The sequence below is a fragment of the Cryptomeria japonica genome, chromosome 2, assembly GCF_030272615.1.
Source record: "Cryptomeria japonica chromosome 2, Sugi_1.0, whole genome shotgun sequence".
In the NCBI taxonomy this organism is placed as follows: domain Eukaryota; kingdom Viridiplantae; phylum Streptophyta; class Pinopsida; order Cupressales; family Cupressaceae; genus Cryptomeria; species Cryptomeria japonica.
This window is the reverse complement of record NC_081406.1, coordinates 369,314,660-369,603,017: the sequence shown is the minus strand read 5'-3', so window position 1 is coordinate 369,603,017 and position 288,358 is coordinate 369,314,660. Positions and strand designations below refer to the sequence as shown.

The window sequence follows — 288,358 nt, the reverse complement described above, 5'->3', positions numbered from 1 at the left end:
TAGAACAGATTGAAAAGAATAATACTTGGACATTAGTTCCCCGGTCTAAAGACAAAAATGTAATTGGAACTAAATGGGTATTTAGAAATAAACTTAATGAGGATGGTGAAGTAATCATAAACAAAGAAAGATTAGTTTGTAAAGGTTATTGTCAGAAAGAAGGAAATGATTATAATGAAACCTTTACACCGGTAGTCAGAATTGAAGCAGTAAGACTATTTCTTGCATTTACAACTCACAAGAACTATAAAGTTAATCAGATGGATGTAAATTGTGCATTTTTTAATGGAGATCTTGAAGAAGAAGTTTACATTGAACAGCCTGATGGATTTTCATTAGCAGATGTTAAGGATATGGTTTGTAGGTTAAGGAAAGCTTTATATGGATTGAAGCAAGCTCCCAGAGCTTGGTATGCTAGACTGGATAAATATCTTCTAAAGCTTGGATACACAAAAGGTAATGCTGACAGTAATTTGTATTACAAAATCACCAATGATGACATTTTGGTTATTGAAGTATTTGTGGATGATATCATTTTTGGAGGTGAAGAAGAGCTATGCAAAGACTTTGCTAACAAGATGCAAGAAGAATTTGAAATGTCTATGATTGGAGAGATAAAAAAAATCTAGGTTTGCAGATTTCTCAAACAGATAAAGGTATATTCATATGTCAAACAAAATACTTGAAGGAACTTTTGAAGAAATTTGGTATGAAAGACTCCAAACCGGTAAGCACTCCTATGACTACAACTGATAAATTAACATTAAAGGATGATTCAGCTTCTATAAATCTGATAAATTACAAATCTATGATTGGAGGATTATTGTATTTGACACAAACCAGACCTGATATAATGAATGCAGTGTGTATTGTATCAAGATTTCAAAGAAATCCTAAAGAAAATCATGAAAGTGCAGTAAAAAGGATTTTCCGGTACCTACAAGGCACAACAAATCTTGGTTTATGGTACCTAAGAATGACAATTTTGAGTTATGTGCATATATAGATGCTAATTGGACAGGAGATGTGGATGACAGAAAGAGTAACATTGGCGGTTCATTCTTTCTTGGCAGAAGATTAATTTCATAGATCAACAAGAAGCAAACTTGTACATCAATATCTACAGCAGAAGCAAAATATGTTGCAGCAGCAACTAATTGCACTCAGGTATTATGGATCAAGAAAATGTTGAAGGATATCAAGGTAAAATGCAAAGAACCGATAATTATTTAGTGTGATAATTCAATAGCAATAGATATATCAAAGAATCCAGTATTTCACTCTAAAACAAAGCATGTTTCTATTAAGTACAATTTTCTGAAAGAGAATGTTGAAGCAAATGAAGTGAGATTGGTTTATGTGAATACTAAAGAGAAAATTGTAGATATCTTTACAAAGCCTTTGCCTAAGGAAACATTTGAATATCTCAGAGAGAAGCTTGGGGTAATTTCCCCACCGACAGAGACTTGAATGATGAAGATTGGCATCAAACCGGCAGGGACTAACAGAAAAATCTTTTTCTGGCTTTGATGAAGGAGAGCTACTTCTCAGGGGGAGTAGTTAGTTGTATGTTATATTCTGATTTTGATTCTTGACTACTTTGGCATTTGATGTCAAAGGGGGAGAGATGTCTATGGAAAAACATTGTACTTTGAAGATTGGGGAGAGATGTATTTTGGTTTTGGTTTATGTTTTTGGTACAAAACTTTGTATTGATCTATTTTGGGAGATTGTTGGTTTTTGGCATTCGGTTTTTGGCACTTAGATGTTTTTCCATCTAGTGTTGCCATCAATGCCAAAGGGGGAGATTGTTGGTATTATGGATGACTTCATCATGTGTTGCATTGATTTTGTCATTGATGTCAACACTTATCTTTCTGGAGGTCTACATTGTTGATTTGACACTCTGGTTATATTGGTTTGTTGTTGAATCGACACATTGTGGTCCCGGTATGGATATTGGCTTATGCACAGTCACCGGTATATGCTTCACCGACAGGATATATGGTTCACGGATAGTTGATGATGACTTGTTATCATCTGGAGATCATTTATATCGAAGACATGGATTGGATGTTTGGATTTGGTGTTTTTCTTATTGGTCTCATTAGGTTCACATATTTGCCTTTACCAACAGATAGGTCTAGGTTATGGATCGATACAAGATATCATGTTCCAGATCAGCACGACACGTTTTGGAAATGGTTTATTGATTGGATAATGTGTAAATGAATTGAGCCAACATATTGTATTGCATCAAGACTAATTTTGTAATTGTAATATCTTTAGTGAGCTGACCTAATGATAAGGTCTTAGGGTTCTATATAAATAATTGTAAGATCTTATTGGAAGTTAATAATGAATGAGTTTGTGTGAATACTAAAGATCATTGTGAAGAGCAGATCCTTGCGCGAATCACATAGATATTATCTGAAGGTTGAAGGAAAGGTTATGAAGGTGTTTGGCACTCATGGTCAGAGCTTAAACCGGTACAGAATCCAGCATTGCAGATGCTATAATGAAGTAGTAGATTGTTTATTGGATTTAACCATCCAATTGTAGTCAGTGTGACTCCTATTTTGTGATTGAGTAGTGATCTCTAGGCGGTTGGCCTTTCTGCATGTGCGAACCCCATTATTGTATTCACTTACTATCTACAGTAGTATCATCTGATTGTGGGTATGGTTTCCCACCGTGTTTTTTCCCCTTATAGGGTTTCCACGTCAAAATCTCTGCATCATGTGTTGTGGATGTTGTTTTGCTTTATGTTTCATGCATTAAGTTATACTGATACTGCTATAACTGTTAATCTGTTTTATCGGTACTAAGTTTTAAGTTGGATTAATTAGTTTTGGGTTGTAATTTATTGACAACTGATTCACCCCCCTCCCCCTCTCAGTTGTCCTTCCTATTCCTAATAGATTTTATAGATTTTGGAGGATGAGAATGGATGGTTGAGATTCATTCTAGAAGAGAATTGATCAATGACTGAGATTGCTTGAGACAAAACTCATTGAGAGTTTAACTCATTTGATTGATGAGTCAACTGGATTGATTGATCAGTAAACTGATTAGATTGATCAGTGAACTGCAATGATTGATTTGTTTATTGAATTGATTGATCTATTCCAAAAAAATGATTGAGAGTTGAAAAAGGTGATTGATGAGTTTACTGAGTTAACTGGGAAGTTAAATGATTTGATTACTCAGTTGACTAAATTGATTGCTCAGTCAGACTGAAAGTTAGTGGGAGTTAGATTTTCAACATTTGTTGTAGGATTTTGACATGAAATTGCATTTGATTTGCATTTTATTTGAATTTGTATTTTCAAAAAGTGAAATGCACATGTAATTAATTGAAATTTGATGAAATTGGAATTTGGTGAAATTCGAAATTGAAATTTGGATTATAAGAATGAACTAGTTAATTAAATAATTTAAAGAAATTATTTAATAATTTGAAATTGATTTTTTTTAATAATAAAGATTATTTAATTTAAGTATTAAATCGCAATTAATTAAATAATAAATATCTAATTTATTGTATTGAAAGGGTTAAATGATTAATTGATTAAGGCGATAGAAATAGAATAATTAGTAATGTTGAGGTGCAATGATTAAATTAATTTGGAAGAATTTAATCAGTTTAATTAGATAATTAAAGAATTATTTAGTTAATGGGACGAATAATTATTGCAGATTAATGAGACAGTTTACTGAGTTAACTGGGAAGTTAAATGATTTGATTACTCAGTTGACTAAATTGATTGCTCAGTCAGACTGAAAGTTAGTGGGAGTTAGATTTTCAACATTTGTTGTAGGATTTTGACATGAAATTGCATTTGATTTGCATTTTATTTGAATTTGTATTTTCAAAAAGTGAAATGCACATGTAATTAATTGAAATTTGATGAAATTGGAATTTGGTGAAATTCGAAATTGAAATTTGGATTATAAGAATGAACTAGTTAATTAAATAATTTAAAGAAATTATTTAATAATTTGAAATTGATTTTTTTTAATAATAAAGATTATTTAATTTAAGTATTAAATCGCAATTAATTAAATAATAAATATCTAATTTATTGTATTGAAAGGGTTAAATGATTAATTGATTAAGGCGATAGAAATAGAATAATTAGTAATGTTGAGGTGCAATGATTAAATTAATTTGGAAGAATTTAATCAGTTTAATTAGATAATTAAAGAATTATTTAGTTAATGGGACGAATAATTATTGCAGATTAATGAGACAGTTTACTGAGTTAACTAGGAAGTTAAATGATTTGATTACTCAGTTGACTAAATTGATTGCTCAGTCAGACTGAAAGTTAGTGGGAGTTAGATTTTCAACATTTGTTGTAGGATTTTGACATGAAATTGCATTTGATTTGCATTTTATTTGAATTTGTATTTTCAAAAAGTGAAATGCACATGTAATTAATTGAAATTTGATGAAATTGGAATTTGGTGAAATTCGAAATTGAAATTTGGATTATAAGAATGAACTAGTTAATTAAATAATTTAAAGAAATTATTTAATAATTTGAAATTGATTTTTTTTAATAATAAAGATTATTTAATTTAAGTATTAAATTGCAATTAATTAAATAATAAATATCTAATTTATTGTATTGAAAGGGTTAAATGATTAATTGATTAAGGCGATAGAAATAGAATAATTAGTAATGTTGAGGTGCAATGATTAAATTAATTTGGAAGAATTTAATCAGTTTAATTAGATAATTAAAGAATTATTTAGTTAATGGGACGAATAATTATTGCAGATTAATGAGACAGTTTTAGGTGTCTATAGTTTGGACAATTATTTAAACTTGTTTTGGCTTATTCTTTCTACTATTTTTTTGTGGTTTTTATGGAAAGAAAGAAACAAAGATTGGTTTTAGGACAAGAGGAGGGAGCTTACTAAGTCTTCTAGAAGACTCATTTTTCATGATATTTCTATGCAGGTGACCACAACTTTGGAGATTTCTAAGGATATATTTCACTTGTTGTTGGACATTGTCTCTAGTGAAGATTGATAGATCTAAGGTTAGTTATGCTAGACACTGGCCCTATTCAAAGTAGAATAATGAGAATTTTATAAGGAATTATTTTTCCTTTGAAGAGAGATATAACAAAAAATACTCTCATGAAACACTGGAGAAAGTTTAGACTTCAAGATGATTAGGACTTGCATTAAGATGACATTGCAATTGAAGTAGTATGATCAAATGATAATATCTTGAAGATTAAACCACCCATAGGGTGAAATAAATTTGATATCTATAGTGAAATCTTCAACTTTTGAAACACTTGTCTCTACATGGATGCTACTATAGGATAATATCTATTGCCTTTTTTGTATTATCTTTTGGCTATTGTTTTGTGACCTTATCATATTTTGATTTTCTCTATATACTTTGTGCTTGATGGCCTTAAGAGGCATTTTTATTATACTTCGATAATTATACAATGGAGGATCATGAACATTAAAGCTGCATCTATTATATGGAAGGGTTGTAAAAATAATGCTTTGTGTTTATGCAACTCTCCCACTCATTTCTTCTTTGATTTTTTAATTCAAAAGTGGGGATTTGGGGTGGTAGCTCTATTGAGGTCAAGGGTCAATTCCCCTTCTTAGAGTAAAATAAGAAAATCATTTAACTTATTAATTATTAATTAATTAGGTTCCCTTTTACTTTATCATACTTAAAGCAAAATCCAAGCATGTGATTTTTTTGTCTCATAACATAGGATGAAGACACATTTCATAGTTTAATTTAATCCTTACTTGGGGATGTATTGTATATTTTAATCATTTGGATACTTTTTAAAAACAATTCAGTTTTGAAAGTTACGCAACAAAACAATTATTTTTTATTTGTTTGTGATAGGTGTTTTGATCGTAGATGATTTTTGGGAGTTGTGGGACTCAACAATCAACTCCAACATGGTATCAAACTATTAGGTTTGTGACTTTCGATCCTTTTTAAATTAGGATATTCAACCCTTGAAAAAAATTCAATGCATCCTAGAGAAAAATAGACCTTGTCATAAGGTCTGAAACATCCACAAACCTTGAGATCAGCCATCAAATTGTCAAAATTTTAGCACAAAAATTTTTTTGGTGTAATTTTTGAGGTGTGAATTTTTTTGTAGAGATGTATGAAATCCATACATGCATATAAATTTGTATAGATTGTATATTGATGTACCTTCCATGTTATGCCTATGTAGGTATTTGGTCATAGTACACATTTTTTTTTTGTTGGTGAAAACAAATTGTGATTTTTTGTAAAAACAATGATGAGTATTAATCTTTTTATTTGTTGTACTATTTTTTATGATTTTCTCTGTTAATGTTAGTGCACAATGTGAAACCACTCATTGTTGCCACCAAACAACTGTATGTCATTTATAAAACACCTTTGATAAGTGAACAACAATATTTAAACAGTTTTACAATATTCTCCATGATTTTCAATCACATTTGGATGTTTCTTGATGTCCTTTAGTAGTTTTAGAATAAAAAAAGAATATTTTTTATTTAAGGAGTATTTTGGTGGTTGAATAATATTCCAATAGTTGACATCACAATAACATTATTAGTACCCTGTCCTAGCCCCAAATCCTACTTTTTCCCTAAAGGAGCCTTTTTTTTTACATAACTTGGGCATACAATGTCGAAAATTGGTAAAGAGAATATTATCAAAAAGTTGGTTTTGAGCGCATTCCATTTGTGTAGGTCTTTTTATAAAATTTTGTTGGTATATTTAATCACTAGTCAAAGTCAAATATTTATTTTTGGTATTTGAGTATGTAACTTTTCATATTTATCTCTAATTTTCATGATTCTTGTGATGTTAAAAAGGTATTTTAAAGCTCTTTATAACTAACCATTAAAAAAATTCAAAATCCACCCCTAGTATTTGTTATTCAATTTATTTTTATTTCACACTTTAAATAATTACTTGGACATTTTTGTACCTAATTTTTTTTTTTTGCATGAGATAACTTCATAAGCCCATCTATATACATTCAGGTAATTGGTCTTTGATTTTATTATTTAAGGAGGTATCATGGGTTTTTTATTCATCCTTCTATGGTAATCTTGGAGAAGGCATACTGACTCATATTAGGTGGTTGAATAATTTGCCCTATCTTTGTGGACTTATGAATGAACCAAACACAGTAGGGAGTAGAGTAATATGGAGCAATATCATTGATCATGTTGTAAAATTGATTTCTTATAGTGTTGATCCTAACACTGTGTGTTGTATCAAACATTGATTATCCCCATACTTTCGACCATACTTTGTGAGATATATGGAAAGCCTCATAACACTTCATTCCCATATGATTATGTTAAAAATTATCTCATTCACGTTGATTATGTAGATAACACACCATTGGAGTAGAATTTTTAGAGGATCTTGAGTATATCGTAAGTCTTGCATTTTTTTGATGGTACAGATAATTGTTTCCTTTATCCCACTCTTATCGAGATCATATCTTCATCTTTTGTTGTTCCTTATGAGATTAATATTGAGCTATATACATAGCCCCTATTGATTCAACACAATAGGGCATTCTGTTGGTATTTTGGTAATGTTTAAGTTGTGATTGTCATTGATGGACACACACTTATTGTATGTATAAGTTATTCTCCACCGGTAATATGTGTTGTGTTGTTCACACCGATATTATATGCCATTGTATGTTTAGTCTTTGTTTGTAGAAGACTATCGATGTTTTGCAAAAGAAGCTTACAGGTCGTAGCGATGTGAAGACCTCGAAGCGGTATGAAGACCTCAAGCAGAACAAGGACCCCTAGTGGCAGTTAATCTTTTTGATCGAAATATTATGTTCCAGTCTTCCAATCTTTATTCATTAACCGGTAATCGGTATACTGTGTTAAACCGGTATAATTGTAAAGTGTAACGAGTTATCATCCACCAACATTTTAGCGGTGTTTCTGTGTCGTGTTATCAAATATGTCTAGATGCACTGTACCTAGGAAATTGTAGTCTAATCTTATTGGACCGACATGAAATCAGATTCCTATATGAGGACATCATGTCTAGGGTTTTGAAGTAGTTGATATGTGCGAGTATTGTAGAGCAGATTAGGTCTATGCAAAATAGGTATCTCACTATAGAGATTGTGAGTGCAAAGGATAGAAGACTGAAGTAATGTTGCAATGCATTAACAGAGAACTGTCAAGGATCTAATCAAGCATTATGTGCTACATTCTAGATCATTCACTTGTTGATTACTAATCTCTTAGACAAGTTTAAAACCCTTAACCAAGTAGGCCCATCCAAGCCTATTGTAAATCCTCTAACAAGGTGGTTCACAGTTGTGGATCTGAAATCCTTTAACAGGGTAGTCTTTAACATGACTTATCTCCTAACAGAGATCTGGATTCCTAACACGATCTATTCTGGTGAAGAACGTTGTAAGGCCTTAACCGGTCTGGTTACTATTCTGCAGATAGTTGACTTGTGAGTTTTACTCACCGTGGTTTTTCCCATTTGGGTTTCCACGTCAAAATATCTTGTGTTATGGTGATTGTGCTTTTGTGTGTGAATGCTCTATTTTCTATTTGGCTTTTTTATGTTTTAACTAGTTTGTTGTTTAAACTACTACATCGGTTTGCTGGAAAATTGTTTAAGAGTTTGGTTAAGTTTTTAGGCATACTAATTCACCCCCCCCCCCCCTCTTAGTATTCATCAATTGGTATCAAAGCCAACTTTTCTATAAGTCTAACCACTTGGAAGGAGATATGGGAGAATACAGCATGAGGGAACTCACTCACCGTCTGACTGAGTCTGAGAGAGCTTATGATGAACTCAAGATCAAGTATAAAGCCTCTTTAGCCAAGAGAAGAGAACTTGCTAAGCAACTGATGGAATTTACTGAAAACAACTCTTCTAATGAAGCAGACATGGAGGCCCTAGTCAGAGTAGTGGAGAAACTAAATGAATCCAAAACTAACCTAAGGAGGGAGTTGGAAGGACTAACTATCAGGATGAGTCAGGAGCTAGAAAACAAAAGAAAAGCTGAAGATTTAGTGAAGGACAAGGAGCATGAGATCTCTAAGTTGAAACAAGAGATTGGTACCATCACCGCTCATCTATAAGAGGGTAATGAAGAGAACGAAGAAATACAAGAAGACCTCAATGCTGCTATCTCCCAAAATGAAACCTTGATGAAAACCAATGATGCTCTTTCCAAGGAGCTTGTTGAGTCAAAGGAGATACTTGCAAAGTTCAACCAGAGTGTTGCTAAATTGGAACAAAAGTTGGAATCAGTGAAGCCATCAAAGGATACCACCGGACTTGGTTTCTCTACATATGAGGAAGGTGAAACCTCTGGAGCCAAGAGTAATCCACCAAAAGAGCAACTGGTACCTAAGAACAACAACAAGAGCAAAGGTAAGCCAAAGTTTAAACATGTATGCTTCAACTGTCATAAGGAAGGACATACTGCCAATGTATGTAGGAGAAAGGCTTACAATAATTTTCCATACATACAAAACAATGTAGCTAGAACTGGTAGATTTAATGGTCACTGTTATGCATGCAACAAGTTTGGGCATAGATCTTTTGAGTGCGGGCCGGTTATGAACAACTCTAGAAGTTATGCACCAATATCTAAAGGAGTTTTCCTGGAACCTCCTATGAACTGAAACCTAAACTAGTATAGAACCTATGACCACTGGTCAAATGGTTATGGAGCAGAAAATAGTTGGAGAGCAACATGTTTGATCTGTCATGGTAGCGGTCACACTGTTGCAACATGTAGAAGGAAGAATGGAAATGTGAACACCGGACCATGGAGAACACCTGGTATGGTATGCTATCATTGCAACAAACTGGGACGCACTGCCAGAGCATGCAGACTGAGAAAGAATCCATCAGGAGACATACCGGTCGACCCAAAAGGGAAGATCGATGTTGAAACCGTTCAGCCGGATATAGATAAAACTTGGAAAAATAAATCTGAAGAGAAGCCACGAGATGTACCAGTTTCTGCACCCAGTGTGGAGACCCCTGAACCGGAAAATTGAGCTTCGAAAAGCTTAGGGGGGACATATCAGTAACAATGTTTCGAACCCCCGGAGTATATCGGTAAAGTGCCTTTATCGATATTGCTTACCTGTCGACTGACAGAAGAAATGAAGTGGTAAAAGGAAAAGTTAGGGTTTGTACCCTAACGGTGATGAATTTATTATGCTAGGTAGGAGCATATTTAAAAGTCACTTTCGTCATCATTTTTACTTACCTATTTTCAAAGAAAAATTTTTCTAGCTTGAGCAGAGCAACAAGAGTGATTCATCTTGCATTCCAAAGAATTCAAGAAGATATCTTGCACAAGATTTTGCAGCCATTCAAAGTGGAGGTCAGAGTGGTAAAACAAGCTTTTGGAGAAGTGTATTGCGTTCGACATCGACGAACCCTAGTTCAGAATAAAAAGGTATTTTTCATCGAATCATTCTCATCATTTGGAATCATCTAGATTTGGCTTCTACATCTAAAATCCCTTCTAGTTCTACCGACCCCGAGGAATCATCTGAGTTTCTTAGGAAGAAGGTGAAATATAATGCCCTATCTCAAATTCCTGTCAGAGTCATTGTCGAAGGGGATGTTTTAGGATATATTGATTGCAAAATGGAAGACCTAGGGTCTATAGTGATTCACTCCTAGTTGATTATGTTCTATGGAGATGATAAGATGATTAAACTTAAGTACATCGTAATCGAGAAGAAGAAATTTCACAATGCAGTATATTTTCTCGAGGAATTTACAGAAGAACACATTAGGATTATTCTAAGTAGGGTTCATGGTGACAAGATGTACCTTGAGCGAACCCATGATATTACACTGGAGGTAATTCATGTCATTACCAGTTTCTGCAATGTTGGGGAAGTCTCATTCTTCGTAAGATCACCAAAACCAAAGTGGCAGAGCTCACCGGTTCTATGAGCGACTAGCGAGCAATGACTGTAAACACCATAAAAGATGACTTGGTGAAATATGTGTGCATGGTAATCGGGTATAGAGTATTCTATGCTAGCAGAATGAATTATGTTCCTACAGCTGCAGTGCATGCTTCTTATAGGATGATCAAGGAGAATGCAGAATATGACTTATGTACCTGCATGAAAAAACAACTCATGGAGAACCTGAAGTCCATCAAAAGGACAAAACACTGAGGTTTAAGTTCGATCAACTGCTTGGCGGTTTGTTTTTCTATTTTCAAGGATATTTTCTAGGAGTTGGTGATGTTCAATGGTAGAGTGACCTACCGATTTCCAGACAAATAAAGGAGACTCTGCAAGTAGTGGGATTTGTGTATCCGGAGACTTTGAACAGGTATTTTGATGAGTTTAGACTAAAGATGAACCAAAGAATGAGAGTATCAGGTGATCTGGTTAAAAAATATGAAGATGATATGTTTCACAATCAAAATAGATCATTGCATAATGCAAGCGGTTGAGCCCAGAGAAGATGAAGTTGAGCCTATGGGCTATGAAGTGGTAAATGATATACTCACAGGGTATGCCTCTACCCTACTTGCTTCACCACTGGATCCAAAGAAGAAGAGAACCAATACTTACTCCGAGAGGATCAAATCTATTGAAGTACTAAAGCAGAAAAAGAGGAAAGCAGTGTCATCGGCATCAACACCGGTTACATCTGCTTCCAGTCCTAAAGTGACCAAGAGGTCACCAGCCAAAAAGAAACCGAAGGCTATTCTGCCAAAGGTATTCGAAAGGAAGAGAAAAACCAGGAATAACTCACCAGATTCAGAAGACATTGAACCAGAGGTAGAAATGAAGAAGACAAGGCAATCAAGAAAGAAGACGAAGTCAATTGGTAATGTACCAACAACCTCTGTACCAGTAAATATAAATGTTGCTTCTTACCAGCCTATGACACATTTTCAAAGAATTATGAAGAATGTTAAAAGGAAAGTACTTGACAATCTAAAAGATTATTTTGATGATCTTAGCGATAGTGAAAAGGAAGAAGTAGAGCTAGAGGTCATTAAATATTTGTGTGATAATGATCGGTCTCCGATTGACATTAAATTTGTTGTTCCTAATTCTTTATATAATTATTTAGATAATAAATGGTGCATTGTCATTGAAAAGGAGCAAGAAATTAGGAAAGAAAATTTTGCCCAATATTTTCCTAATGCCTCTAATTCAAAATTGTTTGAGATTCTTAATCAGTACAAAGGCATCTTTTTCATGCGAAAAAGAAGACTTTAGCTACTCGGAGGCAAAACCTCTGAAGTGGAAAAAGACACCCATGTGCAAGTTAAAGAAGTTGTCAAAATGCAGAAAGTATCTGAAGTTAATCGACAGGCTGAGCAAGAGCCTGACCTATCCACAACCATACCGGATGAAATCTTTGACAGTCTGGGTGAAAGAATAGCTGAACAAAATGACCCCATTGATGTTGATGCGCTAGATGTTGAGGACACCACTCTAGAGAAGGAGAAAGTTGAAGAGGAGAGAGTGGAGAAAGAAAAAGATGAGAAAGTTGCAAAAGAGAAACTAGAAAAAGAAAAAGCAGAGAAAGAGAAACTGGTAAAAGAGAAAGCGGAGAAAGAAAAACAAGAGAAAGAGAAAGTGGAGAAAGCGAGACAAGAGAAAGAGAGAGAAGAGAAGGAAGATGAGAAGGAGAAGGAAGATGAGAAGAAGAAGGAAGAAGAGAAGAAGAAGGAAGAAGAGAGGAAGAAGGAAGAAGAGAAGAAGAAGGAAGAAGAGAAGAAGAAGGAAAAAGAGAAGAAGACGGAAGAAGAGCGGAAGAAAGAAGAAGAGAGTGGAAGAGGAGAAAGAGAAAGCCACCAAGGTAGCCCAAGAAAAAGAAGAAGAGGAGAAGAAAAGACAAGAGGAGATCAAGGAAAAGGAAGGAGGACAGACTCCTAAGGCAACCAAAGATCAAGCTAAGCAGGTTGATCCCACCTATCACACCGATTTGACTCTTGCTTGTCTTACTCAATCGGTTGATGAAAGTGAGCTACTGAAGAGCATTCAACTAGCTTGGGTTAGATTGGAAGAACTGAGGAAAAAGAAAGAACAAGATGTCATTCAATAAGAACAAGATGTCATTCAATATGTTGTTGACACTCTTTCCAATCTAATCCCTGGTACTAACCTCCCCAGTACTTATTCCTTGATGGCCAAGTTAAAACTTCTTTGCACAGTAGTAGATGATCAAGTGCAATCTTTAGAAGATGTTGCCCAGGTTTTTGCAAAGAAGAAGCATGAAAAAGCTCTAAAAGTTTCATTAGGAAAGCAAATGGATGTAGACAGAGCAAAACTAATTAAGCAGAAGGCTGATATAATTTTAGCTATGGGTGAAGGTAACCTACTCTTGAGCAAAATCTGCCAACCTCACCTATTTTGTGATGATGCTCTGAAAAAGAAAATTCAACTCCAATCGGAGTTGAAGAAGTATATCGGCAACTTCAAATTGCCATATGATTCGTTCACAGTGTATGGACAAATTGTTCACACTCACCAGCATCAGATTGCAAAGATTGAATTAGAGATTTGCAAGCGGACTCAAGATCTGCAGGAGCTCCAGTTACTTCTATTACCAAAATTGCAGGTTCTTCAGAAGTGCTTCCTGAACTTGGAGGCTATTATTGTAACATAGGAGATGAGCACTATCGATGCAATGGAAGAATTATCCTTCTAGATGAAGACCAAGAGTGAAATTGCTGCCTCACTTCTTGATTCATGGTCTTCAGACATGAAGAATTTTCTGAAAAACTTTAAATCTCTTTTTGAGAAGTTTTACTCTTTATTGTCATGAACATATACTCTGGTCTTATGTTATGCAATATAACTTTGGTAAATTTCGGTGAAAAAGGGAGTGTTTGCATTACTTTGTCATTGTTGGCAAAGGGGGAGTAGTATTGAAAATTTCATGCACATACTTGTAATTTTTGCAAAGGGAACAATGTATATGCTTAGGGGGAGTAATTTTGATTATGGCATCTGTTTTTGTTTTGTAAGCACTTAGATGTCAAAATTTTCCTAAGTGTTTCCATCAATGTCAAAGGGGGACATTGTTGGTATTTTGATAATGTTTAAGTTGTGATTGTCATTGATGGACACACACTTATTGTATGTATAAGTTATTCTCCATCGGTAATATGTATTGTGTTGTTCACACCGGTATTATATGCCATTGTATGTTTAGTCTTTGTTTGTAGAAGACTATCAGTGTTTTGTAGAAGAAGCTTACCGGTAGTAGCAGTGTGAAGACCTCAAAGCGGTATGAAGACCTCAAGCAGAATGAGGACCCCTAGCGGCAGTTAATCTTTTTGATCGGAACATTATGTTCCAGTAATCCAATTTTTATTCATTAACCGATAATCGGTATACTGTGTTAAACCGGTATAATTGTAAAGTGTGATGAGTTATCATCCACCGACATTTTAGCGGTGTTTTTGTGTCATGTTATCAAATATGTCTAGATGCACTGTACCTAGGAAACTGTAGTCTAATCTTATTAGACCGACATGAAATCATATTCCTATATGAGGACATCATGTCTAGGGTTTTGAAGTAGTTGATATGTGCGAGTATTGTAGATCGGATTAGGTCTATGTGAAATAGGTATCTCACTACAAAGATTGTGAGTGCAAAGGATAGAAAACTGAAGTAATGTTGCAATGCATTAACAGAGAACTGTCAAGGATCTAATTAAGCATTATGTGCTACTTTCTAGATCATTCACTTGTTGATTACTAATCTCTTCGACAAGTCTGAAACCCTTAACCGGGTAGGCCCAACCAAGCCTATTGTAAATCCTCTAATAAGGTGGTTCACAGTTGTGGATCTGAAATCCTTTAACAAGGTAGTCTTTAAAAGGACTTATCTCCTAATAGAGATGTGGATTTCTAACAGGATTTGTTTTTATGGTGAAGAACATTGTAAGGCCTTAACCGGCCTGGTTACTATTCTGCAGATAGTTGACTTGTGAGTTTTACTCACCGTGGTTTTTCCCATTTGGGTTTCCATGTCAAAATATCTTGTGTTATGGTGATTGTGTTTTTGTGGGTGAATGCTCTACTTGCTATTTGGCTTGTTTATGTTTTAACTAGTTTGTTGTTTAAGCTACACTGGTCTACTGAAAAATTGTTTAAGAGTTTGGTTAAGTTTTTAGGCATACTAATTCACCCCCCCCCCCTAGTATTCATCGCATTCGTCCTCTTCCAAACACATCTACTTGTGATTCATATCTATAAAACATATTATCCTTATTTGTGGAGTCTAACATTGCATATAAATGACGGATTCATTTGATTAAATTCGTCTCCTCTTACATTACAACCCATCATCATTATCTTTGGAGCTTGTTCTACATTAATCATCATAGAGTTAAATTAGATTGGCATTGCTTGATTCTATCATGTGGATATTTGAGCAATTTTTAGAGACACATTTATATTTGAATTCCCTATTCATCTATCTTATGTGAATGTCTTCTCCAATCACTAGTGGATCTATTTCTTCCAAGGGTAGAAATGTTATATGTATGAAATGGATCATGTTATGCCTCTAGGATTTTATCATTGCACATGAGCTACTTCTTTATGGGAGGATTCATATTCTCATCATCTCAAGATCTTATTGGAGGGACATTTATTGTACTTATGTGACAAAAATACTTCAAGGGCCATACCAAGTCCTTTCTTCTTTCACTAGTATGTATTTATTTCATTCTCTTTTGGAAAGGAGTTTTTTGCCATGTGGTTTTCTCCATTTCTCTAATTATGAAAGATTCATTTGTTTGTACATGGGTGCCTCATTGGGCCTTGTAGCCAGGACCCATCCATGTGTTGGTCGTCATATTTTTAGTTTCTCTTTAAGTTTCACTCAAGGGTGTGTTAAAGTAAAAGAGAAAAAATATCCATTTAATTGATTAATTAGGTCCCCTTTTTTAATCTATCATACTTAAGGTAAACTTAGGCACGTGCTTTGTTTGTCTCATAACATAGGATAAGGACATACAACATGATCTAATTAATCCAATTTAAACCTTACCCAGGATTTCATCTAGGGTTACTTTTTCCTTTTTCCTTTTCCAACGATTCATTATTATTATATGATGTAATCATTTAGATGCTTTTTTGGATCGATACAATTCTCAAGGTTGCATAACAAATCAATATTTTCTTTGTTTGTTATGTGTGTTTTGGTTGGTTGTAATTTTTGGGAGTTGTGTGGTTCAATAATCAACTCCAACACCCCTCATAGGATCATAGGGAAACACATTTTACTTCTTAAGTGGCCTTCACATTCTTCATTTCTGAGTAATTTTTAAAGTAAATTGACATGTCTAGGCTGCCCTAAAAATGCATCGATTTTTTAATGTTTTTATGTCATTTTCCACTCATCCTTGGTTATTTATTTAAATAAAATTCAAACTTGTTTCTTATCTACCAATCAACTCATAACATGCGGTGTTGATACATAAGTAATTTTGCATTTTTGAGATGTATGTGCACCAATACTCATAATAGTTTGTTAACAAAAAATCTACCATAAACTCTAATCATGCATTTGTATGATTTAAACCAATATACACTAGAATTAAACATCTAGGTAATGCTAATAATCATGCAAGATTTCTTCCTAATGTACTAGTCCTAACTCAACTCATCAAGCTATAAAGTCTTTAATGCCTTCCCCCATCAATGATGCAAAAATGACAAGCCAAACTAAGGTTGATTATAAAATATATTTAATAGTCATGAAATTAGATTCAATATAATTTGTGTATCAATTCAAGGGCATAAACTTATGAAATTCATAATAGTTATACATGTAAGTGTTGTAGATAGTGATGTGAGTTTAAATAGCATTTGACTATTCTTAAAATTAAAGTAAAATCATTCTTTTGAAACTATTGTAAGAATTGCAAATACTTCTACAAAGACTACAAAAAATATTGTTTAGATTGTTTTTAAGACCTATAAATTGATCACAATAATGTAAATAACCACACAAACCATACAAAAGTGATCAATAATGTAATTATAATAAAATAAATATTTGTAAATTTGTTATATTTCTTCAACAACTCAAAAAAAAAGTAAAATAATTCAATAATGAAATACTTAGTTGATCCTACAATAGACAAACAATTAACAAGAAGTGTTCTATTTAAATCATAATTAACATGAATATATTTTTTATGGATTATGAAATAAAAAAGAAGTACACATGAAATAAAAATAAAAATATCATCTATGTTTCTTCAAAATGGGCCCATCTTTTAAGTCCATGTAGTGGTTGTAAAGCTTCTGAATACTCCTTAGATCATGAACTACGTATATTATAACTTATTTAAGAAAATATATTGCATGCTCATCCACTTGTTATTACATTGCCTTTTTATGTTGTGGTTTATACAATTTTTATAACGCCTAACTTATAGTAAATAAATAAAAAATTATAAAGATTTTTTTGGTTTGCAATCTATTAACTCAAAATAGAGAGCTTGTTTGACTTGCAACCTACAAACAAATTGACTAACAATAAATGGGTTTGTCTAGCCTACAACCAAATTATCTTTATAATACAATATTGATATATGAATTGGTTACAAAAAAATAAATTATTATTTTTAAAAAGCTCTTATCAAATAACTATTTATCAAAATTAATAATTTAAAAATCATTAAATATTATCAATACTACACTCCAAGTAGTTATAAGAAGTCTTTTGTCTCTAATTTCTTTACTCCAAGTAGTTATAGGAAGTCTTTTGTCTCTAATTTCTTTAATGTGTTGTAGGATCTGTTTTCTCAACATAATAGCAAAATTTGCTCTAATATATACAAACTAATAATTATTTTTCTTATTTTATATCTAAATTAAATTAAATATAATTTATTATTATTTAGTTATATATAATGAAAATATTATAAAGATCATGATATACTACCCATTACTATCTATGATACTACCAAAGCTTCTCTTATTGTTGGTAGATATGCTACTTTTTTAGAGGTGGTACTAGCTTTGTTGTTGGGTAAATTGATGGTGGGTCTCAATCTATAGCTCAAAATGTAAAAAAACTCAACAACTAAACTATTGGAGTTGTAGACACTAAAAATTGTCCTAAGTCTTTGACGACACTTTTCACTAACCTTTTTTGTCTAAACTGATTAAATAATTTTAATTATTTAATTAGTGTTAATATTCTTCTTAATTATTTAATTATTGTTCTTCTCAACCATTAATTAGATAATCTTTATTATTTAATTAATGTTCATCATTGTCTCTTTCTAATCAATTAATCTTGATCTTAATCGACTAATCCTAACTTTTCCTTTTTGATTAAATAATCCATTTAATTATTTAATCCCTTTATTCTAAACTAATTATTCTTCTATGATTAATAATTATTTTAATTGTTTAATCCCCTTCTCCAAATTATTCAAATTAAATAAATTTTTAATTTATTTAATTACCATGTGTGGGTGAAATACATAAATTTTATTTATTTATTTATGACCCCACTTTGCTCTTCCACTTTCTAATTTTTATTTCCACTTTCTAATTTTTATCTCCATATTTATCTTTTCAACCTGCCAATTTAGAAAAATATGAGGATAATCAATTTATTTATTTATTAAATCCCCATATTATCTTCCTCGATTTGATTCTAGATTTCTTTCCATATTTCTTCCACTTTTTTTGTCTCCTAAAGGAAACTTTGTTATGTGTTTGATCGTAGCCATTGATTCTTTTTGTCTCCAGATTAATCTCGTATGCTGATTCAAAATCCTCTTTTCTATAAATTGAGCTCTCATTGCTCATTTTCAACAACCACATTTCGAGTATCCTTGTGCTATCATTTTTACTTTTGCTATCATCTTGCTTGCAATCACAGTTGCTTTGTAGGTGAGATCCACGTGCAACAATTTGAAGGAGAAAGAAGATCAATGGAGGAGCAATGAAGGAGATATTTGCATTGTTGGTTTGCATTTTATTTTGATATTTCGTCTTCATTCATTTATTGAATGTATTAGGACTCATTTTCATAACTTATTGGTTTTTGTGGTTAGCTGACTCATATGTTATGGATCTTATGTCTGATTTCCTACATCACATTTTTTGGTGAACCCAACGAAAACATGCAAAAGCTAATAGTTCTATGAATCTATTTGCATGCAGGTTTTATGTCTAATCCATTGTTGCATGTAGGTTTTTTGAACTAATTTGTTGTTGCATGTAGGTTTTTGGTGCTAATATGTTGTTGCATGTAGGTTTTTGGAGCTAATTTGTTGTTGCATACAGGTTTTATGTGTTGATCTATTGTTGCATGCAGGTTTTTTGAACTAATTTGTTGTTGCATGCAGGTTTTTTGAGATGATCTATTATTGCATGTGGGTTTTATGGAGTGTAAACAATGATTCATGCAAGATTTCTTAACATGCAATGAACAATAATTTTTCACATAGTTTAATTAGAGGGTTTGAATGAACAACAATTTTTCGCATAGCCTAATTAGGAGGTTTTAATGAACAACAATTTTTCACATAGCCTAATTAGGAGGTTTTAATGAACAACAATTCTTCATACAGTTTAATTAGGAGGTTTGAATGAATCCTACAACTCTCACATAGTCTTAAATAGGATTTCGATCAAAGAACAACAAATTTCACATTTCATGCATGCAAAGGGTTTTAAATGAACAAAAAATTGCATTTAATCATGGTTTAAATTGATCAAATCCTTTTCAAATTAAGGTGGAATTAACCTCATCTAGTCTTAACTAGGATGCAAATGGATCAATGAACTCATATCATGCAAATTTTGAAGCAAGACTGTTTGCCTTAGTGTAGAGCACATTTTGATTTCTAAAGGTTAAAGAACCAATGTTTGTCATGTCTTCTTTTATTTTGATTCTGTGCTTTTACCTTTAGAGGGTTTGCCTCCCGATCTGCCTGGTACTTCACACAGGCGTTGGTGAGAGGGAACGACCCAAGTGGTAATGGGCGAAGGCCAAGCTCTTTCAAACCACTATAAATAAATGTTTGTGATGAAAGTTGCAAGCGATGAGTGTTGATGTGTCATACCGACGTAAGTCCCCCTTAGTGTCCATGCGACACATAAAAAGTTGTAGAGCGTAACCTCTACAGGCTGGGAGGCCTCCTTAATAGAGAAAAATGTTGCATGTATGGCCACCCGAATGGATGCCTTGACTAAAAACTCTTTGTTTTAGAAGTCAAAAACCTTCTAGTTGTTGGTACAATAGGTCAGACCTCTGATGACGTCTCACGTCCTTACGGTTCTTAGTAGAGATACAAATTTCACCATGGAGAGTTTTCATGGGGACTGATGCTTGGCTGCCCCAGAGAAGAGTGTCGTGGAGTGGAGCCAGTGGGGTCGAGCATCTAAGTATCCGCTTTGAGCAAGCATAGCTGGGGAAACCCAAGTGAGATCCAACAGTTATTATCCTTGTTAGCCTTAGGATTCATTGTTGAAGGTGCATGATTGTCTTGTGTCAAGGTCCAACAAACATTTTGTCTTCCATACTTGTTAAAAGTTGAATAAAAAACAATTCTCACAAGTGGTCATAAACAACCTTAGTTTTTCAAAGTTAAAACAAAGAGTTCACATTGTGTTCAAGTATTCATCCAACAATTGAACATGGCTTGTCAAAACATTGGATATCCTTGTTTCAACATTTATGTCACTTAGGGTTAGCCTTTGCATAGTCCAACCTTAGGTCTTAGGACCCATAGACATTGCCTTTCATTTTAGCATCCTCATTTTGTACTTAGGTTTAAAATCATTTCCCTAAGTCTTCATTGCATTGTCATACCAAAGCTAGGTCTTGGCTTAGGTTGCATCTTGCATTATCATTGTCATCCCAAAATTAGGTCTTCACTTAAGTCATATTAGTTACATCTCATAAATCATTGCCTTCTATATGTCCTTGTTGCATTAGGTTATATCATTGCATAGTCCAAACCATAGGTTTTGTCTTAGGTTGACATTGTCATACATTTGCATTTATTATCCCTAAGTTCACATCTGTAGGTCATATCATATCATAACATCATAATCAACTTTGGCCAAAATCATAACACAAGGTTGCATTTACATCCTTAGGTCATATCACCCTTTGGCCATTTCATATCATGAGGTCATCTTTATGCCATATCTTGGGTTCATTCCCTAAGTCTAGGTCATTTTCATTGTCCTTGTGCATAATAGTCTCAAAATTAGGGTTGTCAAACTTCAAAAAAATCAAAACTTAAGATCAAACCCTAAGTCATTGTTAAGGAGTCTTGACCTTGTTTGATAGTTTGTCCTCTTATCAACATCATTTTGTCAAACCTAGCTTAGTATCCAAGCATATAGGTGAGACGTTGTCAATTTGTCCTACTATCATTTAGTCCTTTTGTCCTTTGTCCCCTTAAGTTCTTGAATTGATTTCAGCTTCCTAAGGGTCACGTATTTAGGTTTTCATTCCAAAAGTTTGTCCAAACCTAAAAAAACAACAAAAAAACATAGGTTTCACTTTTTCCCTAGGTTGCATTATCATTTGCATTCCCTAATATTGCACTTAGTCGCATTTGTCATTTCATTAGTTGCATATCATTGTCATTCAAAATTTTAAAAATCCCCCCAAAATTGCATAGTGACATGTTTGTTGAAATGAGGTCCCAAGTCCCTTATGAAGCCATGTCGTCACAATTGAACAATCGATCACGTCAATCCAATTTCTTCATGTCTCAAAACTTAAATCAAATATTTTAGAAGGAAACAAGTATCCAAATACGAAAAGTGGAGGAGAAAATAGCTCGAGAAAAAGAGATCTTGGAACAAAAAGTGAAAAACAATGAAAAGATTAGATCCCAAATGTTCAAAACATTTTGAAAATTTCAAGGTACAAATCCAAACTTTGAGCCAATTGTTGTAAAAGCTCTTATCGACCAATCATAAATACCATCACTAATCTCTCAAATAGAGATGATGAAATAATTTCAAGCAACAAAAACAAATTTCAATCAAGCCCCAAATCAAACTTTGTTCAATCAAATTTCGAATCAACAACATATCCAACAACAACAACCAATGGTTCAACATATCCCACAATAACAACCAATAGTTCAACATTTCCAATCAACACAACCAATAGTCCAACGTGCCCAACCAATATAACCGATCATGCAATTTCAACAATATTCTCAACCAATCACACAATGTCAACAATTGGTCCAACCAACTGTCAAGTATCAACAACAAACTCAGTATCAACAAATACAACCAAAAGTTCAAGAAAAAAAGTTGCAACACACATCAAGCCAAATTTCAAACATGTCAGGACAATTTGACCAACACTCAATCCAAAATCAAAATATAACAGCAAATCAAAACCAAATCCCTTCCAAACAAATTCATAATAAAAACCCAACCATGTCAAAATCTCGCAAGGATTCAAATGCATCTCCAAAGAAAAAAGGCTCTATTACAAAGCTCTTAAAGAGAGTCCTAAGTGATTTTTCTGAGAAAGATCAAAACATATGCTCATGTCTAGCAATGGATCACCATCCCCTCGTAAACAAATTGACTTTCTAGTGGCTTCTATTCCTATGCCTTTTGAAGCTTCGCAAGAACCTCCCATATCATCTCCTAAAGCTTGACAAAAACAATTTCCACCGTTGCCTCCAAATGATGCATCAAATAATGCATCCTCCCAAGGGTTATCTGCATAGAAATACATGCTAATCTATGTCTTTATACAAATCCCTTGTACTATTTGAAAATGCAAGATTTAATGCCACCAGATGCTTCTCTTTTAGAGAGTCCCATTCAAAGTCCATCTCCCTCATGTCAAAGCATTGATCCCTTTCTAAAATCCCCCATGCATATCCAAAGTCCAACCCCATGTCAAGAGGATAATTTGAGCACAAAGAAATGTGTCTTAAAATAGATCAAGATCAAGATCCATAAACCTTATCATCCCATCCAATTGTTGACCAGGATCCCATCTTCCCAGACACTTATAATGATCCCCCTATCCCTATCGAAGAACATGACACCTTTTCAAAGCCCGTTGACATTCCACTGCTTAAGAAAGATCAAGTTATCCCTTTCGTCATTCCTAATGATCCCATTGAAAGTCAAGAGCATAGTACCTTTAAAGAGGAATCTAATGATCTTCCTCCTTGTCAAGATCAAAGTATCGTTTCAGCTTCATGTCCACCACAAGAAGCTATTATCCCTTTAGATCCTTCACAAGATTCCTTTGTTCCTCCATCTCCATGTCCTAATCCTCCATATACGCTCCAAGATCTCATTTCCTTTGATGACCCCATTATTCCACCAATTCCATCTCATGAAGAGCCTGTCATTGATCCTAATCCCCCTCACAATTCTAACATGTTAGTGCAAGATGTTGATGAATCCCTTACATGTACAATGGGTTCCTCCACTTTTGGTCTAGTCTGCCCTACTTCATGATCCCATCATTCCTATCATATCATATCCACCTCATAATGGACTCACGTCTTTGTCCCAAAGCAAAGAGTATCCTATGGGTCAAAATATTTATAAAGGCAAAGGGGTAGACCTTCACGAGAAAGAACCCCTCCATGTCAAAGGAAATCTTAATGGTCATGGCTTTAGTGGCATTCCTCAAGACGCTGGTATGCCTACCAGACCTAAATCCACTCATACGTTTAGCTCTTCATCACTTCCATCCATTTTAGGTCCTTGTGTCCCTTATGCAAGATCAACAAAGGCACACATCCTTGAGCACCTTCCATCCATCCAATGGACCTTCATATCATTCTTGTCCATGTATACATTACTTTCCCCCTCAAAGCAATTTGGATACCAAGCATAAAATTCATAAGTCCAACAATCCACATGCATTCAAGGATCAACATGTCCAATCTAATAGACATGTCAAAATGAAGCAAAATATGATCCAAAAAGAAGAAGAAATATCCAAAAGGCCATAAAGGCTAATTTCTCATAAAGTAAAGTCCAAAGTTATATGGGTTCCTAAATCCCTTGTGCAAGCAATGTGTTCCAAGGAACCACAAAAGGATGAAAAATAAAAAAACAATGTGGATTCCCAAGTGGCTCCTTGAAGCACAACAGTCTAAAGAAGTATCAAAATTGGCATCCAAAATTGCTATTCCTCCATCCAAACCTTCCAAATCTATTCCTCTATCAATTCCATCCATTTTGGGTCCTTATGTCTCAAAATCCATGACCTTTCCTCCATCAAAATCTCAAAATTTGAGATCCACTTTCCCTCCATCAGTTCATCACCCCTCAAAGTGTGTGCCAATGTTGATCTTGCCAACATTTTCATCCATTCAAGAACAATTATTTCAATACCCTATCCATTATCCAATGCATATTTTCCATCCTTCTATCACTTTAATCCAATCTTTTGCATAAATCCTTGCCTTAGTCCCATGTCATTATCCTACAAATGTCTTTGACAATAATTTTAATAGTCATGGTCCAATTTTACAAGGATATTACTAAAAAAAAGGATGATTGAGTCTTTCCATCCCCTATCATGTGTCTATTTTTTGATAAAAGTCAAATAAGGGAAAAAACAAAAAGTAAAGAAGAAAAAAAAGGTAATGAAAAATAATTCGTCATCTAGTAAAAACTTGGAAAACTGGCGCCTTGGGCAAGTACCATGATGAAAACCTGGCAAACATGTGTCATACGTAATCCATGAACTTCTTGCATATCATAATTGGGGGTAGGTTTTATTTATGCTATCATATCCTATTGCCCTTCATTATCCTATCATATCTTATTACCTTTCATTATTCTATCATACCCTCCATTATCCTATCATACCTCTGTCATACGCTCCATTATCCTATCATCCCTCATATCCATATTCCCTTTTCTACCTTTGATCTCAACAAGGCTAAGGATCTTCATGAATGTCATGCATCTTGTTCGTAGCTTTTAGTCTATCATAGCTTATGGTCTTTATCCATTAGCTTATTACAACCTTTCATCTGCATTCCTTGGCTTATTGCAACCTTCTACCACTATCCCTTGGCTTATTACAACCTTTTGTCCACATTCCTTGGCTTATTGCAACCTTTTGTCACTATCCCTTAGCTCATCACAACCTTCAGTCCATATTCCCTATCCATTTTTTCTCTTGCTTATCCTATCCATATCCTATCACTGCCCATACACTCTTTTTCATCCCTTGATCTTGATTTGACATAAGGACGTAAAATGAAAAAAGTGGTTTCAAAAACCTCTTGACATGTCCCTCATGCCATGCAATTGCTTTACATTATCATATACAGTCCCTTAGCCCATCGTGTGATAGCTCTTAGACATTGCATTTGCTTTGTCTTCATAATAAATGGCCTCTATCGTCCCTCTATCCACCAACATTTTAGCAAGCTTATTTATCCATTTGTCATATATCCTTTCCTTGCTAGACACTGGAGGCAAAATTATAAAATCCCTAAAAATTAAATAAAGTCCTGAAAAAACAACTTAAAAAAAAATGTGCTTTAAAAATCACTAAAAATTAAAAAATGTCCTGAAAAAATCACTAAAATCCAATAAAGTCCTGAAAAAAATCCTAAAAATCGAAAACTGTCCTGAAATAATTAAAAAACATACGAAAAATATTTTTAAATAATCAAAAAACATGTGTAAAATGTCCTGAAAAAAGGACAAAAAACTCAAAAAGTTTAAAAATCAGAAACCATAAAAAATCCAAAAACAATCATTTCATTCCATCAATAAATTGTCCCTTTTGTACATAGACATACATTTGAGTGGATGACAAACAAAAAAAACAATAAACATTGTGCTTAACAAATCACGCATTAACAAATGAACTATTCAACCAACCAAGCATTCAAACTGATCCAGTTGTCGTATCAACCAACATCAACATTATCGATCCTTTTGTCAACATTATCATGGGTCTTATGTAGGGTGTGGTATACTTGAAACCAAACCGTGTCCTATGTTAGACGAGCTACTGCATTCCCTAAAACTAGATAGCATGATCGTCCTTTCAATATAACATTATCACCTTTTGGCAATGAAGATCAAGATGGTTGTTTCACTTGTTTGAATTTGTGAATCTTATTTTTCATTGATTTATCTTTGATCATGTTCCTATGCTACTCGATGATGTCACTGAGTGATCTAGAGTGGCTGGGATGGCTCATGGTCTTTCTTATTTTTCATTTTTTGTATGTGGAGTGTTTCATAACATTCTGGGGCAAACACACATAATGTCTTAGGATGGTTGAACCATTCCTTGTCTGCCACATGTCTGTTTTATGCAAAGGGATTGCATTATCACCCTAGCCTTCATTGCCATGGTGCGCACATCCATTTTTCCATGTCAAATAAAGGTTCTCACCTACTATTTGCATTTGTGGAAGCAAGATTTCATCACACTAATCATTTCTCACTTGCATTTCTTACAGCTAACATTTCTTATATCCCATCGATCCTTCTATCTATTCATCAAATCAATCATTATCATGCTATCTATTGGATCTAATCAATCGAGAATTTCTTCAGTTAACATTCTTCACTGCTTACTAACATTTTTCTCTTTTCCCATTTTTCTCTTTCATCTAACATTCTTCTCTTCTTTGGAGAGATCGTTCATTTCTTTCATACATAAACAATCTCTTGAGGGGGCATCCTACCTGCATCCTATCGCCTACTGGGGCATGTTTTCTCAAAATTTTCTTTGAAACAACGCTCAAAATCGTATTGTCTCAAATATGGACAAAATATAGACACTGAAAAATTGTCCTAAGTCTTCGACGACACTTTTCACTAACCTTTTTTGTCTAAACTGATTAAATAATTTTAATTATTTAATTAGTGCTAATATTCTTCTTCTAGTTTCCTATAATTAAATAATTTTTAATTATTTAATTATTGTTCTTCTCAACCATTAATTAAATAATCTTCATTATTTAATTGATGTTCATCATTGTCTCTTTCTAATCAATTAATCTTGATCTTAATCAGCTAATCCTAACTATTCCTCTTTGATTGAATAATTTATTTAATTATTTAATCCCTTTATTCTAAACTAATTATTCTTCCATGATTAAATAATTATTTTAATTGTTTAATCCCCTTCTCCAAATTATTCAAATTAATTTTTATTTTTTTTAAATTTATTACCATGTGTGGGTGAAATACATAAATTTTATTTATTTATTTATGACCCCACTTTGCTCTTCCACTTTCTAATTTGTATTTCCACTTTGCTACTTTGCTTTCTAATTGTTATCTTCGTATTTATCTTTTCAACCTACCAATTTGGAAAAATATGAGGATAATCCATTTATTTATTTATTAAATCCCCATATCATCTTCCTCGATTTGATTCTAGATTTCTTTCCAGATTTCTTCCACTTTTTCTTTGTCTCCTAATGGAAACTCTACTATGTGTTTGATCATAGTTGTTGATTCTTTTTATCTCCAGATTAATCTCGTTCGTTGATTCAAAATCCTCTTTTCTATAAATTGAGCTCTCATTTCTCATTTTCAACAACCACATTTTGAGTATCCTTGTGCTGTCATTTTTACTTTTGCTATCATCTTGCTTGCAATCACACTTGCTTTGTAGGTGAGATCCACATGCAACAATTCGAAGGAGAAAGAAGAACAATGGAGGAGCAATGAAGGAGATACTTGCATTATTTATTTTTTTTGGGGGGGGGGGGGTCGGTAATTTTTGAGGTTTTATTGATAAAAAAGGAAATAGGGTTTACATTACATATACTTGGGTTGTTCATCTTCCAAAAAGGCCCATAACGTCAAATACAAACTACTGCTATTTGAATTTTTACAAAATTGCTTCGACAAACTTCATGTAGCAGACATTCTACATACTACTAACCCCTTCAAGGGGATATGACATAATCGACAAACACTATCCCCACTATTTTTAGCAGAATAAAAAGCATTCACTACCAAAATGGTTTTCAATGGGATTTACAAAAAATAACCCGAAAAGGACCAGATATTACTTCTAAGACCACCCAGATTCAACACTGCTGCTTTCTTAAGATTGGGTGTTTACTATTCACATTCGATCAACCAAAATTAGGACACCAGACTACATCAATGGATACGTCCCCCCTGACCCGGTCAATATCTAATGTTGCGCCTCCTCCCAGGAAAGGTAGTCGGAACCCAAGGCCTTCGACTCCCACCAATCACTTGATAATCCCTTATTGTCGCCTTTAAAGAGTTTCATTATGCATGAATGTGTTTCAAATAGAGTCGTCGATTGACCATATTTGGCCAATGCACAAAAGGAACAAAACCCAGCTCCTCCACCGCTTTCTGGCTTTCAAAACACTCTCCATAATCAAACCCATATCCCAGATAAGCCCATTCCAGGGTAGAATCAATACCAACTATCAAATCCTGCTCAAAAAGGGAATTCATAACCCAACGAATTTCACCTTCATCATTTCCTAACTCAAGACCCCACACCATGATCATCGCTGCAATATCTACATTCACTTTCCACTGATGGGTTGCATGCTGAAAGAAATAACCAAGGGTCTTATGCACTGCATTCACCACGACATCAGATGGGCATTTCAGGAGAAACTTGAGCTTGCGATTTTCCACCGGCCCATAGAGAGACTTCTGTTGTTTTCGTGTTTTGAAAGTGAATGTGCCCTCCATCTTTCAAAATCAACCTGCACCTGCACATAAACACAAAAACAAAACAAAAAGGACTTTGTTGAATGTCTACCATCTTAGCTTCTTTAAAAATAAGACCAACTCGTGTGAACGGTCGCTCACACAAAAACCCGGAGCACCAGGTTATAAATGCGCTTTTCTTGAGCTATCAAATCACCTCCTTCATGCAAATTGTAATTAATCTCGTTGATGTTACTTGAATCTTCGAAGGCCTATGTCATCGTCTTACTTCATCGCTGCCTTAACATCATTAAAGGCAACTATCCACACTTCACCCGCATTTACAAAGAATAATGCCCATTTTGACAAATTGCCTGCCACTTGATTTCCCACTCTTCTGAAATGAGTGGTTTTAAAATCTTCGAATCCATTCACTTCATCATTTAAATTATTTAGCCTTTTCCACTAAATGTTACCTTTGACACACCTTGTCCTACGCACCACCTTCCCTCATGATGAGAATTTAACCTCTTGGGTTATAGACCTGTATATTAGGTCATCATTATTTATCATGTTTCATCTAATGATAACTCACCATCAAAATCTTCAAATCTTATTTCTTCCACTTGATTAAAAGACAATGCCCACTTAGATAATTTATCAACCACCTTATTACCCTCCCTCCTAACATGACTGACCACAACATCTTCGAATGAATTCAATTCCTCTAATATTAAGGATAAGTAGTTCTGCAAATGCCAAGCCTTAATTTCTCCATTTTTGATAGCTTGGATTATGATCAACGAATCACCCTCCAAATGTAATTTTCTAACTCCATGGCTCCGAGCACATCGGATTGCAAGCAAAGCTGCAAACGCTTCTGCTTCATTATTAGTCCCCTTCCTAATTTGTTGAGCCCCTAACTTCACCATGTCGCCATAGTGGTCTGTTAGCACCACACCCACACTAGACAACCCCATACTGTATTGAGCAGCTCTGTAAAAATTTGCTTTGATCCATCCCTTTTAAGGTGGAGACCACTCTATGTATGGGTCCACCTTATTCTTTTGATTTTTATTATTCCAAGCCCCATGTCTTATTTTGATATTTGGCCATAGTTTTTGAATCCTCTTATTCTCAAGAGTGTATGGGACATTCATGGATTCCATTTGGGATGTTGCTGCCCCTAAAGCCTCTTCGATTGCCTGATTTATTATACTCACAATCCTTCTCTCATCTTCTTTCTTATCTTGAAAAATCCTCCGATTTCTTTCCTTTCAAATTTCCCATATCACTAGGGATGGGTTAATGTTCCATATGCTTGAAAGAGTAGACCTCCTATTTTGTCTTGGCCAACTTTCAAAAACTTCTATAAGGGATTGTTGTAAAGGGCCATGCCAATTTAACATTCCCTTTACACTTAACCAACAGCTCTGTGCTACTTTACATTGCAATAGAAGATGACCAAGATGTTCTTCTACTTCCCCACACATTACACACTTTGTGGGCCCTACAAATCCAAATTGTTTCCTTCTTTCACCAGTAAGGATCCTCCCTTTAATAGCCAACCGTGCAAAAGCTCCTGCTTTGGGGAGGCAATATTTTTGCCAGAGAAAATCATATATTCTTGTGTGGTCCTCCACCTTTCCTTCCAAGATCTGATAACCTAATTTTACTAAGTATTTACCATCCTTGGATCCACACCAAACCACTCTGTCCTTCTCCTTCATGACAAAAATTTGTCTCTGATCTAAGATATGTTTTAATAGACTTTGTTGTGCCTCTCTAAGACCCGTGACCGACAAGTCTTTCCAAATCCATTCCTCCCCCGTAGCACCATATTTGACCTCCATATAATCTCTGACCCAGTCACCCCAAATTATGCATAACTATACCTTTACATCTGAGAGGTTAGCCATATCTTTTATTGTAGGATAGGCATCCCAAAACTTAGCTAGTCTTCCATTCCCTATATGCCATGTTAGATGATATGTTAAGACTTTTATACAACTCACTATGAAATTCCATATTGCAGATCCTTTTGGCGGATTTATGATCATGAAGATTCTGTGGTCTTCCATAGAGTCCAAATATTTAGCCCTCATAACTTTAACCCATAGTTGGTTCGAATTAGCAAAAATGCTCCAAGTTAGTTTTTCTCTGAGAGCTTCATTCATAATTTTCCAGTTCCTAAGGCCTGCACCCCCATTCACCTTCGACCTACAAACTTTCTCCCAAGCCAATAACGGGATTTTATCCCGCTCATTTGCTTCATTCCAGAAAAATTTCCTCATTTTCTGTTTGATCACATTTATGATTTTACTAGGAATCTTGAGACACATATAGAAAAAAATGGGATCGCTGAGACAACCGTTCTAAGCATTAATATTCTACCCACCAAGGTCAAACATTTACTCTTCCACCCTTCTAGTCTGTTGAAACAACTCTCCACTAGATTTTTTCATAGGGCTGATTTATTTGCTCCTCTAAAGAGAGGGATGCCTAGAAACTTGCTTGGTAGTTTTCTCGGTTTCATGCCAAGTATTCTATTAATCTCCCTTTATATGGAGGGTTCTGTATTGAAAAAGAAGATCTATGATTTGGTCCAATTCACTCTTTGTCCTGACACATGCACATACTTATCAATGATCCATTTTATAATTCTAGACTCCCTTGCAGATGCCTCTCCAACCAGGAATGTGTCATTTGCAAATTGAAGATGAGATATTGGTTCCACCCCTTCTGCAATCTTCACTCCCTTCCATCGGCCTTCCCTACATTCTTTGGAGATCAATCTCCCCAATACCTCTGCCATAATTATGAATAAAAAAGGGATAAAGGATCCCCCTATTGTATCCCTTTGTTAGAGGGGAAGAAACCTTGTGGGCTCCCATTTATGAGAACATTAAAATGTGGGGAACTGATGCAACTATCCAAAGTGGATCAAAGCCAAAATTAGCTAAGACTTTAAAAGGAATTCCCTATTAACTTCATCATAAGCTTTTTTGACGTCCACTTTAATCATCATTTTTTCCCTTTTTGGAAGCGGGATTGAGTGAATTGCCTCATGTGCTAGGATGATTCCTTCATAAATGGATCTTCCAGGTGCAAACCCACTATGTTCTGGTGAAAGAACCTCCTCCAGGACCCGTTTCAGTCTATTTTCTATCACCTTTGAGATCACTTTATAGATTGTATTACAAAGGGATATAGGCCTTAGATCATTAAAAGTAGAGATATTCTCCTTCTTTAGGATTAGGGCTATAAATGTATTATTAAAATCCCTAAGGACAAATCTACCCCTTCTTGATTCCTCCTCTACTTCCAAAATATCCCTATCCAAAATATCCCAGAATGTTTGAAAGAATAGTGCATGAAAGCCATCCGGTCCTGGAGCTTTATCAAAGCCCATTCCAAAAACCGCATGCTCTCACTTCCTCCAAAGATACTGAACTCATTAATATTCTGTTGTGCTCTTGCTTCACACATACAGGGATAATATCCATAATATTTTGTACATCATTATCTATTATCTCTTCTCCATTAAAAGACCTAGAAAATAACTAATGGCCTCTCCTTGTTAATAGCTTCCTGATCTGTTAACAGTTCACCCTCCATATTCTTGATTGAGAAGATCTTATTCTGCGTTCTCCTCACCTTTACTGATGTGTGAAATTTTATTGTGTTTTTTTCGCCTTCCTTCAGCCAAGTTTCTCGTGATTTTTGTCTCCAAAAAGATTCCTCTCTTGCTAAAATTTTAGAATACGCCTTATTAAGATCCTTCTCTTTATTAAAAGCTTCTTCATCCATGCCTTGTAGAGTGACTTGTTCATGGAGTTGTTTTAGCTCTTCTTCTAACTTCAATTTTTCATTAAAAATGTTCTTAAAGACCTCTCTATTCCATTTTTTCAATTGTTCTTTAACAAATTAAAGTTTTTTAAAGAAAGTGAAAGCTTTATTACCTGTCTTTTCTAGAATATGCTTCCACCACACCTCCATCCGAGATTTGAGATTATTGTCCATAAGCCACATTGCTTCAAATTTGAAAGGACATCTATCGGGAGCTTTCTCATCTTGTATTCGTAGACATATGGGGTAATGATTAGACCCCATGAAAGGGAGAATTTCTACGATGCATGTCCAAATACTTGTCAACCAATCACCAACTATGAAGAGCCTATCCAGTATTTTAGGTATGTTTAAAAATCCGCTTCTTCTATTAGTCCATGTGTACTCACCAATTTTGAAGGGAATCTCAATTAAACCAACATCTGTAATAAAAGAATTGAAGTCTCTGTTACTCTATCTATTCCATCCTACTCCCCCCATTTTATCAGAAGGTCTAACTAAAGCATTGAAGTCACCACTAATTATAAAAGGATTTTCATTGTCCTAGTTAAGACACTCAGATAGATCAGTCCATAGTTGTCTTTTTAAAATAGTGTTGTTTGGACCATAAACATTGATCATGTAAACATGCATATGCAATTGCTTTGAATATACTCTCACCCATTGCTACCATTTTCCTTGTCTCATGATTGTAACATCCACCAATGAGTCATTCCACATAATAGCTAAACCACTCGAAGCTCCCTGAGCTTCCACCAAACTACATTTCCACTTTTTGAACCTTTTGTGAAATGTTTCAAAATCCTCTACCTTAACTTTGGTTTCCTACAAACACACTAGGTCCCGTCTGAACTGATCAAGGCATCTCTTGATCATTCGAATCTTCTCAAGGGCATTGCAACCCTTGACATTCCATGATAGGGTCCTCATTGCCTCCGGGAAGAGACAACGTCCCTTCCCGATCTTAGTTTGAGTTTACTCTGGCCAACAACACTTCAGTTTAACTCTATTGGATTTAGGCCCTCTTTTCTTTTTTTTCCCAACTTTCACTTTGGCGTTTTGAGCTGATGTCATTTCTAGTGACCTCTTTTCATGTTCCCCTCCATGAGAAAGAAGACCTAGTTCATCCTTCCCTTCTGGAGCATCAAAAAAATCTCCCTCCGAGTCTGAAGAAATTAGGTTCCCTCCACTATCTTTGACTCCTTCAAGAGAGTTCTCTAGATTCCTTATCGGGGAGATTTGGATGTCTTTGAACACTATCTCTTCTAGGTCTGGATCATTCTGTATAGCTTGAATCACTTCCCAGCTATCTTGAATTTGTAACAGGAGTTGATCTTGTCTTATAAACCCCCTATCCATAAATTATGCTAAGTCTCTGGGACTATTGTCTCCTCATCATTTTTGAAGTTGTCATGTACCTCATTCGATTCATAGTCGTCGACAGGTTTTAGTTGATCAACCTCCAAGTTGTTCCCCTCCTTCTGGTTTTTAACCAATTCACTCTTTCCCTCTTCAACTACCCAAGGGATCTCATCTATAATCCTTTCCCAACTCTGCCTTGGAAACTCATTGTTTTGATGGTTATTATCCCAATTCAACATCTCTACTCTGCACCCATCTGCAAATGCCTCTGATTCCATCCCAGAGGGCTCAAAATCAAATATTTCATCAATTATCCCTTTCATCATACCAAACTTTGAGACTATATCGTTCTCTAGTGTGCATCCCCATTTGTGGTTATGAAGCACCTCCCAATCCAAAGCTTCCCATTGATGTTCCCACCTGTTAGATTCTGACATTCTTATGATCTCCTCTGCCAAAAATATCCTGTGCTTTGAGCTTCCCTTTATCCCCTTTCTTGTAGTCCCCCTTTGGGTGGGCAAATGATTTGCAATCTGGACATGACTCCATCTTTTCCTCTAAAACCACTGTTTGTTTCCAGATACCCGACCTCGATTTGATTTCTAATGTGTCCGGTAGATTATGGATCAGATTCCATTCTATGCAAATACTTGAAAGCATGTTGTAATTCGACGAATCAATGGATACTTCTGCTTTCCCAAACTCCCCTAGGATTTCACCTATTCTCCTTAGGGTTTCTATAACCTTATATTGTTGGGGCAATCCCGGTAATTTTAGCCATATTGGAACTGTACTGAGATTCTCTTCCTTCGAGTTAAAATTTGGTTTCCATTTGATAATATTAAATCCTTTCCCATCAATGAAGAAAGGATCATTTTCCAATATCCAATTTATGTCCTGGGTAGAAGGGCATATAACTAGAAAGAAACCATTTTCTATTGTTTTGAGTTCCACCCCCTCTCCCCAGATCGAACAACACCATGCTCAGATCTTCGAGAAAGTCGACCATGTTCCCCCCCATTTCAAAATAAAAGCATGCTCATTAAGTAATCTTATGCTTTCACTCCATTCCTCATTGGAAATTTCAAGGTTCAATACTCTACTGTAGACTAAGTTTGGGCTTACCTCTAGGACTCTTGCAGCTTCCGTCGAGGGTTTTGGTCTCTATAATTTATCCTACACTGTTTTAAAATCAATTTGTTGTTTTTTATTTAAAATTGTGTAGCCATCAAATCTCATCTTTCTCCAATCCCTGAACTTATTTGTGTTTGCACCATCTGCGGATCTTCTTTGTTTAGGGTTCTCCAGACCCTTCCATGGCCATGTCTACCTTTTGTATCTTGGTCGATCATTCCTTTGATTCCCCTGGTTCCAGTTTCTATTTAGAGGCCATTTTAAATTCAAACCTCCTATGTAGTGCAACCCTTCATGTCTTCCGAAACCCTGCCAGTCGCTCCTATTCGCCATGACGGTGTATTATTAATTTTTTCTTTTTTCTTTTTAGATCTTTGATCAAATTCATCTGAGATATCTGCATTGTTGGTTTGCATTTTATTTTGATATTTCGTCTTCATTCCTTTGTTGAATGTGTTTATGATGAAAATGGATAACAATAATAACGATATTGAAAGGCTAAATGAATTCAACCACAAAACCCTAACCTAACAACAACAAAGATCCACCATAACATATGAAGATTACCGAAGACAATGTAAATCAAATGAAATCACAAAGATTATACCATCACATGTCCAATAGGGTTTGGATCTCCATTCTTCCTATCTCCATTGATCTTGCTTGATATATTTGCTCTTAGATTTTATGTGCACAAGAGCTCAACAAAGAACGGAATGTGGTTGCAAGTAGGATCGCCTATGTTCAAAAGTGTAGTGTAGTCAAGTAGTCAACAAGGGGGTTGAATGCATAGTGAGTTAGCATGATTGATTAGGGTTGATAATGAAGGAAGCATCTCCTTATATAGAAGACACTATATGAAATGGAGGGATAAGATTGAGAGGTGTAAAAGGAGGTCGGCTATGATTAGAGGGTAGGTAAAAGAAATAATAAAATAATGAAAGGGGTAGGTAGTGTATGAATTAAGAGATGAATGACATGTGTCATGGATAGAAAAGGCTAATGAATTAATTAAATAAATAAAGATTTATTTAATTAATAGAAGAAGTGGGATAATTAAATAAATGGGATAATTAAATAAATAAGATATTTATTTAATTTAGGAAAAAGGATAATTTAAATAAATAAATGTATTTATTTAAATGAGAAATAAGGCTAGAAGAGGATAAATGAATTAATTAAATAAATAAAGATTTATTTAATTAATAGAAGAATTAGGCTAAAGTAATTAAATAAATAAAATATTTATTTAATTAGACATGACAATTTTAGGTGTTTACATTTTGCCCCTCTTTGAGACAATGCGGCTTGTCGCGTTGTTTCAAAGAAGATAAGATGAACTGATACAAAGTTGCCCCAAGATGGGAATGATATGCCCCCTCGAGAGATTGGATGAAAAATGTTTGAAAAGATTGCAGACAATCTCTCGATAAGAAAGAAAGGCTAGAATGGACTGACCAGATAGGATAGAGTGACAGAGTCACAGGATAATGAAGACTAACTTGGGAAACGAGGGCTAGGGTAGTCTATAAGATAGACCACGAGGGAAATACATCCTCATTGTCATCTACACCTCCAAGAGATTAGAGTGCAGAGAGAGAAAAGAGCAGCAACAATCAGCAGCGATGGCTTTGGTTCACAGATTCGACCACGTTCGCCAATTCCAGAGGCCAACAGAGGCAGGAGAGCCAGTAAGTACCACAAAACCTCCTTGTACTTTGATACATTTATTGTTGTCATTAATGCATGCTAGGTAGTGTAATAAATGTGCATTTATGTCAGGAAAGCGCGTTTGTGTCCAAAAATGTGAATTTGTGTCTTCTAGGTCAAATCGGCAGTTCTGTGATGAACATACGCTGTCGATTGGATAAGCTGCTGAGAGGATACACTCAAGCAGGTCCTCTAGGGAAGACTGGGATAACAAATAGGGCTAGGATTGACAATTCTGTGATAGAACATACATTGCCAATTGGGAAACTTCTCAAGAGGATTCACTCAAGCAGAGGCCCTAGGATAGGATAGATCAAGGCACTTTGTGATGAACATTGAGTACCAAGATATAGTACTTTGTGATGAACAGGGAGTACTAAAATATGAGCAGCACTTTGTGATGAACAGTGAGTGCAAATGTGAGCAACACTTTGTGATGAATAGGGAGTGTCAAACACGTAGTACTTTGTGATGAACAGGGAGTACCACTAGGATAGAAGCAACACTTTGTGATGAACAGTGAGTGTCACTAGGACTGAGATGATTGATTTGTGTGACTGCAGGAGTATTTGCCTATGCTGGAGTCATGGGAGAGATTCCCATCAACTCAGAGGTTGCGACCAGAGCTGACATTTGAGGACCGAGCTGCTATTGAGGCTATGGGATTGAGACATATTCTGTATGTGCCTGAGTTTCGAGCGAACATGGGATTGCTGACTACACTGGCGGAGAGGTGGCACTCTGAGACTTGCACTTTTCATTTGCCAATGGGGGAGATGATAGTCACCCTGGAGGATGTATACAGGATTCTGTGGATACCGATCGATGGGGAGCTGATTCCGTACAATCGAGACGGAGACAGGGATGCCCTTAGATGAGTGTTCTAGGATTCGGGACTAGAGATGAGGGTGGGACATGTGGCATGGGATACCATGACATGGACAGGATTAGCACTACCAATAGTGTTGGCAGGAGTGATCAGTGGGTTCCTTTGTCCGGATAGGGCAACACGAGGGGTGGCTGCAGAGGACACAAGGGCCTGGAGAGATGATCTTGGGGCGGGTCCTTCTAGGGCTCAGACTCCGTCGAGGCCAGTCGACTCTGAGGGAGGGAATTCATCATAGCCGTAGAGGGCTCCCTATGTATCAGTATTGTACCATTTTTGTATGATGATGTAGACACCTACTGGTGATTGTAGCCATATGATTTTGACATCATTGTATCATGACACTTTATATATATATGAGCTGATTCATCTTTGCGGCAGCTATATGCATGTGTACCTATGTGACGAGATGTTCTTATGTGATGCTTATGATATGGATGCAAATATGTATATGATGCAATGCAATATATTTTTTTTTGTTCTTTTATGTTTTATATGTGTATGCATGATGCAAATGTGAATGTATGTAATGCAGATGAATATGATAATGCAAATGTAAATTGTGCTAACAGGTGTTGTGTGCAGGATGTGATGCAGTTGTGATATCTATATGTATGTATGAAATGCTTATATGTGGTAATGCAGGTGCAACTACATGAAATGCAAATGTTTTTGGTGTGTCATTATACTCAATCATGTGATAGCAGGCTACGCAGACTCGAGAAGGACAATGGAAGTCAATCAAGAAAGGGGGATGAAAGATAGAAGATATGAAAGTGAAAGAACTTCTTGTGCGTTATCATCATTGAGCTTTATTATGGCAAGTAGGTTATGACAATCGAGGCATATGTTCGACCCAGAAAGTCATTGTACCTGTTTGCATGGAGATAAGACAGTCACAAACAAGGAATGCCCCAGTTCACACTAGACTCACAGTGTCCTCATATCCTTGGACAAGTCATAGCATTACTAAGAGACAATCCACAGACAACAAAGAAAAAAATAGGTGATGATACCCCATCCTCGCCTTTCTAGTCAAAGACATCCTGGAGATAGAATCTCTAGTCAAAGACATCCTGGAAAAGCTAAAAGACATGTCACCAAAAGATAAAATCAAAACAAAACCAAGACTTGACACCAACATCCACTGTAGTCCTCAAGTTTAGTGTCTCTTGTCACTTGTATAAGTCTTATTTGATTGTGGTCACAATGTTTACTTTCACAAAAAGGATAGATAGCACGGAACCATATGTTGTATGAGTCTGTTGAAAGATTTGATTTTGTTGAAGCCCATTGTTGCTGCTGTCTCATCTGAAATTGATTGAATCCATGAAACTGATACTTTATTGCAAAGAAGATGGAACTTTATTGCGGACCGGTGATTCAGATGCTGCCTTATTGCGAATTGGGTGCGGATAGACTAAAGAAAATTGGAAGAAACTGTACTCCTTGAAACATGTGATGCTCTCAGTTCCACACCCATCACTAGACGTAGGATTTGCCTTAGCCACAGATAGGATCTGAATTATTATGGATGGAAAGGGAGGTGAAAAGGGAAGTTTATTATGAATGGCTAACCAATCTTGGGTAGATCAATAACAAGCCATGATGGGAATGGGTAAGTTTATTATGAATGAATTGGTCGTGAGTGTGTGCAAAGTGAAATGATGAAAGTGAATCCTGAAGGAGGGAGGAGCAATGTCTCTACACATGGCGCTGGTGACCTAGTTTTCACCATGGTACTTGCCCAGGGCGCCACCGAAGTGGTTTTCACCGTTGGACGAAATTATTTCTCTTTACTTTTTTTGATTTTTCAATGTTTTTTGTGTCACAAGTCACCTGTTTGTCAGGTTTTCACCAAGTAACAATTTTTTTTTGTTTTATAATTTATTTTTTTGTATTTTTGAATTTTTTGATTTTTTTTTTTTGTATTTTTTGAATTAGGATACTCTGAAGAGCTATGTGTAGAACCTGCGAAGGTGCATGTTGTTGATAGGATCCTCCAAAGGTTCACCTTCTGTAGTTGAGAGCTGATATGCCCCAGATCCATATGCTGTTGTAATGATGTAAGGACCAAGCCAATTTGGTTCGAATTTGCCCTTCTTCTCTATGTCTTGCTGATTTTTGGGATTTTCTTTGAGAACTAAGTCCCCTACTTCAAATGTGCGAGGCTTGACTTTGTGATTGTAGTTGCATTGTTCCTTGACTGAATGATGTATAGCTCGAGTGATTGTCTTCCTTGATGAAGGAACTGAGATAGAATTACTAGTGTGTGGACTACCTAGGCCCATATGCGTGTCACCTAAAGAAGTTTGGGCATCATTGATAGCAAAGTCCTTTGAGGAAGCTCCATTAAAGGTCCATGATGTATCACTAGAAGGGAAAGGATGTGTGGAACAAGTGGATGAGTTATGAAGGCTTGTGGTTACGAAAAGAAGTGAAAGTATCATGATATGATGGAGACTTAGGATCAACAAGTATGCTTTTTGACTTGAAATTTTAGAACTTTTGCCCCCAGTTATTTTGATATTAGGGGAGATCATCTCTTGTTCCTTTTCTTTCATAGGATTTTTATCCTTGACTTTGATTTTTGCAGATTCCAATAGATTTTAATTTTGATTTGGACTAAAGCACTTTTCTTTATTTTTGACTTTAAAATTTTTCTTTTCAAAGCTTGATTCTTGATCCCCAATGACTAAGGGCTTTTGTGATTCTTGTTGATCCAAGTTTGGGAGAGGAATGGAAATGGAATGAGTGGATGATATGGTAAAGCTATGTGAGTTCTCAAGAGGGCTAGTGATACGCTCAATAGATTCTTCGTTGGAACCACTCTTAGGACTATTGATATCAAGAGTTGCTTGCACCACTAGAGGAGATTTGCATTCAGACTTAGTAGCCACAACACTAGGTGGTTCACACCCAATTCCTTGATATTGCAAATTATTTGTAGGTTGTTCTTGTTGACTGGATACCTTAGGATATAGTGGGAGTTGATCAACATGAAAGATATACTCACCACATCCCATGTCTTTAAACTTGAACTTTTCTTTGATCTCTACTTGTTTTGATGTAAAAGCTTTCAAGGATTTTGGATCCACATATGTTGATGAAGGAATAGCTTCTCGATTGATTGGGATTGTTATTTCTGACCAAGGTTGCAGATTGTTGCAATATATGAATGGATTTGGATCCGCTTTGACGATCACTTCGACTCCATTGTGTGGAAACTTGATACATTGATGATATGTAGATGGTACTGCGCTCATCTCATGAATCCAAGGACATCCTAGCAATATGTTGTATGTGAGATCTAGGTCTAGGACTTGACAAACCACATCCTTTGTAACTGGCCCAACTCTAAGAGGTAAGGTGACTGTACCCTTGGATGAACGCTCTTCATCATCATATGCTTTGATAGTAATTTTGTTTGTAGAATTCACAGCTTTGTCGGAATATCCCAATTGTTTAATAGTGTTCAATGTACAAATGTTTAGACCTGCTCCTCCATCTATCAGGACTCGTTTGATTCTATGTTTATGTATGAAGGCTTCAATGTGTAATGGTGCATTATGTGGCTGACTTACGGAGGCGTCATCGACTTCTGTAAATGTAAGGGAGTGTGGAATGGAAAGGTATCCCACCATGGCTTGAAACTGGTCCACGTTCAGATCAGTAGGAACAACAGTTTCTCTCAAGATTTTGTCAAGAATGGCTTTATGTGCGGGGGATATGCGTAAGAGCTCAAGGATTGAAATGAGCGCGGGTGTCTTCCCTAACTGTTTTACAAGGTCATACTCAGGTTTGGTTGATGAGGAAGCAATGTTTTTGGCTGGAGCACCTTGCAAAGTGAATTTACCTCGATGGGTTGTAACATGAAATTCAGAGGTAGGCTCAGAAGAATATCCAATTCCTTTTAGGACAATCTTGGGTCTTTGGGTAGAATTCTCAGGGTTTTTGTCCTTGATGATAATGGTAGAGACGTAATTGTCCATCGAGATGTGATTGATAGTTGAATCATAGTTATAAGATGCTCTGGTATAGTTGGTTTGGTCATCTGTGGCTTTGGCTTTTCCCTTGTCATGCTTTGGGAATGGTTCCTTAAACATCTCATGTTCTTGATTGGATGAGTGCCCTTCAATCTCAATGTCACCCCTATCAATGAGATCTTGTATGATGTTCGTCAGTCGATGGCAATTTCCTGTCTTATGACCCTTGCTCTTATGAAATTCACAATATTCATCATCATTCCACCAATTTGGTTTAACCTTTGGTTCATATGGAGGAAAATCTAGAATAGTGACTACCTTGTTTGCCACTAGCTTTTTGAAAACTGACTCAAGTGGTTCTCCCAATGGGGTGTACTTCCTTCGTGATCTGGAAGTTGTTTGAGTATTCACTTGATTGTTTGTAGAACTTGATCCCGAAAAGATGAATTTGGGTCGCACTGTGTTGGCATCAACAACACCATCATTGACTGTGTTCTTATTTTTATTCCAAAATCTTGGCTTGTCTTTTCCTTTAAAGTCATCTTTGTTTTCCTTGAATATCTTAATAACTCCTTGTTCAATTAGGACCTTCTCTGTTGCTAAGCCTTTTTCAATGATGTCCTTGAAGGTGGACAAACAAGCTTTCCTTAGATCATAGTCAATGTCTTTGTTAACATTCTGGGTGAACATTTCTACCATTTGTTTTTGTGGAATTTCACAAGAGCATCTGCTAGCTAGATTCCTCCATCTTTGTAAAAATGATGAAAAAGACTCTCCATCTTTTTGCTTGGTGTTGCACAAAGTAGTGACTGATATGTCTGTCTCTATGTTGTAGGGGAAAAGTTGGATAAATGCCTCTGCTAAGTCACCCCATGACTTAATACCAGGTGGGAGTTGGGAGAACCATTCCATAGCTTGATCACCTTGGCTTTGTGGGAATAATCTCATCAAATATGTCTCTTCTGTTGCTACCTCAATGCAAGCTGTGAAAAACTGTCTTATGTGTGCCTTAGGATCTCCTTTTCCTCTATACTTATCAAACTTAGCATCACAAAGTGTGTAGGAAATGGAGGCATTGGATTGCTCTTGTCAAATGGATAAGGACATATGTCTCTCATTGTGTATGTTGGCTTCGGTGTATTTATGTCCTCCATTTTCTTTTGTAAGTCCCTGATTTGTTGCTCCAAATTGTTCTTAGGTGGAGATCGACTTCTTGGACCATACCCCATGCGTGAGGCACCAATTGGAGGAGGAGCATGTTGCATATATGGATGATATTGATCATACACATGTTCATATGGAGGAGGTCTATAGTGATGCTGCGTATATGGACCACTCGGTATAGATTCATGTTGAGGAATGAAATATCTATTTTGTCCATGTATACCATACTCTATAGGCATGTCATGTTCTAATGTGTTGCCCCCAAATTTGACACGGGGTTTCCTTGTGTCCAAATTTTGAGCATGCCTTTGAATATCCAATTGCTTTGGTGGTTGATCCTTAGCATTGGTATGTGATTGAGCATATCTTTCTGCATAAGACTTCCATAATGGTCTACGAAGGTGAGTATCATATGCTTGACCATGTGTATGTGGGACCTCTGGGTTTTCAAACAAAGATGATGGTGATTCAGGCACCATATGTGGTCCTCTATTGCCTCCACTATTAGGCCTCCTTTGATCCATGTTGGAGTGAGGTTGTTGCAAAGGTCAATTTTCCATTATTTGAGACATGTCAAAATCATGGGGTATCTTGGCTCCACTTTGTGCCATCATTTGTAAGAAGTATTGTCTATCCCTCCTCATTATTTCCTCAACCAATCGATTGAAACGAGGATCCATAATGGATTCTTCCACATCTGCTGAATGTACTAAAAAGTTGTCCATATCATCATTGTGTGTATCATTGTTGTTTGTAGTGTCCATGTTCTCAACATTTGGAATGTTTCTATAGGCATCCATGTCAGGTAATGTAGTATGATCAGAATTGAAAAAGATATCATTGTCATACTCATAAGAACTCATGTTTGTGGACTCTTGAGCATCTTTAGTTTCTCTCCTAGATTTTTGAAGACGGGTTTCAACCATGAACTAGGTATTGACCGAGATGTGTGAGACTAGATGAAAATGGAAAAAATATGGAAGACCAAGAGTTGGATGGAATGTAAATGAATCTAAGGTGTACTTGCAATGTCCAAAGTGTAAGACCAAGTATGTATGTAGTAGAGTAGGTGTGACTTCCAAAGAGAGGATAGTTTCTCTTGATGAGGTAAGTTGACCTTGACTCTTAAGTAAGACCAAATGAGACCCAAAGGTGATAGACCTTGATGAGAGACCACTTAGCAAAATGTTGTTGTATGTAGTGTGTTGACAAAGTATGATGAGGACAAGCAAGTGACCTTTTGACTCAAGTTTAGACAAATGTAAATTGAATGCAAGATGTAAAGCAATGATGGACTTTGTGAGACCCAAAGACAAGTTGAATGCTAGATGAAAACCTGGAGAAACAACCTAGGAAGCTCAAGAATTTTGAAACTGATTGCTCTTGTTTGCTGGACTGTTAAATTTTTCCAATTTGTGAAGTTGTTGGTTGTGACCAAATCTGAATGTTTGATTGTTTTTCGTGACAAGAGGACACAATGTTGATGAGGACTCAATGTTTGCAAGTGTTCATACTCAAAATGACTCAAGAAAAGTGTGTTGTTTGATGTAAAAATGTTTTGCATACACTTGAAGACACAAAAGACACAATGTTTTGTTGTTTGGTCTTGAATGTTTTGAATGTTTAAAATAAGTCAAGCACAATTCTTATGGCTAGCCAAGACAATAGTTGTTGATCCCACATGAGGTTTTACCCCCGAGGCTACGCTATTCAAAGTGGATACTTAGATGCTTGACCTCACTGGCTCCACCCTCGGCACTCACTTCTCGAGTCAGCCAAGTATCAGTCCCCACAAAAACTCCCCGTGGCGAACTTTGTATCTCTACTAAGAACCGTATGTGTGTGGGCCACTACCAGAGGTCCGACCTCCTGCCCCAACAACTAGAATGATTTGGGCTTCTAAAACAAAAAGGTGCTAGTAAGGGCATCTGCTCGTGTGGCCATACATGCGGTACTTTTAGCTCTGTAAATACAGAAGGCTCCCAGCCGGTAGGGGTTACGCCCTACAACTGATCAAATAAATTTGATCAAACGGGTTTATGGGGAGACATAGTGTCGGTATGAACTAATCAGCACACGTTATTCATAGTTTTCACCATGAATACGGTTATTTATAGTGGTTTGGAAGAAGATGGCTTTTCTTTTGCTACCACTTGGGTCATTCTCTTCTCACTAGTAGTCCTAATGACCACATGGGAAGACAGACCCTCTAAAGATTAAACAAAAAGAGTCTATTGCTCAAGACACAAAAGACAATGATTCAATTTTAGTGCACCAATTGAAGTGTTTGCTAGTCTATGAAAACAAGGCACACAATAAAAATCCAAAAACCCTTGCCAAGGACCTGCAACAAAGATTTATTAGTAGTTTGGATTGTTTCAAATGATCACCCCTTCCTACAAGCACACAAGTTAGGTAAATTTTAGATCCAAAAGACTTTGTGAAATAGGGGCCTTCAACAATGCGTTTTGTTGACCAATTCAAAGATCTGATTCATCATAAAAAAGACCACCTGTAAAATTTCAAGAGATTTCCAGAAATGTAAGAAAATCCAAAAAATTTGCTAATTTGCTCCAAAAATTAAATTTTTATGAAAAAATCATAAAAAATTCATATAAAATGCAAAATCGATCCAAAAAATCTGAAATTTTTACTAGAGAGTCCTGATGGTCTTCCAAACTTGCATAAAAAAATTTCTACAACAAATTCAAGCAGTTTGTGAGATATGAGTAAAATAATGCAAAACCCTAATTTTCAAAGATCTAATTTTTGAGGAATGATTTTGCATCAAATTTAAAATCACAAAGAATAGATCTTGTGTATAATTCTAAGAGATTTCCAAAAATGTAAGAAAATCAAAAAAATTCGCTAATTTGCTCTCAAAATTAATTTTATTCATAGAAAATGAAAATGTGCTCCAAAAATTCTGAATTTTGTATTGACAGATCCTGATACTTTCTTCAACTTGCAAAAAAAGTTTGGTGCAAAATTTCCTAGCCGTTTGTGAGATATGATCAAATCTCTCCAAGATCTTGATTTTGTGTCCAAAACCCTAGCTGCACAAGGTTATTCTCCAAATTGTTTTACAAAACAACAATATAGGGTTAGAAAAATATGCAAAAACTACAGATCTAACAAAAATCCATGTCCCACAGGGCGTGCCAAAATGTTTATGGTGAAAATGGATAACAATAATAACGATATTGAAAGACTAAATGAATTCAACCACAAAACCCTAGCCTAACAACAACAAAGATCCACCATAACATATGAAGATTACCTAAGACAATGCAAATCAAATGAAATCACAAAGATTATACCATCACATGTCCAATAGGGTTTGGATCTCCATTCTTCCTATCTCCGTTGATCTTGCTTGATATATTTGCTCTTAGATTTTATGTGCACAAGAGCTCAACAAAGAACGGAATGTGGTTGCAAGTAGGATCGCCTATGTTCAAAAGTGTAGTGTAGTCAAGTAGTCAACGGGGGGGTTGAATGCATAGTGAGTTAGCATGATTGATTAGGGTTGATAACGAAGGAAGCATCTCCTTATATAGAAGACACTATATGAAATGGAGGGATAAGATTGAGAGATGTAAAAGGAGGTCGGCTATGATTAGAGGGTAGGTAAAAGAAATAATAAAATAATGAAAGGGGTAGGTAGTGTATGAATTAAGAGATGAATGACATGTGTCATGGATAGAAAAGGCTAATGAATTAATTAAATAAATAAAGATTTATTTAATTAATAGAAGAAGTGGGATATTTAAATAAATAAGATATTTATTTAATTTAGGAAAAAGGATAATTTAAATAAATAAATGTATTTATTTAAATGAGAAATAAGGCTAGAAGAGGATAAATAAATAAATTAAACAAATAAAGATTTATTTAATTAATAGAAGAATTAGGCTAAAGTAATTAAATAAATAAAATATTTATTTAATTAGACATGACAATTTTAGGTGTCTACAGAATGTATTAGGACTTATTTTCTTAACTTGTTGGTTTTTGTGGTTAGCTGACTCATATGTTACGAATCTTATGTCTAATTTTCTACATAACAAGAGTATTTACTCCAATGCAAGTAACATAAATAGAAAATTCACATTCACAATAAGAGAAAATATTTCATTAGCTCCTCGATTCATGTATTTGAGATTAATAACTATGTGCAAGAGCTCTCCTTACATAGGCAAGATTGAAGATATATGAGAGCACAAGATAATAATGTGTGGCTTGATGAGATGCAGGGGTAGGTAGGGCGTAGGTACTATCCAATTATCCAACATAAATATAAATAAATGCAACCTAGGAAATAATGATACCTAAATTAGTTTAATCATGAATAAATATTAATTTACTCCAACACCCCCCCCCTTAAGTGCAACTTTAGGGAGAATATTATTATGTAATATACAAGATAGGTCCTAGAAACTAGGCCATGTACAATGTGAGAAATCATTCACAAAGCGTAGAAAAGGAGAAAACCACATGGAACTAAAGTCCTATCCAAATAAGATAAAATAAACGCGATGCATGGATGAAGGACTCAATCACACCCCCCAAGGAATACATACATCATGCATATACAATTGGATATTTCCACATAGGAAGGAAATAAGGAGACTACATAGCCCCCCTATAATGAATAATGTCCTACAAATATGGTGAGTTCTCAAAGACAAAACATGGTCCAACTCTTACAGACAACATTTCTTCCCCTAGGAAGAAGATAAACCAAGTACAAATGCAAGAATGCTTCTCATTCTGGATAGGAATTAGGAAGTGGAATCAAAATGTTGTATGATGATGTCTCTTAAATCTTCTCATTTACCGGTAATACCTAGGAAGATGATGGCACAAAGCAATCAGGTATACGCCCAATCATAAGAGAAGGTGAAAATCAAGGAACTAATGAAAATTGATTTTGAACAAGCTCCAAAGATAAATAAGATGTGACAATAGATGCATCACAACTACCACTGGTTAGGAGAGATAAACCCTCAAATGTGTCTCCCAAATTTGAAAGTGAGACTCCACAAACAATGAATCAATGTTAGACACATAAGAATCCCAATTAGGAAGGCAATGATAATCTTGTCGATTAGAAATGATGTAAGTCTCTAGTGAAGGCATATCAAATATCTTTGATGAATTAGGAACCTCTGAAGCATCTGCAACCTCATATGAAGTTTGAAAAACCTCCAAAGGATCACAAACATGTGGATTATCTTCATTGAAGAATGAAGATGCACATTAGAATCAAAAAGAGGATCATCAGGAATGCCATAGTATCATAATCATCGTATAAGTCTCGAAGGTGATTCCATAGAGCACAAGGAATCTCAAAGTGAATAAGTGACTCCAAAATGTCATAATCTACATGATAAAAAACAACTCTAAAGACTTTAGCCTTATAGCCTTTCGAAATACTATTCTCCTATACATGTCAAGAATAGGAACAACATCATACAAATATGAAAATAAGTGAAGCTCACTTATATGAGTGATGAAAAAATCACTCAATTTCCTATAGTTACCCCTCTCCAAAGAGAAACCTATTTTCGATTATGAAAAATTATTCAAGTACACAAAGATAGTGGCATTACAAAATATACCTCTAAAAGGGATAAAACCTGATTTTGCTGGAAAAAAATCGGGCCCTTTAAGGGCGATATGAGTGATGAGTTGGTAGGTACATGTGCCAACAACCAAGCCACGAGCACACTAAAGTCACCAATCATGATACATACAAGGCACTGATTCAACACAACGATGAGTCACCACACTATATGGTCATCAAATAGCCATGAGTTCCCAAGTGTGTTCAAAGAGAGGGCACTATTTATATGAGCCTAAACTCACACCATAAAGTGTATTTAAAGGGGGCTTTTAAAGCTAGAAAACTCCACAACTAGGCAAAAGTGGGACTAAAGTCCCTGATGACATATGCACATAGAACCTGCAATTAGGTGCACACACCAATAAAACTCTAATAGTGATTAAATTTTGCAAAGACTATATAGTCTGCTTCATCAATCAAAAGATTTGGCCAATTGAAAACTTTAGCCATAACAACTTGATTTTATCATTACACACAAATGGAAATACCAAACTGCCTTTAGGAATATGGATGAGATCAATAAAAGAAATCATTGCACCAAATCAATAAGCAACCTGATCTCAAAAATTGATAGGTGCAAGGCAAAACCAATCCAAAGCAACCAGAGATATATGCCATTGGTCAAATAAAATATATCTAAAAAAATGACACACATGATCCACCAAATTGGAGAGTGTACTACCTAATGAGATGAAGTTTGTGCTTGAAGCAAGTGCACCAATATGAAAAAACTACTGCAATAATCGCCTTAGGTGAAATATGAGCTCGACTAGCCAAATAGGCCAATCAAGACCTATGCTGATAATGCAAACACAAATCACCAATATATAATGTGCCTTATAGATCAAATGTGAAGACTATAATATAATCAAATGGCAAAAAATCACACACTGAATACAACCCTCCACAAATCGTGGGATAAACCCTACACAATGATCAAATAAAATATTTTACAAAAAATTAATAATATAACATTATATCAAATATTTGATCCTTTATATAATATGCTACCCATGCAATAGATGTTGTTTTGGACTTGGAATTGGATATGAATTCAATCTCAATGATCTAGTGAATTTGCTGGTGCTTTATTTGCTTAGCCAATTGATAGTAATGCTATTGTGACATAAAAATAAAATAAAAAGGTGATCATTATAGTATAATATAGGATACATGGGACACAACTATCCCTCATCACACATTGCAAGTCGTTTTATTTGACATTTTATAAATTTTGTTAAATTTGATAAAAGTGTTTCACATAAATCATTTTTTGTAGGCAATGATGGGAAGCAAGATAATCAACTATTTTCTAAATCCCCTATAAATGGTATGTTTATATATCTCTTAATTCACACTATTTTTTAATTCAATATTTTATAATGCTACACTAAAATTTCACCATTGAATTTTTTTCAAGTTCCCAGTGGGATGACAAAGACAAAGACAAATAGACTGAAGGCCTTACTTATCACCAAATTTTAGAAAATGAAATTTTGTTATCCATTACAACATGCCTATTTCAAGGGGGCAAATATGTAAGTACCTCTAGAAACACATAGGTCATGAACACCTTTATAATTCTTTATGGCATAAAAACCGATATTCAACCTCGATACTTTAGACAATCATATCAATTAAATCTCTAAATCCTTTATCACCATATTTTCTAGTACATTTTAGCATCTTTGTGTCTTACACATTTTTTTAGATTCATTTTCATTGCATCACCTTGAAATGGACTCACAAAACCACCATATAATTGTGAAACTACTATGGCAATTTCATGACCTTTATGATGATTTCATTGTTGTTGTGACCTTAAGTAAATTGGAAAAAGTTATTCTTTGTAGTATGGGTTCAACTTTGGATCTTCATCTATTTGGTGGAATAAAATGGTGCAATATCAAGGTCCGCCTCTTGTTGTTACCTTTCTTGGACAAGTTTTCTATTTATTCAATGTCAAAGCGACTCAACAATTTGAGGATTTATGAGATTTTAATTCCCCAAACTGAACTAATTGGTAAGATCTTAAGAATATTATTGGTCTAAGCAACAAATATAAAGGGTTCATTATTTTTATTAAGTCACAGGTTCTTATAGACTTGGTTATGAAGTTATGTATATCCTTACATTGTATTCCCTTCATGGATTGGTGGCGACCGTCCAAATACTACTCCACTTGCTTTCCTCTAAAAAAAGTTTACTTGAATTTGCCACTGTCCTTGCCCTTAAATCTTAGATTGAATCTAAAATGGAATTGCAGGATTCAAGAAAAGATTTGGAAAAAATTGAGTGCTCAAGTTTGATGATCTAAAATTGAAGCTAATGTGCATATTTTAGCTTGGAAAATCTTACATTTCAAACTGCTTGTTGGTAGTAGGTTGAGATGCATGATGGTTCAACAAGTTAATGCCTGTTTTGTCAACACGTTGAAAGTTTGAAATACATCTTTCGAGACTATTTATGGACAAAAATTAAATGGAAAACTATTTTTACTTATCTTCCTACTATTTTTGATCATGTTCTATTTTGGAAAGAAGCCATTTTTAGCTTGGGTCTTTAGAATAATTTTGTTGCAAACTCTGTGAATCAACCTATTTTGTTTAATATATGGAAAAGTAGATGCATGATTGTTTTTTCAAATCGTAATGCTCATTAGGAAGTAGCAATGTTAAAATTTTACTCTAACATCATTTTTCAAACTATTTCTCTATGTAAGGAGTTTCGAAAAGAACATGAAAATCAATAATCACTTGAACAAGATCAAATGGCAAATTTTCAGCTACATAAAGAAAATGTTATGTATTCAGCTTATAATAAAATTTCAAATTTGATTCCATTTTTTTTTTTTTTAAAAATTGGTCCAATCTCTTTACCATGTTTGGCTGGATTGTTATATATATATATTTGATTATTCTCTTGACATTATGTGTAATAATTATTTTGTTTTGATTTAATGTATAAAATAAAAATAAAAATAAAAACAATGTGCTTAGAAGATAATTTATTTTACTAAACGTACATCTCTAAATTACTGGCATCACTGACACCAATACGTAGCGTATGGGACGAAGAGCAGCCGGGAAAAAGAGCGAATGCAAAATGAATTTACGATAAGCTCTAATCGACATTATTTTGATGTCTAGTCAGATTTACTACGTGGCCCAATGTCGTCCAAAAGAGGGCAAGTGGTCTGGCTCCTGGTTTGTTTATTATAAAGCACAAGTAAAATAAAACCTGTAAATGTCCGCTATGGAGAAATTTAAACAAAGCGTTTCGTTGGGGTCATCGATGACATAACAAAACTTTTTCTTCATTCTTCTTCTTTATATTGAGAGAGGAGGCCACATGTAAGTTGGCGAAGGAGGAGGGATGGGTATTGTGAGTACAGTGGTGGGGTTCTTCGGATTTGGAGTGGGTGTCTCGATTGGTGTAGTGTTCGGTTACTTCCTGTTCATCTATTTTCAGGACAACGATGTCAAGGTGACTGCTTGCTTTGGTTCGATCTATTCAATTTCATGCCTTTCATTGCCTTTTCTTCGATCTATCGACTTTCATGTTTTCTCATAGTTTTTTCAACCCTAAATTTGCAAGCACATCGCTGGTAGAGCACAAAAGGGGCACACTTAAAATTAGGAATCCCCACTGTGGGTTTTCTACCAATCTCTTACTGCTTCATAATTGGCATCGAATAAGCCTCGCTTGAGGCGAAAAAGGGAGACATTTCTCATATTGCTAAATTATTTAATTTTACTAAAATAGCATTTCTGACTGTCTATATGGTGATTCTTCAGGCTGTGGTAACCTATTTTAAATGCTTACCGGAACTTAAGTATAGTGATCCGTGAGTTTGAATTGGTCTATAATGTGTCTGCATCAATGCAAGATTAGAAACCCACAGACGAGCTATATCGTTCTATCCGTTTGGTCTATCTGACAGCCTCCCCCTATTAATCCTTAATGAATATAGATATTATTCCCTCATTCAAATATCGATAGCTTACTAGTATTCGGACAACGATGAACTGGACTGTAATACTTATGCTTTAGGTGGATATGGTAATTATTATCGTTGTTATGGAATGTTGCACTTAACATCATAAGCTATAGAAGCTTCATATGATAACTACGGTGAAGCCTTTTTTAAGGGTACATTTGGATAATGCATAAAGCAGTTTTTCTTCTTTTCATAAGATAGTTGGAGATAGCTCTCTTTTATAAATGGACTAGTAATAGAACTGTGGCTATTTCACGTCGAAGAATTTCTATCTGGGCTATCTGTTTGGTATTAACAATTCTTGAAAGTCAATCCATAACAAGTTAAGAAATGCCTTTCCAGTTACGAAAATTTAGAATCAACACAAGAATTAATACAAGCTACCAGTTTCTTACCTAAATTTTTCGCTATATTCCGGTAAAAGATTGAAGTTTCTTTGTGTTTTTTGAATTTTATTTTCAAATGACCAGCGATTTTCAAGACATTGCAAAGGAGGGGCTCTTGCCAGCCTTGGAATTTCTGTTTACAATTGCTAGAATCTTTTCCGTCAGTGTTTCTCGATTCAGTTGCATTTCTGATTAATCTGTGGCTGTTCCAGCCCCATTGCATTAAAATTAATGTTTTCTGCTGGTGAAAGTCTTGCTGCAACTTTTACTTTAGCATGGATAACAATATCAAGTATGCAAAGTGTTAGAATTCGCATGTTACTATCAATGTTGTTGAATTTCTGAATGGGATATCCTATTGAAGATCATATTGGTCACGGAGCAGGTTGTTCCATTGGGTTTGAAAGAATTACCAAAGATTCCTTGAGCTCTGTTCAACATGACAAGTTTTGTTGATCAAGAAGAAAAATGTTATGGTGGGCGTGCGTCCATAGGAAGTTTACCCATTTTAAAATATGCCATTGCAATAGGATGAAAGTCAACCACGGTTCCCTTTCACATTCCTTTTCTATTCTAAAGTTATATTTTTCTTATTTTTTGATTTCCTAATTTCTTAATGTGAGAGTGTCTAGAAGAGATGCATTCCTCACCTACATTAATTAATGTCTTCTAGAGTCCAAAACTAACTCTAGCTCCACTTTGGATCGTATATCCAGCACAGACCTCTATTATCCAAGATTTTAAATTCTCATTTTTCTCACACTCCAAGTGGATACTTGAATTTCATGAATTTGACTTTGTCTAATGGTTCAGTGAAGATGGTCACAATTTGTTTTTTTGTAGGCTGATAATTGGGATCAGTACCTTATTTTTTTTGTCAACATTCTAACATAGTGATATTTAATAGCCATGTATTTTGTCTTTGCATGGAAATTTGGGTTCTTTGCTTTCTTTATTGCACTCTAATTATCAATATGCAATGTCACCTTCAAATGAAAATCACATCTCAGCTGATGATGAAATTGCTTGTTGCTTCTTCCAACAACCTACATGCCATTTTCTCTTTTGATTACCCTACGAAAATGCACTTGATGCTTTGCATCCAATGTTTTTCTATGTTCATCTAGCATAAAGATCATGACAAGTTGAACTAAATTGTTTGAAATAATTTATCTTTGGTTTTTATCTATGCTACAATTTAAAAATTGTCTTCCTTTCAACTAACAAAGTGGGAGATATGTTTCTTACATAGTCAAGTGTATCCATTGCTTTAGCCCAAATCCTTGTGTGTATCTTCTATTGTCTTTGTTACAAGTGCGGTTGCCGTTGCATCAAAAGATCGACCTGTTAATGCTCGATACAACCACTAGACTTATTGAATCCACAAGAGGTAGTTAAGCCATGTCACAAACCCGAGCACTGCGCTGCACGCTGCACAACACAAGGAGACCAAGGGCACACACCTTGCAACAATCCCCCCCCCCCCCCCCACTAGCGCAAGCAAGGGGTTTGAACTTGTGATCAAGCTCTGATACCACTTGTTATAAGTGTGGTTGCCATTGCACCAAAAGATCGACCTGTTAATGCCCGATACAACCATTAGACTTATAGAATCCATAGGAGGCGGTTAAGCCATGTTACAAACCTGAGCGCTGCGCTGCACAACACAAGGAGACCAAGGGCGCACACCTTGCAACAAACAATTTTTAACCATATTATCTTGATCTTTCACTTAATGCAAATGCAGAAAAGTAAAGTACAGAAACACAAAGCAAAGATCAACACCACCATAACACCAAAAGTTTTACGTGGAAACCCGGTTAAGGGAAAAACCACGGTAGGATTCAAACCCACAATATTAATATGCTCTGTTAGAAGTATAAAAATATTATGTAAGGGGAATGCACATGCATTTAGGCACACTGCCTAGAGCTCACTGCTCAATTGTAAGTAAGGGCTACAATCCCGGAAGGCTCACTGCCATACAAAATGATTACGTAAGATACAAGAAGGTTTGAACTATTGAATAGCATCAACAAATGCCTGAGTATAGTTCCGATTAATCACAAAACACATAATCTTACTCAACTCTACAACACTGCTTTGTTTTGATATTCTGCATCATACCGAAGCACAAATCTTCACCTTGCGCACAATTGATCATACACACATCGCACATAACCATTGATATAAAAAATGATCAAATCAATCGGTCTTATATATCCGCAACACCAATTTAGGTCTCCATCATGTCGGCTTCAAGAACACGGCACAAAAGATGAAATGTGTACACAAGTCGGCTCAAACGGATCCAAAACAATCATGCGGACCAAAACGAATTGTCCACACGCTTCCCATATGTCGGCTCAACATCCTCGAACACGTAAACAACTGCCAAAATCGATCCGCAAGATTCGCACAAAGAATCTCCACACGTTACTGGCAATGAACACTGTTTCTCGGAAATTGTCTACTGGATCTTCCAATTTTCCCAATACTCAACACTGAAGTCCATAAACTTGGAATAGGGCTATTTGCACAGGAAGATTTGCATCCCATTTGTTTCATTGGTCTTGGGAAAACCTTTACTGTGGAAACCCCAAAAACAACAATATTCTTGGATTATGGGGGAATCTTTTGAGAAGGTGGATTCCTTTTGGGGTGCTGCTAGCTACTTGCTACTACTCTTACTACCACTACTTTAAATATAGAGAAAACCAAACTATTTATATAGCATTTTTCATTTCCTATTGTTGAAAAAGGTTAGGATAGGATTTAATGGAATAAAGTAAAATGAAGGTGGTGCAAAAATATGTTCAACTGTTCTTCCTTTCAATGTTTAAGCTTCCATCCACATTCAAGAGTTAAGTGTGACCAAAGTTGGTACACCCTATTTTCATAGTATAACTAACAAGTATAAACACATACCATCAAACAAAATTGCCAAAATCAAGAGCATGTATTTATATGAACTAGTTAAAGTTTTTTGAATTACTTGCATTGGGGACCATGAAGCAAGCACATAACACACAAATGCTTAAAGTCCAAAGACTCTCTCCAAGATGAAGTGTTGGGAAACAAAATATGGTGACAATTTTACTACACAACGAGGCACAAGTATTTACAAAAGATTAAATCCCATATATATAAAAGGTGAACTTTGAGACATGCCACCTATGAAAGAAGCATAATGTCAATGAAAGAGGAGAATTTGCTGAATGATTAGCTATAGGCACCGGATGAACAATTGCGATGAGACATGGAAGTCATTAAAGATACCTCAACTTCAAATGAGTATTGTTTTTTTAAAACCCATGTAATGTCCCCATTTTTGGTCACTTCAGTATAGTAGTTAGCTCTAACTTTCTCGTTGTCTGTCAACCTTGCCAAAGGGGATGTTAGATGTTGGTGATGAGCTTAGATGGTGTAGAGGACTCTTATTCCACTTTCCGAAGTGAATTCTGACATCTAGCGTGTTCTCCAAGATTTTTGGAGAGAGCCTCTAGTTATAGTCACCCGATTGGCCTTGATTTTCATGATTCATCATCGGTATCAGTCAAATTTTGATTTCGACACTTTCTGATAGTTTTTGCAACTTGGATGTAATATTGAGCCGTTAATTTAATTATTTACTAAGGTTGCTTATTTTTATTAAAATAATTAAAAAATCACCTCATTTTAATAGCTCATTGGAATGAGGATAAAAAGTTTTAAATGTTGGACTCTTGACAAAGTGATTAAAGTGCCAAGAATATTTAAAAAATGAAATAAATCACTTTTGAAGATGTAAGGCTTTTTTAAATCATAAAGTGATTTTACATTGTGTTGTTCATAAAGTACCTGGAAAGATTAAAAGTAGGTTTGGAGAGCTCATTTGGCATTATGTAGATTGATTACATTTCCTTTTGTGAAACCCTTGTGGTTTGGGAGTTGAACTTAGTTCATCTTAGCCTTCTTGAAGACGGAAACCCTTAGAGAAGATTAGCCATGGTGGTCAAAGATCCTCCTTGGTTAATGAGGTGTAATTCATTCAGAATCACGAATTGTGCGGAAAGGAAATTGTAGGTCCAGTTGAAGGTTGAATCGTGAAGTCTTGCAAGCAAGACGATTCGTTTGAGTTTTGTGTTTGAGGTGATTGCTCATTTTGGGTTGCTTGTTAATTTTGGATTAATGGATACATCTTGGATAATATATTTCTTATTTGGATGGGCGAGGTAGTTTAAGGATTCATTGGGCACTTTAGTTCATCTTTTCAAGTTGTCAGCTCTTCAGTAGATAGGTGCTGAATGTTGAATGGAATTAAGGCGTTGGGTACTCATCTCTTTGTTAGGCATGTGATTAGTCCCTTGCATGTAGGGAACATTGGCATTATTGGAAAAGCGATTGTGAGACTTAACAGTCCTTGGTTAGGCATGAACATGCCTAACAAAGGATAAATAGACATGATAAGTATAAATGGATTCCTTTCTGAAGGCTATTAAGGCTATTCTCAAATTATCTTTTGGCTTATATAAAGATTAAAACATGAATCTTTATATAGTTTCATAACTTTATTGTAGCTTCCAACAATCAACGAATAGCACATTAACATCTCTTGTGGAAGTGTGTGTCGTCCATTAATATTTGGTGGCTATCTATTGGAAGACCATTTTTATGACACACTTCCACAAGAGATGAACATCTGAGCATTACCATAATATTAATGAACATTATCCTCTAACATGTAGTGTACAATAGATACTCTTCCGGTAATTGTATATTGAAATTTTTAAGTCGCAAAAATCAGGATTTTATGATAAATCCCGAGTCAATTGAACTTACCAGTCTGGATTCTTCATATGTGGTAACTAATTCAAATCTCAGGAAATATGTGAGGAAATTTTGGTTTCAGATTAAAACATGAATCTTTATATAGTTTCATAACTTTATTGTAGCTTCCAACAATCAACGATAGTGAAAGATCTTGAAAGTGTGTCATTAACATCAGCATGTTTTATTGTAGCATCAGCATGTTTTATTGTAGCATTAACATCTCTTGTGGAAGTGTGTCGTCCATTAATATTTGGTGACTATCTATTGGAAGACCATTAATATTTTTGTGACTATGAGTTTTTGGTCCATTAATATTTGGTGACTATCTAAAATTCAAGTGGGGTGATTTAAATTAGAAAAGATTAGCCATGGTGGTCAAAGATCCTCCTTGGTTAATGAGGTGTAATTCATTCAGAATCACGGATTGTGCGGAAAGGAAATTGTAGGTCCAGTTGAAGGTTGAATCGTGAAGTCTTGCAAGCAAGACGATTCGTTTGAGTTTTGTGTTTGAGGTGATTGCTCATTTTGGGTTGCTTGTTAATTTTGGATTAATGGATACATCTTGAATAATATATTTCTTATTTGGATGGGCGAGGTAGTTTAAGGATTCATTGGGCACTTTAATTCATCTTTTCAAGTTGTCAGCTCTTCAGTAGATAGGTGCTGAATGTTGAATGGAATTAAGGCGTTGGGTATTCATCTCTTTGTTAGGCATGTGATTAGTCCCTTGCAAGTAGGGAACATTGGCATTATTGGAAAAGCGATTGTGAGACTTAACAGTCCTTGGTTAGGCATGAACATCTGAGCAGTGCGTAAAAGTATTGGGCAGTGTTAAAACTTTTTGCTGGTTGGCACAGGGATTGGGATTGATATATGGGCATGGATACTCATCTGGGCATGGTGTGAGCCCTTAAGGCTAGTGTAATATTCCATATTGGCTGAGTGAAGACATTAAGTTTGGTGGTGATTATAAAATATCCAGTTTGGTGTGAAGTATTCCTCTGTTTGCTGGGCATTAACATCTCTTGTGGAAGTGTGTGTTGTCCATTAATATTTGGTGACTATATATTGGCAACCTGCATGGATCTATTTTCCATTGCCGAATATAAATGGCAGGCGATATCAAAAATGTATGGCATGGGTTTGTAGTTTGCTAGTGCATAGTTGAATGGCATTATAACCTGTTTGGTGAGTCCAAATGCTATTAACAGCTGGTTGTGGTTTTAGTGGAGCCATGGAAATTAACAATAAGGCGTTTACCGGTTTACCTCAATATTATTGGTGCATTTACTTGTTGGGCATTTAGAGTTGGGTTTGTGCTAATCCTCTCACTAAATCAGTGGCACGTAGGGTCATTTATACGCGCTGCAGCAGCTGGAAATTTGCTAGGATTGGTGTATAGTTTTCACGGAGACTGGTATATATATTATGCCAAATTGATGGGCTTTGAACAGAAAATGGTGTTGGGAGGTTCAATGCTGCTTCCATAATAGTGTGAGTACAATGGATAATGATGAGTTTAGCCTGCTGGACAAAAGGGAGTCATCTTGGTGTAGAAAACAATTACAGACCTGTTCCCGAGCGTTGGGTATCAAGTTTCGAGAACACAATAAATTGCTGGAGCTGAATATACAGTGCTGTCATACATGAGTTTGGCTCTTGGAAAGGTCAGAATTGTGTTGTTTCTGTCCTTGTACTCTGCTGTAGTTTACAGCAGTTTGTTGTACTTTCATTTGCTATAAATCAATTTTTTGAATTGAAAATATTGTATCCAATTTTATTGTTATGAATGCCATCAATTTGTGAACTTGTATGAAACTATTATAAGATTGAAGCCATAAATCTGAACACCAAACTAAACCCTTACATATACATGCAAACTCCTTGACAAATTGGATGCATAGTTGGGAAAAATTCAGTACAGGATTTTACAGCCCACTGAAGATATTGCTAACCATAAGTCTTGTGCTTGTGAGATTTGGAGAAGGGAAATTGTTGGATGAGTAGGTGAAATTCATTTGGTTTCAATTATTGCTGTCATTAGGTTAATACTCCATTGATGCATGTGATTTGGGTGAAAAATAGGTGGTTGACATTTGTAGTTGAAAAGCATGAGAGGTACAAATGAGTGGGCAGTCGTTGAAGGCTCATGAGTGGCATGTAGGCTTAAGCAAGTGGGAGGAGCATACCAAGAGATTTTGCTCAATCTTTTTTGCTCCTAAAGATGCCACACTTTTGAAAGGGTTTGCTAGTTGTGGGGCTGCACACTTTTGCATCCAATTAATAAGAATCGTGTTGGCATTGTAGGATTAGGAGGATTGATGATCAATGAACTTTCTATTTGATAAGGGCCTTGGGTGCCATTGAAATTCTTGCTTTATTAACAAGGAATATTCTTCTTTGCAATGAACTTGCTTGAAGGTGTAATAGGTATGTCATGACCCCTTTGTAACGTCCCCACTTTGAAATATAATTTAATAATAAATGATAATAATGAAATTAAATTAAAATACAAAAAAAAAAAGAAAAAAAAAGAATATAATTTAAATATAATTAAGATTTGATTAAAGTTAATGAATGATCAAAAGGAATAAAATGATAAGTTGTGACTCCCCCAAATATGAGGTATAAAAGGGAGGAGAGAACTCATTTGAAGAGGAGAATTTGGGAAAATGAGAATTGCAGATTTGATTTAAATAAGAAGTGCAGATCTGATTGTGGAAGGTTGTGACCCTTTCAAAAGGCAGAAAGAATGAAGAGTTGCACTCTTTCAAAGGGTGCTAATGGTGAAAGGGTGTGTCTCTTGCCAAAGGACATACATGATGAAGAGGTGTGACCTCTCCCTCCATTGAGAGATATAAAGGGAAGGAATCAAAAGCATCTAGTGACATCAACATGGATCAGATCAGATCAGATCAGAACTGTTATTAAGTTACAGGCAGTAACATCCTCGTTCTTGGTGGTATGCATGGGGATGTGTTTAATAAGTATGCTTAATATATGAAGCCCAATAATGTTCTTATGCAGAATTAATAGCAATATTAATATGGACTACAATATGTATGGCAGTCATACTTATAGTCTAAATCATAATATATAAGAAATTAGTATACTTATAGTCTAAATCATGTTATTACTGTCAGTATTTAAGAATATGGGAATGAGATGTTCCAAAGAGTGGCAGTCTAAATCCAAGCAATAGGTTAAGTCCCAAGATAGGGTGGGGATCAGCGACCCATAAGCCTTGAGGGTATAGACCCAAGATAGGTAAGGGCTTGGATCTCTAAACTTTGAGGGAACCTATTGTATTTGGTCTCTAAGTGCTTTGGTAACATACATAGACCCTTCTTCCTTAAAACTGAAGTAGTAGCGGGGTCTGATATCTATTTTAAGAACTACGAATAATGAAATTAATCATCTAATGAGGAAAATAAATAAGCACTTGTTAATAACTAATAAATTAAAGAATATCGATGACTGACTTCATGATTAGTCTCTCAATCAATTTATAGTATATCGAAATAGATTAATTATAATTAATCAGGTAGGGGACATCACACCCTTCTATTGAGAAGTGCTCCTAGGCTTTGAGAAGGGAGGATGTACAAAAGTATTCTCTTTATTTGATCAATAGGGACCACTAAAAATGCACAACACATTCGAGATATACTTCGCATTATTTTATGCCAATATTAGAACTTTCGTTTTTATTTTTTTCTAAACCTAGTTTTAGAGGTCCATAAAACCTAACAAACACTTCTGATTAATGTTTCAAAAAGCACACCTATGCTATCCTAGAGTGGGTTTCAATGGAAAGAGCAAAAAATGATCTAGATAAAACTTTAGGTAACATTGCCATGGATAAGAAAGTGTCGATGCTTTGAGACCACTAATAATTTGTCGAAAAGGAAATGATATTTTTTGCAAAAAGTAATATTACAATATAAAGATCTCATTTGAATGCATAACCTTCACTACTCCCTTTTCTTCATTATTGTAGTAGGTTCTTCCAAGAGCCGCTAAGAATAAGCTCATTGCTTCCATTTAAATTATTTAGAGAAAAGGTGGTAATGTTAATTCACCCCTAGAAGCTCTTCAAGAAATTAGATATTGCTAAGGTCACCCAAAGTCTAAAAGTATATGTGGGTCTCTATTCAGTACCATGTTCACACAAAAATAATATATTGGAGAGACAAGAAGGTAAGTTAAAACTCGGTTGAAGGTACATGGAGCAAGTATTTTATGTGAAAGGATTGAAAAGTTTGCAATAACAAAGCATTCCATGTACTATCGGCACTACATATGTGTTGAAAGTGGACAAAGTTTGAGAAGAGACTGGAATTAAGAAAATTCCAAATAATTTGAATAGAGAATATGTGCTTATACTCTTGGAAGCCCCCACTACCATTAATCAAAAAATAAAACAAGGGAATTGAGGTCACAAATGAGATCTTTATATTGTAATACTATGCTATGTGAAATAAAAATCTTTTCTCTTGTTGATGGGTTGTGTAGGTGTCCCTCAAAGTGTTGACGTATTCTGATTCATATGACAATGTTTATAGAAGTTTCATTAGCAACCAAGCAAAGTGCATCCATGTCATGTGCAATGCTTTGAATCAATTGCAACACGTTTGCTCTCCAATTTTTCATTTCTTATAAAATTGCCTTTGATTTGTTTTCCCATGATTTGATCTTCCCACAATAAACTATCCTTGTGAATGGTAAATAATTCCCTAGCCATTTCCTTTCTTTGCAAACCCATCAAACTTCTGATTGGTGTTCCATAGGGACACATCTCTTGGATCTAATTAACGTCTTGAATGTTTTGGGGACTTGGAGACTTGAGGGGACATCTCTTCTTTGCCCTCCTTAAAATTTTGGGAATGTAATTGGAGAAATCCCCAAAAAAGAGGGATACCCCTTTTGAGGCTTTCTTGTCATTTTTCCTGGCCATCCAAATTGAACATCTTGATGCCCTCTAATCATCATCAAGACTTAAGTGTCCCCCCCACATCAAATGCATAGAAAACAACATAAAGGAAACAAAAAGAATCTAAAATGAATAAAATCTGAAAGAGGGGCTCACCAAGGTCCCCAAACCCACAAAACAATCAAAATCCATGCACATTGTTGTTTTACATTCACCAAAAGAGGAGGAAAAGAGAAGAAGAGGTGAAAATTTCAAGATATCAGTCCAATGATGACTTTGATTTCATTTTTTTGGGCATCTCTCAATATAATTCATGCTCCATATAATATCTATGATAATTGGTCATTTATATGGATTATGGAATCAGTGAATTGCTATTGTACATTTTAGAATTTCATCTTCTTCTGGTTTGTTATTTTTGTTATTTTGGTCGAGTGATGTCTTTGAAAGTCAAATATTAATTTAATGTATTATTTTAATATCTGTCTCCTTTCTTGTACCCTGTCTGAAACTTGATGATTGTGTTTCATAATACCCATTTTTTGTCATAAATTTTCCAATTAATTGTGGGAGTGCCAAATTTAAATCCACATTAATAGTCGCCCCAAGACGAGTGGTAATGGTGTGTCATGTCTTTGTACTGTTTTTAAATCTAATAAGATTTTGCAGATCATGCATGGTCGCATGTGTTCCGAGATTCATGATAAATAATTATGGCGCATGTGTTCCATCATAAACAAGAAAGGCAGGGGTGGTGGTGAGAAGCAAGATCTGAAAAGATAGCTGTTTCATTAGCGGGTACTGCTTGCTTGGATCAATCAGCATCAAAAGATGGGAGGGACGATGAACACTCTTATGCATGTGTTCCAAGATTCAAGATAAATAAGTTATAGATGATGGTGGCTTTGATTTGGAGCTGCCACAACATGTATTGGTGAATGGAAGAAAAGAAAATAAATTTAAGTGCATTCTTTTAAGGTGATAACAGTTTTAGCAAGAATAAAATTGAACTCAAATCATGGCAAAGACAAGGTTGCCAGTTCAGATTTGGGCTCGGGTTTGGGATTGAGGGTTCAGTTCGCAAGTTTGGTCAAAATGTTTTTTGGGGTTAGGTTCTGTTGATGTGTTTTTTGTACACGACCAAACACAGAATAAAATACCTAAAGGTACCTTACCCTCTCTTGAATAAAGTCTCCGAATGCTGAAGATGTCGCGAAAAGGATCAATCGGGATGACTTCAAGGTTCTTTGCTGTAGGATCTCTACATGTGGATAAGCTCTCTGTGGTATGATGTGATTTGCTGGGATCACAAGGGGACTTACACTTGACGACCTAAACGTCTGATTTGCTGGAATCACAAGATTTTACTGGCATAGATTTGAAAAAAAGGAAAAAGGACGAGGGCGAGGAAAGGATCTAATTCTGATACTAAGAATGTAGGAGCAATGAATGATCTTTGATGAAATTCTAACTAAGTCTTGTTTTGACAACCCAGGACCATCTCCACAAGGTTAGTGCGATCTTCAAAGGAAAGCTTTATGATGTTCAGATCATCACTACAGGCATAGACACCATCAGGCTGATGCATATCAATGAAGAAGCGACAATTGAAGTTAAGCTTAAGCTGAATGATTCGAGTTGACTACACAAGGCAAGTCTGCAATCAACAAACTGCTAGTAGTATGGATATACGAATTTCACCATCAATCAAACACATTTCTTCCACTCATCTAATAACATTAAATCAAATATGAGAAGTATAGAGACCATGCAAATTGTTGAATCGACCCATGAATTTCACCATTTCTTCAATGAAGTTTTACAAGTCTTTTACAACAACATCTTGGCAACAATCTTTGCCTTCTCTTTCTATTCTACTCTAATTGCTATTCTATCAACTGACTATCCACTATTAGCTAACTATTGACTAACTATTTTCTATTCACTAACTCTCTTCTATTGGCCTTTACAAAATGAAAAGTCGGGGCTTATATAGTTCCCTTAATACAATTCAATGGCTAAAATCAATTTGAGATCAATGGCCAAGATTCTACAATGAAAACCCTAATTAGGGTTTGTTACAACAAACTCAATTCCGACCAATGAAATAATTGTATTAATTGGACACATGTCTTCTCTGGAAAATTCGACCAATGGATAGCTGGGGTAGGTACATCGAGTTTGTGCCATCTCCCATGAGTTAGGTACATTGAATCTGGACATGCTAGGGTGGACCAAACCGACTGGAGAAGTGATGACTGGGATGCCACCTCGTCTAACATTTGTAACTTGGTAGATATTCAACTTGATGTTGCTGAGAAGCTAGCTTTAATTAACTCTTCTGAAACTATCTGCTTCTTCAACGAACCCTTGCTCTGACTTATTTTGTCTTTGATGTGCAGGATGATGATGTACCTCGCCTTGGAATGCTGGATTGGAAGAGGTTATTCTCGATGATGCTTGACTGAAGAGGACCGTCCTTGTTGATGCTGGACGGGAGGAGGTCGTCCTTGTCCTGGCTTGATCTTCTTTGATGAGAGTCTACCAAGTAGTTGATCTTCCGACTCCGGGGGTCGCCATTTGATGCCTACACAAAAGATTAAAGTTAGTCTTTGAGCATCAAACCTTAAAGCATGAAATTTAAGACCTTTCAAGGGTATAACTTAAGATATTAATTTGAAAAAGTCATGATAAATCAAGAATTATACATTTTCAAATTAATTATGAATGGAAATTGGATTTTCAAGACTTAGACTTTACAAAATTGCTACGAAATCACAATAAGTCTTGAACAAGAGCTTCAAAAAAAATGATTCTTCATACCTCCTCCTTGAATGCTTAACTACAAAACCTTGAAAAATGATGAAAGAAGACCGGATTTTGATGGACAAGGCTTAGATTATAGTCCTCTCTTGGATGAATTACGCCTCCATTAGCCTTCAAAATGAATCTCACCTTCTTTAGTCTCCACACTTAGCAAAAAATCGCCTTCAAACACCTTCCAAAATCTGGAAATTATCCTCCAGCTTGTTCAATTTCGCACCCCCAATTCGCACTCCAACTTCGCATTTAAAAAGGGATGAATGAATGATTAAAACTTGAACAAAGCATCTCCATTATATAGAGCGCTCACCTCTTATTTCCCCAAGGCCGACTTGTTAATAAGGAGGTAAAAAATAAATAAAACCTTTAAAAAAGGTGGGCCGACTTGCTAAGTAAAGGCAAAATAATGCCTTGAGCGCTCATTAACAAATTTTAATTCAAAAAATTTATTTTAGATGCCTCCAAGATGTCCCTTTTGATTATTTCAAGGTCAAAAATTAATTTATTAAATTAAAATGCCTTTAATTTAATGCAAATTTGATTTAATCTTTCCAAAGGCTGCGAAGTTAGCAATTTTGGGGAATTTGAGGGATATCAACGCTTGACTAAGGTATTAATGAAGAATGCCAATAACTTCGCCCTCGACCCTTAGCAAGGGTCAGGAGCGATTTTTCAAATTAGGCCTTGAATACCCCATTTTTACAAATCCAAAATTTAACCTAGGCATTGTAAATGGCATCTTTTACTGGAGTTTGGGTTTGATTTCACTTGAATTTTGGAGGGAAAGTGCATTTAGGTTTTTTTTCGCCTTGGACCCTCAGCAAGGGTCAGGAGCGATTTCTCAAATTTGTGCTTACTCCTCCATCATTTTAACCCCAATCTACCTCACAAGGTTAGGCAATGATCCCTTTCATTCATCTCATCCAAATTTGCTTTGTTTCTTCAAGGTGAAATAAGAGTTTTTCAAATTTTCGCCCTGGGCCTTCAGCAAGGGTCAGGAGCGAATTTTGGGTTCTAGGCATATTTCTTCATGCTTTTAACTTGAAATCACTTCTAAGGCAAAGAACATCATGCCTCCATTCCATCCAAATCATAAGATCTTGTCTTAATTTTGCAAAAAAAAGGGAAGAACTTGGAAATTTCGCCCTGGGCCCTCAACAAGGGTCAGGAGCGATTTTTGCAATTTTGACTAAAAATCTTCATTTTTCCAACTTGAAACTCCTTTGCAAGGTAGGTTCTCATCTTTCATCATGCTTTTGACACTTCATTTCAACCAAACCAAGCAAGAAAGCCTCCTTCTAAGCCTTTTCGCCCTGAACCCTCAGCAAGGGTCAGGAGCGAATTTTGCAATCTAGACTCAAAATGTTTCATTTTTCACCTTGAAACCTCTTTGACATTCCAATTCAACCAGGACTAAGCAAAAAAAAACATCCTGTTGACGTGTATTTTGTACACAATCAAACACAGAATAAAATACCCAAGGGTACCTTATCCTCTCTTGAATAAAGCCTCTGATTGCTGAAGATGTCGCAAAAAAGGATCAATCAGGATGACTCCAAGGTTCTTTGATGTAGGGTCTCTACGTGTGGATAAGCACCAGTGGTCGTTGTGAATGCTGTTTCATCAAGGGGCCTTACGTTTTCCGAGCTGCAGGAACAAGATTTCCTAAAACTAACAAGTTCTCAAAAAGATCAAAAGGTAGGGTTTGCAAGGGATGAATTCTAATCTAATCCTAAGAATGACTCAATGTAGGCTAGACTTGGTAAGATTCTACCAATTTCAATATTGCCAAAACATAACAACTCAACTGAAATTGATGTGATCTTCTAAGGTGACTAATGATTTTCCAATTCATCAAGGATCATAGACACTACCATGAAGGTACATATCAATAGTTCAATGATGATTGAAGGTTTAAGTAATCCAAATATCTCCAGTTGACCACACAAGGCGTTCTTACAATCAGTAAGAAGCTAGTAGTTTGGAACGTGAATCTCACCAAAGATCAAGCCCAACACTTAGTCCTTCAAATTTAAATATTACTTCGACCAAGAATGATTCAAGAAAGTAAGCAACCATGAAAGTAGCCACAAGAATTGCAATAAAACACCATAACTTCAATATTTTATTGATCTCAAAGCCAAAAATAGACAACAATTGCTTCAAATTCTCTCTTCAATGCTCAATCTTGCTACAAAATAACTTTCTTCTCTCCAAAAGCTCTAATCTTCTAATTTCTAACTTACTATCTCTAATCTCTAATGACAAAATGAAAATGAATGAGGGTATATATAGCATCCTCAATTACAATGAACGGCCCAGATCAACAGAAGATCAATGGCTGAGATTATGACACCTAAACCCTAATTAGGGTTTATTACAAAAAGTTCCCTTTTTATTGAACAATATTAAATGCATAGCCAAATATTTAATTGGCACAAAAATCTAGGAAACATAGACCAATGATAATTAAGGTGCCACATCATCTATAACAACTTCTCTTCTAGAACCTTGTTCCCTTTCCAATGCTCCTTCTTAGCATATGCAATGAATCTGGACACAATTCCTTCAATCTCAGCAATAGGAATCTCTGGAAGATTCCTCATTCGTTCCTCCAAGTGGATGACCTGATCGAAAGCCTTGAGAAGAGCTGCATCCCATCCAAGTTCGAGTTCTTTGATTTTCTCAATCAGGAGCATAGTAGCGAACATTTGATCCCTTTGCTCATCTGTGATAACATTCTCATCTTTGCAAAAGATGACCTTGACCTTCTCCTCCAACTCTTGAAGATTCACATCTGTCTCATCTTCAATCCTCCTGCCAAGAATAGAACATAACACCTCAAACACCTTGTCCTGAATTGGATGGATGACCTCCTCAACTTGATTGCATTTGGTGCTAATATCTTCGAAAAGAACTTCCTTCATCTGGAGTAGAGTTGACCACTGGAGTAAATTATGAGCTCCTCCATCCATTATCTTTTCTTGTGCTAGGATCTTCCTTGGTGTTTGCCTGATTACTTGCAGAACAGGAATGATAACATCTCTAGTGTGTGCAAAGGCGGCTACTGTTATCATTAGGTTGTGAATGATCTCAAGGACCTGGATAGCTCGATGGGTGGTCTGCATCATTCTTGTTGCGAACTCAATGGCAACGGTATGGGATTTGTCAATCCAAGAGCTCATAAGCTCAACCAAGCTCTTAACTCTTTCTGCCTCGCCAACTGATTCAAGGGGAAGTGCTTGCGCAGGAGATACTGCTGGATCCTGACGTCCCAAAGGCTGATTGAGATGCCTAAAGTAGCTTCTCCAAGCACCGACCTCTCGCTCAAGCTTTCTATTCTTTTCCATTTCTTCTTTAAGCTTGTCTTTAAGTGCCTCAAATGAATCAGTTGCCTCATCCAGTGTCTGCTTGGCTGTGAGTGGACCAAGCTCAAATGTTTCTACATCATACTCCTCTGCAAGGATTTCGCCTTCATATTTGTCCACTGCCGGTGTAGCTATCTGTGACTTCCTGGACCCTGTCTCATCTCTGATCATCTTGGACATCTTGGTGGCCTTCTTCCTTTCTGTTATTCCCTGAGAATTTCCTACAAGGCTCTCTAAGTCAATTACATTATCTTCATCTTCGATCACAATCACCCTTGTTAGCCTCTCCTTCAACCAATCTGGAATGGCGGATCTTGTCTCTCTAACTTGTATCTCTTTAGGCAATGGTTCTTCTTCTCGGAGAGGAGATGTCACTTCATCATTATTCTTGTCTTCATGTAGCTCATTAACTTGAGGAGATTGACTTGATGAACGTTGAGACGCCTGCCCTTCTTCGTGTATATCATTCTGTACCATTGATTCCATAGATTCCTCAACTTCAGGTACCCTCTTCTCTTGTCCTACATTCTGACTTGTCCTTTTTTCATGTCGAGAAGATGTACCGGATGAGCGATCTCGATTGGCTTCTTGTTTCTTCTTGGAGGGTTCTCTTTTCTCAGGTCTTTCTTTCCTCTTCACACCTCTAGGATGGGGATTGCCTTCACTTACACTTCGAAGATTACCTTCACTTGTGCTTCTAGGATGAGGATCGCCTTCACTTACACTTGCTCCTCCTACCCCTGGTCTTTCCTCCAAAGTAAAAGTCATAGGTATGTTCTGTTCTCTCAACTTTTGATGTTGCACATCAACCCATCTGCGAGTACAAGACAAAACTGGAGCCATCAAAGCTTTTAAGTCAAAAACCTCAGGTTCATTCCAATCTATCTTCACTGCTTTGTCTTCTCGGTCATAAGATGATTGGAGATGTCTGCCACTGTCCTGAGCTTGATCAGCCACTCTGTAAACTTTGCATTTCCTGATGAGATCTAAAGGTAACCTGGAATGCATCTTTCTTTTCACTTCTAAATCATCTGAGAGATTCATCAAAAAGTCCTCTATCTGAAATTCGTGCTTGTACTTTCTACCAACTGTTTCTTCTATATATCCATAAGGATCAAAATTCTCTCTCAAGGCAAAGAATGAAAATGAATATAAGGCCAACTCCTTCTCTGCGTCATCCATGGCTAGAGCATTAGGACATACCTCAACTGAATTCCCTAGTATGATAGGCACAGGAATTCCATTTCCATGCCTGTGTCTGAATGCCTTTGCATAAGCCGCCAACTGTTGAGTTACCTCAAGTAACACTACCCTGTCTGTCGGATATCTTGGCAACATATATGGAGGTGAAGGACACCCATGAACTCTAATATATGTAAATTTTTGGAATTGGATGAACCAAGCACCATACCTCTTCACAAGCTCCTGTGCATCTTGAGATAGCCGATTGTGAATCCCGCCTTGCAATGTCCTGGTGATGTTCATCGTGAAGGTATCATTGACTAACTTGTAGTCACTTCCAGGTGGATGATGCAAATGGACATAAGAATCACAAACTCTGACTTCTCCGGGCCCTCTTCCGATCACTCCTCTGTGAGGTAGTCCTGCATATTCAAAACTCCTGATTAAGGCATATATGATGTACGAGCTCATGTGGAAGGATTTGGTAGCCTTCAGTCTTCTTAACTGCACATCCAAGCAATGGCTAATAATTCTAGCCCAATGAATTGTTCCTTTCCCTTGAACTATCACTTGGATGAAGTAGAACATCCACTTTTCAAAATAGAAGGCTTGAGGAGCCCCTGTAACTCGATTGAGTAAAGTTATCAAATCTCTGTACTCCTCTTGGAAGTCGATCCTATGTGGTGTGTTGGGAATCTTGCTCAGGCGAGGACGACTTTTGAGTAACCAATTCTTATTGATGATGCTCAAGCAAGTGTCTGGATCATCTTCGTACATGGACCTAGCCTCTTCCAAGCTTTTGTAAATCATATCTTTATGTTCTGGAAGATGAAAAGCCTCACTTATAGCCTCCTCTGAAAGGTAAGCCAAAGTGTTTCCTTCCTTGGACACGATTGATCTTGATTGTGGGTTATAATGGCGGGCGCACTCGATCATCAGCTCATGGCACAAGACTGCTGGAGGGAAACCGGCCGCCTTGATAATGCCACTTTCAATTATTCTCTTTGCGGCAGGTGATGGCTTTCCAATGTAAGGGACCTCTCGAAACTTCTTCACACTGAAGTTTCCCAAGTTGGTATCTCCAATGTTGCTCCATTTTGACACGATCTTGGTCTCCAATTCTTCATTCCTTTGATCTTCTTTCATGAGAGCTAGACGACTAGTGGATGCTCCTGCCTTTGGGGTCGCCATCTTGACACCTACACAACATTTCATAATGAGTAATATATTTTGCAATTTAAACATTTAGGAAACTTCATGATAAATCTTTGAATTATCATTTCCTAAATTTAACTACGCAATTTGAAATTCAAAATCTAAAATTTCAACATTGGACAAGGGTGATCTCGCCATACCTCCACTTGAGGATTAATTCTAAGAAACGATGCAAAATTAGGAAAATTTGCTAGGCAAAATGAAGATTGAAGACTCCCTTTAGCAAAATGCGCCTCCCTCTAGTCTTCGCAAGTATTAATTCTATCACCTTTATCCTCCAAAAAAATTCGCTCCTCTTAAATCATGTTTCGCACTCCTTCTTGCTCTTCCAAATCGCACTTGAAACAATAAGTGAATGATTTGAATAATGAAAACACACCCCAAATAGATAGAGCTCTCACCATTTCAATTTCCCATAGGCCGACTTGGAAAATAGGCCAAAAATAAATAAAAATTAAAAAAGAAAGAGGCCGACTTGACAAGATATTAAAATAATACCCCAAAGCGCTCCATTTTTAAATTTAATTTAATAATAATTAACTTCGAAATGCCTCAATTAATAATAACAATAATAATAATAATAATTAAAAAAAAACAAAAAAAACAAACAAAAAAAAAACGATTTTCCAAGGCTCCAAAATTAATTATTAAATGCCATGCACCTTTATTAAATGTCAATTTAATTTTTTAAAATATTTTGGAGTTTTAGCGAAATTGGCATTTAATGTGATTTGGAGGACATTGGCGCCTAGGCATGGTAAAAATATCAATTTGTTAATAACCTCGCTCTGGTCCCTAGGAGAGGGACAGGAGCGCCTTTTCATTTTTGGCCTTGTACTCCTTGCTTTCACGTTCAAAATCTCTTCCTGGACGTCCAAAATGGGATTTTCATTTGGAACTTTGAGTTTGATTTATTCGATCTTTGGAAGGAGTGTTCCTTAGGACATTTTCGCCCTGGTCCCTTGGTGAGGGACAGGAGCGATTTCACCCTTTGTCCTTGGTCTTTGTCTTTCAAATCGCCAATTCAAGTTTGGGGGTAAACAATGATCTTCATTCGTCCCTTCAGTGCATGTTCAACTTGCTTTCTCAAGACAAAATGGGCTTTCCAAAGATTTTCGCCCTGGTCCTCCAGTGGAGGACAGGAGCGATTTTTGCATTTGAGCCTAAGCTTGTCGATTCTTGGGGGCAATTCCTTGTTCATCATCTTTCGAAAGATATTTCTCACTTTGCACAACCTTGTCTTGGCGTGATTCTGGAGGGGATTTGTTGATTTTATGAAAATCGCCTTGGTCCTTCAGTGAAGGACAGGAGCGATTTTAGTTTATTGTACCAATTCTTGACCACATCAACCTCTAACTACCCTCAAGGCATAAAACATGATTCTCCATTCTATCTTGAGTCCTGGAAACAAGAAATAGTATTTCAAACGTTAAGTGTTTAGGCATACTTGAAGATTTCGCTCTGGTCCCTTGGTGAGGGACAGGAGCGCCCTAGCCCATTTTCATCGAATTTTGTGGTCCTTGCAACTCCATTCTTCCTTGAAGCACTTTAAATATCATTGCAATCTCGTGCCTTGGCTTGGCTTCGTCCCAATTTGAGGAGGAAGGCTTGTTAATGTGTGTTTCGCCCTGGTCCCTTGGTGAGGGACAGGAGCGCCTTGGCAATTATGAGCTCTCGTATGCTTTGCTAACTTTCAAAATTATCTTCAATGGACCGATTATGCCTCCCTTCATTCATCTCAAACATGAAACTTGCTTTACCTTTGCCAGAAATTTGTCTTGTGAGAAAATCGCTCTGGTCCCTTGGAGAGGGACAGGAGCACCTATTGCCATTTGGGTTGATTCTCTTCTTTGTGGCCTACTCAAGTTATATTCAACGGGCAAAACACACTTCCCTTGACCTCTTCAAATCGCGAAATCACTTAAATCTTGCAAGGAGAATGCAAATTTGGAATTCAAGCTTCGGTCCTTCAGTGAGGGACAGGAGCGCCTTTTGTCCTCAAGGCCAAATCTTTTCACTTTTCATCTCAAATTTCCTTTGCTAGGGAAGATATCATCTTTTTACAATCCATGAACAAGAGCCCAAATCCAGAAAAGGTCCAAGAAGGTGTGTACAAAGAAAATCGCTCTGGTCCCTTGGTGAGGGACAGGAGCGAATTCATCTTGCTAGACAAAAAGTTCAACCTTTCAATGCTTTTAACTAAGTCCGGATACTCCATTATGCTCATTTCATTCTTCCTTGTGTCCTTAATGCTTCAATTTGATCAACCAAGGCCAAAAAATGACCAAAATAAATCATTTCGCCCTGGTCCTTCAGTGGAGGACAGGAGCGAATTTATCTTAATCCTTCAAATTTCATCATTTTCAAATCTTCAAAATCCTTAAAATCTTCAATTCACGTCCAATCATCTCCCCTGGAGACTCTGCACAAAACAATTGAAGGAAGTTAGAGACAAATATGCACTAAATAACATTTTCGCCTTGGTCCCTGGGAGAGGAACAGTAGCGATTTCACCTTTATAAGCCAAAATATCCATAATTTAGGTCTTTAATCACTTCACCAAGCAGGGTTAGGTCATCTTCAAGGCCAGGGACCAGTTAGCAAGCCTTCAACAAAATTTGATCAAAACTTTACCTAGGCAAAAATGCACAATTCCATCATTAAAATGCTAACACTTAGACATAGCTTGAATTTTCCCTCAAAAAACCCTGACTGGACCTAACCTGAGACATACCTGACTTTCTGACAGGCTCATCCTATTTCAAAATTGCAATCTTCGGGAGGATGCTTAATAATCTTCAAAATTTGACTGGACATTGGCTTGAAAATATCCAAAAGAAACCCCTAAGGCTTAACCCTAGTCCAGATGACTCACTCACTTACTCAAAACCCTAAAAGCAGAGAGAAGAACAGGCAAAACAAAAGCGAAAAGAGGGGGTCCCCATTTTAATGGGGCGATGTGTGAAATGGTCACAACACATCCCCCATAAGTTTTTCGCCCTGGACCCTCAGCAAGGGTTAGGAGCGATTTTTAGGTTTTCAACAAAGTCCTTCATTCAAGTTGAAAACTTTCTCAGGTGGGTAAAGGGAGATGTTGTTGTTTCATCTATGTCCAAAACTTGACTTTTTTCATTGCAAGATGAGAGCTATTGGGAATTTCGCTCTGGACCCTCTAGAAGGGTTAGGAGCGAAATTGCCTTCCTTGAATTCATCATTTTGCATGCTTCCAAACCTTTGAATGATGTTCAATCTTCATTGCAAGAGACCCTGCACATAAAAATTTAGCCAAAATTAGTGACAAATAAGCTCAAATAAGATTTTCGCTCTGGACCCTCTGGAAGGGTCAGGAGCGAAATCTTCATTCTAGGCTAAATTGCTCAGTTTTTTAAGTCTCAAACCATTTCACAAGGCAAGGTTAGATCATTTTCCAAGTTAGGAACAAGGTTTCAAGCTCAAACAAGGTGGCAAATGAAGTTTATGATGAATTTCGCTTTGGATCCTCTGGAAGGGTCAAGAGCGAAATTCCTAATCTTGGCCAAAATCCTGACTTCATTTTCACATTTTTCCATCCAAACAAGTGTTTTGCCCTCAAAGATGCCTGGGAACGAGTTGGTTCTAAGTTTGGGTCAAACTAGAATGCCTTATGGAGATTTTCGCTTTGGACCCTTTGGAAGGGTCAGGAGCGAAATTCGCTTTGGACCCTTTGGAAGGGTCAGGAGCGAAATCTGACTTTTTGAACTCTCCGTCAGGATCATTTTATGGAATATAACATTTAAGTATAAGTGTAAGTTATATTCCATATATACTTTCAAGATGTTTGAGAGTGGTTTCAGACCTCCAGGAGCTATATTGCAAAATCTATTTTTTGGAGGATTCTTCAGTTTTCCAGACTTAGTCAAATTTCAGGATCAGGACCTTCCAGACTTAGCCAAATTTCAGGGTCAGGACATTCCAGACTTAGCCAAATTTCAGGATCAGGACATTCTAGACATAGCCAAATTTCAAGATCAGGACATTCCAGACTTCATTTCAGGATCAGGACATTCCAGACTTCATCACTCACCAACTTGACCTAACTCAAGCAGAACCTGCTATCCAGGTGATCCCCCTGGCGACACTCGAAAGTTAAAGGCTAACAGACAAAACCCTAAAAGACCTAGAAAACAAACCCTAGAAAGCAAAAAGCAGGGGTCCCCATTTGCAATGGGGCGATGTGTGAAATGGTCACAACAGGTTCGTCCATACAAAAATGTATAAAATTATATATATACAATTAATTTATCAATATTTAATATTCATTATTAATATATAAATATAATATATGAAATATAAAAATATATATTAAAAATTGATTTATTAATATTAATATGTAAATATAAAATATGAATTATATAAACATATTAATATGAAATATATAATTATTAATATTAAACATATGATGATAAGTAGAGAGCCATAATCAATCAATACAATATAGACATTGCCTTTTGTCTAATTGGTGTCGAAGAATCCAAGATTCAAGCTCAGTGAGGAAGCGACAAAAATACTGCCTATCTGACACATGTGAAGATGTGGCTTGGAGACCATGATGGAGTACTTACATTTGCTTTTGAAGGACTTTTATGGCATTTTGATAAAACCAAGGATTTTAAGTCCAAGTTTATGAACAAGGGAAGTCCATCAACACGACAAATGAAGAAATTTGGTATAGTTCAACGAGCTTGAAGGAGGGTAACATGACAAGGCTCTCTAGAAGATTGAGGTTGATACAAGAACATGTGCAAAATGGAGGAAAAAGCCTTGCACAGACAATCTCATGACAAAATGAAGAAAAAATGTCAAAATTCGTGGGGGGTTCTATTGAGTTCGTCTGGAATGAACCCACAGGTCAAATAATGAGCCCTGGCTGCACCCACAGTGGTTCGACCTGAGACCCTGAACTGGGACCTAGGTCCAGTAGGGGATAGACCGGTAAGCTTGTGGCAAGAGAGCATTTATCTGCAGCTAGTCACAAAAAGGAATCACACTGATAAGAAAGATTAAAAGGTGCAATTATTACAAGTCAAGGTTAAAGGAAATAATGCCATAACAGACAATCAGAAAAGAGAAAAGATCATTTCCAAGTCATCATTAAAATTTGGTGGCCAACATAAGAAATTGCACCCATGAGAAAGTAAAGAAAATCAGCATTTGGAAAGTTTTGTTATCTTTGAAACTACTCGGTCAATTAGTGGAAATCTTCCTTAGTTGGAACACAACATAGCAGCACACTTTTCATAAATGTTTGCTTTTTCTAAAGCTTGTGGCCAGCATGAGGAAAACATGTTGTAGACAGAAAGATAATGCACGAGGAAAGGACAGAAACCAAGTAGGCAGGTATACCACCTAGTCAATAAGGAAAGTGTGTAGTCAGCAAAAGGGAATCACATTTTGAAGGAAAAGAGAAATTATTTGCGGTGTACTTTCTATGAAGCCATTTAAACTTGAACTATGCCTTTAATAAGAGGTTTTTCAAAAGATGAAAAGCTAGTGAACTACGGTGTACTTTGCATGAAGCCATTTAAACTATGAACTATGCCTTTAATAAGAGGTTTTTCAAAAGATGGAAAGTTAGTGCACTTTTCAGATTTTGTCTTCATTAAAGCAGCTATGATTTGTTCAAGTGATTCATACTTACGATAAATGAAAGGAAGCACACTTTTGAGCATTTGTTTGTCTTTTTTGAAGGTGGTGATGGTATGGTGAAAGGGACAAAGTTGAGCCCGAGACTACGAAGACTAAAAAACAAAGTGCATGTGCCATGACATTGCAAACTTAAATGCACGCCTAGAGAGAATGACGATGTTAGCAAGTGAAATGTGCCATGTAGAGGAGTCCCTTACAAAACACATAAGTGGTTTATGGAGTGGTGTCCAATTAGCAATAGAACCATGTCCAAAAAATAATGATGCGTCAGCAAATGAATTGTGACAGATTGGAAAGAAAATAAATATGTTGTGGGCACATTTTGTAAAATATAATGTCCTTTATAAATTCATGCCTTCTTTCAGAAGTTCATTGTAAAAGCAATATGGATGTTACTTTAGGTTGACTTTTGCTATTTGCTATCTTGTTACCTCGTAAAATATAGTCACTAATATTTTAATGCCTCCTTTCCAAAGATAAATTGGTCATGCAAAGAGATCTGACTTCAGTTTTTAGTGTTTAAAAATGTCAAGGATTGCTATTCCAAGTTGTGTTGATCAGGTTAGATGGAGAAGTAGAAGTTAATATGCTTATATATGAAGGAGATGCATGTTCTATAAGTTTTGATTTCTCAAAATAAAGCAAGTATTCTCTACATAAGATACAATGCTGATTGTAAGCACTTGTATTTTGAGAAGTGGTGCCAAGTTTAGAGAGAGACTTGTGCATAGATAAATCCGCAAAGCATGTTCATAATTTAATTATTTTCTGTAGCAGCAGATGTAGAGCAGACACAACAGCAATAATGTTTATTTATTCCTGGTTTTGGTAGCTTTAGGATACCATTGTTCAAAGTGAAATCAGACATATATGAGCTGGATGATGATTTTGATAAAAAAATTAGTCATCAAGAACAGTAGATATATCAGCCATATCAACACAAGATTCTTCAAATTGTTGTTTGATTCTCTCCAATTATCTGTAGATAAAAAAAAATTAATTGAAGGGACAATTTTGAGAAGGTTTTCTAAGGTTTTAGAGCATACAAAGTTATAATTTTTTGTCAAGGTTCAGTGTAAATCGACTGAGGAGGATTTTTTGATTCAAAGTGTCAAGTGATTGTTAAGTAGTGATATCTTTAAAGGTTTTCCATAATTAGATTCATTAGCTTCATCAATCTAGAGCTGCCTTTTAGAGAACTAGAGAAGTCTGTTTTTAGCCTGCACTAGAAATATCTCTTCATCATTTTCAAAGAGATGAGCATATTCTCGGTTTGCAATTTTTAGCTTTCTGCTATTATAGCAACTTCGCTCAGAATCAGCTATTCTAAGATTGTCTATCTCTTCATGTGAGATATATGAGCATTGGAAGATATATTGTAATAATTGTAATCATTACTTGAATTAACAGTTGTATGTAATAATATTAGAATTAACGTATAGAATTATTCTATAATAAAGCTTGCAAGTTATGAAGTAGACATGCAGTTAATCTATATTATTTATTTTCATATACAACTCTGTAAACATTATAAATAAGTGCTATTATCCAGGTAGATTTGTCATGGTAATTGTCAAATCTGCTTATTGTTAAAATCACTGTTTACCAAGTGTTATTGTTAATCCAAATTTCTTTGTTTACTCATTGAAATAGATTACTCCTATTTTGTTTAATAAATGTTTATTGAGATTTCTTGTTATATGTGCTGAGGAAGATTAAATTGCTTTGTTGAGTTTGCAGACTTTGTAATGTAGGCTTGCTTGAAGTGGAAGATTGGTTCTATACCAATCTCTTGATTTAACATACCAAAGCATTCGTGTCTTTGTTATAAGCTTATTCAATCTATATGTACACTTGCATTCTATAGTCTTTGCTTTTAATTGAACAACATAAGTGTGCTATTGTAGTGATTTCTTTTGGTTAGTAAAACCAAAAATATCTTGTCTAGAGATGATCTGCCGAATTGCCTTATGCTCAAGATTAAAAAAACAAAAAGATAGGTTTTTATTTAGTTTGCTTGTACCGTATACTTAGAATCACCCCAAAATATATTGTAAAGATTGCAAATAGCAAGTACATATTGCACAGAGTAGGTTAGTTTTTGTTTTACAGGGAGCTTGCCCTTCTAATTTGAAGAGTGGTTTTACCATGCATTTTTTCCATTTTGTGTCGCATTGAAAGGTACAAATTAAACATTAACACCTTTAACATCCCTCTATCATGTCTAAATTCTTGAAAAAAATTCTTGTCCCATATATCCATCCCCTTGTCGTGTGTCCCCTTGCCCTTGAGATTTGGAGAAATGCTACTTTGGATATTTAAGTGTCCATATCTTTGGGTGTCATAATCTTTGAGGAGAAAATTTGTTAGTTTCGACCAAAGATACAAGATTGGCTGTTTACTTGATGAGTTTAGTTAGACTTGGTTTTGGCAGGTCTAAATGAGACTTGCTTGTTCAAACAACCTTGCTTGACAAGTATGATGATAGATTTTGAGGTCTCCTCAAAATCATGAATCCCATCAAAGAGACGTGCCTTTTTCAAAAAGCAAAATATTGTTAGTTAACAAATAAAACTTTAATAGACAATACAGAACGCAAAAATAGTTAAACCTAAGAATAAAAGGCATACATTCACATAAATTCCTCAGACAAAGCAAAACAAAAACATAGCTTCAACTCATTGAAAACAGCAAATGGAACAATTAAAATTGGAGACAAAACAACAAGAAATGGTTATTTTGAAGCAGTACAAGGTGCATTTGAAACTTTGGAACAGCAAATAGTGACTTTAGCAGGTCACTATGTATATGTATTTGAAGTACCTAACAATGAATGTGAACAACATATTTTAAAAGGCATGTCTAAGAATAAAAGGCATACATTCACATAAATTCCTCCCACAAAGCAAAACAAAAGCGTAGCATCAACTCATTGAAAACGGCAAATTTTAAAAGGCATGTCTAAGAATAAAAGGCATACATTCACATAAATTCCTCCCACAAAGCAAAACAAAAGCGCAGCATCAACTCATTGAAAACGGCAAATAGAACAATTAAAATAGGACACAAAACAACAAGAAATTGTTATTTTGAAACAGTACAAGGTGCATTTGAGACATTGGAGCAACAAATAGTGATTTTAGCAGGTCACTACATATTTGGAGTACCAAACAATGAAGTTGAACAACAAATTTTAAAAGGGCATGTCTATATATTTCATTGGCTGATTCATTTTCATTTTTTTTAGCTTTATGTTATACAATAAGAAGAAAAGGAGAGAGAAAAATGAAGTGGATTTCTTTTACTTTCATTTTTCTTGCACATTTTTCCATAATCCTTTCTTTTTGCAATATTTTTTAAACTATAAATAAATGTAAATGATTTAATATTATCCACATTTTTACTTTTCCATGTTTTGTTAAAACACTTCCTAGATCAAAAACTCGTTTTCTTTCTATTTGTAAATTTTAAGCCTACTTGCAAATCGTCAAAATGGTAGTGTCACTAAGAAAGGACCCTTGTTGGAAACATCTTACCTTGAGTACTAACAAACATAAATTGGTTTGCATTTACCACATAGTAAAATTTAGTAGTGAAGACATTAATCCCCTAAAATTCCACCTTTGCCCATACATTTGTTCAAGATACTTCTTTGTGTGCATAAGCTTTATTTGGTATTGTGAGAGAGGTGTAAACTTATATGGATGAATTGGAAGAAAATGACCTTAGAAAGAGGTAAAATGGAGATGGTAGCCAAAGACCCAGTTTATAAACTTCTTTGAAAGTAGTCATACTAAATCACTAGAACAATTTTTATTATCACATGCCATAAAGTGGTAAACATAATTCGTTTTAGCTGGTGTCAATCTCTTAGATTCTTTTAGCATCCCACCAATGTGCTAGGGTCTGTAGGAGGGTATAAGCTAAACTATGCAAGCAATCATCTTCCCTAGGGATATTGACCTAGAGCTTTTGATATACGTCTGTATATTTGAACGTATTTGAATCCAAGGTAGGTCTGCCACTCCTTTACAATTGATACAACTGCCTTATAGGTTTGTTGTCTGCCTTGCAGCACAATTTGGCTTATTGTTGTGTGCCTCATCTTAGCTATCAAACTTGCTTCACATGCAGCATGGGCTTGAGTAGAGTTGCTTGTTACTTTGAGTAGCTTGGAATGATCCTTCTTTCTCATGATGATGCTTGGAGAGTTTCAACTCATAGCGCTTACATTTTGTGCAACATTATTAGATTTTTGGGATGAGGTGGGAGCCTTGTGCAAACTTAATTCTTCATCATGATTTTGATTAATATAATAATCCTTGCATATTGTGACGTTGTAGATATTTTCTTAACTCACCATATGTATTCATTGTCCCTACATGCATTTGACCTATTTTCAGATCCAAGGGTATTAAATGGACTTTTTGTCTTTCTCAAAGGTCATGTGTTGGTGCTTATATCAGTTATAACATGTGTGATAGAACGCACTAAGGGTTGCCAAATAATGTGGGTAGTTGTAGAACTCAACTAATGTTTCTAGCAAGTCTTGTTTTAACTATGAGCTGTACATGGACTTTTTAGGGCCATCAAGATTTCCAATTTGCTCCTTCCATGGAGCATGGCATTGAATGGCACAGCACTGAATCTCTCATGTGCAGCCTCTCTCTCCTCTCTCTCTTCACAACTGAATGCAGAAGCCTGTTAGATACACAGCTAAAAGAGTAATTTTCCAATGGATACAGTTCTGCTTCTTTTGAAACATAATTACAGTCCTTTGAGAGGGCCTATTGTACGGAAAATTCAAATAACTAAAGGTAGCTATATATTGTTTCATCTGCTTCTTTTATGAATAATCTTGTTTTGTACAAATGTTAAGAGTGTCACCCCTAAAATTCTCGTAGTACTTCTTGCTGCTCTTTTTGCTTTAGGTATTCGTAGCTTTTTGATACCTGCTGTATGCTTTTCAACAGTCTTCTAATGACATCTTTTGGTTGTTGTCTACCTTTGTATTATTGAAGAACAAAAGACAGTTTTGTAGCATGTCATTACAGTCAATACATTTCTCATTTATCTAAAAACACTGGCAATGACTTTTTCTCTATATCATTTAAAGTTTTATGTGATTTACTTTCAGGCAATCTTTTATTATAACCATCAACTAGCATCAAATAGATATGTTGCAATGTTTTAACAGGACCCTAAGATCAGGCCTATCGCAGAACTAGACTCAAAGACTTTAGATGGACTCTTATCGGAAATTCCATTATGGGTGAAAAATCCTGATTATGATAGAGTAAGCAAATTCTGTTCCCACATTTCCAAGCTTGAATATCATAGAAGTTGTTAGAAAAGTTGAACATACATAATCACATATAATGTCTATGCTAACTTTTGTTTGTTGATTGGTTTTACTTTTATGGATGAAAACTGTGAATCTGTGCAGGTCGATTGGCTGAACACATTTATACGTGAAATGTGGCCTTATCTTGATAAGGTAAATTGTGTTTTGGCATCGGGACTTTATTCATAAATGCATTGTAGTACCTGAATATGTTGATGAAACCTTATGCTATTTTTGATGGATTGTGTAAACGAGATAGAAAGAGGCTGCACTTGTTACAACTTCTACTATTATTCATTTAATAAAGCATTATCTACCTTTCATTTGTCATTTTTCTTGGTTCAGGCAATTTGTAAAATGATAAGAGACCAAACAAAGCCTATCATAGAGCAATATGTTGGGAAGTTTAAAATAGAATCTATTGAAATTGAAACTCTTACATTGGGCACACTTCCTCCTACACTACAAGGTTAGTTATTCTACTCTCTCTCTTTGAACATATTGCTTTGATGTTCAACTATGTTAATGATATACATTCTTGTGCTCTATTTTTTTGGTTCTTCTAATTTTTGTAATATCTTAGCAATTATATGCTACCTCATGAAGAGTATAAAATCTTGGGGCGCTTAATTTATGTTCCTTCCAAAGTAAGTACAATAATGCTAATGTTTCCTTGAATTGATTTATTAAAGAACATAAAGGTTTCTTATATGATTCAAACAACTTAATTCTTAGGGTGATCAAATAGTTATGCAAGCTTGTGAAACATTGCTCTTGTTTGTCAGTTATAATGAAGCTTTGAGATTAGAAAAATAAATAGGATGCCAAATGAATTGCCAAAACTAGGAGCACATATAGCCTTTATTATAATGATTTCATTGCATGAGGATTTTATCTATTAATAAGCCAGTTTAATAAGCCTTACATGTGAACTCAGCTAACTAAACCTTTTATTTCTGAAAGTACTTCTAATCATAGAATCTTGTTTTTTGTTCATAAGAATATCATCTGCCAGTATTTTGTCGCCACGTGCAAATTACACCTCAGGGCATCTATGGAGATATAAAATCTCCTTGCTTTAGCTGAATGTCTTTCACTTGATGTGTGATCCCTCCTTTTTTAAAAGAGAGATTCATATTAAATTACCAAAGCAGAGTCTTACAGAGGCTGAAGCTGATCCAGAACAGATAGCTTGCAACAATGTCAAAAAGATCCTGAAGAAGAGGACCTAATCGACAAAATAAGTCTACAAAGGCTGAAGTGCAAACAACAGAGAGACAAAGAAAATCATGGTCAGCTGGCTTGGTCTTCCAAGAATCCCTATACTTTTTCATCCAGATTCTTCCCTCTTTCTCAGTCAATCTATAAAGGCGGAGCCCAACCACCTTCTTAGGTAAATAGTCTGCTTCTGAGTTTTGAGTCCTTGGAATATGATAGGAGGATATACTTTTGAAAGACTTAGCTGTATAATACTACACAGAAGGATTTTGAGCTGTATTGAGGTAATTTGTGCTTTGTCTTGCACAATTTGGATTACCAAGTTTGAATATCCCCAAACAGAGAGACACCTAACCCCTTCTGTAGTCCTTTCAAATATGAAGTTGGCAACATTATTACTTTGCCGACCAAGATTCTAAGAGTAGCTAAGAAGAAGGTCAAATTCACCGTACCTGAGAACCCTGCCTGCTGTCTGTCTGTCTTGGGTTAGATTTTGAAGCCCCATAAAAAAAAGGCAGGATATTGGATTTTGACAGTAGGAATTTTCTTAGCAGGAGGGCCTGAAAGCTTGTCTTCAAGGTTTCAATTTTTTAATAAGGCATTTCTTCAGCCTTAAGGGCATTAGCTAACTGGTGGCTGGTGAAGAGAACTTTGACAATTTATACAATTATGTAGGATGATTTTGGCAGCAAGAATTCAGTTTCCCCCTTATTTTCAAATATGTGTGCATTCCTATCTTTACAGATATACCGAAAGAGATACATTGGGAGTACATTCCAAAGAGCTGACATGGCTGTATTTCTTTTAAGGGTGTGGGAATATCTCCTTACAAAATACAAATACATCTCTTCCATGGACTAGGTTCCTTCAAGTTTGACTGAAAATTTGGTAGCTTTCAAAACTGAAACTTCTTGTGCTGCTGGGAAAAGCCACAATAAACACTCAAACAGTTTTGTCTTCCGACTGGCATCTGCGGCACAAATGTGTCCCAAAGATGCCTCTTTTAACCAATTTTTCTCTTGTTAAAATTTTGGAATGCCAGTAACTTGTGGAGCAGCAAGAGACTTCCAGATGTTACTTCAGGTATTTGGATTGTTTAGCCTTGAGGAGCTTGGCTCCATCTTTAACTGTGTAAACTCTGGATTTGGCAGGTGGTCCCCATCTTAACCATCTTCTTGATGGCAATCAGAAGGCAGGTAGTCTTGACTCTTGATGCTAGCCTTGACGAATTTCCAGGTTGTAGACAAGTGTTGAGAGAGGTGACAAAGTTCTTTCTAGAGAACACCTGAGTCGTCCAATCAACCAAGTCTGAAAGCTTCCATTGCCCATGCGTTTGGGAGAGGGTAGTTGTTTTCTCATCATGGCATCAGCCTATATGTTGATGGAACTACCTACCATTCAAAGGTTGCCAAGAAATGTTCTTGGAAATTAGATAAATTGAGTTTACTGTCAAAGATCAGATTTCAGAAGCTCCTTTTTGTGGTATTATTTTGTTAAGGCTTGCATGGTTTGTTCCAGCATATGTGGCTTGAAGTATGCCTTTCCATAGTTGCTTTGGTGGTTTGATGAATCGCCGTACTAGCTTGGCTCTAAGAGCCATGCTCATGTGTGAAGGATGAACACCAAGGCCTCCATCGCTTTTTCCTTTAGTGTCAATGTGACATAAAGCATGGTGAATTTTGATATGTCGGGATTGTTTTCCCGCTTGCCATAAAATTACCTAAATATCTTCTCCATCTGCTGGATGTATCTGCCAAGAGCATATTAAATAGACGGAGTATATATTGGGATTGAATATAAGACTGCCTTGAGGAGGACCAATCTGCCAGCCATAAAAAAACAAAAAAATTGCATACCCTGGCATCTTTTTTTGAATGTTTTCAAGACTTGTGACAAAATGTCCTGTTGCTTTGATATTGTTTTCTATAGGGTTTCCTAAGTAATTGAAGATACTTTCCCCATCACCCCTACCAAATCCTAGAATTTTGGAAAATACCGACATCCTCACCGCTTTCCCCATCACCTTTACCGAATCCTAGAATTTTGAAAAAAACCAACATCCTCACCACTTTCTCCATCACCCCTACCAAATCCCAGAATTTTGAAAAAATCGATCCTCACCAGGAAGAGTGTTGAGGGTATAAAAATTGCTATTAGAGATATTGAGTTTGGTACTTGAAGCACTCAAAAACAAAGAAGAGAGGGCTTGAAGCTTTTAATGTTAGATTTAGCAGCCTCTTCCAAACTAATTAAATCATTTTTAATAAAAGCAACAAACATACCTGCCAGTTTTTTGGACCTTCTTTGACCAGATTTGCACCTACCCAGGGTCTCAGCCGGCACAATGTATAAGTAGGGAGAGAGAGGTCATCCTTGACATAGACCCTTATTTGCTTTAAAACAGGAGGTCATCTTTGACATAGCGCCCTATTCTTTAGAGAATGTTTTCTCCAAATAGCCTTGAGGCGATTGTCTATGATTTCGAGAGGATATTGTAGGATGAGTTACACAAAGAGATGGGCCTAAATCTGCTGAAGGTACTTGGATTTTTCTCTTTGGGGATTGTCACAAGAAAGCAGGATTTGGTTGCACTGAGGAGAAAGCCATATTCTGTCACATGCTCAACAAAAGAGAGGAGATCCTCTGAGTTGATGCTGCAAAATTGCTGATAAAAGTTGTTGTCTGTCAGTGCCTCAAGCCTCGCCTACATTGAGAGACATGACTGCACTGGAGTTCATCCATAATAGTTGGGCTGCTGAGTCTTGCATTCATATTGTCAGTCAGAACTCAAGGAATGAAAGCCAAATGGTCATTTTTGAGTTAGAAAATCACTGAGTAGAGATTTTGAAAGTGAGGAAAGGCTGCTGTTTTGATTTCCTTAAAATTGGAGTTAGTAGTTATCCACCAAAGTTATTTCATGAATATTGTTGATCTGGTATCTTTTGACGAGTCTTGAGGTGGAAGAGTTTAGTATTGTTGTCACCCACCTTGAGGCATGTTGTTCTAGATTTCTATTGCCAATAGTTCTCCTCTAGTCTTGAAACCTCCAATCTTTTTTTCAAATAGTTCTCTTATTCCTTTGTTGATTTATCATCCAACACTGAAATGTCGATAGTTTCCCGAACAGAATTGAGCTTTTTAAGAGACTTCTCTTTCAGCCCAGATAAATTTATGCTGCTTGAGCAAAAGACCAAATTTCAGATTTGAGTTTGCTGATTGTCAGCTTCCAAATAACTTGAGGGTTGAGGGGCAAACAAGTCTTGGATCAAGAGGATTCCACGAAAGAGGAGAAAGAATCATCAGAAACCTAGGCAGGATTGAAATTGAAGGGAATATGACCAAAGGATTTGCTGAACCTAGAAGATAGCATACTAGGCTTGTGACTTAAATAGGCATTGGGGAGGATTACTGAGTGAAGCCAGGGAAAAGGAGATATTAGATCTTTGTCAACAAGAAATATATCAAGCCTTTTAACTATATAATGATCACTGAAATGTCTACTAGACCAAGTGTATTTTCTGTTAAGAGGGACAAATATCTTATTGGTTGGAATCAGGGGAGGATATCTTGCAGGATGGAAGCAGAGAATTGTTGGATATTCCATCCCTCTACCCATTTGATCTATTTGTTATTGTTTGTTATTGTTTTATTGATGTTTAGTTCATAGTTTGCTAGCTAATTTCAGCTATCGTTGAATCCTTTACACCAGCATATACATGGGCTTTCTCATTTATTCATGTATAAATTCATATCATGTAATTCAAAGTGAGATATTGTAATGTCCCTACTAGTTAGAGATCATTAACCTGCAAAATAGATTGTTAGAATACAACAAACATATATATATATAGAAGTAATCTAAATTGCAATCTAATTTTAAAATACTTACTTAACATAATCACAACTTTTATCTAATAAAAGGATACGATTGCCATACGAAAGTATGTCCTTAGGCGGCCGTAAAGCTCGCCTTCTTGGAACCCATCTTGGTTCCAAGCCCTCCAGGAAGTCGAAGGTGAATTCGACTTCTGTCTTGAATGTAATTTCTTACATCCAAGCCCTCCAGGAAATCGAAGGTTAATTCAACTCCTATCTTGAATGTAATTTCTTACATCCAAGCCCTCTAGGAAATCGAAGGTTAATTCGATTCCTGTCTTGGGTGTAACCTCTTACACCCAAGCCATCCAAGGAAGACCCTAGGTCAATTCCTCGCCTTGGATGATGCATCCCATCATCCAAGTCCTCAGAGGGGACCGGCTAGATCCGTCTCTTCTTGGATGAACTTAGTCAACCAAGCCATATATATGCATATAGATATTCAGTATATACCGCCCTCCAGGGATTATCATAATCCCTCCATTAGGCTAAGGGAATTTCTTCCCTATAACCTTCATCATATAATTACATTAATATTACATTTTATAATTCATTACTGTTTTCCATTCCATACTTTACGTCTTCATTTACATATTCTTTAATCTTTCTAATGATCCTAAATATACATACATATTCTACATAGATTCCTATCTTTATTGCTACATTCATATAAGTAATCATTAGAGATATATGTATTCATAAAAATGCATATGTGTGTGTGTGGCACACACGTCCACACACATATATACCTTAGGACTTCTTAACCCCTCTTACCTGTATGCAGATTGTAGCCTGTGGTTGGAGTTCACACTGTAGATGTCGCCTGCAGATTGGGAGGCATACCATAAAGAACACAAATGTTACTTCCTGTAACTTGATAACAATTCTGATCTGATCTTATCAATCGTGATGTCACTAGATGCTTTTCATTCCTTCCCTTTATATCTCTCAATTTGAGGGAGAGGTCACACCTCTTCATCATGTATGCCCTTTGGCAAGAGACATACCCTTTCACCATTAGCACCCTTTGAAAGAGTGTTACTCTTCATTATTTCTACCATTTGAAAGGGACACAACCTTTCATAATCAGATCTGCACTTATTATTTAAATCAAATCTGCACTTCTCACCACCAAATTATCCCCCCCTCAAATGAGGTTTTCTTCTCCCTTTTATATATCATTGTTGAGGGAGTCACAACTTTTCCTTTCATGTCTTTTGACTTTTCATTAACTTAATTAATTTTTTATTAATCATATTTAATTATGTCATTTTATATTTTAATTTTATTATTATCATTTACTATTAAATTCTATTTCAAAGTGGGGATATTATTATCGTTTATTATTAAATTCTATTTCAAAGTGGGGATATTACAGATATCTAGCTTATCTTGTAAAATGCTGATCTGGTATCAGAGCCAAACATTAGATCGTGCGTAAGTGAGAGCTCGCGTGGAGATTTGGATTGGTGGTAGCATTTTATTTCTGGTTACGGCTCAACCGATTGTTTCTTCAGTAATCCGACCCATCACTTCCTTTGGCGCTATCGACCTCATATATATTTCATACGCACCCTACATCATTCTCTCTTCATTTTTGGACAATATAGTTCTCTGAAGCCAAATATTTCTTCTCTCCTTTGCACCTTCCACTAGGTTGATCAAGCTCTATAATTTGTCCATGGCATAAGGTGCGACATCTTTGTCGGCTTGCAGTGAGATTTGGTATCACAGTTTCTGAGCTTGTCTTGATCATGTATCAAGACCGAGATTGAAGAAGGCACCCTTAACCGACCCCAAGAGAGAATCATACCACTTGAAGAGGAGGCAAACTTGAGTGCTTCAGCTTGTGCGAAATTGCGAAGTGTTGATGTGTGTTTTATGTACATAACATTCAAAATACCAAAGTACTTTACCCTCTCTTGAACAAAATCACCTCAGATGCTAAGGATAAGATCAACTCAAATGATTCCAAGGTTTCTACAGTCAGGTCTTAACGAGTGGGTAACTCAATGGTCGATGTGAATTGCTGTTTTCACTTGGGGACTTACACAATTGTTCGAATTAACTTCATTTATCATGAATGTGGAATAGGTGTGTTGATAACTTAGGATTTGGCAATGTAGTTCTGAACTTAATTTAATAAGACTTAACTAAAAAAATGACAAAAGGGAATAGGGTTTAGGAAATCTATTCTAAGCCTAGGAATGTAGGAAATGATGAACAAATTTAGTGTAATCAAACTAGGCAAGGTCTCACCATCAAATCGAACAGATTTTGACACGAGCTTAGTGCAATCATCTAAGGGGTATCTCGTAGATATTCAAATTACTACCATCAAGCATTGAAACCATCCAAGTTGATGCATAACAATGGATATGTAATAATCGAAGTTAAGTTTGCATAAATTTCTAGTTGACCACGCAAGGCGCACTTACAATCAGCAAGAGGCTAGTGGTATGGATTAATAGATTCCACACAAATATACTCAACAATTCTTTCATTCAATCTAACAAACATGAAAGCAAATTCTAATCTAAAATTCTAATCTAACTTGGAAGAATTGAGAACATTGAATGCAAAACAACACTTGAAAAACAAAATCACCATCAAGTCGAACAATGATTTATATTCAAAAGCTGCTACATATACCAACAATTCTACAAAATCTCTCTTACAAATGAGAGGCAATGAGGTATATATAGTCTCATACAAAATGGATGGCCAAGATTAAAACTAAATCAAGGGCGAAGATCATGCCAACAAAACCCTAGAGTTGCCCTAATTAGGGTTTACATAAAAAATGGAGCCACCAACATATGGCCCAATAGAAAGATACCTAGTCATCAAATAGGGAATCCGCCTTGCATCTCTCTCTCCTCTAGCATTCTCCAAGAATCTAGCCAATACAGAATCTAACTCTATGGGAACGCTGGGTAAGGTACCCTGCTATAAATCAATCACGTCCAAAGCATCCGAGCAAGCGTCCTAAGTGTTCTCCCAATCTGGCATGAGCTTCTGCGAATTATGAACATGAAACAACAAAGAGACAAAATCATCAATCTGACTTTCTTCAAAGAGTCCAACTGATTGAAATACATGAACTTCATTTTGTCTCTCAATTCTGCTAAGTGTAAACCACTGGCTTCACTAACATCAACTCCCAATAATTCATCATTTGAGGCAAGGATCTTTGACTGAATATCATGAGTTGATCCTTCCATCTCTGCACAACTTATTTGTGCACTCTCATAAGTTGATTTCTTCATGGCTAATGAACATTACCAGCCATGGAAATTGTATCTATCTCCATTGTGCACAATATTCTCCTTGATCAATGTGGACTTAGGGGTCTTCTTCAAAGCTCTGAGGCGTGGAATAGTCTTCTCTTGAATAGGTGGAAATTCTTCCCAAACTCCCTTCAAATACTGTATTCTGATTATGAGCCCGATTGTCCTGTCAAATGCCTGGACAAACTGAGTAAGGAAATCATCCGCCTGTCTCTTTGTATTTTCAATCCATTTCTCCACCTCTGAGAGTGTATCTCTGGTGCTTCATAATGTGAATGTAGTCCACGATCAATTGCAATAGGGGAAATAAGGGTGGGATTCTCACGCCTTATCCTTGCAATATACTCTCTAAGTCTGATATTCTCTTCTTCGTACTTCTCTCTTTTCTCTATCTCTCTATCCAATCTCGCATTGATTGCCTTAAGGGTGTCACCAACCTCCTGAAATTCCTGCTCTTTTGTAGTACGACCAAGGGCAACTGAAGTAATCTGGAAATCCATAGGAGTAGCAATGTTCGTCGTCACACCTCCAATAGGAACAACCACCTGCGCAATCCGCATTCCTATCTCATCTCTAGCTACGTGTGACAAAATCTCAGCTTTCTTAGGTTCTTTCTCCCTATTGCTCCTAGCTAAGTAGTCATCAATATCATCAATATGCTGCGCCTCTATCATCTTCTTACTTTTCTCCATACTCATCAACCAATTAGGAATAGTGGCCATCTCCATACCATCATCGAGACATATCTCTCGATCAAGCTCTCTTAATGCCGAGATAACATCATCCATCATCATCAGGGTTATCCCTGGTCAAGTCATATACATTCTTTCCCAAACTAACCTCCAAAAGGATAGTAGGGGATCCCGACTGATTATCATCCTCATTAGGTGGAGCAGATGTCGCTGTGGCATGTAAATCCTGAATTTTTTCTGGTAATATCACTGTGTTGGAACATTGCTCAGTCTCTTTGTTCTATCCTGGCACTTCAACTTCCCTGATTGATGAGACACTGAGGGGTGGTGAAGGAATGATAGTCTTTTGTTTCTTCTTCTTGACCTCCTTAATCTTCTTCCCTCTAGCCTTGACTTCTCCTGGTGTGTTCTTCCTTCGCTTGGGAGCTTGACTCTCCTCATCCACATGAATCCTGATATCACTGATAGTCCTCTCTGATCATCTTTGGAAGAGGATTCCTTCGGTTTCATCTTTTCAGATGTGAAGGTAACACCTATGCCAACTAACTTGTTCATCTGATGGTCCATCCATCCTCGGGAGAAATTCAAGAACTCTCTTATCAACACATTCAAATATGTCACTTCTTGTTCTGACCAATTAGGCAATAAAATCGCCCTCTTCATTTCATTCTCATATTGTGGATGCGTATGATCCTTGTCATCTAATACTTGATCCGGAATGAGGAAAAGTCCACACTTCCTCATGAAATCCACTGACATTCTAGACCACATTCTTCTTTTCACTGCCTTCTCGTCCATCAGGTGGGCCCAATAATCTTCTATGTCTACCTTGTGGATGAATTTATCTCCCCTAATCCTTCCAACTTTCTTATCTGGATCAAACCTTTCTCTTTTCTTATATGTTGCAAATCGATAGAATGCAAGTTCTTCAATTGCTATGCTAGCTACTGCGGTGGTTGGCAAACCTCCAATGTCTTCACTACGGGAATATGAACTGGCATGCCCGTTCTATGTTTATCCTTCTGGATGGAATCATATTCCAGAAGCTGTCTCCCCACTTCCAACAAGATCATTCTGTCAGAAGGATACCTAGGAAGCCTTTGGGGTTCGGATTGAAATCCATGAATCCTTTGGTAAGTGAAAGTGGGAAATTGTATGTACCACGATCCATATTTCTCTATCAGCTCCGTTGCCTCCTTAGACAACCTCTTGTGGATCCCGCTTTGCAACATTCACGTTATGTACATAGTGAATGCATCATTCACTCTCTTATAGTCTTCAATTTGATACATGTTCAGTTGTGGATAGCACTCATAACTTCTGAATTGTCCTTGTCCATTCTCGACTTCACCTCTGCATATCAGTCCTTTGTAGGTAACAAATCGTGCAAGCATGTACACTAAATAGGAAGTCATGGCGAATGACCTGGACCGCTCCACATTCCTCAGCTGAAAATCTAGATTGTCACTTATGATTTTAGACCAATTAATCAACGTTCCTTTCAGACAATCCTCGATGAAATAGAACATCCATCCATCGTATATTGCCCCCTGAGACATCCCCATCACTCGGTTAAGAATTCTAAATCACTATATTCATCTTTGAAGTCTATGCACATGAGTGTCTTGGGAGCCTTGGAATGATGAGTCCTAGGCTCGATCATCCACTCCTTGTTCACTACGGTCTTGCACGCATCCATCTTCTTCTTATATCTGTCTTCATATTCATCCTTGGTTATATCTTTCATGTCTATTCCACGTGGAATTCCAAACACCTCAACAATAGCATCCTCAGCAAGGTAGGCAATGATGGCACCCTTAGGAGTCTTGATCATTCGGGAGCGAGGATCATAACATCGTGCACACTACAGGATAAGCTCACTACACTGTATGGACTGCGAAAATCCAGCGGTCTAATAAATGCCACTCTTCATAATGTTCACATAAGCTGGGGAAGGAATCTGGCTTCCAATTCCGAACATCCGTTGTCGCATCTGGCCCATGTTCAGGAAATGCATGTGCGTGACTGTAATCTCCTTCCATCTGGATGACATCTTGGATTCTGGATAGAATCCCGTCTCAAGTATCCTCTGTTGTTCTCTCCTTTCTTTGATTCTCGACTTCAACATTGTACCTGTACGAAGTAGAAGTTAGAACTTCAGAAAAGCAATCCGAATATGCTATTTTTAGAATTAGGAAAGTTCCGATTTCTTAAAATGTAGATAAATTTGGGAATGGAAATCAGGAATTTTGTCCATACTTAAAACAAATTCTGAAAATAGAACGTAAATACATAAAATTAGGGTACAAGACCCTTATGAAAACTCATAAAATTAATCATTTTCAGACTTAAGAAAGTCTGAAGACACCTCCTTACACCTAGGAAATCACCAAAATAGAGCTCAAAGGAGTATACCGGATCAAGAAATGACTACGGAAAGGTGTGAAAAGGAGTGTTTTCACACAAAAGATGTCTGAGGACACCCTTTAGAAATCAACAATGGCTGCCAAAAGTCTGAAGACAACCTGTAACTGTGTAAATTAGTCCTTAAAATCACGTTGCAATCACTCAAAATGCAAAATGTATGATGAAAATCAATTTGTCAAGGCAAACATGGGTAAATCTGAGTATGTATGTAGGGCTGCAAACGAAAGTTAAGTCTGAACACAAGTCGTTTTCAGACTTACCAGCACCCTTAGGAATGAAGTTAAACTCAGAAAATGGCCCTGGAATGAAGCGAAAATGCTTCTAAATTAAAATCGTCTATGATGACAAGTGGCTGGAAATGAAAGTTTTTCTGAGGACAGTCCCTTATCAATGGAGTTTCAGACCTGTAACAGCATGTAAATGGTCTGAAAATACACACAAAACTCCACAAAATTCCTCCAAATGCAAATTGTCCAAGTTGGAATTAGCTGGGCAATGAAGAATGAAATCTGAAAATTAATTACCAGCCAACAATGGAGGCCACATAAGTCTGAAAAATGATGTAAATCAGGTCTGAGAACAATTATCAGCAAGTTTCCAACAATGGTGCCACCACCTAAGGAGACTCAATCGCCAAAATGGAGGTAAAAAATAAAAATTGCCCAACTCCTATATTGGCGCCACCTTCCCAAAATCGCCAAAGTCTGAAAATGATGCTTCAAACACACTCAAATGGCAGCTAAGAAAAATCATCTTGGCTGGGAATGGAGGAAAAATGAACAATAAAACCAATCTTCAGCCCAATGTGTCAACTTGACACTTCACCAAATTTGCCATCTGGAGGGAAAAAATCGCCTAAGTCTGAAACACACTTGGCAAATATAATAATATTATATTGCAGGCTACTCCCCTTTTTAAACTTGCTTTTGCCTTGAACTTTCACCACACAAGCAATGTGGGATAAAATAGTTGTACTTATACTTGCCTGGGTAAAATCGATTTGCTTCTAGAAGGTGAAAATCATTAAATGCTCATTGCAAATCATTTATTAATTGTTTTTTTATTTTTAAAAAATTGTCAACATCATTAAAAAAAATTAAATTTGGGTCACATTTTAAAAAGATTTTAAAATTTCATCCAAAATTGGACCCATGGGGAAATCGATCCCTATTTGGATAAAAAATCCAAATAAAAATAATTAAAATTTTCAAAAATGCACATTTGGGGAAATTCGACCCTTGTCTGGATAAAAATCCGGACAAAATTTCATCATAAATTGCACAAAAATTGCCTTCAAGGAAAATCGACCCATGTTGGGAGTCAAAATCTTGATTAAAAATCATCACTCTTGGCCAAAAAACACCTATGGGGAAAATCGACCCAAGTCTGGATAGCAATTTGACTTAAAAATCTTCAATTTGCACTTATCCGCACTAAAATCCACAAAAGGTTATCATGAAAAGCTCTGTTGGAAAATCGATAGTCATCAGGACTCCTCACCTAAGTCATCCGCAACTTCATCCACACTCCCTAGGGGAATTTCAAAGTAGTTAGGAAAATTCTCAACATTTAGACAAAATTTAATCATTTTGGTGAAAAATCGCCCCTAGTTTGGATTTTGAATGGGGGAAAAATAAGGCATGTCTGGATTCCAAGGCAAATCCATGTCTAGTTTGGATTTTGAGTGGGGGAAAATTATGGGTAGTCAGGAATATGAGGGGAAAAGCACCTCTAGTCTGGAATTTTGACCTTTTTACCCTTAGAATATGGATTTTTATCCAAAATATGATGATTTTTCCACTCAAAACCACTTGGAAACTTCAAAACTCAATAAAACTCATCTAAAATTAGGCAAATTCACCAAAATTTGAGCGAAACACAAGGAAACTTATCGGGATAAATTGCAAAATCAACTTGAGTAACTTCTTAGGAGCGAGAAAACAACTCCAAAAGGTCCCAAAACACCTTAGCACTTTAAAATCACCGACGAGGACGTTCAAAAACACGTTAACGCTCAAAAGGTTTACACTTAGAGGGTCATTTAAAATCTCAACTTTACGCGCTTGATCCTATAACTTCAAAAACCCTCAACAACAATTAGGCATGATCAAAAATCCGAGACTTGGGCACGGGAACTCAAAATTGCCTACTATGCTGCCAAAACCCTAAACTAACCAATGCGGAAAGCAAGAAAGAGGGGGTCCCCTTTTGCAATGGGGCGATGTGTGAAAAGGTTACAACATCTGGCGACTCCACAAAAGAAATGTTTACGAACATTTCATGTACTTCTCATATTCCGTCAATTCCTTTGGCTCGTAAACAATGAAGCTTACTAGGGTTCGAGAATTACAGTGGCACTGAAGTAGGATATAAGATTTTTCACTAGCTACAACTTCACCTGAAAATCTACAATAACCCGGACAAAATTAATGTGTAAAATATAATAATCGGATGATGTCAGCGTCAAGATACAATAAATGTTTTCCAATCCCGTCAAATACGGATTCAACCTATGATACACTATACAAAAATAATCTCCAATTCAAAAGAACTTCATGAGGTATGATTCAAGAAATGGACCGAACAAAACTTGGTGAAACGCAGAGTGTGTCTTAACAACAACTCCCACATCACAAGCGGATATCCCTCAAAACTAACACCTAAGCAAAGCCAACTTAAACCTAAAGCAAAACCAGAAGCAGATCTAAACTAAGGCAAACTGAAAGCAAAACCTGTTCTAACTATGATACAAGGGGTAGGCTTCAGAAGAAACCTAAGGTTGGAAGTAATGCTTGAGGAATTGTCCATTGATGGGCAACGGAACATCCTCACCAGTTAAAGTTCTCAGCTTGAATGCATTCTCCCAGTATCTTAGCGATCTGATAGGGGCCTTCCCATAATTTGTCAAATTTGTCGTGATCTCCCCTTCTCTCATGGGCTTTGTCCCAATATAGCACTAGGTCAGAAATTCTAAAGGCTTTTACCCGTACTTGTCTGTCAGACCATCTCTTAACTACGCTCTGGTGTTTGGCGAAATTCTCTAATGCCATATCTCTCTTCTCTTCTAAATTCATCAATTGTGTCAATCTTGTTTGTACTCTGTCTTCACCTTCCATGTAATCTTGGATAAATCTCAATGTTGGAATTCTCAGTTGTACTGGGAAGACAGTCTCTTTGCCATATACTAGAAAATATGGGGAAGTCCCCAATGAATTCTTCACTCTCGTTCTATTTGCCCAACGGCTAACCCATTACCTTGAGGATAATAATTCGATGAAAACTCAAGGGTTATACCATATTCAAAAGCCCAATTTGAAAATTTCAATGATGTAGAAGCATAACCATTATCACAAACAATAGCATGTGGACATCCAAACTTGGTAATGATGTTCTCCTCTAAAAAATTGATTACCACATTAGTTGTACATAACTGCAAAGCTTGAGCTTCTGACCACCGAGTACAGTAATTAGTCACGGTTAGAATGTACATATGTTGTGCATAGGAAGGTGGATTGATCATACCAATAAAGTTGATACCCCACATAGCAAAAGGTTTGGACTTGATCACAGGCTGTAGCGGCATGGCTGGATTCTTCTCCCCTGGCGTGCGTGACATGTCTTCACATGTTCATGAGTATCTCGGAATAAAGTAGGCCAGTAATAGCTTGCTCTGAAAATTTGGTGCGCAATAGCTAAGCTTGCACCATGACCTGTCCCAAATTTGTTGTGAAAATGCTCCATAATTTGTTTAGCTTCATCTCTGCCAACACATCACAAATATATTCCTTCATGATTCCTTCGGTATAAAACCGAACCTTGTAACATAAATTGTTGACACTTCAATCTTAATGCTCTCTTTTGAGCGGGGCTCATACGAGTGGGACATTTCTGGTTCAATAAATAGCAAACAGTATCTTTATACCATTCATCTGGAGTGACATCTTCAATTGCATAGACTTGTTGGACTAATCCGGGTCCATCCACTGCTAAAGTCTGCGCTAAGGCTTGACCTCTAACAAGTCTCATTGGTTGGATCTCGATGTCATACTCTTGGATATTGGCGACCCACTTTCCTCTCCTTTCTCCTAATTCATTCTGCATAAGGAGCGTCTTAACTGCTGCATCAGGGACTATGGCAAAAACTTTCGTCCTCAAAATGTAATGACTGATTTTTTTTATTGCTTTCACCAAAGCATAAGCTTGTTTCTCTATATTTGGGTATCTTAGCTCTGCATCTTTCAACGACGCGCTCATAAATGCTATGGGATGTTCATCTTTATCTTCATTCTTCTGTGTAAGGATTGCAGCACATGTATGTTTAGAAGCAAAAGAATACAAGTGGGAAGGTCTTGTATAATCCGGACTGACCAAAATAGGAGCCTTGGCGATGGCGGACTTGATTTCTTCAAACGCTTTCTTTGCTTCTGTCGTCCATTCCATCTTGGCATCTTTCTTCAGCATCTCATTCAATGGTCGTATTATCTCGGCAAATCCATAGATAAATTTCCTCACAAAATTAATCTTACCGAAGGACTGCAGTTCTTTCTTATTGCATGGGAGGTTTATCTTTGATATAGCTTCGACTTTCTCTAGATCAATAGAAATTCCTCTCTTTGAGATAACATGTCCTAACAATTTACCTTCTGTGACTCCGAATATGCATTTCTTGGGATTAAGAGATATCCCGTATTTTCTGCATCTTTGAAATACCTTTCTCAAATCTTCAATGTGATCTTCTCTTTTTCTTGAAAAAACTGTAATATCATCCATGTAAATAATGATTCATTTTCCAACTAAATCTTGAAATGCAATGTCCATTGCTCTCTAAAACGTGGCTCCAACATTGATTAAGCCAAATGGCATCCTTCTGTATGCAAATGTACCCCACTTCGTGGTGAATCTATCTTCATATTCTACCATCACCTGGTTGTATCTTGAATATCCGTCCAAAAGGGACATCATCTATGATCCATTCACAATCTATAAAACCTCGTCCAATGACGGAAGTGGGTAGTTATCCTTCTCTGATGCTCTATTCAAATTTTGAAAATCAACACAGAGTCTTATCTCTCCATTCTTTTTTCTAACTGGGACCAAATTGGCGACCCACGTCGAGTGTCGCACGGGAAAGATAATCCTGGTTGACAGCAATTTTTTCACTTCTTGATATATGAGAGGCTCCAACAAAGGATTCATTGGCCTCTGTCTCTATCTAAATGGCTTACTGTCTGGCTTCAAGGGAATTGTGTGTGTAATGATTGATGTATCATATGTCTTCAAGTCATCACATCCCCATGCAATCACATTAGGAAAATCTCTCATGTTCTTCAATGTGCCTTTCCTTTCATTGGGTGTGCATGCTTTCCCTATGAATACATTCTTAACTTCTTCATTATTTCCCAAATGCACCGTTTCACAGGCACCTCCACTTGAGTCATGTGGTCTTTCTACTTTCATCTTATCTTGATCAAATATTCTTTCTAGCTCTATCATTCCCTTAGGAATGACGTTCGTCTTTAGATCTAGGATACAATCTGAATCATATTCTGCTTCCTCGGCTTCCTTTTCATCAATAATCTAACTCAAGAAAATATCCGTATTTGTCAGAAAATCCAATATATGCTTATCATCTTCAAAAACTTGGAAATTGGTAACATTGTCTGGTACGGATGGAACTGATGCGAGCTCCACTGTAAACTTCTTTAATCCTTCCATGGTAATGGGTGCCAAGGAACTAGCAGCCTGTGCAAGTGCATTTGCCACTTGGTTCTGTGTTCTGTATACTGACTTAATATTAAAAGCATCAAAACTTTCGATGAGGTCCCATACCCTATTGCGGTATCTTGGCAATCTTTTGTCATGGCAGACATATTGTTTTCGCACTTGTCTCACTACAACATCTGAATCTCCAAACACATGTGAAATCTTCACTTTCTTCTGAGTAGCTAACAACAATCCATGAACTAAGGATTCATACTCAACAACATTGTTTGTACATGGAAATTGTAATCTATGAGAGGCCAAATAAGTTTCCCCTGATGGACTGATCAATTCAAATCCGACTCCTGATCCTCTCTTCAACTTTGAGCCATCAAATCTCAATGTCCAAACTTGATTTTCGTCATGTATTTCCTCATTCGGCTTGGATGAGGCCTCTTTAATTTCTTCAAGTGTCAAAATTTCAGGGATTCTCTTGTGTATTTGATTCAAAGCTATCTTGCACATTGCACATGAAAATTCGGAATAAGAAGTATTGTGAATTCGGCACCAATTAGGCAACAATAAATCTTGAACGTGAGCACGATTGCCTAACTCAATTCCTTGTTGAATGTTCTTGAATACAAATCCTCTTAAACTTTCAAACATATTAACTTCTTCATCTGTATCATGGTTGTTAATGTATAGATAGCTTCGGTAATATAAATGATTGAATGAGAGATAAATGAAGTCTCTCATTCAATCATTTATCATATCGATTATTAAAATGAATAAACTCAAGCATTCAATTGATAAACATTCCTTTTATATTAACTATTCATTTTCGTAGTATCCAAATTTGATAATCTATTCGTATTCATCGATTGACAAATCGAGTTAACTCTTGCAAATAAGACTTAATGATTATCGGTTAGACTATCGTTTAATATTGAGATTAGTCTATGTTTGCACCGATTAAATATCGGGTAATATATTAAACTCACCCCGATTATATCGGGTGTTAAGGATAGTGTTAATATAACACCGTTTGGCATACACCGATAATATCGGGTGTTAAAGATAATGTTAATATAACCATGCACCACTGATAATTATCGGGTGCTTGAATATGCACCGGTTGGTAAATAAAACGCCATGCACCATTATCGTGAGGGGGCATGATCAAGTGAAGTCTTGATCCGCCATGTCCAAAAGACATGGCTGGTCAAGGCATCGCTTGACCATACCCAACCCACTATATATGCCAAATGAAATGTGTGAGAATGGACATTGAAATTTATAAATGCTCCTCCTCTCCTGCCACATAAAAGAAGACAATCAGATTTATATAATAATTCAGTAATAGATAAAACAAAATATTAATATAACTTGCATATTGAATGTAAATTGAACATCATTTACATGGTATCAGAGCTATAGTTAAATCGAACCTGAGGCTGTTCAATTTTACGTAAAATTCAAATCAAGTATATATTCAACATCACAATCCTATCAATGGCTAGCACTATCAGATTTGAAGACAGACTCGTAGGGGGTGACGACTTCTCCGCATGGAAATTCAGAATTCAAATGATTCTAAAAGAAAATAGAATTGAATAATTTGTAAAGACTGAAACTAAAGAACCTGAGACTGAACCTGACAAAGCAATTTGGAGAGAAGGAAATGATAAGTCTATCAAAATCATAGTTGATGGGGTAAGGAACAACATTATGCCCATTATAAGGAACATGAAACAACTTTCAACATGTTCAAACCACTTGAAGACGCCTTTGAGATATCCAATGCCAGTAGAACCTTGGCTCTAAAAATTGAGATAAATCACATAGCCATGTTAAAAGGAGAATCGGTCAATGCCTACTTCATGCGAATATCTAACTTAAGGGATGAACTGGCAACCCTTGGATTTGAGATCCAAAGCAAAGAATTAACCCTCATTGCTCTAGATGGGTTGCCTAGCATCTGGGAAACATTCGTCCAAGGCATCAGTGCAAGGGACAACTTTCCTAAATTCGATAGGCTAAAGGCTGACTGTCTCCAAGAGGAATCAAGGCAAAATAAGAAAGGGATCAAACAAAAGAATATAGATGAAGACCTATAAGTTCTAAATACGAACTCAAACAAGAAAGGCAAGCAAAAGCAATTTAGGAAGAGAAAAGGTCGTCATAGCAAGAACTCCTTCAAGAAGGATCTCTCTCAAATTCAGTGTTACAGATGTAACAAATTTGGGCACTATGTTGCCAAATGTCCAGAAAGAGCTAAACAAGCCACATTTGCCAAAATAGGAAAATCCAAAAGGGAAGAGGACTCCGAGAAGTATGTGCTCTATTCAGCACTCACAAATCAAGCATCAAACAAAGTGAACTCTTGGGTAATCGACAGTGGCTCATCTAGACACATCACATGATTGAGAGAAGTACTAGACTCCATGAAAGAGGAGAATGATGAGGAGGTAATCATCGAAGATGACTCTACACACCCTGTCAAAGGAGTTGGAAACTGCACCATCAAACTAAAGTCAGGTGTATCATTACAACTTAGAGGAGTGCTATATGTTCCAGGCATTAAGAGGAATCTAGTCTCAATATCAGCATTGGAGGACGACAGATATAGAGTGACCTTCATGGACAACAAAGTATTGGCTTGGTCGAAGAACTCATCCATTAAGAAAGCTAAAACAATTGGTCAAAGACAAGGCTACTTGTATGAGCTATGCACAGAGCCCAACTTAGCCCTAATTCATGAAACTACAAATGCCAATGAAATCTGGCATAGAAGACTAAGCCATCTAAATTTTAGAGCTTTATCATCAATGGGAGACCTTGTCACAGGTCTACCTAAGCTAAAGCAATATCATTCAGAGGCATGCACAGGATGTGCCCTAGGTAAAAATACTAAAGGTGCTTTTCAGAGTAGTACTAGGAAAACAAATAAAATTTTAGAGTTAGTTCATTCTGATGTATGTGGACCATTCATTGGGGGGATTTTTGTATTATGTAATATTTGTTGATGACTACTCTAGGAAAACCTGGATCTACTTTCTAAAATGTAAAGAATTAGAAGAGATCCTTAGTAGGTTTAAAGAATTCAAATCACTAACAGAGAACTACTCAAGAAACAAAATTAAAACTCTAATAACTGATAATGGGGGGGAATACACATCATAATTATTTAAAGAGTTTTGTAAAAATTCAGGGATTAAGAGGGAGTTAACAATACCTTACAACCCTCAACAAAATGGGATAGCAGAAAGAAAAAATAGGACAATCGTTGAAGCTGCCAAAGCTATGATTCTTGATCAGAATCTAAATATCAATCTTTGGGCAGAAGCAACTAGCACTGCTGTATATATTCAAAACAGATGTCCTCACTCTCATCTTGAAGATAAGACCCCTGAGGAAGTCTTTAGTAAATCAAAACCGGATATAAGCCACCTTAGGATTTTTGGATGCCCTGTCTATATTCATGTACCTAAGGAGAAAAGATTAAAATTAGAGCCTTTTGGAAAAAGGGGAATCTTTGTAGGATATAGTGAAACCTCCAAAGCCTACAGGATATATATACTTGGTCAAAAAAATATTGAACTAAGTAGGGATGTGATCTTTGAAGAAAACTTAGCCTTCAAAAGAGCCCAAAGCTCTTTAGATCCTGAAGTCTATATCCCCACCCCTAGCTTAGATAGAGATCCTACTCCTGAGCTTCAGAGGGAGAATCCTGAGGAAACTATGAGTGAAACTCAAAGTCCACCTAGAGAAAACCTCAAGAAAAGACCACTATGGGCCACCAAAACTGTAGAAGAAGCTCAGAAATTTGTTGCTCCTTTAGGAACCTTCAGAGAAAGCAAAAGGCCTAATAAATTCACTAGCTATGTCGCCCTTATGAATGATCTCTCTAAAGCCGGACCAAACAATGTATCAGATGCACTTGAACATCAAGTATGGAAGGATGCCATGTCTGAAGAGTATCGGTCCATTATGAAAAATGATGTTTGGGAGATTGTTCCTAGGCCAACTAAGAAATCTGTGGTTTCATCTAAATGGCTTTTTAAGATCAAACATGCTGCAGATGGCAGTATTGAAAAACACAAGGCTAGATTTGTAGCTAGAGGGTTCTCGCAAAGGGAAGGAATAGATTATGACGAAACTTTTGCACCTGTTGCCAGATATACATCAGTAAGAGCTGTATTAGCCATTGCAGCAACAAAGGGGTGGAAGGTACACCAAATGGATGTTAAGACAACTTTTTTAAATGGTGAGATCTTAGAAGAAGTCTACTTAGAGCAACCTGAAGGTTTTGAAATTCATGATGCAGAGTCTCATGTGTGTAGACTCAAGAAAGCTCTCTCTGGGCTCAAACAGGCTCCCAGGGCTTGGTATGAAAGAATTGACACCTATCTCTCAGGGCTAGGATTCTCCAAAAATGATGCAGATCCTAATCTCTACTACAAAAAAAATAAAGGCGATATGCTAATATTGATTTTATATGTTGTTGATTTATTAATCACAGGAAATGATCACCTTATAGATCAATGCAAGAATGATCTATCCAAAGAATTTGATATGGACTTAGGACTCCTTCATTACTTCCTAGGATTGGAAGTATGGCAGAATTCTGACAACATTATACTAAACCAAGGAAAGTACACCTTGGATATTTCGAAGAGGTTCGGAATGCTAAACTATAGACCCATGACCTCTCCTATGGAAACCAATTTACATAAACTTAAAGAAGCAACAACAGAGTCACCACCCACTGATCCTACTCAATACAGACAGATGATTGGGTCCCTAATGTACCTGGTAAATAGAAGACCAGATATCTGTTATGCAGTTAATGCTTGTTGTGACCATTTCACACATCGCCCCATTAGAATGGGGACCCCCTCATTTTGCTTTGTTTTTTTGCTTTCTCTCTGCTTGTTCTTCTCTCTGTTTTTAGGGTTTTGAGTGAGTGAGTGATGATCCTGGACTAGGGCTAAACCTTAGGGGTTCCTTTTTGGCGTGATTCAGGCTAAGTCCAGTCAAATTTTGGAGAATTGTTAAGTGTCCTCCTGAAGAATTAGGATTGTTGAAATAAGGTAAGCCTTTCAGAGGAGTCAAATAGGTCTTAGGTTAGGTCTAATAAGGGTTTTTAGGGTAAAGTCCAATTTTGACTAAGTGTTAGCATTTTTGAAGGAGAAATTGTATGTTTTTCCCTGGGGAAGTTTTGATCAATTTTTGGAAAGCAAGATGATGCCTGAAGCAGAGAATTCGCTCCTGACCCTTGCTGAGGGTCCAGGGCGAACTTTATCCTAAGTGCAATTTCTTGTTTTTGATGGACTTGCTAACTGGTTCCTGGCCTTAAAAGTGACCTAATTTTGCCTGGTGAAGTGGTTTGGGACTTAAATTCTGAGCAGTTTAGCCTAAAAAGGTAAAATCGCTCCTGACCCTTGCTGAGGGCCCAGGGCGAAAATGTTGTTTAAGTCATATTTGTCACTGACTTTTCTAAAATGTTTTGTGCAGGGTCTCCTGGAAGGATGATTGGACGTGACTTGATGCTTTTGAAGGTTTGAAAACATGAAAAGTGATGGATTCTGGGATCTAGGGGCAAAATCGCTCCTGACCCTTGCTGAGGGTCCAGGGCGAAATTTTGATTTCCCTCATTTTGCAGTAGAAAGAGACCAAGTTTTGAGCATGAATGGAAAATGAATGACTTTCTCCACCCACCTGAAAGAGTTTTGACTTGAAATGATGAAGGATCTTGTTGAAATCATCAAATCGCTCCTGACCCTTGCTGAGGGTCCAGGGTGAAAAACCTTATAGAGGTCATTTCTAGCCTTATTTGATTGATTTGAGATGTCAAAGACATGGTGGAGGATAAAATGAGCATAATAAAGTATCCAGACTCGATTGAAGATGATGAGATGAAGGCGTTTTGCCCAAGAAAGGTAAAATCACTCTTGACCCTCTCTGAGGGTCCAGAGCAAAATTCTTTGCAAACATATTTTTTGACTTTTCTTGGACATGGAAACCTATTCATAGCATGAAGCAAGATGACATCTTCCTTGGCAAATAGGTTTTAAGATGAAAAGTGGAGTATTTTGGTTACAACTGCAAAAATCGCTCCTGACCTTCTCTGAAGGCCCAGAGCGAAATTTTCAAAAGCACATTTCTCTTGCAAAGTTAAAATGTTTTTATGATTGGAATGGATGAAGGAAAGCATGTCTTACCCATTGAATATAACTTGGACGACCAACAAGAAAGCAATCAAGCTAAAAATGAAAAATCGCTCCTGACCCTTGCTGAGGGTCCAGGGCGAAATTCACATTTCCACCTATTTTCCTCATGAAAATGTCAAAATTTGAAGTGCAACGCCTTAATTGGATATCAATCTAACCTCCAGGAGATTTTCAAGTCAAGATGCGAATTATTCAAGGCTAAAATTAGAAAATCGCTCCTGACCCTCAGAGAGGGTCCAGGGCGAAATCATCATGGAGTTTCATCAAGCCTTGTTTTAAAAATTAATATTCTCCAATTTGCATTAGATCGCCAAAATTGCTAATTTTGAGGCATTTGGAAAATTAAAATTAAATTAGCATTAAATTAAAAGCATTTTGGCATTTAATAAATTAATTTTAAGCCTTGAGAAAATTGAAATATTACTTTGGCGGCATTTAAAATTAATTTTTTATTAAATTAAAATCTAAAATAAAGCGCTCAAGGCCTTATTTTGCTTTTATTAGCCAAGTCGGCCCCCTTTTTTTGAAATTTTATTTATTTTTTAACCTCCTTTTTGCCAAGTCGGCCTAGAGGAAGCAAGGGGTAAGCGCTCTATATATTGGAGGAGTTTTGTTTCACATTTCAATTCATTCAATCATCCTTTTAAGTGCGAAATTGAAGAGCTAATTGGAGGTGCGAAATAGAGCTGGTTTGGAGCGAATTTCTTTCAAGTGTTGAAGGCTAGAGGGAAGTGGAGTTTACTCTTTTCCAAGCTAGAGGAGGCGCAATTCATCCAAGAGAAGGCTTTGATCTACACTTTGCCTAGCGAAATCTATTTTTACATCATTTCTTAGAGTTTAATACTCAAGAGGAGGTATGGCGAAATCATCTTAACACCCTTGTTCAAGATTTGATTTTTAGACATTTTTGTAGAAAAGTCTAAGTGTTGCATGGTTAATTAGGAAATGGTAACTCTAGACTTATCATGAAGTTTCCTAATTAAAATCTTAAATCTTCCTTTTAAGTCTTAATTTCTACACTTCAAGATATAATGCTTAAGAACTAATTTTGAAATGTTGTGTAGGTGTCATGATGGCGACTCCAAAGGCGGGAGCATCTACTAATCGCCTGACTCTCATCAAGGAAGATCAGAAGAACGACGAATTGGAGACCAGGATTGTGTCCAAATGGAGTAATATCGGAGACACCAACTTAGGAAACTTCAATGTGAAGAAGTTTCAAGAGGTCCCCTACATTGGCAAGCCATCTGTTGCGAAGAAGATAATTGAAAGTGGCATCATCAAGGCGGCAGGTTTCCCTCCAGCAGTCAAGTGTCATGAGCTGATGATCGAGTGTGCCCGCCACTATGACTCACAATCAAGGTCGATCGTATCCAAGGAAGGGAACACCTTAGCTTACCTTTCAGAGGAGGCTATAAGTGAATCTCTTCATCTTCCAGAGCATAAAGATATGATTTACAAAAGTTTAGAAGGAGCCAAGTCAATGTATGAAGATGATCCCGACACTTGTCTGAACCTCATCAACAAGAATTGGTTGCTCAAAAGTTGGCCTCGCCTGAACAAGATTCCCAACACACCGCATAGGATCGACTTCCAGGAAGAGTACATAGATTTGATAACTTTGCTCAATCGAGTTACAGGGGCTCCTCAGGCCTTCTATTTCGAAAAGTGGATGTTCTTCATTCAAGTGATAGTCCAAGGAAAAGGAATGCTTCATTGGGCCAGAATTATTAGCAATAGTCTAGATGTGCAGTTGAGAAGACTAAGGCCTACCAAATCATTCCATATGAGCTCATATGTCATATATGCCTTGATCAAGAGTTTCGAGTATGCAGGGCTACCTCACAGAGGAGTGATCGGAAGAGGACCCGGAGAAGTGAGAGTTTGTGACTCTTATGTTCATCTGCATCATCCGCCTAGAAGTGACTACAAGTTAGTCAATGATACCTTCACGATGAACATCACTAGGATATTGCAAGGTGGAATTCATAATCGACTATCTCTGGATGCACAAGAACTTGTGAAGAGGTATGGTGCGTGGTTCATCCAGTTTCAAAAGTTTACATACATTAGAGTTCATGGGTGTCCCTCACCTCCCTACATGTTGTCGAGATACCCGACAGACAGAATAGTGTTACTAGAGGTAACTAGACAGTTGGCAGCTTACGCAAAGGTATCCAGACACAAGCATGGAAATGGAGTTCCCGTGCCTATCATATTGGGGAATTCAGTTGAGGTATGTCCTAATACTCAAGCTTCGGAAGATGCAGAGAAGGAATTAGCCTTGTACTCATTCACATTCTTTGCCTCACGAGAGAATTTTGATCCTCATGGTTATATGGAGGAGATAATTGGAAGGAAGTACAGACATGAGTTTCAGGTAGAGGATTTTTGGATGAATCTCTCAAGTGATTTAGAAGTTAAAAGGAAGATGCATTCCAGGCTACCTTTAGATTTCATCAGGAAATGCAAAGTTTACAGGGTAGCTGATCAGGCCCAGGACAATGGCAGATACCTCTAGTCGTCCTATGACAAAGAAGATAAAAGAGTGAAGATAGATTGGAACGAGCCTGAGATTTTAGACTTGAGAGCTTTGATGGCTCCGGTTTTATCATGTACTCGCAGATGGGTGGATGTGCAACATCAGAAGTTGAGAGAGCAGAACGTACCAATGACTTTTACTTTGGAGGCAAGACCAGAAGAAGGAGAAGCAAGCGTAAGTGAAGGCACTTCTCATCCTAGAGGCGCAAAGAGGAAAGAAAGACCTGAGAAAAGAGAATCTTCCAAGAAGAAGCAAGAGGCCAATCGAGATCGCCCGTCAGACACATCTTCTCGACATGAAAAGAAGGCAAGTCAAGCTGAAGGTCAAGAGAAGACGGTACCTGAGGTTGATGAATCTATGGAATCCATGGTGCAAAATGATAAGCCAGACAAGGGACAAACACCTCAACATTCATCAAGTCAATCTCCCCGAATTGATGAGCTACAGGAAGATCAGAGAAATGATGATGAAGCGACATCTCCTTTCCGAGAAGATGAACCATTGCCTCACGAAATACAAATTAAAGAAACAAGATCCGCCATCCCGGATTGGTTGAAAGAGAGACTGACAAGGGTGATTGTGATTGAAGAAGAAGAAGATGTAATTGATTTGGAGAGCCTTATAGGAAATTCTCAAGAGGTAACGGAAAAGAAGAAGGCCACAAAGATGTCCAAGGTGATAAGAGATGAAATAGGATCCAGGAAATTGCAAATAGCTACACCAATAGTGGACAAGTATGAAGGTGAAATTCTTGCAGATGAGTATGACTTAGAAACATTTGAGCTTGGTCCACTCACTACTGAACAGGCGATGGATGAGGCAACCGATTCGTTTGAAGCACTTAAGGACAAACTCAAGGAAGAAGTGGAAAAGAATAGGAAGCTTGAGAGAGAGGTCGGTGCTTGGAGAGGCTATTTTAGTCATCTCAATCAGCCCTTGAGACATCAGGATCCAGCAGTATCTCCTTTGCAAGCACTTCCTCTTGAATCAGTTGGCAAAGCAGAAAGGGTCAAAAGCTTGGTTCAGCTTATGAGTTCTTGGATTGATAAATCCCACACGGTAGCCGTTGAGTTTGCAACAAGAATGATGAAGACAATTCATCGAGCTATCCAGGTCCTTGAGATTATCCATAATATATTGATAACTGTAGCCGCTTTTGCTCACACTAGAGATGTTATCATTCCTGTCCTACAAGTAATAAGGCAAACACCAAGACGGATCCTGGCACAAGAAAAGATAATGGATGGAGGAACTCATAACCTCCTACAGTGGTCAGCTTTGCTCCAGATGAAAGAGGTCCTTTTTGAAGACATCGGCACCAAATGCAGTCAAGTTGAAGGTGTCATCCATCCAATTCAGGATAAAGTATTTGAAGTATTGTGTACCATCCTTGGCAGGCGAATTGAGATTGAGACAGATGTGGACATCCAAGAGTTGGAAGAAAGAATCAAGGTCATCTTTTGCAAAGAGGAAAATGTCATCACAGATGAGCAACGAGACCTGATGTTCACTACCATGCTCCTGATTGAGAAGATCAAAGAACTCGAACCTGGATGGGAAACAACTCTTCTCACTGCTTTTGATCATGTCATCCACTTGGAAGAACGAATGAAGAATCTTCTTGAAATTCCTATTGTTGAGGTTGAAGGAATTGTGTCCAGATTCGTTGGATATGCTAAGAAAGAACATAGGAAAGGGAACAAGGTTCTAGAAGAAAGGTTGTTATAGGATGATGTGGCATCTTAATTATCATTGGTCTATGTTTCCTTGACTTTCGTGCCAATTAAATATTTGGCTATGCATTTAATAATGTTCATCTAAAAGGGGAACTTTTTGTAACAAACCCTAATTAGCGTTTAGGTGTCAAGATCTTAGCCATTGATCTTCTTTCGATCTGGGCCGTTCATTGTAATTGAGGATGCTATATATACCCTCACTCATTTTCATTTTGTAATTAGAAAATTAGAAATTAGATGATCAGATATTAGGGAGAGATTAGAAGAGCTTAGAGAGAAAGTTATTGTGTAGCAAGATTGAGTGGTGAAGAAAGAATTTTGAGCAATTGTTGTCCATTTGGCTTTGAGATCAATAAAATATTGAAGTTATGGTGTTTTATTGCAATACTTGTGGCTATCTTTATGGTTGTTTATCTTCTTGAATCATTCTCAGTCGAAGTAGTATTTAAGTTTGAAGGACTAAGTGTTGTGCTTGATCTTTGGTGAGATTCATATCCAAACCACTAGCTTCTTACTGATTGTAAGGACGCCTTGTGTGGTCAACTGGAGATATTGAGATTGCTTGAACATTCAATTATCATTGAAATATTGATATGTATCTTTATGATAGTATCTATAATCCTTGATGATTTGAAAATCATTAATCACCTTAGAATATCGCATCAATTCCAGTAAAGTTGTAATTCCTTGGCAATACTGAAATTGGTAGAATCTTACCAAGTCTAGCCTACATTGAGTCATTCTTAGGATTAGATTAGAATTCATCTCTTGAAACCCCTATCTTTTGATCTTTTTTGGAATTTATTAGTATTGGGAAAATCCTGTTCCCGCAGTCGAGTGAGAGCAACATGGACCAGCTTTCTCAGAAAGTGCGTAAGACCCCTTGAAGAAACAACATTTACAACGACCACTGGTGCTTATCCACACGTAGAGATCCTTCAACGAAGAATCTTGAAGTCACCCTGATTGATCCTTTTTGCGATATCTTCAGCATTCAGCGGCTTTACTCAAGAGAGGATAAGGTACCCTTGGGTATTTTATTTTGTGTTTGATAGTGTACAAAATACACGTCAACAATGCTCTAAGTCAGTTTATGTGTGAACCAAAGGAGATACACCAGGTTGCAGTAAAACACATTATGAGATACCTACAAGGTACCCTAAACCTTGGTCTCAAATATGAGAAAGTTGATATAGACCTACATTGGATTCACAGATTCAGATTGGGCTGGAAGTGTGACAGACAGGAAAAGCACTTCAGGGTGTTTCTTCAGTCTAGGTTTAGCCATGGTATCTTGGATCAGCAGGAAGCAGTCTTCAGTAGCTCAAAGCTCCACCGGGCAGAATACATCGCAGCTTCTATGGCTGCCCGAGAGGCAGTATGGCTTAGGAAGTTGCTTGTGGGGTTGTTTGGAGAACCTATGAAACCCACTACTATACACTGTGACAACTAGAGCTGCATAAAGCTCTCAGTAAATCCAGTGTTTCATGACAAATCTAAGCATATTGAGATTCCATACCACTATGTGCGAGATATGGTAGACATGAATGCAATCCAACTAGAATATGTTTGTACAGGAGATCAAATTGCAGATATTCTGACCAAACCTCTTTCCAGAGTGAAGGTTGATCACTTCAGAAAAGGTTTAGGTATGATAGAAAGGTAATTTGCTTTGTAATCTGTATTTGCATATCTATAAGATGTTTAATGTGTAAACCTCTTTGTCATGATAGGACATCTCTGGATTTTATCCCCTAGGCTCATATCTAAGAGATGACAATCTCTCAAGATAATGAACACTTGAATGGAGACATTATAAGGTGATGATCTTATAATGTCCAAACCAGTTATCATGTTGGATCTCTGGTGGATCATGGATGAAGCCATGATTGTGTTATGGTAAAACATTCATATGAAGTGTTAGTGCACTTACCATAACTTGGATAAAGGTGAGAATTGAATATTTTCTCATATGATTATCCTTAAGTACTACGTGATTAGGTAATACTGGTATCACGTGCTGAGGTGATATCCTGTCATCACAAGACTAATGTGATAGACATTTTGTATCACGTGGTTAGGTGATACTTCATATCTCGTGAGTAGATGATATGATCCCCTAGAAAATTAAAATATGTAAAGGAATGCTAAACATCAGTTGAATTGTGATGCTTGATACACTACTCTTATTTATCTTACCTAGCTAAGAGGGAGTGTTAATGTATAGATAGCTTCGGTAAGATAAATGATTGAATGAGAGATAAATGAAGTCTCTCATTCAATCATTTATCATATCGATTATTAAAATGAATAAACTCAAGCATTCAATTGATAAACATTCCTTTTATATTAACTATTCATTATCATAGTATCCAAATTTGATAATCTATTCGTATTCACAATCGAGTTAACTCTTGCAAATAAGACTTAATGATTATCGGCTAGACTATCGTTTAATATTGAGATTAGTCTATGTTTGCACCGATTAAATATCGGGTAATATATTAAACTCACACCAATTATACCAGGTGTTAAGGATAGTGTTAATATCAGAGTTCCCAAACTCGCCGCGAGTCAGGCGAGTTTGCCAAGTTGGCGAGTCGAGCCAAGCTCGGCGAGTTTTGCTGACTCGGGACTCGGACTCGGCGAGTTTTGACCATAACTCGCCTGACTCGCGAGTCAGGCGAGTTATGGCAAAACTCGCCGAGTCCAAGACTCGGCCACGACAGGTCAATGTTTTGACTTGTTTGACAAGTTTTTCTCTCCGTCAGGATTCATATATGGAATATAACATTTAAGTATAAGTGACATTTCCTTATGTCTTTTCTCTTTCTTATACTTTAAGTTATATTCCATATATATTGTCAGGATGTTTGAGAGTGGTTTCGGACCTCCATGAGTTATAATGCAAAATCTAGTTTTTGGAGGATCCTTCAAATTTCCAGACTTAGTCAAATTTCAAGCCATTTCAGGATCAGGATGACATTCCAGACTTTTAAGGCGAGTTCACTCTGACCTTGATGTAAGGGACGAGACCTAGGAGGACACTATGCATTACACCAAGGTTTGATTTAGCAACATGAAGCATGACCAGATAGTACACAAAAACCCTAGGAATGATCTAAATAACCCCTAATCACTCAACTGACCTAACCTCCTTCAGTCCACCTTGAGGAGATCCACTTGAATTGATGACCTTTGAGAAACTCAATCCCTTCAATGCAAAGGCTAAGACACTAAAACGACCAACAACAAAACTAAAAGAGCTAACCCTAGAAAGCAAAAAGTGGGGGTCTTCATTTGCAATGGGGCGATGTGTGAGTACCTAACAACAGGGATGTTTCTTAAAATTTTGAAAAAAGAGGGTGAGTTGGGGACATTTCCTACCTATCCCCACATCCCAAAAAATCCCGCCATGGGGCACAAGGTTATTTTTGGCAAGGGACATGTCTCTGAAGAGCATAATTTCAAACCCTTATGGCCTCACAATTCCCCCTTCCATCCAACATATATATAGCCTAAAAACTAAGAGGTCCAAGAAAGACCAAGGTCAACTATAGTCCCAAGGTAAAATCTAAGTTCAACAAGCACGCTATTTAATGCTACCATACACAAGCACTCCTTACAGTTTCCAAGTGAAGATGTTCATGATGTCTCATGTTGGTGCTCCCAAAATTTCAATTTGGCCAAAGAAAATACTAAACAGAAGCCCCAAACAAGTAGATACTCTACCAACATGCCTTTCATGGCATAACAAGCTAGCACACATTATAATTGGGCTTTATTCAATAATGGGTGCATGAAACAAGTTTAAAATTGTTAAAAATCTCTTAATTTCAAGGGTTTTTTTATTTTGCCGAGTCATTGCCGAGTCGTTGCCGAGTCATAGCCGAGTCACGAGTTGAGTCGGCCTTGCTGAGTCCGAGCCGAGTCCGAGTCTGGGAACTTTGGTTAATATAACACCGTTTGGCATACACCGATTATATCGGGGGTTAAAGATAATGTTAATATAACCATGCTCCACCGATAATTATCGGGTGTTTGAATATGCACCGGTTGGTAAATAAAACGCCATGCACCATTATCGTGAGGGGGCACAATCAAGTGATGTCTTGATCAGCCATGTCCAAAAGACATGGCCGGTCAAGGCATCACTTGACCGTACCCAGCCCACTATATATGCCAAATGAAATGTGTGAGAATGGACATTGAAATTTATAAATGCTCCTCCTCTGCTGCCACATAAAAGAAGACAATCAGATTTATATAATAATTCAGTAATAGATAAAACAAAATATTAAAGTAGAATATAACTTGCATATTGAATGTAAATTGAACATCATTTACAATGGTCATTTTCCACTACAACTTCTGTGGAATTCACAATCTCTTGATTTTCTTCTATCTCTTTTACTGGGCTTTGAAGCATCAAAACCTCTGCAACTTTTGGTTTGTAATTTCCTAGATTGGTTTCTAGGAAAATAATCTCATTGTTTTCCCCATATTCTGTTATCATCAATCTTAATCTTAGGGTACTATCTATCTTGATTTGGTTAGGTACACCTCTCCATGGCAGCCACATGTGAGAGAAATCAGTCGAAAAGTAAACATTCAATCTACTTGACCAATCTCGACTCAGAAGCATGCCATATCCATCTGGAATGTTTACAACCAATATATCTATGAAGTGCTGGACTCTTGGATCTGCAGCCAACTGCATATGAATATTGTTTAACTTTTCAATCATAGGTATGTCTGTCTTATCTAACTGTGTAACTCTTTTACTAGTCTGTATGGGAATGAGACCCAATTTTTCGCATATAGCCTTCGGCATCACATTACTTGAAGCTCTGGAATCCACTAGATAATTGTGTATATGCTTGCCGAAAATTCTTACTGAAAGCAAGAACGGGGCTGGCTCATCTTGATAGTTTATTGCTGGTTTATCCCTATGAACTTGCAAGTTCTCTTCTTTCTTCACACTTTCTTTGGAAATTTCATCATTTTTGATTGCATCTTCAACGAAAGCAATCTCACTCTTTGGAAGGATTTCACCTTTAGTGGAATTTTCAGTCAAAACTGGTGAATCCTTAACTCTTTTCACGTTATCTCTTGTGAGCAAAGCTTTGCCTTCTAACATGTCTTCTTTCTTTGGCACGACTGGTGGTGTATTGGATGATCCTTGAATTACACACACCGTATTTGGCAATTGTTTATCATTTGGTTCATCTGGAACCACATTTATGCTAGCTTGGTGAGCATTTGTAGTACCTCTTGGAATGTTGGAATTTGGAGTACTTTCATTTAAACCGTTTATCAATGTATCTCTAATCTCAGGTACCTTCATCAGTTCAAATAATGGTAGGCTCACCTTGACTTTCTTGAATTCTTCTAACACACAGAGTCAGCCTCTTCAACTCTTCTTTCAGAGGAGGAACATTCTTTTGTCTATACTCAGGTGAATCTTGTGGATAGCTTGGTGTATTGCTAGCATTTGGATTAGGTGGAGTAGCAAAATTGTTTGGAGGAATAGAAGTAGTTAAAGGTTCTTGATTTCTTTGATTTCTTTGATTAACTTTTGGTCCTGTGTTTCCTGACAACTAATGAAACACCTCTCTTACTCCTTCAACTAAAACAGTGCTATTCAATGGTGGAAAATAGTAGTCTGAATCTTCAATAGGTCCATTGGTTGAAGCAGGTGGGAATTGGGAACTAGGCGGAACCATCGGTCCATTTGCCGATTCCGGAGAGGAAATCTTCCACTATGTTCACATATTAAACTTTCTTCACATACTGGAGGAAATTTGAAATCCTCAATGATTAATGCTTGATCATATCTTGTGGTGGGGACAATTTCATATCCCGTTGCCGGAGTGCTTTTTGATGCTTCATTGTTACGCACCTCCTGTTGGAAAATATCAGCAGCAACCTTGAATTCGGGACAATGCAACTCTGAATGTTGACTAGTGTTGTGTAATTTGCACCAATTTGATAAAGCAGCCTCCGCAAGGAAGACCCTATCAGCCAGTCGACTCTCCGAAGCTGTCGGATTGTCAAGAGGTCATGGCATGTTTCCATTGTTGGGTGTAGTATTCCATGTTTTCCTCTGATAATTCTGATTATTGCCATGATACCCTTGGTTGTTACCACTCTGATTATTCTGGTTGTTGCTTTGGTAAGCCTGATTGTTGTTTTGATAATTCTGATTATTGTTCTGATAGTTTTGGTTACCACCTTGGTAATTTCTGTGCATACTCTAGAGGTGGTTGTTTAGATTCCTCAAATGGGTAACCTCTATAGATAACTTCTTTACTTGATCCATCAACTCTTTCATTTCTTCCTTCTCCTCCTGTGTCCTTGTGGATGTCACGACATTTTGCAGGTACACTGGATGCGTCTGCGGAGCTTGAGAAATGGGTGCTCTAGGATGGAGTACCAACTAATTTGACGGTTGAACTATTGGATACAGACTTAAACATACTTAAAACCCAATGCTCATATTAATTCTTGGTATGCGGACATACCTGAACTATCACCTTGGGCTGTCTAAAATCAGGTTCTTGTAGTCTTTTTGCCTTCTACGCTGTGTCCCCCTCCACAATGGTTACGAGCCTTCTTATATGACTCACAAAAGTCGTGTCCTTAACATGTGTCCCCTTTCATTGACTTTATCCCGGTTTTGTTAATATAAACGTTGCCTTTAAGAAACAATACCCGTGTCTCTTCATTGCTTAATCCCTTCATAATTAATTCAATGTTACATCGTCGCTAGAGAGAGAAGGGAGGGTCGACCTCATGATGTAGTTGATATTTGTTGCAAGTCTATGCGGTAATCTTTATCCCTTGATATAATATATTACTCTAGGAAGAACGATAAAGATTCAACGCTTAATGATTATATTCATCTTTAGATTAACCTTCCTTTACAGATTATCAATATCGAATAAATGATTTTTCTTTGTTTGCTCGATTGTGGTCAGCTGTATCTTGAACTTTTTAACAAATCATTTTGTCATTATCAATACTTGCTATCCATTGAAATCTCTGATTAGTATATTATTGTTATACCATTCTTACATCTCTAATTGTGCAATACTTCATCTTTGGTTGTGATAATTAATCCCAAGTAAATGGATGCTTATCTTGACCATTATGTCAAGACCACTTCTTGTGATCATATGCTTGATGTTTGTTAAAATATCAATACCAGGTTTATTAGAGTGATATGTATCTCTTTGCCTCTGTCCTCTTTCTTTTGTATGATAAATATTAAATATCATAGTAAGAGCTATTTATTAACTCTATTAATTATATGTCCTTATATACCTTGATTATGAGGACTTATAAAGATAATAAAAGGAGCTTTTGCATGGATGCGTCATATTGGTTTACTCGTTTTGATGGAGTGATATGGTAGGGACATGACAGGCAAAGAGAGTTTCACAATGTAGAGTTGTAAAGTTTCTTAGGAAACCTTTTTCTAAGGGTGTTTTCATGTCAAGCAATATCAACAATAGCACAATGGTAGGCAATTCTCCAAACTTCCTACTCCCAGATTCTTAGCTACTGCGCGGAAATAATTATTCCACATGGAAGACCTAACTCAAAACTCAACTCAAGTTTGAGGAAGTTTGGGATGTGGTTAGTGGAACCACTACATGGCACAAAACAGATGCTGATGAGCAGAGAAAAATTTATCAAGCTGACAGAAAGGCCAAATTGATCATCCTATTCAGTGTGTCTGATGATGTCCAACCCTTCATCCGTGATTCGTCCACAACCAAAGAGGCATGGGACAAACTCAAGACAGTGTATGAGGTGAAGAATCAGAATTCGATCTTGAATTTGTAGAGTTAGCTCCATAGCTTGAAAATGAAGAATGGAGAATAGTTAGATTCCTTTCTCAAAAGGATTGCTGAGTTGAGAGCCTCGCTACAAGCATTGGGAGAAATAGTTGATAATGCTATCTTGGTGCCTATTGTTCTATGGGCCCTACCATCCAGATACAAGGTGTTTGTGACAACTTTGAATGTCACAGAAATGACACCCACCTTTGAGAAGCTAGTGAATCTTCTTTAGAAAGAAGAGTCTATCAGCCATGATCATAGTGAGGAGGATCATGCTATGACATCACATCTTAAAGGCAAGAAGCCTATGCAGTAGTTCAGTAAGCCTCCCAAATTTGGTAATTCATCCAGACCTCAGAAGAAATGTCCAATCCGTGAGAGAGTTGGACATGATGTGAAGAATTGTTGTTACAACTCCTTCAACAAAGGATCTTCCTAAAAAACACATCCAAAGAAGCCCATTCAAAGCGGCAAACCGCAATGGGAGTAGAAGAACAAACAAAAGCAACAAAGCAATGTTGTGAAGTAGATGATTTTCTAGATGAGGAATACGTGTTGTCAGCCCACACTTCAGAAGATGGTTCAAAATCTACCTCCATCTGGTATATAGACTCAAGTGCTACAAACCACATGATTGGACAAAAAGAGTGGTTTCTAACATTGAATCCTCATCATGGTATAGTAACTCTTGGAGATGATACCACCCATGAAATCAAAGGTATTGGTGACATCTCTTAACAGTTTGGCATACACAAGTGCACGATTAGTAATGTTTTGTATGTGTCAGGACTTACCAAAAATCTTCTCTCTATTACTCAATTACATGAAGTGGAATGTTGGAGGTTCGTAAGTTCCTCAAACCTGTGAAGTGCCAACACGGTGGGATAATGTAAAGTATTGGAGGTTAGCAAATTCCTTGAACAGTTGAAACTTTGATGGAAGGTTTGTACAATTTCCAAATCAGAGAAAAACATTCGGATGGTTGTCAAATTTTTGATAGCTTCCAAAAGCTTAAAGGTATCGGAGAAGCGCATTTTATTGATGAACTGCACTTGTCACCTAGAGATTGTGAAGGCAAGGTTTGATGATTGAGAGATGGTTTCCCTTTTCTACACACATGAACTAGGTCAAATGTTGAATAATGCATTTCTTCTAAATATGCAAAACAGATGAGAGTGGTGCGATATTCCTCTTGCTCAACTTGCACTAGAATGGAACTCTTAGATTGTGATGTATATAGCTTGCAAAGGGAAATAGGAAGAAGCTACATCAAAGGAAATAGTAGAAGAAAGTTTTTTCCTTGTGCTGATGTTGTGATGTTTGGATTGTTTTTATCATTGAAAGATTTGTTGATGAAGGAAAAAGAGTAAATTTTTTACCCTACGTAGATGTGAAAGTAAAAGATTGTTTCCAACTTCTGTGAGAGGTTTTAGCGTAATGGGATTCAATTTTAATTCATTGTTCAAAAAGGAAACCGCTTCCACTCTAGCGCTACAATCATTACAAAATGAGGAGCTCAAAGATACCATGAGAATATGCCATTCATAGTTGCAAATCAAGGGCCTAGTTGGCACTCGATGTTTGTAGCCGCTTCCATCCTCTTCTCGCTTCCTCTACATCTACTAGTTCGTTGGGCATTTCCAACGGTTGGTATATATATGTTTTGTTGGCATATTCCATCATTTACCCATACGGCTTGTTTGGTTTGTTATTATTTATTTGTTTGTGTGGTTTGTTTTGGTACTTGTGATAATTTGTTATTTGTTGTGAACCATATGAGTGCCATTTAAAGCACTTTGTTCACCACCATCACACATATATAAACCCATCTCGTAATGAAGTTTATTTATTCAATTGCTTTGTAATTTTGATATGTTATCAGAGTTGAGGCATAAGGATGAGTTAATCATAAACTGAAGCAAGGGCGATAAGCAAGGTGTGGAAGGGCAATCAGTTCTTATCACTATGAGAAGGCTTTCATGCGTGGAGTATCTTGTGGCCGATTTTCAGATCGCTGAAGTTGGCAGTTGCCCCATGCTCGCTTGGTTGGAGGCTTCATTCGTTTGTAGCTGATGAAGGACTCTACCAACGTTTTGAGTCAACATTGTGGATTTTATGATTTGTGGGTGTAGCTAGTGTCAATTTTGGCATGATTACAAGTTCCAGGATTGTTGTTCTCTTGGTAGAGATTTTGCTTTGCCGATCTTTGCATTTGGTTAAAATCTTCAAAGGCCATTGGTCGTGAAGTGTTGGTGCTACTGGTTTCTTGGCCCGATCTACTCTTGATCAAGGCAAAGTTCGGTATCAAATTTGGCATTTTTTTTGGAATTGTGGTCTATGAGGTTGGCACTTTTCGTTCTTTGTAGCTGGAGCTTATTCCCTTTGTCAATGAATAAATCAGATTTGATAATTGGCCTGGTATCTTGTTCGTGGAAGTGCTATTTTTTGCCTTGGATCAGGTGTAAGGTTGTGTTTATATTGATCGGGATCATTGTGGTGTGATCCAACCTTTGGCATCAATTCCTTGTTTTGGAGATCCATCGAAGAGTTGTCAAGTGTGGCAGAGTTAGGCGCTTCTTTTGGTTTTTGATCTTCCTGAGTTCGCTTGTTGTGGGTCGTATTTACTATAATTGGCATGTGATTTCCATTTTTTTGAGGAGACTTGTGGAGATGTGTTCTATGAAGCCCACGTGCCTGTTCTTGGTTTGGGACTAGGCGCTTTATCTTTTGTCAATAAGGGCCAGAACAACCATGCTCCTTGAGTGCTGTAATTGCTTTTGTAATCATCTCCACATATGGAGGATGTGCGGCTGGAGGTTTTGAACCCTTGGCAGCGCAAGGCTTCTTTTCATTAGACTCTATTTAGATATATGAAGTTCATTCAAATTTATGTTTATTGGGATATCACAAGAGGTTTCATAGTCACGTATACTATCCACTCATGTGGGAAGATGTGAGTATCTTTCACCATCAATGAGAGCTGTCAATTTTTCAGTACTGTTGCACATTAGAAATTACAGTATATGTGGCATGTCAAACATAGACTCTATGTTTTGAAGACAATTTGTATGGCTCTCAACTCCATTGTTATTTCTATTCCTATATTATCCTCTCCTTTGCAGCATATAGCTGATATGAGTGACAAGAAATAGGATTAGAAAACATTTATTTTGTAAAAAAAAAATGGCTAGTAGCTCTCCAAAATTCCTTCTGCCAGATTCTTAGCTGCTGCACGGGAATAATTATTCTGCATAGAAAACCAAACTCAAAACTCAACTTGAGTTTGAGGAAATCTGGGATGTGGTCAGTGGAACCACAAGACGCCATAAAACGGACGTTGATAAACAAAAGAAATTTGATCAAGCTGAGGTAAAGGCAAAGTTGATCATTTGTTCAGTGTGTCTGATGAAGTTCAACCTTTCTTCTGAGACTCATGCACAGCCAAAGACGCATGGGACAAGCTCAACACAATATATGATATGAAGAATTAGAATTAGATCCTGAATTTGTAGAGTCAGCTACATGGCATAAAGATGAAGAATGGAGAAAAGTTGGAATCCTTTCTCAAAAGGATTGCAGAGTTGAGAGCCTCCCTACAAGCATTAGGAAAAACAATGATGATGCATTTTTGGTGCCTATTGTTTTATGGGCATTTTCATCTAGATACAAGGTGTTTGTGACAATTTTGAATGTCACTGAGACAACACCCAATTTTGAGAAGCTAGTGAATCTAGTTAAAAAAGAAGAGTCTATCAAGCAGGAACATGGTGCGGATGATCATGCAATGACCACACGCCATAAAGGCAAGAAGCCTATGAAGCAATTCAGTGGACCTCCCAAATTTGGTAATTCATCCAGACCTCAGAAGAAGTGTCTGATATGTGAAAGAGTTGGACATGGTGTGAAAAATTGTTAGTTCATCTCCTTCAACAAAGGATCATCCAACAAACCACATCCAAAGAAGCCATTTCAAAGTGACAAAACACGATGGGGGTAGAAGAACAAACGAAAACAACAAAGCAATGTTGCTGAAGCAGAAGATTCTCTAGAAGAGGAATACATGCTTTCAGCCCACACTTCAAAAGATTGTTCACAATCGATCTTTATATGGTATGTGGACTCAAGTGCTACAAAGCACATGACTGGACAAAAGAAGTAGTTTCTCACATTGAAACCTCATCACGATACAATCACTCTTGGAGATGATACTACCTATGACATCAAAGGTTTTGGTGACATCTCTTCGAAATCTGGCATACATAGTTGCAGGCTTATTGGTGTTTTGTACATGCCAAGACTTACCAAATTTTTTCTTTCCGTTAATCAATTTCTTGATCATAACCTTAGGATTGAATTTGATACAAATCAAGATAAAAAGGTATGTCTTATCAAAGATAAGTCTAAAAATGAAAAGATTGTTGCTAGTGCCACTGAGATTGGCAAAATGTTTAGGCTTTTACAGATACTAATAATCAAGCCTTAGTGACTAAGGACAATGATCTTTCTATGCTTTGGCATCGTAGATTTGGTCATTTGAGCACTAGTTACTTGTTTAAACTTAGTTAGAAAAGCATGGTCAAAGGGCTTCCGTCACTTGAGAAGTTGAGTGTTGTTTGTTCTAGTTGTATTGTTGAAAACAACATAGAGCACCTTTCTATCCAAGTGAGCATCATGCAAGCCAACTTTTGCAGCTGGTGCATATTGATCTGTGCGGCCCTATGACACCTAGTCACAATGGTTTCAGGTATTTTTAGCTTTTTGTTGATGATCACACAAGGAAAATGTGGGTATATTGCTTGCAACATAAAGATGAAGCTTTTTCCTATTTTAAAGAGTTTCACACTCATGTGGAGAAAGATATAAATTACTATATTCGTGTCCACTGCTTTGATCGAGGGGAAATATACCATCATAGAATTCTCCACATACCTGAAGGAAAATGGAATTCAGCATCAACTATCTGCAGCATGCACACCTCAACAAAATGGAGTTGCTGAGCGGAGAAATCGCATCATCATGGAGATGGTCCGAAGTATGTTGAAAGATTCCCAACTAGGACATGCATATTGGGCTGAAGCTGTGCACACAACAGTTTATCTTTTAAATTGTGCACCAACCAAAGCCCTTGATGGCATAACACCAGAAGAAGCATGGATAGGGGTAAAGCGTTCTATCTCTCATCTTCGTGTATTTGGATGCACTGCCTATATGTGCATTCCTAAACAAAAAAGGGAGAAGCTAGATGAAAAATCAATGTAATCTATTCATCTTGGATATACTAATGAATCTAAGGCATATCGCGTTATGGATCCTAACACAAAGAAGATATAATACATTAGTAGAGATGTAATTTTTGATGAGAAGAGAGTCAAATTCTCCTCCCACATCATCACCTACTTTAGATAGTGCTCCTATATTCAACATGAATGGGAAAAATAATGTTAATGTTGATAGTTAATCAATGCCCACAAATGTCACAAAACCTTTACCAAATTGGTATACAATACCATTCACGATGCAAAGCTAGACGGAGTTCTAGACACTTCAACTTTAGGTCCAAGGACTCGCAACATGGCTCGCAATGAGGTAAATCTAGCCTTGATGATTGTAGTTGTTGATAATTTTGAGCTGTCTATTGTTCAAGAAGCATTCGAATCAAAGCCTTGGAAGTGGCTATAGATGCAAAGTATCAATCTCTGATGAAAACCAACACCTAGGAGCTTGTTGATCTACCACTTGGTAAGAAAGCAATTGGATGTAAATGGATATTCAAAACGAAGTATAAAGTAGATGGTAGTATAGATAAACATAAGGCTAGACTTGTAGCCAAGGGTTATGCGTAGAAAGAAGGGATAGACTATGAGGAAACATTCGCTCTCACAGCGAAGATAAAAACAATTAGAATGATTTTTGCTTTAGCTGCACAATTTGGATGGAAATTGTATCAAATGAATGTAAAAAGTGCATTTCTCAATGGAGACCTTAAGGAAGAGGTCTATGTGACTCAACTAGAGGGATACATTGCACTTGGTAAAGAAGAAAAGGTATGCAAACTTGTTAAGTCCCTATATGGTCTGAAACAAGCTCCTAGAGCTTGGTATATTAAAATTGATGAACATTTGATACAACATGGTTTCACTAGGCATCCATATGATCCAAATCTCTACCTCAAGGATCAAGGGGGGGATATTGTGATTATTAATGCATATGTTGATGACTCAGTTATCACAGGCAACTCAAAAGCAATGGTTTACACAATTAAGAATGATCTCAAGAAGGCTTTTGATATGACAGATCTCGGGCTACTGCACTATTGTCTAGGCTTAGAGGTATGGCAAACTAGTCACCATATCTTTGTATCTCAAAGGAAATATGCCAAGTCACTGTTTGAGAAATTTAGAATGATGGATTCCAAACCTATGTCTACACCTATGGAATTAGGATTGCAGCTATCTACATCTGATACATATCCTCAGGTGAATGCAACTCTCTATCGGAAAATGATTGGAAGTTTGTTGTTAATTATCTATCAAGATTCATGGAAGAACAAAAAATGTGTCATTGGAAAGCAATAAATCGGGTACTAAGGTATATCCAAGGTACAACGAATCATGGTTTGGAATATAAAAAGGAGTGATCAATTCTTCTTGACAGGGTACACAGATGCAAATTATGCAGGTTCTATTGATGATAGGAAATCCACATTTGGATTTGTTTTCTTCCTAGGTTTAGGACCTATTTCTTGGGGAAGTAAGAAGCAAGCAACAGTTACTAGTTCCTCAACAAATGCAGAATATCGTGCAACAGTTTGTGAAGTAGTTTGGTTACGTCGCATATTAGAAGGATTGGGGGTACCACAAAACTAACCTAGAGTCATCTACTGTGATAATCAAAGTGTTCTCAAGCTTGTTCGTAATCCAGTGTTTCATGAATGGACCAAGCATATTGAAGTTGATTGCCACTTCATATGAGAACATGCTCAACAAAACAACATTCAGCTTCAATTCTGCTCTACTTAGGAACAACATGCTGATATCTTTACCAAGCCTCTTGCACCTATATGAAGTTTGAAGCTTTTCAGGATTCTCTTATTAGTACTTTAAAACAATGATGTAATAAGGGGGAACTGTTGGCATATTCCATTATTTACCCATGTGACTTGTTTGGTTTGTTATTATTTGTATGTTTGTGTGGTTTGTTTTGGTACATGTGATAATTTGTTATTTGTTGTGAATCGTATGAGTGCCATTTAAAGCACTTTGTTCACCACCATCACACTAATATAAATCCATCTCGTGATGAAGTTTATTTATTCAATTGCTTTGCAATTCTTATATGCTCATACTTTTGGACAGGCTTTAAAGTGTTGTAACAACTTCGGGTCATGTTGCAGACTTGCATTGTATTTTTTGTCTGAGACATATTCAACAGTGTTATTTTGTCATACTTTTGTGATGGCTTCGTAATTCTTTCAATAAATCAATATAAGAAATTACTTTTGTTGTCATTTTATATGTTGTCTCCACTTCTATTTGAGTGCTTCAAGGGATTCATGGAATTCCTAGGTTCATATTTGTTGTTTTTTATATCAAGTCTTAGTTTGTATTCAAGAGGTTTAGTAAAATTATTCTACTTGTACATTTATATGCCAAAGAGAAAACTCTTCTAGGATTGATTTGTGGGGCATTTTAATTTTTGAGAATGGGAGGGCAATTGATGGTCTAAGCTCTGTAAGATAGGGCCAAGTACGTTAGGCTTAGCTAAATGTTATGATTTATTTTGGCGTTGTGGTTCTTCATTCAAATTTGACTTTGTTGCTATAGGAATAGGCACGAGTTTGGTAGTTGAAGTTGATCCTACACACCTTTAAAATGAAGAATCATATCTCTTTTGCTGATAAATTATTTGCAATTTAATGTCCTTCCATTATACACAATCCTTTGCCATGAATTTTTTTTGTAAAATCCTTTGTGAATCTCTAATTGATGAAAACCATTAGAGGATTCGTGTACAATGTCTTTCCTTGGGTTAATGATGTTGGAAATGACCATAACTGAATGTATCTTTTGGGATTATTAACTAGTTTTCGATTTTGTGATGCTTCATATAATCCAATTGCCATAAATAGAGGCCTATGACTTTCAAATGCAAGAAGCCTGCATAAATATTGTCATGATCAATTCTAGGGTTATCTTTATGTATAGAGTGAAGGTTTTTGTGTTGTTTACTAGCTCGTGTTACCTTTCAAAAATCTTTTGGGAATACCTTTTGGAGCTTGGCAATGCTCAAAGTGTGGAAGAGGCTTATCCACCTCTTATTCATTGGCCTTTTCTAACCCTTGGGTTGAGCATAGGTTTTCTCCCTTTGTCTAGACTAATTTGGTCCTCATGTCTGGATATTGTGTTGGTTGCCTTAAAATTGGGGCGGTTGTAGAAAATAAAACCTAATAGGGTTAAGTTTCAACACCATTTTTCAAGGTGTATGCTCAAATTAAAGATCTTTGAACTACACAAACCTTCATGTTATGTTCCATTTCCCATAACTTTTTCACTTTTAAGTCAATGATGTAGCTTTGATGCTCACTTGCCTTCTTCCCACTACCGTTATCTTCTCTTGTCACAACCATTCTCCTTTGTCTTTTTCACAATATGGAAAATGGACAAATGAGTTTTTTTTAGTTGTTAATGTGCCTTTTTTAGGTGAGGATTGGTGGTAAGGGGTGGGGGGTCTTGTGGGGCTTCCATCCCATTGTTTCAGTTTTGTGTTTTTTTTAAAATAAATGCATTTTATGTTGATTGAGTGGGAATGTCGAGGGGCGTTTAGGCTATCCTAGGGATGACTAGCTACCCTTTTCTACACTTGGGAAAAAAAGTAAGTGTTTTGAAAATGTTACTAATTTTTCTTGATGATTAGAGGCCATAGGAGGACATTTTCAACATGTCCTCGTGTCCCTAAAACATACCAAATTGGCATAAAAACATAGGGATGCATCCTTAGCGTACATTGGAATATATGGATTTTCAAACAAGGCTTTTTGTCCTTTAGAAACCCTCCATAGTACCTTTTGTGTTAGCTGCAACATGCTTTTTACTTTCCTTAGTATGAACTTCCTTGTTTGTCCTGTTGCCAACATGTGTGATGAATTGAAGACAATTTTTTCTACTGCCTCCTTTGAAGGGGTATCGGATGATGAAGCAATCAAAGAGCATTGCTGGTCATGTGGGGCTCTTTCAACAAAGAATTTCATCTGAAATCTTGTTTAATTGCCCTTCTTCAAAGTGACAGGAATTGAGGGGATTGATTATTCAGCTGACATAAGAAGTATCTGCTAGTCTTTTTGGATTGTTAGAGCCTATGTTCTCATCTTTCTCTTGGTGCCCTGAGAAGGGATTTAGGGTTCAAGTGGATGTATCAAGGTCTTCTTAAGAGTGACTTTTTTTTGGTTTCTTCTTTTCCCCAGAGATTTTAGAATTACCATTGTGCTGCCCTTTCAAAGATGTTTCTTTTAGCTTGGGATGTTGTTTAGCAAAGTGGCAATGGACATGGTAGTTCAGACATGTCAAGGGAAGAAGATGCTCATAATCCATAGGGTGTGAATCCAGTCCATTACTTTAATACTGATGGTTATGGAAGCCCATTTTATAGATCAACTTTGATAGACTTTAGCACAAGAGGCATTGTGGTTATTTGGAGGGACTTGACCAATGAAGTCTCCAACTATGTTCCATAGAGTTTTAGGGACAGGGACAACAGGGGACGACGGGACGTGTCTTCGGTACAGGGGTTTCATTGGGCCAATTTTTAGGGGATGGCAAGGGACAACTTTAAAAAAATAGGGTGTTTTATTTGAAAAAATAAAGAAATTTCAAATATTCATAACATTGATAAAGCATTCATCATAGACATTATAGTTACTTTGTGAGCATGGTTAATTGAATAGGAATCATGGGTATTACTATTTTACTATTTTTGCATTATGAAAATGGCATTTCTTGCCAACTATGAATTGTATTCGTTAGTATAATGAACATTGAATATAGCATGATAGCTTTGTCTATGGCAGTCCTTGTATACTAAACAAGTTGTCCACTACATGAAACAAGATAATCCTTGATTGTGGCTTTGACTGTGAAGATGTAGAGACTTGCAATAGGGGATATGTATTCTGCAGATTTTGTGATCATGATTCATCATTTGTCTAATAGTTGGTTAGACTAATAGTTTGATGGGGGTTTGGGAGCAATGCCCCCAACGGGGTCAAGGGGTATCGCCCCCATTAGAGTTGAGGGGCACCCTTGGTGTGCTTCCTATCGCGATACAAGGCGGGGTTGAGGGGCAAAGCCCCTACCACCAAGCCCAAATTAACACCTTCAAAACTACACAGGCCTTCATGACAAACACCATTTTCATATTTTTTTGTAAATCCTAGTGGGTTGAAAGGTTGTAAGTTTTTTCTAAATTACATAATATTGTGCTTGTGTATGTCAGGAGGCGGCTAGCCGTCTGTGGGATAGGTGGGGGATGTTTGGATGTCCCATGGCCGTCTTAAGGTTGGCTAGCCGTCCGCAATGTCTCTCGTTAGTTTCCTGGCCGTCGCCGAAACATTTCTGATTTGTGGCTGAAAAGCGGGACAAGGAGGGGACGTTTCTTGGCTGTCCCTGAGTCCCTGGAACGTTTTTGGTGCGGGGATGAGGGTACCAAGCCATGGTACACGTCCTTGTGGAATATAGCTTTCTAATGGAGTTGCCAATGATTTCCAAGGTAGGTTTATTCTAGAGATGTAGAGGGAGAAATGGTAATCAAACTCATGTAGAAACCACTTTTGGAGTTTCCTCAAGATCAAAGGTAGTAGATTAGTGATTCAAAAACAAGGCACATGATCCCATGAACAAAATTGAGCTGAAAAAGTTTAAGAAAAGCCCTCTCCCTCAAAGATGAAGTTCATATGGACTCGAGAACATGGATCCCTAAACATTGTTTGATTTATTTTCAAAATTAGGTTGGATTGGGACAAAGACCCACAAAATGCGCTATTAGAACCAAGTTTGTTAGCTTGTTAACAGAGATTCATATTTTGGGCAAAATTTAAGGAAACAAAATCAAGCTTGGAGATGAACTTGCAAGATTTAGGGACAGTCACAAAGGAAGAAGGATTTGAGAGGGGGATAAGGGCCTTCAAAGGAAGAAGAAAATGAAGGAGAGGAAGAGAGGCTGGTTTGAAGGGTGGGGGATTGGTGAACAAGAAAAAGGTCATGTGGACAAACTCATAGAGGAGCGACCCCAGAAACCCACCTCAACTTACACTGGCTGCATTTGTTTGCAGTCCACCTGAACATAAACATTGAAAATCTATTTCAAACCCTAGCTAGAATGATTTCTTCATTGCCAAAAACCTGGATCTCGTAAAGTCTCAGCCACAATGAATTGGTTTAATTTCTTTGGGCCTAGAAACTTTCTGCTGTTTTCTATTTATATACAACCTATCTATTCTAGATTATAAAATATTTGTAGGACAGTTTGAATCTCTCTTAAAAAAGTGGTTTTTAGTTAAGCACACAAGAAACATAGATAGAAAAGGACACGAGTCATGCATGACCTTCCAACCATGACAATTCTTTTCAGGTAATCCGTCTGATCTTATGAAATGCTTTGATTTTGATTTGGAATTTGTTCAACTTTCTAACATTGAAAGTATTCTTTGAATGAATTTGTGAATTTATGTGCAAAATAGATTTGGTAGCTTTATCAGTTGGGCAATGTAATCTTTCATGATTGTTTTTCGAAAAAAAGTAGAGGAGAAGTTGAAAATAGAAAATTAAAGTAGTTTGTGGTTTCATGAAAACCATAGAAAATGAATTAACACAATAGAAATTGCAGCAGAGAATATAAAAAGTTGAGATAAGCTTTGTAAAAGTTTGAGACAACAAAGGCTTTGTTTATGTTCAAATCCTTATGAAAAGGGAGTTTTAAGCACAATAGAGTTTCCAATGTGTATCAGGTTTTAAAATATAAGCATCTCTGACTCAAATATTTATAAATCATTACCTAGAAGGAGAAAAATATCTCTGGCACAAATACCCTGTACAAATGCTTGCCATGAAGATGAGAAACTATTCAATGCCAAGTTCACTAGCTTGCATTTTCAACCTTCTCCTAATTGTTGCAAGTTGGTCACGAAGCTGTGTGACCTTCATTAAATATCTGGTAGCTGTATCTGATTTAATCATCTTGAAAGATTCGAAACTAGAATCTTAACCAAACTACTGATTTTGTTTCAATTTTTGACTTTGACTAGTGATGGAGTTTGTTGGTTTTGTTTTGGTTTTTTGAGGTTTTATGCTGTTTAGGTGTTTTTGCTTGAATTTTTAACAATAAAGAATGTAGAATAATTGCAATACAAGAAAGAATGACAAACTGAAATAGAGTTCCAGAACTTTGAATTTTCCAACAGCTAATTACATTTGCAAATGAATGAATGATTTTAACAAATGAAGCCAGTGTTGGCTTACCAATGGTCCAAGCTTGTTCAGTTGAGAGTCTTGAGACTCCCTTTTGAGCTAGACTGAAAGAATGGTTGTTGTAGAAGTCCCCTCAAAGCAATAATGGTTCCAATTGACTTTATTACACTAATAATGAATTATCTAAACAAATCTGAAACTCAAATGCAATTCTACACACTTCTGGAATTTTTGTCTGTAGAATTCCTCTTCTAAATTGGTAGCCTTTTCCCAATAAATTGTTCATGTAGCCCACAATTGCTCCAATACTGCTGAAGAGATCATGTATTTGTTCAAACTATAACATCCAACAATGATTTTAGAAGCAATTAGAAGGATTAAAACTCTCTATTATTTTAAATGGTCTCCAGGCAAGGTGGGGTGGTACGGCCCTGTCTGGAAGAGTACGGCTTGCTGATTGAATGACTGTGCTTGCTGGAAATACCCTGTAGACTGCCTAGATCAGAGAATTCAACCTTGTAATTGCTGTTGCAGACTGGGAATACTCAGAATTTGACCCAAAATGGCCTGATCTATGCTTCTTCCTTAACACCAAAGATCTATGAATGGCTGGGTTTGCGTCCAACCAATCCAGAATTGAGAGGTAACGTTCTCAACCCCTGTGCCTTTGCAGTAGCTGCCGATTGCAGGTTTGCAGAGCTGAAAGTTGCAAAAATAATAATAATCGAATGTCACAATATGCCACGCCAAGGTTGCTATATGCTTCCCACACCCAAGGCAACTCTAAATGGCATAAACTAAAGATTCCATTGGAATCTTCTTTCCTCCAAGGAGCGCTCAGCTTTGGGGGTTGGTTCATCACTAAAAAATGACCACTTTTTAAGTTATAACACTTGCCTAGGAAATTGAGCCAAGGGGGAAAATAAAGTTATAACATTATAAAGTTACTTTTATAAATAAGTTACTAAATATAGCAAAAAGTAATTTATAAAGTCTTATAAGCTTTTATAAGCTTTTATTATAAACTTTATTGAATAATTTCCCACCAAACACTCAATTGAACCTCAAACTGTATTTTGTTGATGACCACCTAAAAGTGCATATAGCCTGAATCCTCTATGCCAACTGGGCGTACATCCCTAAAATCTTGGGGTGCTCATAAAGTGTAGACGAAAATCCCGATGAACTTGAAACTGAGTCCTGATGACTCATCACCGCTATGAGTACCTCTTAGTGACTGCTGCTGATCTGGAAGTTCTTCCTAAAATTTAGGAACCTGACAAAAGTCCCCCAATCATCCCAGAAAGTCTCCAGGCACCTCCTAGACCAATCCTATTCATCCCCTAAAATCTAGGAATACCTCCTAAATTTTAGGAATATGCTTGAAACTACTCAAAATGGCATATAAAGCTCAGGACTACCTCTGTCAATCCACTGAAAGGAATCCCTCTGCGTCCTGATGGCCTATGGGATCCAAATAATAGACCATCCCACTACTCTTCTCCTGTCGCCTAGAAAGGGGACATTACAGTCTCTGTGGATCTGAATTTGTTTCACAATATCATCTTCCTGTTTATGTTTTTACTTTGGTAAACACTAACTAGAGCATCAAACATCTCTTTGGCTGTTTTATTTTCAAATAAATTAGGAATTGAATGATACATTATTGCATCCATGATTGTCCGATATTCTTTACCTGTTTCTTTTTATGAGCTGCCAATTGTTGCAAATTTGTAGGTGGAACCATCTAATCTTTTATAATATCCCAGATCTCATTTTCTTCCAACAACAAAGTCACGCTGACTTTCTAAGGTAGGAAATTTAATGCACCTTCTAATCTATTCTCACATCTGAGGCTAGTTGATGCCATGAATTTTTTTTTCTTTCACAAAACTCCTAGATCTGAAAAAAATAAACTCCTCAAAATATTTTGAAAATAAAAACCTTCTTGTTGCTGATTTGAAAACCCTAGCTGTTATTGCAAAAAACCTAATTGCAGTCTATTGGTTTGCTCAAAACCCTAGTCATGATTTTTCAGCAGAAAGACAATTCAATTTTTATAAACAATGGGTGTGATGCATGAACAAAAAACCCACGATTTTTTCAGAAGAATCTGCCTGTGATTTGCCTCTTTTCTGGTTTTGTGATTTTTAAACAAAAAAAAATACTTGTGCAATTTGCAAGGACCATTCATGATTTTCAAAATAATTTTTTAACAATTCTTAGCAAATTTTAGCTGTGGTTTCCTCACAAATTTCCTACATGATCCCAACAATCAGCCTTGATACCATGAAGAGTTTTAACCCAGGCGACTGCTGTTGTAATGTTCTAATAATCAAAATTAGTCTTTTGACATTGCGTGAATCAGAAAGTAGCCAAAACTTGAAATTATGAAAGTGTAAAACAAATATACAAATAATTACACCTTCAAATCAGTTTCTTATTCTTTAAAAAAACTTAAAAAGAAAACGTCTACAAACTGTTCACAACAGCTGATATAATATCACTGTATATATTTCTGTCTTGCGCCTCCCTCTCTTTACACTATTTAGTTAAAAATCTAATCTTCAAAAAGCTCCTCATGTCTTGCAAGAGATGAGTTGGAAGATAAATTTAAATCATTAGTGTATATCCTGCACTTTATTAGACTTATTAGCTAATTAGCTAAATAAAAGTCTCACTTTTTATCAAAAGTGAAATGCAAAATAGAATAATTCAAATCACTTACAACATGTCCACACTGAACTTGTGTAGAAGTTCCCATGTGAGCTAAAAAATCAATATTACCTATGAAACACATGAAAAAATAGCAAGTGAAGAATCCAAAAGCTTTAGCATGGCTGTTCCTAGGGGACAAAAAATTCCTCCTTTTACCTGCTCGTTCAAATTCCTTTTATAGCCTGCAAGGCTTGGGTGGTTTATGAAGCCTTGTGGCTGCATGTGCTTGGCAGCTACATATCAAAAAGTTGTGCTCTCATTGTTTTGTTTGAAACTAGAAATAAATCTTTCTTTCATTTGGTACCTGTTGTGATGTATTCACACATGGCCCCATTGCAAATGGGGACCCCTACTTTTTTGCTTTCTGGGGTTTGTTTCTAGGTCTTTTAGGGTTTTGTCTATTAGCCTTGGCATGCTGAGTGTTGCCAGAGGGATCACTAAGAGAGCAGGCTCTGTTTTAGCTAAAGGTGAGTCAGTGGATGCTCCGGGTTAGGGTCATCTTTGAAAGTCTTCCTTAGGACAGGGTTTTGCTCTTATTGCTAATTGTGTCTTGTTTGAGTTTGAGGAGGTCAATGAAGCTTGGTGAGTGAATATCATCTTTGAAGATCTGAGTTAGGTCAAATTGGTGAGTGATGAAGTCTGGAATGTCATCCTGATCTTCAAATGTCCTGAAATTTGGCTAAGTCTGGAATGTCATCCTGATCCTGAAATTTGACTATCTGGAAAATTGAAAAATCCTCCAAAAACTAGATTTTGCATTATAACTCCTGGAGGTCCGAAACCACTCTCAAACATCCTGACAATATATATGGAATATAACCACTTATACTTAAATGTTATATTCCATATATGAATCCTGACAGAGAGACCAAAATGTCAAATTTCGCTCCTGACCCTTCCAGAGGGTCCAGAGCGAATTCCTCTATAGGACATTCTACTTTGATCCAAACTTAGAACTAACTCATTCCCAGGCATTATTGAGGGCCAAACACTTATATGGAGTGAAGAAATGTGAGAGATGAAGTCAAGATTTGAGCCTAAAAGAAATTTTGCTCCCGACCCTTCCAAAGGGTCCAGAGCGAAATTCTTAGAAGACACCTTTTTTCCTCGTTTGCACTGAAAGCCTTGTTCCTTGGTTATGGTGGGGGTAGATGGATATGTTCTTGCCTTGAGAGGTAGTTGGACGCTTTGAAAGATGAAGATTTTGCCTAAAACATGAATTTCGCTCCTGACCCTTCCAAAGGGTCCAGAGTGAAATTCTTTATTAACCTCATTTGCTTCCATGCTTGGGCTTCAAACCTTGTTCCTTGGGTGAAGAGTGATGGAATTTTACCTTGCAAATAAGAGTGGGATTGAAAAGATGAAGAGTCAAGTCTAGAATGAGAAATTCGCTCCTGACCCTTCCAAAGGGTCCAGAGCGAAATTTCACAAAACCACTCTTTTCCCTCAATTTTATGCCAAGTCTAGGGTGGTTCAAGGTGAATTAGGATTGGAAGTGTCCTTAGGTTTGACTTTGACTTGCTAGTGATTATCAAATTTGAAGGAATTGAGCCAAATCATGAAATTCGCTCCTGACCCTTCCAAAGGGTCCAGAGCGAAATTCCTAAAATCACCTATTTTCCCTTCAAGTGTTAGTGAACGGATTTTTGCCTTCCTTCAAATTAATTAATTCCAAACTCTGTCGCCTTCTTTAAAAGACAAAAACTAAACAGTTGGGTAAGTGTAACATATACTACTTCTCTCGGAATTTTTGATAGGTACAGCTCCCTCCATTAGTTATTCAGGGAATAATCTAATTCTAATTGGTATGCTTTTAACCTGAAAGCACGTAAGGCTACCTACTTCATTCTTAGATGAGAGGCTAATGATTTACACATATTTCAGAGAAAAAATATTCTTCAAAATGCTTCAACATGAGAAATGGAAGTGATCGAAACAATGTTCAGAACACCAGTTTAACAGTTCATAAAACAGATAAGAGAAATAAAATCTCTTTTCAAGCACATATCTTTTAAAATCTCACAGGAAGGAGTCCTAGAATAATAATAACATTCTGCATTGGAAAGGCGATCACTGTCGTTTGATTAGATCAATATATGCAAAGATATATCACTACACAGATTCAAAACTCAAAGGTTTTCCCTCTCCCAAAAAACAATATGATCTTTTATATATATATATATATCTTATGTGACAAAGACACAACAATACATGTATAAATCCTTTTCAATTCCTGATTTTTAAATTCTGATGACTTCCTTCAACAAAACAGAACTTCTAAAACCAGAAAAAACTAAGCAAAAGCTAACAAAATTCTAACCAAAATCTAACCCCTTTTCAGTCTATCCTAATCTAATTTATAGTCTTTAGAACAGAGGAGGTCTCCCTGAAAACTCGGCCTCCTCTGAATCAGTTACGAAAACCAACAGAGTATATTTGGGACAAATGTCCCGAAGTCATTTGCACAATCATGAAAAATACATAAAAACAGAGCATTAACAACACGTTATGCTCCTTTTCCATCGTCATCTTCTCCTTCGCTTTCCTGGGCATTGTGGGCAGTTGCAAGTTCCTGGATTATAGATTGGTTTGGATTCTTCACAGCGTTGATTTTTGCCTTTGCGGCTTCTATATTCCATCTGTGCTTCACCATTTTCTCGGCATGCTTCGGTAACTGATCGTTACCGATAAACGTCATGGACTCGATCTGGGCGACTTGTGTTATTTCTTTAGGGGTGAAATTGCCTTTAGCTTTAATTTTCTCCATGTATAGCCTGAAAGCCTTTATCGCATCCTACGTGTTCAACCCACAAATCCCCAACTGCCAATCGTGGTCCGGATTAACCACTTTGTTGTCATTAACTAAACTGCATTGGAGGTCTTGAAGTTCATAAACAAAAGTCATGGCATCGGAAATCACAGACTTGAAGGTGAGTACCCGCCACATTATGGTCTTTTTCAATACGAAGAGTTGGCATTCATCGGTTACCAACTTGATTGAATTCTCTGTCAGGAATCTGGTGGCTCCGTACTCTTCTATTTTGGTGAGCATAGGCAAGACATTTTCCCAGTTATGTTCCTCTTTCTCCCATGGCGAAATTTGGTTTTGAATTTCTGCAATGAGGCTCTGCATCTCATCACATAACTTCCGGGAGCTTGTGATATATTTTTCTCCGTCTTTAATTACTCCTTCAATCCATCTCTCCACAGCCTCTGCAATGCTTTTAGCTTGTTGAACCTAACTCATTAGCTTTTTATTCTCTGGTGAAGTAGGATCAAAGCTCTCTGTAGCATGGGATATTGGGAAGTGCTCCGAAGCAACCGATGCTATCAATGAATTGAGCGAGAATGTTTATATGCCGCTTTAGCTCTCTCTTCTCCCACCCATCTTTTTCCGACCTGGTGAGCATTTTCTTAGCTGATACCTGGAAGAAATGATTATCCAAATCCCTACTCATGTTCCCGAGCTCCACCTTGGTGATCTCAAAATCCTCTGCACTGACTTCCTTATCTTCGTCCTTGGGCTTGTATGAGGCAATCTCGGCAACCCACTTTCCGGTTCCTTCATCATTATCCAGTCAGGCAGTTGTTTTGAACCTCTTTGGCTTGGGGCCCTTCTCTGTGTACTTAACTACCATGTCTTGAATTGGAATGGTCATGGGAATGAAACTCCGTTTTTTGCTTACTGAAGTGGTTAGCCACTTAGGAGTTGCACTCGAACTGGTTGTTCCTCCGATCACTTTAGAGGGTGGCGTCATGGCTACGGTAACCGCATGGGAATCCATGGTGTTGACAATGTCACTGTCAAGATCTTCAACTTCAAATATCTGAGCATCAAGAATTTTATCCTTCGCCTCTATATCTTTGGTTTGGTCCATTCTTTTCTGCGCAGTACTTCGTGACCTGGTATGTCGAGGAGCAGAGAAGTCCAGAGCCGGATTAGGCTTGTGCCTAATGTGAGATGGCTTTTTATCCTTACCTGCATGAACATGCATAGAAGTGTGATTAGAAAAACACTTTGGTGAACGCAGAGTAACCTCACTATTTCTCTCAGAGTTAGACTTGGTGCCTAATCTCACTGCTCTCTTTCTACCAACCCATTCTGCGATTCTCTCCAAAACCCTTTTTGTTTTTAGCTGTATATCGTCCTCTTCTTCCACATCCCAGTTGATGCAGGACACTTCGGTTTCAGCTTGGACTAAGTATCCGGGTTCAAACAACTCCAGATAATCTTCTTCAAGCCCATTTATGTCAAGCTTCACCTGTAGTGAAATTACTTGCTCCAACACCATTCTCATGTTTGCCCTCTTGAACACCTCGAGCTCATCACTGCAATCTTCCCAGAAGTCCTCTAGATGTGGAATTGGGAGGTACGGCATCAGACCAAGACTTCGTGACAAACCTTTATTTTCAAAGCCATTTCTTTCATGGTACAGTGGAAAATTGAAGTTTTTCAAGTCTGCTCCAATGCTCAAAGCATCTGACATTGAACTATAGGATAAAATACCCAACTGAATAGGAAAATGATCCTCCCATTTATCCCTGGGTTGAGCCTTCTTAATCACGGTAGCCAACTACCTACAAACCTCTGCCAAAACAAAACAATCTGAACAAAAACGAGGAAGCTTGAAGGGCTCTTCCTCAAAACCGCCTACTCTTATGTAGCAAAAGCTAGGGAACTAGATAAAGAAACTACCAAATCTTTTCACTATTGCCTGTGCATCCTCAGACATCCTCTTGGTTTTCATGTTCTTTAATTCGTAACACAAATCTCCCAAGAAGGCATTATGTACCCTCCTAAAGTCTTGCAAAGCATTATCCTTTTGTAGCATAGGGTAAAAATCATATACAGAGACCTCTCACTCAGTGAGCTGCCTAGGTATTCCCACTATCTCCTTAACACACGCCAAGCAATATATCAGATATGAGGACATGAAGAAATTCTGCTTGAACTGTTTGGCCATGCTCAGCTGCTCCCTCATGGAATCGGCAATCAGCTTTGCCCAATCGAGGTATTGCTTTCCTTCTAATACCAGTTGTACATAGCAATAATTCTAGTCGTCGAAACTGTAGGCCTTCGTTGAGCCTCTGACTCGGTGCAACAGTAACATGACATCATGAATGTGGGGAAGCATATGGTTCTTGTTGGGATTCTTGGGCAACTTGGAGCCACCCCTTTGGGGAACCTTCAACCAATATTTCGCTACATTACTCCCGTGCCCGGTTCTATCTGCGTTGAACTCAGTAATTGATTGGGCGGGAGAAAAGTTTGAGAACTGGTAATCAGGTAGTCTGAAAACAGAGGAAATAACTTCGCGGTTAATGGCGAGGAGGGTTTCACCATTATCTCTTCTGATGGTCTCGGAAATTGGATCATACCTAGCAATACACTCTCTAACCAGTTCTGGGCAAGGGATAGCTGGGGGGAAGGCTGCCGCTTCTATGAGACCACTACTCAGAATTTCCACACCCAAGGAACCATCAATTCCCTTGAACACCCTTTCCTTTAAAACTTAAAGATTTTCCCCTTTTAAGTCTGTATCATTGACTATGGGCTCTGTACATGCAAGACTAAAAATGTTCCCGAAAAGGTGCAATGTGGACTTCATAATTCATAAATGACAAGCCTCATTTTCTCAACAAATCTTATTACGAGAGAGGAAAAGCAGGTAAAAATCACTGGAGAGGACAGGAAACAAACTCACCTTCACAGTTGACAGCAATCAGACGACTACCAGCAAACAAACCTTTTATCCAAGAAAAGTAACTCCGCAACAATGAGGAACAAATTTTCAGAGAATTAATCCCTTCATACCTTATAGCAAAAGCAATGATACGTACTTATTAAGTGCATTAATTCCAATCGTCAGTTTAAATGTGTTGAGCTTTTGGATTGGACATCGCACGCACGCATTGAATGCATGGCGACGTTTTTGAAGTAACTGCCAGTTCCTGAAATGATTACTTGCCTCGAAAACTCAAACAGTTGACGTAACCCGAGATATGGTTCAACCTTCATCATACTTGGCAATAAGTGCACCATCATGTCTTTTAGCTCATGGGACCCACCTGATTTGAACACGCATGAACAATCTGACCTGACTTCACCAGAGTTAAAGTAGTTCAAGGCGTACACCGCGCCAAGAAAATTCTCTTCTAAAAGGATTAACTATGTTAAGTGCTGTTGACCCTTTGAACCGTGTTGAACACCCCCGAATTGTTTGAACTAGGTTCAAAGAGTTCACAGCCTGGAGAGAGATGATATAACACATCACCGAACACGACCATTAAAAGAACCATTGCAAAACACTTTGAGTGAATGTTAGTATGAAAACCTCCTAGACACCTAAGAACCTGCGGAACCTAAATGAACCTTATGAACCTGCTTCAAAAAGGTTCAATGAGTTCACGGGGTTCAATCCGATCATTAAAACTTGGCATTTCAGATTAAAAGACAATCTACAAACGGATTAAGGATTGAACCGAGGAATTCCAAGAAAGATAAGAACTTCAAATAAAATTTTATAGGGTGATTTACTCTTGTTATGAAGGATGAATGACGAGGTAACACAAAGCAAGTCAAATCCTTGGTTTTTATGGCTTGGATGGGTTTGAAGTGGCGTGACCTTGCCTTTGAAGGTGGATGGAAGTGAGAGGAATGAAAGAATAAGCTCAAAATATGAATTTTGCTCCTGACCCTTCCAAAGGGTCCAGAGCGAAATTCCTTAAAACTACCTTTTCCTTTCATTTTTATGCCAAGCTAAGCCTAGACCAAGGTGGGAGAAGTTGGGAGATGCCCCTAGGATTGCCCTTGAATGGATTATCGCCTCCAGAAATGAAGATTTTAAGCTTGAACAAGGATTTCGCTCCTGACCCTTCCAAAGGGTCCAGGGCGAAATCCTAAATAGGTCCTGTCCCTAGCCATGGTTTTTGGCGAAATTCTCCTTATTAGCCATTTTGAGGCCAAGTAAGTGTTGTCAAGTTGAGAGAAGGATTCAAATGGAGAATCAAGTAATAACAACGTGAAAGAAATGGAGTTGAGTGAGGGAAAACAAGCAAAGAGAGAAATTTGCTCCTGACCCTTCCAAAGGGTCCAGAGCGAAATTCTCCAAATCAACCATTTTCTCCTTGAGTGAAGCCAAAACATTGATTCCTATGGCATGGTTGAAGGTGGAGTGAGGTATTCTTGCCTTGTTAGGTGAATTGAAGCGAATGAAGTCAAGAAATAACTCTAAAGCTTGAATTTCGCTCCTGACCCTTCCAAAGGGTCCAGAGCGAAATTCTCAATTTCACCTAACTTGCCCATAACCAAGGTCAGGACATAGATCCCTAGGCTTTGGAGAAGAGAAAACTAAGCATATTCTTGCCTTGGGAGGAATTTTGGAGTAAAGGAGTGATAGAATTGTCCTGGAATGCAAATTTCGCTCCTGACCTTTCCAAAGGGTCCAGGGCAAAATCCCTTATAGGTCCTGTCCTTGGGAAGGATCTCAAGCGAGCTTCATTTTGATAACTCTTGTTGATGTTTTAAGGTAGAAAATGCTACGCTGAATGAATTTATTATGTGTCCTTAATCATCCTTGGTTTATTTTGCAGATGGAAGAAGACCAGGCTAGGGCATGGACGACCACTTCCAGTCCATCATCATCAAGGACGTTCCACAGGCAAAAGGGGAAGACTCAAGATGCTTTGAGGCATTGGATGACTAGGAGTGTTCAAGGAGTTCAAGTTAGCCTCAAGACCTCATTCTACCACAAGATAACAAAGAAAGGCTTTGCCAGCACTTCAAGGCGAGGTGTACTTCCGGAGAAGGACGACTTGACAGTCAGGAAACCTCATTAGACACATGGGAGTCAAAGAAAGGCACACCGTTCATCAAGCACATTAAAGACAAAGGAGGATCAACCAAGGTCAATGCAAGGGTACGTTGAAGAAGCAGATAGTTTCAGAAGAGTTAATCAAAGTTAACTTTTCAGCATCATCAAATTGAATATTAAAAGAGGAACGAGCAAGTACTAGACAAGGTGGCATCCCAGTTATGATTCCTCCAGTCGGATTGGTCCACCTTAGCATGACTACATTCAATGTACCTAATTTACTAGAGGTGGCACAAACTTTGGTGTACCTACCCCTGCTTCCTATTGGTCCTCACCCTTGGAATGTAATTTTCTAATTGGCTAAGGAAGTTTGTTGTAACAAACCCTAATTAGGGTTTCTATCTTGTAATCCTAGCCATTGATTCTAAGTCAATCAAAGCCGTTTGTTTGTAAAGGGTTCTCTATATAAAGCCCTGGCTCCTCATTTGTAAAGGTTAATAGTTGGTTAGATAATAGTCAGAGATTGATTAATAGACAATAGATAGTAGAATAGCAAATAGAATAGCAATTAGAGTAGATTAGGAAGAGAAGGCAAGAAATTGTTGCCTTGATTGTAAATGAACCCCCTTTTCATTGAATATATGGTGAAATGTGTCGTTTCTTTGCAATATGCGTGGTCTCTTGTGGAATCTTCATTGTAGATGATAAATGATTAGATCGAATGAAAGAAGTAATTGAATGCACTCGCATGGAATCCCCCCTAGTCCAAACCACTAGCCTCTTGCTGACTGTAAGTGCGCCTTGCGTGGTCAACTGGCATAGAATGAGCTTAATCTCAAGTCGTTACACATCTATTGTTCATGCATTAACTTGAATGATGATCAATATCTGATGGTATCTGATTTGAATATATTTGAAGCATCCCTTAGAAGATCGCACTGAGTTGGTGTCGAATTGTTCAGCCTGATGGTGAGACCTAGCCCAGTAGGACTCCACCTAGTCGTTCATCCATCTTCTTGCATTCTAGGTCTTAGAGTAGACTCTCTAAACTCTGTACCTTTTGCCATTTCTTTATCTTCCAACTAGTAGATAGGACTTGAGTTCTAGTAGATCAGATGCTCAGGCAGTCAAATGTAAGTCCCCTTGTGATTCCAGCAAAATCACATCATACCGCAAGAGCTTATCCACGAGTAGAGAACCTACACAACAGAGCCTTGGAGTTTCTTCGATTGATCCTTCTGCGATATCTTCAGCATTCGGGAAGCTTTATTCAAGAGAGGATAAGATACCTCTGGGTATTTTATTCTGTGTTTGGTCGTGTACAAAAGACACATCAATAGTACCCCTTTCCAAATCTTGTCCATGGGAAAAACAGAACACTTTTCAATAACTTTGTCCTTTTATAAAATCCAAAGTATCATAATTTTATAAAATAATGTTTAATACCTCCTTACAAAAATAGAATTCATCAACAAATATATGTTTTAAATTCTTGAAATTACCTTTTTCTACTCCTTTTTATTGTTGACCTTCATTTCTTTCAGCTTGGGGTGGGCTGTGTTATAATTCAACAGAGAAATGATATATTATGTATTGAATGCCCTATTTGTGTTTACATTTTGGTTTGCTTGTTTGTAAATTGGGTAAAATATTCAATATATTTTTGAGGAATCTTTGCATGCTTCTTCCTTCTTAGTCTCAAGCAACTTGACAAAATACTGACATATTCGATTGTAGAGGAAATATTTATACAAAAGCATGAATCTTTGTATGTTTCTTCTTTCTTAGTCTCAAGCAACTTGACAAACTATGCTTTTGTATAAATATTTCCTTTAGGCTTTATGATTGAATATGTCAGAATGGTTTCTTTACTAAGTTACCAGGTTCTCCCCTTAGGGTCCCAGTCCCATTCCCAACCAAGCTGAGTAACGGTTCAGTGATGGGAGCCGTATAGGGATGCACCCTGGCAACTCCCCAGGGCTCCCATATATTAACATGACCTCCATGCACAGATTTTAAAGAAAAATGTGAGAAATGAAAATAGAAGTATGTTTTAGCGATTTGCTTTTGGTTCAAATGATATTGAACTAAGTGAGCGATTTGCTTTTGGTTCAGATGATATTGAACTAAGTGATGACCTCGATCTAGATGCTATTGATGAAGATTGAAGATAAGGATACAATTTTTTTATCGTATTATTTTCAAATTTTGTAATTTTAATAGTTTTCATTTGAATCATCTTGTGAGTTGAGCATGTTTGATCTTAGCCTAAATTAACAATGTGTACATCAGAATTGACCTTGGTTTACTACATAACAACCCTTGAATGAGCCAGCCTGGGAAATTGAGTTAAGGGGCCGACTCAGATCCCCCTGCCTCCCCCCCTTTCCGTTGGATGTTATAAATCGGAAGGCAAAATCACTTAGAGGCATGGGAAAAAAGGGAATAAAAAGAAAATAAGCAGTTGATAATCAGAAAATAAGGAAAGTAAGAGCAGAACCTGATCTAACACTATCAGCCTGAAAATTAGTAGTTTGTGTGGGAAATGGGATATACATCTAAAAATGCAATTTTGATATCTTGCTGAAAAATGCAAGGGGAAGAAATGGAAGTCTGAGTTGAATTCAGAATAAAGGCAGCCATCTATAACATTTAATAATCTGAAAGGATCAGAAGTCATTATACATAATCTGCACTCATCAAGGAATTGGATCAGATCATTTGTAGATAACCTGCAATAGCAGACTTGAATCAGGAACCTGCAAATAGCAGACTTATAATCTAGCAAGTAATTGGAATGCAATATGTTGATCTTGCTTAATATATATTTCCTTATGTAGTGCTAAGATAATTAAGAATGGAATTGCTAATCTATCAAGACTCTTATAATTATTTATTTAATCAATTTATTCTCCCACAAACAATCATATGTGGGTTAGGAAGGAGATGCTTTGGGAGAGCAGATATGGGTTCCCCTTCTAAGTAGACCACCCCATGTTGGATGGACAAGAGGGGCCAAGGGGTATTATATCACGCCCTTGGGCTTAGTTGTGGCGAATGGTTCTAGGCACCCTTTTTGTCATCCCCTCCAATCCCCATGATGGTTGATTGTGGGAAGTGAAAGAAGCAATCATGTATGAGTTAGTAAGGAGATATGGTTGAGAGAGCTAATACAGGTTCCCCCTCTAAGTAGACCACCCCATGTTGGATGGACAAGGGTTCCTGCCACTTCTGTGCCAAGGGGTGTTATATCACGCCCTTGGGCTTAGTTGCGGCAAATGGTTCCGGGCGCTCAATCTCGCTTACCCATCTAATCCTTACTATGGTTGATTCTTGGAAATAAAACTACAGATTAAATCCCAATGCATGATTTTGCTCAAATACTTATTCAATTTGATAATAGGATACTATTTAATGCAACTACTTATATACACATTTATATGTTATTGGATCCCTAACCCCCATGGAAATAATTGGTATTATAAATTACATTTCAAATGTTGACTGACATGATTGCAGGATCTAAATCAGGATTTATCTTCCTAAAGACATTTTAACTGGTAAAGTTATAATTCTAACTGTATTACATTTCTTATTTTAACTACAACGTGTGGTTTTAGGGCAAAATATAAGAATATTCCTGAAGGGGACATTACAAACTTGGATGATTGTTTGGATCACATATGACATATGCACCATGTGAATTATATTAATGCTGGGAAAGGTACATCACGAGATTTGTTTGAGATGGACTTCCATTTACATCACATTTTTCCAAATGCTACATAATCTATGTCTCACGATATAATATTTGTTAAACATATATTGATCATTAGCACTGATCAATAACTTTATTGATGGTCACATTACATATCATTTGTTTTTAAACATCAAGTGAATGCTTTGTTTTCCAGGGGCAATGAACTTGCTTTTACATATTGAGATCTTTCCACCTCTGCCTTTGGTTCACATTGTATCTAGTGCTTCCTCCACATTTACCAATTTTTGGCTGTGAAGGAGTTACCTGCAGAGATAAAAGCAGCAAGTAAACAATTGCTTATGTGGGTAGTATATTACCGCTGGGCCTTGGGCTTTAACCTGTCACATTACAAATCTTTAATACATCACTGTCACCGTCAGACTAATATGATTGTTATACTGCAGTACATTAAATAACTATGTACCTGATAGTTTTAGTCTAGATTTTTTTTATTAATTTATTTAAAGTATACTTGCTTATGTATTTGTCCTCAACAATGCCTGAGACACTTGCATTAGGTTTAAAGAATGGCCTATATATGTTCCACTGGCATATTCTTGACCTTTGTTGACGTCAATATACTTTTAGTCTGTTTCATTTGTTCTTGTCTTGATTCTATTCTGCTAGATAATGTTTTAACCAACAAAAGATTAATGTTATGTTTGTTCCCCAGTCTTTGAATTATATTTCTGTATATATATCATCACCGTTAGACTAATATGATTGTTATACTCCAGTACATTAAATAACTATGTATCTGATAGTTTTAGTCTAGATTTTTTTTATTAATTTATTTAAAGCATACTTGCTTATGTATTTGTCCTCAACAATGCCTGAGACACTTGCATTAGGTTTAATGAATGGCCTATATATGTTCCACTGGCATATTCTTGATCTTTGTTGACGTCGATATACTTTCAATCTGTTTCATTTGTTCCTGTCTTGATTCTATTCTGTTAGATAATGTTTTAACCAACAAAAGATTAATGTTATGTTTGTTCCCCAGTCTTTGAATTATATTTCTGTATATATATGTAATGAATTTCAGACTTTGCTTCAATGCTGTGGAGCCAAATTTGGGCAATAGAATATTAATCACATCATGTTTGTGGTTACATGATGTGCTTTTATATTGTGTTCAGTCATTAAAATTTATTTCACTAGATTATGATTTTACATTATCTGGCAATTGGTTATCATGGCGAAGACAGAATTATGTATCTATTCATGAAAATTGACTAGGAAAGCCAAGAATTCAAGATTTGCATTATGTTTATCAAGTTTAGTCATTTCTGATTAATGTAGGTTTGTGCAATGCAAATAAACTGATGAAGCTATTTTCATGCAGTTTCTTTTTGTTACGTAATCTGATCAGCTGAAGCAATCTTTTTTTCTCCTCATGTTTTTAATAGCAATAAATGATTTCATGGCAATGCATCATTTTCAGCTGTTGAGATTGCATATCATGTTTGATGAGGATACTCAAAAGTTCTTTCTTGTTTTTTTAGGAATTTAGATTGTTAATTGCTATAAACATACTTTTACTCGTTAAAGCCATTTCATTGTGAAAGTGTTTATCTTTCTCTTTGTTTGTTATTCACATTATAAGTGATGTTACAGTTGCTATGAAAAAATGTGTGTATTTCATGGGTGCTTTGAGCACTAAGTCTTCAATTATTGCTCTTTGATCTCTGATCCTCCAAATAGTTAGTTTTTAACAACTACCGAGATAATTTGAAATGTACTCATCTTTCCTAAGTTCAGGATGAAGTATATCTGAAGTTGAACACTTATGGAAAGGTTTGTCATAACAATAATTTGGTATCATACTGAATTCACTGGTTGCTAGTAGATACTGTGCATTCCTTGGCTTCCCTTTTGAACAAGCACAATAAATAGACACGAACTTTCTTTTAACTAAGTTAGATTGATAAATTTTTTCCATGCTATCAATATTGTCAGGAGTGAAAGTCTATGATACTCAAGAAAAAGAAATGATCATTGAACCTGCTCTGAGGTGGGCTGGAAACCCGAATATTATTGTGGCAGTTAAAGCATTTGGTCTAAGGGCCACTGTGCAGGTCTGCTCTTATTTGCTGAAAAGTATTTTATGTTTCTAAGTATGTGACAATCCCATTTGTAAGTGTACTGAGTGCTGGAGGGTGTATGCATTTTTCAGTTGGTAGATTTGCAGGTTTTTGCAATTCCACGTGTCACACTGAAGCCACTTGTCCCAGCTTTCCCATGTTTTGCAAAGATATTGGTCTCTCTTATGGAGAAGGTAAAAGTTAAAAGTTTAAATCTCTTTTTACATGTAAGTTAATATTTTACCAATCTCATTGATGTATATTCATGTCTTTTTGACGTGTCAGATATTTAACAGAAGGTGAAATTCTAAATCTAAATGAGTGTAGATTGATATTGTCATTTATTTCCTCACTTGAGATTAACTCTGATGAGTAGTTTGGAATCTCTGTTTATCCTTGATTTGCAGCCCCATGTTGATTTTGGATTGAAACTACTTGGTGGAGATGTTATGGCCATTCCGGGTCTTTATCATATTGTGCAGGTGGCTTCTGCTTCCTTTTTATGGCACCTCTTCTTCTTGAATTTTGTGTCATTAAATTAAAGCAGTTGAAAATTTAATTTCTATACTTCTAACTTCTGGTTTCATCTTGAGTCTTTCCTAAAGAAATACTTCACCAAGAATGCATGCATGTTTAGTATTCTTACTGTTCACCTAGCAGTCACTGGTAAGGATATCTATTTCATTGAAATTATTAATACTTTTTTAGAGTCATATTTGTCGTGTTTTAATTATTTTCCTTATCTACAGTTATGATGTAAGTGCCCTAGAACTGTTCTTTCTGGTTTAAAGTGGAGTCAAGAGGAAAACGCCACTCCCATGAATAAGAGAACATCACCAAACTTATTAGAACAAGATACATAAAAAATCTATTGGTTACCATGTTGTTAGCATTTTAATTCACACCTTGCATTGTGACACAAAATAGAACATGTGTTGTAGAACGACTCATTGAACTAGTATTGGAAGCTCCCTATAAATAAAAAACTAACTTAAAACCCAATTTTGAATTGTCTGTACTTGCTATTTATAATATGTATGGATGTGCTTTTTGTTGTTTTTCACACATAACGAACAGCTTGATTAGGAGCTGTGACAGCTTGTTGATGTCAGAGGCTGGTAGGAATGAGTTGAATGACGGTATGAATCACTGGCTGATGTTGGTGTATGTTTCAGACAGCTGGATTAGTGCCTGTGATGGCTGGATCATGTTATCCATCACCTCCCTCGTATGGTCAAATTTGAAAAGATTTAGGTATGGACTGTGACAGCTTGTTGATGTCAGAGGCTGGTAAGAATGAGCTGAATGACGGTATGAATCACTGGCTGATGTTAGTGTATGTTTCAGACAGCTGGATTAGTGCCTGTGATGGCTGGATCATGTTATCCATCACCTCCCTCATATGGTCAACTTTGAAAAGGTTTAGGTATGGATGAGAAAATCCTGTGCTGTATGGTTTACTAAGGTAAGCACAAGCTCAAAGGACCCATTGACGGGCTGTAAGGACTTTAGCTCAAACAAAAGAAAAAGTAGAATTCTGGTCATTCTATACAATCAAAGATTTTTACTTCAAGCATGCCTAGATGACTAGGTAACAGGTCTATTGTGTCATGGGTCTAATTATATGGTCGGTACTAAAAACTGTTGGCAGCATTTCTTTAGACATATCCTATGGTAATTTCAGACTGTCTGAAATTAGGGTGAGGCAGTTTACCCCAAAATCCAGATGGTTGAGCCTTGGACAATCTATCTAGGTTTGGGTAGCTTGATTCTGGTTCTCATTTTATTGAAGTAACTGGGGTGAAAAACTTTGAGCGGCTTAGGAGGTTCATGTAAATTGCCATGACTTTGTCTGCAATAAATATTGTCTGAAACACTTTCGTTTGTAATGATTTTTCCTCAGATTTATCAATTTTCATGGTTTTAGGGAATGCTTGTGGCTCCTTCCTTGCACAGAGGGTTGTGTTCTCCTAAACCTATGTGCACAGTTCAAATGGTGAAGTGATGAGAAAAAAAAATTAAATCTAAAAGTTGAAATATGAACCCGAAAATAAAATCTGTGCTTTTTTTCCTCCTAAATATCTTCTCTTTATATGTTAATGAACATTCTGATCATTTTTGACACCATTTCTCTTTCTTGCTTTTTGACTTTCCTCTTAATCAACTGGAGTATCCAGAAGCTAATTCTTAATTACTAGCTGGCATCCTTGAGCTATATGTTCTTTATACGAACTACATTTATCAATTGTTAAGTCTTGAATCCTTGGTGAGTCTGAGCTTGCTGCATGTGTTAAAGTAGTCTATGTGCGTAGTGTCTGATACAATTTCCCAAAGCAAAGGCAAAAATAGGATAATGAATGTATATAAAATTATATGCCTAGGTGCAAGTTAGCTAGTGATTCTTTTTCCTAATGGAAAAAATAATCTGGACAGAAGTCAGGTGGAAATTTAAAAGAGGAATATTATTGTGCTTGTTGCAATAACACTAACAGCATTATTTTTAGCAATGGAAGTGGATGTTACGTAGTTCCAAACTAGTGTGTATGGTTTATGAGCCTTGATGTTTACTAGACGATTATTTTGTTGAATAGGAACTTATCAGAGAACAGGTTGGCAATTTATATGTGTGGCCGAAAACACTGGAGGTGCCTGTGCTGGAGGACACGAGGTATCCACACTCTTAGGAGTATTTATTTGATTTGTATATTTATATTTATTTGTATGTTAAAATTAACTCTCTCAAATGATACAGCTGTATTTATCTCTGGTTGTTTGTTATGCAGAACTATGCATAAACCTGTAGGCATGCTCCATGTAAAAGTTGTCAGGGCAACTAACTTAAAAAAGAAAGACATGATGGGAAAATCTGATCCATATGTGAAACTTAAGCTGTCAGGAGAGAGGCTTCCATCAAAGAAAACCAAAATTAAAATGAGTAACCTGAACCCAGAATTTAATGAGGAGTTCATCTTTACTGTGAAGGATCCAGAGTCTCAAGTTCTAGAAGTTATTGTCTATGACTGGGAAAAGGCATGTGTTATTGCCTTGTCTTCTTCATAACGTTGGTGCTTTATTTTTGAAGCATATATTATTTACTGATTAAGCAATCTTTTTATAACAATGCTTGATAAGGCTAAGTTGGACTGTCAATTGGTGCAGGTTGGTTCACATGAGAAGATGGGAATGAATGTTTTCCCTTTGAAAGAATTGACACCAGATGAGACTAAATCTATTACCCGTGATCTTCTAAAAAACATGGAACCAAATGACCCACAGAATGAAAAATCACGTGGGGAAATCACTGTGGAGATGATGTATAAACCTTTTAAGGAGGATGAAACCGTAACTGCTGATGATAATGCAATTGATAAGGCTCCAGAAGGCACACCAGCAGGTGGAGGCTTGCTTGTAGTGAGAGTAAATGAGGCCCAGGATGTTGAAGGAAAACATCATACAAATCCTTACGTGCGTCTTCTTATGAGAGGAGAAGAGAGGAAGACCAAGGTGCCATTTCTATAAATATGTTTTTTATCAAGCTATTCTATTATGATCTTTTGATTATCGATAGTCATGAACTGTTATAACTATCTTAACTTGGTCTCTACACATACAGCCTGTCAAGAAAAACAGAGACCCAAGGTGGGAACAGGAATTTGAATTCACTTTGGAGGAGCCACCTGTAAATGAAAAGCTACATGTTGAGGTTATGAGCAAGGGAATGGGCTTGGCTCTGCATGCAAGAGTATGTGCTTTTCTTTAGCTAATTTCCTAACTATATCATTTTTTCCAGTCTGAAAAATAGTCATTGTTGAATTGCTAAGTAAGTGTCTTATGTGGTGTACCCATGCAATTTTTTATATTATGTCAAGTTTTTAGCTGAAGTCATTGTCCTAAGCTGTCTTAAGGGAAATGCGTTTTGGGTTTTGTCTATTCTTTGTCTTGTTATCCTATATCCTTTTCTAATCTTTGTAGGGTCATAAAATTCAGTTGTTCAAATCATTCGTTGAGGATAGGAAAGATTGGTTGCTGCTAAAGAACATGGACAGAGGCACACCTTTGAGATTGAAGCTTTCAAATATGAAAAATGTCAAAGTTTGGAGATCAGAGGCATATTTCACCAAAGGGAATGGGATTTGACTGTCAAAGATTTTGTACACACTATCAGGGGCACACCTGATGTGTACGGGTGCACTTCATAAAAGGAAGAAATTTAAATTTCAACTTAAACTGTGAAGTTCTGAACATAGGTGTGTGTCTAGGCAGGAAGAGGCATCTCAAGGAAGGAAAATCAAGTGTTCAATAATGCATTCACGAGTGCGCTTTTGAGTTATAAGCATACACCTGATCAAAGGACAGAATTTGGTTTGTAAAATCATAGGAAAGTGCATATAGTGCTCGCTTGGTAGAGGTGCACCTCATAATACGGGTTATTTTGTTTCAAAATGAAGTCAAAAGTCCTATTTAGAAGTGTGTGGGCCTGAGGAAAATGCATCTTATCAATGGAAAGAAGTCACTGTATAGGTTTGCTGTGCCTATTGTCTAGGTGAATGCCTGACTAAAGGATAAAGTTAAATTTAAAAATAAAATCTCTAATGCTATTACAAGTGCATGCTTGAGCTGTTGCACCTCTATATGCACTTTTCAAAATTTCAAAAGGGCTGATTCCAATCAAGAGGGGCACACTTTTGTTCTTGGATGACTGATTTTCAAATTTAAAATCAAGTCTATTCATAAGGCACATGAGACAAGAGGAAGACAGGTTTCATTAAATTCCTCTATTCAAAATAGTCAACTTCGATCTAATAAGGGCAAATTCTATTTATAAGTTGAAGCGCTACTTTGGAAACTCATTACCTAAGCAAGGATGCCAATCAGATTTTAATAAGAAACATATCTATTAGTAGATCTGAGTGCCAATTTTAGGAAAAGGGCGCGTATTTGAACAAAGTCTTCAATCAGCAGCAACAAAACAGAAATAGCAGTTACATCAGTCTACTGCAGGTTCTACTACAGCTGTAGGTTGTCATTCTTTATACTTAAATCAGGCACTTAGTCATAACAGCAGTCTTCTTGCTTCAAGAACCTCTTTCCTCTGTCAATTTTTGGCCATCCTGAAGAGAAAACAACAACTTTGTCACCAGCATGATGCTGATTTTGAGGGAAAATAGTTATAACAATGGCTGTAGCAGACATACAAGCATTGCCTCTTCATCAAATTCTTCCTTTCTCTCAAATACCTGTCCAATCCAAGGAAAAACCATTCAAAAGGGGGACAGTTTGAAAAAGTTTTCTACAGATTCAAGAGGATTCAAGATGATGAAATATAGATTCAATGGAGCAAGGGGTGTTCTGTTTCAGAAGGTTTGGAAGCACGGTATAAGAGCACACTTTATGAGGAATGAAATTGAATCAATGTCTAGGTGTGTGCTTGAGATTGAGATGTGCACCTCATAAAGGGAAAAAGGGATTGATTCTGAAAACAAGTTCACACCCATTGTTAGGTATTTCCGTAGGGGTGAAGGAGCTCAACTCATGAAGGGAAACTTAGATTTTTAATGCCAATATTTAAAATTGATGTGTAGGTGTGCATTTGGGCTGCAAGTGTAGACCTTACTAAAGGGATTTTTCAAATTAAAAAAATTATGTTACCAAGTGTGCACTTGGTGATGCAGTGCACACCTATACAAAGGAAATCTAAGGTGCAAGTTCAAAATCCATTTTATATTGTATTGGTTCATGTGTAAAGTTGACATGTGTGCAAATCAAAGGGATTCAAAATGTTAAATTGGATCTTTCAAGGCTTTAGATGTCTTAAGTGGGATAGCTATAATTAGAGGAAATTTTTTGTAATGAAATAACTTGCACAAGAGAAGAATATAATAGGACATATGTTGCAAATGCTTGACATACTTGAGAATAATAATTCACTTTGAGGGGGCAAACCTCCAAAAGTCTCCAATAATATAATGATCATAAATTAATTACTAGCTCCTATAAGGCTATATGTACCACACCTATCCCATGGTGTGTTTAATACTATGGCATTTCCCGAAACAATTGATTGTATCTCCATCTACAACCATAATTTGAAATTTTAGGGCTGGGTAAACAAAACAATTCAATTGTGTTGCTAACTTATTGTTGATAAAGTCATTACTCCCTGAGTCAATCAATATTGTTACCTTTGTTGTTTAAGGAACTCCAATACCTTAAGTGTTTGTGGGGTGCTAATGCTTGATAGTGCATGGCAAGTAATGGTTGGACATCTTTTGAGTCTTCCACAACCACTATTACCTCTTCATCCTTTTCATCATCACTGGTTTCTCAATATTTCCTCTAACCTTCTTGCCAATCTAAAAGATTTAGATATAAGAATCAGATTGAGTGTTCACCTCATATTGGATGTGATCCTTGATCCCACCAAGAAACAAGTCATTCAAATTTTCATCTGTGATTGTTTCCATTGGCAATGATGGATTTCAAAATTGTTGAATATAATCCTTGACAAATCTCGTTTGGCACAATTTTGCTAATTGGCTAAAGCAGTTCTTTGCTAAGTTATTATAAAAATGTGATTATAATTTATCAATGAAAACTTGAGGAATTGACACTAAGGGACACTTCTAAAACCAGAAAGGCATTTGTACCAAATGAACAGCATTGCTAGTTTCTACCCTCTTGGAATTTGATGTACATCAAAAAATTCTCCATTTTATTCATCCAAGTTAGTGGATCATTGCCATCAAACTTGTGCATATCCACCTTTAATAGCAGGTTTCACGATCTTGTATGAATGCTAGCATTTGATTTGGATTGGTGATTTTGGATGATCCATTTTGATTGCTTAAAACATGATGTGTGGCTTTGGTGAGAGAGATAGCATCTAGATAGATTTTTAGAGTTGATACATTAATTCCTTAACGTTAGCTATGTCATCTTTCATTCTCGCTACTTTGATATTTGTGATTGCATATTCTCCATACTTTTTTCCAGCTTTTGCATTTTTCTTTCATTTGTTGAAGAACACATCAGATTGAAGTTCCTCTTGGTCCTAGCCTTGAATATCTATCCTCTTTGTTAGGAGATTTTCTTGGTGTGTGGGAATTCTTGCTTTGGCCTCTAGTTTGTGGCCCTATTGTGATTCCTCCAAAATAGATTTTGCAATAATTTATTTGAAACGAATCAGGATATGCTGAAACTTTTGCTATAACTTATCTTACTTGGAACTCATTTTTTTCTAAAAGAATGTCCAAGAAATTTTTTGATTTGCAGCCTTGGGAGTGAATTTGGTGGAAACTCTAATTTTACAATAACTTCTTCTAATCTGCTTCAAATTATCTCAAATTTGGATTTGAGGAGCTTCAATATTACCTTGTTTCTTGCCTTTCAGACATCTAGATCATGTTTTGATACCCCTTGTAATGAAATAACTTGCACAAAGAGAAGAATATTGTAGGAAATATATTGCAAATATTTGATAATCCTTGATAATAATAAGCCACTTCGAGTGGCCAAACCTTCAAAAGTCTTCAGTATAAAATTACAAGGTAATGCACAACATGATTTCTGTTAAGTTTAATCAGATTTATATATAGTTAATTTTAAATTAAGAATGATATAGTCTGCTGTATGTTATAATATTGATTGCACTTATTTATTATTTCAACTTTGCCTTTAATCTGAGTTGTTGCAGATTACAGTGTAAACCATAATTCTCATACAAGTAATATTACCTCTACGGCTGTACGTAATTCACATACAAGTCAATCTGCACGGCTGTCTCTATATCGACTGTGATGGAAAGTCGATCTGCAATGTATATTCATTGAACTTCTGCATCTATCGACGCCATGTTATTTATACACAAAGGTTGATCCACAAAGGAGTCACGACTCCTTGTGGAACTGACATGGTTCCTCAAGGAGTCGTGACTCCTATGTGGAGTCATCCCGACAGCCATCAACAAATGCTTAACCCACGATAATCTCGTCGGAAACTGATAGTGAAATATGACTATTTACTAATAATCGGAAATGTGTCAAAAATGAAATTATATAATTAATATTATGAATAATTAGTAACACAAGGTTGTTACTAATTATTCATAATATTGATTATAATATTAATAATTAAATAGTTACATAAATATACATCTATATGTGATCAGAATAATAAGGATAGATATAAATACAAGACAAATGTCTAAGGCCGTAAGGCCAATTAGACATTTGGTTTATCCGACTGATGCTATCTATTTTAACACTCCCTCTTAGCAAGGGAGGATAATCTTCTATCCTACAATGCTTATTGTGATCACAATAGATTCATCTATAAGAGAGAGAGATATCACCTCACTGTGATATTAGGAGATATGGCATATCCACGGATATCACGTCTCATGATATCCACCATGATCTCATAAACAATACCCACCATTATGTCCACAGATATCATGTCTCATGATATCCACCTTAATGGCAAATTTAAGGATATTGATTCATGGCATGTCCACGGATATTACGTCACATAATATCCACCATGAACCTCTTAATGTAATGCCCACCATTATGGCTTGTCCACGAATATCATGTCTCATGATATCCACCATTATGGCATATTCAAGGATATTACTTCATGGCATGTCCGCGGATATTACGTCACATAATATCCACCATGAATATCTCTTTATGTAATATCCACCATCATGGCTTATCCACGGATATCACGTCTCATGATATCCACCATTATGGCATATTCAAGGATATTACTTCATGGCATGTCCACGGATATTACGTCACATAATATCTACCATGAATATCTCTTTATGTAATAACCACCATCATGGCTTATCCACGGATATCACGACTCATGATATCCACCATTATGGTATATCCATAGATATTACTTCTAGAGATATCAACCATCATGACATATCCATAGATATCACATTTCACGATATCCATCATAATGGTGTGATCAATCAATATTGTGAGATCGTCACCTTACAATAATGATTAGATATACAAGTGTTTATCATTGAGAGATCGTCACCTCACAATGACATCCACCATGACTCATCCAGAGGGTGAACACACAAGTACAAGAAGGTCATCACGGATTCTCTCACGAGATGTTGTCATGGAGTCACACACATTACATTAATCATGAACCATATCAGATTAATAAGTTGCATTAATAGTAGTTTACACTTTAAACATCTTATAATAAGAAAGAGTACATTAGTATATTAAACAATACAATCAAATCAATGATGCTGAGACTCAATCTCAACTAGGGCTACATTTTCCACCATACCAAGCTTATCTCGAAAGTACACAAACTTTATTCTGGAGAGAGGATTGGTGAGAATGTTTGTCGTCAATTCATTAGCACTAATGTTTCTTAACTTAATAACATACCTTTCCACTTGACCTCCACATGCTTTGACCTTTCATGAAATACAAGGTTGGAGTTTGCATCACTCTTGGTGTATTCCAAGCTCATCAAGTATTCATCTATCCAGAAATATCGTGACTTAGGATTCAGCATAAAGGACCTTTTAGTCTACATGGGACTCCATCCCATGAATCATAACCCTTTGATTGATCACTAGAGAAACCATCTTGACATGGTCCACTCTCTCTGAACCAATATAACCAAGATCCTCGGATATCAATAGAAGCACATCATCTTAGCTGCTCCCTCTGTCACAAAAGCATCCCCTGCTCACATGGTCCCAATCATGGAAGATATATTTCTTTAGGAGACTCTCATCATCTGGCATGATCCTCATACGGTTGGAAGTGCTAGATCCAAAACCACCATGGATCTACTGTCATAAGATCAAGCCCTAGGCAGGAATATGATCATCTTGAGATTTAGAACAAAATCCCCTTTCAGTATGCTCTCTCTCACTGAGAGAGCCCTCTTGTCTCAATCTTGGCTTTGAACCCTAGATGCTATCATTACCAGCACAAGTGCATCTATGACTTTCACAAGTGAACTGTTGCACCTTAGATATTTGTTTTATAAAAAATATGGAAATGCAAAATCTCAGAATCTCCACTAAAGTCCTCTGCACATTCCTCCTGAATTTTAATCTCTTCTTCACAAATAAAACTTCAATACTCTATAGCCTAAAAAGCAATAGACTGTGATTCTAAAGATGTCCTAAATGTAAGGGACACATTTCTCATAGTAAATTGAAGAAATTTAAAAACACAAGATATCCAAATGCAGTTGTCGTAAGCGAACATCTACTGACAAAGTTGTTTCACAAATAACACCCATAATGTAATTACATGAATTAACAAAAAACTACATATTAAATTCATGAGTATTATTCAACCAAAAAGAAAACTTGTCTCTTTCAAATCAGAATATGAATTCATCTGAATCCTTTTGTGGAGGAGTTTTACCAACATCCGCAATGGAAGCTTGAGGCATAGTCCTAGTTGGACATTGCATTGCATAGTGACCATATTTGTCACATCTAAAGCATTGGATTTCTGAAATATCCTTCCTTCTTTTGAATGTAGGAGCACCATTAGATTCCTCATCTTTCTTTCTTTTGGAGTGTCCTTTCTTACCCTTCTTCTTTGAGGAGTGTGCGGCAAGAACATGAATATCTTCATTTATGGAGCTTTGGCCAATGCCTCTTATAGCCAATCTAGACTCTTCTTGAATGCAATCTTGCTTTAATCGATCAAACTTAGGAAGTTTTGATCTTGCACTTATCCCTTGAATAAATGCCTCCCATGAGGAGGGGAGACCATTTAGTGCCAGCATGGTTAAGTCTTTGCTCTCTATTGTGTGACCTATAGTAGAGAGTTGATTTTTCAATTCAGTGATCCTTATGATGTATGAGGTGATGAATTCGCCTTTTGTCATTTTGACATGATGGAGTTGTTGCTTAAGAGCAAGAGCTTGGCTTGTGTTGTTTATTTCACACATGTTCTCTAATGATTTGAACATGCCATGGGCAGTCTCCATCTTGGAGATAATTGGCACAATATGATCTTTCACTGAGTCAACTAACATCTTCATCGCTTTATTGTTCTTTCTCATCCATTGAAGCTTTTCATCTTCTTCTTCTGGTTCTGGTGTGGCTTTCTTCACAAATCCATCTAATTCGTTTTCACTTAAGGCCAACATGATCCTAAACTTCCAAGATACAAAGTTGGAAGCCCCTTCAAGTCGATCCTCAAATCTAACTCCATTCACCATTTTGAAGCGTAGAAGGGAGTTGAAGAATTCGAGGATAAATAGAGGATGGATTTGCCTATATAAATCTGATCTGATCTTTTCCTTAATCTGGCTTTGATACCATGTTAAGTTTGATCAGATTTATATATAGGTAATTTTAAATTAAGAATGATATAGTCTGCTGTATGTTATAATATTGATTGCACTTATTTATTATTTCAACTTTGCCTTTAATCTGAGTTGTTGCAGATTACAGTATAAACCGTAATTCTCATGCAAGTAATATTAACTCTATGGCTGTACGCAATTCACATACAAGTCAATCTGCATGGCTGTCTCTATATCGACTGTGATGGAAAGTCGACCTGCAATGTATATTCATCGAACTTCTGCATCTATCAACGGCATGTTATTTATACATGATTCCTCAAGGAGTCGTGACTCCTATGTGTAGTCATGCCGACAGCCATCAACAAATGCTTAACCCATGATAATCTCGTCGGGTTCTAATAAACACATGATCGGTCAATCAAACCGATAGTGAAATATGACTATTTACTAATAATCGGAAATGTGTCAAAAATGAAATGATATAATTAATATTATGAATAATTAGTAACACAAGGTTGTTACTAATTATTCATAATATTGATTATAATATTAATCATAATATTAACCAATTAATAATTAAATAGTTACATAAATATATATCTATATGTGATTTGAATAATAAGGATAGATATACGGATAAATACAAGACAAATGTCTAAGGCCGTAAGGCCAATTAGACATTTGGTTTATCTGACCGATGCTATCTATTTTAACAATTTCAACATTATTAAGCATGGGAAATGAGCTTCACCTACATAACTTATTAGGACAAGCTTAATCAAGAGATTCCATTTCAACACATAATATCTACACAGTATAAGACGATAAACTAAAAGAATGCAAATGAAGTCTTCATCCCAAGTAAATGGTTAACTCTAGATTGCAAGTTCAATTATGACTTCAACACAAGTTGAGTCAATGAATGATGAAAGTCCTTATTACACATCTCTCAATATATGGTACAATTTGGCCTACAATGTCACAATTAGAATGAACTCAACACACTCTCCAATTATAATTCGTAAATCCAACTAGCCTTAATGGAGGAACAATGCCACCCAACCATGTGGAACCTTGAGGCCCACTTCTTTGAACTAAGAGACAGTTGATCAGGCAATCATACTCACATGTAATTGTAATATCCCGTTGTTGAAATAAGATTTATTAATAAATAATAATAAATTAAATAAAAGAATAAAAATAAAAAATTAATATAATTAAAATTTAGTTAAGTTTAGTGAATGGTCAAAAGGCATGAAATAAAAAGTTGTGACTCCCTCAAACATGAGATATAAAAGGGAGAGAAGAAAACATCATTTGGGGAGAAAAGGGATGAAGGAAGAAAGAAGGGAGCAAAGGAATTAAAGAAGCATTAATGGGAAGACGATAAGAAAGTGACTCTTTCAAAGGGGCAGCAATGATGAAAGGTTGTGACCCTTTCGTAGGGTGGTAATTGTGAAATGTTGTGACCATTAAGAAGAGGTGCGTCTCTCCCTCACATTGGAGGATATAAAGTGGAGAAGTTTTCATTTGAGAAGGAAGGATCCATAGAATAGAACAAAATATCTGAAGCATTAAAAGTAGATTTAGGAGCAGACCTAAATTAGAATCATAAGAAAATCTGGAAGAATGATATGAACATTTATCAAAGAGATTAAAAGACAAAAACAAATCTGCAAACAATAATCAAGTAGGCATAGAAGGAAAAGGAGAGGAAATGTTAAATCAATAACCAGAGAATCAGACCTGATGGAATAGAAAGGATTCTCATACACGCATATATTTATCTGAGTATAGGCAGCAGATCAGATTGATATAAACAACAGACCTGTGCATTTGAAGAGGGAAACAATGTCGAATTGTATCTGTTCAAATTACCACAGCAGACTGAAAATACATAACCTGCAAGAATTCTACAAGTATAGTGGGCAAGATTTAGTGTCTTCCCAAAAGGGGACATTACAGTAATACAATTATGAGGAATGATACAAACATGGCATCACACATACCAAGTACATACGCATTGCAATTTCGATACACATTGTAAAACAAGGTTTATGGCTTACAACCAACTACCTACAAGAAGATGTTGTACAATCACCAAATTCAAGCAATGAGTTGGCAATAACATCGCTCAAGCAAGAATCTCAAGGACACGGAAAACTAGTGACCCAATGAAAATAGGAAGACGATTACTAAGCGTCAAACGTAGAGCATCATCATTATGTTACAGTGCCTAAGTCACTGTGCTTCGAATTTTAGGCTTCAAATTCGAAATTCGGCGAACTCATAGAAAACGTATCAAATTTGCAAAAAATCGTCTGAAATTTGCTAGATAACAAGCAGGGTTTTTTCTGTTGCCGTTGGGAGCTACAAAGGCTGCTTTTCCCGTTGCTGTGGGGAGCTACAAGGGCCGTAGGTCGGTGCCATTCCACGGAAGGGACGTAGGTCAACGTCATGCCATGAAAGGGTTTATAGACGCAGGTCGGGAGACAAGATATAAATTTTAATTTTTAAAGTTCGTGATTAAAATATAAAAGTTGTTGCCCTATAAATGTTATCTAACATTAAAAAATTAAAGCAAAACTTAGGTTATATAAATGAAAAGTTACATAAAAGGCCTATTCTTTTCCTTTTGATAATTCACTAAAATCCTTTTCATATTTTTCTTTCTTTGTCACTATGAATAATTCTTCAAAAATGATCCGATTTGCCCTTTAAGCAATGACAAACGTTTACAACAGTTGGAGAGATCGTTGTAGAATGTTGATCTTCCTTTGCCTTTGAGAGGGGTAGCGCCCTTATATAATGGGGGTATTTGGTATTTTTTTGGGGTTTTGGACTTGGAAATGCGTAAGAAAATAGAAATGAAAGATGAGAAATGTAGACTAATTTCTGAAGTTAAACATATTCAAGTCAAGATACCAAGAACATTATGTGTTAATCTCATTCACACATGATATTTAGGAAAACAAAGGTTATTATTAATGAAACATATGAAACATCAATAATAATGCATAGGAAACAGGTTGAATGCACATCCAAAACTTTGCCCTCTATTTCTTTGCTTGAATAGTATTGTCCAAGGTCTTATGTACAATATCTCATGTGAAGAGTGGAACCCCCTTTTAAATCTTCAAGCATATATATAGACTTAGGTGAGGTAACCACTTAGATTAACTACCTAACTACTTGTTGACGTGTTTTTTAGGACTACGCCGAACATAGAATAAAGTACCAACAATCACCTTACTCTCTCTTGATCAAAATTAGTTTGGATGCTAAGATTGCATGAAAAGTTCAAACGGCTAATTCCAAGGTTTCTTCAATGCGTGGACGTGCCTCAGTCAGTTGATGGGTTTGTTGTTAACCCAAGGGGCCTTACGTATGTTCATCGAAGATTTGCAGGTTCAAGGATTTTCTATGCGAATGATTTGCGCTGAAAGCTCTATTCTTGGATTTTTGGGGTTTTAAAATATGCTGAAAGTAAATGAGAATAGAGTAGAGAGAACTATGCTAAGTCTAATCTAATCCTAAGAACAAGAGACGAGATCACTCATGCAAAATCAAACCACGCTTCGTTTCACCAACAAAGCACAACTACGCAAAGGCGGTGCAATCTTCAAAGGGTGTGTAGAGGTTTTTCAGATCACCAATGTAGACCATCAAATCGAACAATCTTCATTTATAATCGAAGTTAAGCATATACACATAACAGAGGCTCAGGCTAAATTTGCACAGTATGCAACAATCAGTTGCAAACCAAAAGTAGAGCTCGGACTTTGCAACAAGTAATCCTATCAAATCTAGTTCTTCTAACAACATAAAGCAAAACCTATTCTAACTGAAGAGAGCAAGACCATGCAGATTGCTAAAATAGAACAAGAATACACCATCAAAATCGAACAATGTATTAAGTTGGCTACTTCAACAATCCTTAGCAACAATCTCTGACAAAACAATCTCTCCTCTCTTACAAATGAGGGGGCTCACCCCTTTATATAGGCCTTTGGCCTTGATCACATGCAAAACCCTAATTAGGGTTTATCCCTAAAAGACTCTCCACTCAAGATGCAACAAGGTGGGAATCAACAATTAATACCCATCATGCCCATATACAATTAATTCAAAAGCCCCAAAATGGCGTACATTAGTGCATTAAATGCACCCCATTATATCAAACATTCCCATGCAAGAAATAAATGCCCATCATTCCCCATGCGACGGCTACATGCGTAGAGAATCTGCCATAAAATCATTAATAAGACGACTGCATGCAAGAAGATTCTTCATGCATTCAACATGCATTGACCAGGCTGCCACTAAGTCAAAAATATTCCAGCAGTAAATGCGCCGCCACTATTCCGCCAAAAGATTCTCGTCCAAGAATGGACGACCATTATCCCGTTCATTTATTGCATATGCAATGAATTTACTGATGACGACTTCCAGCTCTCCGATGGAGATACTTGTCACATTTTCAATATCAAATTCCATTAAGGTAATTTCTTCCTCGCTCTTGGAAAAGAAGCTTTCCCATTCCATCATGATTTCCCGTGTCCTCTTCATTGTACTGGAAAATGAAGAAACATTTGCAAAATTTTCCTTAGGGAATGAACCTACGAAGAAGAACTCGTGCAATTGAGATTTCAGGGAGTTCACTGTTACTCCATTCTCATTGAGCTTCTTTGCGAACAGTGCTTCAATTGCATTGATGACTTCTTCCTGCACCCTTTTGATTGAGTCTTTCAAGGTTAAATACTCCATGTTAAATTTGTCAAAGGTGTTCTTTCCTGAGCAAACAACACATAACCACCGAGGAAAGTCATAAGCCTCGTTCTCCTGAATTACTTTCCCATCAATTAGTGTTTGCCTCAGAATCTTTGTTAGAGCACTGAGCCGCGAAATGGTTAAGTCTTGATATATGTGAACATCTTCCCCCAATCCTTCCTCTACCTCCAATCTGTTCAGAAGGGCTACGAACCTTGAATGAAGTTGATCCAAGTCCTCGATGAATTTTCTTGCTTCAGTGTAGACATCCTCTATCCACTCCCTGGAATTCTGTGCCATTGCTCTAATTACTTCCTCATCATCAACAACTTCCTTAGGAAGGGAAGAAGGAGGAACGAATGAAGGACTTTCTTCCTTGAGTGGCCGTTTAAAACTTCTAATGTATTCGCATAAAGCTTTATTTTCTTCCCTCAACCTCTTACATTTCGCCTTTGTCTTCAACATCTTTTCCTTCATGGCTAAGGAAGATCCTTTGAAGTCTCCAATTACTTGTCCTGTGGAAGCAGGACCAAGATCAACCTGTCTGATAACATAATCTTCCCGCCTAATTTCATTCCTATCCTTATCTACTCCAAGCTCAGCTATGTGCAAGGTCCGGGATCCAAATTCATTCCTCACGACCTTGGAAAATTTTCGAGGAGCCTTCTTTTCTGCTGGCTGATCCATCCTCTTCAACAACTCTTCTAATTCCGGAGGTGGATCAATTTCTTTTTCTGGTTCCTTCCTTAGCCTCCCTATTAGCCAATCAGGAGTGGGAATGGAGTGACTATGGATGTCCATGTGTTCTTGCTCCTGTGATTCTTCCTCCATTTCGCCAAGGATGGCCTCTATGAAACTATGCTGACAAGTCTCTTCTTGGTGTGGAGGACTTTCTTGTCCTTGACCTCTTGGCTGATTGGGTCTATGCGAAGCACTAATGTTGAGTATATTTGGTGCTGGAGTATTACCTGGAGGTGGATTTGCTGGATTTTCTTGTGCGAACATCTCTACCTCCCATACACTGGAAGAACTTGCCAATGACTGCACCCTTTCTACCCTTGCTCTGTTTTGCAGAGGTTCTTCTTGTTGCATTTCTTGTTGAACTTCCTGAGGAACTTCCTTATGGATATCTTTCTTTCTTGCCGTCCTTGGCCTCTTCAAAGCACTTTTCCCTTTATCAATCCGGACTTCTCCTTCTGCCTGGGCGTGTGAAGAACCCTCTGTTGTTTCACTATGGGAATCTAGACTTCCCATTCACTGATATGTCAAAAGAACATTTCCTTCAGTCAACTTCCTTATCTGCCGATCAACCCAGTGCTCAGTGAATTTTAGCACCGATCTAGCCAGGATATTCAAATCATCAACTTCGAGCTCCGACTAGTTTGGCAACTGAATGGGCTGATCTTTCACTTTCTCAAATTTAGGTTGCATTAAATCCGAATCCTCTTTCACTTGATCCGACACTAGGTAAATTTCACTTATCCTAATGGTGTCAAGGGGCAGTCTGGAATGCATTTTCCTCTGGACTTCAAGGTCATCCTCGACACTTGCGCAATAATCTTCCAAGTGAAATTTGTGTATGAATTTCACACCAACAACCTTCCTGATTTGGCGGTAAGGATCATACTGAGCTCTGGATGTATAAAATGGCAGGCGATAGAATGCTAACTCCTCCGCTGCACTCTTAGCCGCTTCCAAACCTGGGGGCACATTTCCATGAAATCACCTAGGACAACTAGGAATTTAATAGACTTCTTATTCTTCTTCTGTAATTGATCATAGGCTGTTAACTGCCTCATGAGTTCCAGCAATATGAATTTGTTGAATGGATACCTTGGCAACTTATATGACTGGAATAAGAATCCCTACGTCCCGATGTAGATGAATTTTGGAAATTGTAAGAATGTGGCTCCATATTTCTGAACCAGGGCCCTTGCCTATGGGGATACCCTTACATGCAACTGTTTTTGCTTAAGCCGCGTCAAGTACATATTGAAGGTGTCATTCGCCAGCTTGTAAGAACTAACATTGTGAAGATGTAGCTGAGGATAACACTCATGCACATTCAGCTGTGCTGGTCAACAACCCATGATTCCACTTGCTAGCAGACCATCAAATCCTCCCCTTCGTGCAAGCATATAAATTACGTAGGAGCTCATGAAAAAGGATTGAGACTTTCTTTCTTTCAAGTTCCTCAATTGTTCGTGCAATTTATGACTAATCAATCTGGCCCAATCAACTAGCCCGTTTGCATTCATGATCTCGCCAATGTAGAAGAACATCCATGTTTCAAAATTCACAGTATGTGAACATCTCATTACCCTGCTCAACATCTTTATCAGGTCCACATATTCCTGTTTGAATTCAAAGATAGTGAGAGTCTTTGGCATTTTGGAGACATGCGGCTTAGGCTTCAGCAACCACTGTTTGTTGATCATGTCAACACACCTGTCAGGACCTGCGTCATACACTGCTTGAGCTCTATTGATAGTTCTGTATGTCATGGAATGGTGTGAAGAAATTCTGAAAGCTTCACCAATTGACTCCAGAGTCAACGTCGCCAACAGTCTGAGTCGCCAACAGTCTGCCATCTGATGTTGAAATTGTCTTCCGCTCTGGATTATAATGCTTTGCACATTCCAGAATCAAATCTGGACACTGAATAGCAGGAGGAAAACTAGCTGCCGCAACAATTCCACTCTTGACAAACTTGACAGCCGTTGGTGATGGATTATGTCCTGCTGTTCCGAACATTCTGATCTTGAAGGCAGCCAGGTTGAATGTGCCCAAATTTGTATTGCTGATTTCCTTCCACCTGGAATTCGTCTGGGAAATAGGAAGGAAACCCTTCATCTCTGCTTTGATCAATGCTTGCTTGGTGATAGTAGCCGTCTTGCTTGCACCTTGAAAATGATGAAAAAATTGACTAAGTATGACCTTTCTTCACTTTTCTAATTCTTCTTTCTTAAATCCTGCATGTGAGAAATGAAACGCTTCTCCATGCTTATATGGAATTTTTCAAATCGTACTGCTAAGTTGGGAGGCATTAATTTGGCAATTGAATTTATTATGCGTTATACTTTCCCAATCACTGTGCCATGCAAATGGAACTTCCCTTGTAATTGAGTTCGAATTTGGAAGTTTCTCTTAATGCGCTAAGTCATGCATCATACTAAGAATATTCTTTCGCCAACTCATTAATTTCCAATTTTTTCAAATTTTAGAGGGAAATTGGAATATTCTTCAAGATTCACCTGATTTACCATCTCGGCTTGACTTTTCTTGCTTTGGGAGGAATTTTCCATGCTTCTCCAACATCTCCTATTTTTTAGGGATCCTCCTAAAATTTATGAGCCGGGTCCATTAGGGAGAGAAATCTCTCACGATTCCGAATCTATAAAAATTTCCAGATTCTGATAAGATTCGGTGTCTAAAAATGGAAATTTCAAAAATTTTCCCAAGGGGTTTTTCTCTTTTCATTCCTCCTTGCCCCTTGGATTTTCATGCCTTAGACAATTTTTCAAGTTTTCAAGCTTAAGCATGGAATTCCCTATATCTTGGAATTTCATCATTTCCCTGATTCACCTTGACTTTAGCTATTTCAATCATTCTTTCCTTGGTCAGGGCACAATTCTTCACTTGTGAAGGAATTTTGAGTCTTTCAACCTTTTCCATGGATATCTCTTTTTGGCGCCCTTCCAAGGAAGGAGAAAATTTGATGTTTTTTGTGAATTCCATGGTAACTTAATTTTAGTGCCCTCCTTTGGCCTAGGGCGGAATTCTCACTTGTTCAAGGAGGAATAAAATTTTAGTCTTTTCCATGCATCATTCATTTTAGTGCCCTACCTGAGTGTTGTGCGGAGTTTTGCATTGGTGAAGGTTTCATGCACTTCTTCATCTTTCCCTGCATAACTCATTATAGCGCCCGCCCTTGTCTTAGGGCGGAAATTCTTCAGGGAGGAGGAATTCATGATTTTGTCTATCCTTCCTTGACCCTTCCAATTTGGTGCCTTCCCGGGGAGTAGGGCGGATTTGTACTATGGCCAAGGAATTCACACCTTTTTCCACTCTCCTAGACTACTCCATTTTGGCGCCTTCCATCATTCCTAGGTGACATTTTGCACTTTGTGGGGAATTTTAACATCTCCATGGATTCCTTGCACCCCCCAATATGGCGCCCTCCATAGTGCTAGGGCGCAATTTTGACTAAGGGAAGGAATTCATTGATTTACTATGAATTCCAAGACTCATTGGTTTTAGCGCCCTTCATCACCTTTGGGCCGATTTTTGCATGTCTTGGAATTTTGAATCCTCCATGACACCTCCAGTTTAGTGCCATGTTTGGCAGTTGGGTGTGAATTCCTCCGGATGAGGGAATTTCACTCTTGCTTCTTTCGGACTTGTTGATGTGTGTTTTATGTACATAACATTTCAGAATAAAATACCAAGGTAGTTTACGCTCTCTTGAACAAAATCACCTCAGATGCTAAGGGTAAGATCAACTAAAATGATTCCAAGGTTTCTACATGTTAGGTCTTGACGAGTGGGTAACTCAATGGTCGATGTGAATTGCTGTGTTTACTTGGGGACTTAATAAATGTTCGGATTATCTTCTTTGATCATGAAATATGCGGAATAGGTGTGCTGTGAACTTGGGATTTAGCAATGTAGCTCCAGACTTAATTCTTACTAAAAAAATGGGCAAAAGGAATAGAGTTCAGGAGATCTATTCTAAGCCTAGGAATGTAGGAAATGATGAACAAATTTAGTGGAATCAAACTAGGCAAGGTCTCGCAAACAGGTATTGACACAAGCTTAGTGCAATCATCTAAGGTATACTTATGGATTTTCAAACTATTACCATCAAACGTTGACACCATCCAAGTTGATGCTTGTCAAGGGACACATAATAATTGAAGTTAAGCTTACTCAAATTTCCAGTTGACCACACAAAGCGCACTTACCAACGACAAGAGCTAGTGGTATGGATTAAGGATTCCACACAAATATATTCAACAAATCTTTCACTCAATCTAATAAACATGAAAACAAATTCTAATCTAAAATTCTAATCTAACTTGGAGGAATTGAAAACCATGAATACAAAGACAACATTTGAAGAGCAAAATCACCAACAAATTGAACAATGATTTAGATTCAAATAGTTGCAGCATATACCAACAATTCTACAAAAACTCTCTTACAAATGAGAGACAATGAGGTATATATAGAGTCTCACACAAAATGGGTGGCCAAGATTAAAATTAAATCAAGGGCCAAGATCATGCCAACAAAACCCTAGAGTTGCCCTAATTAGGGTTTGCATAAAAAATGGTGCCACCAACATATGGCCCAATAGAAAGATACCTAGTCATCAAATAGAGAATCCTCTTGAAGATTCCTCCCTGCATCTCTCTCTCTCTCCTAGCATACTCCAAGAATCTAGCCAATACAGAATCTAACTCCTCCATGGAAATGCTCGGTAAGCTATCTTGCTGTAAATCAATCATGTCCAATGTGTCCGAGCAAGCGTCCAAAGTGTTCTCCCAATCTGGCATGAGCTTCTGTGAACCATGAACATGAATCAACAAAGAGACCAAATCATCCATCTGACTCTTTTTCAAAGAGTCCAACTGACAAAAATACATAAGTTTCATCTTGTCTCTTAATTCGGCTATGTGTAAACCACTAGCATCACTAACATCAACACCCAATAACTCTTCAACTGAGGCAAGGATCTTCAACTGAATATCCTGAATTGATCCTTCCATCTCTGTACAACTCAGTTGGGCATTCTCATAAGTCGATTTCTTCATGGCCAATGAACAATACCAGCCATGGAAATTGTATCCATCTCCACTGTGCACAACATTCTTCCTGATCAATGTGGACTTGGGAATCTTCTTCAAAGCTCTGAGGCGTGGAATAGTCCTCTCCTGGATAGGCCGAAATTCTTCCCAAACTTTCTCCAAATATTGGATTCTAAACATGAGCCCTGTTGTCCTATCATATGCCTGGACAAACTGAGTAAGGAAATCATCCACCTGTTTTCTTGCACTTTCAATCCATTTCTCCACCTCCGAGAGTGTATCTCTCGCTGCCTCATAGTGTGAATGTAGTCCATGATCAACTGCAATAGGGGAAATAAGGGTGGGATTCTCATGCCTTATCCCCGCAATGTTCTCTCCAAGTCTGATATTCTCCTCTGTACTTCTTCTCTTCAATCTCTCTATCTAATCTTGCATTGATCGCCCTAAGGTTATCACCAACCTCTTGAAACTCTTGCTCTCTTGTAGTACGACCAAGGGCAACTGAAGTAATTTGGAAATCCATAGGAGTAGCAATGTCCGTCGTCACACCCCCAATAGGAACAACCCCCTGCGCAATCCGCATTTCTGTCTCATCTCTAGCTATGTGCGTCAAAATCTCAGCTCTCTTAGGTTCTTTCTCCTTATTGCTCCTAGCTAAGTAGTCATCAATGTTATCAATAGGCTGCAACTCTACCATTTTCTTACTCTTTTTCATGCTCTTCATTAGCCAATCAGGAATAAAGGATATCTCCATACCATCATCGAGACACATCTCGATCAAGCCCTCTCAATGCCGAGATAACATCATCATCATCATCATCAGGATTTCTCCTGTTTAGATCATATACCTCATTTCCCAAACTAACTTCCAAAAAGACAGTAGGGGATCCCGACTGATCATCATTCTCATTATGTGGAGCATATGTCGCTGTGGCATGCAAATCCTGAATATTCTCTGGTAGTATCACTGTGTTGGAACATTGCTGGGTCTCCTTGTTCTGCGCTATCATTTCAACTTCCTTAATTGATGAGACACTGAGAGGGGGTGAAGGAATGATAGGCGAAGGAATGATAGTCTTTTGTTTCTTCTTCTTGACCTCCTCAATCTTCTTCCCTCTGGCCTTGACTCCTCCTGGTGTGTTTTTCCTTCTCTTGGGAGCTTGACTCTCTTCATCCGCATGAATCCTAACATCACTAATAGTCCTCTGATCATCCTTGGAAGTAGACTCTTCCGGCTTCATCTTTTCATAAGTGAAAGAAACACCCATATCATTTAACTTATTCATCTGAATATCCACCCATGCACGGGAGAAACTCAAGACCTCTATCATCAATATCTTCAAATCTATCTCTTCTGATTCTGACCAATTAGGCAATAAGATCGCCTTCTTCATTTCATTTTCATACTGTGGATGCATATGATCTCTGTCATCTAATACCTAATCAAGAATGAGGAAAAGTCCACACTTCCTCATGAAATCCACTGACATCCTGGACCACATTCGTCTCTTCACTGCCTGCTTGTCCATCAGGTTGGCCCAATAATCTTCTATGTCTGCCTCGTGGGTGAACTTCTCTCTTCTGATCCTTCCAACTTTCTTATCTGGATCAAATCTTTCTCTTTTCTTGAAGCTTGCAAATCGATAGAATGCAAGCTCCTCACTCGCAGTGCTGGCGGCTAAGGTAGACTAGCAAACCTCCAACGTCTTCCCAACTGAAATAGGGAATGTCATGCCTATCGTATGCTTCTCTTTCTGAATGGAATCAAACTCTAGAAGCTGTCTCACCACTTCCAACAAGATCATTCTGTCAGATGGATACCGAGGAAGTGTGTAGGGTTTGGATTGAAACCCATGAATCCTAAGGTACGTGAAAGTGAGAAACTGTATATAGCATGATCCATATTTTTCTATCAGCTTTGTTGCCTCCTTGGACAACCTTTTGTGGATTCCGCCTTGCAGCATCGACTTGATGTACATTGTGAATACATCATTCACTCTCTTATAATCTTCAATTCTATACATGTTCAGCTGGGGATAGCACTCATAACTCTTGAATTGTCCTCGCCCATTCCCGACTTCACCGCTGCATATCAAACCTTTGTATGTAACAAACCGTGTCATGGTGAATGACTTGGACTGCTCCACATTCCTTAGCTGAAAGTCCAGATTGTCACTTATGATTCTAGACCAATTTATCAACGTTCCTCTAAGACAATCCTGGATGAAATAGAACATCCATCCATTGTATATTGCACCCTGTGGCATCCCCATCACTCGGTTAAGCAGGAATACTAAATCACTATATTCCTCTTTGAAGTCTGTGCACATGAGTGTCTTGGGAGCCTTGGAATGATGAGGCCTAGGCTCGATCATCCACTCCTTATTCACCATGGTCTTACACGCATCCATCCTCTTTTCATATCGATCTTCATATTCATCTTTAGTTATATCCTTCATGTCTGCTCCACGTGGAATTCCAAACACTTCAGCAATCGCATCCTCAACAAGGTAGGCAATGACAACACCCTTACGAGTCTTGATCATTCGGGAGCAAGCATCATAACATCATGCACACTCCAGGATTGCATTGCACTGTATGGACTGTGGAAATCCAGCGGCTTGAAAAATGCCAGTCTTCATAATGTTCACATACGTTGGGGAAGGAATCTGGCTTCCAACTCCGAACATCTACTGTCGCATCTGGTTCAGGTATAGGAAATGCATGTTTGTGTCCGTTATCTCCTTCCATCTTGATGACATTTTGGATTTAGGATAAAATCCAGTCTCAACAATCCTTTGTTGTTCTCTTCTTTCCTTAAGTCCGGACTTCGACATCGCACTTGTACGAAGCTTGAAGTTAGAACTTAGGAAAAATATAATATTCTTAAAAAAATTCTTGACTTCCTAATGATTTAGACTAATTAGGGTATGGAAATCAGGAAAATAATCCACACTCTAGATAGATTTCAATAATTTAATTCAAAATGTGACAAGGTTAGGGTATGAAACCCTCATTAAATCAACACCTCCTTTACTTAGAAATTTCGTGCGATTCAAAGTGCAAAGGAGTATACTGGATCAACAATGACTAAGGAAGGATGTGAAAGGTTGTGTTTTCACACAAAATCATGTATGAGGGCACCTTCCGCAGTCAACAATGGCTGCCAACAAATTTGAAGACAACCTGCCAACTAATAAATTAACCTTTCAAAACATGTTGCAATCATTCAAAATATGAAAGGAGTATACCGGATCAACAATGACTAAGGAAGGATGTGAAAGGTTGTGTTTTCACACAAAATTATGTATGAGGATACCTTCTGCAGTCAACAATGGCTGCCAACAAATTTGAAGACAACCTGCAACTAATAAATTAACCTCTCAAAACATGTTGCAATCATTCAAACTATGCACAAATTCGATGAAAATCAATCATGATGACAAAAACAATCAAACCAAGGAACATAGGTATGGCTGGTAAAAGTTAATTTTCTGAGGACAAGCAGACAATAATGAAGTTGCAGACCTGTGACAGCCCTCCAATAGTTTGAAAATGATCTCAAAATGCCCCCAAAATATCTCCAAATGTAAATCGCTGTAGTTGTGGTTGGCTGGGCAATAAAATATAAGTCTGGAAATCAATGATCAGCCAACAATGGAGGTCGAACTAGCTGTAGTAATGGCGTCAAAAATCAGATCTGAAGTAACCACAGCAAATAGGAACAATGGCAGCCACCAAACATGAAGTGAATCCACCAAAATATGGCACCAAACCCTTGCAAAACCAAAATTGAAATTTTCCAGCTATGGCGTCACCTCACACAAGTCTGAAAATGTCATCAAAGGCATTCCAATCTGCCAACCTAGGTCTGAGAACAGCAAACAAGGATGGCGGCATTAATGAAAATCGCCCAAGTTTGGAGGTAGAAACCCTCAACACAAAAATCGCTACCTCACCAAAACAAATGGCGAATTTCACAAAAAAAATCGTGGCAGCCACCAAACATGTCGCCCAACTGGAAAAAGAAATGGCAATGAGGAAAAATGGCAGCAAGAATAGTCCTCAATCAATCACTTTACTTGAACACTTCCTCCAAAATCACCAACTATGGAGAAAATCGCCCTAGCATAGATACACTTGGCAAACTCAATAGTAAAATAATGCTGGCTCTCTCCCTATTTGAACTCACTTTCATCATCAAATCTCACCACACAAGCAATGTGGGATAAAACACTTGTTCTTATACTTGCTTGGTGAAACCGATTTGCTTCTAGAAGGTTGAAAACATTAAATACTCATTGCAAATCATTAATTGTTTTTTATTTATTTTAAATAATCATTGCCTTTCATTAAAAAACAATTAAATTGGGCTCACTTTATTAAAATATTTCAATTTAAATCCAAAAATGGCCAATTGGGGAAAATCGATCCCAGTAAGGATTAAAAAATCCTCACAAAAATAACTTGAAATCATAAAATATCCTCCTAGGGGAAAATCGATCCCAGTAGGGATGGAAAAATCCCATTGAAAATCAGCAAATGTGCATAAAATAAGGGTCTAGGGGAAAATCGATCTAGGTGTGGAATGAAAATTCCACAAAAAATTACGTCATCACACAAAAATACCCCTCTGGAGGAAAAACGATCCCAGTCTGGATGAAAATCCGGACTCAAAACATTAGAAATCTCTCTTAGTGGAAAATTGACTTGAGTTAGGATAGAGAGTTTGCACAAAAATCCTCAAAACTTGTCACAAAAGACTTGGTGGAAAATCGACCCAGGTGTGGAATCAAGAAAACTGTCATCCGCAATCCCATCCATACTACCTGGTGGAAAAACGTGGGTAGTCCGGATAAATCTTGACACTTAGTCAAAATTTAATGCATCCAGGGGAAAAACGACCCTAGTATGGATTCACAGTGGTGGAAAATCGAGACATGTATGGATTTCAAGGGAAATCCATGTCCAGTCTGGATTTTGAGTGGGGAAAACCATGGGTAGTCAAGAATATGAGGGGAAAAGAACCTCTAGTGTGGATTTTTGACCTTTTAACCCTTAGAATATGAATTTTCATCCGGATAATGATGATTTTTCCACTCAAAATCACTAGGAAACTTCGAAACTCAATAAAACTCAACTAGACTCAGGGAAATTCATCAAAAAATTGAGCGTAACACAAAGAAATCTATTGGGATAAAGTGCGAAATGAACTTGAATAACTTCCTAGGAGTGAGAAAACAACTCCAAAAGGTCTAAAAACACATTAGCATTTAAAATCATCGACGAGGACATTCAAAACACGTTAACGCTCCAAAGGGTCTACACTTAGACAAAACTAGGATCATTTAAAAATCTCAATTTTCATGCGCTTGATCCTATAACTTCAAAAAACCCTAAACGACACTAGGCATGACCAAAACTCCGAGACTCGGGGTAGGATGTTGAAGTTATTAATTCCTCCTTTAGTCACTCGATCCTTCTAGTATAATCAATTTGCTTATATATAAATTGCTGGGTGAAGATGCACAACAAATGATCTTTATAAATTACACAACAATTGTAATATCCTGACTTCACACGTATATTTTCTGCAGACCACAAACAGATATATATGTGTTAGAAGAGAACAGCATAACCCTCTATATCGTATACACTAAATTTACATCAGCCTCTCCTATGACGTATATGTCCGATCAGTATTGGTCTCTTCCAACCACACGCCTAGCAATTGCCCTCGATAGAAGATAAATACTCGTTCAATTTCGGTGAGGGGTTGTGACCTCAATCGGGGTGGCATACCAAATGAGGGGGTGCGATGTGTAATCATCTACGTTACCCCAAGTTTCCGGGACGGGGGGACGAGTTTCCGGGACGGCAAATTTTTTTCCCAAATTTGGGGACGGGGGGGGACGGCAAAGGGGACGGCTGTATAAAATATAGGGAAAATTTAAAATATATAGGAAAATTCTAAATGTTCATATGAAAACATGGATAAAGCATGCATCTATACATTATATTCATATGAAAACATGGATATAGCATGTGTATGATACTATGAAAACATTTTAGAATGCAAACATCGAACATACAACATTATCAATAGACTCAATACTCAATATGCACTCATAATTCAGAATTTCAATTCATTCACATTGACAATATGCATATCATAATAGATATTAAAGAAATAAAATACATAATGGAGCCTAATCAGACTCGGAGGTTAAATTTTCACTACTTCCATCAGCGCAGTTCCCCCCTATATTTTTCAACGGGGGTTTGGGGGCAGCGCCCCCAACTTGGGGTCAAGGGGCATCGCCCCTTGCGGGGTCAAGGGGCAGCGGCCCTTGCGCGCTCCCTGTCGCGATACAGGGCGGGGTCGAGGGGCAGCGCCCCGCGAGGCCAAAAATACTTTTATTATTTTATATAGGCGTCAGGTGTTATTTTTCTATTGGCAAAAAACCCTTCATGAGATATTTCACTCCCTCAATTACGCAAAAAACATCATTAAAAAAATTTGAAAATACGACTTTTTATTTTAATATTTTTCCCTAGCCCTAGATGTGGGGGACGTCTGGCCGTCCCCGGGACGGCTGGGACGTCCCCAATCCGTCCCCGGGACGTACGGACGTCCCCCACAGCTAGGGAAGCCGTCCCCCCGTTTCGGGGACGTCCCCTCAAAATTTTGACAATTTGGGGATGGGGGGGGGACGTCCCCTGGCCGTCCCCAAGTCCCCGAAACGTCCCCGGGACTGGGACGGGGGTTTTCAGGTAGGGGGCGCGTCCCCGGGTTTCGTAGGTAATCATCGATAGGCAAACAAGACATAATACGTGCTAACTAAACATAAATAATTAATGAAAGTAATGTGCATATTGGTGATTAGAATGATAAATATATATTATTAAATGTTGAAGGCCTTAAGGCCAATTTAACATTTAATTTTATCCAACTGAAGCTATAAATCATCAACACTCCCTCTTAGCTAGGGAAGATAAAAGATATTGGGAGCAATATTCATAAATCGTATGATGCTTATCTTGGGACCATAGTTTCAAGATGTGAATTGCCTCTGTCGGCAATTCTATTCACAAACTCTTGAGTGGATTGCCTTTGTTGGCGATTCTATCCATAAGCTCTTGTGTGGATTGCCTCTGTTGGCGATTCTATCCACAAGCTCTCAGGTGGATTGCCTCAGGCGGCGATTCTATCCATGAGCTCTAAGGTGGATTGCCTCAGTCGGCGATTCTATCCACAAGCTCTTACGTGGATTGCCTCAGTCGGTGATTCTATCCATGAGCTCTCACGTGGATTGCCTCAGTCGGCGATTCTATCCACAAGCTCTTATGTGGATTGCCTCAGTCGGCGATTCTATCCACAATCTTGAGTTATTGTAAGATCGTCACCTTCCAATAACTTCAAAAAATACAAGTGGAAATCATTTGGAAGTCGTCACTTCCTTATGATTTACACAGAGCCCATAAAATAATTATTAGTATTAATAATAATAATCAATATTTACAATTTTACCTCAGAAGTGCTCAATCTTTATTAGTAAGCTCCCTCTCAATCACAAGGTATCTTGAGTTTCTTCTAGAGAACATATTTTTCTGAACATACATCTGAATTTCTGACTTCAGCAAGGGAAGCTTGTAGTTTAAGTTTGAGAGGACAAGTTCTTGCAATGTGGCCATATTCGTCACATATGAAACATTGTACTTTAGAGAAGTTTCTAGGCTTCTTGAATGATCGATTACCATATGTCTTTTTGTCCTTTTTCCTTTTCAAACTAGAGACTAGAACTTGAACATCTTCATCAACGGGTTTCATGATTCCTCTTGATATTAGGTTACACTCTTCTTGAATGCAGTCAACTTTTAGTCTATCAAATTTGGGAACTTTGGATCGAGCACTAACTCCTTGTCTAAAGTTTTCCCATGAGATAGGGAGCCCATTTAGAGTTATCATAGTTAGCTCCTTATTATCATAAATGTGACCAATTGATGAGAGCTGGTTCCTTAATTCTGTTATCCTCATAAAATATGAAGTGATAGACTCTTCCTTACTCATTTTAATATTAGAAAGTTGATTTTTAAGTGTGAGGATTCTGCTCGTGTTGTTAATCTCAAACATATCTTTCAAGGCTTTGAACATATCATATGCAGATTCTAACCTTGTAATGATAGGTAGTAGATGACTCTTTACTCCATCTACTAATAACTCCATTGCTTTAATATTGTTCTTTTCCCACTGACTCTGTTCGTCTTTTCCAGCAGGTTTAGAAGGATTCTCTATTATTGTTTTTAACTCATTCTTCCTTAGTACCAACATCATTCGTAGTTTCCATGAATCATAGTTTGAGGCACCTTCAAGTCTGTCTTCGAATCTGATTCCATTCGTCATTTTAAAATAAAAACTTTCAAGGAGATATCAATCTGATCGTAATCGGATCTTCCTTCAGGCGGTTAGGCTTTATAGAAGGAAACTTGGCTCTGATACCATGTTGAAGTTATTAATTCCTCCTTTAGTCACTCAATCCTTCTAGTATAATCAATTTGCTTATATATAAATTGCTGGGTGAAGATGCACGACAAATGATCTTTATAAATTACACAACAATTTTAATATCCTGACTTCACACGTATATTTTCTACAAACCACAAACTGATATATATGTGGTAGAAGAGAATAGCATAACCCTCTATATCGTATACACTAAATTTACATTAGCCTCTCCTATGACGTATATGTCCGATCAGTATTGGTCTCTTCCAACCACACGCCTAGCAATTGCCCCTGATAGAAGATAAATACTCGTTCAATTTCGGTGAGGGGTTGTGACCTCAATCGGGGTGGCATACCAAATGAGGGGGTGCGATGTGTAATCACCGATAGGCAAACAAGACATAATACGTGCTAACTAAACATAAATAATTAATGAAAGCAATGTGCATATTGGTGATTAGAATGATATATATATTATTAAATGTTGAAGGCCTTAAGTCCAATTTAACATTTAATTGTATCCAACTGAAGCTATAAATCATGAACACAGGAACACAAAATTGCCCACTAAGTTGCCAAAACCCTAACCTAAACACGTGGAAAGCAGGAAAAGAGGGGGTCTTCGTTAGCAATGGGGCGATGTGTGAAAAGGTCACAACAAGACCTAGGTGAATTTCTTGAGCTTTCCTTTTCAGGAATGGATTTTCAACAGTTAGCCATTTTTTGAGTGATTCTGTCTACTTTCTAACTTTCCGGAATTAGAAGTAGTCGTGGTGCTTGATCTTCATCACCTTGCCTGAATGGTCCTGCCAGACATAAACTTCTAAAAATAGAAACTTTTCAGAACGTCAGTATAGACCCCTAAAATAGGTCACAAAATGGCTTACTATAAATAGAAATTACCAAAAATAGTAAGTTTGATTTTTGGCAAAATGATGACATTCCGGGACTTGGTAAAATCCCTAAAAAATAGGAACTTTCTAAAAAAAAAATGTTGCTCCGTTTTGGCTCAAATTTCATTGGGAGGCTCCTGAATCCAATTATGTGCTCAGTTTTTCCAAAACCCTAACAAAAACCCCTAGAATCTAGGACTAAAGGCAAAAACCCTAAAATTGACAAAACAGGCCCTAGACTTCATCAAATTCACTCAAACGAAAAGAGAAATTCACCAATTTGACCCCCGAATATTTGCAAAGCAGAGAGACTGACGAGACTACCACCAAAAAACCACAAAAAACAAAACCAAACGACTAGGAGGGCCTAAAAAGTAGGGGGTCCCCATCTGGGATGGGGTGATGTGTGATTAGGTCACAACACTACTTAGCATAACTTCCTGGGAGAGGTACTTAAGATAACTACTTAGGATAGTTACCTAAGATAATTACTTAGGATAACTACCTAAGTGATTATTTAATAGTAACTACCTGTTTGGAGACAAGTTAGGATTTACCTAACTTTTATAAAGATAAAGCCCAAGAATCTAACTTTAATTAAGAAATTATACAAGTCATATTACAATAACATCAATCAAAATTATAACTTGTAGCCAGTCAACCCAAAAACTATACAACACATATTACAATCATCTTATTGTCATTCTGCATTTGTTTGCGGTGTCCTTGACGAAGTAACATGTGCCAAAGTTTGATTCTGTTGAAGGGGGGACTTCTCCTTGAACTTCCAGAAAAGTTTGATGCCAGGTGTGACTAACCTGTTCTTTGGGATGACAACGTTAGTCATTCTCATATTCCAGATTCTCTGACTTTTGTGAATACCATCCAACTCAAACTGCATATTAGGCAAACGAGCACTAGAAGCCTTAAAAGCTGTAGCAATGCCACTTAACTTGTCCATTGTGTCTTCACTAAAAATTTCTCTCCAAAATAGTTCTTTGTCAATCATATCCTGGAAGTTCTTTTGTATCACTTGGATTTCATTTGTGAATGGTATGGTAGGGCAGATTGAGAGGAATTTATTTTGAACCTTAGCCTTTACCTAGTCACAAGTCATCACAAGCTTCTCCTGTTCTGCTGAAACTTGATTGATGACTATCAACTTCCATTCAATGCTCTCGAGCCAGGATTTTGAATGGTTTTCTCCCACACTTGGGAATATCTTTTCAGCTACCAGGATGTCGACATCTATCTTTGTCATCTCTTTGAGATCTTTAAGGATCTCTTTCCAAACTGCGTCTTCCTTTTTGATACTTCTTAGCTCTTTCTCAACAACTTCTTTCTTGATTCTCATCAACTTCTTTCTTGATTCTCATCTCATCCTAAATTACCTTGGCTTTTATGAGGATGTTAGATGCATTTGGCTTAACTCTTTCAACCCACTTTTTAGCTATCCTTCCATAAGATTGATATTTATGAATATTTTTTATAACTCCTCATTCAATCTCTCCTTCAAGGCTGTGATTGTTGTTGGACGATCTATATTCAATGGCAGGATGGTTGTAACCACAATGGTCTTTAGATATGAAGTGAGATTTTGTACTTGTTGCTTTAGTTGATCTTTTGAATGTTTCTCCTTCTTGGTTCTCTCTACCAACTTTGCTGCAGTTACTTGAAAATTATGTATGTCACCATCATGTGTGGAAGGACCTAGGTCAACCCTAGTAATAACAAAATCAGCTGGTGTAACTTCTTTCACACTTTTCTCCGAAATGGGTTGTGCTATTTCCAAGCGCATATTCCTTGACACTAAGTCCATATTCAATCTTGAATCAACTTTTATCTTCCTTTGCTTTTTATGCCTTTGGAATAGATTAGAAATTGTGTTGAACTTAGGAATGATCAATTTTGCCATCTTCCTTTCCTTTATCCAACTCTGTTCTATCCATGAGGGAGAAGGAGCTTGTGAGGATTTTGGTATGTCAGTGTGTTGAGAATGTTTTGGTACAAATGGAGTAGAGATGACTTGTTCAAGGACTTATTCTGTAGGAAGAATCATTTCCGCCAAAGATGGGGGTGTCGTATCCAATGTTGGATCATGTACTTCATATGAAGGAGAGTCAATAAGAATGGAAGGAGACATTGTAGGTATTGCTTCATTGGCTTCAATATTATCCTGAATTTCTATTGGGTCTTTGTTGACGTGTATTTTGTACACTGCCTAACACAGAATAAAATGCCCAAGGGTACCTTATCCTCTCTTGAATAAAGCCTCCGAATGCTAAAGATGTCGCGAAAAAGGATCAATCGGGATGACTTCAAGGTTCTTGTATGTAGGGTCTCTACGTGTGGATAAGCTCTCTGTGGTATGATGTGATTTGCTGGAATCACAAGGGGACTTACACTTGATGCTTGAACATCTGATCTGCTTTGAATATTGCTGGAACACAGGCTCTTACTAGCTTAGACTTGAAAAAAAAGGAAAAAAGATGAGGGCGAGGAAAGGATCTAATTCTAATACTAAGAATGTAGGAGCAATGAATGATCTTTGATGAAATTCTAACTAAGTCTTGTTTTGACATCCCAGGACCATCTCCACAAGGCTAGTGCGATCTTCGAAGGAAAGCTTTATGATGTTCAAATCATCACTGCAGGCATAGACACCATCAGGCTGATGCATATCAATGAAAAAGCGACAATTGAAGTTAAGCTTAAGCTGAATGATTCCAGTTGACTACACAAGGCAAGTCTGCAATCAACAAACTGCTAGTAGTATGGATATACGAATTCCACCATCAATCAAGCACATTTCTTCCACTCATCTACTAACATGAAATCAAATATGAGAAGTATAAAGACCATGCAAATTGTCGAATCGACCCATAAATTTCACCATTTCTTCAATGAAGTTACAAGTCTTTTACAACAACATCTTGGCAACAATCTTTGCCTTCTCTCTCTACTCTACTCTAATTGCTATTCTATCAACTAGCTAATCATCTTCTAACTACTCTCTATCTGTCTTCTATTAACTGCTTCTATATCTATATTCTAACTATTTTAACTATTGCCTTTACAAAATGAAATGCCAGGGCTTATATAGTGCCCTCAATACAATTCGATGGCTTAGATCAATTCGAGATCAATGGCCAAGATTCAACAATGAAAACCCTAATTAGGGTTTGTTACAACCATTACATAACATTTAATGCTTGACCAATGATAAAATTGTATTGCTTGGACACATGTCCTCTCTAGAAAATTCCACCAATGGATCGCTGGGGTAGGTACATCGGAGTTTGTGCCACCTTCCATGAGTTAGGTACATTGAATCTGGACATGCTGAGGTGGACCACACTGACTGGATGAGCGATGACTAGGATGCCACCTCGTCCGACACTTGTAACTTGGTAGATATTCAACTTGATGTTGTTGAGAAGCTAGCTTTAATTAATTCATTTGGAACTATCTGCTTCTCCAACGAACCCTTGTTCTAACTTCTTGTGTCCTTGATGTGCAGAAGGATTGATGTACCTCGCCTTGGAATACTGGATTGGAGAAGAGGTCGCCCTTGTCGATGCTAGGCTGGATCGAAGAAGGTCGTCCTTGTCCTTGCTTGATCGTCCTTGATCTGGCTTGATTTTCCTTGAGGAGAGTCTTCCGACTTGTAGATCTTTCAAGCTTGGGAGTCGCCATCTTGATACCTACACAACATTTCACAATTAATAATATATCTTGAAGTGTAGAAAGGAAGATTCAAGATTCTAATTTAGGAAACTTCATGATAAATCTTGAGTTATCATTTCCTAATTTAGGATTTTCAAAGCAAAATTTAAATCTTCAAAAATGGTGCCAAGGTGATTACGCCATACCTCCACTTGGGAATTAATTCTAAAAAAATGATGCAAAAATAGGAGAATTCGCTAGGCAAAATGTAGATCAAGACTCCCTTTAGCAAAATGCGCCCCCTTTAGTCTTCACAAGCATCAACTCCACCACCTCTAGCCTTGCTTCTCCAAATCGCACTTGAAACAATGAGTGAATGATTTGAATAATGAAAAACACACCCCAAATATATAGAGCGCTCACCATTTCACCTCCCCATAGGCCGACTTCATGAAAATAGGCCAAAAAAAAAAATAAAACTAAAAAGGAAGAGGCCGACTTAATTAAGCAATAAAAAATGATACCTTAAGCTCTCTTCTTTTAAATTTTAAATTAATAATAATTAATTTCGAAATGCCTCAATTAATAAAAAAAAACGATTTTCCAAGGCTCAAAATTAATTATTAAATGCTCTTCGATTTTCATTAAATGCCAATTTAATTAGAATTTTTAAAAATATTTCGAAGTTTTTTGGCGAACTTGGCATCTAGTGCGATTTGCTAAAATAAGGCAAAAAATAATGAATTTTGATAACTTCGCTCTGGTCCCTTGGAGAGGGACAGGAGCGCTCCTACATTTTTGTCCTCCATCCTTCATTTTTTACGTTCAAAACCTCATCCTTGACGTTCAAAATGGCATTTTATCTGGAACTTTAAGTTCAATTCATGTGATCTTTGGAAGGAGCTTGCTTTAAGGCATTTTCGCCCTGGTCCCTTGGTGAGGGACAGGAGCGCCTTTTGCATTTGGCCTAGGATCATCAAGTTTTTGGAGTCAAACCTTTGTTCATCATGATTTAGAAGACCTTTCCAATCTTGCTCAACTTTGCCTTAGCATAATCTCGGAGGGAAATTTGTTGTTTTCAAAAAAAGTGGGACGGTCCTTCAGTGAGGGACGGGAGCACTTTTGAAAAAGTGGGACGGTCCTTCAGTGAGGGACGGGAGCACTTTTTCATTTTTAAGCCAATTCGTCCTTTGCTAGTCTTCCAAATTATCTTCAATGGATGAATCTTGCCCTCTTTCATTCATTTCAATCACGTAACTTGCCTTGCCTTTGCAAGAAATTTGTATTTTTAGAAAAGAGGGACGGTCCTTCAGTGAGGGACGGGAGCACTTTTGACATCTTGGCGTACCCTTTTGTTCTTTAAATCTCTCAATTGCGTCCAAGGCATAAAACATCCTTCGTCCTTCCCATCCAAGTCAAGTTTTGCCATAAAATATCAAACAAATAGGAGAAACTTGAAAAAGTGGCACGGTCCTTCAGTGAGGGACGAGAGCACTTTTTGTCATTTGGGTTGATTTACTCCTTTGTAGACTGCTTAAATTATATTCAATGGACAAAACATGCCCTCCTTGATCTCTTCCAATCATAAAATTGTCTTGATCCTGCAAGAACAGTGCAAATTTGGAAATCAAGCTCCGGTCCTTCAGTGAGGGACAGGAGCGAATTTTGTCCTCAAGGCCAAATCACTACAATTTTCATCTCAAATTTCCTTTGCTAGGGAAGATTTCACCTTACTTCATGCTATGAATAAAAGTTAATGTCCAAAAAAGGTCTAAAATTGTGCATATAAAGAAAAGCGCTCTAGTCCTTCAGTGAGGGACAGGAGCGAATTTGACCTTCTAGGCAAAAAACTTCATCATTTCATTGTCAAGTTTGGATGCTCTATCATGTGTCTTTGATGTTTCAATTTGACCAAACAAGGTCAGGAATGACTCAAATAAGCCTTTTCGCCCTGGACCCTTGGTGAGGGACAGGAGCGCTTTGCCTTGGTCCCTGGGAGAGGGACAGGAGCGAAATTCGCTCTGGATCCTCAATGAAGGACAGGAGCGAAATTTGACTTTTTGAACTCTCTATCAGGATAATTTTTATGGAATATAACATTTAAGTATAAGTGACATTTCCTAAGGAAATGTCACTTATACTTTAAGTTATATTCCATATATACTTTCAGGATGTTTGAGAGTGGTTTCAGACCTCCAGGAGTTATATTGCAAAATCTAGTTTTTTGAGGTTTTTCAGTTTCTAGACTTAGTCAAATTTCAGGATTAGGACATTCCAGACTTAGCCAAATTTCAGGATCAGGACATCACTCAAGCCGGACTTGCTATCCTATTGATCTCCCCGACAGCACTCAAAAATGCAAAAGCCAACTAACAAAACCCTAAAAGACCAAAAAACAAACCCTAAAAAGAAAAAAACATGGGTCCCCATTTGCAATGGGGCGATGTGTGAAAACGTCACAACAGTCTTTCACCTTCCCTTCCTCTTGTGCAAGGCCTATTGGTTTTTAATTAGGTTTAGGCTTCTTTTTCACCTTTGGATCGTCACCACATGTGCTTTAGAGATTACACTTCTTTGGGGGGTCTTCGTCACCACCATCCCCTTGGTTACTTTGTCGAGAACTGGCATTTGTAGCTAGAGCTTTGGATGGGGTTGAAGATGAAGTACCTTACTAATGATCACTTTTTCTTTTTGGAGCCTCTTTCTTACTTGATGGCTTTGTTGCCATCATTTCGACTATCTTCTTCTTAACCTAGACTTTTGATCTTTTAATTATGGAAGCGGTCCTTTCGCTGATTTCTCTTACCTCTGGATCTGCCCAATTGATGGTTGGAAGGGATAGAAATTGGATCTTTTCAAAGTAAATAAGATCTATCAGGTCTAACTCATCATCAACTATCCCATCTGTATTCCAATCAAGTTTGAATTCTTTTATCTATCTCAGGGATAGCCTGGTCCAATTTCGCTTCTTGACTTCATAATCGTCTTCACAATCTTCCCAACTTCAATATTTTGGAAGTGAAAATAGCTAGGACCATGTTTGAGGTTGTCTTTAACATATTCCTCGTTGAAAGGAAACCTCGTCTTATAGCCATACAAGTTAATCTTGACCAATGCTCCTTCAACGTTTTTTACATTTGAAGCAGACTTGCAACTATAATGGCTAAGTCTGATGGGGAATGGAATGCCATTCTTCTTCTTATCTTGTCATTTCTTGTTAAGTGCGCTCAATTGTCTACAATGTTCAATCAGGATGAGTCTGTCATCAACATATCTTTGTAACTTGAAAGGGTAACCATCAAACCCACCTACTCGCAGGTATGTAAATTTTGGGAATTGATTGAAGAAACACCTATATTTCTTGATCAATGCAGCTACTTCTACTGATATTCTGAGTGTTGTGTTACCTTGGAGTTCTCTTACTACCAGCATTGTGAAGGTATCATTGATTCTTCTGAAGTGCTTATAGCTTTCTTCCAATTGCAATTGTGGGTAAAGTCATACATCTGCATCATATGATCAAACACATCTCTGGTATTGAGTATTTCCCAAGCCTTCATATTGGCAATGACATACACAAGATAGGAAGACATATGGAAGCGTTTGTTTGCTTCAAATTGAATTAGTTGGTCATCTAGACCATCATTGATGAGGCTGGCCCAATCGATGAACTGCTTTTCTGCTGATATGATAATGATGAAGAGGTACATCCATATCTCAAACTCCGTAAAATCCTCACTTCCCATCAGCCGAATAAGTAGCACAATCACATTGGAAACATCATCAATGAAAAGAGAACAATGAAGTGTCTTAAAAAGTTCAGATTTTCCACCTCTAGGTGCTTGGAACCAAGTTTTAGCCAAGTTATTCAGACACTTACTCTTGTTCTCACTGAAGTTCTTTAGGGCTATCTGTTTATCAATATGGGTAAATTGTTCCCTAACAGGCAACCTGAGAACAACCCCAATAGAAATCCAATCCAACTTTGCCATCAATTTGCCATTAGTTCTGATTTCCCTTGTTTCAGGATTGTATCCTTTCACACATTCCAACACTAGGTCGGTACACTGAACAACTACTAGAAATCCGGTGGTGTGCACTAACTCACTCTCAAAAGTCTTGCTGGTCAAGGTTGATTTATTCTCGTTTGTCATCGATTTCCAAAAACCTTGAAGATATGACCAAGCTTTGTATTTGAGATCTTTGGGACGGTATTTTTGATCATTGAGGCTAACTCATACCCTTGATATCTGTACTTCATGATGCCGACTATTTACGGTGACTAGTATTGAAGTTATTGTTGACTATGATGCAGTTGATTAAGTTCAAAAAATTGTCGTGGGACCCACTTGTTTGCTGTACTTTGATCTCGTTACAATTTGAACTTCATTACACTTTTTCACTTTTGGATAGATTCTTACTTTGAATATGGTAATCATAGATGGAAAAATCTTAATCGGCAATAAATCTTTTGGCCGGAAATTTTTAAAAAATCGGGAAACAATTGGCAATAAATCAGCAAATTTATCGAACATTTGAAAATATATAATTTCTTAAAATATTAGCAATGTTAAATTCAAACCAGATATTCCAAAAAATACAATATTATAAAATATGTATATATTACAATAAATTCAAAAATATTACAATTTAAATATTAATATTTAAATAAAAATATACTAAAACTTATATGTTATATCAATGTATTATAATTAAAATTTAATTTGAATATTTTATTTAAATTTAAATATTGTTAATGTATAAAGAAAGATATATTAGAATTTATATATGAAATAATAAATGTACTATATTTAAAATAATTTAAAATCTAAACTTTGAATAAAAAATAAAATGAAATAAATCATTTTAAAAACAAAATTTAAAAGATATTAAATTTTGTTTAAAACAAAAGAATTAAAATGTAAATAAATCCTACCTTGTCGTTGGCAACCGTGGTCATCGATTGGCTGACACGACAATGGACTTGCAAGGAGAGGATTCACCCATTGAGTTCATTTTTTAGTTTTCTTTTACGTTCGCCAATTTTCGAATAGAATGTTGTGACAGTTGCATAAAAAAAAAGAATCACATTTTTAAAACGCGATTTTTAAAATTTTACTCGCGATTTTTTCCGAGCAAAAATCACGATTTTTAACCATAAATCATTCGTGATTTTTCAGCAGATTAAATCGGCGGGACAAATGACTCTCGATAAATCGCGATTTGGACGATTTTTGGCTGATTTTTTCATCCCTGATGGTAATATCTTTTCCTTTATCAATCCAACTTTCATATTAACATATGATCTTTGGACACCAAGACAAGACACCATATCCAGATGACTACCACAAGTCGTCAATTGAAAAGTTTATATTTGCTTGAAAGTTTTTAAAACATTGTCACATATCCATTTTGTGCAAATCTTTACAGTTATGAGAAAAGATTTGATCCATTTTACCAACGAGGCATTTATGACTCAAATACTGAAAAATAAATTAAATGAATGATTCAATAATCGGATAATGTATTCAACAATATACAAGCGTATATATAGAGATTACAAGACGACGTTCTAAATTAAGAACAAGTTGTTTAAAGTGAACTACTAAAAAGCTAAACGCTAAATAAAGCTTAAAAGCTAATTAACTAAAAAGAAAAAGCTAAACGCTAAATAAAGCTTAAAAGCTAATTAACTAAAAATCTAAATGACCATTAAACAAGGAACTAAATGTAGGTGACTAAAATATAATTAAATATTCTAATACCCTCTCTTAATGGTCATTCTATTTACTAATTACCCTACAGAAGACACTGCAAGTCTTTTGATCACAAACGAAAAGAACACTCCGTTGCAGTGGAGACCCTCCCAGGATTTGCTGAATGTAAATGACCAAAGAGTACCAAAACCCATCCAAGCTAATGTAGCCTTCACACGCGAATTAGAGATGTGGCACACACAAATTACTGAAGCTCGAAACCATGATTTTGAGGAAAAAATCAGCAAACCCTTTTGTAGAAGAGTACCAACTCTAAAACTGATTGCAAGATACCACAGTTGCAGATGTTTGCCTTGACAGGTGCAACCCAAACTGACTGCAACAAAGCTCGATTTTTTAGGAGAAAAATCGATCAAAACTAGAGAATTTTGCGAATTACAAATCCCACGCGAACTTCGTGTATTACAGATGATTTTTTGAGAAAAAAATCGTAAAAAAACCCTGCAAGAATTTTTCAGGAAAAAATTGTGAAAACCCTAGAAATCTGAGGGGTTACAAATCATCGTTTTTGTGGAAAAAAAGGGTAAAACCCTAGAATAATGAAATTTTATGCGAATATCGCGGATTACAGATGAGATAATTTTTAAGGGAAAATTATAAACACTGCGAACAATTTTTTAGGAAAAAATCGTGAAAACCCTCCCATGATTTTTGGTGGAAAAAATCATAAAACCGACAGACAATTTTTCAGGAAACAATCGTGAAAACCCTGGGACTTGTAAGATGAGGTTTGGCCTAAATCAATTTGATAAGGTAATGATATTCAGATATCGTGAACATGCACTGTTTCCAAGGTGTCACCTGAGTGAAAGCAAGAGACAGAAGAATCTGATTTAAAAAAAAATCAGAATAGGAGCAGCTGCACAAAAAATCTGAAACCCTGGAGGAGAATTCTGGCGAGAATTCCAAGGTGCAAATTTCGAGGTTTGGAAGAAACCCATAAATTAAAATTTTCTGGAAACTTAAAATAGCATAAACGGTGACCAGAAGATAGCAAAATTCCCAATGTCTAGAGAATTAGTAGAAATTGTGAACTGATTTTAAATTCCAGGCAAATTTGCTGGCACAAACTTTGAGACATGGAAAATGAGGCACCTAGAAAAATTTGAGACCAACCCAAAAAATCTCTCGAAAAACCCACCAAGAATCTGAAATTAGAATGCAGATCCGACGACTCAAAAATTGAGGCACAGAAAACGATGCACCCAGAAAAATCTGACGATGACCCAGTTGAGGTCTCGAAAAACCCACGAAGATTCTGCAACCAGAATAAAATTTCGACTCGAACTGAAGGGTCAAAACCCTAGTCAAAAATTGCAGAAACCCTAGGAAAATTTTCAATCTGCAAATAAAAAAACCTCGAGGTTGTAGGCCCAAAAATCTATAGAACTTTAAAAAAAACATGAACTGCTGTCCAACACGAAAATTCGCCCACGAACCAGAAACCCTCGAAACCCTCAAAAAGCCTTAAAAAAAAGCAAAATCGTTTTTTATAAAAAAACAATTAAAAAAAATCTGGAAAATATTCCAGAAAGAAGGCCATGAATTTTTATTAAAAAATTCGCCAAACTTTAAAGAATCCCATCGACCCGCTGTGATACCATGAAAAATAAATTGAATGAATGATTCAATAATCGGATAATGTATTCAACAAAATACAAGTGTATATATAGAGATTACAAGACGACATTCTAAATTAAGAACAAGTCGTTTAAAGTGAACTACTAAAAAGCTAAACGCTAAATAAAGCTTAAAAGCTAATTAACTAAAAAGAAAAAGCTAAACGCTAAATAAAGTTTAAAAGCTAATTAACTAAAAATCTAAATGACCATTAAACAAGGAATTAAATATAGGTGACTAAAATATAATTAAATATTCTAATAAATACTTTCACAAAAACTTCCTCCAAACTTTCATTGGCTCATATTGTAATAATTGCTTGAATCACTTTCAAACATCACCATTTGGGAAAGTTTGTTACACAACTCCAATATGAATAAAAGCCTTCTAATATTGTGCCTTAGTAATGTAAAGCAATCTTCACAGATCAAATGGAATTGTGTTGAAAGAATCGGTTTGCCATTATAACTCTTTCATACCCTTATTCCTTGAATCCTACTCATCTTGCTCACTTGTCAAAGTATATTCTTGTTAAACAATCGGCTAAACATGTAGTTTAACTGTCAGATTTTGCACTAGAAATTTCTGACAAAATTCCAGTGTTCCACGAAGACGCATCCCCCCCTAAAAAATCCTGTTTCCCTTATAGGGGGACGTTTCCGAGACTTGGGGACTTTGGGGAAACGTCCCTCCCAACACCACCACCTCTACCACCTTTGTCAGGGACGACGTTGGGTCACTTGCTATATGGAACATGCCATTACATACTGATTGCAACCTTTTAACTTCGTGAAACTAGTTGGCCTTTCATGGGGTACTTACATATATGTTATATTGCAGATTTTGCCTTTAAGATTTCAATTGCCTTTATTTTTATATCAGCACCGCTCCCCCATCACTGCTCTTCTGCTGTCCCCCCGTCGTCCCCTCATCATCCCCAAACTTAGTCCCTTGGAAACCCCATCCCGAAACATGTCCCCCCGTCAGGAAACTCCGTGGAACATTGCTGAAAATTCCTTAATATTTCATTAGTCTTCTGACAATTTGAAAGTTGCTACAGCTACTCACTTGTATGGTGTTGGAAACATTCAGCCTATTTCACATATGATCCATAGCCACCAAGAAAACATGGTCACATAACCACTGCAGATCTGAATAGCATCTCTATTATAAGGTTCAGAGCATTATCAAAACAGTCACCACGGGTATGAAGGTCAACCATAGACCCTTATTGATCAACCATATGTGCAGCCCTTATTCTTTAGTCATTACACAAACAAAGCTTACAATGTTGGGATGATTTGAGAGTGGTTCAATCATTCAAAGGTTTTGAGATCTTCTTTACAAAAACCATTTTGTACACATTCTGCATCACTCCATTTCATTCCTTGAGATGATGTCTCCCTTGAGACATTCTATTGAACAAATCAAGCGCTTTGTTTATGATTGTACAATTTGCATGCATGTCCAATGGGGCATTTACAACTGCTAATTGCACTTTCTTGAAATTTTATTCAATACCTTTCTTTTAGTGCCTGTAAACACTATTTGCCTGAAAGTTTCTGAAGCACTTTTGAGAAATGCATTATGCATACATCCTGCAACTGCGGTATCCTATGAGAGCATATTTCTTTCAGACAACTCACACTTTATTTGTTCATTATCATTTTGCAAAATGTCTATTGGTGAACTTGCAGCTACAACAGTTGAGAAAGTTATTCATCATCTTGTGTTTTATTAGATGTCCATAACTTGTCGCAAATATTCCATATTGGCACCATAAGATGACATCTCCTTAAAAGATCACTTCAAAAAACCTACTTGCCTCGCCTATGCTTCCGTTTACTATATGCCAGTCGACTTGAGAAGGTGCGGTGTTGCAGTAGTTTTGGAAATACTCAGCCTATGTTTATACATGATCTATCCGCACCAAGAGAACATGCCCACACATCCATTGCAGGTCTAACTTACATTTTAGCGATAAAGTTTAAGGTGTCCTTAAAATAGCCATTGCAGCACGAAAGGTCAACCATAGACACCTATTGATTGACTATGTAATACTCTTATGTGATTGAAGTATGTTAAAACCCCATCCACTAAACAAAATACAAACAAAGCTTGTAATGCTAGGATATGCTCAAGGGTGCCTCATTACTTCAAATATTTTGAGAGCTTCTTTGCAAGATACATTTTGCACCCACTGTGCAGTCATTTCATTCCATTCCTTGTGATGGCATCTCCTTAAGGCAGTCTGCTAAATAGTTTATGTGCCTTGTTTGTGCCTCTCCACATTTGTATTCATGTCTTTGCTTGAAAGTTTCTAAGTCTTTTTCAACAAATCCATTTTGCATGTATCTTGTAATTATTACATTCCATGTGATGCCATCTCTTTAAGGCAATCTATCAAATAGTTTGAGGGCCTTTGTGTATACCTTGAGTCTTGCATGCAAGTCTATATGGTAGCTGCAAATCCTACATCGAACGGAACATGGAATGGTAATCTTGTAATGTATGTCCATACGCCAACTTTATAATTCTCTTTAGTTAGTTATAATAACTAAGTTCTTCGTCGGCCTCTTTGTACAAAATGAAAACTTACCAATACTATCCTTTTTTTCTTGTTAGTATTTCATAATATGCGATTAACTTTCCTTGTATTGGTGATTTATGTTGATTGCAAAAATCTCCGATGATTATTGAAATCAATGCTACCTACTCTTTGTTCGATGGCTTCCACAATTTCGGCAACTTTATAAAACATACAAACTTGCCGATCATGTTTTTAATACTGAAAACTTTATTAAACTTCCACATTGCTGATTCTTTTCTTTCATTCACAAGATGATATCGGCCCTTTTGTTACTTTAACTAATCCAGCGATAGGACACCAACTAACCTCTGACAAATTTCTTTTTGTGTTTTATCCTGCAATAACAACAAACATATCTGCAATATAGAAACCGCACCTTCTAAAAGAAATGACATGGTAATTCCAATAATCATCATGTCACTTTTGTTAATTGGGTTTTCATAGTGCTTTAACAATTAGACCAAAGGACTGATCCAAAAGATATTCATTGGTGTTTTAGGATGATTATGGAACTTTGCAAAATGACCAGTAGGCTGTGAACTTCAACATTATTAACTGATTTTATTCACTTCAAACTTTCCAAAGCCTTTTTAACAAATCCATTTTCCACATATCCCGTAATTATTACATTCCATGTGATAAGATTTCTTTATAGAATTATGTGAATGTATTCCCGTGTCTTATTTATCCCTGTAGTTATGACACACTATAGTGTCATATTTATCTAGCCTTTCTAGACATTTCTGGACACTGACTTAGGCACGATTAAATAACGTTTTCAGTGCCATCATAAGCTATGAAGCCAACATAGACAAAGTTGACATTGCATGGCTAAAGGACCATCAAAACATTTTGAACTATCAACAGGGCGACATGCATGGAATCCAAAAGTGATATCATTCGTTGTGGAAGATTATTGAAAATATTTTAAATTATATAATCTATTTTGTGAACGTAGACAAAGTTGACATTGCATGGCTAAAGGACCATCAAAACATTTTGAACTATCAACAGGTCGACATGCATGGAATCCAAAAGTGATATCATTCATTGTGGAAGATTATTGAAAATATTTTAAATTATATAATCTATTTTGTGCATATCCTGTTGTCATTGTGATTTTTAAAATGAAATCACTTTGAGACTTTCTTCTAACCCACTCATGGGTTTTTGTAAATGTTTTCATGCTTAATGCTTAGCTCTACCAGGGTGATTGCAACTAGAACATTATGATAAATCTCTCTCTTTTGCCATGCCCATTATGACTACATGCCAACAACAAGGAAACGAAGGTGACATGATTTGGCTTCAAGTTTGCTTGTTGCATTTGAGAAAATGTCACGGCCTGTTGATGTGTTTTTTAGGACTACGTCTAACACATAATAAAGTTACCTAACGGTCACTTCACTTTCTCTTGATCAAAGTGCGATTGCATGCTAAGATTGCAAGAAGTTCAAACAATCGACTCTGAGGTTCCTTTATGCTATGGATGTGACTTGGTTGGCTGATGTGATTGTTGGTAATCCAAGGGGCCTTACGTTTGGATCATTCTTTCACTTCTTTGCTGTGGCGTGGAACTTCATCATCAAATATAGCAATTCTATAATGCTTTTGCTTCAAACGGACTGAAATGAATTGAAAATAAAGGGGAAAAGGGTTTAGAAGGAGCTAAATCTACTCCTAAGGGCAATGATATCAACAGTTAATGCTTTGGTGGACAAATTCCAAATAAACCAAGCTCTTCTTTGCCAAGTTTAACTACAACTCTGCAAGAACCGGAGCAATCTTCTGAGGATCATGAAGGATTTTCATATTGAGAAGGTGCATTTGAATACCCAACACGACGCAATCCAAACGACTATTCACAATCGAACTTGGCACAAATTTGGTGGCTCAGGCTAACTTTATACTGCAACTTACAATCAATAAGATGCAAAAAGTATGAACCATGGAAATTCATCAAACACCATTACATTCTCCATTGAAATCAAAGCACTTTATCTAACAATTGAGAAAATAAAATTCTAAATAAAATTCTACTCTAAGTGAGGAAGGTGAAACCATGCAAGTTTTGAAAAAATAACTTAAGTGGACACCATCAGAGAACAATGTTTCACTGTTATTATCTCAAAAACTTATCGCAACAATTTCATACAAATCTCCCTCTTGTTACAAATGAGGGGGGTCACCCCTTTATATAGGCCTCAAGCCATGATAACATGCAAACCCTAATTAGGGGTTACCCTAAAAGATTCCCCACACATGATGCAACAAGGTGGGAATCTCCAATTAATAACCCATCATGCCCATATACAATTAATTACAATCTTGCCAAAAATGGCACCCATAAAACATTAATTAACCATTACATTCAAAAAGTGCCCACTATGCAATGAATGTACCCTCATGCAAAAATTGCCCATGATGCCATAAATGCACCATCATCTCCTGAACGTGATGGCTGCATGCAAAAGGAATCTGCCATAATGCCATATATGTGATGACTACATGCAAAGAGATGCTTCATCAATTTAGCGTGCATTGACTCGATTGCCACTTGGCGAGAAAACCTTGGAGAGAGAATACTTCAAGAAATAAGAATTTGATCCATGAAGAATTTTCTTGAAGTTTCTCGAACTTTCCTTGCTCTGGAGGAGATTTTCAATGTTCTTCTGCCATCTATTTTTTAAGAACTTTCCTAAAATTTAGGATCCGGGTCCAGGAGACAAAATTTTCTCACGATTCCAAATTTGCAAGAATTTTTGGATTCTGATAAGATTTGGTGTCTAAAAATGGAAATTTTAAAAATTTTCCAGAGGGGATTTTCGCTTTTCATTCCTCCTTGACCCTTGGATTTTCATGCCTTAGACAATTTCCTCAGTTTTCCGGCTTGGGTGTGGAATTCATCATTTTATCCTTGCCTTAGCCATTCCATTACCTTTCCAGGGCGTTGATTCTTTCCTGTCATAGAATTTGGCTTTTTCAGATTTTCCATGCCTTGTGTGTTTTGGTATCTTTGTTTCACTTTGGGGGCTATGCAGGGAAAGAATTCACTATTTCTTGTCTTCCTTTATTTGGTGCCCTTGTCAATTTCTTAGGCGGACTTTCCTTCAAGGTAAGGAATTCATCCTTTCTCCCTATTTTCCATCCTTACCTCTATTTAATGCTCCTCCTTGGTCTAGGGCGCAATTCTTCACAAGGCAAGGAACTTCTTCATTTTGCAATCTTCCTTGGTCATCATGTTTTGGCGCCCCCTTCCTTCTAGGGCGCAATTTTCTACTAGAGAAGGAATTCTACTACGTTGTGCATTCTCCATGAACATGAAACTTAGGCGCCTTGTGCACTCCTTGGGCGTAATTCATCATTGAAGGAGGAAATTTGAACATTTTCAACCTTTCCATGAGCATTTCATTTTGGCGTCTTCCTCCAACCTAGGGCGCAATTTTGTACTTGCCATGGAATTCAACATTTCCTCCAATTTCTTTATAGGGGAGGAATTCATGATTTAGAGGACTTTCCTTCACTACCCCTCTATTTGGCGCCCTACTATTCCCTAGGGCAGAATTTCAAACTGAAGGAGGAATTCATACTTTGTTTGAATTATCCATCATCCCTTGAATTTGGCGCCCTATGACCTTCTTGGGCGGATTTTTGACCTTATCCTGGAATTCTCTATTTGTCCTTCCTTCCATGCTTTCTCCTATTTAGCGCCCTCCTGAGGAGTAGGGCTGAATTTGACTGAGCTCAAGGAATTCACAATTTTTCTATCCCTCCATGCATATTACATTTTGGCACCTTAACTCACTCATGGGCGGATTTTTACATAGGTGGAGGAATTTCTCCTTTTCTTCATCATTCCAAGAGTATTCCATTTGGGCGCCTTACCTTGCCTTGGGGCGGATTTTGACAAGGAAGGAGGAAGTCATGATTTTTCGTATCTCCATGCATTCTTCATTTTGGCGCCTCTCCTAGGCCTAGGGCAGAATTTTGCCTTAGTCTTGGAATCTTGCACTTCTTCCATTTCTCCATGGGGATGTGAGTTTAGCGCCCTTCCTCGTCTTAGGGTGAAATTTTCACCCGAGGAAGGAATTTCACTTGCTTTTGGATTCTCCATGACTTACTGATTTTAGCGCCCTCCCTTGTCTTAGGGCGGAATTTTGCTAGGAGGAAGGAATTCAATGCATTTTGAACTTTCCATGACCCCTCCTCACTTTTGGCGCCTTCTTCCTGATTTGGGCACTGGATTGCCTGAGGGAAGGAAATTCATCTTTCTTCCTTCCCTGATGCTAGACTCCTTCATTTGGATGTCAAATTGACTTACTGAAGGATTTTATGTTGCTTTCCAGACTTGGATGATTTTTTGAGCTTTCCACTCCAGGATTTGATGCCAACACTTAGCCATTTTTGACAAATTTTGTTTGCTTTTCAAACCTTCCGGATTTAGAAATAGTCGTGAATGCTTGATCTTCATCACTTGCCTGAATAGTCCTGTCAGAAATAATCTTTCCAACAATAGAAACTTTTCAAAATGTCAGCGTTAGACCCTAAAACAGGACACATAATGACTTACTATAAATAGAAACTTACTAAAAATAGTAAGTTTGATTTTTGGCAAAATGAAGACATTCCGGGACTCAGTAAAATCCCTAAAAAAAGGAACTTTCTAAAACTAGAAAGTTGCTCCGTTTTGGCTCAAATTTTATTGGGAGGTTCCTTGAGGGGTCCTGATTCCATTGATATGTTCAGTATTTCCAAAACCCTAACAGAAACCCCTAAAATCTAGGTCTAAAGGCAGAAACCCTAAAATTGACAAAACAGACCCTAGACTTCATCAAATTCACTCATCAAACGAAAAGCAGACTTAATCAATTTGACCTCCGAACACTTGCAAAGCAAAGAGACTGGAGAGACTGCTGCCAAAAGACCCCAAAAACAAAAAACCAAAAGACCGAGAGGGCCTAAAAAGTAGGGGGTCCCCATTTGCAATGGGGCGATGTGTGAAAATGTCACAACACGGCCCTACCATGAATTGAAGACAGCAGCCCATAGAAAATCGTCTTAACTCTTAAGATTTTGATTTTCTGCTCAAGGCACAAGTGATCAGACAGTAAGGTCAGCAATGAGCAAAAGAAATCATGTGGAGGGCAGAAATCAATAAGTGAAGAAGAGAATAGACCCATATATAGACCTAGTTACAAACAACACTCCCTCTTAACTAGGGATGAAGAGAATACATAATTTGAACCTTTAGAGTTCCATCTAGCACACAAGCATAGAATTACATCTTCCACCTAGCACACAAGCATAGGATGGTTCTAGCACACAAGCATAGAAAGTGTAATACACAAGTGGGTCTTTACATAATTACAATTATCCATCTAGCACACAAGCATGGATTGGACACAATTCATTCTTGCACACAAGCAAAGAATGATCAAAGTGTTGCAGATAGAGTTACTGAGGTTGGAGCTCCCTCTCAATCAGGGTTCCGTTTTCCACAACTCCAAGTCTGTCTCTGAAGTACTCGAACTTCACTCTGGATAAAGGTTTGGTAAGGATGTCCTCAACCTGTTCATCCGTGCTAATGTACTTTAGGTGAATGGCGCCTCTTTGCACCATAGCTCGAATGAAGTGATAGTGCGTTTCCACATGTTTGGACCGGTCATGGAATACAGGATTTACTAACATCTTTATACAACTTTGATTATCACAATGAATGGTGGTAGGACCACTAGTTTGACCAAATAATCCAACGAGGAGTTTGCGAAGCCACACTGCTTCTTTGGATGCAACAGATGCTGCAATGTACTTGGCTTCTGCAGCGCTCAATGCTACGGAGGATTGCTTTCTACATGCGCAAGAGATCACTGCAAAACCCAAGTTGAAACAGATACCCGAAGTACTTTTCCTGTCCTTGACACTTCCTGCCCAATCTGAATCTGAATAGCCTTCCAGGAAGGTTGAAGTGTTAAGTGAATACTTCAGCCCATAACCAATAGTGCCACGCAGGTATCGTAGGATGTGCTTGGCAGCCACCAAGTGAACAAGTTTAGGCAAGCTCATGAACCGACTGAGGGCATTCACAGCATAACAAATATTTGGCCTTTTATTGACTAAATACATCAATGATCCAATTAGCTGTCTGTACTCAGATGGATCTGCAAAATCAGAGTTAGCTGCTGAAACACTTAACTTCTTTAAGTTAGATTCCATAGGAGTATGCATGGGTTTACAATCCATCATTCTAAATCTTTTCAAAATATCAATAGTATATTTTCCTTGACTTAGAAAAATTTCATTGGATTTTTGCCATACTTCTAACCCTAGGAAGTAATGCATTAGACCTAAATCCTTCATTTCAAATTTTGAGGCTAATTCTTTCTTACATCTTATAATTAATTTATTTTCACCAGTGAGAAATAAATCATCCACATACAAAACCAAAATAAGCATATCATCATTATAAACCTTTAGGTAAATATTAGCATCAACATCATTCTTACGAAACCCTAAGCTTAGTAAGTACTTACAATTCTTTCATACCAAGTCCGAGGAACCGGTTTGAGCCCATATAAGGCTTTCTTCAACCTGCAAGCGTGAGAATCTCTTTTATGGATTACATAACCTTCTGGTTGATCAATATAGACTTCCTCCTCAATAACACCATTGAGGAAGGTTGTCTTAACGTCCATTTGATGCAGTTCCCAACCTTTGGCTGCAGCAATAGCTATTATAGATCTAATAGAAGTATATCTAGCAACAGGAGCAAAAGTTTCTTCATAATCTATTCCTTCCTTTTGAGAAAAACCATGAGCTACAAACCTAGCTTTGTATTTTTCAATACTACCATCAGCATTATGCTTAATTTTAAACAACCATTTAGAGGAAACAACAAACTTACCTTTGGGTCTGGGTACAATGTCCCAGACATCATTCTTGATGATAGACCCATACTCTTCATCCATGGCTAATTTCCAAGCATGATGGGACATGGCTTCTTCGACATTGTGAGGTTCAGACTTAATGATATTACACATCACAGAAATTTAGTTGGCGTGATTTTGGAATCTCTTGCTATCTCTAAAGGTTCCTCTAGGAGCAGCAAATCCTTTAGTATCTTGAATCGTGTTTCTAACCCAAAGTGGTCTCTTCTTGCAGATCACAATATCCTGAGGTATATCGGTAGAGTTCATGGGTTCTATTGGGTCATTCTGAACTTCCTGGTCCGGAAGGTCAGTAGACTCCTCTTGTATCTCAGGGTTAGCATCAACTATTGAATCTTGATTTTCAATCATCATATCATTATTGTTAGATAATGAACTTTTAGATCTTTTGAAAGCAATATTTTCTTCAAAAGTTACATCTCTACTTACCTCAACATACCTTTGACTTGAAATGTAGATCCTGAAGGCTTTGGAAGATTCGCTGTATCCCACTAAGATGCCTTTCTTTCCAGAAGGATCCAACTTGGTTCGTTTTTCTTTAGGCACATGAACATACATCGGGCTCCCAAATATCCTTAGGTGGCTGATGTTAGGTTTGATTCCTGTAAAGGCTTCTTCAGGAGTCACATCCTTTAGGATATGATGAGGGCATCTATTCTGAATATAAATTGCAGTTTTGGATGCTTCCGCCCATAGAAAAGGTTGTAGGTCTTGATCATGGATCATGGCTCTTGCAGTTTCAACAATGGTCCTGTTCTTTCTTTCAGCAACTCCATTTTGCTGAGGATTGTAGGGAACACAAAACTCCCTCTTAATTCCTTTTTTAACACAAAAGTCATAGAAACCATAGTTGAACTACTTGCGACTCGGATCGACTCGCCAAGCCCCTGAGAAAAAAACTAGGCGAAAACTCGGGAAAAACTCGGAAAAACTCGGCAACATAAAAACGCGCTTAATTTTAATAAAAAATGCTTTTTTTTTGCAAAAATTAATGAGAAGATGCATCCAATGAGTCAATAAATGATAACACAAAAGAAACAAGTTGATTCTAGATATATTTAAATGCAAAGTGTCTACAAAATCGCATCCTCATGAGAAATGCTGATGGCTGGAAACAAAATAGTAAATAGTTTTTGTAAAACCAAAAGTAAATACAACTTCCTCTTCCCAGCTCTAGCCAAAACTAGTTTCAAACTTTCATCATATTTGAAATTTCATCATTCATAATCATAGTTTCAAACTTTCAACTCTAAAATGTATAATACCAGGATTTCTTCAATGCTAATTATGTTGTTATATGGAGCCTAATCAAACTCGGAGGTTAAATTTTCCCTACTTCCATCAGCATAGTTTCCCCCTATATTTTTCGAAGGGGGTTTGGGGGCAGCGCCCCCAGGTTGGGTTCAAGGGGCATCGTCGAAGGATCCTGAATTTGACTAAGTCTGGAAAATTGAAGAATCTTCCAAAAACTAGATTTTGCATTATAACTCCTGGAGGTCTGAAACCACTCTCAAACATCCTAACAGTATATATGGAATATAACTTAAAGTATAAGAAATCTTTCTTCTTTCTTATACTTAAATGTTATATTCCATGTGTATATTCTGATGAAGAGAATGAAACTGATCTGAAAAAACAAAAATTGATAATTTTTTCACATGTTTGGGCCTCTTTTTTTTAGTCTAGCTGAGTTTTTAAAAGAAACTCGGCGAGTTTTTGCTTAGAGTTAAAGTCGGAAAAACTCGCAGAGCTCAAAAACTCGGCGAGTTTTTTGCAACTCGCTGAGTACTCTGCGAGTGTGCCATCTATGTCATCTTAGCACTACATAAGGAATTAGAAACTACCTGAGGTGTATTCACCTCCATTGTCAGACTTTAAACATTTAATTCGATTTCCTGTAGTATTTTCAACTAAGGCTTTGAATTCTTTAAATCTGTTTAGGACTTCTTCAGACTCTTTAGATTTAAGAAAGTAGATCCATGTTTTCCTAGAGAAATCATCTATGAAGATAACATAATACAAGAAACCACTAGGAGATGCTACAAACATAGGACCACATAAATCTGAATGAATAAGTTCTAACTTTTCTTTAGCCCTACTATCGCTTTTATGAAAAGGATTCTTTACATTCTTACCCTTTGCACAACCTTTACAAGCATCATCATGAGATAAACTAAGTTTAGGCATACCTTTAACCATTTTACCGAGAGTGAGAAGGGCTTGAAAGTGTAGATGTCCAAGTCTTTTATGCCATAGCTTGCATGATTCAGGGGCCTCATGAATGAGAGCTTGAATTGGATTAGTTGCAAGCTTATATAAACTATCACATCTATTTCCAATAACACGAGCTGTTTTGAAACTAGATTTCTTAGACCAAGCGAGTACTTTCCCTTCAGAAAATGCTATTTGCAAACCCTTATCTTCTAAGGCAGAAATGGAAATAATATTTCTTTTAATACCATGTACAAAGAGAATATCGCAGAGTTGTAAGGAAATACCAGAATCTAGTTTTAAAGAGGTGGTACCAGAACCTTTTACCGAGTATCGAGCATCATCACCGATTACCATATGATGGTTGGTGTCCTTTTCAATCAGATCTGAGAGATGCTCACGAAAACCTGAGATGTGTCTGCAGGCACCACTGTCAAGTATCCACGTATTATTGTCCGTAGGAACATTGCTGGATAGAGCTGAGATAAGAAGATAATCCTCACTTTGTTCGGCAACTTCATTTAAATTGACTTCCCTTTCCTTTGGATCATTCTGACAATCTCTGGCGTAGTGACCATACTTATCACATCTGAAGCAACGAATGTGAGAGGAATCTCTTGACTTCTTCCTTGGATCATAGGAGGAGGATCTAAAATCTTTGCTTCTCTTTTTTTTCTTCCAATGTCCACCTTTCCTAGATTTAGCTAAGAGAACATGGTTATCTTTGTGGGAGTTCTTGAGTTTTCCTCTTACCTCAATTCGAGATTCCTCTTCGATGCAATAAGATTGAAGACGCTCAAAGTTGGGACGATCGGCTCTTCCACCAATGCTACGAATGAATGGTTCCCATTCATCAGGTAGACCATTTAATGCACTCATAACAAGATCTTTATCCGAGATTTGGCAATCAAAAGTACTTAGCTTGTCCTTTAGTTCATTGATCTTCATGAAATAGGCTATGATTGAGTCTTCTTCTTTCATTTTCATGTGAAGAAGCTGCTGTCTTAGAGCAAGAGCCTTGCTGAGGTTGTTGACTTCATACATCCCTTCCAAGTGTTTGATCATTTCCCTGGCAGATGCAAACTTTGATATGACAATGACAAGATGATTCTTGACGGATTCAATTATGATCTTCCTAGCCTTGAGGGAGTCTTTCTTGAACTGTTTCAGCTCTTCAGCATCTTCTGGAGGGGACAACCCTTCTTCTTCTACGAATTTCTGCAGATCATTCTCTTCAAGGATTAATAGAATACGGACTTTCGAAGCAGCAAAATCAAGGGCTCCATCAAGTCTATCTTCAGCCCTCAAACCTGACATTTTAATCTGGAAACAAACAGCAGCTATATGCACCAAATGATTTACTAAAATCTGAAGTTAGTGACACCTGAGCTCTGATACCATGTAATTTTTGTGCCCTAGATCAGTAATCAGTTTTATGTCCTTTAATTATGTCCTAGTTTGTTAATCAGATTTGTAACATTTTAGTAAATCATAGTTTAGTAAACTCAGAAATGAAGGAAGTAAACAAGTGACAAACACACATACCCTGGGAAAACCTCCAAGGAGGAAAACCCAAGCATTAAAGACCCACAGGTCAGATTATATATTCTCTCTTAAATCACAAGTACAATACTTAGCTTCCTTGTCAGATCTGATCCCTTTTGTATGACAGATCTGCACTTCAAGTCTGCACCAAAACAGCCTATGTCCTCTTGGACAAATTTCGCACAAGTCTGGACAAGTTCGCACCCTCCTTGTAAATTCGCACCTTTTCATGCAGAGCTAATTCGCTTGACTTGAATGAATGATTTGTCTTTGCAAAGTATCTTTATTTATATGCATCTTTAACCTTTATTATTGCAAGTCGGCCTCCTTCCTTTTGGCGCCAATATTGTTATTGTGGCGTGGGGTTTTAGGATGGCGTGAAGTATAGGGCTGGGCTTAGACTTGGGGTCACGTTACCCTTTAGGATAGGGCCCAGTCCTAAATGGGTTCGGATGTTGCCTTAAGGCAATCCGAACCCATATATAGACCTAGTTACAAACAACAATGCCTTTGCTCATCAATCATAGTCGCTGACTTATATTTGATAATTGATTATCGATGATGGTTATGTTTGGTTATGTCTTGGTGCGAACTGATAATGATAATATGGAAAGTATCTCATATTCCAGTTGTATGCAACGGTCTTCACTTATTCATTTCAACGCCTGAATAAGTATAACCAGTTCCGCTTACTCCATCCAATCTTTGATCAATATGCTCTAATTGAGGTCTTCCTTAGTCAACTGATTATTGCACATCTGATTGGGTATATTGTCGATACTATATCGGTTGAGTCTTTTTTCCAAATCCTTCTCCATAGGAGACTTCCGAATTTGGGCCATCTCCCAAATCTAACCTTTGGAGGGGAATATCATAATTAGGGGTTCAAATGGGGACATGACACATTAGGTATGCTAACCCCGGGTGGGGCCAGGAGGCCGAATGACTGGGTGTTCATTCCGTGCTCTTGGGCTTGATGGGAAGGGATAGGGTCAAGGTGCCTTATATGATTTTCTGAGGGACTCCATAGTGTGGATTGGTTGTTAGGGAAAGTCTTAATTGAATCCCATATGCACATTATCTAATTTGCAATTGTCATGTAAGAACTAGGCTTCTCCATATAATATTATTGATTTATGTTTTCCAATCTTTCATGGATATTAGAAGTGATAACTAACTTGTTTCCAGGATCTAAAGTTGGCACTTGTGCATTTCTAAATATACTTCATTCCTTATCTACTAAACTTGTGATTCTAGGGCAAAATCTTGGAAGATCCCAATGGGGGACATTACAGAAGGGAACAACAACATAGTCTTTATAATATGCATATCATCATCTGTGATATTTGAACTGTGTCCCTTCTCGGTCAACTTTCTCTGATCAAACATTTCCAACACTTTTGTGACATACCTATTCGTTGCCAACACGTGTTCTTGTTTTCATTGCCATCAAGATGCATAGGGAGATACGATCTGTCCATGCTTTCTCTTTTTGCGACTAAGAACCGCAAGAGCTTGTAGGAGAAAAACATTGATAACTTTTGAACCATATGTCCTTTTGCCCTGAAATTTTACTGAGATGACCAGAATGCAATAATCAGGAGAACCCAAAAAATTGAAAACATTTCGAGCTGACAAAACTTTGATCTTGATGACTTTTGGGATTAGGGCATGAAAAATAGAAGCTTTAAAATTCCGTAGTCTGCGAGCTGTGTCAACTCGAAACTTGGCCCCATTGCCAAGAATATTATCAGGATCGGTCCTATAAACCAGATTAATGAACTGAGTCATAATTTTCAAGATACAATCCTTTTTCTACTTTAAATCAATATGCTGTGTCACTGTAAGGGCTAGGAAATAACCTATAACTCATGATGATCAAAATACCTTGGCGATGTAGTCCTTTTGTGACTAGTTGGCTTTTATAATTTTATTTTCAACTCAGGAAGATGCCCATGAACATAATCTGGAAACGCTTGAAGCGCACATTGGTCAAACTGACTTGGGAATTGAATCTTGTGCAAGATACTTGAAATTTTTTCCAGTCAAGTTCAAAAACAGGGTAATAGATTTGCGTGTATAATTTTATCAAATTGACTAAGGTAAGGAGTCCAAACAATCTTATAATTCACAGATGCATTTTTTGAAATATCAAATATATTAAAAAGTGTAGGGACATTACATGATGACAATTAAGCTAAATCAATCTCACATTTAAAACATAAAGATAAATTGCAAACTCTCTTCAATAAGAAAATGTGGAATCTGATTAAAATGCAAATGGAAATTAGGAGATAAATAAACATGCGTAATGATAACTCATGCATTACTGATTCATTCACAATACATAGATCCAGAATCGACCTCAATTCAGATCTTGGTTTCATAGAAATCAGAAGATACATCCCACAACTCGATTGAGTGAGATAGGGGATGTACACAACATATTTGGTCAAATTGAACAGCCTTCAATAATCATCGTTGGGGCTAATGTATGCTTGCACACTTAATGAAACATCAGGAATACCTATTCCATGAAGATAGCCGAAGCAGAATATAAACACTCAATGTGAAGAAATACATCAATAAACTGCATCAATTGATAATCATTCTAAGACACATGGTCCAGAACATATATGCAGACATTAAAAATCAATAATTCACATGGTGCTGGATTAGATAGTATAATCAAATCACTTATATCATTTAGAGTGGAAATAGTGAAACAAAAGCACTTAAATAGTCCACAGTCACAATGTATGCATCCCATAATACATAGTGAGACACCAGATGTAAATACAAAATATCATTGATAAAGTACATCAATGGCAACATAAAACATCATTGATAAGTACAGTATAAGAATAAGGTATATAAATGTAGTCATATAGGGCACATATCCGTAAGGCATTACATTCAGGCCAACGGAACTGTTGAGCCATGTTATGACATGGTCTCAAGATCATATTTCAGAGTACTTAATGACACAACCACATAATATAATGTAGAGTAAATTAAATGACTTAAATTAAACACGGTTATTAATCTGGAATGCTCAAAGCCTATGCTTCATGTATGATGTCAGTTGTGAGAAGTTAGAACAATTCACTTTTGTAGAGTTCTGCCAACAGACACAGTTTGGCTACTAATGTGAAATTATTACGTGTCTCTCAACTAGTGTGATGTGAATCTGATCTTCATCATTGCAAGGAAATCAGTTTTCAGTGCATTGCAAAAATCATATCTTGAAAACAAAATTTCTCACTTAGCAGTATTATGTAGTTTAGTCTTCACTATGTTTTATTTTATTTTATAAGAATGCATTATAACATGAGTTAAATCAGTTGAAGTTGAACAATAAGAATTTCAAACCTTAATACGGAATTTATTTTGAATGGAAAGACATTAGGAAAAGAAAATGATTACTATCATAAGTATTAATTTTTGTTTGCATCTGACCTGTGTGGCTCCTTTGGCAGGAAACTCTAGGTTATGTGGATATTAATCTGTCAGATGTGGTGCAGAACAAACGAATCAATGAGAGGTTTCATCTTATTGACTCAAAGAATGGGAAAATTCAACTTGAGCTTCTGTGGAGATCTGCCTAATAATCACATGAATTCCCATATATATATATATATATATATTCAAAGTTACTGCTTTGTACAAGAATACCTTGTTACTTTTAAACATAAAGATTTGTGAAAGAGAGGAATTTTCTTCTTTCTGGCTGAAAGCTGTATTGGTATTATAGCGAATTCCATGATAATTGATACCAATTTGTTTCCAGGAAATCACTTATGTTGAGCTGGGCTGTTTTATATAGTACTTACCCAAAGTTTATTGTATATATTTTGAGTTAACCACTGGCCATATTTAAAGATATGCTTGATTGCTTCATCATAATTTAGACGAGATTGCTCTTTTCTTTTCGTAATCTTCAGTTGGTTGGGAACGTGAGGCTTTTTCTTCCTTCTTGTAATATTCAGTTGGTTGGGAACACAAGGTTTTTTCTTCCGCTACCAGAAAATTCCCATCTCATAGAAGGATTTTTTAGTTTTATGGAAACTATCAAAACTGATATCAATTCATTTCACAAGGAAACCTCTTTGTATGTATGACTTCTAGAAGTGTGGAGTTTTGTATTCTAACTTACCAAAAGTTCAGTGTGTATATTTGAGCGAGTCTTCCATTAGCCATCACTACAGATTTGCTCTACCAACAGGGTCTGAAACTGAGCCATCATCTGAGACGCTTAACCTTGGAAGTGCAGAAAATTGCACTCGCCTGCTTGCAAACACACACCCACATGCATGCATGCATGCCCAATGACCCACCTACACAACACACACAGGTACTTTTTTTTGTGCATATGCACTGACAGACATTCACATGCGCAGGTGCTTATATGCAGCAAAAAACACTTGTAGAAAAAGGGTGCAGCTAAAAATACAGAGTTAAAATGTTCCAGCTCAACAGTGAGCATGAGTACATTTAGGCCAATGCGATATCTCTCTTGAAAATTGATAAATCAAGGATAGCCACAATGCTAGAAATTTTCCTATGGTTTTGTTCAAAATAAGTTGTGGTAATTATGGCTTTTGTCTGCTGTGATGTTTTTGAATTATCTTTTTTATTACTGCACATAGAAGTGTATGCGGTGGCTTTTGACCGCTGTAATGTTCTTTTGCATTTTTTTTTTTCATTACCTTACATAGAAGTGCATGTGGATAACCTAACATTGTAAGAGGATATATGCTGTTACACAATAGCATAGATCCTTGTTTGAGCAGACCGAGGGATAAATACAAGCACTGTACACCCTTGCACATACTGTTACACAATAGCATAGATCCTTGTTTGAGCAGACCGAGGGATAAATACAAGCAGTGTACACCCTTGCACACAATATTATTTCAACATAAAACCATTGTGAAATATTTAGATACATGAGTGTGCTGATCAATAGATAATTGTACGTACACCTGAATTATGGTACTATAGTTATCTTGTAATCATATGAGCACAATGGGTTGAGATGAAGGACTTAGATGAAAACATTGTTGTAGCTTATGTCAAATTTAACTCAACATGTATGTTTAGAATGAGTATCTTGTAAATTGGATCAATAAATAATTATATATCAAATTTTAGCCAACTGATTCAACGAGTATCTTGTAATTTGGATTAATAAATAACAATGTCAAATTTTTTCCAACTGATTCTATAAGCCATATGTTGGTCAATTGCAAATATATTCTTATGAGAGCGATTTTATAAGTCTTATATAGGGCTCCAATACTGGCCATGGTAAAAGTTGATAGAAAAGCAATGCTTGCGAAGGACAAGCTAAAGATTTTACCACTTGAAAGAAACAAAAAGATTTGAATAAGAATATACAACAAATAGATGTCAAATATAGACCAAGAGAATTATTCTCAAATTTTAAAATAATTGCCACAATAATTGCTTGTAAGAAAAGTCAGCCGATCCCAACAAATCTGTGGAGAGACGAGGAGAGAATAAGAGTCATTTACCCCAAATCAAGCCGATCTTTACGTATGTTGGCCAAGTCTTGTTGGAGAGGCGAGGAGGGAATAAGAGTCGTTTATCCCAAATGAAGCCGATCTTTACGTAAGTTGGCCAAGTTATGATGAAGGTAATTGTCTTTTGTTGTTTCTTAAATTGAAGTATAAATATTTGGATGCAATTTGTGTTCTGTTTTTTATTCCCATGTTTTAAGTCTCCGTTGACCCTTCTCCAGGGAGTATAGATGCTTTTTAAGAGGTTGAGAAACAAAATGACAAGAGGAGTTGAAGGAGTCATTGTACACCCCCATCATTTGTTAGCGAAACCCCTACCAAGGAGGACGCAGCAGCAGCATCTGCCCCAGAGTGATCGATTTTTTTTAAAATTTGAATCCAGGTTTCAGACGAAGCGGGCGGGAGAGTACACGAAACCCTTTTTATAAAAAGAATCTCCTGCATAATATAGTAATTTTTAGTTTGTATAGTGTGGCAATGATGGATAATACATGTATGGATGGAGCAAACATAAGTATTGGGGAAGGATTGTCTATTGAATATCTTTAACAGGCGATGGCGTAGTTGGTTAAGGGTTCTGGTTTTCCTTATGCCTCGACTCCAAGAGGCTAAAAGCTAAGTTAATGCTAAGTTGTAGGTCTCTCCGTCGATTCCGCTTGACTACCAAAAACGAAAAAAAACTCTGGTTTGTTATTTTGATTTATTATTCTAATCAAAATAGACTACCTAAAGCATTAGATCTAAGCCATTTTATCAATTAGTTTGCACCAATCAAAATTGATTATTATTTTTGCTTTCAAAAGAAATTTGGATTTTGTAAAGTTGAGATTTATATTTTTAAATTTAAGATATTATAAAAATTATTTATTTATATTATTGGTTTTAAAAATTTGGTGTTATAGGAGCAAATTTTTAGGAATAATAAATGTTTTCTTGTACAATTTTTTCAAATCTAATTTATTTTTTGAAAAAGTAAAGCTTAAAAGGAAAATTTTAAAATAAAACTTTCTCTTCCTTCCTATAAGTAAATGTCTATTTTAATTTTTTTTTTCATTAAATAGAATTTTTTTTTTTCTAAATAGAATTTTTTTTTTCTAAATAGAATTTTTTTTTTTCTAAATAGAATTTTTTTTTAATAATTCTTTCTATCTAAAAATATAGATAATAAAACCAATTATAAGGACTTAATTTAGTTTAAATTAAATTAAATAAATATATTTATATTTAAAAAATAAACATAATTATTATTGTATTTTTATAATTATATTTTATATATATTTTTTAAATCGTTTAATAATTTTTTTAATCATATTAATATATATATAAAATAGTTTAATAACTTTTAATCATAAATTTAAATTTTTTTATTAAGTTATTCAAAAAAAATTTATTTTCACTTTTGTAATTATTAATAGTTATTTTATTGAAACCAATTATATTTGTTCAAGGGGTTGAGCTTAGTTGATTAAAGCATTGAATTCTCAATGTGGAGACCTAAGTTCAACTCCCATGAGGGACACCTTTGCATAGAATTCTAAGTTGTGACTCTTGGTCTTCCATTGGTTGTTTAAAGTGGATTTCTAAGTTGTGACCCTTGGTCTTCCAATTGTTGTTTCTAGTTTGGTGCTCGAAAGGAGCTAGTATTTGTAATAAGTTTGCTCGAAAGGAGTTGGTATTTGTAATAAGTTAATAAACTTTGTGATTCTATGATACTTAATACAAAAAAAACCAATTATATTTAATATTACATAAATATAAACTAGCAATTGCACCTTGGTGTGCAATGTGTACACCTAAAAAGGCATGGAAGTTCAATTGGAGAAAAATTTAGTCTAATTTTGGATACATTTGTGTTGTACATGAGGTGAATTAAATGTTGTTCGTGTAACAAAGGTTAGAAACTAGTCCATCCAAACATGAGTTAAACAAAACCTCTAAATTAGCTCCCTTAATTAATGTCAAGATGTCAAAGATGATCATATAGGATAGTTTTAAATTAGCTCCCTTAATCAATGTCAAAATGTCAAAGATGATCATATAGGATAACATTCCAATATAAATTTTAATGTCCATATAGATTATGTCAAAATGATTATTATATATTTAATATTAAATATAAGTGTAACTTATTAATGAATTTTTACACGGAAGGTGTTCCCTTATATGAAATGCCACCAGAGCTATCACTACGACAACTTCCCCACAACTCCTAGCTCAGCACAGGCAAAGAAGATGCAGACTTAAGGTTGCGATTTCAGATATTCTTGCAATCGTTACAATCTTTGAGAATATATTCCTTTGGGGCGTTTTGTTAAACAATGCATTTGCCTTGTCTACGCCTTCACATTTTGTGTATGCATCTCTACTAAGGTAGTTGCAATTAGGAAACCTGATAAAATCTCTCTATCTTTTATACTTTCAAGTATGTCCATACTCTGTTCAAAGATTTCCCTTTGGCCCTTTGGGTCAAGGACAAAGGACATTGGAAAAGAATTGTCTTTATACCTGCCATTTACACTTGCTTGAAAGTTTCTAAAGCTTGACGGATGCCCATACCCTATTCCAAATCTCCCATTGTATCATACATAGGCTAAGAGAGCTGGATTTACAACCAAACTGCAATAGCTTGAAAGTTTCTAAAGCCTTTTCAACCATCTATCTCCTGTGTATCTGATCCAGTCAATGCATATCCTTGAATCATTGCATTACGTGAGCTAACGTCTCTTTGAAGCATTTTGTCAAAACTCAACTCCTATTTTGGCAGAGGCGAGCATGGGAATTCAGACGCTCCATATTTTCCCAATCGTCTTGCAACGATTTAACAAAATTTGAACCTTCACTTATTCGGCATCGGGTGAAACTGCGTTGTTCTTGATAGCAACTTATATTGATTTTTTTAATATCTCCACTCACATCTCGAAAGCGACATGTTATCCGCGTAACTGCGCAATTAAGCCACCAAAACCGCAATAGATGTGGACATATCGAGCTCTGCCACTTATCGTACTTGCCCCGTTAGTGCACTACAAACAGATGCCACTTCGAAACTTCCTTCCGCGTTCGTTCCTCCCACCTATTTAATGTCGTTTCAGAAATTTAATGCTCCAAAGTGTTCTAAATTGTGTACGTACACCATTGACTTGCCAAAATAAAAATCAACGGATACAAATTTCCCAATTGTCTTGCATAGCTTATTATGAGATTTGAACCATTGATTTTAAAAGTCACTCGGTACATCTCATATAAGAGATGCCTTCAACGTAATAAAAATATAATATTACATTACAAATTAATAATTGAATTTGAGATCAATTTTATTATTATTATTATTATTATTATTATTATTTGATAGGTAATAGGCCGTAGCCGCAATATTTTGAATTATTATTATTATGTTTGATTAGATTGACCCAATACCTTCCCCATTCTATGGAAGGCCAAGAGTCACAACTTAGAATTCCACTTTAGATGTCCCTATTGAGAATTGAACTTGGGTCTCCACAGTGAGAACCTAGTGTTTTAACCAATTAAGCTCAACCCCTTGGACTGGAGATTAATTTTATTATTACAATTATAGTTATATAATTTTTTAAAATTAAATTAGGATTATACTTTTAAGAAAATAATATATTTTCTATTATAAAATGTGTATTATATTATAATCGCTATGCCAAAGCCATTCCCTAGATGAAGTGAACCACCTACTTATTGAAATCAATGGTTTAAAATTGAGGAGATAGTCTTGCATTCTTCTCAATTTTGAACCATTGATTTCAATAAATAGGTCGTTCCATTCATATATGAATGCTTATTTCTTTTATTAGAATATTCTATTTTTTAAAGTCTAAAAAAAAAATTGAAAAAAAAAGAATCTGCTTTATTTAATTCTAATTTTTCTTCATTTTTCATTTAGTTTAAAATTATTTTAATTATTGTCCTTTTATAATAATTAAAAATTATTATAATTAATTTAATCTATAATTATTAGTCTTACTAAAATTTTAATTATGAAAAAAATATTTTAAATTAAAATATTTCTTTTATTACTATTTTCTTTTGATAAGAATATCTTTTAATATTATCTTCTTTTATTAGATATTTTATTTTTTATTCTTTATTCTAATTCTTCCACTTCTTCTTTTTAGGATTAATTATTTTATTAAGTTAAAATTGTATTTTAATTATTTGTGGTTTTTAATGGAATTACACATAATAATTAAAAGATATTAGAATTTATACTTTTTATCTTATTAAAAAATTATTTTTACAGAATAATAATATTTGAATTTTATTCTAATTTATATAATAAAATAAATTTCAACTTAACACGTAAATTAAATGTTTAGAGCGAGAGAGCAAAAAGGAGCAACTAATTTTTGATTTACTCATTTCATGCCAATAATTGAAGTATATCATATGTCTTTGGGGAGTTATGCTGATGTTAGCATGTCATTTGATTATTATTTGCATCTCCATCTATCTCCCTTATCTATATCTCCTTACCTCTCCCTATATCTCTCTCTTTTCCCCTTCTATCCTTCCCACTCTATCTATCTCTCCCTCTCTCTCCCCCTCTCGTTCCCTCTTTTTATATCTCTCGATTTCTATATCATCTCTCTCCCTCTCCCCCCTCTCTATCTATTTGTATATATTTCTCCCTCTTTATATCTATCTCTATATCTCTTTTAATCACACACATTCCTTCTTTCTCCCTCCTTATCGGTATATCTATATCTCTCTCACTCACATAGACACACACTCCACCCTATTTCTCCCTCCCTATCTCTATTCTATCTCACTATCTCTATATCTTATTCACTCCTTTTCCTTCGTCTCTCTCACTCTCTCTATATCCCTCTCTATCTCTATTTATCCCTCTCCCCCCTTTTCTCTCCTTTCATCTCCCACTCTTTCTTACCCTCTTAATAATTTACAAATTATATTCTCTCTAGATCCTTTCTATCCCTATATATCCCTTCTCTCTCTCTCTCTCTCTCTCTCTCTCTCTCTCTCTCTCTCTCTCCTCATATTATCTTTCTTTCTCTCTCTAAAGTCTAAAGATTTCTCTCTATTACTTGTCTTTGTTAGCTCCTTTCTCTCACTCTTGCCTCCCTCTCCCTCTCTCATTCACTCCATATCTCTTGCACAATATTGTTAGAGTAAAGGTTTTAATTTAATCATGTTGATTAAATTACCTTTATTCCTCTCTTAAGATTTCACTTTAGTTTGCATTTGTGACATTTAATAATTATATTAATTATTAAATGTCTACCTATTAGGGTTTCTTTTAGGGTTGCACAATATCCTTTTATAAGGATTCATCATTGTAATTTATCTCTCTCTTGGATGAATACATTTTTCAGCTTTCAGAGCACCCTTGCTTGTTTGTCTCCATCTCTTCTTTCTGTGACAGGTTATTTGCATGCAGGTGATCTTCGGGGTCTGTGAAGTTGGCTTTCTCAACTTCTACAAATATGTCTTTTTCTATATTTCATCTCCATCTCTCTCTAGCTAGTTTATCTATCTCTTTTATACATATATATCTCTCTCTCTCCTTGTCCCTCTCTATCTATCCATATTTTCTTCTATCTATATCTATACCCCCCCAATCGCTCTCTTTGGGCCAATCCCTCTCTTTATCTTACCCTCCTATCTATTTCTCCCCATCTCTCCCTCCCTCATTCCCTCCCTATCCCCTATCTATCTCTTTATATCTACCTCTCTCTCCCTTTTTCTTCCTATATATCTCTATATCTCTCTCTTTTTCTTCCAATATATATCTATCTCCCCTATTTCTCTCCCTCTCTCCATCTCTATTTGTCCATTTATTTATCTTTCACCCTCTTTCCATCTCTCTATATCTCTAACTCTCTAGCTCTATCTCACCATCTATATATATCTCTCGTCTCTCCCTCTTCCTTTATATATCTCTCTATCTCTTCCTCTTTTTCTCGCCCTCTCTATCTCCTCTCTTTCTATCTTTATCTCCCCCTCTCCCTTGCTCCATCTTTTTTTCTAGGTCCTCTTTTTCTCTATCTTCATCTCTCTCCCTAATCTCTAGACATGCCTCCTTATATCCATCAATTTCTCTCTCATTCTCCCTCTTTTTGGACCTCTATATTCTTATCTCATTTCCTCTCTATATTTGTCTCTCCCTATCACTTCTTTCATCTGTCCCTCTACCACTATATAACTCCCTCTATCTATATATCACTTCATATCTCTATCTTTATCTTTCCATATCTTCATCTCTCTCCAACTATTTATTTTTCTCTTCCATATCTATATATTCATCCCCCCTCTCTCTCAGTCTCTTTCATGTCTCTCCCCATTCTCCATCTCTATCTTCGACTCCATCTATATCTCCATCTTCTTCTCTATCTCTATATCTATCTCTTTACCCATCTCTCTCACACTCTTACCCCTCTATATATACCTCTTTCTAGCCCTATCTCATCATCTCTCGCACGCTCACCCTATTGCAAGCATAACACGAGCATGTTTCTAGTAAAACTTGATTATCCTCTCAATTCAAAGATTTCATTTTAGTTATGATTGAGTCCTTGCAAGTGGATGCGTAGTTGATTTTAAGCTATCACCTCTCAATTAAGTCCTTTGTTGCACAAACAACATCATGACCACAAATTGACCTCATGAACTACACAAATATATCCAAAAAATAGACCAAATTTTCCCCAATTGACCTTCCACACCTCTTCAACATGCCCATTGCACACCAAAGTGCAATTGCTATTTTATATTATTTTTAAAAAATAAGTTGTAGTTAATATTACATAAATATAATTAATCTAATATAATTTTAAATTAACAATGATTCAAAATTTTAATGAATTAAAATTATATTAATTAAAAATTAGAACAAACATTTTTATTACAATACTATGACGACAAGTACTCACCACTACGTGGCACTTGTTTGGTAGTTTATTTTATAAAAGATTAACCTTCTTTTTAGTTATTTTGTTGGTCAAGTTCAATAGTTTTTTCTTGTGGTTAGATTAGAGAAAACAATGATAGAAAAGTGAAGTTTTTTTAAGGTTGATTTATTTGCCATTAAAAGTGTGTTATATTTCCATTCTATGTTTCATTGTCGATTACCCACCATGTTATTGTAAGACGACATATTATCTTTATTATGTTATTCATATCAATTCAAATAGAAATGACATTCCACTTATTGATGATGGAGAAAATAATGGCGGTGGTGTACATAGTTGAAGACGAGGCTAATTAAAAACATATTATTTGAGTAGTTTGTAGCACTTAAACCATTTTAGTGATTCATCCAACCTACAATCATTACAAGTGATAAGAATGTAACAATGGTCAAAAGAAATGATGTAGATTTAATTGAGAATATAATGGAATTATAAATGATAGAGTTAAATGAAAGTGATATAGATTCAATTGAGAATATGATAGATAACAAATTAATTTGTAAGCAAGAGAATGGCAAAAGAAATAATCACAGGAAACATTTGATATACTAGAAGGCAACACACTTAAAAGGAATGTGAAACTACAATTAATTTTTTCATTTGTATGGGCAAATTCTTTTATAATTACTTTTGATGTGGAATGGAAAATATAAAAAATAGAAAGTGGAAAAATTTGCCTTACAATATGAAATGCATTCTTCAAAGGAGTAGAGATGATATGGAAAGCCATGAAACATATCAAAATTGTAATGTCCTTTAATGAAAATGCCTTAAAATATATTAGTTATGGAACTCAGTTCTTAGTGTAAGGGTATATTAGTTATGGAACTCAGTTCTTAGTGTAAGGGTTAAGAGAGAGTACATTAGCCTCTGCTGTTGTTAAAACCCACATAAATAAAGTTAGAAGATATTACAAATTACATTAAGGAATGATCATATAAACGACTATACATTTAGAATTAGCTATGTATAACATAAAGAGGGATTCTTGTAATATTTTGGTAGTGAGCTATAGTGCAATAGTTGGCAGGGTGTCTTGCTTAACGGTTCCCCTACCCAATGTAACCATGTAGGGTGACCTTGTACAACAGTTTCCCCTACCCAATGTATCCATGTAGGGTGCCCTTGTATAACAGTTCCCCTACCATGTAGGGTGCCCTTGTATAGAAGTTCTCCCTCTAGAGATAGTGTTCAACAGTATCATAGATCAGATTTATAAACATGAATATATTGCCAACCAAATATGCAGAATGTTATCAACTTCAATCACAAATATGCAAGGTATTAATACTGTGATTATTCAAATATTATCATGCAGAAATTACCATGTAATGCATCTATAGTTTGCTATATGTAATTCCCAGAATTCATACCAGTTCGAATATATGGCTGAGTATATTTGTAGCAGGTATTATGCTTTTGTCTTATTACTTCTTCCTTCGATTACCTCTTCTATCATGATGGCAAGACCACCATCAATGGTCACGTCTTTTAGAAGCAACGATCCCCTTTGAAAGGTTGTTGTCTTTCCTTCATCATTTTTCTCAACCACGACAACTCTATGGCCTTTTTGTTTGTTGGCTAACTGCATAGTGGTACCTGAATGTCTTCAAATGTTTGACAACACAAAGCCTTCTTCTTTGCTATTGTCTCCCCCTTCTATTGTTTTCTTCCTCTTATCTATCGACTATCTTATTCTTATAGCGTGTCTTATGTCCTTTCATGAAAGGAAGTATTTCTTAGGACATGTCTCTTGATTTATATTCATCATAATCAACTTCTAAATCATACCTTTTGTAAAGTCTTTTCCTTAACAAAGTCAAATCACAATTATTTTTTTTTGATAAAAGTGGATAGAACCACTAAACTATATTAAATTTTAAAAGTTTTTATAGTGTCTGGTTCAAAAAACACTGAAGGGAAAGAACCAGTAAGAAAACCCTTCAGTATTGCTTAAGTAACACAAGCCTATTCTACCCAATACCAAATGCCCATTGGCATAGTACATCAAAAAACCCATCCCAATTACATAAGCCGCATTAGATATAAAGGAAGCCGCTAACATAAGCATATAGAAGGAAGATTAAAGTATGATCACCGAAGGATGCATATCCATTGCTGCCAAAAAACACCAGTCTGATTATTTTCTATTATCTAATCATTATAACTCATTGTATACTGCACGATTAAATCAATGTCTATAATCGCTACCGATCAATTCAGAACCAATATCAATAATAAATATAAATATAATTTTTAATTGTTGATCTTTAATCTCTGCTTATCAATTGCTGCCTTGTTAAAATCCTTGTATGTTATGGATCATAAGGTAGCCTTCCATTGCATTTATGAAATGGATATACATTATGGATCACTGTATTATGGATACCACCAAGAACAATGATGTTACTACATGTAACTTAATAATAGTTTTGATCTGATCTGATCTGATCGACAATCTTCTCACTGGATGCTTTGATTCCTTTTCTTTATCTCTCAATGTGAGGGAGGGGTCACACCTCTCCATCTTGTATGCCCTTTGGTAAGAGACATACCCTTTCACCATTAACACCCTTTGAAAGAGTGCAACTTTTCATTATCTCCGCCCTTTTAAAGGGACACAACCTTTCACAATCAGGTCTACACTTTTATTTAAATCGGATTTGCACCTCTGATTCCCAAAATATTTCCCCCTTTCAAATGGCTTCACATCTCCCTTTTATACCTCATATTTGGGGGAGTCACAACTTATCATTTCATGTCTTTTGACCATTCGTTAACTTAATTAGATCTTAATTATATTTTAATTTTTTTATATTTTCATTTTATCCTTTTGAATTTTGAATTTTATTATTTATATTTACCGTTAAATTCTATTTTAAAGTGGGGACATTACAAAAACAAAACTATCAAGCTTAAAGATAATTTTATGAATTTTTATATTGTACAATTTAATGGCTCTTTGGAGTGTTTTTATCTTAATTTTTTTCTACCATCTTTTTATTAATTGTGGAGCACATTTTTACCTCTGTTAGCTCAAATCACAATAAAATTTGTGGACACTAGTGTGTTGTTTTATAATCCCCCAAGCATCCATGTGTCCTTTCTAGGTTCTTGTGTCTAGTTTAGGTGCTCTAGTCCTTCACTTGAGTCAGTTATAGTTTTTGAGGTCTTAGGAGCTTAGTTTGACTTTGTTCCAGTTGCATTACAAAGCTAGTGATGTCTGACAACCCTCAAAGGTGTCTCGAGTTGGTTGAGGATGAGTTTGGATAGTGTCAATGGTTTCCAAGTGTCAGTAGGTGCTTGCCAAAGCCCATCGGTGACACCTAGGACCTACTAGATGGTCCCATTTTTTGAATTGTTTTGTAACTTTGGAAAGGTTCTTGTGTGACCCTACTCACCTCAGTATCCTTTTCCTATGGTTTTGAAGACCTTTTAACATGTTCAGTTGTAGATTCAGGTGTAAAGGCTTCCACTTATGCTAGGTCGATTGTCAACAAGTTGATCTAATCTTAAGGTTGGGCTTTAGTACTTGCTTGTGTTGCATATGTTACCCTTAGTTACTTCAATTTTTTTTCATATATTCCTATTTAGTGTATTTGGCTCATATCCTCTAGGGTTCCTTGGCAAGGGCATTACAGTTAGGCCTAAATAAGCCACTAGCAACCTACACTACCAAATACTTAAATTTTGTGTTAAAAAGGTTGTTTGTAAATGGGTGGAACCAATCATACTCACTATGCCTAAAGGTTCATTTTCCATAGCATACATTCATATAAATAGTAAGTTCATTTTTTTCCAAAAACATTCCATTAAAACATTAACAACATACAACAAGTGTGAAAAAGAAAGAATAGGCATTAAAACTCTTTGATCACAAGGTTGAATTAACAACACATTACCATCGATACTATGTACACAACAATCAAATGAAAATCATGCATATCCCATAATTTTTTATTTCAACTTGAAAGCTTAAACTAGATCCATCATCAATCATTCTAAGGCATAGACAACATACTAAATCCTTCACAAGATGACAACAAATGTAAACATGAATAGTAATATCAACACATTGGACAACATAATGGATCTCATCACACACATATATTACCTAAAGAATGAACAATAATGCACACAATATTGGAGCTAATCATTTTTAAATAGAGATTATAAGATTCCATATAAAAGTTTTTAACAAACCAAAATTAAAAAATTACAAGTTACATGATGCTACAAGAGCCCAAAATGGCCCTCCATGAGCATCTCTAAGGCTCCTTATAGCCTAATGGTGTGCAACACTACCCAACCATGTGGAAATCTAAGGCCTACTCATTTACAGTAGTGGACTACCAATTGGGTAGTTCAACAACACTCACACCAAACAAGCACTCAAAATAACACACCAACCAAAACACTTACATGCGAACACACAAAGAAAGTAAACATGAGGGTTCTACCAACACCATATCAATGTACAAGCTAATCTAATCAAATCCAAAAATTGATGGAACAAAATGGGATGGCTATTAGGACTAGAATAGTGGAGTGTCATTATTATGACAATGAGCTCACATGGAAGTGAGAAGTGTACCTCCCATATACTATAGGATATCCTCACTAACTTTGAACAACCATGATAGACTATGATCAAGACATATACAATCACACCATGCCTTCATAAATATAATTGAATTTATTTTCATTCTTATAAATATGTTTACCCCATTAGTTTAACCTCTTATATTTTTAGTATTCTATTGAGCCATCATTTGAAGGTTATATAAGCTAGATGGACAAGGAGATGCCACTCTACTTTATAACCTAATCACCTCCCTACTATCAAATGTGTTAGGAATTGCATGTAGAAAATATCAATTATATGTAGATAAATATTAAACACAGGAATGAAAAAACATAGAAATAATAACAACAAAGAGACAATATTTAACGTGGTTCACCCAATCTTGGGCTACATCCACCAAACAGAGAGTCCAATATTATCATCCAGTAAATCAAAACCGATTACAACTGTTTATCCCCTTGCAACTCAATACCATTGCAAAATGCTACAAAATTCTCTACAGAAAACCCTAACCCTTAGCCTTTTTATCAAGACTTATGTCGGTTACAAATTTAGGGTTACAATATGTCATCCAATAGAAAAATAACACTCGACGACTTTATAAAATAATAAGTCTTTTTGGCCTCACGGGGCACTGCCCCTCGACCCTGCCCTGTATCGCGATAGGGAGCGCATTAGGGGCGCTACCCCTTGAGCCCATCTTGGGGGGAAATCGCGCCGATAGAAGTAGGGAAAATTTAACCTCTGAGTCTGATTAGACACCATATAACAACAAAATGACCAACGTTGATCAAAATATGATGTAACAAAAAATGAGGGCAAAATCTTGAAATTTATATTCTTGAGGTAAGCAATCATATTTATATGACGAGACTTCATGCTACACAAAATAAAAAGTTAAATATGGTTTAAAAATTTAACTTTAATTATTTTTAAAATAGTGAGAACCAAGCAAATAGCCAAATTCACCATTGATGAATGCTTGAAAATTCTTTAATTTTTGAAATATAAAATTTCAAGGAAAAAAGAATGTTGTTATAAGCATAATATGGACAAAATCATATAAGATGCAATGTTTAGGAAAAGTCACTAGCATTATTAGTTCTATTTTATAGTTTAAAAAAAAATGAAGCAATACAAAATAGAAACATCTACAACTAACAATAGATTCATCAAATAAATCCTATAAAAAGATGCCTTATGCAACTGCCTAGTGCGGGCGTGACTAAATGAGAAACAAAATCAATTGAGTGCATACAATTCAAAAAAAAAGAAAGAATACCTTTTCTTAGAAATTCACACAATGAACAAGTGTTTCTATTTTCCTTTCGATTTTCATTTTCTCTAAAATCCCTTAAATATTTGGGTTTTCCCCTCCCATTCACATTCAAGCAAGATATTTTAAAATGATCTATCTACACAACTAGATATTTCAACTTAATATATTTCATTTCAATATTTCTACTTATTTTTAAAAGTAATTAAATAGACTAATTTTATTTCAAATAATCTAATGCATTTTGTTTATATAGTTACTAAACTCTTTTCAACATGTAATGATACAAATGCACAAAACCTTTAACCAAGGCATATTAATAGACTTTGATGTTTGTTTAACTTTCATTATTTTGAAACCTTAATTTGATAATATGTTGAAGGTGAAATCACAAAGTGTAAGTAATTTTAATTTTGTTTATTGCAAGGTTAATGAGAGTTTGGATTTCTTGTGAAGATTTTGAGAAAATTTTACAAAAATTCAATTAATTGTATGAGATAATTTTGGATAGTTTTATATAGGCCAATGTTCATTTCATGCATTATGATGGTCTAGATTCAAGTCTTGTAAAGAAATAATAAGAAAATTTTACATGTACAAGCAAAAATAGTTTCAAACTGGACTAGTTGTAAACGTACACATGTGACTTTTTATGTAATATAATGTGATATTAGAATCTGAAGGAATAGTCAAAATGACTCTTCGCATTCTTGTATATTTTTTCTTTAGTGAATTTTGGAAGGAATGGCTTTTCATCTTCCTTATTCCCAAATGTGCCTATATGTACTTGTAAAGGACTCATTTAAAGGGAGTTTTGGTTTTTAGGAGGTTGAAATTTAGTCTTTGGTGGAAACACATTAAACATGAAATGACTATAGAATACACAAATTTGCTCAAATATTAATGGGTTTTTATGTTTTAGTTTACAAATCTATAATTTGTCATCTCTCCATATTTTTATACATTCAATTCACCAAATGTTGATAGATTCAATATATGTTTAAACCATTCTAGAGCAAGAAAATAATATATGTTTTAACCATTGATGCCTTACTCATGGTGAGGTATATTGTGTGGTTGACTGAACACCAGTTCATCATTTGTAAGAATTTAACATCAATCATACACAAAATTCTTTTAAAGATTGCACAATCTTGCTTTGAAATTATGGATAAAGGATTCAATAGAGATTCGTTTCAAGTTATTCTTTTTTCATTTAAACAATGATGCATGGAAGGATATAAAATGATTTTAGATTCTTTTTTCTTTCTCTACTTTTATTTTCACTTTTATTTTCTACCCCACTCCTTTTTATCTTTTTTTATAATGGTGTTAGCTTAGGTATGTTGATAGATCTCACTTATAAATGACATAAAATTTAAGAGAGAAAATATTATTTATTTGAAAATCACCATTGAATTCTTAAAATTTGAAATGAATCATATGAATGATTGTTTATCATTCAACTTATAAAATTCTGATTTTAAATATGTAATGATTCTGATGAATATAATCAAACTAATATATTTTAAAAATGAAATTGATCATTAGACTAGTTTATACAACTGTTTTTAATTAGTTAAACGATTTTTTTTTTACATGAATGACTCCTAATGTTTAATGTTCATTGTTCTCTTGAATGAACTGATCAAAACACTCTTTAACTAATAGATTTTGATAAACACTCTTTAACTAATAGATTTTGGTAAACCTCACAACAAAATCAAAATCATAATCATGGAAGATTCTTAAGGATATCCCCTCCAAATAGAGAAGCCTTTGTTGTTCCTCTTGTAGGTAAGTTGGTTTGTATCAAGAAAACCTTGTGCCACCTCTTCTTAAGGGAATCCATGATATGTTCACCTTACCTTTAATGTGATGAACACCAAATTCATATAGAGGATTTCCATTCATTGACATTGATGATCATTCAAGTTCCACTGTTCAAAACATATTGAAGGAGATGATGGTTAGTACAAAGCTCAAATTGATGGCTCCAACATGAAGCACACGGATGATGATGCAAGAAGAAAAACTTGCCTGCCCAAACAAAAACAGAGACTTGAAGATTGCAAACGTGCTATAACATATTATTTTTGTGTTTATTTCCTTGTAAGTATACAATCAAAATGTTTTTTTTACATATCTCCTCTTATAGATTAGTATAGGAAGTGCATTATACACCTCTAATTCCTTAGAGAGAGAGAGAGAGAGAGAGAGAGAGAGAGAGAGAGAGAGAGAGAGAGAGAGAGAGAGAGAGAGAGAGAGAGATTAATTAATTATAAGGAATTATATGTTTGTCCTATGACAAATGCAAAATGTGACGTGAAAGGTTGTTGAGATATTTTAGGATCATTTAAAGTTTAGTATTAGTTGTATTCTAAATAATAATGTTATTTTAATAGCAATAACTAGTACATTGAGTTCAACTACAAGACATTTTTGTTGGATATTAATGCTAGAGATAACTAGCATACCTATATTTTATAAATAAAATTTATGTAGAAGATGTCGAGAGATATCAAATTAAAAAAAATCTCTATCTTTAGTATAGATTAATTAATTTCATATGGTTAATATTTATTAGTATTTAGTCTTATTTTAGAATATAAAATGATTTGCATGAAAAAAAAATAGAAAATATAATTTTTAAAATTTAGTCTTATTTTAAAATATGAAATGATTTGCATGGAAAAAAATAGGAAGCAATATTTATTAGAATTTATTCTTATTTCAGAATATAAAATTATATATATAGAATTTAGTCTTATTTTAGAACAAAAAAAATATCGAAGTTTCCTTAAAATCTAGATTTAAAAACAAAAAAATTTAAATTGAAGTTTTTTTAAATCTAGATTTAAAAATATATACATTTTTTCATTTAATAAATAATAATAATAGGAAGTTGCTTTTTAATTTAGATTTTAGTCTTGTTTCTTTTAAATTTAGATTTAAAAACATAATTATTTAAATTAGAAGTTTTCTTTAAATCTAGATATAAAAATATATTTTTTAGAGTCTTATCTTAGAATATAAAATGATTTGCATGCAAAATTAAAAAAAAAAGAGTTTCTTTCAAATCTAGATTAAAAAACATAATTTTTTAAATTAGAAGTTTTTTGCTTTTTAATTTAGATTTTAGTCTTTAACTTATTTTTAAATTATCCGCTCTCTAGTCATAATAAACAATAATAATAGAAAGTTGCTTTTTAATTTAGATTGTGTCTAGTCATTAAAATTACACGGATAAGGGGATCACCTATTAGTATAATGGTGAAATGGTTGCATTGTTTGTGTTGCAACCCAGGTTCAAGTCCCCACCTAGACCAAAGCGGTATGTTAATATATCGGTTTGATCCCACCTTGGTAGGAGTTATTGATGGTGGCTGATCTTGGAGGACATACAGGTGATCTTAGCGGACACATGGATTGACTAATTGTGCTCGACCCTTGCTGGGCTAGGTGTGTTCGCGAACCCTATTCCTTGTAGGCGTGTGTTGCTCGCGGATCCAGTTTCTCGTTGGCATGTGCATCTCGTGGACTTCTGTCGGACCCACATGGGTCTTTCATGCTAGACGGTTTTGTATCGGACACTCACGAGTCTTTCACCTCTACTAGTTCGTGGTCCCTGCTCACAGTTCTGCACTGTTGGTTTCAGAGATATAAGGTTGAAGGAAGGCACCAAGGAGAGATAATGGTGTAAGAAAAAATGTCGTAAAAGCTGAGGATGAGGCCCCTCAACAATATGGTCTCACTAGTTCAAGCTCTAGTCAAAAGCGGTTACTGAGCAAAAAGAAAAACGGATGCAAAAGCTGGGTGGGTGCCATTGTAGTGTTACGCCTCTCGACGTAACAAGGTTTATGGTTACCAAAAGGTATTGAGATTATATAGGTTATATTTATGTTATGTTTTAAATGAAATTTGTTGTTCCGATTAGGGGATTCTATGATAAAGTTTTTGTCAAACCTTTAAAAAATCATTTTGAAGACACTTCTTATTAGACAATTTGATGTGGCGAGTTGCACGATGAATCATACCTTCACACCTTAATTATAGTTAGATACGTGTCCAATCACATTAAAAAAAAATACAGATGTCTTATGAAACTCTACATAATCACTATATGACTGCAAAGTTAACCGATACAAAACCTCTCTCCCTTAATTAAATCTACTCTCCCCTAACAGTTTTTCATATCTTTTAAACTTTAGATATAAAACTTAACTTGATTACCTTATGAACTCATACTAGTATGAGTTTCTTAAACCACATGGATACAACATGATGTGGGTTGCCATATAATGGTAACATTTTATATGTGGATAAGACTTATGTATAGTGGCTCCCATTTTTGCAAATGACATGGCATATGTTACTTAAGCCGACCTTAGGTTTAATATTTGAGGTGGCTCACAAACCTTTTTGCAAGGCATGATAATATACTTTTTTCCATGTTCCTTGGAATGAGTTTGTCCCTTCTAGAGTTTGACTATATTCTTCTAAAGTGAGCAATTTTAAACTAAATTATCTTATGGAAGAGGTAATAGCAGGATTTTATAAGAGTTTTCATGGTGGCGGGACATCAACTAAGTAAAAAATATATGTAGTCCATGGTGGTGGGAAAGAATCTACACCCAAGTGGCGTATCGATACTAATAATAATAATATCGTGAAGGAGTTGCCTCAATTAAAACTTGTTTGGTATGTGAGGAGGCGCATTGAATATTGAGCCCAATCAGATTATGGAATTGTTGGAGAGGCAAAGATATATTAAGTATTGCTCATTGGGCAATGCTTCCCTTTTATTATAAATGCTGATAGATGTTTAAATGGAGAGGTCAAGTGGCATTCTCTTGAGTATTTCATTATATTAATTAGTATTAATATGTTTTAGTTAGTGAAATTTTTTCGTTTGTTAGTGAAATCGAATGATTTTGAAAAGTTGATAATGGATAGGTATTGTTGACTATCAGGTTTTGATATCATAAGTGATGAGGTAGATATCATGTATCAATGGACTTTGGTGGAATAGAGATCCTTTGATCATTGACTCTTAGTTGAAGAGGTTTCAACCTAAGACTTGTGGTCCTTGTTAGATAGCCAAATGGTTATGTGGGTTTGATACAAAATTGACCAAAAAAAAATAAAAAATAAATTTCAAACCCACCAAGATATAATTGTTATATGCTAAAAGTGAATGCTTTAACTTCAAAATTTTGTATGCAAATATTCACTTTTTGGAGTTTGTGCCAATACATTAAAGTTTACTTGTATATTTTTTGAGCCTACAAGTAAGTATTTTTTTCTTTTGCTGGAGGATAATATTGTTTTGTTATCTGATACAAGATTTGGTCTATACTAATATTTATATGGTTGTGGCCAAGGATTAAGAAGTACCAATTTTGTAAGAATATTGAGTTTATACTAACATCTCTTAGGCTAGGAGCAAAGGGTTGGTGGGTATCCATTATGTCAAATCTAGCAAGGGTTCATCCTAGCATCTTCTCTTACATATCTTACTTTCAAGAAATTTAAACCTCGGTGGATGGTGTAATGGAGGAACATACCATAATCCTCACCAATTGAGCTCAACCAATTAAACTACAACCCTTTACTAAAATAAGTATTTTTTATGTTCTAAGACAAAAATGAATAAATCTATACATAATAGTTTTCTATTTTTCTTCTTAATATTTATTTTCAAGATGGAGCATGTGTAATAGTAGAATTATGAACATATGTAATATATTTGAGAAATTCAAGTAGAATATTCGATATAAATGTAATTTTTTACATGGAAAATGGATATTTTTGTTGGGCTTTAGTATAGAGCAATACAATGAGTTTTAGCTAATCGAAAAAGGTATATGATATCTAGAAAATAGTGTGATAAGAATTTTTGTACGCCATGGTAAATGATTTGCAAGCGAACAATACTCATTGTGAGCAAATTAGACACAATCAATGTGCATTTCTAAGAGTAGATACTTATATAATGTTTCTAGGGTCACATTGTTTTACTCCATACATGTTTATGATTAGTCTCAATTATAAGTAATGACATGATGCTTGAATGCTAGATGCAAATGTATTTTTTTAACATACATAAAAGATATTTCAGGTTAGTGGGGGTTTAAAAGAAATTCTATCTTGGTTGATACATTTGAATTATATTTTGGATGAATTTGCAACCAACTACCTAGATTTTAGAATGAATTTTTAGTTTACTTGAAAATATTTTGCATAAATATTTGACCTCTTATCTTGGTTCTTAGGGACTCATAGAAGAACATTTGGTAATAATATTTGAAAGGTTGTTATTTCTACTAAATTATTGAGTCAAGTTTCAACCAATTTGTACAAGCCAATTATAAACTCACATTTGCCAAATATTTAGAGATCTTGCGCTTATTTTCCTATCTTTAAAGAGTTGTTCATATTTGTGTATTCATAGGCTGCATATGAAGTAAGAAAATCTAAATGATGTCTCATTTGGGTAGATCAATTTGATTTTGAATCTTCAACTTGTCCAGTGAAAATTTTGTAAACTAGAAAGGTTTACAAAACTGTAGTTTCAACCACACTATGTGAGATTAAATCTCTCCTCACAGAGGGGAGGTTGCCTTCTTATTGCTTTTTACTAATCAACTCTTGACTAAGAATTAAAACTAAACTAATTATTTGGGTGTTAGAATCACCAATTCCTCTTATTCAAGGATTGATGTTTCTCTTATTCTCTTACTTTAGAATAAGTTATCTCTTTTCAAGAATTGAAAATAAGGATGGTAACAAACAATAATAACCAATACCACCAGATCAATTGAAATAAAAACCCCATGTGCACTAGTGCAATATATAATTTGAAGAGCTAGCACAAGCTCAAAGACTTTTGTCCCTTTTTACAAATTAGGTAACAAAGATGCAATATATAGCAATACAAAGACTTCCAAGTATATTGCAGCTCTAAACATATACTGAAAGAAAATTTGCAAGTCAAAGACTAATAAATCAAATTTAAAACCACCTTAAACTAAATAGCCACAACACAATACCTCAAGAAAATTCCAGGTTATGTAATCACAATGACAAAAGAACACTATAATCTCATAAGAAAATGCTCCAACACAAAGATTGAATGCACAATTGCTCATTTCTATTTGCTTGAAATTGATTTGCAAAATAAAAATCAAAGCCTTAAATTGCTACACAAACTGGCAGAGTTTTGTTGCTATGCAAAAAGATGATTATTTACAAATGAGCACCCTCATACATATAGAAGAGGGGCTATGACCAAAATTAGGAAAATGTACAACTAACTATTGTATACACCTAAAAATGGTTTGAAGATAATATTGGCATTTGTCATAACTGATGTAGATGAGGTGATGTAGTTGAAGATGGATGACTGCATCGATAAAGGATAGGAAGTCTATTTGTGATGAAGAGATTGAGATTCTATGAATAGATGACATGATCAATTATTTGTGTTGTCATTGATGGCAACTGATGTCAAATGATGTTCTTGATGTTCCTGATGTTTTGTTTTGTCATCTAAGTGATTTGGTTTACCGGAAGATAGGGTTTACCAATAGAGAACTGAAGTCTGTGAAATAGGACATTGACTGGTAAAGCATAGATGTTTTGATTGAATCCAACGATCGTCGATGATTGGCAATTTGGGGTTTGGATGGTGAGCTTGTATCATGGAAAGATGTATCTGATCGGAACCAGAACTTGTGAAGATTACTGGAAGGCGTGTTTCAAATTTCTAATGAAGTTTTGCTAAGGTTTTAGTATGTTTTAAGACCGGTGAAGAAATCATCAAATCGGTAATGATTTATGTTATGGTGGTGATCGACGACGAGTCTACATGAAGTTGGTAACACGACACAACCCACATGAAAGATTTAATTGTTGTTTTGGCGCGATTCAATGAAGAATTTATTGGGAATCAACAAAACGCTTAGTAGAGTGTTTTGAGGGTTTGACTTTGGTACAGATCGAATTTTTGTGATGGTTACGATCAACCAACGGTTGATATTGCATTGTAATTTGTTGTAATGATCTATATAATGATCTGTGATGATCTCTTATGATTTGAATTGTAAATTTAAGATGTAATTAGGGTTTAGTGGCCGACCTAGTTGAGATGGCTATTTAGGATGGCACAGTTGATGTTCATGATGTCGATGGTCTTAGAGAATGTGTTAAGTTGTCTAAGTGAAGTGCAAGATTCACCTGAGAGTTGTAGAGTGTTGTGTATAACTGGATCTGATCAAGCAAGCAGAGAAGTGCAAGTAACAGATCATATTCTTACTGTTGTTCCCTAACAGTTGCAATAGGTTAAATCCCTTAACCAGGTAGGTCCTAACATGCCTTAATCATTTAAGTCCCCTAACATGGCATCTTTCAAAAGAGTGTTAAATCCTCTCACTAGGTTGATCCTAATAGATCATCAAGCTCCTAACCGGGCTGCTAGGAAAATCCCCTAACCGAGTGACTCCTAACAGGGTATGCTCCTAACTGGGCGTATTGTAAGCTCCTAACATGACGTACTTCAAAAGAGTACAAACATTTGTGGGTGCCAAATCCCACCGTGGTTTTTCCCTATTTGGGTTTCCACATCAAAAACTTATGGTGTTCATGTGTGGAATGTTTTTCATGCGATGTTCTTGTTTATGTTTCATTTCATGCATTATTTCTGAGACATCGGTTATGATGTTTTATCATAAGTTTATCAGAGGTTACCGATACTGATAAGGAGTTGTTTGAGAAATTATTTGATTTGATTGATGAGGTTAATGAGTTGGTAAATGATCAAGTTTATATGATTGCTTTGGTGGTGAAAGTAATGATAGTTGTGGTAAATGATTTGATTAATGTGTTAAGCAAATATGATAAAGAGGTTGTTAGATCTGATTAAAGAAGTTGAGATATTTGTTAAATGGTTTCAGATTTGATATAAGTTTTGATGCTCTGCAAAATGGGAGATGTTAGACAAAACCTGTGGTGGTATAACACATAAAAGAAACAACATGAAACAAATAATTGTTAGTGTTAATCAACCAAAGACTAGTCTAAGCACGCATACCAAGAGAGACACTCAAAACATAATAAAACATTTGACAATGAAAGCAAATATAATAAGGCATCTCCAAATGTCTTCCACCATGCTTGTAGCTCCTCCTCTCTTGTTCCTCTCCTCTCCAAGTTCCAAATAAGTGTAACTCTCAACATCTTTTTGCACTATGGATGCCTTATGGAGATTCAAGATTGAAAAATGATTAATCTAATGCTATGCAAGTGTGAACAAAAGCTAAAATAAGAGATTATCTAATTAGCTAGTGTTGATGATTTTAAACCAAAAGAGTGAATATGATTGATTTATACTAAATGCTCTCTAAAAATGACTATAATGCAAATGCATACAAGTTTTCAGGATCTGGATTATGAAGAAATGGGCTCTATTTATAGGAAAAATGGAGCAATGGATGGTTGAGATTAAGTAATATCGATAAGGGCCAGGATTGAATGGTTTATGATCTATGTGAGGACTTTCAACCCAATCCCAGGATGACAAGTGTCAACATGAGATGGGTTGAGAGGGGAAGGAAGAAGCATTAAATGCTTGACATGACCTGAGGGTTAACTTGGGAGGTAAGGTTAAGGTTGAGTTGAGTGAATAAATTCATTATTCAAAGAATAATGCTTTTATCCAATGGATAAACTCTTGTGCAAGAGTTAGTGAGGATAACCATGGTCAAAGCAATAAATGCTTGAGAAGACACATGGGTCACATGAGGGTTGAGTTAGGGGTCAAAGTCCCTAACCATGGGTGCAAGTGGATTTAACAATAAATGGTCATGTAAGAGCCATTAATGGTCATGTAAGAGCCATTAGGGGTTTGGAAGACTTTAGAGGTTAAATTGTTGAACACATAAAGTATTTAATGCTTTTCAAAGAGACTTTGGAGTCTTTGAGAAGTGGCTTCAAGTTGCTTAGGAATGTGACAATAATTAGGGGATGGATTAGGCTAATTTAGGAAGGGATTAGAAGAATCAAGAAGGGGTTTAAGATTGCAAGTGGGTTTGGTGGGTGAGGGAAAATAGGATTTTTATTAAAATAAAATTCATTTATTTCAACAAATAGGTGCAAGTTGTATTTTTAGGAGAATGCAAGTGGGGGGAATTTAATGATTTAAATAAATATTTTATTTAATTTATTTAAAAGAAGAAAGGGGGTTAAAATGAAATAAATAAGATTTATTCATTTAATTGATTGTGAATTTGGTTTAATGAATTAATTAAAATAAATTGAATAATTTATTTAATTAATAGGAGAATGTTTGAAGATGAATTAATTAAATATTAATTTAATTAACTAATGGCTAGCGGGTTTTTAATCAAATAAATATCAAATATTCATTTAATTAAACTGGACAAATTTATGTGACTACATTTGCCCCTCTTTGAGACGGTGCGGTTTATCGCGTCGTTTCAAAGAAAGAAAAATAGATGTGAAGAAATATGCCCCATAAAATGTTAATTTAATGGGTGGTATGCCCCCTCGAGAGATAGGCCAAAAATTTTGAAAAAAAAGGAAAATTGGCGGGGTGGTAGAAGAGAAGAATTTAGCAATACCGGTGAAAAAATAGAAGAAATCAGAGATAAAATGGAGAAATGGGAGGCTCTGGAAGTTCACGGGGACCACGGCAGTGAGCGAGGTAAAATTAAGGTTATGACGAAGGGTAAATATGGGGGTGAAGGTGTAAAAACAAGGTCATTTGCATTCATCTCCATAGTGATTTCGGAGCTCTAAGAGTGACCTTTTTGAAAGAGCAAGCAGCAGTCAGGATGCCGGTACCGATAGCAGATCATTGGCTAGAGCGAGTTCGTCGATTCCAGCTGTCAGATGACTATGAACCAGCGGTATGTGAATTTGAAAATTTGATTTTCATGCATTTTTTATATGTTTTTTAGCTTGTCCAAGTTGAGTCAAAACAATAGTGCTAAAACTGTGTTTTGGCACTGTTGTCAATTTATTTAGCGCTATTGTGTGGCTATAGCGCTTCTGCATAGTGGTTTTAGCGCTTTTGTTTGTTTAGCGCATGTGCATAGTTGTTTTAGCACTTTTGCAGGTTTAGCGCTATTGAGTCCTTCTTGTAGCGATGTTGCTTTTAAATGGTGCTTTTGCATAGTGTTTGTAGCGCTATTGTGTAGTTGGTTTAGCGCGATTGTCAACATATTAGCGCTATTGTTTGCAGAGTAGCGCTATTGTTGGGAAAATAGATGCCCCAGTGTTTTGAAAAAGAATCTCTTGATGCCAATGATGGATGGATGGAGAGGGGAGTTGTTTTGAACCATAACAGCCCTGTTGAGACTAGGTCATTAGGATAAATGACTGTTGTAGTCTAGGTGTGCCATGATTGCTTACCTGTTGAGACCCGAATATACTGGATCAAAGTATCTGTTGATAGTCTAGGTTTAAACTTAAAAAAGTTTGAAACAAAACAACTGATGATGATGGTTGATGCATGTGTGTAGGAGGAGCTTCGCATCTTACAGATGCGGGAGAGGCATCCACCAACACAGGTGTTGCAAGATCGATTGACAGAGGTCGAGGTTGATTGCATTGTAGCGACATGCTTGTACAATGTGATGTATATGCCTGTGATTCGAACGAATCGCGGTTTGATTATAGCATTGGCAGAGCATTGGTAGAGCAGTGGCACAGTGAGACGTGTACGTTTCACTTAGCACAGGGGGAGATGACGGTTACATTGGAGGATGTATGGCGCATCCTACACATTCCTATTCGAGGAGAGCTGGTGATGTATGATCGAGCTTGGGGGACAACAACAGTGCAAAGATTTTTTGATGAGGATGTGTTCATTGACGATGGCTCAATAGCATGGGAGGATATAGCTGCCTTGTATGAGCCACTACCGACTGTATTATCAGGGATTGTTGGGGGACTGCTATGCCCAGATTGACGATCGCATGGACTGACCATTGGTTGGGGCTAGGTTATAGAGCAGATGATGACAGAGGGGACCCGCTTTGCATGGGGACCGTATGTTCTATCACACTTATATCGAGAGCTGCATGAGGTAGTATACCGAGAGGTGAGCTCACTAGAAGTGGGGATCACTCTTCTTCATATTTGGGCATGGTAGCACCTACCTATGACTCGACCAGTGAGTCTGAGATTTAGGGCAGTAGACCAACCCTATGTATATATGTATGGCAGTATGATGAGTCAGCCCCACCTGGGGAAGTTAGAGTGGTGGCGACGGGTGCTCGACGATTTGGATATAGTGACTTGGAGGCCTTATATCGAGTGTGAGCCCTGGGAGGATGATGCAGAGGCCTTGCCATATGTGTTTATGACACGATACCTCATTGGTAGGACAACCTACAATGTGGAGAGACAGGTACCTGGGAGAGTGCTGAGATAGTTTGGACGGAGGCAAGGACTACCGAGTGGTTCTGGAGAGTATGCACGAGTGGTTCGAGAGAGGTTCCAGTGGGGGCCAATATTACCCTATGATCAAGCATTGGCAGAGTTTTAGACTCTACAGGCAAGACCATGGCAGATGAGGCTGGGGATGGTAGATGCAGGGGTGTCAGATGAGTACACTCATTACATTGCGGCACATCTAATTCCTCGGATATCAGATCCAGTAGAGCCTATTCCATCCTTTGAGGAGGAGAGGAGATAGAGATGGAGGAGGAGAGGAGTTCATGGAGTGGTAGTAGGTGGATGAGGGAGAGGGGATGAATGTGGTGGCGATGGAGGAGGAGGTGATGGAGGAGGCGGAGGAGGGGGTGATGGTTTTGTAGGGGGTGGTGGATTTGGAGGTGGAGGTGGGGGTGGTGGACGGTTACAGTGGAGAGGGAGAGGTGGTCAGCCATTGTGGTTATCATAGGGACCTTTGATGTAGGGAGGCGTGAGATTAGGTGGCAGGGATGCGGGGGAGGGAGAGGCACCTATGGATACAAGGGAGGGAGCCACTGGAGAGGAACCTATGGATATGGGGGAGGGAGATATAGGTGGTTGAGATCTACAAGATCATATGATATTAGTTTTGCAGAGTCGGTTGGAGGATATGGAGGCAGAGGTGGCAGCTAGAGATGTGCAACTTTTTGCACGAGAGTCAGAGTTGACTGTAGTGCTGCGGGAGAGAGATCAGGTCGTTGACAGGGTGATCCAGTTACTGGAGAGAGTTCGGGCCTTGGAGGGAGTACAGGGACATAAGCCGTCGTCTGATTCCCTAGCGAGAGAGTTACAGAGAGCAGGTGCAGAGGTTGATTACTAGCGGGGTCTATATGAGTAGGAGGTGCCATCTAGTTGGCGGGCACTGAGTTATTCACAGATGTGTCGGGAGAGATCAGAGCGGTCTTAGAGGATGCAGAGCAGTGGTGGTGTGATGGGTCCTCCATGACGAGGTAGTGCAGGTGGTGCAAGGGGTAGTGGGGGAGCAGGTGGTGATGGTGGTGCAACATCTGGTCAGAGTGGCATTTGAGAGAGCATTTATGTATGTTTTTATATTGTCATTTTGGACTGTATCTTGGATGGCTCTTGGTAGCTGATATTTTGGACTTCATTGTACTCTGATACATGTATGTTGTTACGATATGATATGATGTGATATATGAGGAGATCCCATATTTTGTGATGATATGCATGTTGAGGATATGTATGGATTTTATGTAGGATGATGATCTATGATGTATGCTTAGATGGATATTTGTACTTGCTATATGTAGGTGTTGATGAGATGATTCCTATATGCATTTTATGTTTGATTTATATGATGTCTATATGCATGTTTTATGAATATGGTACTAACATGTGGATGCAGGTTTATATGCATGATTTGTTCGTGAAATGCTTGATGTATGTAATGCCATGATGATGATGTATGCATAATGAAATGATACTAATGATGATATAGATAGTACGTGTATTTTATGTCGATGATATGATGATATGCAGTGATGTTTGATTCAATGTATGAATGGTTTATGTAAATGCATCTAGATGATTAAAATGAATGCAATATGGATAAACAAATGTAAAGTACAAATGTTTATATGATGATTTCTAAATGAAGGCATATGTAAAATGTATAAACCGATGTTGAGACAAATGGTTTTGTTTGTTATGATCTAAATGTTTGATAAAATATGATTTGAGTGAAATGTTAATGTAATGATAATGCAACTCATGGGTAATGAATAACTACACCTTAATGCAATTAAAAGGATAATGAATGCATTCTAATGAATCCTAAGTGAAATTTGTTGTAAGATGAAATGAATGAGTATAAGAATATACGAGATGGATAAATGAATGCACTTAACTCGTGGATAGATAAATAAATGCATGCAACTATGGAAATCTAAACAAATGTATGGTAAACAAGTTTAAATGATGATAAATGATGACTGTAGATGATACTAAATGAATGTACAGTAATGGCCAATAATGGTAATAAATGCAATGATGAGAATTTTTCATATAAATGAATCTAAATGTCATGAGTTTTGCAATGATGAAATGATGTAATGATACTAATGCAAGTACATGATAATGACTATATGTATTTAAATGTGACTAAATGATATGAAATGCACTATAAAGAATGACTATAAATAAAGTTAATAAACCTATATGCAAGCATATGATAATGAACTAGGTGTATTTAAATGCAACTAAATGTAATGAAATGATGATGTGTTCATGATAGATGAATGTAAGTTTGTTTTAGACTTTGTATGATGCATTGATGATGTATCGGAGAACTCTATTGTGATTGTATCCAAGACCAATTCATTCTTCAAATCACTTCATTATTAATCTTGTTCACACTTGCATACAAAAACCATGCATATGAATGATGAATGATTAAATGGATGGGTGATATGCAATGGAATGCAATATAAATAGATGAGATGGAATGATGATCCATAGTGATTTATTTTCATCATTGAGCATGGTAGTATCAATCTTGGAGGAGGCAGTAGGAACAAAGGATGGAGCATTGTACCTGCAAACAAACAACATAAATAAAGAATAGAGAATATGGACCCTCCATAATGATTCATGCTCATATGGTCGAGGTATACGTTGTAGTCAACAAGCCATAGTGATCCATGACTGCATTTTGCATATGATCACGTAGCTTACTGAACTTCCCATGTAGATACCATTAGTACATGCCCCAGAACTTCATTGGAATAATTTGCAGAATATAAACAACCAAAATGATACTTAGGAACCCGGAGTAGTGTAGGAACTTGATATAAATGAATAAATAACCTAAAAACCAACCAAGTACTTGATAGCTTAAACAAAATTTTCTTGTCAAAGAAAAAATGTCATCTTGTCTTTGTTTTGGTAAGGAAGGATGCATCCTTGTTAAGGCAGTTTGCGTGTCAATGTTGATTGTTTGGTTGATGTGATAAGTGGTCATCGTTTGAGTATTTCAAAATGTGTGTTTGGTATCTTCTTGGATGTGTATATACACAGGTGGTTCCATGTTTTTGATTGATTTTTGATGTTTTATCATGTTTTTGGATTTTGTGAGTGTTTTTGAATGTTTTTGGTATTTTGTGATTGTTTTTGAATGTTTTTAGTATTTTGTGAGACAGTTTTCCAAATGAAGAACCCAATGAATCACAAGTAATGCAGAATCCACTTCCATCAATAGGTTAAGGGAATTGCCCCTAGTTTAGATATGACTATGAAAAAGCAGGATGCAAGACGCATGAAGTACTATCCTTGATTGCAGATCAATAACAAGCCATGGTTTTGACTAATGGATGTGTGGATGCAATGAATGTGATCGCAACAAGTCTGAAAGACAATGGAGTCATAGCCTTTACGAGTGGTGCTTGTTTGCTAGGTTTTCACAATTGCACTTACCCAAGGTGCCACCAGAGTGTTTGTTCACCGTTTGGATACATGATTTTTCTTTACTATTTTGATTTTTTTGTATTTTCTTCAGGACATTTATCTGATTGTTTTTGGTGTTTTTTCTGGTATGTATGGGAGCCTGATGCTCTGTAAAACTTATGAATAAAACCGTTTGAGGTGCATGCTATTGATTGGATCTACTAGGGGTTCTCCTTCTGAAGTAGCCAAATGATATGCCCCAGACCCAAATACAACAGTGATAACATATGGACCCAGCCAGTTTGATTCAAAATTTATTTTATGTTCTCTGTTTGGTTGGTTATGAGGATTCTCTTGAAGAACAAGATCACCTACCTCAAATGTACGAGGTCTAACTCGATGATTATAGCTTCTGCTCATACGCTGCTAATAGGATTTGAGGTGATTGTATGCAGCTTGTCATTTCTCATCAAGTAGCTCTAAGTCTTGAAGACGTGATACTCTGTATGCTTCATCATCTATGAGATTATGCAAGCAAACCCATAGAGATGGTATATCAACCTCAATAGGAAGGATGGCTTCTGTGCCATAAACCAATGAGTAGGGAGTTGCGCCTGTAGGGGTTTGAATGCTAGTTCAATATGCCCATAGTGCTGGATTCAATTGAATGTGCCAATCACGACCGACATCATTGACTGTCTTCTTGAGGATTCTCAATATGTTTTTGTTTGATGCTTTGGCCTGACCATTTCCTTGTGGGTAATAGGGAGTGGAAAAGCGGTGTTGGATATGAAACTTCTCATAGAGCTCACGGACATCCTGATTTTTGAATGGAATCCTGTTATCTATGATGATGGACATGGGTACACCATACCGACAGATGATGTAATTAAGGATGAATAAGGTGATATGCTTGTCGGTGACTTGGGTAAGCGGAACAACTTCGATCCACTTTGTGAATTATTCAGTGCGGTAATAATGAATTTGTGGTCATTGGATGAAGATGGATGGATTTTACCCACAAGGTCCAGTCCGCATTGACAAAAAGGCCATGGTGTTGTGATTGGTTGCAATTCATGTGCTGGTGCATGTATTAGGTCTCCATGAATTTGACATTTCTTTCATTTTATGACAAAATAATAGGAGTCTTTTTCCATGGACGACCAATAGTATCCAACGTGTATGATCTTCTTAGCTAGTGAAGGACTGCTTGCATGAGTTCCACAAATTCCTTCATGTACCTCTTCCAAGGCCTTTGTTATCTCATCCTATTCCAGACTTTTGGTATTTTGGTATGGTTTTGTCATTGATGTCAACACCTACTAAACACTTATCAACTCTGACACTTTGGAGAATCAGCAACATTCATAGGCAAGCAAGTGACTTATGCACAGTCACCGGTATCTAGTACACCAGCAAGATATAATGATCACCGACACTTGGAATGACATCGAAAACACTTGGTTATGTCGAAGACATCGTGTGGACACTTTGTCTTGGATTTTTGTTTATTGGTATATTAGCATTTGCATATTTGCTGGTACCGGCAAATAGGTCCAGGTTACACTGACAGGTTTATCTTTTCCAGATCAGCATGACACGCTATGGAGATGACGTATTATTGTTGTAAATGCATTAAGATGAAATAATGAATTGGTTATTGCATTGGGTATAATTGATTTGTAAATTAATTTTATTGTATTATCCTTTAGAGATGACCTACTAAAATTGGTCCTAGGTTATGGTATAAATGTAAGATCTTATTTGTAAGATCAAAAGTGGAATGCGAAAAAGGATTGTGTGAAGGTATATGCGAGAATAAGCAGAGATATATACACAGACATCATTTGAAGATTGAAGGAGGGTTTTTGAGAAGACAATCAGAACTACACTGGTATTGAATCCAGCATATGAAGATGCTATTTTGAGCAGTACATTCTTATTGGATTTAACCATCCAATTGTAGTCAGTGTGACTCCCATTATGTGATTGAGCAGTGAGCTCTAGGTGCTTGGCCTTTCTGCATGTGCAGACCCCATTTGTATACACTTACTATCTGCAGCAGTATCATCTGATTGTGGGTAAGGTTTCCCACCGTGGTTTTTTCCCGTACAGGGTTTCCACGTATAAATATTGGTGTTATGTGTTGTGGATGACTTTGTCTTTTTGTTTCATGTATTAATCCTTACCGGTATTGCAATTAAGTATTAAATCTGTCTACCGACATATTAGAATGGTTTACCGGTATTAAGAATTAAGTTGGTTAAGTTGTTTTTGGTTTGAATTTATTAGACAATTGATTCACCCCCCCCCCCCCCCCCCCCCTCTCAGTTGTCTCTGGGACCTAACAATTGGTATCAGAGCTTAGTCCTCTTTTGCAGAAGTTTAACAGCTTGAGGAGATCCAATGTCTACTAACTATTTCAAGAAGGACAATCCTAAACTTGATGGAACCAACTATGGCATATGGAAGATCAGAATGGAGACACATTTAAATTGCATTGGAAAGGACATCTGGGATGTTACAAAGAATGGTTATACTGCTCCTACTCAAAGTCAGCCCAATCCACCCAACTTGACTAAAGATGAGGAAAATGATTGCAAAGCAAGAGAAGCACTTTTGAGTGCATTATCTGATCAACAAATCATGGGACTATCAGATAGGTCTACTGCTAAAGCTATTTGGGATCATTTGGAAACACCGAATGAAGGAGATTCCACAGTCAAAATTGTAAAACTTGAAAGCTTCTATGTCAGGTATGAATATTTGAAAATGGAAGAAGATGAAAGGATTTCTATTTTTATGGAAAGAGTAAATGAGATTGTTTTGGGTATTAAATGTTGTGGAGGAACCTTAAGTGAGGATGAAATTGTTTCAAAAGTTTTAAGAGGATTGCCACCGACATATAAAATGAAAGTCACTACTATAAATGAGTTAAGAACAATGCCTAATACATCAGTAACTAGAGATACATTGATTGGAAAACTTTCAGCTTTTGAAATTGAAGAATTTGGTCCTATTGATACTATAAAGACAAATTTAGCCTTTAAAGCATCAACATCATCTGCTCCATCATTTGACAAATCTGATTGGAAAGCCTTTTATGCAAAAGAACTTGAAGAAAGCAGGAAAGAAAATAAAGAACTTGAAGAACTTGAAGCACTATTTGCAAGGAAAATGCCTAAAGGTCCAGTTGGAAGTAAGTATGTAGGTAAAGCACCCTTTAAATGTTTTAACTACAATAAGATTGGTCATATGGCTTCAAGATGCCCTGATAGACATGCTAGACTAAGAGAAGAAGCCAGAAGAACATACATGCCTAACCCTGAATATTAGAGATACAGATTTAAGAAGAATAAAGACAAATCTTGTTACATTGCTGATGAAGGAGTGACTGATGATTCTAATGAGGATCCGACAGATAATGGATGGGTTTTTGTTGCTATAACAGAAGATCAATCGACACCTACTGCTCAACCGGTAGAACAAGCCTTGGCAGCTAAAGTTGAAGTAAAGGATGAGTGGATCATTGATTCAGGATGCTCACATCATATGACAGGAGATAAAGGTAAATTCTTGAACTTTCAAGAATACAATGGAGGCTTAGTGAGATTTGGAGATGACAAAGCTTGTTTGATCAAAGGTAAGGGTACAATATCTCTTGATGGTAAGCATAACACTGACAATGTTTACCATGTTGAAGGTTTAAAGCATAATCTTTTGAGTGTTGGTCAATTAGTTGAGAAAGGATTTCAGTTACAATTCAAAAATGGAAAATGCAAAATCATGAATAGAACTGGTTTGGAAATTGCAACCGGTAATCAGACTAGAGGTAATATCTTTCATTTGAATAACAGTGAAAAGACATGCTTAATTGCACATATTGATGAAAGTTGGCTATGGCATAAGAGACTCTGTCATGTAAACTTTGATTGCATGGTGAAAATCAGCATTATTAAGGCAGTTAGAGATTTACCTAAAATTGTCAAACCTCAGAATACAGTATATAAGGAATGTCAATTTGGAAAACAAGTTAGAGCTAGTTTCAAAAGTATTCCAGAAAAATCCAATAATGCTCTTGATTTAATTCATATCGATTTATGTGGTCCAGCTAGAACTAAAAGCTTACAAGGTGATAGATATTTCATGCTAATCATTGATGACTATTCTAGAATGTGTTGGGTTACTTTTCTCAGAGAAAAATCAAAAGCACTTGGAAAGTTCAAACTTTTCAAATCAATGGTAGAAAATGAAACCGGTAAGAAAATCAAATGTCTAAGATCAGATCAAGGAGGAGAATTTACATCTAAGGAATTTAATACATTTTATGAAGTAAATGGAATCAGAAGATAGCTATCAGCACCTTGGACACCACAACAGAATGGAGTTGTTGAAAGGAAAAATGGAACTATCTTGGATGCAGCAAGAAGTATGTTATCAGAAGCAAACCTACCACATGTATATTGGAGAGAGGCAGTCAGTACAACAGTCTATACATTCAACAAAGTTCACATCAAAGGTGAAACCGGTAAGACCCCTCATGAACTATGGTTTGGTATTACTCCTACTCTTAAATATTTCAGAATTTTTGGAAGTAAATGTTACATCAGAAGAGGTGAGTATATTGGCAAATTTGATCCTAGAAGTGATGAAGGAATATTTCTTGGTTATTCATCTAAGAGCAAGGCATATAGATGTTTTAACAAAAGATTGCAGAAAATTGTTGAAAGTACAAATGTAAAGATTGATGAACAATTCAGAGGAACTTTAAGGTATATAGACTCTGAACTGGCAACAAAAATATTGACAAATGAACCTACATTGAATCCACCGGTACAGAATGAAGATCCAGTTACCCCGGTATCATCTGAAATTTCCACAATAATTGAGGAACAATAGGAAACAAAGACACCCCGATATGTAAGACTGAATCATTCTGAAGATCAGATAATTGGAAACAAGTATAAAGGAGTTATGACAAGAGGAAGATTGGAAAATGAAGAGGTATGTCTTATTTCTCAAATTGAACCATCATCAGTTAATGAGGCATGTGAAGATAAATATTTGATTAAAGCTATGGAAGAAGAATTAGAACAAATTGAGAAGAATAACACTTGGACATTAGTTCCCCGACCTAAAGATAAAAATGTAATTGGAACCAAATGGGTATTAAAAAACAAACTTAATGAAGATGGTAAGGTTATAAGAAATAAAGCAAGACTAGTGTGTAAGGGATATTCTCATAAAGAAGGAATTGATTATAATGAAACCTTTGCACCGGTAGCTAGAATTGAGGCAGTCATATTATTCTTGGCTTTTGCAGCACATAAGAACTACAAAGTATCTCAAATGGATATTAAATGTGCATTTTTGAATGGAGATCTTGAAGAAGAAGTTTACATTGAACAACCTGATGGATTTTCTTTGATAGATAACAAAGATATGGTTTGCAGGTTAAGAAAAGCTTTGTATGGGTTGAAGCAAGCTCCAAGAGCTTGGTATGCAAGACTGGATAAGTATCTTTTGAAGATTGGTTTTTCTAAAGGTAATGCAGACAACAATTTATATTATAAAGTGACTAATGATGACATCTTGATTATAGAAGTTTTTGTTGATGATATAATCTTTGGAAGAGAAGATGGATTATGTACAGAATTTTCTATTAAAATGCAACAAGAATTTGAAATGTCTATGATTGGAGAAATAAAATTCTTTTTAGGATTGCAGATTTCACAGACTGATAAAGGTATATTCTTGAGTCAATCCAAGTACTTAAAGGAGTTACTAAAGAAATCTGGGATGGAGAACTCTAAACCGGTAAGCACACCTATGACTACAAATGACAAACTATCACTAAGGGATGAATCTACACATGTTAATCCAACTAGATACAAATCTATGATAGGAGGTTTACTGTATTTGACACAAACCAGACCTGATATTATGAATGCAGTATGTATTGTTTCAAGATTTCAGAGTAATCCTAGAGAAAATCATGAATCAGCAGTAAAAAGGATTTTTCGGTACTTACAAGGCACTATAAATCTTGGATTATGGTATCCTAGAGATTAAAAATTTGAATTATGTGCATACACAGATGCAAATTGGGCAGGAGATGTGGATGATGGAAAAGCACCACCGACGGAGCATTCTTTCTTGGAAATAGACTAGTTTCTTGGTTGAGTAAGAAACAAAGTTGTACATCTTTATCAACAGCAGAATTAGAATATGTTGTAGCAGCAACTAACTGTACACAGGTACTATGGCTTAAGCAAATGTTGAAAGACATAAAGGTAAAATGCAAGGAACCTATTACTATCTATTGTGATAACACTGCAACAATTGATATATCTAAGAATCCGGTATTACATTCTAAAACCAAACATGTTTCTATCAAACTGAATTTTCTAAGGGAAAATGTTGAAGCAAAGGAAATAAAACTGGTTTATGTGAATACAAAAGAGCAGATTGCAGATATCTTTACTAAACCTCTGCCTAAGGAGACTTTTGAATATCTCAGAGACCAGCTTGGGGTCATACCCCCACCGGTAGAGACTTAGAAAGTTGATGATTGTCATCAACTGACATAATTAACAGAGAAATATTTTACCTTGGCTTTGATGGGAAGCTACTTCTCAGGGGGAGTAGTTGGTATACTAAATTGATTGGTATTTTGTGTATGAACTTGGCTTGGTAATAACTTTGACATTTGATGTCAAAGGGGGAGAGATTGGTATGGAAAAACACAAGGAAAACACATGTTGCTTCCAGGGGGAGAGATTGTTGTTTGGGAGAGATTATTACTCTTTGTATCTGTATTTTTATTTCTGGTTATGATCTTTTCTTTGGAGATTGTTGGTTTTTGGTACTTGGCATTTCTGTTTTGGCACTTTGATGGTTTTTCCATCTTGTGTTGCCATCAATGCCAAAGGGGTAGATTGTTGGTATTTTGGTATGGTTTTGTCATTGATGTCAACACCTACTAAACACTTATCAACTCTGGCACTTTGGAGAATCAACAACATTCACCGGCAAGCAAGTGACTTATGCACAGTCACCGGTATCTGGTACACTGACAAGATATAATAATCACTGACACTTGGAATGATATGGAAAACACTTGGTTATGTCAAAGACATCGCATGGACACTTTGTCTTGGAGTTTTGTTTATTGGTATATTAGCATTTGCATATTTGCTATTATCGACAAATAGGTCCAGGTTACACCGACAGGTTTATCTTTTCCAGATCAACATGACACGCTATGGAGATGACTTATTATTGTTGTAAATGCATTAAGATGACATAATGAATCGGTTATTGCATCGGATATTAATTGATTTGTAAATTAATTTTATTGTATTATCCTTTAGAGCCGACCTACTAGAATTGGTCCTAGGTTATGGTATAAATGTAAGATCTTATTTGTAAGATCAAAAGTGGAATGCGAAAAAGGATTGTGTGAAGGTATATGTGAGAATAAGCAGAGCTATACACGCAGACATCATTTGAAGATTGAAGGAGGGTTTTTGAGAAGACAATCAGAACTACACCGGTACTGAATCCAGCATATGAAGATGCTATTTTGAGTAGTACATTCTTATTGGATTTAACCATCCAACTATAGTCAGTGTGACTCCCATTTTGTGATTGAGCCGTGAGCTCTAGGCACTTGGCCTTTCTGCATGTGCATACCCCATTTGTATACACTTACTATCTGCAGTAGTATCATCTGATTGTGGGTAAGGTTTCCCACCGTGGTTTTCCCCTTACAGGGTTTCCATGTACAAATACCGGTGTTATGTGTTGTGGATGACTTTGTCTTTTTGTTTCATGCATTAATCCTTACCGGTATTGCAATTAAGTATTAAATCTATCTACCGGCATATTAGACTGGTTTACCAATATTAAGCATTAAGTTGGTTAAGTTGTTTTTGGTTTGAATTCATTAGACAACTGATTCACCCCCCCTCTCAGTTGTCTCCGAGACCTAACACAGACATCGAAGGAGAGTACCATCAAGACTGTGCAGGTGTAGGGTTTTAGCAATAATGGTATATCAAGCGGTTTGTCGAATGAAGGTTTTATGTTGGTTATTTGATTGGTTAGGAGGAAGTGTGTGATCACATAGATAGGTGTAGAACTCACCATACCATGGGGATTTAGAACCGATAAGGTGACATATCATCTCAGATTTAGAGATATCATAAGCGAGAATCCAAAACTCATGTTCTACCAAGAACTCATAGCGTGTTGAATTATGTGGAAGATCTAGGAGAGATGCAATGGTAGCCATAGTGTCAGCAACTCGATTCTGATCTCTGGGTATCTGCTCAAAGGTGATAGTAGTAAATGATGCCTTTAAATTGTGCCCCATTTGTTTGTACGACATGAGTTTATCATCCTTGGTCTGATATTCATCGGTTACTTGTCGGATGACTAGTTGGGAGTCGCCATATATCTGTAGCTCTTTTAATTTCCATTGTATGGCTAGTCTGAGTCATGTGATCAAGGCCTCATATTCTTCTATGTTGTTCATGTAGGGAAATGTGAGCCTGTAAGACTTCAGGATGCTATCACCTTGAGGTGTGATAAATAGAATGCCTACCCTCGAGCCATGCCTAGTGTATGAACCATCAAAGTATAGTTTCCATGGTTGTGTTGCTGTGATCATGCATATCTCTTCATCTGGAAAATTGGAAATGAGAGGATGATCACCTATGAGTGATGCATCGGCCAACCGATCTGCAATAACTTGACCTTTGATAGCCTTATGATCCACATACTCAATGTCAAATTCACTTAGAATCATTACCCATTTGGCCAAGCGACCAGTCAATGCTGCTTTGCGGAGTAAGTATTTTAGTGGATCGATCTTTGCAATGAGTTGTACTTTATGTGTTAACAAATAGTGCCTCAGTTTAGTGGCTGCCAAGATTACTGCTAGGCAAGCTCGCTCAATAGGGGTGTAATTGAGTTCATAGCCGACCAGTGTGCGAGAAATGTGGTATACAACACACTCTTTCCCTCTTGCATTATGTTGAGCTAGTAGCACTCCCAATGCTATATTAGTTGCTAAAATATAGAGCAGTAGAGGTCTACTTGGATCTAGTGGGATCAACAATGGTGTATTCATCAGATAGTCTTTAAGCATCTGGAATGCTTGCTAGCATTTGGTATCCCATTGAAAGCGGATGTTTTTGTGTAACAAGTGTGTAAAGGGGTGACACTTATATGCTAGTTGTGCAATGAATCTTCAGATGGATTGTAGTCGTCCTTGTAATGTCCTTAGCTGACTGATGTTCCGTGGAGGTGGCATGCCCATGATTGCTTTGACCTTTGCATGATCGAACTCAATGCCTTTGCTTGAGACAATGTATCCTAGAAGTTTCCCCGAGGTTACTCCAAAGACACATTTCTTTGGGTTGAGTCGAACATGATGTTGTTCCAGTCTGTCAAATATTTTCTCTAATATGTCCAGATGACCTTCTCTTGTGAGTGATTTTGCCAGTAAGTCATCAACATAATCTTCCATTATGATGTGCATCATATCATGAAAGATGGTTGTCATTTCTCTTTGACAGGTCGCTCCTGCATTCTTTAGACCGAAAGGCATTACATTCCAATAGTATGTTCCCCATGGACATGTGAAGGTTGTCTTATGTTGATCCTCTGGTGTGATCTTTATCTAGTTGTACCCTGAAAAGCCATCCATGAGAGAAAGAATGGCATGTCCTGCTGTTAGGTCTATGATTATGTCGATGTTTGGTAGGGGGAAGTCATCTTTAGGATGATTTTGCCCCCATTTGGTTTGCTGACAGGCACAATGTTGGATATCCAATTTGCATAATCAATTGGTCTAATAAAACCAACATCTAGGAGTTTCTTAAGTTCTGTTTTGACTAGCACCACAATCAGGGGGTGCATCTTGCGAAGCTTCTGTTTGATAGGCTTGGCTCCTTCTGCGATGATGAGGTTATGCATGACTAAATTAGGATCAAGACCAGGCATGTCTGCATATGACCATGCGAAGTTGATCTGACACTTTTGGAAGAATTCAAAAAACTTAGGCTGTTCCTCTAGAGTTAAAAGAGATGCTAGATGTATGTGGTGAGGAGTTTCAGGAGTCCCCACGTTGTATTCTTTTGTCTCTTCAATATGGATTGTTGATCATTCCTGCTATGTACTAGAGGGGAGGATGTCAAACCTTTCATCCTCAGGCACTTTAGAGAGGTTTTCACCATTGGATAAGCTCTTTCTTTTTACTTTTGTGGGATCAAACAGTGCCACAGTGTGGTTTTCACTGGAAGATCCATGTTTTATTGTTATATTTTTGTAGCTAAAAGGTTTGACATCTGCCCCAAAGTATGTTGCGCTATTAAGTTCAATGGCGAATCCAGCTTTGTGATCCCCGCTTGGTATGTTATCCCTTAGTTCCAAAAAGTCAATGATTGCCTCATTGTTTTGGAATTGGTCAAGGCATGGGGGATTAGATTGGTTCCATTTGATGAGTTCAAGATGTTTAATAGGCATTACCTCATCGATCAGGTTAAGTTCATAAGAGGTGTCAGTGAGGGTTAAGGCATTGTGGTGAAGGTCATTGATGGTACTCTCCCTATCAGAATCAGGCATAGGATGTGACATAGGGTTTGTGGAAGATGTTTCCAGTTCAGGAACCCAAGAGGTCTTTATCTGTGCTTCTCCGTAAATAGGGATGTCTTTGCAAGGTGGAGGTAGAGATGTGTCTTCCTCATCTGAAGTATTGAGATGTACTGAATCAAATTCCCACTCATGTGAGTCGGTCTCTGAGTCACTTTCCAATATCCGATTACTATACTATATTGGGATGTCCTTTGAGTTAAACACTACAGGTGTGATCGATTGATGTACCCTTGTAGATGAAATGATTGGTGTTGCAGGAAGGATTATGGGGATTAGTGAATCCGATACAGGTAGCATCAACGTTGTTGAATCTGCTGCTCCTGCAGGAATTGCCGGTGTTGTCAATACTATTGGGGGTTCTAATACTGCTAATGGTGTTGTTGATGCTATTGCTGCTATTGATGGAGTTGGTTTGATTGGTGGGATGATTGGTGCTACGGATGATATTGCTGGGATCTTTAGCCTCAGTGGGGTAGTTGGTATGGTGCTTGGTGCTGCTGATATAATCAAAGGCAACCTCTTTAGAGTTTTAGGCTGATATAGAGATTTGTTGGGTTTTCCTTTGAATCTGAGTTTAGGAAGAATCTCCTTTTGAAAACCTAGGCCTGTGTTATCTTTGGGCTTTACTTCCGGCTGCAGCGGCTCATGTCGTCCTTGCTTGCAAGGTCCCAATGCACTTTGACCATCATAACCCATTCTTTGCATAATGAGAAGGCCTTTTCCATATTTATTTGTGGGTAGCTTAGCTTGTGGGATGTTCGTGGTGATAGGATCTTTATAGATCCATTCTGCTAAGTCTTCATCTCTGGTCTCTTCTTCTTGACTCTTTCCAAGGATGAAAGGTGTCAAAGAGCATGTTGGCTTGACCAGTGGCATTTGAAGTAGCCTTTGAGGTTTACCATGAGTTCTAGTAGAAGTGGGTAGTTGCCCAACACAAAAGAGTTGGCTGAGATTGTACTCCCCAAGACCTTCCTCTGCCATTTTCATCTTTAGCTTCCCTTGTTTGGGTATAGTGGTGTTTGATCTGGAAAGAGAGACTGGACTTACATATGATGTGGATGGGATAACTTCTTTCTTGTTGGGAATGATAATCTCTGGTTGATGGTTGATATTGTTACAATATGCAAATGGATTTGCATCACCCAGGATTGTAATTTCTACTCCATTATGAGGAAACTTGATACACTGGTGGTAGGTGGATGGAATGGCTTGCATGGCGTGTATCCAAGGTCTTCCTAACAATAAATTATATGGCAGAGGAAGGTCCAAAACTTGACATATGATGTTCTTCACCACTGGACCCACTCAGATTGGTAACACAACTACTCCTTTGGATGAATGCTCTGCATCATCATAAGCTTTTATGGTTATCTTTTTGTGGGGATCCACTGATTCAACTGCATACCCCAATGTTGTGACCAATTGTAGTGTACAGATATTTAGGCCTGCTCCATTCTCGATCAAGACTCGCTTGATCCTATGTTGGTTGATAAATCCTTCAATATGAAGTGAGGCGTTATGAGCTTGCTAGAAGGATGTATTGTCACTTTCAGAGAAAATTAGACATGGTGATAACCTTATATTTCCAACCATAGCTTGGAATTGATTTGTATTTAGATTTGCAGGGACTGCCGCCTCTTAGAGAGCTTGATCCAAGATTGTTTTATGAGATGGGGATAGGCACAAAAGCTCTAAGATGGATATAAGTGCGGGCGTCTTATCTAACTATTCCACAAGGTTATACTACTTTGGGATGGAACGTGTGCCTTTTGGAGATTCTTTAATGGTGATCTTGCTGTGATGCATAACAACATTGTAGGTAGAGCTTGGATTTTTGATAGTAATGGTTGCAATTTGTTCATTGGTATCATATAGGTGATTCACGGTGTAATTATAGGTGGCTCGCGTATAATAAGTGGTATCTGTGTTTCGCCTTGAAGTGGAAGGACTCCTTTGATCTTGTGATGGAAGTGGACTTTTAAACATAAGATGATCATTGTTTGTTGTTTTTGGGTCATGTCCTGCAATTTCAATCTCGCCTCAGTCAATGAGATCTTGAATAAGATCTTTCAATATGTGACAATTGCTTGTTTTATGCCCTTTCCCTTGATGGAATTCACAATGTTCATTGTCCCTCCACCATGAAGGTTTAACCTGAGGTTCATAATTGGACATCTTTGGTAAAGTCACTAGATTTGAAGAGACCAACTGACTTAACACCATTTCAATAGGTTCCCCTAAGGGAGTGTACATTCATTTTTGTTTATAATTCTACTGTCTTTGCCTTGGTTCTTCTTGCTGAACATTGTGTCCTTGATTTGGTGGGGGAGGAACTGTGTTGGTCTTAGGAGGGGGGTTTTGCCCTACAAAGAAGACCACAGGTTGTGCACTTTTGATAGTTCTTGCATCTACAACCCCATCATTGACGATGTTTTTATTTTTACTCCAAAAGTTAGGTTTATCACTGTTGAATTGCAGACAAGGCGCATCTTTGGGTTCATTGTATATTTTGATAAGTCCCTTTTTGATGAGGGCTTGTTCACATTTTAAACCCTGGGTGATCATTTCATTAAAGGACTCTATGCCCTTCATATCTAAATGAAATTTCATTTCTTCATTTAAGTTGGAAATAAAGATTTCCACTAGCTCTCTTTCATGTAGCTGAAGGGAACGTCTGCTAGACATTTGTCGCCATCATTGCAGGAAAGCTGAAAATAGCTCCCCTAGTTTTTGCTTGGTGTTACATAGATCGACCATGGTGATATCATGTTCAATGTTATGTGAGTAATGTGCAAGGAATTTCTAGACCAGTTCTTCGAATGTCCTAATACCACTTGCCAGTCGGGAAAACCATGATGTAGTTGTCCCTCCCAAACTTTGGGGAAAGAGTCGCATTAGGTATGTGTCCTCATATGCCACTTCTAGGCATGCTGAATGAAATTCTCTAACATGATCATGAGGGTCTCCTTTTCCTCGATACTTTTCAAACTTAGGTGTTTCAAACCCTCGTGAAAAAGGTGGCATATGTAGGTTCCTATCAAAGGGATAGGGACAAATATCATTAAGTGAAAACTGGTTTGTTGTCACACCACTATGGAGTTGTTAAGAGAGATTCTTGACTTGTTTCCGCAACATGTCTATGTCATTTGGAGGAGGAGGAGGTGGGGGATTTCCTTGATGAAGGTTGTGTCTAATGTGATCTCGGCCTCTTTCATCCTTATTACAAATTTGGTATTCTGATGCTTGCCTTAGTTGTGCAATATCAAAATCAGAGGGTAGTTTGGCTCCCTCTTGGGCAAGTGTTAAAAAGTGAGCATCAACGTTGGTCCTGAGTATTTCATCAAAAAGTCGATTGAAGAGAGGGTTGTTTTGCGCCCTTTCTATTGCTGCAGGAGTAGGAGTACTTGGATTTTCATCATTTGCGTTTCCTCCAAGGGATTCTTGGAATTAATTGAGATTTTCCTCCTCTTCCTCTTCAATTTCTAGTTGTCTAGACCTTGATCTGGTTTGAGCCATCTTGTTTACAAGTTTTTGTTGAAGTTTGGTGAAAATGATGATGAGTTGGTGATGAAATGAGAGATTAATGTTTGGTGGAGTTTTTTGCATATGGATCTCTAGCACTAAAGGTAGATGTTACCAAAGTCCTTCTATGAATTTGTTTGTTGAGTTTGTTGACAATGTTTGATATGATAAGGTTTAGAGATATCTGAGATGTGTTACAGACCCAACAACCTAGTAATGAGAGGATTCACTCATAGACTATTTTTATCTTGTGTAGAAATGCCTCTTAGGATGAGTTTATCCTAGATGTAGAGACACTCTAAAAAGTTATGTGTTGTGTTTGATTCAAGCAATATTGAAAGAGAACTTAGGACAAAACCTCTTTATGTTTCGAGAGTTGGAATGGATTGATGATGCGTGAATGTGAGAATGGATGAAATGTTAACTTCAATAAAAACTTTGTGTTATAAAAGGAACAAACTCTTCCTCTTCTCTTTCAGGGGTTGGTGGTTCTTCCCTAGTTGAGTTATATGTGATGCAAATGTCTGGAAAGAAGGCGGGATTGATTTAGCCTCCCTTGTTTTTATGATAACTCAAAGCTCTATATTGAGTAAAAGCTTTGCGGTTTAAAGACTTTTGATCAAACTCGTTGGTTTTTCCTTGAAGATATAGACGCATGTGACATAAGAAGGTTCTATGTGAGACAAAGATTTATCTATTAAGATAGAAGAATTTCCTTCTTTTGATGAAAGCCTTAGAGCTCAATGGTCTTTTCTGCAAGTTGATATGTTGATGAAGATTCTTGTTTCTCAAGATGTGAAGAATGGTCATATAGTTTGATACTTTTGCTGTTGCACTTTTTTGATCTTTGTTGGTATTTGAAAATGTTTGTAAAATTTTTGTGTTGGATGAATACTTGTTTTGGAATTGAATTTTTGATTTTTCTTTGACAAGAAAACAAAGCAAGCACACAAACACAAGAATGTTGCCTCAAAAGGCACAAATAAGTGTGGGTCTAGATCAACCCAATCTTTGGACTTTTAATGGCCCTTTCTTTCCAAATGTTTTTTGAGTATGTTTTTCCAAAAAGCCTGAAGTCAGCTTAGTTTGTCACTTGTCTTGACACAAAATGAAGACACTTCAAACACACTTTATCCCTAAGGTCAAATGGCCAGTTGCGATAATTTCAGCCCACATCTTGATATTTCTTCAACTTTGGTACTACATACCTTATGAATCCCACCATGGTAGGTAAGGATGTGATATACTAAGTCTTGCACAAACATAACAAATAGATGATCCCTATGATGGGGGAGTCACCACTTTTATCAAGCTACAGGTAGCCTTTCAAAAAACTATGTTTCTACTCAAGGAAATATGTATGGCGAGTATCTTTGGAGCAAAACCTTCTATGCTCTTGCACTAAATTTATCACAAATATCCTCAATAAATAGAACGGGTGGGATACTACATAAAGGTGTTTAGTAATTTTTGATGTCTTTGGACATAAGTTCATTCTGCAGTGACTCACTTAAGAGCCTTGTGACTTGTGGTGGGGTCCATTTGTCCTTTCGGCAAGTTACACTGTAGGAACAACTATACCCAAGGCTACAGCTTTCGCTCACAACTGATTTCTATAGCGGCTCAAAGGATTTACCGTGCGAGGTCATTCCCAAGAGTGATGTGTCTCTTGGCAGGCCTCTCTTAAAAAGATAAAATTTGAGTATTACTAACACTTTTCTCTTGCACCTAGGACCACGAAAGCCAAGGGAGAGGATAGTGTGTGTTAGAAGTAGGACCACTCGACAACTTTTGCACAAGCATGCCAAACACAAAAGACACTTGTTCTTTTTAACTCATCATCACAATATGATCTACCTATTTGGAGATGTTGCTCCAACAGTCATGGTGTTCTTTTTATCCTTCAAAGGCAATATGTTGAGTAAACTAGGAAATTGAAATCCTGGTCAACTAAATGAAAAGCACATTTGCTTGAAGTAAATTGCTTTGAGTTTGAAAGAAAAGTGGCTTGTTCTTTTTATTTTGCCCAAAAACAAAGTGTGGATTGTGAATTTTAGTTTGAGTTGATGCAAGAAAATCAAAATTTGTCTTGTTGAATTTTAAACACCAAAATAAAGTTTGAGTTCCCTAACTTGCAAGAAAATCAAAGTTTGTTTTGTTGAGTTTTAAACACCAAAATAAAGTTTGAGTTCCCTAACTTGCAAGAAAATCAAAGTTTGTTTTGTTGAGTTTTAAACACCAAAATAAAGTTTGAGGTTGATTTTTAACTTGCAATAAAAGGAAGTGAATTTCTAAAATCCTAAGAACATGGGGTTAGTTCAAACTTGCACAAAAAGCAAAAAGTTAGTAAAATCCGCATACATGGTGGGCCTCTACAAGCCTAATTTTTTTGATTTGTTAGTTACAGGGGATTATTTACAACTCTCTGTTACAATAGCGCTACTCTGTGTGAGAACAGAGACACTATTTAACACAAAAGTGCGACAGTAAGTACAAAAACGCTAAAATGAATTATGTTATAGAGAGTCAACAACGCTAATAGTGGAACAATAGCGCTACTTCAGGGTCAATAGTGCTAGACTATAAACAAAAGTGCTAATTTTGGGACAATAGCTCTATTGGAGGAACAATAGCGCTAAAGCGTGAACAAAAGCGCAAGAGTGCGACCTATGTGTCAATTAAAACATTAAAAAAACGGTAATTTTTTCACGTCGGGTTCACCAAATGATGCTCTGTAAAATGGGAGATGTTAGACAAAACCTGTGGTGGTATAACACATAAAAGAAACAACAAAAAACAAAGAACTATTAGTGTTAATCAACCAAAGACTAGTCTAAGCAGGCATACCAAGAGAGACACTAAAAACATAATAAAGCAATTGACAATGAAAGCAAATACAATAAGACATCTCCAAATGCCTTCCACCATGCTTGTAGCTCCTCCTCCCTTGTTCCTCTCCTCTCCAAGTTCCAAATAAGTGTAGCTCTCAACAAATTTTTGCACTATGGATGCCTTACGGAGATTCAAGATTGAAAAATGATTAATCTAATGCTATGCAAGTGTGAACATAAGCTAAAATAAGAGATTATCTAATTAGCTACTGTTGATTTTAAACCAAAAGAGTGAATATGATTGATTTATACTAAATGCTCTCTAAAAATGACTATAATGTAAATGCATACAAGTTTTTCAACATCTGGATTATGAAGAAATGGGCTCTATTTATAGGAAAAATGGAGCAATGGATGGTTGAGATTGAGTAATTTGATCAACAAGGGTCAGGATTGAATGGTTTATGATCTATGTGAGGACTTTCAACCCAATCCCAGGATGACAAGTGTCAACATGAGATGGGTTGAGAGGGGAAGGAAGAAGCATTAAATGCTTGACATGACCTAAGGGTTAACTTGGGAGGTAAGGTTAAGGTTGAGTTGAGAAATAAATTCATTATTCAAAGAATAATGCTTTTATCCAATGGATAAACTCTTGTGCAAGAGTTAGCGAGGATAACCATGGTCAAAGCAATAAATGCTTGAGAAGACACATGGGACACATAATGGTTGAGTTAGGGGTCAAAGTCCCTAACCATGGGTGCAAGTGGATTTAACAATAAATGGTCATGTAAGAGCCATTAATGGTCATGTAAGAGCCATTAATGGTCATGTAAGAGCCATTAGGGGTTTGGAAGACTTTAGAGGTTAAATTGTTGAACACATAAAGCATTTAATGCTTTTCAAAGACTTTGGTGTCTTTGAGAAGTGACTTCAAGTTTCTTAGGAATGTGACAATAATTAGGGGATGGATTAGGCTAATTTAGGAGGGGTTAGAAGAATCTAGAAGGGGTTTAGAATTGCAAGTGGGTTTGGTGGGTGAGGGAAAATAGGATTTTTATTAAAATAAAATCCATTTATTTCAACAAATAGGTGCAAGTTGCATTATTAGGAGAATGCAAGTGGGGGGATTTAATGATTTAAATAAATATTTTATTTAATTTATTTAAAAGAAGAAAGGGGGTTAAAATGAAATAAATAAGATTTATTCATTTAATTGATTGTGAATTTGGTTTAATGAATTAATTAAAATAAATTGAATAATTTATTTAATTAATAGGAGAATGTTTGAAGATGAATTAATTAAATATTAATTTAATTAACTGATGGCTAGTGGGTTTTTAATGAAATAAATATCAAATATTCATTTAATTAAACTGGATAGATTTATGTGACTACAAGTTTGATTTTGGGTTAAAGTTTCAATTGGTCTTAATACTGATTCACCCCCCTCTCAGTATTAATCGGATCCTCATATGTTTAACAATTGGTATCAGAGCTTTGGTCCTCTGTGTATAGAAAGCCTAACCGTTGGAGGAAAAGATTCTGAGGAAGTCAATATGATGAAGAAAGAGGGTCCCAAGTTCAACAAGGATAACTACAAAATCTGGAAAGACAAAATGAATATCTACATCAAAGGTCTTGGTGCACAATATTGGAAGCAAGTTGAATTAACATATGTTTCCCCTACTACTACTCCCTTGACACCAGATGAACTTAGAGAGCAGCAAGATAACATGCAAGCCCTAGAAGCTATTGTAAGTACTTTATCTGATTCAAAATATATTGATGTTCAAGGATTGGAAACTACAGGTGAGGTTTGGGAAAAGTTAGAGACAATCTATGGAGGAGATGAGAATGTTCAAAGAGCCAAAGAGGAAAGCTTGAGAGGAAAGTTTGATGACATGAGAATGCTTGAAGGAGAGAATATTGCATTGTATGGTTAGAGAATCAAAGAAGTTGTTGGCGGCATAAAGAGTGCAGGAGGTAAAATAGAAGATGATGCAATAGTAAGTAAAATGCTCAGAACTCTTCAACCACATTATGCTATAAGAGTATCGGCAATCCAAGAACTTAGATCTATTTCAAAGGATAAGGTAACTATTGATTCATTGATTGGTAAGCTTACAAATTTTGAGTTAAATAGTTTTGACAATAGTGTGATAAAATCTATTGAATCTGCCTTTAAACCTTCTGTTACCAGTTCATCTGCTAGAAAAGGAAAAGATATATGTCAAAATAATGAGTGCAGGAGAAGTCATGGAAGTAACAGGGGAAATGAAGATAATGAAGATCAAGTGATGGAACTTGAGGCACTGTTAGCAAAGAGATTTCCAAGAGGCACTGGTAAGTATAAAGGAAAGCTACCTTTGAAGTGTTTCTCTTGAAGTAAAATTGGTCATATTGCTACTAACTTCCCTAACACTGATAAGAAAGATAAGTTTAGAAGATTCAAAGGAAAGGGAAAGAATCATTGTTATGTTGCAGTAGATGAAGGTTGGACCGATGAGGAGTCAGAAGAAGAAGATGACAATGAAGAAATTGTGTTTGTATCTATGAAGAAGGAACTGTCATATGAAAAGGCACTAGTATATCATATGGAGAATATTGATGAATGGATTATATATAGTGGCTGCTCACACCACATGACCAAAGATAAATGTAAGTTCATAACCCTTAATGAATTTGATGGAGGTGTTGTTAGATTTGGAAATAACTCCCCTTGCATTGTGAAAGGTAAAGGTTCAATTTCTCTAAATGGGAAGAGTAATGCTGATGATGTATTTTGGGTTGATGGTCTTGAGCATAATCTTTTAAGTGTTGTTCAGCTCAATGATAAAGGTTATTTGCCTGAGTTTAAGAGTGGAGTCTGTAGAATTCTTGAAGGCAATGGTGAATTGATTGCTACCGAGAAGCAAACTAGAGGTAACTTATTTCATTTGAATAGTAATATTAATAATTGTCTGGTTGCAAGAATGGAAGACAGTTGTATATGCCATAAAAGATGTTGTCATGTTAATTTTGATAATTTGGTTAAGATAAGAAAGTCAAGTGTTGTAAGAAGATTACCCCAACTTGTCAAACCAGATAGTGTGATATGTAAAGATTGTCAAATTGGTAAGATGACCTCTATTTCTTTCAAGAGCAAGAATTGTATTTCTGAGAATGTTTTAGATTTGGTACATACTGATCTCTATGGCCCTATGAGAACAAAGAGTTATTACGGTGATAGATATTTCATGATCTTCACCAGTGACTATTCTAAATTGATGTGGGTGACATTTTTGAGAGAAAAATTAGAAGCATTAATAAATTTAAACCATTTTAAGCTCTAGTTGAGAAGGAAACCAGTAAGAACTTGAAGTGTTTAAGATCAGACCGAGGAGGTGAATTCACATCTGATGAATTTGTTAAGTATTGTGATGAACATGGTATAAAGAGACAGATGTCTGCTCTGAGGACACCACAATATAATGGCATAGCAGAAAGGATGAATGGAACAATAGTTGAAGCTACAAGAACCATGTTATTGCAAGGTAATGTATCCAAAATGTTTTGGAGAGAAGTAGTCAATACTGTTGTATAGACTTTAAACCAGGTACTGGTAAAGAGAGGTAACAATAAGACACCTTATGAGCTATGGTATGGAAAAAACCCTTGAGTAAGTTATTTTAAATTTTTTGGAAGTCAATGTTTTATTAAGAGAGATAACTACACTGAGAAATTTGATGCAAAATCTGATGAGGGAATTTTTCTTGGTTACTCTTCTAAGAGTAAAGCATATAAATTTTACAATAAGAGAACTAAGAAAATTGTTGAAAGTGATAATGTAAAAGTTGATGATCTATCTGATAAGTCTGAAGGTACAAGCAGATTAGAACCTGAAATGGATGATAATGAGGAAAATTTTGTGATCATTGAACCAGAGACAAAAAATAATGAAGAACCGGAAAATGCAGAATTGGATGCTCAACCGGTAAGTGATGACAATGAGGAAGAAGATGAAGAACCTGATGAAGAAGATGCAAAACCGACACAAGTAATACCCAGATATGTCAGATTAAATCATTCACAAGAGCAGATAATTGGTGATAGGAATGCAGGTGTGCAAACTAGGAGAAAGATCTGAGAGAACTCATGTTTGATATCTACAATAGAACCCAAGATAGTTAAGGAAGCACTAAAGGATGATGATTGGGTGAATGAAATGAATGAAGAATTAGATCAAATTGAGAAGAATCATACATGGTCACTTGTTCCTAGACCGAAGGATAAGAATGTAATTGGAACAAAATGGGTCTTTAGGAATAATTTGGATGAATAAAGAAATATTGTAAGAAACAAGGCAAGGCTAGTCTGCAAAGGGTATGCTCAAGAGGAAGGTGAGGATTATGATGAAACATTAGTACCTATTTCTAGATTAGAAGGAGTAAGGATGCTGCTAGCATTTGCTGCATATAAGGGATTCAAAGTTTACCAAATGGATGTCATGTCAACCTTTCTAAATAGGATTCTAGAAGAAGAAGTATACATTGAACAACTGGATGGATTTCCTTGACCGATGATAAGGACATGCTGTGTAAGTTGCACAAAGCATTATATGGTCTAAAACAGGCACCAAGAGCATGGTATGAGAGATTACATGCACATTTGATCGAAATTGGATTCCAACGTACTAGTGAGGACAACAACATTTATTTGAAGACTGATGGAGACAAGATGTTGATAGCAGAAGTGTTTGTTGATGACATAATTTTTGGTGGAAATGATGATATGTGTATGGACTTTTCTGATATAATGAAAAAAGAATTTGAAATGTCTTTAATCGGTGAAATTAAGTTCTTTATTGGAGTACAAGTTCAACAACTTGATGGTGGTATCTTTATTTGTTAGACTAAGTATATCAAAGAGGTTTTGAAGAATTTCGGCATGGAAGACTGCAAACCGATAGGAACACCGATGGTTACAAGCTACAAGTTGTCAAAGGAAGATGATTCCCTTGCTATTAGTGAAAAAGAGTACAAATCTATGATTAGTGGATAGATTTTAAAAATATCCTAAGGAGAGTCACATGGTGGTTGTGAAGAGAATTTTTTGGTATCTCAAAGGCACAATAGACTATGGTTTATGGTATCCCTATAAAGGAGATTTTACTTTGGATGTCTTTATTGATGTTGATTGGGCAAGTAATGTGGATGATCGGAAAAGCACAACCGGTGGAGAGTTTATACTTGGAGTAAGATTAGTGGCATGAATGAGAAAGAAACAAACTTGTGTTTCTCAATCTATAGCTGAAGCATAGTATGTAGTTGCATCCATGAATTGCACGCAGGCAATATGGATGAGACATGTGCTACAAGGATTCAAGATAGATATGTCTGAACCGGTGACTATCTATTGTGATAATACAAGTGCAATAAACATTTCTAAGAATCATGTACTTCATTCTAGAACCAAGCACATAGAATTGTTTTATCATTTCCTAAGGGAAAGAGCTCAAGAAAAAGAGGTGAAGATGGAATATGTGAAGAGTAAAGATCAGTTAGTTGATATATTTACTAAGCGCTTACCGAAGGCTACCATTGAGTTTATTAGAGGTAAACTAGGGGTTAGACTCCTACACCAGAAGAAATAGAATGATGGAGGTCCATCAATCCTGTGGATTTCATGTTTATTTTTCAATAAGGATTGATGAAGGTGCAGGCTACTCCTTTGGGGGAGCAAGTCTGATGTAAAGTTCTGACCTAATGCTCAGTTATAATTTTTCTGATTTGAGTAGCAAAGATGATGGAAGAGGTAGCATGAGAATTGAAGACAAGTGATGCATTTACATCTTTGGCATTGTTGTCAAAGGGGGAGAAGAAAAGAAAAGAAATCAGGTATGGGAGAAGATAAAATATCAGATTGAGAGAAGCATTGGTTAAGGGGGAGATGACAAAAGGAGGAGAATTGATAGATGATGTAATATCGGCAAGCAAGTTGAAGATGATGATGATACTTTGATTCTATATCTGATTAGTGTTGCCATCAATGCCAACGAGGGAGATTGTTGGCATTTGGCATAATTGATGTAGATGAGGTGATGCAGTTGAAGATGGATGACTGCACCGGTAAAGGATAAGAAGTCTATTTATGATGAAGAGATTGAGATTATATGAATAGATGACATGATCAGTTATTTGTGTTGTCAATAATGGCAACTGATGTCAAATTATGTTCCTGATGTTTTGTTTTGTCATCTAAGTGATTTGGTTTACTGGAAGACAGGGTTTACCGATAGAGAACTGAAGTCTGTGAAATAGGACTTTAACTGGTAAAGCAGAGATGTTTTGATTGAATCCAATGATCGACGATGATTGGTGATTTGAGGTTTGGATGGTGAGCTTGTATCATAGAAAGATGTATCTGACCGGAACCGGAACTTGCGAAGATTACTAGAAGGCGTGTTTCAAATTTCTGATGAATTTTTGCTAAGGTTTTAGTAGGGTGTAAGACTGGTGAAGAAATCATCAAACTGGTAATGATTTATGTTATGATGGTGATTGATGATGAGTCTACATGAAGTTGGTAAGATGACACAACCCGCATGAAAGATTTAATTATTGTTCAGGCGTGATTCAAGGAAGAATTTCTTGGGAATCAACGAAACGCTTAGTAGAGTGTTTTGAGGGTTTGACTTTGGTACATATCAGATTTTTGTGATGGGTTACGATCAACCAATAGTTGATATTATATTGTAATTTGTTGTAATGATATTTATAATGATCTGTGATGATCTCTTATGATTTGAATTGTAAATTCAAGATGTAATTAGGGTTTAGTGGCCGACCTAGTTGAGATGGCTATTTAGGATGGCACAGTTTATGTTAATGATGTCAGTGGTCTTAGAGAATGTGTTAAGCCATCAAAGAGAAGTGTAATATTTTCTTGAGAGTTTTAGAGTGTTGTGTATAATTGGATCTGATCAAGAAAGTAGAGAAGTGCAAGTAACATATCATTTTCTTACTGTTGTTCCCTAACAGTTGCAGGAGGTTAAATCCCTTAATCAGGTAGGTCCTAATAGGCCTTAATCATTTAAGTCCCCTAACAAGGAAGATCTCAAAAGAGTGTTAAATCCATTCATGAGGTTGATCCTAACAGATCATTAAGCTCCTAACTGGGCTGCTAGGCAAATCTCCTAACCGAGTGACTCGTAACAGGGTCTGCTCCTAACCGGGTGTATTGTAAGCTCCTAACAGGGCGTACTTCAAAAGAGTACAAATATTTGTGGGTGCCAACTCCCACCATGGTTTTTTCCCTATTTGGGTTTCCACATCAAAAACTTATGGTGTTCATGTTTGGAATGTTTTTCATGTGATGTTCTTGTTTATGTTTCATTTCATGTATTATTTTTGAGACATTGGTTATGACGTTTTATCAAAAGTTTATGAGAGGTTATTGTCACTGATAAGGAGTTGTTTGAGAAAGTATTTGATCTGATTGATAAGGTTAATGAGTTACTAAATGATCAAGTTTATATGATTGCTTTGGTGGTGAAAGTATTGATAGTTGTGGTAAATGATTTGATTAATATGTTAAGCAAATCTGATAAAGAGGTTGTTAGATATGATTAAATAAGTTGAGATATTTGTTAAATGGTTTCAGATCTGATATAAGTTTGATTTTGGGTTAAAGTTTCAATTGGTCTCAATATCGATTCACCCCCCTCTCAGTATTAACTAGACCCTCATAGGTTTAACAGATAATTGATTAAATACACAGTTATTTAATTAATCCCCCTTTCCCAATTAATTGAACTCATTAGTATTTTTGATTAATTTCCCTATTCATCTACTTGTAAATAAATAAAAATGATTTATTTTTATAGTTCATCATATTCTCCTTTGATTAATTAATCTAAATTAATTAATCCCCCCTCATTTAAATCAATTCTTCTAATCCCATTATTAATATTAACAAATCCAAGTTTGTTGAAATTAATTATCCATTTTCCTAATTATTTGAATTCCTAAATTCAAATTGAGCACATGGCTCCTAACTTCTAACCACCTCACCTAGTCACCCCCTAACCTAACCCATTCTATCTAATCCTGGGTTTAACTAACCCTATCCTATCTTGCACATCCTAACCTCTTTTATTCTAACCTCTTGTGGGTTGGATATCCGCTCCTTGAGACACATGGCACTTTTGTCACATGTCTTCTCCCTTGGACACTTTCCCTCTCATGAGAAAGGTTCCTTGACACTTGTCACCACAGAGATGACATGTGTCCTTTCCTCCAACCTCTTCTATAACTTCCCCAATTCTAGCCCTTGATATCTTCAGATCGAATCCAGACCATCGATTCCTGTCAGCTCAGATTTGGCCATGGAATGTTTATAAATACCCCTCATTTTGGAGCAGAAAAGATACGTTGCATTCATAGTTTTTGCATACTTACTATAGGCATTTTACATCTTGATCATCTAGCAATAACTGTTAATTAGATTAATCATAGTCTATTTTCATGTTAATCTAGTTTCATTTTATCAATCATGTATCTTGAATAGATCATTATAGCTAAATCATCCATCAATCATCATGCATCTCATATAATTTGCACAATCAATCATGATTAAGTAACTACTCAACTCTTGAGTTGTCACTATTGGAGGTCATTGCTCCGCTGAGAGCCAACAATTATACAACCTTCAAGGTCCTCAAGAATAGAGGAAGATGGGACATTTGAAAGGAGGCTAGTTTGCATCTTTAATTTAGCTTTTGTATTTTCTTCCTACTTATGTTTTATTGTCTCATCTATGTGTATGCTTGTTTCCATTAACACACATTTTTAGCATCACAACTATGACTTATTTAATAGTACAATCCTACTTGACTTTGAAATTATATTTTTTCAAATGACATGTAGAATGTCAAAACAAAATCACAAAATACATATACTAAAAAAAATAATCCAAGCGTATCTCCATTCTTGGCCATGAATTGCTCAAACTTGTGTAGTCCATCTTGAATCACCAAATCATTAGGTCTAGATGTATGTTTTGCAATTTCCCTAACTCGTGTGAAGGTACCCTCCAAACCAATGAAAGACTTCTTATAGCAACCCAAAATGCACTTCAAATTATCTAGAGCCACTTGAAGATCTACAAACTTGTCAAAGAGGGTATTAATGAATAATCAAAATCAATCTCCTTTTGAATGAGAGATGCAAACTCTTGTAGTATTGTATCCATAGGAAGAAGTTTAAGACTTTCATCTAAGAGTTTGCAAGGGATCCGTTCAATTTTGACAACAATGTCTTGCCCTTTTTTTAACCTGTCTCTAGGGCCAATTGCAAATCTTTTGTCAGATCCTTAGTAACTTATTTCTTATTTCTCCTGAGTTCTCTAAACTCAATGTATTTATCCTTAGATGGGATAACACCATTGTCAACTAGAGTCTCCAAATCCACATCCTTGAATTTGGTCCAAGCTATTAGATTCTGGGTTTGTGACTCTAGATCTACTTCCAATGTCTTTCCAATTTTCCATCAACTTGAAGGCAATTTTTAAGAGAGAGTGTCTTGTTCCACCATTCTCTCTAACCATGCATCCAATTCTCTTTATTTTCTTCCAGTCCTTTTAGCCTTTTTAATTGATTCTTCAACAATGGAAGTATTCATAGGTTTGATCTCTTCAAACACGATGATTTTAAGAAGCATTGAAGTGAGCTCCTCATTCCCAAGTTTTAATTTACTTTTAATGATCTTATCCTGATCATACCTCTAAACAAATGCATTTAATGCAACTTGGGAAACCTGCTTAGTGCTATCATGTGTTTGTTTATCGATTTTAACCCTTCTTATCACTTAATTTGAAATTTTCACTTCTTCAATAGTCTTGTTAGGAGGAGGTTTAGCTATCTTTGCATACCTTGCCCTATCTTCATCTATTTTAATCCTTGAGATAGTCTTAGCCCTCTTAGTAACTTTAGACAGTATGAGTCAATTGACTGAAATCAAAATCATTTGGGGAGATGACTTGTTTCTTCCTTTTGGGTGCAATGGTTCCCAACCATGGAGGAAGATCTGATGTGACTTTCGCTATACCTACAACTAGAATTTGAACAATCTCATCTTTATTTTGTACCTTAGTGGATACAATAGGGGGTGTCTCAGTTTGGATTACAGTTGTAGTCTCAACATTTGATACTTCAGGAATAGAAAAAGACATTAGCTTATCAAAATCTAGAACATTAGTATAAAGCATAGAGGTGGAAACATCAGATAAGCTTGGAAAGGAACCGCCAAAACATTCTCAAGATTATCATAGGCAGTATCTAGGATAATTTTAGTGGCAGATGAAGAAGGAATGTACTGGATAGAAACAAACAGAGTAACAAAAACTACAACTATAGTGGAAAAGGCATCAACATTGGTATGAAGAGAAACCATTGAAATGACAATAGAGTGGATACAATTATGAAAATAGGAGAAGATACTTGTAGTGTTGTTGTGGGGGTAGATTCAATCCTAAATCCTTATCCTGATCCTACAGTAATTGAGCTTGTTTTCCCTTGTTTGAAGTTTCCCCTTGAACCTTACTCTTGTCTTTCTCTACCGTGGACTTGAACTTAGTTCACTTCTTAGAAGGAGAAGGATATTCTCTATTATTTGTTCTAAGTTCAAATTTGTTGCCAACAAGTCCTGCAGTGTCATCCTCTGATCCTATTCAGAAATCTTTTAGCCTTATCCCCTTGATTTGTAGCCAAGTGTTGGTATTGGTGAGGATCGGGTGAAATCACTGTTTGACTGAGACACACCCTTTCTGTGACCAATAAATGGGAGGAAGAGGTGCATATGCAATCTGCTGACTTATATAGATAGGATCAAGGACATCCTCATCATCTTCCATATCATTAGGAATATCTGCTAGTACAAGATCTAGAATTTGTTGCAAAGTAAGATGACTATAATCTAGCCTCTTAATGTCCTCATAAGTACACAAATATATTCCACCTAGTGCACATGAGTGTAGGATTTATTGAATTTGTCCTTCATTCCCTTATAATAAAAGGATTTATTGAATTTTTCCTTCATTCCCCTATTTATTGAATCTTTAATTTAGCTTTTGCATTTTATTCCTACTTATGTTTTATTGTCTCATCTATGTGTATGCTTGTTTCCATTGACACACATTTTTAGCATCACATTAATTGGCGCCCACCGTGGGGCCTAGCCCCTTTGATCTTTAAAAAGTTTTCTTCCAGGAAATCTCATTGAAAGGTTGATTAGCTCTTTCGAGTTCCAGATTCACGTTCACGATCTCTGTTTTGGCACCCCGTCACCTTAAATGACGTTCATGAGAGATTTTTCAACACTGTTTTTGTGTTTTTCTATACTTTAGCGTTTCCAGTCTTTGTCTTAGTGCTCTTGGTCTATTTTGCAGCTTTCTTGGTTTGTTTTGCAGCGTTCTTGGTCAATTTGGCAGCGCTTCTGGTCATTTTGGTAGCATTCCTGGTCATTTTGGCAACGTTCCTGGTCAGTTTGGCATCGCTCTTGGTCAGTTTGACAACATTCTTCTCATGCAGGGAAGTGCTCTTGGTCATCATAGCAACGTTTTTGGTTAATTTGATGGCATTTTTGGTTGATTTGATAGGGTTTTTTAGTGTTTCATTAATAACTTCAATGTCACATTCTTCATTTCTCACTTTTTGCATCTGGACTGTCATTTTCCCGAACCAAATTTGCAGTTTGTTGATTTTGCAGGTACCTATTTTGCTGTAAAAGACCAGAGTTATAAACCATTTCGCCACCAAAGAATGCAATATAAACTACTAACTTTTTTTGCACCTATGGGAGATTGCACTTATTGTTGATAAATTAGGCACATAGAGTGATTACAATGGAAATGAACAAACATGTCTTATGTGTTTTGATGATAGGTGAGTATTCTCTCACCACTCTTAGGTGATTAGAAAGCTAGACTCATCTTTTCTTTTAAATAGTTCATATCTTTAGCGGGCTTGCCCTTCCAAGAAGCCCATAAGGCCGGTGAGAGGGGAACGACCCAAGTGGGAACGACTAATGTCAAGTACTCCAACCCACTATAAAATAAACATGATTTGATGAAAATCAAGTCAATGACGGTGCTCAGGAATATCTCTCCTTCGTACCTTCGGGTATATTAACCTTGGTTTTCAAGGCTGAGAGACCTCTTAATTGAGTTTATACCTCGACACGTTGAACGGATCCCTTACTAGTTCCAATTAAAATTAGAAGCTACCCGGTTTAACTTTGAATATTATTATCTTCTCATTGCTGGGAGGGGAAAGAATCTCTCCTGAAGACACTCACCATATGTCCCTCTTGAGCATATGTGCGAACTCCCCTTTTGAGACCTTCTTGCTAGGCTCATAATGGGACTCCACTATCTCTCACAAAGGCAAAAAAAAGCGTGCCCTCTATTGGCATATTGTTGGCATATCTGATGAAGACAATAATGGAGAGATTATATGCATATGGAGATGATGATGAGATGAGAAGATAACCGGTAAAGTTATTGTTGGCATAACTTGTAAAGTCGATGGATATTGTTGGCTAGATGATGATGATATTGTTGTAAGTTGTTTGATGACTTTATTTGTGCTGTCATTGATGGCAACCATGTTTTGAGTCATCTAAGTCATCTAGGCCTACCGGTAGAGGAATATGTCAGACATCAAAATTGCTAAGTTGCAGTAAATTGGTAAACAGGAACAATGTGATGATCAAGACATTCGTATGGACGATGAAAGAAGAGTTAGATGTTGCGGTGTGGAATATATGTTTATGACATTGGCATGAATCTGTGATTGCAACCACATAATAAAATTCAGTATATTAAGCGAGTTATGATTGACTGTCATAAACTCTGTGAAGAAGAATGTATATCGGTAACATATCTTTAATCGGTAATTATTTAAGGTTTGGTGGTGGATCTTATCATGTTCATAACTTAGTGATGATGTGTCAGAAACTGTGTGTAATGATAAGATGGTGTTTGAGCATGTACAAGGATCAGATTTCTTGGGAAACAACAAAGTGCTTAGCAAAATGTGACAAGGGTTTGATTGCTTATCAAATCGATGTGCAGTAATCATTCAATGGTTGAAATTGTCTTGAAATTTTTTGCAATGATCTGTAATGATATGTAAATGTAAATTCAATGTATTTTAAATGTAGTTAGGGTTATGTAACCAACCTAGTTAAAAAGTGTATTTAGGTCGAGTTGGAGAAGAGATTTTGTGTTGGTAATTTGAGAAGAAGAGTGCGTGGAGCCATATTGAAGAGTCTGCATGTGTGTAGGAAAAATTGAGCTGAAAATGATATGTACTAGCAAGCAAGGAAGTGCTATGATTATATCATTTTCCCTATTGTTCCCTAACAATTACAACAATATTGAAATCCATTAACTGGGTAGATCCTAACAGGTCTTATTTATAAATCCCTTGACCAGGTGGCTCATTAGCTTGAATTTAAAATCCTCTAACAAGGTTACTCCTAATAGGGTAGAGCTCCTAACAGGGCTAAGGTCAAATCCCTTAACCAGGTGACTCCTAATAGGGTCTGCTCTTAAACGGGCATATTGTAATGCTCCTAACCGGGCGCATTTCAAAAGAGTGCAAATATTTTGTGGGTGCTAATTCCCACCGTGGTTTTTCCCATTTGGGTTTCCACTTGAAAAATATCTTTATTCATGTGGTGATGCATTGTTGATGAGTGCGTTTGATATCATTACTTTATTTGCATGTTGATGAACACTTAAGTGAATGGTTTGATAAATTAGTTTAAAAGACTGTTTGAGTAGTTCTGATTAATTTGAAAAACAGGTTTTAAGGACCCAAAACCTTTAACATAAGAGCAAAAGATAGTTCAACAAAGAACAACAAGACCAACAATAAGACAACATACATAAGACTGGCAAGAAGGCCAGTAAACCGAACAGACAACAAAAGACTAGGAACAACAAAACATAAAAAACCAAATAAAAGACCTAGTCAGCTAACAACACCTACAGAGACTTTAGAAGATTTGCAGCCTTGATGACTAACAGGTCATAATTTGCCAAAGCAACTTTGAGCTCTTCGATTTCCTTGTTTGGATTTTTCTCCTTCTTCTTGCCTCTGGTCCTCATTCTTGGGCCTTGTACATCTCCCATACCTTCCATGTTAGGTTCCTGCTCTAGGGATCCCTTCTCATTCTCCAGCTTACTGATTAGGATTTTGATGTTGTCAGCCGAGGCCTTCAGAATGTTATGGCTTTGTTCAACAATGCTTCTAAGACAAGTTTCAATTTTGTTGAGTTTGTTGTTAGTATCCACCATTCTCTGGTCCCTAGCAGTGTCATTGGTTTTTATTTCCTCCAGGGCCTTCTCCACTTGCTCAAACCTTGGGTTGAAGGAATCCCTAATCTCTTCAGCTCTGGCAATAGTCTTTCCCAAATCATCAACATACTCAGCCATGGATTTACCTTCACTGATGCTGATTGTCTCCTGAATTTGAACCCTATGAATCAGTTTCTTATTTTCCTCCACAACTTTCTTGTGACTATTTATGAGCCAGTTGAGGGTGTCCACAAACCCCTTCAAACCCTCGACATAAGGGTTTGAAGGGGGGATTTGTTCACTAGCCTTGGCTTGATCAGTTTTGGGAACATCTCCATTAGTAATCGTATTGACATCTCCACCTTTGGTTGAAACCATCCCTCGTAATCTCCTCCTCAACTTTTTGGTCCACATCAGAATCCTTACTCTGCACTTTGTCGTCCAACTCCAACTCAGAATTGCCTTGCCTTTTCTGAAAGGAAGAATTAGATTTATTCTTCCGAGGGGATGGAGAGTCATCGTTTTCAAAGTCCTCAGAGACCCCCAAGGAGGAGGAGGAAGAGTGAATCTGGAAGACCTTCTCTTTACTTTTTTTCTTGCCCTTTGAAGAGAATGACTTAATGCTCACCTGTTTTCTTTTCTTACCAAATTCAGCCTCATTGTCCTCTAGACTCTCCTTAGTCTCACTTTTCGAATCACCATCAGAATCCTCACCCATATAAAAATAAGAGTCTGACCCTTCCTCCTCAGAATCAAAGATAGAAAGCTGGGGGCGGGCAATTTGATTAGCTTTAATATGATCATAGATTAAAACCATAAGACCTTGGTGCATAGCAGTGTCTCCCTTAGGGTTCTCTCTATGGGCTTTGATAGTGGCCTTCATTGAGAAAATCAGGAAATAGGGTATGTTAACGTTGTCTTCATACCTGAAATGGCTGAGCAGCACAAAATGGTAGCCATAAAATTTGGTAAATCTACCATCCAAAGTGATGTAATGCATAATAGAAAAAAAACCTCCCTCCAAGGCTTAGCAAAAGCCTTGGGAGGGTAGTAGGTCTTGCTAAGCTTAACCAGGCACTTCTTCTCCTTAATAGTTTCAGGGTATCGCTTGATGGCCTCCTTGCTAAGCTTTCTGTCCCTATAAAAATTACTTCCCTCCCTCCGGAGACCCATCACCTGAGCAATGAGGTCTTCGTCAATGGAGATAGTTTGATCTCCCATCTTTAGGGTGCCCTTCCTCCAATTTTTGCTAAAAAACTTAGTGATTTTAGCATCCCTCCCATGGAGTCTTTCCATATACTTTGTTAGCCTGCCCTTCTACAGGATACTCCAGATTCCCTCCTTTTGTTTCCATTCCTTACAATTACTAGGCTTGTAGCGATGCCTGTTTCCTCCCATAATTTCACAGCTCAAACTAGAAAATTGAGAGTTGCAATTAGCTACAGGAAAGAAGTTTCTCGAAGTGACCCCAAATACCCAGAAAGAGTGGGAGAAGGTGGCATTGGTCTTATCATTATTGGTACTGACACAATAATAATTAATATTATCTCTCCAAGTCATGCTATTAATCATTATATAATCCATTTAAGATCTTTGAGGTGCAGTTATATCGATCCATGAAAATGATCGATCTGGAATCATTGAGGAGATCCTCTTCACCCTTCTAGGTTATCGGTACTGGTTATTGAAGTATTGTAGAATTGGGTTACTACTGATTCACCCCCCCTCTCACTAGTTACCAGATCCTCATAATAACACCCTCTAGGGGGTGTCAAGGTTGTGTGAGGTGACAGGGTACCAAGTGTGGGCTGAGAACTAATAATGAAAACTTGGGGTTTCTGTAAAGCTTCTTAAACATACACTTTATGTGTCCTTTGGGACAAAAGACAATCTGGCTTATATGTTTGTAAATCATGTCAAGATATCATCCATTGAAACTCAACAAAAATTGCAAACTCAAACTTCAAACTGTCAAGTTCACAAGTTTCACAACAGATTAGCTCTTTTAGTCCAAACCGTAGCTCTTTCAGTCCAAACAGTAGCTCTCTTAGTCCAAACATTAGCTCTCTCAGTCCAAATAGTAGCACTTTTTGTCCAAATAGTAGCTCTCTCAATCCAAACATTATCTCTTTTGGTCCAAACAGTTGCTCTCTCAGTCTGAATAGTAGCTTTCTCAGTCCAAACATTAGCTCTTTTGGTCCAAACAGTAGCTCTCTCAGTCCAAACAATAGCTCTCTCGGTCCAAACAGTAGCTCTTTCGGTCCAAATAGTATCTCTCTCGATACAAACAATATCTCTCTTGGTCCAAACAGTATCTCTCTCGGTACAAACGGTAGCTCTTTCGGTCCAAACAACATCTCTCTTGGTCCAAACAATAACTCTCTCAGTCCAAACGTTAGCTCTTTTGGTTCAAACATCAGCTCTTTTGGTCTAAACTACAGCTCTCTTGGTATGAAAGTTAGCTTTTCCATATTTCAAAATTAGATCTCCATGTTGGTGCTTCCTAATGTTGGTATTTGCATGAAGATTGCATTGATGAACTATTGTGTTGTCATTGATGTCAATTGCAATCGACAATGGAGTTTTAATGCAACTGATAGTTGAGTAAGTGAAGGAAATTGGTATCACTATTGAAGCAGTGAGATCAACCAGTAACTCTACCTGTTGATATACCAAACCCTAACCGATGAAGCTTGGTAAATCGATTGTGTTGATCTATGATCAAATGGTGATCGAAGATGATTATGCCACGTATGCATGATGCACGTGATGAGTTTCAAAGTTGTTTTGGCGTGTAGAGATAATTATTTTATCTTGGGAATGAGCGAGTGAATTGCATGGAGAGGAAACCGCGTGATGAGTTACATGATTAGATGAAGTGGTGATCAAGAAGCAATTGAGGTTGTCTTGTACAATGTTCAATGATTGCTATGTGATTTAAAGATCATATTTGAACAGATTTGTTTGTAATCTCTATGAGATCTTAGGTTTGTGATGTGTTATCGACCTATTGTTTTTCTTATAAGGTTGATGAGTTGTTTTGTTGTAGTGTTGGCAATTTTGGTTAAGTGTTAGTGTAATTGATTGCCAAACCAGAAGGAGTATTTGCAGTATCTGTGAAGGCAATAAGGAGAATGAAAAGGATCTGATCAAGCAGAGTAGTGCTATTTACGAGATCAACAAAACCCTTTTGTTCTCTAACAATTACAATAGTTAAATCCCTTAATCAGGTAAGCTTTAACAGGCTTAGTGATTTCTAAATCCTTTAACCAGGTGATCCATTAGCTTGGATTTCAAACCCTCTATTGAGGTTACTTCTAACAACAATATTTCTTTTAACAGGGCATTATAGTTAATCCTTTAACCAGGTGGTCCCTAATAGGACATTTTTGTAAAGCTTGTAACAAGGCTTGGCTCCTAACAGGGTGAACTTCAGAAGAGTTCATAATACTTGTGGGTATTCATCCCCACCGTGGATTTACCATTTGGGTTTCCACATCAAAAATCACTATGTCAAGTGGTGAATGGTTTTTGTGGTTATGTTTTGATATGGTTAATTTGTTTAATTGGTAAATCCACTTAGATGTGTTAAGATGACCGACAGTAATCTGAAATGTTCTTTTACTATTGTTAGTAAAGTGGTTTAATGTTTTGGTTTAATGGTTTGAGAGTTTCAGATCTGTTATACTATTATTTTGTTATGCCAGTCAACCGGTTAACTTGACAGTGCAGTTGTAGTTTGTAGTTCAGTGTTTGAACCAGTTAGTTCAGTGATTGATTTATGAGTTGGGTTTTGAGTTTGGTGAAAGTTTAGTATGTTATTCTATCTACTGATTCACCCCCCCTCTCAGTAGTTGTCCAGATTCTTATTGATTCATCATATCATCAATTGGTATCAGAGCAATTCAGGTCTTCTAGTGTCTAAGCCTAACAACTTGAGGTAAAGATCTAGGAGAACATGATGAAGAAAGAAGGTCCGAATTTCAATAGGGAAAACTACAAAATATGGAGTGATAGGATGAAGATCTATATCAAAAGTCTAGGAAGTCAATACTGGGAACATGTTGTTACCAAATATACCTTACCTAGTGGGATTCTGAATGATGATCAAAAGAAGGAGAAACAAGAGAATAATCAAGTATTGGAGGCCATTATCAGTTCCTTGTCCGATTCAGAGTATGTTTCAATGTCCATGGTTTGGAGACTGCTTATGATGCGTGGAAGAAACTTGAGGATATCTATAGCGGTGATGAGCATGTGAAGATTGCCAAAGAGGAGAGTCTGAGAGGTAAATTTGATGACATGCAGATGGCTGAAGGTGAGAATATTCAACATTATGGTCAGAGGAACAAGGAGATAGTCGGTGAGATCAAAAGTTCTAGTGGTAAAGTGGAGGATACCACAGTGGTTAGTAAGGTGTTGAGAACCCTTCTACCGATCTACACTATCCGAGTTGTAGCCATTCAAGAACTCAAGTGTATTGATAAAACAAAGGTAACTCTTGACTCCATCATTGGTAAACTTACTGCATTTGAATTGAATAGTTTTGATGGAAGTGTTCAGAAATCAGAGTTTGCATTTAGAGCTTCAGTTTCTAATTCACCTGTGAGGAAAAGAAAAGCCGCCACTCATAATTATGAGTCTAGACCCAGTAGAGAAGTTGATGATGAAGATAGACTAATTGAGCTTGAAGCATTGTTGGCCAAGCGGTTACCTAGAAGTACTTGTAAGTATAGAGGTAAATTACCTTTGAAGTGTTTTGCATGTAACCAGATTGGACATATTGTAGCTAATTGTCCAAATGGAGAGAATGAGCATAATTGTGAGAAGTACAAAGGAAAAGGTAAATGAGAATGCCTCATTGTAGTTGATGGTGGAATCACTAATGAGGAATCTGAGGGAGATGTAAATGAAGACAATGTCTTTTTTTCCATTAAAGAGGAGACATATGATTAGAAGGCATTAGTTTCTCCCATGGATAGTTATGATGATTGGATTATAGACAGTGGTTGTTCACACCACATGACCAGTGACCAAAGTAAATTTATTACTTTGAAGAAATTTGATGGAGGGGTTTGAGATTTGGAAATGACTCACCCTACATGGTAAAAGGAAAGGAAACCACTTGTCTTAATGGAAAGAGCAGTGTAGATGATGTCTACTGGGTTGAAGGATTGAAGCACAATCTTTTGAGTATAGCTCAACTCAATGACATAGGTTATCCATTGGAATTCAAGAATGGAATGTGAAAAATCTATGGGAGAAAAGGTGAACTGATTGCAACCGGAAAGAAGACAAAAGGTAACCTATTTCACCTAAATCCTAAAGTCAACAGTTGTTTGATTGCTAAAGTAGATGATAGTTGGCTTTGGCATCGAATATTTTATCATATAAATTTTGATAACATTGTCAAAATTAGTAAGAGGTTTGCCTCGGTTGGACAAACCCGTGAATGCTTTGTGTAAGGAATGTCGGTTAGGAAAGATGACATCCTCAACTTTTAAGAGCAAATATTTCTCAGCAGAACATTTTCTAGATTTTGTTCATACAAACCTCTGTGGACCAATAAGGACTAGAAGTATTCAAGGTGATAGATATTTTATGATCTTCACTGATGATTGATCAAGAATGATGTGAGTCACATTCTTGAAGGGCAAAAATGAAACCTTTAGCAAGTTTAAGGCATTCAGGTCCCTAGCTGAAAATGAAAGTGGAAAGAAGATAAAGTGCTTAAGAACTAATCAAGGTGGTGAATTTACTTCAGAGGAATTCGCTAGATATTGTGAAGATAATGGAATTAAGAGGCAGATTTTTGCACCTAGGACACCACAATAGAATGATATTGCAGAGAGGAACAACTGGTCAGTTGTTGAAGTAGCTAGAACGATGCTAATACAAGGAGGTGTAGCGAAGAATTTCTAGAGAGAAACTGTCAACACAACACACTATTAACCAGATATTGTTTAAAAGGGTAAGGATAAAAATCCTTATGAATATTGGTATGGTAGATCACCTAATGTCACTTACTTTAAGGTTTTTTGCAGTAAATGTTTTATCGAGAGAGGTGACTATGTTGGTAAGTTTGATGCTAAGAGTGATGAAGGCATATTTCTTGGTTACTCCACCAAGAGCAAAGTTTACAAATTTTACAACTACCGGACAAAGAAAATCATTGAAAGTGTTGATGTCCGAGTGGATGAGTGTCCTGAAGTCTTAGGAGAAACCAGTGAGGAAAAGAAGGAAGATGAACCTTACATTTTGATTTTGGAACCAAAACCGGTGAAAGTAGAAGATGGTGAGATGAATGTTGCTGCAGTACCAGTTCAACCGAAACAGGTAGATTTTGCAGAAGATGAAGATAGTGAGGAAGAAGAATCTGAGGATAATGATCATGTTATTCCAAGGTATGTGAGACTCAATCATAATCCTAACCATATTATTGGAGATAAAGATGCTGGTGCGTTAACCAGGAGAAGAATTAGAGAGAATTCTTGTATGATCTCCACTATTGAGCCTCGAACAATGAAGGAAGCCTCTAGAGATGATCACTGGATCAAGGCTATGGAAGAAGAGCTTGACCAATTTAAGAAGAACAATACATGGACCCTAGTACCCAGACTGGTGAACAAAAATGTAATAGGTAATGATGCCATGGAAACAGGATTAGTGGACAATAAAGAAATCATGTTAGTAAACTTTCAACCATAAGCATAACATGAAAATGAATCCATTTCAAAGCATATCAAGAAAGATTAATAACAAAGCAAAGAGGAAAATAAAGAACTAGACAAATCTAATACTCCCTCCCTATGCTTGATGATGTTGGCTCTTCCTTGTTCCTCTCCTCTCCAAGTCCCAAATGAGTGTAGCTCTCAGTTTTTAGCACTATCCATGGATTCCATATGAAGATTCAAGATGGTTGTAAATGAAAATAAATTCTTATGCAAATGTAAAATATTTGCTATGAGAAAGCTCCTAATTAATGTCTATGTTAATTTTACTATAATAACAATGCTCAAATGCTTTCCTCTCTTTTTTTTTTGCTTGGGGAATGAGGTCCTTTTATAGGAAAAAATGTTGATTGAATGGCCAAGACTGAGTGGGCTTGTGGTCAAGATTGATGGGTTTAGGATCCATGCGATGGCTTTCAACCCAATCTCATGATGGCAAGTGTCAACATGAGATGGCTTGAGAGGAGAGGGAAGAAGCATTAAATGCTTGAGATGACATGAGGGTTACTCTAGGAGGGTTTGGTTAGGCTTGATTTAGTGGATAAAGCTTTTATCCAATGGATGATGCTTTTATCCAATGGATAAAATCTTGTGCAAGAGTTAATGGAGATAACCATGGTCAAAGCAATAAATGTTTGAAGAGACTCATGAGTTAAATGAGGGTTGAGTTAGAGGGAAAGTCTCTAACCATGTGGGGAAGTTGAGTTAACCATTAATGGTTATGTAAGAGACATAAAGGCTTTGAAAGACTTTGGGTGTTAACTTGTTGAGAAATAAAAGCCTTTAATGCATTTCAAAGACTTTGAGGCTTTTTTGAGAAGTGACCTTTGTTTGGGAATGTGAAAATGATTAGAGAGGGGGATTAGGCTAATTAGAAGGGGTTAGAAGATTCTAGAAGGGGGTTAGAAGAGTCTAGAAGAAAGTTAGTGAGCAAGTAGGTGAGGATAAAAGAGGATTTTAATTAAAATAAAATTCATTTATTTCAACTAAAATTATGCAACTTGCATTTGTAGGAGAATGCAAGTGGGAGGGTTTTAGAGATTTAAATAAATATTTATTTAAATGTGGAGAGGGGTTAATTAAACAAATATGATTTATTCACTTAATTAATTGTTAGAATATGGTATAATGAATAAAATAAAATAAATTCAATAATTTATTTAATTAATAGAAGAAGAGGTTTAAGATCGATTGTTTAAATAATCAAATAAATACTAAATATTCATTCAATTAAGTGGACAGATTTGGGTGTCTACATTTGCCCCTCTTTGACATGGTGTGGTTTATCACATCATTTCAAAGAAAAACAAGTAAGCATAGTACGTGCCCCAGTATGCACCAAGGTAGTGGTTAGGTATGCCCCCTTGAGAGATGGGACAAAATTTCAAAAATTTGGGTGATCTCTCGAAATTTTTTAGAAAATTAGGCATGGATAGAATGGAGGATTTGGGAATGAAGGAGGAGAAGGGTAAGACAGGGTGTATCCTTAGGTCATGCAGGAGATACAGTGCAAATGTAGTGTTGTGCTTTTGAATGATGCTATATAATTGATCAAAATTGGTTGGAAAATCTAGTACAATGGGTTGAATTACCTTAGTTGAGTCAAGGCGTGACAGTTGATATAATTTGTTCGCTTGTGCAGGATAAATTCTGAGTAACTGAGTCAAATGGACCTGATGAGACTTAGATAATTGATGTAATTGCCTGATGAAGTCAAGGTATCTAAAGTAAAATACTCGTTGAGACTTAGACAATTGATGTAATTGTCTATTTTGATTGTGTTTGATTGGTTGATCAATTGATAGTGTTTGCATTGTAGGTTGTTTGTGGCATTTGTTGGACTTAGCGTACCTATTGAGACTAGGCAAGTGATGTAAATGCGTGTTGTAGTCTAGGTGTGCGTGAGTCAATGTACCTGCGTAGATAGAGTAACTTGCTTTGCTTATAGGATGACCTAGGATGGGAACGATGTAGGGTATGCAATTATGATGATGACCTAGATAGGGAGGGTGAGGGGGGTGATTCAATGTTAGATAGAAGGTATGGAGGACTTAGGACTCATTCCCGTGGAAGAGGATAAAAAAATAGAGTATCCATTGTCATGAATATGTATGAATGATATGCAATGATATGGATTTATGGATGGATGGAATGCAATATATATAGATGAGATGAGACTGGCAATCCATGGCTTATTCATAGTGTTAATTTTTATCATCGAGCATAGTAGTATCGATCTTGGCTGAGGTATCAGAAACCAAGGCTGAGCATTTTAGCTATAAGCAAACATCGCAGACAAGGAAAGTTACCCTCCATCTTGGTTCATGTATAAATGGTCGAGGTATACACTGTAGTCAGTAAGCCATAGTGATTCATGACTATATTTTTGCATAGGATCGCGTAGCTTAGTGAGCTTCGCACATAGACACCATTAGTATATGCCCCAGAACTTCATTGGAACAATCCACATACAACAAACAAGAAAAGAAAAAGATATCAGGAACCTGATATAAATACAAAAAATTTGACCAAGTGCTTATCAGCCAAACAAAACTTTCTTGTCAAAGAAAATGTTACCATGTCTTGTTTGTGAGGAAGGATGCATCCTTGTGAAGACGGTTGTGCATAGATGTGTGATTTGTTGGTTGATTTTGATAGGTGGTCAGTTTTTAAGGAGTTTCAAAATGTTGATTTCGCGACTGTTGCGATGTGTATGTACAAGGAATAATATACTTTGCAATGTTTTTGATTGATTTTGATGTTTTTGTCATGTTTTTGGATATTTTGAATGTTGTGAATGTTTCTGTGTTTTCTTTAGGACATTTTGCAAATGTTTTTGGTATTTTCTGATATTTTACGAATGTTTTTGGTGTTATCTTTAGGACATTTTTGAATGAGCAACCCAATGAATCACAAGCATTGTGAATTAATTCCCATCAATAGGTTAAGAACATTGCCCCCAATTAAGTGTTGGTATGAAAGCGTGACATGGGACAGATGAGGCAATCACCTTGATTGTAGATCAATAATAAGCCATGGTATAAATGATGGGTGAATGGATGTGATCGCAACAAGTTGTAAAGACAATGGAGCCACAACCTTTATGAATGGCACTTGTTTACCAGGTTTTCACCACCGTACTTACCCAAGGCGCCACCGGAGTGGTTTTCACCATTTGGGTGAATGATGTTTCTTGACTATTTTCTTGATTGTTTTATTTTTGTATTTTTTTCAAGACTTTTTCTTAATGCTCTTGGTGTTTTCTGATATTTGATGAGCTTGATGCTCTGCACAACTTATGTATGAAACTTTTTGAGATGCATGTTGTTGACCAGATCTGCTAGCAGTTCTCCTTCTGAAGTTGCTAACTGATATGCTCCAGACTCGAAGATGGCAGTGATGACATATGGACCTAGCCAATTGGATTTAAATTTTCTCAGGTGTTCTTTGTTTGGTTGATTGCAAGGATTCTCCCTGAGAACAAGATCTCCTACTTCAAATGTCCGAGGTTTGACCCTATGATTGTAGCTTCTTCTCATGCGCTGTTGATAGGATTTTAGGTGATTGTAGGTAGCTTGTCGCTTTTCATCAAGCAGTTCCAAGTCCTGAAGACGTGAGACTTGACATTCTTCATCATTTATTAGATTGCGCAAGGAGACCCATAGAGATGGTAATTCAACCTCAATAGGCAAGATGACTTATGCTCCATAAACTAGTGAGTAGGGGGTTGTGCCTATAGGGGTTCGAATGCTAGTTCGATATGCCCATGGTGCTGGATTCAAATGAATGTGCCAATCATGGCCAACATCATTGACTATCTTTTTGAGGATCCTCAATATATTCTTATTGGATGTTTGTGTTAGGATTCCCACAAATACTGAGAGGGGGGGGTGAATCAGTATCTAACTGGTTAAAAAAATTTCTTAACTTAAAACATGTAAAGCATATCAATACTGTATACCGGTAAATAAGAAATAATGCAATAAACAAAGATAACAACAACCACATGAAAAACACACCATAAAATAATAGTTTAATGAGGAAATTTGGAGTGGGAAAAATCTTGGTGGGATTTGTGACCCACAACATTCACTTACTGGCCAATAAGAGAATATTACTACTACAAGAGGGGCCTGCACATGCAGGAAGGCCAAGTGCCTAGAGCTCACTGCTCAATTACAAAATGGATTATATAAATCCAATGTCTTGTACTACTTCAAAATAGCATCTACTATGCCAGATCTAGTACCAGTTTATAGCTCTGCTTCATACATAAACCCTTAACCTATAATTCGCATAATAGGTTTGCCTTATTTCGCCTATATATTTTCTTTTTCTCTCTTTCTAAATGTTCTACAATGATCTCTTATATATATATGAGTCATTTTACAACTTTCCAAGTTGGCTTACAATGATTTTACAATAATTAACAAAATATATTACAAACAAAATTCCGATCGGCTTCTATGCCAGTATGCTTCCTTTTACTACCGGTGGTCTCTATGCTGGTGTAGAGTCTGTCTTTGCCGATGTTGTTAAATTTTCTTGCCGGTGTCATAGGATTGTAAGGTTGCCATCAACGAGAAAACCTTCAATCACCTACAATATCTTATTGGAGTGTGCATTTGCCAACATCTTGTGCTTGACCATTGCCTTGTGGGTAATATGGGGTGGAAAAACGGTGTTGGATATGAAACTTCTCCTTGAGTTCATAGACATCTTGATTTTTGAAAGGGATCCTGTTATCTGTGATGATGGACATGGGTACACCATACCGACAGATGATGTAATTGAGGATGAATGAGGTGATCTGCTTGTCGGTGACTTGGGTGAGTGGAACGACTTCGATCCACTTGGTGAAGTACTCTGTGGCGGTAATGATAAATTTATGACCGTTGGATGAAGATGGATGGATTTTACCCACAAGGTCAAGTCCCCACTGACAAAAGGGCCATGGGGTTGTGATAGGTTGTAATTCTTGCACTGGGGCATGTATCAGATCTTTGTGAACTTGGCACTTTTTGCACTTTCTGACAAAGTAGTAGGAGTCTTTTTCCATGGAGGGCCAATAGTATCTTTCTCGCATGATATTTTTAGCCAATGAAGGGCCACTTGAACGAGCTCCGCAGATACCTTCATGTACTTCTTCTAATGTTGTGGTCACCTTGCCTTTCTCTAGACATCGAAGGAGAGTACCATCTACACCTCGTTAGTATAGGGTTTCAACAATGATGACGTATCGAGAGGATTGGCATATGAAGGTTTTTCATTGATTGTTTGATTGGTTAGGAGGAAGGATTTGATAACATAAATAGGCATCAAATTACCCATACCATGGGGAATTAGGACCGATGAGTTGACAAACCATCTAAGATTTTAGGATATCATAAGCGGGGATCCAAAGTTGTTCAGCTAAGAATTCGTAGCGTGTGGATTTCTGCGGAAGATCAAGGAGAGAGGCTGTTGTAGCCATTGCATCTACAACTCTATTCTGGTCTCAAGGAATCTGCTCAAAAGTGATAGCTGTGAATAGTTATTTGAAGCTATCAACCATTTTCTTGTAAGGCATGAGCTTATCATCCTTAGTTTGGTATTCATCAGTGACCTGTCAGATGACTAGTTATGAATCACCATAGACCTGTAGCTCGTTTAAGTTCCATTGCATGGCCATGCATAGTCCTATGATCAAGGCTTCATAATCTGCTATGTTGTCAGTGCATGGGAATGTAAGCTGATATGATTTTGGAATGCTATCACCTTGAGGTGTGATGAAGAGAATTCCAACCCCTGAACCATGTCTAGTTTATGAGCCATCAAAATATAACTTCCATTGTCATGCTGGTAGACCTCTGAAAATCTCCTCATCTGTAAAATTGGAAATGAGAGGATGGATGTGTGTGAGCGGTGCTTCAGCTAGATAATCTGCAATAACTTGTCCTTTGATGGCTTTGCGTTCCACATATTCTATGTCAAATTCACTGAGGAGCATAACCCACTCTGCCAAACGACCTGTTAGTGCTGCTTTACTGAGTAGATACATGAGTGGATCTATCTTGGCAATGAGTTGTCTCTTGTGTCAACATGTAGTGTCTTAATTTGGTGGCTATCAAAATTACCACTAGACAAGCTCATTCAATAGGGGTATAATTGAGTTCATACCCTACTAATGTTCTGGAAATGTAGTATACTGCACATTCTTTGCCTTCTGCATTATGTAGTGCATGTAAGATGCCTAAGGCCATAGCTGTAGCTGATATGTATAACAATAAGGGCCTATCTGGAGATGGTGGCGTTAGTAATGGTGGCATCATTAGGTAGTCCTTTAATTGCTGGAATGCTTGTTGGCAATTTTGTTCCCATTTGAAATGAACATTCTTGTGAAGAAAATGTGTGAAGGGTGACATTTGTCGGCCAATTGTGCAATGAATGATCGAATTGATTGTATCCTTCCTTGTAATGTTCTTAGTTGACCGATGTTCCTAGGAGGTGGCATATCCATAATTGCTTTGACTTTTGCGGGATCAACCTCAATTCCTTTGTTTGAAACAATATATCCCAAGAGCTTCCTGAAGGTTACTCCAAAGACACACTTCTTTGGATTTCAGCGTACATTATATTGCTCTAGTCTGTTGAATATTTTGTCTAGTACAATGAGGTGATCCTCTATGGTTAACGATTTAGCTAGTAAATCATCCACATAGTCTTCCACTAGTGTATGCATCATATCATGAAAGATAGTAGTCACTGCCCTTTGATATGCGGCGCTAGCATTCTTGAGATCGAATGGCATTACATTCCAACATTATGTATCCCATGGGCATGTAAAAGTTGTTTTGTGTTGATCCTCTGGAGTAATGTTTATCTGGTTGTATCTTAAAAATCCATCCATGAGTGAGAGCATTGCATGTCCTACTGTGAGATCCATGATAATATCAATGTTTGGAAGAGAGAAGTTGTCCTTAGGACATGTTTTGTTTAGATCTCTAAAATTTGTATAGATACGAATGCCCCTAGTCGGTTTTGCCACTGGTACTAGGTTGGAGATCCATTATGTATAGTCAATGGGTCTTATGAAACCCACATCTAAGAGCTTTTTGAGTTCAAATTTTACTAATAGTGCAATTTGAGGATGCATCTTTCTAAGACTTTATTTTATTGGTCTGGCTCCTTCTGCTACTGTTAAGTGATGCATTACTAGTTCTGGATTGATTCCTGGCATGTCTTCATAGGACCACACAAAATTGATTTGTTTCTTGTGAAAGAACTCTATGAAATCACGATCTTATGTTGGAGTCAGTGATTCTGCCAGATGTAGTATGTGTGAATTTTTAGGTGTCCCCAAATTAACATCCTTTGTTTCTTCGATGAGAATAGAAGATCTCTCATGACTAGTGCTAAAGGGGAGAATGTCACACCTTCCATCCCCAGGTGCCTCAGAGAGGTTTTCACCATTGGATACGTCCTTTGTTTTTACTCTTTTTGTTTCCACAAGTGCCATAGTGTGGTTTTCACTTGAGGATCCTATTTTGATTGTAATATTTTTGCAACTGAAAGGTGTGGCATTCTCTCCAAAGTAAATCGTGTTGTTAAGTTAAATAGCATACCCAGATTTATGATCCCCGCTTGGTATGTCATCCTGTAATTTCAGAAAGTCTATGATCGCATCATCATTTTGGAAGGTGTCAAGGTGTGGAGGGTCTTGTGGGTTCCATTCAATGAATTCAGGGTAAATAATTGACATTATTTCATCGATCAAGCTAAGTTTATAGGATGCGTCAGTTATGGTAAATACGAAGGAACCAAGGTCATCGTCAGTACTATCCTCTTTGTAACCAAGCTTGGGAGGTGACCTATTTGAAGTGTCCTCATTAACTGGGTCCCAAAAGGCCTTAATAAATGCATCTCCTTCAGATTTCTTAACCTCAAAAGTGTCCCCATCAGATGATTGTGAAAATGAAGAATCCCACTCGTATTCATGTGAATCTATCTTGGAATCACTCTATAGAACTCTATCACTATGTGTTAAAGGGATGTTTGTTGACGTAGTTTAATTGGATAGTGTTGTTGATGTTTCTTGGGTGTCTAAGGAAGACAAGAGTTCTATCCCAGGATCGAAAGTTTGGTGGGCAATATAACTCCTTTTCTTACTTGCAGAAAATTGAGGAGCATCTTTGTAATTGGAAAATTTTGACTTGGGAGGTTGATTGGCAATAGATATTGTCCTGCTTCTCGAAGGGGTGATCTTTGAAGTGGTTTTGTTATGTTTTCCTAGAATCTTGAGTTTAGAAGAGCTACCCAAACCAAGGTTGAATCCAAGTCCAGATGTATCCCGAGGTTGTAACAATGGTTGTAATGGCTCTTGTACACCTTTCTTGTGGAATCCCAATGCATTATGGCCATCATAGCCCATCTTTTGCATTAGGGTAAAACCTTTACCATACCTTTCTGTTGGGATCCTAACCTGTTGTCTAGCTATGTCAGAAGGGTATTTATAAATCCACTCTGCCAAATCTTCATCAAGAGTCTCTTATTTCTATGATTTGTCGAGGATGAAGCCATCAAGTGTAGTAGTATGGGATGCAATAAGTGGTTTGAGTGACTATTGTGGTTTGCCATAAGTCCTAGGTAAGAGGGGTAGTTGGCCAACATAGAAAAGATGACTAATATTATACTCTCCTGGGCCTTCATCTTGTATTTTCATTTTCATATTTTCTTGTTTGGGTGTAGGGATCGATGGATTGGTGAGGTTTTATGGGTGAATGTAAGATGATGAGGTGGTGGCTTCTCTATTTCTAGGAACTATGATATCAGACTGATGTCTTATATGGTTGCAAAAAGCGAATGGGTGGGCATCACTAAGGACAATCATCTCTACTCCTTTATATGGAATTTTGATGCACTAATGGTAAGTAGAGGGTACTGCTTGCATGACGTGAATCCATGGTCTACCTAATAGGAGATTGTATGGAAGAGGGAGATCTAGGACTTGACAAACCACATTCTTCACCATGGGTTCTACCCTGACTGGTAGAGTGACAGACCCTTTAGAGGAGCATTGTGCATCATCATAGGCCTTGATGGTAATCCTCTTTTTGGCATCTACTACATTTTATTCATACCCCAAGGCAATGATTGCCTGCACTTTGCAAATGTTAAGGTCATCTCCATTGTCAATCAAGACTCACTTGATTATGTGTTTATGTATGAATCCCTCAATGTGGAGAGGGGCGGTATGCGGTTGTTGAAGGGATACATCATCATTCTCCGCAAAATTAAGACATGGTGATGATTTGAGACTCTTAACCATGGCTTGAAATTGATCCGTATTGAGGTCGAGTGGAACTGACGCTTCTTGGACAGCTTGATCTAAGACAATTTTATATGAGCGGGATATACACAAAATCTCTAGTATGGAGATAAGTACTGGTGTCTTATCTAATTGTTCCATAAGGTTATAACGTTTGGGCACATATGCTGCTTTTGATGGTGCACTTGGTAAGACAAGCTTGCAACGATGGGTAACAACATTGCATGTGGGATACTTGCCTTGGATGGTAAGGGTAGAAACTTGTTCATTGGCATCATAAAGATTATTGATAGTATAGGTATAGGACGCGTGTATATAATTTGTCGTGATATCTTGATTCTTACCTTTATGGGAGGGACCTCCTTTCTCATATGATGGGAGTGGATTTTTTAACATAGTATGATCAGTATTAGAAGTTTTTGCATTGTGACCATCCACTTCTATGTTACCTCGATGAATGAGGCCTTGAATGGTATTCTTTAATCAGTGATAGTTGTTTGTTTTGTGTCCTCTTCCTTTATGAAATTTAAAATAATCATTATCCCTCCACCAAGAAGGTTTGACTTGTGGTTCATAGTGTGATGTTTTAGGTAATGTGATAAGATTAGAAGAGATGAGATGGCGTAAAATCTTTTCTAGAGATTCCCCCAAGGGTGTGTAGGTGTGATTGGATTTGTAAGGCGGATATCTATTTTTAGGTTCCTCTTGTTGTGTGTTTGAAGGTTGATTTCCTAGATTGGTTTGAGGATTACCTTGATTGGCAGTGGGGTTGTTACGATTATCTGCAACCCCTATGATTTTGACTATGGGCTGAACAATTTTGATAGTTCGTGTGTCTACAACACCATCGTTAACAATGTTTTTGTTTTTAGCCCAAAAATTTGGTTTGTCACTATTGTAGGCTAGTCTTGGACCCTCCTTGTTGTCATTGTATATTTTGACAAGTCCCTTTTTGATAAGAGATTTTTCTATTTTAAGTCCTTGAGCTATGATGTCTTTGAAAGTGTCAGCACATTTTATGTCTACATAAAATTCCATTTCCTCATTTAAGTTTAAAATAAAAATTTCAACTAATTTCTCTTCGGGAATGGGAAAGGAACGTCTACTAGAAAGGTGTCTCCATTGTTGTAAGAATGTTGAGAATAACTCACCATTCTTTTGTTTGGTATTACATAGATCAGACATGGAGACATCTCATTTTATGTTATGCGCATGATGAGTGATAAATTTTTGTACGAGGTCCTCAAAGGTCCTAATACCATCAGGTAGGCATGAGAACCATTGCATAGATGAGGCTCCCAAAATTTGGGGAAAGAGGTGCATTAAATATGTGTCTTCGTATGCAACCTCTAAGCAGGTGGAGAAAAATTCTCGCACATGATCTCTAGGATCTCCCTTTCCCTTGTATTTATCAAAATTTGGAGTTTCAAAGGTGCGAGGGAAAGGAGGCATGTAAATGTTTCTATCAAATGAATATGGGAAGATATCTTCAAGAGCATATTGCTTGTGTGTCTTTCCCAAATGCACCTGTTGGGCAAGATCTTGTATCTGTTGTCTTAACATATCCATTTCTGTAAGAGGAGGGGGAATGTTGTCGTGTTGGTAGTTATCATCATAGTTATGTGTATTCCTTGGCTCTCTTTCACTGTGATTTGGTTCTTGTCGATGGCTATGTTGAGCTTGTTCTAGTATATCTTTAAGTTGTGATACGTCAAAGTAAGCGGGAAGTTTGGCTCCTTATTGAGAAAGTTTCAAAAAATGGGCATTGGCACTTCCTTTGAGAATTTCTTCAAAAAGTCTGTTAAATATGGGATTGCTAAGTTTGTCTTCTATTTGTGCTTGTGTAGGGGTCTTTGGGTCTCCTCTTCCGGCAAAGGGGTTAATAGTCACTTCTTCTTCTTCTTCCCATATTTCATTTTGATTTTGTTGACGACTCTGAGACCTAGTCTGAGCCATGTTTGAAGTACATTTTTGTGGGTGAAAAGTGTGTGGTTGAGAATGGGATGAATGGAAAAGTGGATGTGCGGTCCCTTCTTATAGTTCCAAGATTTTAATGATGATGTTGATGAGTTAAAGTTTTTGTGGATGTTTGATCTCCTACACTAAAGGTTGTGTATCAACAAAGTCCTCTTTAGAATTTCTTGTTGTGATGTCTTAATATTTGTGAGATGAGGTGTAGCAAGGTTTGTGCTATGACAAACGTAAGCTACCTACTAATGAGAGGATGCACTCATGGACTAGTTTTAACCTATCTAGATGTTTAGTAATGTCTCTTTTAGGATGTTTGATCCTAGATGTAGAGACACACTAGAAAGTAATTTTGTTGATATGATAAGCAATATCTGAAAGGACTAAGGACAAAACCTCTTTGTGTTGAGAGTTGAGTGAATTTGTGATGTGTTTTGGAATGAGTGTGAACTTTAGAATTTTTTGCTAAGGGACTATGAATTTGTTTGGAAATGATTTTGAAGTGAGAAAGATGGAAGAAAATGTATGAGGATTATGTGAATCTAGGAATCTCTAGTAAGTGATTGCGGGTTGTGGAATGTATGATGGAGGAATGAGTTGAGCGTGACTGTGATGATATGATAGAGCCCTTCTTTGAAAGAAAGATTGTGATGCAAGTGGTTCTAATTCAAATTTGTCGGTAAAACCATGACTATAATCGTGATATCAATGGATGAAAGAGCAATGTTTCAACAACAACTTACGGTTTTTGTATAAGAAACTAATCCTTTTTTGGGTTTTCTTTTCACTTTGCTTCTTTTTGGTTTTTCTATAAATTGACTTTTTTACGTATTTGAGAGATTTCCAAACACGAAGCATGGGTATCTTTTTGCAAAAATGTGTGAAGTTGTTTTGTTGAGATTGTTGTTGGGGTGTAACTTGTTTCAATTGTTTGAATCTTTCGACAAGAAAATATGCCAAGCACACAAGCACATTTTCTTGCCTTTTTCAATAAAGGCACTACAGGTGTGGGTCTAAATCAACCCAATCATGAACTTTTTGACCCTTATAAATGTATGTATGTTCCTAGGCCTAAAGTCAGCCCAAATTTTCACTGGTATGAAACAAGACGAAGACAACTCAAACACTTTTTATCCCTAAGGTAATGGCCAGTTGCAATATTTTCAGCCCACAACTTGATATTTCTTTGATTGTGGTACTGCATACCTTATGTATCTTGCCGTGGCAAGTAAGGATGTGATATAATAAGTCTTGCACGAGCATAACAAATAGGTGATCCCTATGATGGGGGAGTTACCACTTTCATCAAGCTACAAGTAGCCTTTCAAAAAGCCCTATTTCTACTCAAGGAAATATGTATGGTGAGTATCTTGGGAGCAAAACCATCTATGCTCTTGCATTGAAATTTTCACAAATATCCTCAATCAATAGAATGGGTGGGCTTCTAAAATAAGAGGTGTCTAGTAATGTTCACTATCTTTGGATGTAAGTTCATTCTATAGTGACTCACTTAAGAGCCTTGTAACTCACGGTGGGGGCCATATGTCCTTTCGACAAGTTACACTATAGGAATAGCTACAACTTTCGATCTCACCTGATTTCCATAGCGGCTCGAAGGATTTACCGCACAAGGTCATCCCAAGAGTGACGTGTCTCTTGGCAGGTTTGTCTTAAAAATAGAAAATTTAGAGCTTTACTAACACTTTTCTCTTGCACCTAGGACCACGAGAGCCAAGGGAGAGGATAGTGTGTGTTAAAATTGGGACCACTCTACAGATTTGCACAAGCGTGCCAAACACAAAAGACAACTTGTTCTTTTTAACCTTTTTATTGCAATGTGATCTATTTTCTATTTGGAGATGTTGCTCCAATAGATATGATGTTCTTTTTAGCCAAGATAAAAACTATTTTGGACACTTGACAAACTTTTGAAAATAAAAAACAAACCTGGTCAACAAAATAAAATTGTGTAGCCTTTGTAGCAAAAATGTAGATGTGAGGGTCTTTTTATGCACCAAACTAAAAATGAAGTGGATTTTAAGTGCACCAAAAGAATGAAGTTTATTTTTAATCCCTTTGCCTAAAAACAAGAAAGATGAAGTTTGTTTTAAGCACCAAAAGTGAAAGTGAGATTTATTTTAGTTGCACCAAAAGACCATGAGGTTCATTTTAATCCTTTTGTTTGAAAAAAACATTAAAGATTAATTTTAAACTCAAAGACTGAAAAGTGTTTCTAATTTAACTCCTCGAAAACCTGCAACAAATTGTTAGACTTGCAAAAAAAATCACTCAAAAGGTTAGACAAGATGGTGGGCTTGACAAGCCTAAATTTTTTTATTTTTTTTTTTACAGTTATCAGCTCTTTTCCTGATTCAAAAGCGCTAATCTACTAGAAGACAGAAGCATTAACAAAATTTAAAAGCGCTATAACCAACAATAGAAGTGCCAAAATAAACTAAAAGCGCTATAACAGAGAACATAAGTGCCAATATACTCAAAAGTGCTTATACTAA

General features: G+C 36.6%; 2 protein-coding genes across 2 annotated transcripts; one reads left to right on the top strand and one right to left on the bottom strand.

Moving 5' to 3' along the window:
* Positions 1 to 29,273: 29,273 nt before the first annotated feature.
* Positions 29,274 to 29,684, bottom strand: LOC131060456 (uncharacterized). Its single transcript, XM_057993690.1, has one exon. It carries the CDS (start codon positions 29,682 to 29,684, stop codon positions 29,274 to 29,276), a length of 411 nt encoding a protein of 136 aa, XP_057849673.1.
* A 21,967-nt stretch (positions 29,685 to 51,651) lies between these two features.
* On the top strand, positions 51,652 to 206,103 carry LOC131060452 (synaptotagmin-2). Its single transcript, XM_057993686.2, has 12 exons — positions 51,652 to 51,910; positions 82,026 to 82,124; positions 82,275 to 82,325; positions 82,518 to 82,641; positions 146,446 to 146,564; positions 146,663 to 146,764; positions 146,978 to 147,052; positions 149,162 to 149,238; positions 149,354 to 149,600; positions 149,730 to 150,074; positions 150,184 to 150,312; positions 205,698 to 206,103. The coding sequence occupies exons 1-12, from the start codon at positions 51,800 to 51,802 to the stop codon at positions 205,824 to 205,826; spliced, it is 1,608 nt and encodes a 535-aa protein (XP_057849669.1). The 5' UTR covers positions 51,652 to 51,799; the 3' UTR covers positions 205,827 to 206,103.
* The last annotated feature ends 82,255 nt before the right edge of the window (positions 206,104 to 288,358 follow it).

Coding starts and splice junctions, on each gene's coding strand:
- LOC131060456 (XM_057993690.1), bottom strand. CDS start 29,684: ATGGGGTTGTCTAGTGTGGGTGTGGTGCTAACAGACCACTATGGCGAC.
- LOC131060452 (XM_057993686.2), top strand. CDS start 51,800: ATGGGTATTGTGAGTACAGTGGTGGGGTTCTTCGGATTTGGAGTGGGT. Junction 82,326..82,517: donor TGTGGCCTTATCTTGATAAG/GTAAATTGTGTT, acceptor TTCTTGGTTCAG/GCAATTTGTAAAATGATAAG. Junction 149,239..149,353: donor CCTGTGCTGGAGGACACGAG/GTATCCACACTC, acceptor TTTGTTATGCAG/AACTATGCATAAACCTGTAG.